The sequence below is a fragment of the Serinus canaria genome, chromosome 2 (assembly GCF_022539315.1).
Source record: "Serinus canaria isolate serCan28SL12 chromosome 2, serCan2020, whole genome shotgun sequence".
Classification (NCBI taxonomy): Eukaryota; Metazoa; Chordata; class Aves; order Passeriformes; family Fringillidae; genus Serinus; species Serinus canaria.
In genome coordinates, this window is record NC_066315.1 from 123,255,542 (window position 1) to 123,543,899 (window position 288,358).

Consider the following 288,358-nt stretch of genomic DNA (forward strand, 5'->3'; position numbering starts at 1 on the left):
GGTCCCCGGCGCCAAAACCCGGACTGGATTCCCTCCGGCCGCGGCTCCGCCAGGCGCGGGGCGCTGGGGCCGCGCTGCCTTCGCCGGGAGCCGCGGGCGGATTTCGCTGCCGGGCAGGCCGGCCCCCGCCGCCCACCGCCTCGCCCCGGGTGCGCCGTGCCGGGGGAACGGCGCGCCGGGCCGGCCCTGCCCTGCCCGCCTGGGCTGTGCTCGCACGGCAGGAGGGCCAGGGCCGCCCGACAGGACATTGCGGGGCTGCAGCGCGTCCAGAGAAGGGCAACAAAGCTGGAGAAGGGTCTGGAGCACAAGTCCTGTGAGGAGTAGCTGAGGGAGCTGGAGAAGTTTAGCCTGGAGAAAAGGAGGCTCAGGAGGGACCTTAGTGTTATCTACCAGTCCCTGAAAGGAGGTTGTAGCCAGGTAGAAGGTGGCTTTTCCCCTCATATAAGCAGTGTCAGGACGAGAGGATAAAGTCTTAAGCTACACCAGGGGATGTTTGGGTTGGGCATCAGAAGGAATTCCTCCATAGAAAGGGTGTTTAGACATGGGACTGAGGTACCCAGGGGGGAGGTGGTGGAGGTAGTCGGAGTCCCTGGAGTCACTTAAGGAAAGACTGGAGATGGCACTTGATCCTATAATTTAGTTGACACGGTGGTGTTCAGTCATATGTTGGATTTAATGATCTCAGAAGTCTTTTCCAACCTAATGGATTCTGTGACAACCTCCACCTGCAGGACAGGCTGTCAGATTTCTCAGGCCTCAGTAAAATAAAAGTCTTTCACTTCTCCCCCCTGAAAAAGATAAATGGGGGGGGGGAAATGGAATTTTTGAAGGAAAAAATAAAATCCCGAAATGAAGAAATTGGGTTTTTTCAAGATCAGTAATTGAAGCAGCAGTATCTATACCCTGTTGAGAAGAAAATTATCTGGGACAGTTAGGGAAGTAATTTCTGGTTTAAATTATGTGCTTAAAGCTTTAAAATACCTCCCTGAAAAGCTTTTTTAAAAGAAATTAAAATAGTTTCCAAACAGTCTGAAGTTACTGTGGCCAGCATTTAAATTTGCTACAGGCTTCTATGCCATTCATTAATGCCTCCTGAGATTGAATTATACTTAAGGTTGCAACGTGCTTTTCCTAAACTCTTCCTCTATAAGTCTCAAGTCTGCATTTACATGTTATTTTTGAGCCATATGTATATTCTTTTCCATCTACAAGTGAATTACAGTCATTCCCTTCTCAGTGTTGAGTACTTTTCTCCCTGCACATTCTGTTCTAGAGACCTGACAACAGGCCAAATGTACACATATTGTCAGCATGGGGCCAAGCTGCACCCTAGGTTAATTCATTCCTTTCAAAAAGTAATGGTATTTTTTATTCTGGAATATAACATACAGCATTTTTTAGGCAAGAAATTATACATCATAAAGTACCCATTCTTAAAGAAATATTGAAGTTACTTTTCATGTCAAACTCTCTAAGTTGTTTGAATTCTCTCAATTCAGCCCACAAACCACAAATGTTTGCATCCATTATTTCAAAGTTCCCACAGATCTGGGTCAAGATTTGCAACAAAATTGCTGGCAAATTCTGGCATATCAGGGCTTCCAGCCATACTACCCCACCCCTCCAAAAGTGTCTTTTCCAGATGTTTTGCCTGTGCTTTGACCAGCTGCATTGCAATGTCCACTCAGCCCTCCTCAGCAGAACAGCAGGAAAAACTCTTGGTACATGCTGCCACAAGATGTTCTGTCTTTTTTCCTGCTACTGCATGTGTACTTAGCTTCTTGACACCTGAATGAGTGGATCAGTCATAGTTTTTTGAAGCTGATGTTGCATAAAGGAGAGATCTGTGGGGAAAAAAAAAAAAAAAAGAGATAAATGCTTTTTTGGTTTTATTCCTGTGCTGAATGTTCAGATTTAGATCTTAGATTTGACATAATTAAGTTATGCTTAGGTTGTATCTTAAACATTAATTTTAACATGAATTTCATCATTAATTTCAATGATAGTCACAGTTCCTTTTATGCTTAGATTTTACCTTAAACATTAATTTTAACATGAATTTCAATGATAGTCATAGTTCTTTATACCTTAAAGGCATGGAAATGTAATCATTCCAATACCTCCTAGTCTTCAACTTATTTGAAATTTGAATACCACCTGAATCTAATTGTGATCTTTCCTAGTGGCCTGTGTTCCCAGTTACCTGAATTATAATTGTGTAACTAAGGGTGTCATTCCTATCTGCCACATACTGGGGTATATACTAAGAGACTTCCTTACCTTTATCAAAGTCCTCTCTGTTTTAATTGCAGCAAAACAAGAAACAAATTTAGAAACTATATGCAGCAAGTGTGTTATCACTGAATTAGATTATATGTGCTAGCATGATCAGCACAAATAACAGAATAGAAACCAAAGGATCTCTTGCAGAAAACAGTGGTGATAAAGGATAGCTAGGCTTGTACAGGCACATCTGTTAACTCCCATGACAGCTCACACTTCAGCCTCTCTTTGAACTTCCTATTCAGCTTTTTTGCCAGGTTCTGGGATTTGCTGTAAGGTACAGCTAACTTGACACCTCTTGCCCGAGGTTTGGTGGGTGAGTATAAAAGCAGAGCTTGTTAACCAATTATCAGGCTTTTAGTTGTCAGTTCAACAACTGTTTTAAGAATTACTTAGCTGGATTCTCTGGTTTGGGAGCATGGTAGCTGGAGGCAGAGAGGCTCAGGCAGGTACGCACAGAACATCCCAGGCCTGCCTGCCTTAAGGAGGATGCTCCATGCCCCAAAATGCTGCCTCTTCTCCAGAGGACTCCACCAGATCTTAAAGCTCTGCTTTAAGATCTAATGGCCCATTAGATCTTAAAGCAGAGCAGGACAGCATGTGAGCCCCTACAAGAGTTGGTCAGGGTGACAGAGGAAAAGTGTAACCAAATCCTGGTGGAGGGAGATGTGCCAAAATAGTTTTGGGATCCAGAGGGAATGACAATCCAGAATTCACTAGGCTGATGGCCAGGTCAGTCCCAGGAAGGGTTTAGAGAAGACTGACTTTCCATTAGTAATCTGAGCTGCTAATGTTTTTTACTCCCGTTGGGTTATCAAATGCAATGAGAAGCCGGTGTTGACAACTCTACAACAGATTGGTTAAAGATTTCTAGCACTTCTCTGGCGAGCCAGATTGGAGCTGAAGTAGGAATAACTTCTCTCACAATATTTGATACAAACAAAAGATAGAAATGACTGTTTGCTCCATTTCTTCCGGTCTGCCTGACTTGCAGTATGAATGGAGCTGAAGCTGAACCCTTGCTGTCCTTCCAGTGCTACCCAGGGGAGCTAAATTACGGAGGAAGTCAGGGAGTCCTAGATACAGTCTTCTTCTATATCTTTACATTCACAAACAGTTAAGAGTCAAACACAGGTCATAATCCACTATCACACATCAACATTTTTTGTCTGGGACTCAGTCTCAGCACTCTTGGGGTGACCTGCTGAACAATTCTGGCCCATAGCCATGGCCTGATATCAAGTAAATTCTTGTGATATATGGGGTAATATGGTATCACTTAGCTCAACAGAGATATCTCATGACTGTACCACTGCATAATATGCCTCTAACACAAGTACAGGCTCTGGCTGGAATAAGAGCTGTTTGCATGTCAATGATTTCCAAGCTTATTAAAAGTTAATGTGCACATCCACACTCCCTTTGTGTACACAGCTCTCCAACACAGCAGAAATGTTTCAGATGCTTCTCTGCCTCTAACCTTAACAATCAGTTCATACTTCCAGAAACGAAGTTTCTCTCTAAAGACATATGAGACTATTTGAATGATAAGTACATGTAAGCATATATATCACCCTCTAGAAGTTCTTCTAGAGCAAGTGAAGCTGAATTACACTGACAGCTTTTCAGTTCATCTTGAATAATTACTGTCTACCTTCTTTCAGTATACCTACTTGGCAGCCCTGTGCACTAGCCACAGAAAAAAAAAATCTGGCTTTCCCTAGTACTGCCTCAACTACTCTGTGCTGATCAACATCAGGTAGAGTTGTCTTCTGATACATATTTTTCACAAACATTTCATTTAGTCCATTGTTCCGTTAAGCATTCCTCGAATTTTTAATATAATAATTTACTGATCAGTTTGAAATTTTGTTCTATTCGGCAGCTGCTACTGTGATCATGACTGCAGGCAAAGCTTGCCTGACATGACATCAAGGGAACAAGTTCCTTTTACTTCAAAAAGCAGAGCTTTTTCTTTAATGCTGAAGAAGGCACTACTCTGTAACCTCCCTGCTTGCTGGTCTCAGAACTGTTTCCACCAGGGACCATCACTCAGCGATCCAGCTTCCAGAGCAGGGATGAGCACTAGCCACAGCCAATAACCACTAGTACAGGTGTGCTTTAGTTTGCCTCACAGGAACAGGTGGCTACATCACAGCAGGCACTTTATTGGACCACCCCAAATCCTGTCTCAGCTAGCTCTCCTTTTTTTTTTTCTTTTTTTTTTTTTTTCCTTACTCTCTTTTTTCCCCATGCCTTCAATGAAAGAATACATTTCTTGTTATTTTCTTTAATATCTGAATTTTTTTCCCCTTGTCCATGAATGCCAGCTTTTTATCACTAGTGGCAAAGTCCCCCCCGCTCCTGCCTCCTCCCAGGCTGATACTATGCTTCAGTTCTTGCCTTTAAAAAATCTAGCAGCAATACAAAACAAAGAAACCTCCATTTACTGCACATTTAATCACATTTTTTTCAAATATAACCTAATCAACAAGTCATTCACTTTTCACTTTTTAGTGTGCAACAAATGTATTTGTTTGAGCTCTGGTATTCAAACCAGCATGTGCATTAACTCTGTGTGTGTGTGTTCCACTTTCCTCACAATCCCAGGCATTTGAGCCCCTGCCAACTTCTTTATTCGGGGACCTGCCTTCTCCACACTCCCTTTGTAAACTTTGCATTTGTTTTGCTTTCTAGTGATCATTGAAGTTCTCACTCCAGCTGGGAGGACAGCCAGGCACCTTCAAGAACAAGGGGATGATTGACAATATTAGGCAGAAAATTGTCTACCAGATGCTGCTCAAAAGGAGAGGTGGCAACCTTCCGACCCCTTTCTCGGTACACGAAATCATCGCTTGTGTGACACGCCTCTGCCCCACTTGTCAGCTGAGTGGGGAGCACGGGGTCACTTCTGAGTCTGGCTGTTGTGCAGTAAAATGCCACCCTGCAGACAGGGCTGTGCCTTCTGCGTGAAGAGGGTCCCAGTGCCAGCCATGTGTTGGAATGAAGTGGAAAAATTCACCAGACATTACACATTACTTTTCAGTTACCACCCAGAAATACTGACTAGGTCTGAATAACCTTACTGGTACAGAAACGAAAGGAATTCCAGACAGTCCATCCTTGGACTGTGAGAGCATAAACACCAACTAGTCCTGCACGGCTTTTTAAAAACCCCTCCCCAGAGGTCTTCCTGTTGCCATTAGTACGTTAACAAGATTTACATATTTATATCTCTTAAAAGGTTTTGTTCCTCCCCTGAAAAAAGAGGTCAGGTCACTGGAGTTTCACACTAGTGCTAATACAATGACTATGGTTCCCCTTTCTACAAACTAACTAGACTGAGAAAAACAAAGGGATGAGCTTGAAAAAGGTAAGACTAACATTTTCCTACTTAACTGGCTCACTGAACATGAAAAAGAAAGCAAGCAGAGAGAGAAAATACTTTATCTGAACAAAAGCAGTGGAGGACCAAAAAATCCAAAGTCTACACTGAGGGCAGACACACAAGACACACAGGCCTCTGAAATGCAAATGTTCAAGCACAAAACTGAAATAACCATATATACGTAGTTGGGGTTTTCTTACACTCAGACACACACGCACACACAAAGCTATTTGAGGGAGTTTCTATGTTGTTTGTGCTCATGCATGTGGAGTAACAGCAAAGTGTGTGAATAACAATCCCTGAAATGACACCAGAATTAAAGGAAGGATATAGGAAATGAAAGATGATAATTGAAATGCTATTTTAAGCAAATGTATTCATTAATTGTCTTAATTCAGGTGGAACTTCCCCTGCAAATTAGCAAGTCAACTTCCTCTTTCTTAGTGAAGTGTCAAAGAACTCAGATTGACTCTGAAAGTCAAAGCTGAATTTGCAGAGGTAGCAATTACAAAGAAAATAACTAGCTTTTCCTTTCAAAATGAACAAATTAGATCAGGCACTGAGAAAAACATAAATATTACCGGACCCATAAAACTTCTTTCAGAGTCACTCTTTACATGGTAAATCCTTTATAAATGTTGTGGAAGCAAGAAAAAAAAATTACATAATTCCAAGTCAACACCAGCTATAAAAATATTTACACCAATAAATTAAGCAATACGTACAATTTTATCATCTTGCTACCTATCATAAGATAGTATCATTTTATTTGTATAAATTCTTTATCTTGGAAATGAATACTTTCCTTTGAAAAAAGGCACTCCACATTTTTTTTACTTGCATAACACACTGACAAGGCTCCAAGTAAACACCACTAACCAAAATTTAAGGGAAACACCAAATAACCAGATAACTTGAGGATCCCATCAAAGATTCCAACATCAATCAGCTGCAAGCCAGTTCACTAGCTGGACAGGTAGGAGATATTTTCTGTGTTGAACATGTCCCTGTTTTCTAGAGAGTGCAGTGCTTCATAAAAGTTAATTTTTGGTGCTGGTGGAGTTTTTTGTTTGGTTGGGTTTGGTTGTTCTGGTGTTCTTCCAGAGAAGCTCCCTGAAAAAAATGGAAGTTACTCTGGAGTAACTCCTCAGTTAACTCCTTGGGAGCGTCCAGAAATATGGACAGTTTTGATGACCTTTTTTCCCTGAAAGGCTGAACGAGACCGCCACACCAGACTGTTCCGCTTTACTCGTCCCTCCTCCTTCGGGATCAAGCTGTCCCGTTCTCCTTGTGGAAACGCGGCCAACCTCTTCCTGCCTCTCCCACCCTGCTCCCCTCCATGAAGAAAAATCCCAAGTAAACAAACAAGTGACACAGCTCGGAGCTAGACAGGCACAACTGAACAGGACTGGCACGGAAGCGGGCTGTCCCCGCCAGGTCCATGCCCCTCGCTGTCACGCCGCTGCTGACGGGCCGCTCTCCGCACCGCCCCCGGGTGCCGAGGGCCAGCCGAGCTGCGGCAGCCCCGCTCCATACTCCATGCTCCCGCCCGCGATCCTGTTCGGCTTTTGCCTCGGATTCCTGCTGCTCCTGCCGGCGGAGCGCGGCGCGTAAACACGCGCGGCGGGGCCGCCGAGCCGCCCGGCGCTGCGCGGGAGGGGCGCGGGCGGCGGCGCCGGGACGGCCCCGGCCCCGCCCGGCCCCTCGGAAGGGGCGGCCCGAGGGCTGGGCCCCCGGCAGGGAAGGGGGCCGTGTGCCGGTAGCGCTGCTTGCTGCGTGATACTTACGCTGGGCAGGAGGCGGGCTCTGGTCCCGGCTCCGAGCAGCTCCCGCCCGCAGCCGCCTCTGCTCTACCCTTCTGCGTGGCCCCATGCGGTTCGGGCTCTGCAATAATCGATGCCACAGCGAGTTATAAATAAACATCGTAAAGCCCCCGCTGCTTTCACGTCGGAGGGTTGTGTAAGAGTATCGGCTTCCTTAAAAAAATATCCAAATAAAGCCGTTGTAATCTTCCTCTGTGAGGGGGAAAATAAAAGTTCAGAAACTTTTACAGAAGAGCTCAGAAATAGGCAAATGAGTAAAATGAGCCAAGCTTGGGTCTGTCACACCTCATGATTGTTGAGCTAAAATTGATAACCAGGGACCCTCTGGCATGAACGGGATTGGGACAATCTGTACTGGAGCTGTTACCTGCTTTACAGGCACAACACAAGTGTAAGCGTATTCTACTAAACATGCTCTTAGTAGTGGTAGAATTTGGGTGCAATGCATTTAATGTGAAATACAGCAAAGGTCGCAGCTAATCGCTGTGGCAAGTTCAAGTCAACTGCAGCAACCCCCCTGGGAAACAGGAAAAGGTCTTAAGTTCCATCTACTAAATCTCACTCATTTCTCTTCCGGGAGATTAGGGCTTTGGTTTTGTTTTCAAAGGGAGGATGTTGTAAAACCAAAACTGAATTTCAAAGTGGTGGTGTTTTAAGTTTTTTGGGGGTTTTTTTTTTTGTTTTGTTGTTTTTTTTTTTTTTTTTTTTGGTTTTTTTTTTTTTGGTGATTATCTTTTCTACTGTAATGTTTTGGCTTGAATTTCTAAGTCTTTCAAATTAATTTTTTTGTCTCTAAATGGTTGGGCTTTGTTTAGAAACACTTCAGCTCTTCTGTTCTGCTGGCTTCCCTTGGTAGAGGTGTGTTGTATTTTAATCTATGATTTATGTAAGCAAAAAGAAAGCCTTGCGGGTACTAACATGTTACTAAATACAAAGGATTCAAGTGTTTATAGAACCAACTTATTTGTGTATAATTTTTTTTTTCCATTTAAAGGAACTGTCAAGTCAGGCTTTATTGTGGGAGGAGAGGAGCAGAAGGAAGGAGCAGAGCAGAGGGAGAAGCCAGTGCAAGTTTTCCTGGAGGCTTTTGGTCTTACTGGTATTGAAGATATTTGGCCAAAAGGTGCTAACACAGTGCACAAGTTTGGTGTGGATGGCAAGATAAAGAGTTTCATTTGAGCTAGAGCTAATGAAGCATCTACTGCCTTGTCTGAGTTAGTAATTTGGAACATGTTACTTGGATAAACACAAAAGTGGAAGACAAAGGCAGAGTGAAGCAGGTCAGGGAATCACAACAAAGAAAAGGAGGAACAGGAATGGATGGTTCTAGTCACAGAGGAAGGGCAGGGGAATCAAGTAGTAGGAATGGGAAGCTAGCCCCAAGGCAGTGAATAATAGCAGAGATGTGCATGAAGGCAAGAATTCTGTTTCTAATACTTATTTCCTCACAATTTCTCCTTGAACACAACTCTTCTTGATGGACAGCTTACTGGGACAGAGAAGAAGAGGACTAGACACCCTTGTAAAAGAGGCTTGGGATGATTACACATGACACAGGTAAGCGTACTGGAGATACCTGATACAGCTGTTGTTTAAAGTTTGGATCGTTTTCTTTTTGTGTCTCTATTTCGTGGTTACATTGCTCTTTGTGCTGCTCAGTTCAGCCACGTGCAAAACCCAAACTTAGGAGACTTGGGGTCTAGACTACAATTTTGGTCAAATTCTTATAGAATAACAGCACTGATTTTAGAGGAGAATTAACCTCTTCTGCCACAGAGCATTAGGTGAACAGCCTGATACATGAATTATTATTTCAAGTGTTTTAATTTTAACAACTAAAGTGTAGCATAGTTCTTTCAAAAAGGAGATTAGTTAACTGACACCACCCATCTTGCTACTTATCTACAAGTAGATTACAGAGAATGATACTCCTTTGCACATGCATTTTGCAAATGTTCTTCTCGGTTGTACCCTTTATTTTGCAAATTGCAGACATTGAGATGAAGGGTCTATAATTTCCTAGCTTGCCTTTCTCTTGGAACACTGGTGCTGCACTGGCACGCATCCACTTTGCTGTGACTTCATTTGAATACAGCAAATTCTTTATTATGATGAACAAAGGTTGCTCTCTGGTCTGCTTTGAATCTCAGTCTGCTCATGGAGATTAGTAGGTTTTGAGCAATGCCAAGTCACTAAATATCTCTGCTTCACTGATCTCAAAGACATTTGTGACAATGGATTTAGTAGTAATTTTCATGCACGTTCCTGCCTTTGAATGGATAATACCTTAGTAGTTCTGCTTCCCATTGCTATTAGATTCTCCATTTCATTCAAAAGGATTTAAATTCAAAACTTCTCTTTACTCATATATTGTTGCTTTGTGATACATATGTTTTTAATCCTTGAATACAACTCTCCTTCACCTTTTTGCTTATTTGCAATTTGCAATTTGGGGTTTGTTGTCATTCATATTACTAAGAAATACCTTGTGGCTAAACAATGTCTTATACTGATGTTTATCATATTGCTTTTGTCAATGCATTGAACAAAACCTTATATAATAAAGCAGGATCCAGAAATGACAAAATAAAAATTTTCTCAAAGACTGTTGGTCAGTCTTTTTCTTTTTCCTGAAAATTTCTTAAGACAGGGAGTATTACTTTATCTTGATGTACGAGACAGAAAGTGATAAACCTTTAAAAAACACTGGGTTAAATTTTCCAGAAGTGGACAGATTCCAAAAGCCTTGTGTTGCTGCCAGATCAAGCAATAGACTTCTCTTCTAGTTGTTCCAAGAAAACAGCAATTAATCTCTAAAGCTGAATTTGGTTTCAGAAAATGGATGAGCACACTGAATTCTTTACTAAACTAAAGAAATTTACTAAGCTGACTTCCTTAAAAGAGTAAAAGCAAAAGTGTTCCGAGCTCAGTTAACAGAAAATTCAGATCAACCAACACAGACATAAAATAGGTAAGAGAAGTATTAGGAAAGGTCTCTCTAGGTTTTTTTTTCAACCTATCTTGGTGGTAGTTTCTCTACAATGAAGTTGCTCCTAGTTCAGGATTTGGCTGTTTTACTCCCAATCCATGCATGCCAAAGGGTATAATTTATTCATAGTATTTCAGAAACTTTTTCTATGTGAATCTTTGAAGATTTGACCTTCTCAGTATCTTTACCTGCATTCCAAAGGCCTGTACTGTCCTCTGAATTACAAATCCACTCTGATGAATCCAGATGATGAGCCAGGGCCTTTGCTTCTGTGCATATCACACTCTGACATCAGCAACACAAAACCAAAGTGGGTGGCATGAAAACCTTTCAAGAAAGCTGTGTCAATGCTGTGCTACACTCCATCAATAACCCACAAAGATTGTGTTTAGGGAGAGCAGCCTGCCTCAAAGAATTGCTGTCACTTCTCTTGCTCCAATGCCGGATCAGCCTGAGCTGTGAGCCCCTGATCATTTCCACCTGCTGTTCATGATGTTGGTCAGGAAAGATACCTGGCTTCAGGCTATTAAATCTAGGGCAAGGTTTCACTGAAGGTGGTGTCCAAACTTCCACCCAGCAATGTAAGGTCACCCTGCATCATTACTTGCCCAGGGATGTAGTAAATCTTGCTTGGTGGGATTTGTATTATTATAAAATGTTAAAAACCTGACTCTTGTTTTTGTACTCAAATAGACATTTTGCTGCAGTGTGACCCTTGTCTTTTCTTCTCAGGTAGCCACCTCCAGCTCTTTTTACCAAATCCAGGGTTTCCACATACCTGTTTTCAGCTGTGCTCCACAGGAATCCCATCACTTTTGCTGATTTAGTTTAAACATCTTCCAGCCATCAGCATTTCCATTTTAGGTAAAAAAACCCACAGCTCTCTAATCCTTGAGTTCTAATCATGTTCCAGCCACCTTGATTCCAGTGTTCTTACCGGGTCTGAAGATCCCAGCAATCGAAAAAAGATATTACTGTTTTGCCCTGTTTCTTCCCTCAAAGCATAATTATAAGCCATGAGTTTTGCACATGGGCATGTACCAACAGGTGCTAAGCCTGTAGAAATTCTTCCATTGATCAAACTTGAATTCCATTCACAGTTACAGTCAGGGAAGCAGCTTCCAGAGCATGCACAGAGCATTTGCTAGATAATGACGAATTTAAAAACCTGTCCATGAAACTTTGTAATACTAGTTGAAGCCAGAAAGATTGTTACTGTATCTGCCCAAAATTCCCACTGCTGAAGAGAGCAAGATGATTGAATAAAAGGCAATATTTTCTAGTTTGCCTGTCAGCAATTATGAGGAGCAGGAGATAATAAGAAAAAAACTAATGGCATTCATTTCAGACCAGAGTGAAAAAAAAAACAACCAGTGCATGGTTCATCACAGGGCTAATACTCTATAATGATTGATGATTCTGTAATCAGAGCCCACATAGAGAGAAACAGGCTGTAAATTAAATGGTGTATTTCACAAATGGTGTGGAATTGTAATGCAATGATCAAGAATTTGCAGAGAAAGACTTTATGCCCCTTTATAACAAGCTGCAGTGCTTCTAACAGAAATAATTAGGGTTCTGACAATGTATTTGTTTGAATGAAGAATTGAGTTTGACAATAAAAAATAGCCTGTAATCTGCATGTCACATGCAGCTTTCTACTGACACAGAGCCTCATGGTCTAGTGCACCAGCATTCACAGCAAATTAGTCTCAGTTTTACTGTATTGCTTAACCACACCAAGTGGTACCTGGAGAAATAAAGTTGTTTTACGAGGTCTCTGCTAATTGAATAGTTCTTACAATTAAAAATAATACAATGATTCAGTGCTTAAGAATAGACTTAAAATAAGTCTTAAAATATGTCTCGCTATGGTTTGGACTTTCTTTTTAAGACTTAGTAGTAAGGAAAAAGGAGAAGAAAGAGGAATCCATTTCTCTTTAACTTTTGAAATCCCCAGTTTGGCAGGCCACTGGCTTCCTCAAGCAATTCACTGCAATTCCTTCCTGGAAAGCTTCTTCCTCTCCAGAAGCAAAGCACCCCCCTTAGCTTTCCATAGAAGAGGAATTGTGCATATTGAAAGTAAATTCCAGTGTTCATTTGGGGAGATGAGTAGAATTCTGGTTAGGAAACTGGACTAACATGAGAAAATATGCACTGAAAAGTCTATGTCGATTTGAGTTAAACAATACAACTCTTCCTTTGGTCAAACTCATCTACATCCATCACATGGGCAGATCAGCCATGCAGCACACATAATGCCTCTGACACCTTTAGGAACCAAAGGATCTGTTGCAGCCTTTCAGAAAATTTGAGTAATCCATAAAGTTTTGGATATATCTTGCCTGTGTTCCATGTCACATATGGACTTGTTCTATTTCGGAAATGCCACGGGCAGCAGCCCTGATTCTTTCTAATGTTAGGTGTTACACTGCAGCTGACCTCTTTCTTAAGGCAGTCTAAGTTGCCCTACACCTGCCACTTCTCAGAGGTCCTGAACACAGTTTTTCAGCAGCTCATCAGAAAACTGGATAGTGTTATTAACCATGTCTTAAGCAACTGATAAATAGAAAGTGATCTTACATTTTGTGATGGCTTGTGTGGTTGTACAGTCTAACAAAACACTATTTCTCAGTTACTGAACCTTTTTGGGGGCCAGCATAATTGTAGAGGAAGGTAATTCCAGCAATGACTACTTTTGGGCATTCAAAAACTGCTCGCAGAGAAGTCTGTGTCTGCTCAGGTTGGGGCAGTCCTTACCTGTGGCATCCATGCTAGTGAGAAATTTATAAGCCTTGTTAATACCTTCTTTTTATTTTTTTTTGTTTTAATAATGATTTATAATAAATTTCCTAGCTCTTAAATATGTGACAGAGTTCTTGTCCACTTGTGGTGGTGCATTTGAGTCAGATTTTTCATTGATGCTGGGAAGGTGTGCATTAGCATGTGGAGGAGATGAGACACCCATTCACAAGAGCTGTGTTTCTTGGCTAAATTTTGTACTGGTCTGGTTATGAAAAGAAATGAAAATGTGTCAGCAAGGATTTCAGTGGCTGTCCCCAGGTTTGCAGGAATAGCATGTGACAATTGTGAAAAGGGGCACAGCACAGGGTGACACAATGACACAAGCTCCTGTCTATTGACCTCTGATTTTGACCATGAAGCTAGTAGGGAGAATTTGCAATATAAGTGTATGATTCAGTGCTTTAAGTATTTTTTTTCAATATTTTGTGAAAAGTTTTTCTCGAGTCTCCCTTGTGTTTTGCATATGAACTTGCATGCACATGCCAAATTTTCTGATGTGTGTGTGATGGATTACATGGCTGGAGGGGATGCTGTGCTGTAGCCACATACCAAGCCATCTTTGAGGGTGAGGGTACTGACAATAAGACCACTCCCCATTGCTTCACTTTTTGCTTGTTTCTCCACAGTACCAACATCACAGTAAGATGTTGTAGTGTTTAACCATTCCCACAAAAGTTTAATGAGTCAAAAAAACAATGGTTGGTTGGTTGGTTGGTTGGTTTTGTCCCATGACTGTGTGGCCCTCTCAGATGTGCATTAAGTACAGGAGAAATGCATTTTGTGTAGAACATGAAGATGTAACAGTACAAAGTGCTTCTATCCCCTTTTTAGCTCCCAGATGTGGTCAGCCACATGTGGTTGCCCCAGAAAAACAGTTTCCAGTACTGCACCAAAAAAAGTCTCCTTCCTGTGCTAAAATCAGTGGTCTTAGGCATGTTGATAGCAACAACAGCTGTTGAATTTTTTCAAGTGAGCTCAGCAAATCCAAAATGAAATCTGGGCAGCCACCAAAGCCTACCCTAAAGACAGGGAAATTAGACAAATATTTTCAGTTCCAAATTTGCAGAAGTGAAACAATCCTTTAAAATTTAATCCAAGGAGGTACCTCGTGTGCTTTCGACTTGTCATGAGTGTTTAATGCCCTCATGACAGTTTTGGGACTAGAGAAAAATTTGAGGGGTGTTGAGCCAACACTTCACACATATTTCGTTTATTTACACTGCAGCTTGTTTTGTACATTGCCTACAAAATTATGCTTCCTAGAAGAAAAGCCTGGCAACACCAGCAAAATTGTTGTAAACAACCAGAGTGAACACTCCAGCCTGTGTACAATAGACATGTTAGAACTCAAAATAGCACCAGAGGAAAAAAAACCTCCCTTAACAAACAATAAGAACATTGTTTGTTTTTAAGAAACACTGAGCTTTGTTTTCAGTTTCTAGATTAAGCCTAATTGCCAAAAATGCCTTTGTTACTGCCTAAACCAAACTCAAGTTGGGAAGCATAGTCAATAATTATTTCAATTAAGAATGTACCGTCAAAAGCCTAAGGGTGGGAATGCAAGAAGTGAACAGTTGTTCAAAATTAAGAGCCTCTTTCTCTGCCTCTTTCTCTATCCTTTGCCTCTTTTTTTCCCCTCAGGTATAGAAATTGCCGCTTTGATGAACAGCAGTAGAAACTGAGTTTCTGAGAAAACCTAAGTTCAAAATGGAGAGCTTTTGGCAGCAGTCTCCCTCCCCCTCTCTTTGAGATCCTTAACACATGCCAAATATTTCCTCTTAATGCTTGCCAGGGCTATTGAATGCTGAAGTCACTGTTTTGAACTTAAAACCTCCTGGAACTCTGAGACATCTGTATGGAGGGTGCTTGCTGCCCTGCGTATCTGCCAGAACCCAAGACTGAAATTCAGCTTTGCAGTCTTAGAAATTAAAATTATCCCAACTGCATTCTGTCTCCCATCGTTTCTCTTCCCCTTCTGGCTCTTCCACCCCATCAGGCACAAAGAATAGAGTTTCTTGTACCCTGCAGTACCCACCTTCTTCCCATTAGGAGCAGAACACTTGGCAATCTTCCTGGATACCCATGCTGGTCCAATATTGTCTCTGGGACACATGCCTTCTTTCATGGTCACTGGAGTGAGGGGTATGTCCCTTGCAGAGCAAATATTACTCAGTAAAATGAGCAGGAACAGAAGTTGCTCACTAGTGGCTGTTCCTACAAGTGGATGCATGTTGTATAAACAGTAAGTATTCTAAAGCTGCCCAAGCCAGTGGATTCTGGGGATTGCCTCTGTTCACAGCCTTTTGCTACTGAATCTGTTCATCAGAGACAGAAATGAGTTGGGGAATTAGGTAACTTAGTGGCAAAGTTTTTATTTCTGCCCTAACAGAGAGTACAATTCATAAATTAAACAGCCTTGAGAAAAGCTAGAAGAGGGCCCCAAAACCTGCACACAAGGAAGAAGAGCATTTGAAGTTCTGGACCCTGTGGAGACCTCTGATGCCAATCATGCCAATGGCTTGCTGCTTTCTAGGAAAAGGAGAACATTTTCTTATGGTGAGGAAAAGCAAACATGCAAGAGCACTTACTTGATAGGCCTTTGGTGGCAAATCCACAAGCTGGGTGTAGTAACATGGCAGATGTTGGCAAACTCTGTCTGATGAAAATTCCTGTAACTTTTTGCCTACCTTAAACTATCTCTGTGTCTGTGAAGAACCCCTTGTGATGTGATAGCGTTCTCATTCTTTTCCTTTGCTGCAAATCTGCTTTACAGAGGAGAAAATGAATTAGCTGAATCATGAATTAACTACATTTCAAATGCACTGTGTGGCTGTCAGTGCTACAACTTTCTTCTTCCTGCAGTATGAAAATTGCATGTGCATCACTGAAGACAAATCCCTCCAAAAAGCAGTTTCTGTTGTTATTTCTAAAATACCAAAAGGAAATCTGGACATAAGTGTAATCCATGAGAGATGACCTGGCCTGACCAGATATTAATCTCAAGGGAGTCCAAGCGCTCCTCTAAATCAGTTCTGAATGCAGCCTAAAGTGTACCCAGCACTCTATATTTCCCACCATACTATAATGGAGATGACACATGCTTTAAAGTGTTGGATTTATGCAGATTTGCCAAGAGGGCAATGGTGCACAAATAGAGCTGTGTTTAACTGAAAGGACATGTGCTCCCCATACGGATGCGGTCATGGTTGCTTAGGCTCTGAATGAGTTCATATTGCACTTCTCCAGAAGAGAACATGTGCTAAGTATTTCTTCAGGCTAATTTTTTTTCATGCTACAAACAGTAGTTGTCATCATCTCACCCAACACAGAGGTTTCAAGACACAGGCTGTCAGAACATACTGGAATGGTTTGTGTCTGTGAAAGATGACTGCCAGGAAGTACCTGCCTATCCTACATTGTCTGAGCAAACCCTTAAAATCATCTCTGTGCTCCTCAGTGACTACCTCAAGCAGTTTGTTCTCAGTACATTGCCTGTTGGAGACTCCTTTGAAGTTACCTAAATCCCTTAGTGCTGCAGGGGACCCAAACACTCAGCTCTTACTTTGTGGTAACCATCTAGGACTATAATAGCCTCACGAGTATCCTCCATACATGTTAAAGTGTTTTGGGTTTTTTTTTTTTTTTTTTTTTTTTGAAAGCAAACAGGAAGGTGCTCAGCTTGGGTCCAAAAAGGAATAATTTGTTTTTTGAAGGGGTCTTTATAGATTAACCTAAAATTACTAAATTTATTAAGAATGTGCATGTACAGCCACCCCAGGCACCAAGATGGTAATTTTGGTTTTGATTTTGTCATATATATGGCTTGAAAAGCACAGGATAACCCCCAGGCCATTTTCTCTTTGTGAAGGGGTTCTTCCTGCTGTAGCACCTCATGGTGGTGTTGCCTCTAGCTCACACATTTCCAGTGGGAGAGTTCTCTCTTCCAAAATTTCTTGTTCTGTGAACCACAGAACTGACCACAAACAACCTGAAATCTTTCTGTCTTGAGTTTCAGGCCACTTTTCACTATAGGCCGTTGCTCAGACAATTCCAAGTGGAAAGGTGCATAAGAAGAGCCTTGACAAGGGAAGTGACGTGATCCCAAACCTGTGATGCTTTTTCTTCTCCTCTCCCCTTGACACCCATGCATACACATAGTTAAAAAAATACATCTGTCTGTCTGTCTATCTATCTATCTATCTATCTATCTATCTATCTATCTATCTATCTATCTATCTATCTATCTATCTCTATCTCTCTATCTATCTATCTATCTATCTATCCTAATCTCCCCTTTGTGAGGTACTTACCTAGGTTGTGGCCAAACTGCAGTGCTGGTGCAGAGACATACGAGCTCCATGGGCTTGTGTGTTTCTGTGCAGACTCCTTAGCTGAGACTTGGAGCTGGACCTGCTAGGACCAAGGCTGGAGCTGTGCTGAGGCAGCTTAGGGGATGTTATCCCATGTGCCAGAGCTGACTGTATATTCTGGTAGCATGGGCTGCAGAAGCAGGCTGTGCCTGGGCTAGGAGGCTTGCCAGACACCACATGTATTGGAGAACACTGTAGATGAACCCAGGAGGACCTAGTGGGAACTTGGGAGCCATGGAAAAAGTAATCTCACTGTTTAGAGTATCATAAAAAACCTATTACAATGAACAGCAGAGAATGGACTTTACTCCCACTCATCTCTTTGCACTCATCTGCCCAATGAGTATTTTAGCTGCAAATTATAAAGGACAGGATACTTGTCATCTTATCCTTCTACTTATCAGTCTTTATAGTGCCAGCTGCAGACATGTCACAGACAAGTGGCAATCAACATCTTTCAATCATGTACCAAACCTTCAAGTGTTTCCTAAGCTGAAAAATCTGGAGGGAAAGAAAACTCAGATTTACAAATACCTTCACATACTTCATACAGGTTTGTGCTATTTTTTATGCTTACAACTACTGAGTTTCTGTGGGCAAAAACCCCATACCTCATCAAGCAACTAAAGTAATTGCAAATAAGGTCACAATACTACTTTTCCCCAAAAATCCTCTTATTTGGTGAATGAGGTGGCTGTATGGGATCTGTTTGAAAGAGTCCAAAGGGATAAGGCTTTGGAGGGATCCAGGAAGGTTGACTGATATTTAAGCTTCACCTCCTCCAAGGTCAACCGGGGTCCATCTTAAGGAGCAGGAAGTCAGGCAAAAATGCCAGGAGACCTGCATGGATGAACAAGGAGCTTCTGGCAAAATTAAAACACAAACATGAAGTATATAGAAGGTGAAAGCAGGGACAGGAGAACTGTGGAGGATGTAGAGATGCTGTCCAAGCAGGCAAGACACAGGAAAGCCAGAGGCCAACCAGAATTAAATCTGGTGAGGGGTGTCAAAGGCAACAAGAAGGCTCTCTGTAATTAAATCTGTCAGAAAAGGAGAACTAGGGAAAGTGTGAGCCTGCTGCCGCTGAAGGTGGCAGGGGCCCTGGTGACACAGGACACAGAAAAGGCTGAGGTACTGAATGCCTTCTTCACCTCAGCCTCTAGAAAAACCTGTCTTCAGCAATCCAAGGACCTGGAGACAGAGGGAAAGTTTGATGCAAGTGAGGTGGAAGAGGATCAGGTTACATAATACTTAAACAAAATGGACATGGACCCCAGTGGGATGCCCCCAGAAATGCTGAGGGAGTTGTCTCGTGTCATTACATTTTGAGTATATTTGCATGATGATGATGATGACTTGGAGAGGTGCATGAAAACTGGGGGAAAGCAAATGTCACTCCTATCTTCCAAAATGACCTGAAGGGACTACTCAAGGAGCTATGTGTTTTAAAGACAAGCTACTGATAACTCTCCTCCAGTCTCAGCCTCAGCCCTCTAACCTAGAAACAGCACAGTGGTGGTTCTGCTGCTGGGTTGCAATATTCATTACATTACTTGGAGCAGCAGCTGTTTGCTTCCTTCAGAACCCATCCAGACTTCATTTTGCCCAGACCCTTTTTTTCCTTTGTACTTTGCTGCTGAAAATAAGCTGCAGGTGAGAAATTAGGAAGACCTCTGAATGCTAGTTTGAGAGCCAAGCTTCAAGTATCTGCTGGACAAAGGCTTGGGTCTCTGCTGATTGACATGCAGCCTCAGTACAGCCTTAAAAAGTTCAGGTTCATGTTTATTTTTTTGTTTTCACAGGCTCCCATAATTTTCCAGAAAAATAAAGTAAAGAAAAAAACCAGTGACTTTTAGGATAATCCGATGTTTGTAGCTCAGCCAACACCTTAACAGAATTTTGTGGCATAAAGGAAAACCAGAATGCTAGCCTTAGAGTTTTGTCCTTGCCAGATTTTAAGGATTAGCTACATAAATGTGGAGCATTTATGTGGTTTTTGAAATAGGTGATGCAAACCTTTTGCATAATAGAAATAGTTCATCAGTCCAAATTAGAGACTGCAACCAGATCTTTGTATTTTTTATTTCATCTTGTGGCAAACTGAAATGCTGAATAATAATGATCCTCGTTATTTTTATCTTACATTATTCTAATAATCCTTAATTACGTTAACTGATAATGGGATTTACATGTCATTTCAGTCACATCTGTAAATATGCAGATCTTGACTACTTTGGTCAATAAGCTCTTTAGCAGGAGCTGTTTCAGAAGAATCTATTGTAGCTCTAATTTGCTTTCTAGCACCACGACACACACAGGATCCCTGTTTTCTGCCTGAACTGACAGTTCTCTGTTTTTGCCTATCAGTCCTTCCACAAAGGCTGCACAGAAATTCCAGTCGTATGAGTTATATGAAAGGTCAATCTCATTTATGTAATAGCCAACTGAGAAGAAGTAGTGCTGAAGTATTTTGCCAGCTACAGTGCTAGGAAGATCATGTCACTGTAGTTTTGGGCTTTTGAAATAAATCTGTCAGCCACATTTTCTACGAAGCAATGTCAAGCCACTCTTTAGCTCCAATGCTTTGTAGTGCAATATAATGCTATGCTCCATGAACACAGGATGAACTGGGAGTCTTTCAGAGAACATGTACCCAATTAAAAGCAAATTGTCAGCCACACTTCACAGGGACTAATTCTACTTTAAACACCAGGTGTCACTGCAGTATACTCCTGACTCCACACCAAGCTCCCATCAGGTTAAAGCTTTACTTTTAAGCGATGTCAAAGCTTATGGAGAACAAAGATGCTTATACTTTCTGTTCCCAAGTGTCTCCACGCAGCTATGTGATTAGCCAGAATCTGGGAAAATTGTTCAATATTTCAACCAGCCACATTTATAGTTCTATGTGGTTGGCCTCAAACATGAAGCTAACCGTAGTAATAGAGCAATTTTATGGCTGATAGCAATTGTTCAGAATGAAGAATCAAAAAAAAAAAAAATCTGTGAAACAGTTCTCTTGATAATAATGCTGCATGCATTTTTTTTTCTGAAGAACAGCCAGTATTGGGTATTATCCAACAGTTACTTAATACAAAATTTATATCAAATTGCATAATTTGCAGCTTCTTAGCCCGTGAACAAATGTTCAGGAAAAAAACAATATTCTTTTACACTTACCAGATCCTGAATGATTTTGCACATGAAATATTCCTTATTTTTACAAATTCTCTATTTGACCTATAACCTTGTATCTTTTGAGTATTAAAATATACTTACCCAGATTAAACATTAAAAAACCATCACTTTGACAATGAACAGATACTTGTCATATTTCTTCAGTCTCCAAGCTTGGTGTAACTAATCCCTGTCTGCACTGTGAATTTTTTAGAAACCTGTTCATCAGTAACCACTTAGTATTAAGTGGGTAAAGCTGCCCTTTTACTATCTGTAATTAAAGATAATGAGGAGGAAGGTGCAAGTCATGGAGAGTGCAAGCCCCAAAAGGTTAGGTAAAACCTAAAATTAACCTCATACTCTAGTGTACAAAGGAGCTTTGATCCAGTGACATGCTTAAAAATGACATTTCTTTGTATTAGACTTACAAGCAGAATTGGTGTTACATATTCAGCAGTGGTCCTAAGTCACCTGCCTCTGAAATGCTTCAGGATGCTCTTAAAAGGATGCTCTACACAAATGAGTCTTGCTACTGACAGAGCAGTGCAGCAAATGGATGGGGAGCATTACCCAGAGAGCATCTATAACAAAGGAAAAGGAATCCAATGCTACGGCAATTTCAGAGCATAATCCATAGGGCTGGTAATTGCGACCTTAAAAATGCTGAAAGCTGCACAACTTTGAAGGGCTCAAACCCAATATTCTTACCTGCATTAGAGAGCATAGTTCCACTATTCATGGCAGTCCCTGCTTTAGTCAGAGACCACTTAAAGTTGGTGCTGTTGTGTGAATGCTTGAATCTTGACAGGATTGTGGCTTTGGGAGGAGTAAGGAGCTGTATATCACAAAGAAGTCTTAGTAGTTCTTGTCAGATAATGAAATCAGCACAAAATTCCCAGAACAAACAGAATTCTATAAAATAATGCAGGTTTTAAGATCTGCAGGATGAAGTGACTGCAAGGACTGAATAATATATTTGTTAAGAAAACAACTAAAAGAAGCATAGGTAAAAACCAACCAACCGACTAACCAACCAACCAACCAACCACTAAAACAAAGGACAAAGCTTATTTATTGTGGTTTATTCTGTCTGGCTATTGAATTTATATATAGATTTTAATCCAATGAATTTTGCCAGTATTTTTGAATTAAATGAATTTAATTGCAATGTAACATGTTTCCCATTTGACATCATTTACATAGATTTCCAATAATTTCGAGTTATTTGCAAATATAATAACCAGAGAAAATGGCAGAGCCTCTTTTAAATGCTTTCAGAGAATACAGTACAGAATCATATGATTTTTCTTCTGCATATAAACAAGTAAATATTAGGATGCTACTGTACATAAATAAAACCTGCATTTTTTATTATTGACCTCTGTTCTTACTTTTTGATAACTGCTTCATATGTTCATGTAGCATTTTCCCCCCAGAAATATTTACATAAAATTTTCTACATTTACAGTAAATAACCATAATTGCCTACTGTGCTTTCAGCAGCCAAAAGCTGAATTGGCTGTAGAAATATCTGATGAAGATTCTTGGAACAAAGGTATGACTAAATCAACTTGTGTATATTATTACAAAATATTGAGAGGAATTTAATGGCATTTGTTAATTTACAAAATGCAATTTAGTGTTGGATCTGAACTGCTCCAACAGTAGGATAAGCCCTGCAATTACAGTTAAACTACAATTTATGGAACATACATTCTGCAAAACTACAGTATTTCAGTGTTTGCAGTGATGTTGATTAAAAAAATTTGATTTCAAACAGGTAGCAAGCCAAATGACTCTTCATGTAGCAAACAAGCCTTAGCTAATGCCATCTCAGAAGTCTGCATGCATTGACTCCATGCATTGTGTATATGGCACAGTCATTGAATCACTGAGCTGCTCTCACTGCCCACAGAGCTGAACTTCACAGGATATTCAGCTGTATCCACTCTAAGATAGCCAGGACAGTCCTAAGCCTCTCTTTGCACAAGCTCATACTGTTTTGAGGATGTTTTGCAGTTCTGTGTCAGTGATCAGAGACTCAAATAGTTGTCCAAAAAACACTTTGTGTTGCTCTTTCTCTTACACTATGTAAGAGAACTTTGCTTGGAGATATTCCAGTGACACGTATTTTTTTCCATTATAAAACAATGGATAAAAGAAACAACTGTCTGTACTTACAAATTCTTATTCACTGTGTTCTTAGTATGCAGTGTTCCATATATAAAGCAATTTTATGCTGAAGCTCATATAGCACCCAATTTTAAGTGACTCTTACTGAGGCACGATTTTAATAATTAGCTATTAGACATAATTATCCCTATAACTGACTATTTTTTGTTGTTTTTATGGAAGTCATATCAACTCACTAATATAAAAAAAAGAAAATACATTTCACTGAAAAAACAAACAAAAGTACCTATCACTAAACCAAACTTCTAAACTCTTAGGGCCCAATCCTGCAGCCTTGGCTCATGCAAAGAATTCTATTTAAATAAAGTAATCCAATTAGAGTTGGGTTTTTTGTTCATTTGGGTTTTGTTTTTTGCTAAAAAACCCATATGATGCAAGTCCAGATCTACACATGGTGCTTACTTTAGTGCATTTACATTTGTCCATGTTGGGTTTCTAAGAGAACAAAAACATGTATTTAGAATTTATTCATTTCCATTCTGTTGATATGGAGGCTTGATAAAAGATAATCCAGCTGCATCATGGTTGGGTGGTGATGACTTGGTCCTGCCTCTCTCTATATAGGGAAAACTGAGGAGAATAAACAATGTTATCCATCTCTTGTGAGACTCTCAGCAACTCCTCCCTTTATTGTAACCTTTTCTACTTCAAAAATCTTTCAAAACAGGTTGTCTGTGGAAAGGGGGAAGTGCAAATGAAATTTAACTATTGTTACTTTACCTTTTTTCCTAGCTGCTGCTGTGGGCTGTACCTGTCTTACCCTGACAGTGAATGCTCTTTTGTGGTTCTGAAGGTGGGATCTTAGCACACTTTCATCTAGAAAGACTGGTCAGACTGAGGAGAAGCAGCTCACATCCCCCTCCTTAAGTTAAAGGGGTTGGGGCTGTGAAGCAAAGGGCCATTGCTAAGTAGTCATGCCACAGAGATGAGGTGAGATGGAGATGAGATGAGATGAGATGAGATGAGATGAGATGAGATGAGATGAGATGAGATGAGATGAGATGATGAGATGAACCCTGCTGGAAATTGTGAAGTTGGTACATACATGCAGAAACTCAGGAGCCACCACAGTGGCTCATTTCAAAGATCTGCTGGTAGGATGTTCTGAGGACACTGGTTATGTGACCTTTCTCAGTCTAAGATACAAAGAGCAACTTCTAGTATCCTCAGACATGTGAGAAAGAAGGTTCTTGTGCTCTTAGATGTCTCTTCAATAATGCATTTAAACATTGTGATAATTCACATCTTAACATGTGTCATGTGAATGCTTGGAAAATACAGAATTGCTTGCCTGGAAAGAAAGTGAAGACCTCCACAGAAGTCCTCCAGACAGGATGCAATTGCCTCAAAACATCAGACTGAAGTCCAGGCTTCTTAATCTCACAGGCACATTGAAAAGGTCCCATTCAGGAGTGTTAATGTGATGCAGTTTCTGTGCCCTCTGTACAACTGTAATATTTCACTAAGGACAAAAGAGATACTCAGGTGATGACAGATGAACATAGTGGGGAAGAGCAGTTCCATAAATAAGAGGGTAGTCCAAATCCCACCTATGCTGAAAGTTAAAATATGAGTTAAAATTGTTCTCTTTTTAGACATTAGGAATTGAAAGCATCAGAACTGTCTCTTTTTATTTTATAGTAATAAGATTTGTAATGTTTAAGCCCCCTTCCTCATTATAGCAAGATTAAAAGGACAAGAGTTGGTTATATTGTCTTGTAGTGAACAGGAGGCATTCTGAAACCTCAAATGAATCATTCTGAAGTCAAGTTACTAACATACCTTATGAATAATCTAATTGTAGCATTATCATAAACTATAGGAAATAACATACCTACTTTCTAAATGAAAAAAAAATTCATTTTGTATTTTCTGTACAAACACATGCTAGTTAAAATTAGCCAATGCATTTGCAGAGACCAAACCCTTGTTAGACTGTGCTATTATAACAATAAACGAACACCACAAATCAAAGCCAGTATTTAGGAATGTGTATGGCAAGAGAGCACCACATACAGTAGTCAAGTGGCTGTGCAGTGACAGTGAGCATCTTTGCCTTTATAGAAACATCCATCTTTGTAGGCACTTTGCTATCATATTTGTAGTGACTGTCCTTCTGGCCACTTTAAAACTAAAGGCCTCCAGAAACAAAACCTCACAGCTTGTAAAAACTGAACTGTAAGATTTATATTTCCCATAGACTGGGCACAGACCAATGGGTTTGTAATGCAAAGATAATCTGTGCATATCTATGGAAATTGGGGTGCCAGAGTTAAAATATATCTACATTGTGTAGACACTCTTACTGAACTTTGGATTATATGTAAATTAAGTTTTATCAGTTAATCAATGGGAACCTTGTATTACAAATAAGTTGTCATTTTTCTGCTGTTCGGGAGAAAAGAACGGTGCCTACTGTATGTGATATCCTAATGCACTCCTGGAAAATCACCACACAGGCAATTAATTTGTTTAACAAGTTCTGTAAGCCTGGGATATTTTATGCTGGCCAGCCAAGGGTGGTTCTCTCTCCTTGAAGAAAGGGAACCCTGTATTTTTAGCTCTGTGATGTTCCATTTGCAGCATTTATCTTTATCATAATCCTGAACACATGTTGCTTGCCAGCAGCAAGGCATATATATTATATATATATGTTCTTTTCTGAGGCTGAGATCTGCTCTGGCAATGACTTCAGCCACCACCCTCCCAGAGGAGATGCTACAAATCAACTTTAGCACCAGGATATGAAATTGTATTAACAGTAGTTATGTTCCCTGCTCCCAGGAAGAGACCTGCCCTTGAAAGTCTTCAGCACACCACCAAAGGAGCATCTGTCAGGCTAAGCATCTTTCTGCAATCTTCTGTTTTGCAGCAGACTACCACACCAAATTACTTGTGAGGCATGTAAAAGCCTTATTCAGGCATACTTCAACCTGAAAAAATAGAACTCATTTGAAAGAACTGATTATTTGCCTAAGAGCAAGAGCCCCTCACTGAAGTGTGGTCTAAATCAAAATGTTTGATACAGAAACAGATTTCTTACAGTCACGTGGAAAACAAATGTATATGCACAATAGGAGACAGAAATAAAGTCCTTGAGCTGGGGTATGATGTTTCCAGTCCCACAGTGCACAGATGAGAGTCCTGTCTCTAGCTGCTTCCAAGCCAAGTCACCTGGCCTGAGTGGCTGCTTTTAAACACCCGTGTCCCAGCCTAGGCAGTACTGTCACATGGGGTGACTCCACCCTGGCTGCAGCCAGATGAGCAAGAGACAGGGCAGCACTGTCAGCTCTTGTAGTCAAGAGGAGCACAGTTAACATGAAGTTCTGGAAAGCAGACAATACCAGAGAGAGCACTCTGTGTCACAGCTTTACACATGCAAACCATTTATCCAGCATCTTATAAAAGCACCATTGAAAGGTTGAATGAGAGCACCGTGTACGTGGAATTGTGTTCAAACCAGCGGACAGGAGCTGTTCAGGGAGCCATGGAGAAGCATGCAGCCCCACAGGATGGATTCCTTGAAGGCACGATAGATGAGGGCTTGGAGAAAAGGCAGCTGGTCATCAGCCAGTTGAAACTATGGGGATGACCCAGCTCTGGGTTACTCATGAATATGAATCCCCACACCTACTCATCCCTCACTCCATGGATCCTGCTACATGTAAGCAAGCCTGCAATTTATATGAATAGAAAGACTGAAGCAACAAATTGTTCACAGTTGACATGAACACCACCTCCCTGAATGCTCACTATTGCAAAAGCTAGGTTCTTCAAAAGAAGACTGATAATTCTTATTGCAAAGCTTGGTCTTCATAGCTACATTACTGGGCTTTTTAGTGGATGTTTGTGAGTGACTATTGCTATTGTAGGACTAACTGAAGTCTAGTTAACTGAGTTATCATTAAATGTGTCTCTATAAAGATGTTTCCAAGTTGGGACAAGTAAACATTGGGGTTGTCCCTCTGTACTTTTTAGTTAAACATATACAGTATGGAAAAGAGTATGGAAGTATTAGCTACTTTGTAGAAAAGGCACTACAACTGATCTAACTGTGATAATTATGTACATGCCCATGCTACAGGTGTCTGCAAAGAATTTACTTCTCTCTCTGACTGAGAAAGTTATTCTACACTCATGGTAGAACAGGATGACTGGTTTACATATTGGATTAGCACTGGTTTAGGTATGTGGTAAGAACAACTCTCATGGAAGATTCATAGAAGAGATGTCTGAACTGCATTTCCTATTTTCTACCAGTTCCCAGAGGGAAATAAAAAAGACCTTTTCACTAGTGCAGTTATATACACATTACAGCTTCTGTTTGCCTTACTGTGGCAATTTGATGTGAGATCTTATTGTACAGTTGTGCCAAAAAAAGGAGGCAAAGAAATAGACTGTGAATCTTCCCCAGAAAACATCACCAGGTAACAAACACTTCATTTTGGATATTGATATTTTATTTAGGGATATGGTGAAAGAGTTAAAAAGAGCAAAGAGACAAGTAGAAGAGACTCCCTTTTCTTTACAGTCAGATAAATCTCTTTGGGGATTACTGCTGGAAAAATCTTTCTATCAAATATAATAATGAAAAGGAAGCATTGACAACTGCCACAAAGGAACAGGTATTACTTCTGGGAAGAGGGAACTAAACCAGAACCTTGATTCTTTTTGAAGAAATGTTAATACTCACTTACCAACCTTGGACTGAATTCTAAACCATTTTAATTTAGCATTAAACTACATAATGGAGATTGCAGGGGAGTTATGAACTCCCCCATACATCCTTGTTCAGGAGGGTAATTATTTTTTTCAGCTTTTAAGTCCAGTGCGTGGGGTCTCAAGGCTGAGGGCAGGTACACATCCTGAAAGCAGTAATCCAAAGTGTGAATTGCTTCTCCATGAGACTGAGGTCTGATGAACCATTAAAAGGTGGTGACCAGCCTGAAAGTAATTGAAAGAGGAAGGAAAGTGCCACAGCACAGCACTGCAGACATGGTACCAGCTCCCTGTGCAAGGCTGGATGAGACAGGTTAAAAACAGAAACCAAAGAAAGAAGAGAGGTGGAGGAAAATTTTTCTTTCACTGTGTAAAAGGGAAGCCTAGGGGATCTCAGGAACAGTTGTCAGAACAGAGGAAAGAAAGGATGGAAGGACTTGTGTCCCTTCCTACAAAGCAACATTTCTGATCTGGCTGTGAAAGACAACAGAATGACTGGACAGTCCTCCACCATCCTTTGACCTGCTGGTCTCAAGGGGGTATTTCTAGAGTGATGTTTGCTTTTCTTCTTTTGCACCTTAAAATTTTACAATCAAGAATTCAGTGCTGTTCTTTGCTATCAATTGACATTATCTCAAGATATCTTTGAATTGGTCTTGAAATTGAATCTAGTGAACCTGGCAAACCTCATGTTCCTACTTTTTCTCCAAAAGCAGTCATCCATGTAGAGGGATAACTACGCCTTGGGATGCTTTTGGGAATATCAGGAGTTGAGGTATGCCTGCCACTAAACTGCAGGAGTCAGACTGAGGACTATATATATAACTGGTACCCCTGAGCAAGGAACAGACAGCAAACACATAGTTAAAGACTAAAGAAATTCTCCAGCATGACAAATATTCTGAAAAATGGTGCATCTTATCTTTGGCCTTAAACAGTGTGAAGTAGAAGGAGAGAACATTCAAAGGTGAACTTCATGAATTCACATTCAAGGAAACAGAAACTAAAACTTTTATAAAGGGAAAAGCTCCAGAAAGCAGAACCACAGTCATCCTTAAAAAGCACTGAAGTGGAAGCAAAGGGTTTGCTGCAGCTGTCAAAACACGGCAGCGTGGTCAAGAACAGGATGGATGTAGAGTGGTCTGAACTGCTTCTCCTCCAAGGAAGAGAGTCGGAGATCGAGTGTGCTGCGCTGTCCCTTGAGGTCAGGATCCACAAAGTTTGAACCACCCCGTGGGCAGAGGCTGACTGCACAGCTGCACTGCTCCTCAGAGCTGTACTACTTGCAGGCAAAGCCTGTAAATCAGCACACTTCTCTCAGTTATGAAGCTATTTCTAATAAATGTGTGTAACCAGATCTAGGTTTCTTCTTTACAGTACCAAGTCATGGTGAGAACTGACTAAGGATCTGAGAAGGGTTCAACCTTCAAAACCCAGTACCAATTGAGATGAAAGTAGACCTGTTTTGTTTACTACAGAATAAGCCAACCTCAGTTTATGTACTGTTTATTTTGAATTAAAAATAAACTGCTCTTCAAGCACATGCCAGATATTACGTATGTGAATGTTGCCAACTTGGACTATAACTTATACTTGTGTCCAAATTACAAGTGTATGCTTATATACATGGGGATATGTGCACATGCATGTCACACAATGCTAGTTCTTTACTGTTGGACTACTCTTGTACCATTGTACTATTTATTGTATTATTCTTGAAGAAAAAAGGTACCAATCAGTACCTGCTTATTTCATCCAAGCACTGTACTTTGTTTTTCACAGTAACAGAATAACTCAGCATTTTTGAAAAGCCAGTGGCTTTCGAACTGTTTTTCAGAGGCCCAAGTAGGTCTTAGTTGCCCTCCTGCTCCTTTTAGCAGAAGAACAAGGAGGACCAGTGGCTATGCCTGACTAAATCCCACTGTCTCTTTTGCCTCTTTTTTGCCCTTTGGCAGTGTTCTTTTACATAGACTCCATGATTTTAGCTTAAAATCAGCAAGGCATGTTCCATTTCCCTGCTCAAGGAGACAGAAAAAGTCAACAAAACAACCCCAAAGCAATTTTCATTTATCTACTTTTGAAATAGGAAAAAAAATTTAAAAACCAAGCCCAAATAAAGAATGGGATTCCTCCTGTTACAAACCCCAGTAAATTAATATACAGAAACTTTGAAGATGAAAAATATGTTGCCAAAAAAAAAAGTATTACCCACTCAACACAGTACATAATTTTTCCTAGATAAGAAACTAGACAAACATTAAAATAGTTAAGTCTTTAAAATGGGCAAAATTCTGCAAAAAAAATTTACGCAACACTACAAAGGTTAGACTACATATTATGCCAAGGCATTCAATTGCACAATTTTTGCAACATGACTATCTATGGTCTGGGGTGTGTGTGTATGTGTAGGTGTTTCTGTCCATTTCAGGGAAACAGTGCAAGAATGCTAAGGGTGACCGTTGCCATTTTAAAGGGATATTTCACAAATAATCAGACAAAACCCCTACAAATACCAGTACACATCTCAAATACTGCAAGTCACATTCTACAGCCCTTGACATTAAAAAAAAAAAAAAAAAAAAAGGAAAGAAAAAAGAAAAGAAAAAGCCAGCAGAATTAATTCAAGTACATTTGGAGTCAGTCCCTTGTGCACTACTGTTGTTTGCACTTTAGTTGCAGTGAAGGTGGACAGAGCTCCCCAAAGGACATAGAAGTGAGTGCATCTTCCCCAGCCCTGCAGAGTAAGTCTGAGTTGAGGTACAGTTATCCGTGGTTTGCTCAAAATTGCAGATGCCAAAACTTGAATGAAAAATTATGCTCGAAAAACACTTTGAGGAAAATTACATGAAATGATCTCTTAAAACGAGAAGCTAGTTTTGTGTAAAGGTAGTCTTTTTGGTACACAATCCTATCAGGACAACAAGCATGGCACTCCTTCCCAAATTACGTTTGCCTTGGAGCTAATAACAATAAAGAAACCTTTACATTTTCCTGGTCATCTTTCTGACCTGACGTACCCTTTCCCATGAGCCTTGATCCACCACCCAGAAAAACCAGCAGGTATCACACCCTGGCTGAAACGTACATTGCTTCTTCACAACTTGTGCTCCATAGGAAAAGCATTTCCCTCTCCATGTTTCATTGTCCTTTGAAAAGAACGGCAGGGAAATCTGCTGCCAGAGTGGTTAAAGTCTGGTGAATTCCCTGTGGTGCTGCAAGTCCCCTATGCTCTCGTAGTCGCTCTCTCCTGAAAGAGCAGTGTGGTTTGTGTTAGGCACTGCCAAGGTCCTGTCCTCCTCCTGGCTCACTGACTGGATAGCTTCATAGTCCGGCTCCAGCTCCCCGTTTGGTCTGTCCGCTGGCTGAGGCACAGTGGTGGGATTGAGGGCGTTTTCAAAGTCCTTCACACTTGCATAGAGGCCACTGCAAATGGAGGGGGACCTCTGGGATGCAATTTCTTGAATGCAGGTGTAAGGAGAATCCAGTGCCTTGATGGCCTGTCCCGGCTTACTCACCGATGAGTACATGGCTGAGATCTAGGAAAAGGAGACACCTGCTGAGTATGGAGCATGGCATAAGGCTTATGCACTAGTCTGTACCCTTGTGCTACAAGGATGCTGAGTTTTTAAGAAAAGACAGGATCTTCTGATGAAAAGATATCCTTTCTAAAAGGATATGATTTTTTCCTTTGGAAAAAAACCCCAACTATTTCTTACAAATCCTTCCTTTTCTGGCATGCATTTATAGATTGGCTTTCTTTAAAAAGAAGAATGCTTTATAAAGTAAGTTTATAAACATAAAACTTCCTTGAATATAAAACCCTGGTGAGAAAATTAGAACTGGGCAAAAGGGAATGGCTTTGTGAGCAGGAGCTCTTGCAAGTTTTACTATTGTCCTGGAGTCAATTTGGATTCAACAGGGAGAGAGGCATCAAAGGGAGGATCAGATAGACCTGCTGTAATGAAGGATGCTGTCTGATCCTTAGGGCTTTAAAAATTATTATTGTTACTATTTTTAATGGTAGTGGCTACTTTTCTGCTTTTAGAGACACTGCAAAAGAAGAATAGTTAATTAATAATTAATAGTTAATTGTTTTTGTAGACAGAACTAAATGGGCACCAACACTGTGAAGACAACATTAAAAATCTGTAGATAAATTACTCACACCAGATAATAGCAAGCAGTGCCAATACTGATATGCAAGGTCTGCTCTGTTGACTACACTTTGCCTACAAGGAAGAGTTGTTTCTCAGGCACTGAGTATGTGAACTTTAGACTGGAGAGTGAATCCTCTCAGCTGTGAACAGCAGAAAGGGAGCCAGCACCTCATTCCTAACTAAAAGTTACCTCTGGTGAGGTGGTACACTTCAACAACTGCATGAAAGTGGCCCTTCATGAAAAGGTGAGGAGAAGCCCACATCCACACTTGTCCCTCTGCTCAGGGATTACCTGGGCTGTTGCCAAGCACAGGAATCACTCTTAATTCCCTCTCCCAGGCCAAATAGATACTAGCCCTTGCACAAGACAGATGGCTGACATTCCCTGTACAGCTTCTCTGGTACCCAATATCACAATGCAACATAGCTCTTCTATTACATTTGAAGTCTCTCCCAAGCATGCAAAGCCATTCTGGGTTTGTATCAATCCAGTTAAAAGAGTAGATCAACTTCAAGATCAGGTTATTCATTAATGGCTGGGAATGCTTCTCCCAGCAGAAGGCATTAGCTCACTTAGCTCATTGCCAAGTTTGTGTTTAGTTTTATGTCCAGAAAACATATTTATAAGTGGCATGGGTGTACTGGAGATGATCACAGACAGCCTTATTTATGTTTAACTTTTCTCTTTGTTTAACTCTCATCCATTTATCTGACCAACAGACAGTTGGCCATAAATGAAAGTTTATGTTCAGTGCTTTTATTGTGCTTCAGTTTACTTCCCAGAGCCCCAAACACTTTGCATGGGAAAGGTGGAGCATATGTTTCAAAAAGCTGCTGGTTATTCTTCTTGAGAAGGTCTTGTCATCCAAATCAAGAAATTACCCTAACAATCAACTAATTGTGGCCTCCTATTGTTTTCTGACACCATGTTTAACCTATGGGCCTGATACAGCCATATGTTAGAATACTTCTGATTTTAGGAACAGTTCTCTGTGCAGAGAACCTTGGCCTTTCATTTTCCTTTGACACAAATTTCACCTTTCTTGGATTCTGCTTAATCACGCAGAGCTTATGCTAATTTCTGCCTAAAAATTGGTCTCTAGTTAGTTACTGAATTTCATGCAAGAAACCTACCTCATCTTCTGTAAGAGATGGATCTTCCTCTCGAGACTTGTAAGACACTGAACTAAGCCTCTGTGAAAAAGGAAGAAAGAAAGAAAATAAAAGGCTCATCACCCATCAACAGTGTGAAATCTATAACAAAACCTTCCATTATAATCAATACATTATATTTTATGGTCATTTGCTCTCAAGTTCCATTATACATAGCTAATACCCCCACTATTCAGAGTACTTCTCTGGAGATAACAGCCCTGAGGTTAGTAAAGCTTTTTAATGTATCTGTTCTTGTCCTGACCTGAAAGGGGTAAAAATAATGTAATGGTTAAAAAAACCCCCTGCACCACTGTATCCCTGCCTTTACAGCCCTTATGAAGTATCTGCAGAGGCTTCTGAACAATTAGAAGTCAGCTGTTGTGATACACCAGTTGCCCTTTGACAGGATTTTCAGATACACTTTTAGAGGACAAAAGAACAATACTCAGCTGACACCTTCTGGATGATTGTTACCCTTCTGTAAAAATTCTGTAGATCGTGGACCTGCTGCATGGGAGAGCTGTGTCCTCCACCCCTGGAATGCAGTTCCAGATGCAGAGGTGCTCAGCAGCCCGGCCTCACAACCACTCAGACGTGCTGCAGCCCACCTTGAGCTGGAGCCAGGTCACACAGCAGAGTCACTGAAGGATGGAGGGCTTGGTTTGGTATCCAGTCTAATTTCAAGCATCTAAAGTGTTCCGTGTAAAACAGGTCATGAAACATCAGGGGAAAAGCATTTTGCTCTTATGGAAATCACCTTGGGACCTGTACAACAACAAAGCCCTGCTGCTGCACAGCAGCTGTGGGACACCTCCTTCCTGGGCCAAGAAGGCTGTGCTGGACTCCTGCTCCACAGTTATCCAGAGGGAGCCTTCCAGCACTGTGAAAGGCTGTATTTTGGACTTTCACACAACTTCTCCAACTAAAATGCTTCATACCAACTCCAGAGCAAGCCATCTCGGAGGTCTAGAGCTATTTTTAGCACAGTCAATAAAATACCACATCCAGGCACACAACTTGTTTTCTTTTTTTTTTTTTCTTTTTTCTTTTTTTTTCCTCAGAGGCTCATTGTGATAGATTCTTTCCTCCTTCCATTTTCTTGTTATTTTTACTTCTGGTAAATACCAAACTTCAGGTTCCTGGGCACTTCAGACAGACCCTGGCCCAAAGCACACTGAAGTTCTGCCTGCTGAACCTGAAGAGCTTCCCTCACACTGACAAGCTCCCTCAATTCTTTCTCACTGACTGGAGAACAGTGCTCTTTAACCTGTGGTTTGTTTACTCTTAAAGAAAACTCAACCAACCAACCAAAAAAAAAGAAAGAAAAAGGAAAAGTTCAACTATATTTTGGCCTTGTAATAAATCTGCTTTACTACAGCAACCTAGTTTAGTCTTTCCTATCTGCATCTTTTTCTGCTGGGGAGTAAGCTACTAATTTCATCCTCACACATTAAAACAAGCATGTGCTCATAAAATTCTTCAGTGGTTTTTCTGTCATCAGTGTGTCTATGAGCACCATGTGTCAGGACCCCTTCTACAGTTTCCCACTCAAGTACTGATAAATACCCCAGGGTGTTTGCCATCCTGTGCTGCTCCCCTGATACAGCATTCTTTCTTCTTCTGAATGCGAAGCTTGTGACACATCCGTTTTGGAGGATGTTGTTATCTTGGAAACTTAAATCCCACTGGCTCCTGAACATTTTGTACCTAGCAACATTTTAAACTAGGCTGAAACCTCAACAGCAGCAACACAAACCACACGTGTCCTTATTTGCCTTCCGTTTTCCTCTTCTTCCTCGACAGCGCTTGATATTTTGCTCTTTGGCTCAGCTGCTGCTCCTGACTTGGGCACAAGAACAAGAACATTCTCCTCTGATGCGTTTGTAAGAGATGCTTTGCTCATCCTCAGACTGTGCAAGGCTGAAATCAGATGGCAGCAGCCAAATGGACACACAGATAGCACTTCTACCCAGAGTGCTCACTCTGGGAATACCTGGGTGAAAAAGGAGATTCATACTTCCTTTTTAAATAAAAGAAATAACTAAAGAAATCTATTCTGCTTTTTCAGTGTTATTAGAAGAATGATGTTCAAGGTTTTGCAGGTGACAGAGGCCTGTAAGAGGCCTTGTGCTGTTAAAGATGTCTTTCTTCCCAAGTCTTTCCAAATGATTTGGCTGGGTCACAGCCAAAAACCTGTTTAGGTAAATTTTCATCTGTTATTGCACAGCTGGCTCTTAAAAGGATGCTTTGTAGTTTTCATGCTGTTATACAGGGGAGTGGTCTCTGGCTTGGTCCACCTAGCTCTCTCCCAGACTGGGGTGCTTCAGGGACTGGCATGGGCTGGGGATCACCCTGGCTGCCCTCTTCTAGACAGTGAGGCTGAGACAGCTTGGACACACTCTGTTCTCTCTGCTGGCAGGTACAAGCCTTGGTTACACGGGTGCCTCTCTGCCTGTCCCTTCTGTGTGCCCTCACTACAGTGAGGGAGACTTGCATGACGTACACACGACCTCTGTCTTCATCAGGGCCAGGGCAGAAGGTTGAAGAGTTTGGGATACAGATGTCATGCTGAACAAAGCAGCTGAGTAGACTCATAGAGGGGAAGCAAAATCAGAAACACCTATGGGTCTAACTAAAAGAGTTATCAGTGTAGCATACATTTCCATGAACATCTTGGTTCTGGTTGCCAACGTCACAAATACCAGGCATTGCTCTGCATTGCTTGAAACAGCAAAATACAGGGAAAAACTATCATCATCACAACAGAAAAACAATCCCCCAGCCCCCTCCCCACAGAATGCCAACAATAATGACATTTATGTATTCCATCAATTACCATCTCCAGCTCTGCTGCAGCTGTAGCTCTCAAGGACAGGACAGGCGCACACCTCGATGCATTATGCATGTACCCAGCAGCGCGCACGGCAATGATCTGATGCTGCCCAAGGTTTAACTCAGGGTGCCTTCAGCTCTGAATAAATTTTAATTAGACAAACACCTTTTTTTCTGGCACTTAGGGGACTGCATGTGTCATCTCTTGATTAATCCTTCAAAACCTGAACCATTTTAATCAATTCCCACTCCTGGCAGTTAGTGACACTGCATACACGGTGTGCTGGGGAGCTACAGAGCAGCAAAAGCTTTTCCTTTGTATTAGTGCCTGGGAAATACAATTACTTTCTGCTAGTCTTTTCACACCTGGTAGGAAAAATATCACTTTTACACTAAGCTGTTTATCTAAAAGTTTAATTGGAAATTACTTGTGGCTGGAATGTGGGAGGGGGGAAGGCTTCTGGATTATTGTTGACAGTCGCATCTTAATTATTTGCTTAATGAGCTCATTGTTGTAAAAATGTGCACTGAAGAGTCTAGTTAAGCAATTTTTATACTGCAAGTCTTCAGTTCATTCATTTGAACTATATTATGCTTTTAAAGGTACATCATTAGTTATTTATTTAACAAGATACTCTTCTGCCTTCTTCCTGGATTACTGAAATTCTTCAAATAAGAGAATAACCAAAACGAAGTAAAAATACCTCAGCTCTGCTGTGATTTTTCACATAAATGTTTACATTAAAAAGTCCTATTACATCTTAAGAACTTTTTTGAAATTTTCATCAATACCTACCTAATATTATTTGATGATTCCAACACCAAAAATCTGCTAAACCTACAGTTCTTTCATTCACAATTAATAAGAAGATATAGAAACATTCTGAAAAATGCAAACTCAAGAGTTTATGAAAAGTCTCTGCTATGATCTGAAAGCATCCTTAAAATGACTTCTGATAAAAAACTACAAATGGGAGAAGAAACTGTTGAAAATGTCATTATTTTAAATTTCAAGGAATTAATCACAAATCATTCCTAGGGAGGAAGCATAAGCTGCTGAGAAAACTTAACTTTTGGCTGTGATTTCAGCACTTAGAAATTCCTTACACTCTGTTTATATGTGATATACAGAATTTGACAAATATAAAAGCGTACAACTTCAGTCTCTCTCTCTTCCTATCCCTCTCTCCTACAGCCAAAGACAAAGTGAGTGCCTAACACTTGCACAGCTAAGTCAAGGTGGACCAATGAAAGAGGCACATCTTAGGTAAGGACATCCACCAAGGATGCCCCCATCTCCTTTTTGTAAAATGCAGTTTCATTAGAAAATAAAGAATAATACATAGATGGTGACAGAGATACTGGATGCCCTTTGTAATAGCTTCCACAAGTATAATGCCATCAAACAAAGAAGCAGAATCCTCCTATGCTATTCCTGGATAATATTAGGGAAAAGCCTTTTGTAGTGCATAGCTGCAACAGGCAAAAATACAGGCAGCAATAGAATGAGCATATACCTCTAACACAAAGATTCTACTATACATTATCATATTTCCATTTACAGTCTTGCTTCATCTTGAGTGGAGTTTCTTTCTTGTTATTTTTTTCATTACTGAAAAATAAAATCCTCTCCCACCTGTATGTTCTTAATCATTATTTGGCTGCTTGAGGAGGACAAATATTTGGAGTATTTACCTTTTCTGGTTTACTTGCTCCTTCTGTCACTTCTTCTTCCACTTCTTTTTCTTGCACATTTTCATTTTCATCAAGAAGTTTCATGGGTACTGGAGGGGGAAGCTCATCCTCTACATCTGGTATGTTGTCAAGAGGGCTTTCTGAATTTGCACTTTGGCGACTCTTCTTGTTTCGGTCAACAGATGCGTATTCTGCTGACTCAATTCTGCACTCAGGAATCTGGTTCTGACCTTCAGAAACTGTCAGTGAAGCCTTTGATTTGCTGTTAGGGTTCCCTTCCATGCTGACTACTGCTCCAACATCTTTAATTTCCTTCACAGTTTCATACAAGCAGTCTTCAACTATGTTCTCCTGAGAGGAGCTGTCTTTCAAGACTTCGTAAGGCCCTTCCATTCCAAGACCTTGATCATTTTCTGCATTTCTAGATGAGATTATAGTTTCCATGGGGTTGTTAGGGGGAATGCTGGGTAATTCCCGGCTCTGGTGACATTTTATAGACTTTCCAAGACTATCCTGTTGATCTAGGAGATCAGATGTCTGTACTTCTTCATAAGGCTGGATACAGGCAGCTGTACTGTCCTCAGAAAGAACTAAAGAAAATTACAGAGAAGTATTACAAACAAAGGCATAACTAAAAGGTGTGATTTGGTACTCTCTACATCACTTTGGTTTTGTGACATGCTGGAAAGGATAAATGATGCTAATGCCTGGAAATGCCTAGTGATTAGCATGCTTTTTGCTTATCAGCAGGTTTCAGTTACAGACATTTCTGCACTCTACGGGTAAAATATCTTTCTCACAACATCTAAAATAGTCTGTACACCCCCAAGTCTATTATATGTCAACAGCATTCACTGTCAGAACAGGGGGTGGGAGGTTAGCTGTGCATGGATATTCAGCTGCCTTGTACTCAGTTTCACTGAATGATTACAGAGTGCTCAGCAGTCTCAGATGGGAAACAGGTGGGAGGCCTCGAACCAAGTGCCTTAAAAAAATCCTCGTCAGATTTTCCTCTTTGCATTTCCCCACTCTTTGCAATCCAAAGGAAAGCATTCCTTCTTCCTCCCCACCATCCTTCAGCTTGTTAACATGCTGGCCCAGTTCTGGTTGGAACTGCACTTCACTCAGCCCTCCCTGCAGGCTCCAGCAGGAGCTCCCCACCGAGGGCTGAGCCATCCTTCTCTTAGTCTCGCAGCACATAATGCTGGTTGACAACCTACTAACGAGCTGGCCATATGCACAAGAGAGAAGACTAGACTTCAGGAGGTAGTGTCAGGCAGTACATGTTGTTTCAGGTCCCAGAAGTGGGCCACATGTCATTGTCACTAGAGGGTATGAGGGACTGAAATGTATGGGGCTTCTCATCTTACAGCACACGTGTGACATTTGCATGCATTCATGGACATATACAAGCATGTTTCAAGCACGGTAGGTAACTTTACCTCACACTATTTCTTTAAAAAACAACTTCTGAGCAGCTTTACTTTTCCTAATACAGTTCCTAAGGCACTATCTCAACAAAAACAACCCATTCTTCTGTGTCCTTCAGTGTGTTTGACGTGGTGACAGAAGCATTGCCAAGGCAATCGATGCCCTTGATTTGGTGGTTTCCATGGACATTGCTTTCTCTTGTGTTCAGGGCATGCAGACACAGTCAGCACCTGCAGGCAGCCATACCCTGACTGCAAAACTCAGGACAGAACTGGAAGATGTATCACTGTAAGATGATAATCCCAGTCTGAATGGGAGATGGGAATTTTGCCTTTCTGCTCCTTGATTCTAGGGATTTCTGTGCTGTGCTGAGCACCCTTACAGAACCCAGAAAGCACACACTCCATACAGGCTGGAGGGGATAATCAAAAGCAATGAGAGCTTAAGTTTCTGTATTTTTGTGGTTGTGGGTGGTAGCACAGAAGGGGTTGGTGTAGCTGAAGGGTTGGCACAGATAAGACAATGCTTGCAGGTTGGGTAAAGGAAAAAACCACAGCATTTGATGGTTCCATAGCCCTGCCCCTGCTCAAAAAGCTAGCAGAAACAGTAATAAAAAGAACTATTAAAAAAAAGTGCATAAAGTATAAGTAAGAAATTAAAGAACAGAGGTTCCTATTATTCAGAAGGGCTGTTATGCAGAGTGTAAACTGAGTATATATATCAGATAGTCTGAACACTGTCTGCTGGTTGACAGCACACCTTTTAGCAGCAGCTCTGACAGCTGCACATACAGTGACTCATGACAGATAAATACTTCCATTCTGCACATCAAGCCCCTCAGGGAACCACACACCTACATACACAACAAGCCAATGGATGGGAACAGCGATTAGCTGCAAAAACAAAGTTTAAAAATTACTTTGGATACTTGTCTCTAAAGGATGAAGTCTGAATAGCTCTGGCCTCTGCTTGCAGGAGATGAGGAGAGAGCTCTAAGCTGGAGTGTAGCCCCTGGTGTTGGTGTTAGTGTGAAGACAACAGTTGGCTCCCAGTGGCTCTGAGCTGAGAGTGAGTTTATTTTTAGGTGCAGCTGAGTAAAATATTTTCCAGTGATACTTCAGGGTGAATCATTTTGAGTGCTCAGCAAAGCAAAGACTAAGGAAAAAAAAGGAAGCCTATTTATGCTGCCTGTTTTCTAAAATATAAAAATATAAGTGACAGCACAGGACTGTGATCCAAAGCTGTAATCCCTGGAGGAGGACTTGAAATATGTCCACAGCCTCCCGGAGCACTTTTGAAACTCTAAGGTGCAGCTTCATCTTCTGGTTTTATCCCAGTTCCATAGCTTATCAAGGTCAGGGAGGGTCCCATTCTCTGCCTGATGACCTGGTCAATCTGCAGGTTTGGCTTGGTGACCCAGACCTGGTGGCCCAGGGGAGGGCCTCAGCAGCTTCCAGTGCTGGCTAGTGGGGAGGACTGGGAGCAGCAATGTAGGGCTGTGCCAGAGCACACCCAGGAGTGTGTGGATGCCATGGGACAGAGAGAGAGAAACAGCAAGTGTTTCTCACAGGGGCTTGTGAGAGTTTCCAGGGAGTTGTAAGAATGTAATAACTTGTTAAGTATAAACAATCTGCAGGTGGTGTTCTTCTACTTTGTCTTTCTGTTCTTCTCAAAGATGGTGTATGAGAAAGGTGTTTTTGTTAGCTAGCCAATCAAATAGAATGTGTCCTTTATTATCATTTTATTATCACTCTATATTATTATCATTTATTATTACTCTATATAAACTGTGTGGTTCTTTAGAATAAAGCCTTCTTTGCTCTTTCTACAGTACTGCCTCCCACCTGTTCCTGTGTCATTCTCAACACAAGAGTAACAGGAGTGAAATGGAGATGCAGCCTAAACCACCTGAATCTCCACGAGATGATCACCTCCACTGCCCTCCCAGCGAGGCAAACGACTCCATGGCATTTTTGAACTTGGTTGTAAGTTCTGTGTGATCTGGTGTCAGACCTGCAGAGGTGCACAGAGTATTCTGACAAACGGCTTGCCTGTGTGCTTGGAAAGCTGATGGCTAGAAAGCTGAAACTGAGGGATCACCAGCTGAGGAGGGAGCTGTGAGCGCCGCTGGCTCATCCCACCCGCAGGGGCTGCCAGGACTCACCATCTCCATTGCTGAGGGCCCCGTTCTGTTCGCTGTTCGGGGGAGGCTCCGTGACGGAACTCGTGATGGAATGGCTGAACACCTCCTTCTCGGAAGGCTGCAACACAGGTCAGGGACACAATCCCAATCAACGCTGAGCACCATCAACGCTCACACGAACGCACGCGCAACGAGCTGCATTCCCATCCCCGGGGCTCTGACCCACAGGTGGGATTGGCAGGAGAAGCAAACCACGCCAACTAGGTTTAAAGATTTAAGTGGCTGTGTTTACAGATGTTAAAAAGAAATAAATGCAAAGATGTCCAGAGTGATGTCCTTTTCAAGCTTTATGGTAATAGACATTGCTATGGCTTAACCTGTGAGAAGACAGCAGCTGACAAAGGGTTCACTGCCTTGGGCTGCAAATGGAGTGAAGGGAAGGCTGGAGTACAGCGGTGGCAGAAAGGGCACTGAGAAAGTGCAGGTTCTCAGGATCTACACAAATTTTTCTCTTCTTTCCATTCTGCAACTTTTAAAGTTTCCCATGCTCAACCATCTCAAAATTCCAGAGCTATTTTCTAATCTGTTGTATTTTGCAAGGAGCTTGGTACAAACCAACCACAAGACAGACAAAGGCTGCCAGAAATAAATACTTACCACATTCATCAGATTTTCATGATCTCCATTCTGATTTTTGGCCTTCTTTTCCCTTAATGAAAAAGGCACATCAATTTTTACTACAAATTATGCTAATATACAAATACCAATCACTCACAGACCTTACACTCCTGCAGGGAACAGAACTATGATTCACAATAATACTGAGAATGGAATAACTGAAAATTATTACAGGAATTGCTATGACCTCTGTGTAAAACCACCATTGAGGCAGAATGGTGATAAATGGTAACTGAAGAGGTACAACAAACACACAAAACCCTTCTCACTCAGTGAGATCACAGTGAGAAGTGACTGATGGTTATCATAATATAATGTAAACAATTATGTGGAGACAGGAATGGGGGAATGGCTTCAAACTGAAAGGGAGTAGGTTTAGATTAAATATTAGGAAAAAATCCTTTACTGTGAGGGTGGTGAGACCCTGGAACAAATTGCTCCAAGAAGCAACCACTGGTGGATGTCCATCCCTGGCAGTGTTCAAGGCCAGGCTGGATGGGGCTCTGAGCAATCTGGTCTAGTGAAATGTGTCCCTGCCATGACAGGGAACTAGATGATCTTTAAAGTCCTTTCCAACCCAGGCCATTCTATGATTCTATGATAATAAAAATATTATTCTTCAATTTAATAATATCTGAAATTCTCAGATATAGATTCTGATGACAGACTACTTAGAAGTCCCTTAAACTGTGTCAGTAAAAAGTGTGTATCCTATGAGGAATTGGAAAAGGCCAACAAAATCCAGACAACTTCTACTAAAAATGCTGGACAAACTGATAATAAGCATGAGCAGTTCAAAAAGGTGTACAAATTTCATAGCAGTAAGGGCCTACATTTTTAAAGGAATCCTGCTTCCCTGGGTCCTTCAAAGGAGTCAAAGTATGGATCACATTTCCAGTTTTCACCATTTGGGAAATATAGCTCTTATTCAGAAATACTGCAATCAAGTATGAGCTTAAAATAATGTTAATCCTTCCCTTAGATGAGAAGTCAAAAAAAAAAGGGTAAGAAAATATTGACAATATGAAATTTTTGCTTCTTCTGAAGTCTGCAGTTAACTGCACTTCCACATTAGCATCTGTTAAATTTCTGCCTAACTGGGAAATAACAAAACAGCAAGTGAGCATGCACCAATGCAGAGCAGAGAAAGTCAAAAGCTGAATTTCCTCTCTGGAAGTTTTTCTGACTCTGATATTTTAGAAAGAGCAAATTTTATTCAGTTTTCTAGGTCCTCATCTATTTTTGAAGAAGAAGCCAGGAAGAAATTCTGCACAAATGCATTTATGCAGAAACAGCCTGCCCTACAGAATGACCTGAAACAAAAGATATTATATCCAAACTAGCAACACAAGAATTTATTAAAAAAGTTCACCAGAGTATTTCAAGCAATGTATCTCTGTAACTGCAAAGATTGCTCAGTGGTTTGACCCATCTTTCTAGAGATGTTTCAAGGATTGGTGTGTTACAAGAAAGAAAACCAAGAATTATAGAACAATTTGGGTTGGAAAAAGCCTTAAAGATGATACACAGTATCAAAATGCAATGTTTGTGGGCTAAAGAATATTTAAAATTGGCTTTCTACTTTTAAATAAATTTTTTGAAAAATTATAGTATTTTTTACACAGATGTCACAGCAAACTGTGACAATAAGAAGATACTGAAGTGCCAACTTACAGTTTACAAAGGTGTTTCTCCTGAATCACATGAAATTACATGTTCTAACTTAGGCTGCTTAGGGTTTCAACCAACTCTGGGACTTGTTTTTGCCCACAACTATTTTTTGCATGGTGGGCATTAGATAAATCCTGCTGAAAACCAGGGCCCTCCACTGTAGACACATCTTGTGCCAATACAGTGCATTTTATGGCTGCACAATTTCCTCAGTGTTCTCAAAGCTGAAGGGATGAAAGCACATGCTCCTTACAGGCAGATGCACCCAAACTGCAGATTTTGCTTCTGTACTGGATTTTCTGCCCATAGACTTGGCTGATTCAGCTGTGCCTACAAAATAGAGCAATATGGACCACAGCAATGCCACTCCTCACAGTGAAGGGTCTGACTGCCCTGGCCTGTGGAAGGGCACCACGGACAGACTGCAGGCTGCCCAGCTTCCCCGTGTAAGCTCAGCTTACATGTCATGCAGGAGCTTTGAAACATGCATGAACAAAGTCAGCAGAAGTGCTGTATTGGTGAAATTGAATCTTCTCATGGAGCAGAAAATAAGGATAAGGTATAAGACATTAATTGGTACCACTGTTTGATCCTTACTCATTTTTCCATGAAAGGCAGGATCAATACTATATTCCCAGTACTTCAGGAATAGCCACAGCAAAGCTGAAGTACATAATCACTTCCCTTTTTACCTATACTTTTTTTTTTGTCCTGTTTAGCCCACCTGATGTTCTCAGTTTCAGCTTAGGGGTGTGACCTGTTAACACCCAGTGTCTACCTGTGCTTCAGGCTTCTGCTTAGGGCAAACCACCAAATAAACACAATTGAGTACTTCCTTCACAGCAAAAAAACCCCCCAAAAAAAACGTAATTAGATTTTAGAATGAATAGAACTGTTCAAAGTGAAGTTTGCTCTGAAAACTGTACCTTTCTTTTTTAATTTCCGTACCTCAGTCCTCAGTATTTCCTAACTATTTATACATGAAGCTATGTCCAAAGTGAACCATTAAGCCCTGGAGCCTTACCCATTGCAGCTGGAGCAAAGGAAGATGAGGAAGGTGAGGAACAAGAGTGTTGTCATGGCTGCCAAACTTCCCCACAGGATTACTTGGATCTGTCCAGTGCCTAAAAAAACACCCTCTAGCCCCATGGTACTAGCAGGAGCTGGTATCACTTGGGGTTGAAGAAGTTACTCCTTGAAGAAGACTGACATCTGTGCTGCATGCACCTTCTGTTTCTGCAGAAGGAAAGAAAAACACCATTAGAGGTTAAGAGAAATTTTGAAGATAATGAATCTGACAGCTACAAGTCTGGCAGGAGAGATTTTCAAATCCAGATCTTATGAAAACCAGTTTCAAGCACAAGCCAGCCAAAGAGATTTTCAGCTACATTTCTGACAGTAACATAGAACAGATTTGTCAAATATTAACACAAGCTGTTACCTATCTACAGTCTCAATGTGAATAAAAGGTAGTACAGCATCTCTGTACTTGGATCTTCAGGAAAAGATTTATAAATCTGCTTGGAGGGCCAGAGTAATCTATTTTGTGCTTATATTTTCAAATTTTATTGAAAAGTGAGCTTTCTAAAACAGCTACAACTTCTGCAAAGTTAACAAGCCAAAAGAGAGCTGCAGCAAGCATTCACCTCCTTCTCTCTCAGTCTCTCCTGAACCTTTCTCACAGCAGATAAGATCCAGTCTTATTTCTGTGTGAACTACTTATTTTCTTAATAGTGTGTCTGGAGAGTAACAATACTGAACTTTCTTTTTTAGCTTCTCCCCACGTGAGTCTGAGAAAACAAGACAGCAAAGTAAAGAGGGTGTTTTTTTAAGAACTTGAATAAACACAACTTTTTGCTACAGCACAGCAGCCTGTGGGGAAGACTCCTGGGTAAACCTGACTTGTGACATACAAGTTTTGGTATACAATATATTCTAAAATTCTGTACATACATTTAATGCAATTGCTGACATGGCAAAATTAACAAGAAGCTATTAATTCTTCACTGCTGAAGGTATCAATTCTTCATTATTTGGGAACAGGTTATGCAAAGCCTATTTACAGGCTTTCAGCCTGACTTGATTGATAAAAACTGAAATAGAATACAATGGCTAAGAAATGAGCAGATATATTTTGGGAATGAAAAAGTAGCACAAATACAGGATTGACAATGTCCAAAGCCACTAATTACTTACTTTAATGAATACATTTTCATAGAATTTTTTTTTTTTAGAAAATATGTATGTTCATTTCTATATTTATTTCTTTGCAGCAGAAGCATCCTTTGTAAAAAACAAATTCAGTTAGGTACTAATATCATGCTTGTATACAAAAACATATCAACATTTTGTTATTAAAATCTTAAAAGAAAACAAGATTTATTCCCAGAAAAAGGCCATTCAGATCAAAGTAAATCTGGTGAATCAGAGAAGATACACATAACAACTAAGTTAGGAGATTGGGTAGCTTGGGTAGCTCTTACACGTAACACTTCTGTTCTGCACGAAATTGATTCATTCATTTTAACCATGCAGGATCAGACTTCTAAACACCTTCCAAGAAGAACCTTACTAATTTATCTACAGTGGATAAATGATTTTTAAAAAACTTTTCCCTTTAGATAGTAATGTCATTGGATATAAATTCAAATGGGAAGAAACAAAAACAAACAAAAAACAAACAACAACAAAAAACAAACAAACAAACAAACAAAAAAAAAAGGGAAAAGCTGCTGATCCTGAAAAGATCAATTTCAAGGCGCAGCTAAATATTTTTAGTTTGGGCAAGAAAAAAGAAAGCCAGACATTGTGTAACTTCTCCAAAGCCCTAAATACACAGGAAGAACAGGTGCCACACACCTTGGCAAACACAAACATCTCATTGGTAGTTGTGAGCACTGACACCCAAGAGCCACCGCTCTTCGGCCATGACCGCTGCCAAGGAATGTGCCTCTCTTATCTTGGCAGAGCCTGGAAAATTAAACATTTAAAAGCAGTGGCAGATCACTCTAAAAATTTGGTATGTAGCAGATGACACAGCTCTGCCTCATCCCTATTTTAAAGCCCAGGTTGGGTTATTTCTACTGTGAGTCACAGTCATAGCCCTGACTGTGAAATAGAGAGACCTTAAGGGAAACTGAGTCAGGTTTAGTCAGGAGAAAACTTGGTGTAATGCCCACAATGACCTCTGAGATGTCATGCAAGGGCACTGTGCATTGCTATGGATTCCTGAAAGGTGAGGGACTGTCCTCATCTAGAAAACATTACAAAGCACACTGTGCTGGCTGCCTTAATTAGCTCCAAAGCCTTGTTAAGGTGCTTGAATAGAAAGTACTTCCCTTCTAAACTTTTCTTTTTTGTGAATTTTCAAAGACATTTTCTGCCCTGCTAAAACTTTAAAAAAATTCTTAAAAAATCTTTTTGTTTCTTTTGTCTAATCCTTTTGCCTTCAAAACCCCTACTTTTCTTTTTTCCCTGGGGAAAAAAAAATGATGAAATGAAAATGGAATGTAAAAACAAAGGAAACTGAGCAAAATATTTTTTCAGCATTTTTGTTAAATTTTCCTTTGTTTTCCCAAGAAATAAAAAGAATACAAATAAAAACAATAAACTATTTTTTAATGGAAGGAAGGAAGGAGGAAGGAAGGAAGGGAGGGAGGGAGGGAGGGAGGAAGGAAGGAAGGGGCGGAAGGGAGGAAGGGAGGAAGGGAGGAAGGAAGGGAGGAAGGAGGAAGGGAGGAAGGGAGGAAGGGAGGAAGGGAGGAAGGGAGGAAGGGAAGGAAGGAAGGAAGGAAGGAAGGAAGGAAGGAAGGAAGGAAGGAAGGGAAGGAAGGAAGGAAGGAAGGAAGGAAGGAGGAAGGAAGGAAGGAAGGAAGGAAGGAAGGAAGGCGGAAGGAAGGAAGGAAGGAAGGAAGGAAGGAAGGAAGGAAGGAAGGAAGGAAGGAAGGAAGGAAGGAAGGAAGGAAGGAAGGAAGGAAGGACGGAAGGAAGGAAGGAAGGAAGGAAGGAAGGAAGGAAGGAAGGAAGGAAGGAAGGAAGGAAGGAAGGAAGGAAGGAAGGAAGGAAGGAAGGAATATAAGAAGAAAAATAGAGATTTAAAGTGTTATAATTAAAACAGAAATACATTTTAATTTTCTTTTACAGCAGACACAGACCTGTCTTGAAAGATACTTAAATTATTTCTACTACTAAGTTCATAATTTTGTATCTACTCTGAAGAAGGGTCCTATACTCTCAGAAGACTAATCTAATTTAAGCTGACACTGTAAGGAAAGTGGGGGTTTTTTTTGATTCTAAATATATATTCTTAAGGTTTCAGGACTTTAAATAAAGATAATATTTAAGCTAAGGAAAGCTAAGGAAACATGGGGAGCAGCCCTCTGTCTTTGAACCTTCAGTACAGAGTTAGGAAGTGTTGGGAAGAGCCACAGCAGATGGAGCTCAGACTGAACTTCAAAAGGAGTGAGATCAGAAAGAGTCAGTCAAGGAAGACCTCTGTGAGTGATGTCAGGAGTGAAGCACAAGACTGATGCTACACATGAGGCATCCCACCAGGCATAAGTCAAAGCAGCAAAGGGAATGGCCAAGGCCAGAAGATGTAATTAATTTACAGGAAAGCAGCATGAAATGCTTTGACTATATGCTGAGAGAAAGAGGTCAGAAAAGGACAGAAAAGCACAGTGGCACTTGAACCAGGGGAGGTGACTGCTGCAGACACCTGTGCAAGCAGAACAGAGAAATAACAGGAACAGACTGATGACAGGTGAAGCCCTGAATGAAGGAAGCTGAGCAGGCAAAATGTGACAAGCGATTCCTCTCAGCTCCTTGAACAGCAGGAGTTTAGCATAAGTGCTAAAGGACCTAGAATCTGCTCAGCACACATGACAACCAGAAGTAAATACAATTATAACATAAAAACATCTCAGCCTTCCAGTACATAAAGGGGACTTGGAAGAAAACTAGTGAGGGACTTTTTCTATAGGGCATGTAGTGATGAAACAAGGGGGAGTGGCTTTAAACTGAGACTAGGTTTAGACTAGATCTCAAAGGAAATTTTTTACAGTGATGGTGGTGAGGCATTGGAACAGGTTGCCCAAAGAAGCTGAGGATGCCCCATCCCTAGAAGTGTTAAACACCAGCTTGGATGGAGCTCTGAGCAACTGTGTCTAGTGAAAAGAGTCCTTGCCCTGGCAGGTGAGTTGGAACTGGATGACCTTTAATGTCCCTCCAACCCAGGCCATTCTATGATTCTTTGTTTCTAGATTAACCCTCTGTGAGCCCTTACCATGTGGTGACATCAGAGGGCTTACTCCTTCTGTTTAATGACTCCCAAAAAATAAGGCTGAAATAATATCCACCCAGACTGGGGAATATTCCAGGAGAGCTCCTGGAATGCTTGAAGCTGGACCAGCACCCATCAGCTGCCCCAGCCAGCCCTGGCCAGAAACCTGGCAAAGACATAGACTGAAAACACAACTGCCTGAACTCCCTCTGCTTCCACTACGTGAATGCCTGAACACTAAAACATCAATGCATGATACCTTGGATTTAGGACAGTCTCCAGAGGTTAGCTTTAAAGAGAAACTTAATTGAAATCATAACGATGGAACAACAAGCAGTTAATTTTTAAGAGCTTTCTGACAGCTGGAACGATGAACTCCTGCTGTTACAATAGAAAGTGATATTGTGCTGCCCTCTGGTGAATCTCTCTGTTTGGGGTCTGGCATTTGTGGCTCTTAGGAGGGTGCTTCAGAGCTCGGTGCAAACTCTGCTGCTACAGATGGGCTTCAGTGGGGCCTTTCATCTGTCAGCCTCAAAACCTGAGCCCTACCTCCACCCCTGGAAGTCTGTCAGACTCAACCTTGCAGACAGACACTGCTGAGACAGAAGAGTGGTCAACGGAACTGTTTGGGTTTTTTTAAATTATCTTCCTATGTGAAAACCCTTTAAAGATGAAGATTTCTCCCACTGTGCCCTTTCCACATAACTCTGCACACACAGGGGATGCTGAACTCTTAAAGAGAATAACAGAGAAAGGCCTGGAACATGAGGGTAAGAAACCTGGTTATTTCATCTATGGCAAAATCTAAACAATAGTCTGCACTCACATGTCAAGTCACTACCAGTTCAGAAAACGAATCTTTACACTATATTGGATAAAATTTCTTCTTCTAGTGGGAACTTCTTGCTTTTTAGACATCAATATTTGCCATTATTGAAATCCCTACGAGAAATGATGCCTGTAGCCATTCCTCAAAATTGCACTTAAACGCCCAATTATATTTGTGGTTTCAAAATGACAGATATTTTGTTGCATAACCCACACTTTTATGGTGAATAATGTGTTATTTCTGCTTGCGGCTGTTGCAGGGATAAAGCAGAGCTGAGGCAGTCCAGGATGATGTGATGATGAGGAGAATGCAATTTTGGTTCCAAAAAAACCTGTATCTGCAGTGAAGCAGACAGACTGGCTGCAACTCTGGGGAGCACATGAAGCATAAATTTTAACTGGTGGGGAAGCTGCTGCAAAAATTTGGGGTGAGACCCGAGCACCTTTGAAGGTGCTCCTCAAAGACAGGTGCATCCAAAAGACCCAGTGCACTTCAGGTCCAGGATCTGGCCAGGATTTTCCGAGCAAAGTCCTGCCTGAGTTTATGGTGGCACATGCAAGGGATGTGCCATGCTTTGGTGTCCCAGCAGGAGATGGCAGCGTGTCCCTCTCCCACCACCTTCCCCTTGGCTTCTGGGTTTAGAGCAGCTTCATTCACATCCTGCTGCAAAGAACGCTCGGCCCATGCCTTCCAAAGGGAAAAGAGTGGGAAATGCCAACAGCTTCACCTCTCTGGGTTTCTTAATGAATTATAGATGGAGCACAGGCAAGAGACTGAATTGTTCTGACAACTGAGCGACTTTGAACGCGAGAAGCCAAACGCGACAGGACAGGAGAGATTCATGGAGGCTGCGGGATTGCGGCTCCCTGTCCGGCGCTGTCAGGCTGTGCTCGGCTCACAGGGGCACTGCCCAGGTGCTTCATGGGCTCACCCCCAAGCTCTGTCACAGGACTCCCTTGGGAACTGCTCAGGCTCCCACTGCTCTCTTTGCCCTGCCACTCCTCCGGCTCCCAGCGCTCCCAGTCATCTGCTGTTAAACTGCAAAACAGATCAGGGAGATGAGATGGTTTGGAAGATCCCCTCCACCCCACAGCAGGCCTGGCAAGGAGCAGGCAGAGTGGGAAAGAAGGTTGGAATTTTTATATGAGATTTTTATTACTCTGGTAGCAATCCCCCAGAGAGCTGTATTAAGCCAGAAAATGGGGAAGTGCAAGATATGTGGACCCATAAACTGAGACAGGAGTTGAGAAGTATGAAGCAATGTCTTGTCGACATCCAGCTGCAAATGCTGTCATTCAACCACAAAACCAGACCAGGAACCTGGGCTGCAACAAACAGGCAACAGCAGAAATTGTCCTGCACGTGTGACTAACACCTCTCAATGTAAGAGCCTTTCATCTTCTGTTCCTCCAAATCCTGAAAATACACTTTCTCTGTGAAGAAAGCATCCTACAGGAGACCAGAGGACTTACCTTACTCCTGCTCCAGAAAAATTCCCTCACCAGTTCAGGCACCAGCAGGCAGAGTATATCTCCAAGGGCCCAAAGACTGAGCACACCCCCAGTATGTGACACCCTCAAGGCCACCCGAAAGAAAACATCTTTAGGCAGGCAATCCACAACTCCTGTACCCACAGCAGCTACACCAAACTACACGCCTCATTTAGAGAAGGGGGAGGACATGGAAATGCACTTTGCTCAGTCCATAACCATTTCCATGTCAGGAGTGTTCTCTGCATGCAAATACCAATGGTGATGGCAGGAAAATGCCATTTGTGCTCCTGAAACAGACCTTAAGTGTAGCACTATGCTGACCTGTGTTAAAATGAAATCAAAGCACCCTTCCTCCACCCAAACAACCTTCCTTTAAACCTCTTGATTTTAAACTCAATGTGTTTTCTGACCTTTTTCACTATGTGGCCTAACCAGGCTTTAACTGCAGAGTAGCTGGAGGCAGCTCCTGAGTGTCTCCTTTCTATAACTTGTCACAGTTGGTGGATTCCTGAGAGCACAACTCAATAAGACATTGCACACATGCTTAATGACATCAACAGGGCTGCATTTCTTCTTGAGTGGGCAAAATACTTGGGTCAAACTCTTCATAGGTACCTCCTACTGCAAGTCCTGCTTTGGAGCCTGTCTGCAGACGCTGGCGGGAGTTGTGCTTCAATGAACATTAAGGTTGGGTACATTGCAGTAAATGAAGCAAGTTGGAGATAATTGTCTTGTACAGCCCAAGCCCACAATTTCATGCTTTTATTCTCCACAGAATGGGGGTTGTATTATCTCCCAGGAGTGCTCCCTGACCAGAGCTAACTCCTGAGTGGTTTATGGGATTGGTTTTGGGAAAGAGCCTTTTGACTGCAGCCAAAATAATGCTTCAGGCTGTTCTAACTTGGTAAAACCACATCTTTTGTGTTTCAGGCTGAGCATCTGGTAACAGAGGGTCCTTTGGACCTTAATCCCCCTGTATTAGAGATGCTGCTCTTCTCTCAGTACTTCTCCACACAGGACATGTCCAGCTCTCAACCCACTTCAACTCCTCTTTCTCTCTCAGTTCCCAGTCCTGTTCACTGCCTGAGGCAACCACCTCTGATACAGGTGACAAAGACTAATTAAGATATCAAAATAGGAATAAGTGTGCATGAGAGCCTAATAAAATAAATACAAAGATGTCAACATTTGATCAAAAGAGACATTTCAGATAAATAGATGATACTATGGAACAGCCTAAACACACAAATGTGTTCCTTGCTTTACAATGGTATTAAGTGAATAAGAGCAATTGCAATTAAATGCTTCTGGAGACAGTAGGTGACAGGATTGCTGCTTGGACTGAGGTGCTGCCTGCAGAACATTTCCTAACACCACAGTGTTACTGGAGTCAAGATTGTGAAGTTTCTTCACAGGCACTTTAAAAACATTGTAAAATGTATTTGTAATTGGTCAAATTGCTGTTTCTGCATCTGCAATGGCTTCTTTTGACTTCTAGTGTTCTAAATGTAGATCTAGTACTGAACTACACAAACCTTAAGACCAAGATCCCCTTTCTCATGCAGTACCTAGTGCATTTTGCTTTTAGGGTTCCTGTGCACTAAATCAGGAGAAATACTTTCCTACAACAGGTTAAAGCTCTTCTGGTGGTGCATGCTGTGTTTTGAGCTGCTTGGCTTGGCAGCACCCATTTATGAGAACAGTTCAAGACAGACACATCTTATTCCAAGCTGTGAAGACCAGATGTGCACGTAATTAAGGTCTGGTCCTGAAAGCCTGATGCTGCAAGGAATTACTGACATGGACTGAGCTGCTCTTGCAGGCTGTCAGACGAGCCTTGCAGAGACTGTGCATGCCATAAGCCTTCAACACAGCTCGTGATTCTGCAGCAGAATAATCTGATCTAATCTACCTGTACCTACTTTTTCAGAAATCATGGCTGGTTTACCAAAGGATGTGTGTGCTCCATAATGCAAAACCAGATCTAAGACAAAACCAAACAGTCCCAAACCACTGGTCACTTTTAACCCCTTCTAAACCTTAACATCTTCTAGAGAGAAACCAAGTCTCCCTGAACCCACCTATCTGTGGCACTGCAGAAAAATTAAAAAGCCTCTTGCAGCAGTAAAGGCTGATCTATGCCACAATCTGCATTCATACCCCAAGCAACTCATTCATGCCTTGTCAGACCACGTCACCTCAAGGTTAATGGATTCAAAGTTGACCTGACTTCTCCTGCACTCTTTCCTTTCTATTCCTACTAGAGTTCTAGTAAGTGTACCCAAGCCTGTGGTGCATGCAGCCTCTCCTCAGAAAGAAATTTGGGAAAGTGGAAAGAGTCAGGAAAGTTGTATGAACAATTAAGCATGTGAATTCAAGGGCTCGCTTCAAGATAGTGGAATAGTTTTCCTATAATGATGGAGGATTTCAGAAAATAAGAGATGTCACTATCAAGGTTTCATAGCAGGCTGTAAAACTAAATTTTCCAAGGAAGGTGAACATAATTGCATATGAATGTGATTATATCCCCGTGAAACACAGTCTGCATCCTGGGGTTAATACACATGCATAATTATGCACCTAACCTGTCACAGAGCTATCACATTTATTTCCCACATTCACAAGTATTTCTGTGCATAAACCATACACTCACAAATCTCTGCCAAATGCAGCTTCCATTATAAATCAGGCCCTGAGCAAAGAGGTTTGTAACCAAAAACTTAAAGCTCAGATTTTCCTTCCCCAGTGGCAAAAAAAGCCTCCCCCGTTCCACTACCAGCAGTACAAACCTCCCCAAGCACAAACAGGGAGAAGGGGAGTGCTGAGGCCACAGCTCTCCAATGCAGAGCACTGGCTGAGCTTGGCCAGCTGCTGAGGAAAAATCCCATAATGAAGCCTCTGTGCAACAGCTCCTAGGAACAGCACCACATATTTTCCCCAGGCTTTAGCAGCCAAATAATGACTGTCTCAAATGCGACAGCAGGAAAGCTTTATCTGCTGAGTGACCATGCCAAAGATTACAGCTTAATTGTAGCATTATTGTGCTCTTTCCCACACCCCCACAATATCCCATATTGCTTTCTGGCTGCAGTGAGGCAATTAGACCACGATTACTGCATACTTTAGAGCATATAGAAATGAAAGCTGTCTTTGTGTTTTCCAGCTCTGACACAACTACTCCTGATAGCTTTGCTTTTCCTGGAACTAGATGCTCTTTCATATTAAACAAGGCCAGCTTATAATTTCACTCTGCTGTTTATGTAATTCTACCATGCCAAATCCCCTTTCAGTTTTTGCAGTGCAACCACATTTCAAGCAACCCTTTTGCCATCTCAGGTAATAATAATGGAAACAGAGAAATTCCCCCTAGCTTGGGAAGTAGGCACACACAGAGTTTGTCTCAGTCATCTGACCTAAAAGACCTCTAAAATCCATGGCAATTGTACTTGTTCTCAAACTGCTGTTTGAATCAGGCCCACAAAACAATACAACAAATAGATGGTACTTTTCCAGATGCTACTTCCAACTTCCAAAGGACCCCAACTGTATAAAATTACCAAAGATTGTAAAATATGCAGCAGTAAAACACAATGCTTTGATTGTCCCAATGAAATATTGCTCTTAAAAAAAAAAAAAAAAAAAAAAAAAAAAAAAAAGACTCCTACTTAGAATGAGATTCCACTTCTGTCCTTTACATTTCTAAAACCATGCTTTGATTTACTCAGATGTTACCTGCAGAGTCCTACCTGTGAGATCTCACCTCTGTTCCCATCACAGGAGAAGACTAAATGACTTCTACTAATACTAAACTTTCAGATTGCTCAAATTTTATTATTTATAGTGAGAATAACTCTACCTAAAATGAGAAATTAAAAAAAATGTCTTGTATCCAATTGGCAGGATGCTACAGCCTTTTAATGTGCCTTGAGTGAGATGCACCCCCAAAATGAAGCACATGAAGATCAGCCCAAGTTTTAAAAAAACTAATCAAAATAATTTTAAATTCAAATAGCCCACATTACTGAGTGCCAATGCTGTCATAGAATCTGTGGATATAAGTATCTGGAAGACAGGAGTATTCCAGGGAAGCTAAGTGATGGTCCTTGGGGTAGAATACAAATTAAATCAGAAGGGCCTGTTATATTTAAGATTAAGTAATCTTGAAACAAAAGGAATCAGTGAGAATTGAGCTGTGTGATATCCCACAGCAAGAGGGGCAGCTGTAGAGGCAGCTGTGATTTAACTTGGTGACAAATCAATTTGAAGGAAACTGAGTTCACCTTACAATGTGCTTTGTATAGGTGTAGAGTTATTTCAAGGCCAAATTTCATTTCACTTTAATTGATTCAATAAAATACTTTTTAACCTTTTGGCATTTGTATCTCATTAGGAATGTCAGCTTTTTTAAAGCATTTGGTGCATATATGCAGAGCCTTCTTCATTGCTGGAGATGGTCCCTGTCTTGAAGAGTTTACTTTTTATCAAGATAAGACAAAGACAGCACATGAGAGAATCCCTGTCTAAGTAACTTCATTTTCATGAAAGAATGTCCAAGAAAAAGAAGGATTTGGTGGGTTTTGAAGAGTTCTTGCAACTTATCCAGATACCTGGTGTCCCCACTCAGTGCTGCCTCTCTGTGATCTTTGTTTTCTCTGAGTTGGAAACACAGCTATGTGCTCCCTGAGGGAAGGTGCCACCTTAATTCAATCTTGTAAAAATAATCTAAACTGGCTGCCTCTATGCTCTGCATGATCAGTAAAGACTTACTTCTTCCTGTGGAGAGAGGGGAACCTTCAAAGTGAGCTGTGAAGGTCATTCCTCATCTCTGACAGACCAGTGACCTTTCAGACACCTAGAATTAGGAGAGGAGGTATCTATAAAGCATGGACAAAACCAGGGGAGGTTAATGTGTGCTGACCCACTGGGAAGGGCCTCAGATGCATTGCTCTGAGCTGACCTCCTTGGCTGACCCATCAGACCACACAATGAGGATAACTCAACCTTTGGGCAGTAGGAGCAGCCCTGACAGACCACACCTTTTCCCAGCCTCACTCTGTGGCACAATTTCATTGCAATTTCTCCCTGAGACCAGCATAATGACATCGTTCTGCCCTTTCAATTGGAAGCAGAGCTGGGGTAAATGAAAACATCACTTGCTTTTGACAGTCCAGAATATCCTGTGGATTCACCTCCCCACTGAGCCACAGGCAGTGCCCTGCTTGGCACCTGCAGCAGCATGGAGCAGGGAGGCAAAATAAACCCAACTCTATCCTGGCCCCCACACCAACGTTGTGACACATGGTGAATTTTATCCACCTTCTCTCCTGCTCTGGAGAGCGAAATATAAAACCCTGGGCTTGACCCCAACAGACCTAGGCAGCAGAAACTAATCATGAGTCCTGCAGGAGTGATCTACGAGCTGGGTACCACCCCCCTCTACACACCCAAACCCCTTACTGCTTCATCCTGACACACAGCAAATGCAATTATGAGATTTAATCAACTGCAACTAATGTAATTCTGAAAGTCTTCACAGCTAACGAAAACCAGGTCTTTCCCTTCTCCATTTAATTGAGATGTTTGGTTCACACACCGTGGAAAAGAAACCCTCCATAAAGCTGTGCATGAATATTGCATTTACATATCCAGCCTGTCACAGTACTGGGCTCTTTTTCCTGACTGTTGGATATTACATGGTAGGAAACTATCTGTGAAAGGAAATGGACTTCAGAAAATAAATACTTTCTCTTGCTTCAAGGGAAATCTCCAGTCTGAATGTCATCTACTAACTACCACTTTGTAGCCTGAACATGGCATAAGAAAGCATTTCCTTAACATGAATAAATCATGATCCCTAGTAAAAATACCCTCCTCCTGCATTAAAGCAAGAATCAGAAGACAGAATTTGGCCTATAGCTTGTAAACTCAAATTTATTGAATAACAAATGACTTAAGAAAATCCCTTTCCCCCTTTTCTCTAGTGTGTTCTTCTTGTTGCCTGTTGGCACAGGTTTTTCTGCAGTTTAAGCATCCCTATTGCTTTGAGACTTCCCCTGCCTCTGTGCTTTCCTGTGTCATCATTAGCACTACTTTCACAGGAGGCTCTACAATATGGGCAGCACTGCAGAGAGAAGGATAAATACATCATGCCTCCTGCAAAAAGTTTTGCTGCTACCTTGAGTTACGAGCTGCCAAAGCAAGATGACAGAGAAGCAATGGCTGCTAGGCAGGATAAGCATCACTGGGCTTTGCTTCTCCCAGGTTTCTCTGCTGCTCTGACCCAAATCATTACTTTTCCCCCCACAGAATGTAGTCTTGTTAAGGTTTTGAAAGAGAAGACTAAGTCTGAGATTTGATGAAAGCCTGTCAGGATACAGGATAACTGCTCTCCAGAGACAGAAGAGACAGCCAAGACAGACCAGGTAAGAACAGTCTTTCAGCAGTGATGTATGAGGGAAGAGAAGATAACAAGCTCAAAACCTTTGTACAACTGATCACAGTAAGCACATGTCATTCCCCCAGCAGCTGAGAAGTCTTCCAGCTGTGTGGGTGTGACCACAGCAGGCACAGCAGGCCTGGCCCCACATCCACATGCACGCTCACCAGTGAAGCAGGTCCAGCCTCTGCTCCTGCATGGCCAGGAATCCTCCACCTCAGTTATCCTGCCTCCTCTTGGCACCTTCACCCACCCTCTGCAACCCACCCAACCTTGTTCTTCCTTCCACAACTGCCCCCTTCTCCTTTCCAAAGGCCACACCAGTGCTGCCACGGTGCCACAGCTCCACGAGCTGGGTGCTTCTAGCAGAGAGGGCAGCCACCCTGACTATTCACTGAGTATTTCCCACCCTGGGCAGCCCCTTTGGTTTATCACTCCTCCTCTGGATTATTTTTCTGCAATAATGTGCCCATCAAACACCCACACAAACTCTTTTTAAAACTTCCAGTACTGATAACAACATATATTGATTACTTTGGTTATGGCCTGTTGGTATCAGGATGCCCAAGTGGTGAAGAAAGGGCATGTCAGAAATACAAAGAGCAGATGCTGAGAAAGCTTTCTCTCAGAGAGAGAATGGAATGATAGGAATTAGGCAGTAGAAGAGCTCACCTAAAAGGTGTTGAATAGCCTTAAGCACTATACCAGACACAAACACACTCAATAATGAGCAGTCAGCTGAAGAACATATACAGCTACAATATACCACATCCCACCCAAAATTTTCAACAACTACTTATTTTTTACAATTTATCATTACACCACTGTTATAACATCCTGTTCAGTTTCCATTTTCCTGAACCAAGGAATCTGGATTTAATCTGCTTTATTCTTTGAGAAATGTGCCATGCTCAGGCCTCTTGTAATACACCCTGAACATGGTTCATTTTAAAGGATAACCTAATGCTATATGGTGAAAAAAGCTTTTTCATCCCTTTTCATCACTTTGGGACATAGTTTTATTGCAAAGCAATCAAATTCTGCAGAAGGAAACAGTTTTCAAAGAAACCATTTGTAAGTTAAGAGAGTGACCATTAGTTATTGAAAGCTGAAACAGTTACAGGTTGATTTGATGGCAGTGACAGTAAATTAATTTTTCCTTTTGTTGAAAATTTTTCTTGACTGCAATGAACACCTGGCAAACTGCCTGACAAACAAAGGTCATCTAGGCATGCATTTACTTAGATTCAATATCAAATTTATGTGCTACTTTCTGAAAAAAACCCCATGTCATCCTTTTAGAGAGTCCTTTTTCAATTTTCAACTGACTTGAAATGTATGAATGCAGACATTAGTTTGGGGCAGCTGCTAAACTACATGCTTTGCTATGTGTTTCCATGAGTTATTCAACCAACAGAAGAATTGCAACACTTAGTTCATCTGGAAGAAAGCAAAAACAACAGAAAGACTCATCACGCTACCCCAGTTTCACAAGTATAAAAATAGCAGAAGGTGCTAACAGATATTATGTGGGTAAGAATGAGAACTAGATTGACATTGGAGAATTTATTCTTAGAAAATCCCTCCTTTTGGAATTGTTACAGGCATGCACTGACCCAAATAGATCATGGCTCCTATCATTCCCTAGTGCATGTGAACAGATAAAATGCTGACATGCACCAAAAAGGTTTGGGGCAAAAAAAAGCAAGCACAATCTGCATGGAAACTGCCAAAAAAAGGAAAAGCACAGCAGCTGGTCCACAACTGCTAATAGGCAAAGACAGCACTGCTGGCAAATGCAGGTGAAGCAAAGGGAAGGAAAAGGCAAAATGATGTTGGGAAATGATGTCAGGCCAAGGAGATGGGAAAACAAGCCAGCCACCATAGGGTACCTACTGCTGTCTCAGAAGGACAGGCATTTCAGCCATTTCAGGATGCACAATTTATTCCCCTGGGCTGGTGCTGCCCAGTGATCAAGCCTCAGGGCCACTGATGTCCCTCTGGTGCAGCTCTCTGCCCTGGCTTGGTTGCCCAGTGGCTGTTTTGTGGCTATGCAGATAAGGCAGGACAACTGGGAGACCACAGATCAAACCCACAGTGCATCTCACCAGCTGAGTTACAGAGCACAGCACAGCAGTAACACATGCAGAACTACAGTTTTTTCCTCCCTCCCTCCCTCCCTCCCTCCCTCCCTCCCTCCCTTCCTTCCTTCCTTCCATCCATCCATCCATCCATCCATCCATCCATCCATCCATCCATCCATCCATCCATCGTGGTTTTTTTTATTTTCTTCCACCCAAGTCCCAGGCAGCTCTTGCAGGCTCAGTGAGGTGTCACACTTGTGACAGGATATGTGAGAGTCAGCCACCCACGAGATGCCAAAGTGTGTCTGTGTGTGAGTGACGTGTCTGAGCCTCCTGGGGTACCAGGCAATGGAGACTCACAAAAGATGCAGGATGCAGCCCAGGGGGCCATTTAGTTTCCTAAACACTGGCTCCTAGAACTGCCTGAGCTGCCTAAAGGCATCCAGGATATTGGGATGTTCATGCAGATGTGTCCACGGAGATGAATTGATGCCTCAGGTTTTAGCTTTTATATTTTTCAGATTCTGTACTCTTTAGTGTGTAGTTCTGAGCTTCATATTAGGGGATAGTAAGCTCTCTTCACAGAGTAGGTAGACAGAACAATTCTTTCTCTCACTGGGGACCAAGGACAAATGATCCAAATTTCAGGCCCGAGAGCATAAACAATGGTGTACTGAAGAGAGAAAAACAAGAAGGATGAGACTTCATGGGCTAAAGCTATAACTGGACAATTAACCCCAATATGCAAATGGACCAGAACTTATAAAAGTGTGAGACCCTGCGACCAGTTGTCCATTTTTGTGACTATTTTGAGTTCATCCTGGGTGTAGCCCTGGCTGGGCTCTTGTACTGCCCAAGGTGTGTCCTTTGAGGCCTCCTAATAAATACCTACTTTATTCTTTAACTCCATCTAGCCTCTGTTCTAGGTCAGCCTCCACAAGGCATCAGAACAACCTGATGCATGAACTGCAGGAGATGTGTGTCCTTCTGGAGTGGCAGATGGAGGCCAAAAGGCACAGTTTATGACATTTCAACCACCATTCACTGCCCTCTCTTTAGGCAGATGAAACCTGCACCTGGATGAGGTCAGCAGACATGGCACAGGGCCAACTCTCACACTTCTCAAACAGCTATTAAGAAACTGTGAAAATGAACCAGGGCAACTCAAATGGCAGCAGCTGCTTCTGCATGAGCAGCTGAAGGGGGCTCTGATTGCCACTGACTATAACGGGGCCTGAAGGTGCCCTGCAGATACTTGCCTAAAAATTTAGGAATTTTCAGTTGCACTTGAACCTCACACCAGTAATGCTATGCTTTACTATTGCACAGGCACAAACATCTTCCTCTGAAATAATTTCCTACACAAAGCTGAATGCTCTTAGCACTTAAATCCTTCTCAGAAAGTCATAAGGATTTATTCAGGGATGAAACATTTTAGTCTAATATCAGAAAAACACTTTTCTCCAAGTAAAACAACGCCAGAGCATCAAACTCCTTCCAGCTGGCAGGACACAAAATTGATGTCCAGGCTTTCAGAAATGTTCACCATCACAGACCCTGTAATGTTTAATTATCTGATGGTGCTTAGGACTCTGGGTAGAAAAGAAAAGAAGCAAATAAAACAACACAAACCTAGTCATCATATGAATATTTAAGACCCCTCTGCTGGAGCATCAATGTGTGGGCTCATATCAACATTGTGTTTAATGTCCCTATGCAGCTACTGAACAAATGTATAAGCATAAAATTAGCAAACAACTATCAAAAGACCTCTATTCAGGCAAAAAAAAAAAAAAAAAAAGAGTTCTTTTCCCCTTATGAACATTTTTAAACAAAGTGTTCCTTTTTTGTGTAATTTTTCTCCATTAAAATTTTATGATACTGCAAAGAGATAGAAGGCAGGGAACTTCTGGCCCAATTTTGTTCCCAACTGCTCTTCTATAGTAACTGGAGGCAAAATTTTGTTCTCTCTGTAGGATTAAGTACGACTGTAGATTTCCTTTTATTTAATGCAACATTAATATACAGATATACAGACTCAAATATTAAAACTAAATTCTGGGCAACACTTCTCCAATTAGCTCATATAAAAGTAGAATAAACAATTAAGCCTCTTACTATCCAGTTAAAGAGACCAGGAACATTTCTAAAACTACAGGAAAATGCAGATGTTAAGAAAAATAAAAAATATTTCTGCTGCAATAGAAAGTTTCCAGGAATCTCAAAAATTTGAAGTCCAGTCATGGACTTCTTTTGTAGGCTGTTCTTGCTTTGTCTTTAATACTGGTGTGCTGTTACCAATAAAATAGCTCAGTGTCCTGCAGTTAGTGCTGAGGACTAGTTACTATTTCCTGGAAGTAAGTTCCAACTGAGAATGTCAGCCTTCAAAGGAAATCTGCCCAGATCGAGTCCCTTCCCAGAGTAAATCTATTACATGCCAGTAAACAGATGAGATATAAATAAAGTAGGAGCTCTGCAGAGTGTAAATCAGGCATTGCCACCATATTAAGAGGCTTATGGCAATGTTACTTAGCAGTATTTGTTTTAAAGTCTCAGCAGGCTTGTCCTGCTGAACGTTTTGTGTAAAACCATCTGCCCAACAGACAGAATCGATCTCTGAGTGTGTCCTGCTTGGTTTGTAAATTTACCTACTGTGACTAAGTACATAACTCATTATTAAAAACAGCCAGACCTGGTCTTTCCTGAGGGTAAACTAATGTTTCTCATCATCCTTAAAAAAACAACTCACAACATGAGATAAGGAGTCAGCGAGGCATTTCAATAAGAGCTGGTATTTGAAAAGGTGACTCCTGTGGCCCGAATCAACATGCAAACGTGGACTCCCAATCATCTTCAGAAGATAATTATTATTCATAATTGGCACTTTAAAGCATTTTCTCAGAGCTGTGCAAATATTGACTAATTAGCCACACGAGAATCCTGTGGGGTAGGCAGGCAGGTACCCTCATCCTCTTTTTATCTGACTGAATTGCTGGGGAATAAAACCCCAACCCTGACCTGCTGCAGGGGAGGAGAAGGTGAGGAGGTTTCCAGCCCCATTCCCTTTGCCCAGCCCACCCTGCTCCCACCATGGACACTTGTCCTTATCTAGAGAGGGAATGAGATGAGCTCTGTACTGGCAGAGCTCTGGAAATAGTGGACAGACCTCAGCTGATGAGCTAAAGTCCTGTCAAGCAAAAGGTCTGGATATTCAAATGTCAAAAAAAAGCCCGAGGATTTGATACAAGTACATGCAGGATTTACATGAGGATGGTAGCCTCTCCTGCTGATGAACACTTAAACAATGATGTACTGCACAATTATGGCTTTTTCCTGGATATAAAATATTACACAGGTACTTGCAACTAAATAGTAGGAAAAGAGCTCTGTATGTATGGAGTAAGACACTACTTAAAATTCAGAGATATCTTATTATTCACTGTGTGCCCAAGATTAGGCTGAAGAAAGTGGGGTGTCCTGTTAGAGCCTCCAAGAGGTTCTGCCTTCACCACACAACAAAATGCACCAGGCAAACAATATCTTCAAGATGGGTCTAAAAATGGACCTGGAGATCCTTGGAGGCCACAGCAGTTAGAAATGAATACTGAATAGATCCTCTATTAACTCTTTAATTAAATTGCCTGTAGGAAAGCAACCATTAGTCATTCGTGTCTCAGGTTTTCTGGTTTAAACCAGCAAACATTAACGATGGCTTTATTCTAGAGCTTTGTTACGAACCACCACATTCAGGGGCACAAACAAGTCTCTTCCAAATAACTGTATTATTACAAGCTTACAATGTACACAAGATTTGCAACAGTAACCATTTTTATTTGGTGTAATCCTGCTTTGTCTATTGAAATAATTGGTCATATGTTGTGTCTAATTTCAGCTACAATCTCTTTAGGGCAAAGATTGTGTCCCTGTGGTTTTGTAAAGCCTCATTCACAGTTATAATGGTGTATAAATTAAATAAATAATGAGAAATTATGAACTGTGGGAATTTATTCAGCATTTATCAGGAATTCACAAGTGAGGATTTACATTTTTTAAAATGGATTTTTTAGAAGATCTTCCAGAGATCTGGTTCTGTTCTCTGTTTTTGAAATTGGGAGATGCCTTTTAACTGTAGCAACTACTTAGGTAAGAATAATAACAGGAAAAAACCAGGTTAGTGTGGTTGAATAGGAAACCCGGGGTTACTCCACTCTGAAGCTAATTCTTCTACATGGTTCATGTATAACAGCTTCTGAGACAAGCAGGTTTTCACCCATGGTAAAGAGCATTAAGATGATGGTATTTTAAATACTGCATTAATTATCTACTCAGAGCAAGGCTAGACAAAACAAATAGTAGAAACAGAACAGAACTGGATGCCTTAGTGAGCAAAATTCATTTAAAAATGCCCAAACCAGAAGAGTACAGATGAGGTGGCTTGGGCTGCAATACAATAAAAAAAGTTTCTGTGCTCGGAAGGTTTGGAGAATCACGAAACAGTTCAACAAAAATTAAAACTTATACATTTGGCACTCCTAGACACTCATCCCACATGAATGCCCTAAATGCTGCAGCAGGGGTTGAGAGATCATGGCCACAGCAAGAAACACACTCTTGGTAATAACAAGCCAGTCTTAAGCCAAAGCAAGTCTATGCTAAAGCTCTGTTTGCTATAGCACTTTTTTTGTGTGTGTGTGTGTGTGTGTGTGTGTGTGTGCACTCTTTTTTTTTTTTTTTTCCATTTCAGGAGGAAGAGAAGGGGAAGAAAAGCAAGAATTTTTATCTCAATAAAGAAGTACGTTCATGCAAAGAAGCAGCTTGCTCTGAGGATTCAATGAGCAGCTCAAAGGATCTCAGGAGTCTGCTGGGCTCCCACACCTGGATCTGGCAAGTTAGTGGGAACAAAGGGTGAATAAAAGACAAACACTATAGTGAGTGCCTCTTTCCAGGTACCCAGTGTACATCTACAGTGGGTAAAACACAGCAATAAAGTAAAATAAGTCAGCTGTGTTATTAAAAATTATAATTGTTCTGGCTGGCCTTTTGCCCCAAGACCTGCAACTTCACAAGCCTGTGAGGTGAGAGGTCTGGTCCCCAGAGCCTGAACATGTAATTGCAGATGGACCTGCCCCATCCTTCAAGATGCCAACCCAAACTCATCAAATGCCTAATTTTTCTCATTTTCCTTTCTGGTTAACAGAACTAAAACCTGCAAAGGGAACAGCGTGTGTAGTCAGCTCTGTTCACTAAGATGGAAAATGCACTGATTTGCACAGAGTTAATAACATGCCCTAAAATGGCCATTCACCCTCAAAAGACATTAGCATGTAATAGCAGCTGCTTATGCTCTGAGTGCAGATGAATATTGGAAAGAGGTGCTGAGAAGCTTTGTCCTAGAATTACATGTCACTGCTTTAAACATGATGTGTGGAAATTATTTTAATTGCCCATATTAGTCCAGGGCTGAAATGGTCTGGTATTGTTAGGAGTGGTGCAAATGTCTTTCTCTGGTCAGGGTGTTGTTTGAGAAGAACATGTACATACCTGAATGTCTAGAAAGCGTCACTACAACATGAAAAAAAAAAAAAACCAACAAAAAATCACCCCAATAAAATAGCTTTCAAAAATATTAGCTAGTTAATGATGTTTTTTGACTGTCTTACATAGAAAGATCCAATTTCTTGCAAGTATGAGCACTGAAAGAGCAAGAACTGTTATTTTTGAGATAAATGTTACAGTTCAAATGTCACAGACTATATTACAGACATTCACAATTGGCTCTGAGATGTAGGAAAAAAAAAAACAACTTACACTGTTGTATGAAGGTTGGCAATGATCACAATGCTAATGACCATGGGAGAAATACGAGATTTTTTTTTTTTTAAGCATGATTATCTAGTGGCCTTGAGTGCTAATCAAAACAAGGACTATAATGCCTGCTTTAATGGGGTTTGTCTCAGTAATGCTCCTAAATGGAATAAACTATATTAAATCCAGACAAGCTACAAAGAGAGACAAATGGCAAAACAATACACAGAAAATGTAGATTCTTTAATCTGTTGTTAACTGAGTTACCATCCATGGCAGTCACAGTTAACTGTGGTTTTGTAATCCATTTGCTGAACTGTAAAATTAGAATAGAAATGTTGCTGTCCTTCTGTTTACAACAACAGACTAAATAAGGCCCAAATCAACCCACAAAATGGCCTAGCAAAGACTGTATGTAGACAGGCTGCATGTCCATTTTCTTCTTTAAGAATTCAGCTCCTCTGGAGTTTTTTCTCAAAGTAGAGGGAATCTGATCCCACTGGGGTAGAGGTAGCCCTGCACATAAGCTGAGCCTTTGTGCACCACAAGGAGGATGCCCTGGGAAGACAAAGGACCCCACACTGTCCCTCACTGACCCAGGGCTGCAGGGACAGACCCTAACTGATACCCACAGGCTTTGGGTCATCCTCCTAATGTTACAGGAAGAGGCACTGAATGCCAGGACAATGAATTCATCTCCATCCTCCTCCTCATCTGCCTTGGATCTTTGGCCTTGCTCATCCCTCCTCCTCTGCATTTGCTGACCAAATGCACAGACATGCTGAATTTCTTCAGCTTGCTACCTCAGAGGATCAGTCACATCTGACTTCCTCAAAAGCAAGTAAATAGGTTTTCTGATGCATCTATTTTGCTGTATTTCTCAAACTGCGATGGGAGGTTGCATAGCAGCTGAGGGGGAAGGCAGACTATAGCATTTTGGGCAGATCCTTCAGGAAGAGGTGACAATTTACTGGCAAAATGACAGCCAAGGCATAGAGGTGGTGACACTTTTATGTTCATTTAGATGCAAGAGTGAATTACTTCCAGGGGTCCAGTTTTAAAAGGATGGATTAGCCCTTTGTTTGTGGTGTACACAAAACACAGGATCATGCATCTTATCTTGAAGAAATTTTCAATAAAGTTCTTTACAAACTGAATCTGTAGCTTAGGGAACATAAAATTCATTCTGTAATTAATGAATTCCCCCCAGTATTAAAGAGAAAAAATTCCTATGGTTTTATTGCTTTTGTAAAATGCTTGTTCTCCAGCTCTGAAGGGACTGTGAAAGGTCAGAGGTGTTGAATATACATGATTTATAAAGTCCTCTGGGATGAGATGTGCCATGTAAATATAAAATATTATTAGAGCATACTCTCTTTAATTCACATACACTGAAATGGAATTGGCTGTGTCACAAAAGCAAAGCTAAGAACCCAAGTCAGTCTGATGGCAGCAGATTGTCCAAGGCAGTCCGAACAGCAGAAGGATAAATTCATTTCACAGACATATTTACCTAATGCTGGAAGTTACTGCTATTCATCTGGAGCTGGTTATATGTAGATATGAAAGTGAAGACTGTGTCACATAGAAATGACTGTGCAGGCAAAGATGGTGCACTGCTCTGTACCATAAGGAAAGAGGGGCTCCTGCAAAGGCTGCAGGCACAGGAGCAGCCCATGTAGCCCATCCACCTTCTGCAGAAACTCTGCCCCACACAGCTCTGTTCTCAAGTGTATGCCTGGGATGCCTGGGATGCCGTGGTCCTCACGTGCTTTGTAAAGTCACACTCAGATGGCACTTCCAGCCTCAAAATATGCATCCTATTTACTCCTGGCTTTGACAGAGGCTTCAAGTTTCCCTTGCAGATTTGAGATTTGTTCACCTCCAGCTATATCTATCCAAAGAGATTTCCTAAAAAGCAGTCTCTCAGAGAACTGGGTTGGAATGAGCTGAACTGGACAAGCAGTCCCATTCCCTCTCAGGGAAGGATAAATTATACTTTCAACCCACTTTTTGGGATTGATTCCAATTTCTCTTTTTCTTCTGTCCACAACAGTCTATACTTTAACACTGCAATAAATAATCAGTTTGAAGTAGAATTCAGAATATTTTAACAGCTGGAGCAATGACATTTGTATTCAACTTCACTGTAAATGGAAAAATTCCCACTCCCCCCCTCAAAGACAGAGATTGCAGATCATATTCTGAATTCTTTTCAAAACCTTGGCCAAAAGATATCACCAGCACAGTCTGTTCCTCTTCACATTATTATTCCCACTCTCACAGATTCTTTTATCTAACTCCCTTCCGCCCTGAAGTTTACAATCTCCTTCCAAAAATTTTTCAACTGCATTTCCATCTCTTAAATTCCCTCTCTCTCACCAGCTTTCAAATAACATGACTTTATTTTAGAAAAATGATGCTGTGAATTGAGCACTACAGATCAATCTGTTCCTACCTTTTTCCCTGTACTAAAACACAGCATCTAATTTTAAATACCTTTTTAAAAATGCACAATACAGCCCTTTAGCAAAAGTATATGAACTTCCTGACCATAAAGGAAAAAAATGAAGTTCTTACTTTTGACTGTATTAATGCTTTCCCATAAAAATTGATACATCTGTCTGGGAGATAAAGGAGATTTGGATTATCTGCATTCAAGAGAATAACTAAAAGAAGTTATTGCACAAAATTATTACATTTTCAAGCAACACAAATTTGATTCTGTGGTAGTGTTAAAGTTATTCTCATCTATGCAGAACACTTTTTATCCACACAAGAGGTGCTCTTAATTTTCTCTGCACCAAAAAAAAGCCATTGTATTTTCACTGATGATGTTTAATATTTGATTTCTTCTACTTTCTTTAGATAATTAAATAGATAGATTTGCTCATCTGGCTATAGCTAAATTGCTGTAGTCATGGCAGACAATGACACTTTTAAGACTACACTATACATGATTAATCTTTGCTCCAACTGAGAGCCTTTCTCATCTGGGGCTACCCTTCCTGTTTGTATTTTCCTTGTGTTTTCAGTTTTCCTTTCCTATCAAGGAGAACAAAAATAATTATGGGTTCTTAACCTAGGGAATGACATTTTTAGCTCTGAGGCCTGTGTGTAAATGTAAATTTCCAGCTGTTATAACAAAGAAATAGCAAACGTTAATATATTATCCATTGTTGGTAATACAAGCAAAAACCAACCTTAAAAAATCCCCCAGCTATTCCAGCAATGAAAGCTTACTCACTTGGGCATTTACATGAACCTGTGCCTTCAGAAATAAGATCTAACTAGTTTCTTGCAATCCATGGAGTCTAGACAAGACCTCTGGGTCCTCTCTTCCTCTTCTGATATTAACAATTCAAGGGCCAGAACATACAGCCAACAAAATCATCTCCAGATGTTTCTTCTGCTTAGAGATCTGATGAATGCCCAAAGACCACTGACTGCACAATGAAGTCAAGTGGAATCTGGGAGGATTCTGGATCCCATGCTGCTTTTCAGGACCAATTTCAGTACCAAAAGTTAAGCCACGTGTTTGGTTTCTATCAAGCACCACTTGAACATAAGTCCTCACACACTTATGAAGTCAGTTAAGGCAGAACTGATGAGCAGTCACTCTGAGCTCCCTAAGAACTCTGCTTTCCTTTGAATCCACTGGCTGAAAAACCACAGCATGGCTGTGAATGCAATAAGGTGCTTCTTACAGAATCAAGTATATTTGTGGCTTTTGCCATCTTCTAACCCTTGAAAACTTCTGAATTTACTGCCCTGGCATGGTGAACACAACTCATAGTCAGTGGCATGGAGGAGCATGGACATTCTGAGCATACTTACAAGTTTAGGTTTCCCTCCAGAGAGTCTCCAGCCTTTGTTTAGCCCTCACCATAGCACATCTCTCATCATCTTATCTCTCTTATCTCCCATCATCCTCCCCACAGGATACCCATGAATCCTGAAAAGTCCTTCATTCTAGCATTAATACAGCAGCAACTTCCTAATGCCTTGTGTCAGACACATTTGTGTTTGTAATTCCTTTCACACTAGGCAATTCATTAAGAGCTCTGTTTTGATTACCAAAACGTGTGAACACAATTTTGTATCTCATCTATACAGGGTCACTCTTATGTCAGCTCGTTTCTGACTGCGACAGTCTTTTCCCATCCTAAAGGCAAAACAGTGTTTACATTTGGTTAGCTAAAATATTTACATTACACATTCAAATGATACATTTTCCCAGTGACAGGGCTTTCCCTGGTATTTCCTCCTGTACCTACTATGCAGCGGAAATGATTAAGATGAATTTTCTGGGTGTCTCTAAACAAGCAGATTAAGGAAATATGCAGCACAGCTGTACTATACTAACACTGCTAGACTTTGTAATATGCATGCAGGCTTGTGAATTGCCTAGCATCAAAGTCTGCCTTTTAGGGCCCCAGATCAGAAGACTTCCACATTTCCTCATCAATTTATTTCAAACAGATTCTTCATTTATCGATAAATTATTTGTGACTCAGCTCATGAGGCCCTGGGAGAGGAGGTGAGAATGGTGCTGTTCACTGATCATCAGTCTGCCTGGGGATAAAAGCCTCGAGTGCACTGTGTCTTCTGGGGAACAGAGATGATGGGGACTGCTACCCAGACAGAGACCAGAAGGAAAGGTGACACTAAAGCTGGCAGGGGAATGCCATGAAGTGACAATATTTCTGGGAATCAGAAAAGACACTGCACACACTGTTTTAATGTAACATTAGCAAGTTGGATAAAACACTGCGAGTGATGCTGCACCAAGAGGTCCTCCAGACAGACACACAGCATGAGCCTCTCCCAAAAGGGACAGTTTAAGGCTTGTAGCAGAGAAACTGAAATTCAACATCATTTAAGACACATCATCATCTACACTGTAAACAGTTAGTTTTGCCCATTTATTTGTTACTACCAAACAACAGAGTCTCTCTGAGAAGAAATTAGATTGAGTGCAGCAACTTCTCACACAGAAACTCTGTAACAATGCAAAATTAAGAAGTTAAAGAACACAACTAAGGTGCATCCCTTACCTTATAACTTCATCCACACAGTTCTTCATACAGGCTCTCCCAGTGATGAAGCAAAAGCTTCTGGGCTGAAAAAATGGTGAAACACTGGTTAAGACATTATCTCAAAGCCTCTGTCTGTGCTTATATCCATCCCAAACTCTGCTGCATCTTTTTGTTTACAGAAACATATACAATAGACTGAAGTCGACTTCGTAAGCAAAAGCTATTTATTTTAAATTGACCCTGCCCACTTAGGGTCATATACTCTGAAGGAAATGGGTTATAAAAGTCTCTGTATAAGTCACGCATGCAACATCTAGCAAACAAATATTATTTTGTGGGATTCTTTTGTGTGGGATGTGTATTTACTCTACTTTTTTAAACTAACAGCAAATGAAACTTTGCCAGTCAAAACCAATCAGTAGAAGAAAAGTAATAGGCTTTACACCAGTATGAGGCAGTGTATTCAAAATAATAAACAACCAATTTTGATTTAACCTAAAAGCCTGCATGGAGGGAGAGAGCAGGCTCATTACCTGCCCACCTGGTGCCCAACCAGCCTCACCACCAAGCAGCCTGAGGGCTGTGTAGGGATTAATGGGCAGGACACTCCTGCAGAAAGGGGATGCCAGAAATCCATGGGCTGAAGGGGCCAGGATAAACACAGATTCTGCATTTTGAGCCAGCAGCCTCACAGTTTTAATTCAGCTCTTTGAAACGTGCTTTCCTTTGACCAGCCTCGGGAGCACAGAGTTTGCAGCTCCCAGCCTTTGGCAGGCTGGCTCACAAAGCCCCGCCGTTTTTGGCAGAGCGACGCCCGGGATGATGGGCAGCGGCTGCCGCTGTCACCAGCAGGATGTTTTCTGGAGTTTCTGCTACAAGGCAATGTGTTTATTCTTTGAAACAGTTGCTCCCTAAAGATTAAAACTGAGCAGAAGCACAAAAGCAGTGTGTGTCCTCCGGGGCTGCTATGTGCCATCAGGCAAACAGGAGGTACAAGCTGTGTTCTCCCAAATTACACAGAACAAACGGTGCTGCACTGGCAGAACCCAGTCAAGTTCTTCAGTACACAAATCACACTCTCCTCATTTTAACCCCTTCTTAGGAAAAAAAACCTTTCAAACATCACTTGTGTTATTAAGAGCTCCACATTTAGAGTTGTGGGGGGTCTTCAATGCAGCTGAGCCCGTTCACCCCAAAAGCATATCAGCCTGGGCACAAAAGATGAGCAACAGCCACAAGGTTTGTGCTTTTAAGATCATGCTTGTTATCATCCCCAAATAGCAGTACACATCTCAAAAACAGACTTATCAACCACAAAGAACAGACAGCAATATGAACAGCAAACACTCTGTCAAAACTTATCTTTACTTAGAAACTAAAAAAATAGTCATTTAAAACCCACTAAAATAGGATTGAAGTACTAAGAGCGCATGAGAAATACTGGCAAAACAATGAAAAATCTTGTTTGCCACAGTCTGTGTAATCATAGTTATTGTAAGGCAGCTGGAAAAATAAATGCAACAATGATTTTTCTTTCTGCAACAAATGTCAATATTTTTACCACTGTGCAGGATGCATTGTACTCCAGGGAGTACCTTGAGGGGTGAGGAACTGTCTCTGGTAGTAAGAAGTATTTACCTTGCCTATATATCAACGTATTTCTATTAGCAGAATTCATTTCATATTGTATATAAATAGTAACTTTTGGCTTAAAAAGTGAGATGGAAAAGGAAATTAAATAGTCTTTTCTTCCTCTGATGGGAACACATACAGATTTTCTTATTACTGGTAGGGCAAACTAAGCCCACATAAAAGGGAACAGCCAAACTTCAATAACCCTCAGCACAATGCCCCCATGAAGCTTTACTCTCCTGCAGAGAACAGAGCACTTCATAACTTTCCTCCCTGTTGTATCACTCTTATTGTAATAAACAACCAAACAGCAGCAACGGCCCCTAACTTATGCCACTCTAAAGATAAAAACATTACCTTTGATTAACAAGGACTCCTCATCCTAGACCCTCTTTGCACTGTGCAGAAGAAGATCCCAGGAGAAGCTGTTGGAGCAGAGCTCTAAAACTGGCTCCGGGCATTAAAGCAGCTCTCGGAGCCGCTGGCCCTGTCCCGGCCGCTCCCCGATTCCGTATGCAGGGCGCGGATCGCACCTTCCGCGGCTGCCAGGCGGGCACAGCCCGCCAACAATGCCGCCTCTGTCAGCCCGCCCAGCCAGCGGTGCCACAAAGACACGCTCACCCGCAGCCCCGGACCTCTCTCTGCTTCTTCTTCTTCTTCTTGGAGCACAGGGTGATGAGAAGGGATGGGAGAGAAATGCTGATGTGTTTATGATTAGCCACAGCTCCGCTGTGTGCAGGAGTGAGCGGCAGCGCACGACGGGCACCCGGGCGCCCGGAGAGGAGATGGAATCTGCGCTGGCAAGAGCCCTCCCTGCCTCGCTTCACACATTTTTGTTTCGGATCCGTGGGTGGTTGCATGAGCAAGCAGCCGGAATAGGGGAGGAGTTAGACAAAATGCAATTTAGGACTTGGAAGCCTTGTCTGCCTTTTCGAGAGGAGGACGAAAAGGCGAAATCGCAGCGCCCTGACAGAGCAACGTGCCCTTGCCACCCCGGTTGCTGCCACCTGCCTCTCCAAACCTGCCGGGAAAGCTCTCCCTGCCTGCGCGGGATCCCCAGGCTCAGCAGCTGCTCTCGGCCCCCGCTAACCACACTCCAGAGCCTCCGAGCACGCTGGCTGTTCGCTCCTGCCCCACAGCATCACCGGCCTCATTTTCCAGGAGGCACGATGCTTCATGATCTTCATGAGCAACTAGAGGATGAGACAATAAACGACATCCTCAGCAGATGTTTACAGCTGTCACTAGGCAGAGGAGGAGACAGCAGCAGCTTAAATCCCAGTTTTCTACAAAGCTTTCCTTGGAAATCAGAGAGGCAAAGCCAAAAGCCCTTTTAAAATCAGATGTCCATAATTTGCTTGTTTTGAAAGGACTATCATGTGCATATAGTTCATGCAACTTCAGCTTTGTTTTCCTCCCTATGAGAAAATGAGAAGCAATGTCTGGCTCAAGATGAAACACTGATGATTCCTGCTGAAACCAATTAGAATATTACACTTTAACTCAAATATTCACAAGCCAAGCTCTATGATACATGTGAGATGTTTCACACTCCTCCACATTAATTGTAGTTCGGATCTAAAAACATTGCAAGTGAATAGAGCAGCAAACAACATTGTGTTTTCTTCTTGAAGTAAACACCAAGGGACACACAAGCCCTTGGGTGCAGCACAGCTATGAACTCATTCCAGTCCCTGATGAACCATCCTTACAGTATTTTCCCATGCAATTAGTATTAATTGGTGACTTGCTGGCAATCTCCCAGAGGCCTATCTCACCCTTTTAGCCAGTCCTACCAGATCAGCTTCTTGAGATGATCATCAGAGCTGGGCAGCCATCCCACTGCCACACCTCTCAGGGCTCTTTCTTGCTCTTGTATTTTTGGAGACTCTGGCAAGGGTTCTCTTGAGTAACAAACAACCAAAAATATGCCTCTTCCACATTAATATATTCAAGTCTGTAACATGAGACAGCAAAGTAAGAGGGGGACTTCTAGAGGGAATTTATAAGCACTTTAAAAAAATACGTTGTTTCAAAGCATTTTACTGAAGCTAAACTCCAAAATAATTTTCAGGAGAACTGAGCTGAAGTGCTCAGTTCAGTGTCTGGATAGAAACAGACCTGCAAAACTCTGCATCTTGCACTCAAAATGAAGCTGATAGAGGACAGCTGTGAATGAGCAATCATCTCTTCTAATTTTATTATTTAATAACAATCCTTAAGGATTTCCTTTTATCTATTAATAAGATAAAATTTGTCTTAAGCATCTTGTCAAATGGACTTGAGCAGGTTCAAGAGGGCTTTACTTCAGCAGAGCCCCACAACTCCATGGCGATAAATAAAATCAGATGTTCTTTGACTGAACATTGTAAACATCTAGAACACATTTCAGAGTAGCTTCCAGGGGCATTTTCACATTATGAATCTCTTTTTTCAGAATGACATAAGTAATCTCAAAACTTTAAAACCCGGTGCTGAGGTGTTTATTCAGAGTCAAAAGGATATCTGAAAAGAGAACTGTGCAGGGGTCAGCCTACAAGCACCACTCAAGACCCAGTAAAGAAAGCAACATTGAATGGTAAAATACATTAGGTAATGCTTGTGGCCAGAGGCAAGCAGAACTGCTTCAACTAAAACAGGTCAAGTATAATCAAGAGCAACAGGCCAGCTTTATTCCTTCTCCTTTTTCTGCTTCCCTTTTTCTGCTTCTCCTAAGTTTCCAGTCCACATAAATCAGTGGTCCTCAGTGTTACTCTTCTCATACCACTTTTGTCTTTTACTGCACAACACTTAGAAACCACAACATAACATAAACAGGTGCCTGAAAATGGTGTATTTTGGCTTGGAGGTAGTTAAGAACACTAAAGATGGTTATTTCTCTTGGAAATCCTGAGTCTGGTGTGGAGGAGCCTGCCTGTGCCATCTCACTTCATCTCTAAGAGGCTCTACCTTTAGATTTTACTTGAGGGATCATGTACTCAGTGTGCATCAAATGTGAAAGCCAAAACTCAATCTTTACAGTGGTCAACAGATGTAGAGACATTTAGCACTTACATGTAAGTTGTTTATATGACATAGTTTATTGAGTTTTTCTTTGGAGATACTTCTCCTTCTGAATCTTTGTGATCCTACTTAATTTTCATTTTTTAAAGACCTTACTGTCTTATTCCCCCACATCTATGGTAATTAAAGATCCAGATATTATTTGTCAGGGCCCCCTGAATGAATGAATACTTTCAGACTATTCTCACAAGTATTGTAGAAGAACAGAAGAAGACCTCACTTTCACTGGTGTAATTTCCAAGCAAGTCCATTAACTTGCAGTATCTCTGGATGTACACCATCAATCTGAGATAGTCCTCACCTCTATCTCACACCTGTTTAGCTCTCAAGGTGTATAAAACCACAAGAATATTACTGGGTGGCAGAAGACTTCTGTCATTCAATGGAGGGATGGATTAAGGAACTACAGAATAAAAGTTTCAGAGAAGAACTTCTCCATAAAATCATGCAAGAGGAAGGAGCACTGCACACATCCTCTGGCAGGGACAGGAAGGTGCCATGTGTGTCGCTGGAGATGTAGAAAAACTATGAGATTTCTTAGTATGATGCTATTCTGAAAAATCTGGTTTCCTGACAGGATTTTAAAACACACACATGTTCAGACTGCCACTTTACATCTACAACTAAGAGAAAGAGGGACTCAACATTCATTTTTCTGAAAACACAAGGCCAAGAGATTCCTTCTCCAAAGACGTATGCCAAGACTTAGTCACTGCCACTCTAATTCCCTGATAGCAAATTCTATCTTCACAAATACAAAGCAAACAAATTATGAACATCTCTGGCCATACAGATAAGACTAACACTTGTAAATTACTTCTCTAAATAGGTGTTATATCAAATCTCCAATGAGTCCAGATAGATGTGTTCAGCCTGCATTAGGTGATAATGAAGCCTGAACCCGAGAGATCTTAGTCAAATTTGGATTAGCTGTTGATGAAAACCAACTTGATAACACTGCTTATTCTAGACTTGCCTCAATTACAGTTTCTCCAGTCAAACTTGTCACTGCTATTCCTTCTTTCCAAGAGCATTACTTTTGTGACAGTTTCATTTGTAGTGTTATGTGGCATTGGTACCTGCACCTCATCAGGTCCTTCTACTTGCCTGAGACAAATGTTGGATCATACCAGGTCCTCTCCATCTATGGGAGACCAAACACAGAATTACACTTACTCAAGCATCACCTCTGCCTCTGGCTGGGAGCCTGGCAGAGCTGGGAAGTGCAAATCTCCCACACATGCTGAAAACAAATACACAGCAGACTGCCCCTGCTGCTAAAAGGTCTGTATTTCATTCTGAGCTCGTGATCAAACTGAAGTATTTTACTTGGGCACAGATCATTTGGGTCTACACTGTTTTCTCTGTTGAAAGCTCTTTAACTTGTGACTAACTCAGGTCATGTGGATTTTTATCTTGGCATAACTTGCATGTGGCCAAAGCCCCCTCTCAGAGCTGTCAAGTCAAAGCCTTACAAAGATCTGACATCTGCCAATATAAAAATAAGTCTAATCTTCTGTACTAAAATAATGCAAATAATTTTCTTAAACAATTTTTCTTACGGAAGCTGGTTTGCAACATTACAGTACTTATGAACTACTACACATCCAGTAAAGCATGTGAGGACAACTGATGTAATTTACAAATTGATTTCTCACCTATCTGATAAGCACTGATAGTGGAACTGAAACTTTCACCTCATCTGAGGGGAAAGAATTTGAGCATGGATCTTTGGTTTCTATTTGGAGTAACCAGAATTTCCAACTGTTTTTTTACCCATGTACTTGATAGATTTGGGCCTGTTTCCTTCAGACAACACCAAATGTATTCAATCTGTTACAGTCAAGACTAAATACTTACATAAGGCTTCCTAATGTTACTCATTAGGACATGGATGGCTACAAATGTGCTTCCTTCAACTTCAGCTGTCTTTTATTCTCCCCTGGAGCTTGATCATTTTTTTAAAAAATGAAGAAAGGAATCAAATTACTAAGTTTCCATTTTCCACTCTTCCTAATTTTCAAGTTTATGCCATTTATAAGGCTCAACTATTCTACAAAAAGACTTTTTTACACCATTTAACAGAACCAAAATCTTGAAGGAACAGAGATCTGTTTGTTTGTTTAATACTCTCCTGCATTCACCCACTTTTCCTATTTTGCACTTCTTAATTAAATTTCAGGTCAAAGATCTTCCTGACTCAAGATGCCCAAATGTTTTCAGATTTGGCTAAAAAATGGTAAAAATCCATTATCTTTTATCATAATATCTAACCAGGAGAAACTCTCATGAATTATTTGAATATATGGACAAGATGTGATTATCTAAACCTAATTTCTAACTCCACTGCACAAGGTAATATGTATTTTTTTAACATGTAAAGTATAATTAGAGTACACTCAAAATAATTGATCAGACTGTAAGATACTAGAGGGCAGAGGTTCTGGAATTGGAAGTGACACCATTCTAATCAGGAAAACAGCCATGAGAAGATATTTATCTATTTATGAGGGTTTCACTTTGAGATTACAAGTGCAAGAGAGAAAAAATGTCATCCTCCTGTCATTTGTTGACAGGCTGTGATAGAGAGAAGCTTTGTCACTACTTCATCATCATCCATGACTGCTTTGCATCTCACCTCCAATGGCTGCCTTGCATTTCTGAGTCCTGATCCCTTCAGACCTGTTTGAATTATCCCTGTTTTTCTGCCACGAGTGCTGGCATCCTACTCAGCAAAAGCATCCCAGATAAAACTGTTTGTACTCAGGAAATTGTATTATATGAAAAGTAGTTATTAGGATGTGATTTTCTCTGGGCAAGCATTTGCACAAACTGTACAAGTCCTCTCATCACAGCCACTGCCACACAGAAACTGTGGAATCACATTTAAGTATTGCATCAGCAACAGAAGTGTCCACAGCAATTATTTATTCATAAAACAAGGAACACAAAAAACAAAAAAAACCCCATCTGAAATGACAAAAACAAACAAACAAACAAACAAAATCCCCCCATTCCTAGAAACCTTTGTTTAACTACAGTGAATTGAGATGGTGTTAATACTCAAAGTTCAACTTTGGGAAAAACAGGATGGGATGTAGACTGTCGGCTAACCATTCTTGTTCTCTTTGATTATCACTTTATCTTTCAGAGTGAAAACTGGTTTAAAAATCAGGAAAAACAAGATGGACAACCTTAGATCCAATCCAAACAAAAAGCTGGTTAATTACATCAAACATTTCTTAATGCAACTAAAGCTCTTTGTGCTGTCCTCCTAAGTACCCCCAAGGACAGAACAGTGAGCTGGCTGACCCTGCACCTGCTTCATGTGACACTAGACTCAAATCTACCAATGTTGCCCAAAGTTGGACCTATGTTTCTGGTATAAAAGGAAAAAAGTATCCAAAAGGACCTGCTGACCCCTCAGATTCAAACAGCTTTTGAAGCAGGTGAACAACAGATCATAAGAGATGGTGTTTCCACCTTCTCTCTGCTATTGTTGTTGTGGGATTTTATGCTTTTTGCCTGGACTGTACACTACCTGTGAGAGATCAGACCTGGTTTTGTATCTCATATTGTCCTTCAATACTTTGTCCTCCCTTGGAGATACCTGTCATGGATGGATCGACACATACCTGAAAGCCTCACCCAAGCACGGTTCACAAGATTGAACTGAAAGAATTTAGAGACTAATTAAAAAGGAATTTTAAAGAGCAAATCTTTCAAGTGTCTGATAAAGCGAGACTTACGCAAGGGCTCTGAGAAACTGGGCCCTGCCCTGACTTTAAAGTATACTTTAAACAATCCCTGCTGGGAGTGGAGTGGCCCAGTAAGTCAGAGGTGTCTGTCCACCAGGGGAGTTCCATAAAAGCTCTCAAAGTATCTGCTAATAAAATCTGCTTTGCCCTGGTCACACAGCAAGGCTGTGACAGAAGCTGATTGGCTTCGGTTTTCTTAAATAATTTATATCAACAGAATGAAAGCTATCTTGGGCATGGAGAATACATTCCAGCTAGCAGGCAGAGACCCAGCCTTTGGCACACAAAAGCCACCTGCAAGGAGACTTGACCCCGGAAAATCAAGGCTCTACAGGAGCATGGCTCAATAAAGCAGGAGCTGGCACAAGGAAGGAGCTGAGGCAGAGCACCACTGGCCAGCCTTCCCCTCCATTTCAGCAGGGGAGTTTTGCAGAGAGCTGTCTTTTGGGTGCCACCACCTACCACCCTCCTCCTGGGCACGGGAGGTGACACGTGCAGTGGACTGGTGGATGGAGAGTGCAGAGCATCGCTGCTCTGACCAGTGTCCCAGCAAGGAGGACTCCCCAGAACATCTGTACATCTCTCTCTCTTTTGAAAATGACCTTTAAAATCACTCTGCCAGCAAGAACTGAATATGATGTTTAAAGGAAACCTGCAGTAACTTGTGGATGATAAGATTTTTTTTTTTGAACACTTTGAATGTGACTTCTTCATTTACATGAGTGGCTGAGACAGCCAGAGCGTTAGTGTGCATATTCACCACCTCCAGACTCCACACTGGACCAAATGCACCAGAGAAGACAGTAAACAGAATTTCCTATGCCAACTCATTGAACTGGGAGAGATGCTAGCATAAAACTCTAAATCCCAGAAATGGGATTTGCTTAATCAAGCAAGCTTTGCCAGAAGATGTAATCACACACCCCAGAAGATTACATTAGCCTTTTAGAAAAAAACCCACACTTAACCAACTCCTGAAATTCTGCTTTGATATTTGCATGAAATCCATGCAAATTGTATGGGCTTCAGCATGTGTTTTCTCCCACACCAAAGCAGCCAGATGGACAGCCAGGGATGTGAGAAAAATATTTTCCGCTAAGCCTGAGGGGAGATGAACAAGACAAGAAGCCCCCACGTGCTTCTCCCCAAGTCCAGTGCATACATCCCACCCCCCCATACCGTGAGCCTTCTTTTCACAGAGATCCCTTCCTCTGACCATGGAGAAAGCAGTGGCCTGGCAGCCAGGGCAGTGCTCCTGCCAGCACCTCAGCCAAAGCCAGGAAGTGCACCTGGGGTGCTCTGTGCTGGGTCAGAGCAGGAAGAAGTCTGGGGGTCCCCACCTCCACTCTGCCATCCAGCAAGGCCCTGGGAAGAGGGGTCACCCTGTGGCATAGCCATCAGTTATTGCAACACATAAGGTGGCTTTGTATAAATAGCTTTTGTCCCACTAAAATCCATCAGCACGAGCTTGCTTCCTTCCTAGCAGTTGGTAATGGATTTCATTACAGCTTTTCATGTACATTCCTCGCTCCATGAAGAAAGCATGGGAGCAGCTGCAGCCAGCTGTGAGCTTCCCCACTGGGACCCTGAGTGCTGCCTCTGAGACACCAGTGACAGTCCCGTGATGATGGAGAGCATCTTAACTGCAGACGAGATTGCTTGCTGCTGCCGTGGGAATCCGGGCAGCAAAGCGCTGCTCACATTCCAGGCAGGGACAACATGAGTGTGCCTTACACACTGCAACAAGGAGAAGCACTGCATTTGAATTCAGTGGGGCAGAAGAAACAAATTCATCATGCAGAATTTTTAGGAAAGCTTCATCCCCTCTGAAGTGTTTCAGGAATAATGTTCAACAAATAGCGATTGTACCCTCCCCACCTTTGCTTTTAATAACTGAAAAAGGGAAAAACAAAACATTCATTCCCTTTCTCCATCATTTTTAAAATCCAATTTTTGGGAGGCTGTTAGCATCTTCTCTGCATTAGATACCAGAATTCACCATGAGTCAAAGCCTGAATATCTTTGCTTGGGCAAATCTCCTAGGAACATCAGCCTGGAAAGCATGCCCTGGGAAACAAATCAGTTCTTCCTGACATGGGAAGCATCTCAGCCAGTAATCCCAACTAATGTGGATTCTCCACTGTTTTACTTTACACAAAGAAAGCACACTCAAATAAGGGTATTTCACATGAGCATGTCTGGTATTTCAGATGTCCAGCCACTTCAAAACTTAAACTCAGATGTTAAGAATGTGAAATACCAGACATTCAGATATCCTCCAAGCAATCCTATTAGGATGGAGATATAACCAGGCTGGCAGATACACTTTCAAAAATTACAAGTCTTGTAAACACAGAGAAGTCTTGTCTCTCTCCATCAAGCAGCTTTTATGCTTGGTTATTTGTTTTTTTTAAAGTTCAGTCTTTCAGTTAATTCCAAATCTTGATAAAATAAAACTTTTGTTGCTTGATCGTAAGCTCATGAGACACAAGAAGAGCTTAATGCAAAAATGTGAATAAGTTAAGCAGTCATTTACATATTTGGTCATATTTAAACAGGGGCTTTCTTTGCAGTAATTTAATGTTGTCAAGCAAGCACGGGAGGCATCAAATGCTTTGGCTTTTACGTTGCTCCTTACTGATGTAATAATAATTGCCAATAGATCATTACAAAAAAAGAAAAACACAAAAAAAAAAAAAAAAAAAAAAAAACAAAAACAAAAAAAAAACAAAACAAAACAAAACAAAACAAAACAACAAAAAAAAACCCCATTCATTATGCTCTTTGGGGGTTTTATAACAATATTTACCAGAGAAGAGAACTTAAAAGGATAAGGGCCTGAAATCACGCCTCCAGGCAAAGTATGTATTTACCACCCACTATAAACTATGTGCAAAACTGCTGTTCATGGATACAAAGACAAGACCAGTCAAGGTCTGCTGTTACCTGTGACCTACCTTCTCTGTGCTCCTGTTCCTCAGCCACCCCTTTGCTGCAGCTGCATCCCTGTCCTTCCCTTGCCTACTGCTCCAGCCCCTCTCCTCTAACAGCATTAGCAGTGCATCTCACAGCACTGCATATTGCCTACTTGATTCATCACTGAATCAACACAACACAAATCCCCCAGGCACACTAAAGCACAGCTACATTAATGCTTCAGCTATGCTGCAAGAGCATCTTTTAAAATGCCTACAAAATTGTTTTAGAAGACCATGGTTTTGTTCTTGCAGCACTCTAGCCAGGAAGCAGTTAAAACAAAGGTGAAAAATCACAGCAAATAATCTGAAAGACTGTATTCCCATCATGTTTGCCACTTCCAATCCTATTTTTTTCCTATAAAAGTCTTTGTGCAGTTGCTCTGTTGAAATCATTGGGAAGGCTATGGCTTTCTGCAGGTGGAAAAGGCCAGAACCTGATCCTGTGTGCAGGAGCAATACCTCTTCACCCACCGTGAGCCTGTGGGGCTGCATCAGCCCTTTATTTCTCCAAACAGGCCTGCTTAGGAAGAAACTGGACAGGAATCGTTTTAAATGCATTCTGTCCCATGCAAGCATGTGGCCAAGAAAGTTTAAATCCTGCTCTTGACAGAGTCTTTTTCAATACAGATGGGAGCTCACAGGAACTATTTGTCTTTCACATTTGTGTTTTCAGCTTTACAATTTCCATTTGCTCAAGACCTCTTGTCCCATCTCATTCTTATTTGAGTGCTAGCCCTGAAAGAGTTACAGAGATGATCATTTTGACTCAGCATCATCCTCCTGTCCTCAACTTGCCTTAACATAAAGACAAAAGAAACAGCTCTATCCCTCCATATAATTATATTTCCTCACTAATAGTGTCTGAAGGGTGGATAAATGTGTGAAAACAAAGCAGAGCTGCACATGTGAGAGGGGAAGGGCTCCTGTCACTGCTAAGAGCCCATCTTCTGCATTTTCCTGACTCGGCAGTAAACTAGAGACACTCCCAAATGGTGACAATGGTCAAGGAAATTTGTTTTGCAAACAATTCCCTTTAAAAAAGCCTTGCAAGGAACTACTTGATAGCATTAAAGTTTTTGTCTCTTAAACATGCAATTCTCTACAGAAAGCAGATAATGTTAAGTACTGGAAAATGAAGTGGCTTAGGATTATACACAGTCAGTTGGGCTTTTTCTAAAGAAACACTACACAGACCCTTTACAGCCTGTGAAGCTGAGCTTCTAGAAGCCAAAAGAAGCAATGTGGAGTAACTGAAGGCTTGTGTCAAAGGACAGCAGCAAGCAGGACCCCACACAATGGGTCTGCATTGCTACCACACTAATACTCTCGCTGCATAAAAGGGCAGGAGCAATAAATAGGAATTAAAGGGAAGATTAATTCCCAGTGGGTTTTACAGCTAAGAGGCATATATTTGGGGCAGCAGCACCAGCCAGAAAGTTTTGATCCTGATGGCTAGCTTGGTCACCACCCCAAACCAGACCTTGACTCCGTGACATCACAAACAGGACACCCTGCGAGAGCTACAGATGAGGAGGCTTCAGAGAGGTGATGTGGGAAACATACAGCACAGCATGCCTCGTTCAAATACCCTAATTCATGGCTTTAGCTTTTGAAACAAACAAAAAATAAATGCAAAGATATGACACTACCAATGCTTGCCATCACTCTCAAGAAGTGGAATCTACTATACAATCTGAGAAACTATAAATACAGGAGTTTGGGAGTGTAGAAAGAATTACATGAAATCACCGCAAAAATGTGTCTTGCAACAAAGCTATGAAGAGAGTAACAAATAAAACTGGTAAAAAGACTGGTACATTCAAAAAATAAAATCATATAAATGATAAAATTCAAATTAAAACTGCTTAGACTAGCTATAGGTATGAAAAGAAATACACCTACAGGGAAGAAAATAAAGCAAAATGGACTTGACAAGAAACAAGCTAAAACAAAGCCATATTAAATTCTCAGCAAGTTGTGAAAGATTCTTTGCCTTTTTTCTTTTTTTTTTTTTTTTTTTATTAAACAGTAGAGCTCGCCATCTGTTTGTGGACAGCAAACAACAAGAGTCCTGAAGTGCTGAAAAAATCTGTACCAGAAGCTTTCATGCTGACTCCGGTATGCCACAGCACAGCCACACCAAGTTCAGCTCTCCACACGTCCCTGAAGGTGGTTCCAAGCAAACCCAGCAGCTCCGCGTGGAGCGCCGTGGGATCCCTGAAGAGCTCCCATGTCTCCACCAGCACTGTGCTCCTCACAGATCCCAGCACTCAAGGAACAAATCCTTTTGGCACTAAGCTCACCTAGGGCCTCAATGAAACCATCCGCTCTGTCCTGCAGCCATGGATGTCCCCTTGGGTGTGACCCCATGGCGTGGTGTCTCATGGGGCTGACTGCCTGGGAGGGCTTGCTGGAGGGGAAACGCCAGAACACAGAGAGAAACTAAGACAAAAGCCCTTTCCTAATTCTACCCTGTGCAAGGATCTGAATCTTCAGCTTTTATGGCAAATCATCACCTTTCAATTTGTTATCCTTTCCACCCCAAGCACTGCTAACATGAGCACTTCCAGGCTGAGGAGACTGCCACCACCACATCAATATTCATCAAGGAGATCCTGAAGAAAATTCATTTATTTTTCAGAATTATTACAGTTAATTGGAAACATCTGCTACAACTATCTGTGTGCCAGAAGCATCCCAATCTACTAGGCAGTCTCTGCAGGAATACCCACTCTGTCCTTTCTGGCTAGGTTTTGCCAACGGCATCTTTATTGTCAAAGAAAAGGCGCCATAAGACTAATCAGCCAAATGCAGAGTTTAAATTCTCTCTGCTCATTTTCACACAAAGTACTAACACATGTTGTACTGTCACAGCTGTGAAAGATATTTGCATCTCCATGTTGGCTTTTAACTGCTTCCTTGCAGTGAACCAGGTCAAAGAGTTTTGGGAGCAGCGCTCCCTCCTGATACCCAGTAGCATCCTTAACCTAAGAGAGTGCTGCAGTGAGAATGTCCAAGCACACACAATCAATGTTTTACATTTGTAGTGAGATTAATGTCAACACAGTACATGAATGTAAGTACACTATTTCATGCAATGGGAATGTTGAATATTTGTTGAAGTATTTCTGTGAATAAAGGATAACTATCTGAATGTCCAGTGGAAAAATGTTTCTGTGGGAACAGAATGCAACCTAACTATGAAGTATTTGTGAATTCCAATAAATATTCACTGAGACCTAGTGAAAGTCTGGGCTGGAACTCACAAACATAGAATTTCTAAACAGGTTGTCAATCATAATGAAAAATGCATGTGCAGACTGGACTTCCTAAGTATTATTAGCTTTCTGTCTAAATCCATTGTAATTTTGTTTTTAATAGGCTGAAATGTGAGGCATGATCATTTTTAGTAAAAAGATTCTGTCAAAATTGTGAATTATTAATGGAAATCACAATGTCAAATTAATTTTTTTAAGGAATAAGATGAACAAGACATTCATATTAAGGAGTGAAGCATGATTGTATCTCTGATGAAGTGAGATGAATGTTTATACTACAGACCTTGCCCATAACAGCTGGAGACTTCTTACTGTCTGTATGAGGCAGCATGATGGAAATATTTGTTAAAAAGGTAAGGAGAATCTCCAAAGACATCTTTGAACTCAGAACCTCCAAAGACATCTTTGAAGCAGATGCTTTTCCCTGAGATGCCAGACTAGGAAACCTCACTCAGGGGGAGAAAAAAAAAAAAAAAAAAAAAAAAAAAAAAAAAAAAAAAAAAAGGCACTGATTTTTTGAGCGAGATTTTTTTAAAAAAATTAAATTACTATTGGTAAAATATTCACACAGATGGTCACTAAGAATTCTCATCCCAAACCAGATTAGAAATAGATTTTCTTTTTACATGAAGAACAGAAATCAATCTTTTGTAATGTAATCTTCTTAGGTCCTTGCCTACCCCAAGGGTAAGAAGAACCACAAATTTCTTGTTTGGCAGTGTGGGAATGTACAATGGTTTGTCGACACCATTAAGAAGTTTCAAATCATGGTGAAAGAACTTGCACACATCAACAGACTGAAAAAATGAACTGTGAAAAGCAAGAGGATCATGTAATGTCTGGATACGTATTTCCATTTGGCAGAATTGTGATGCTGATAGAAATAATGCAAAAATAATAATAATGCCTCTGATTGAAAGAGCATGTGTTCCCTTATTGCCTAGAACAGATTAGTTCCCACACTATATTATAACTTTAGCAATAATTAGGATGTGAACTTCTGGTCCAGTTTTCTTCCTTTTATGTAATAAGGTTATAAACTTCATCTCATGAGTTTGAGCAAAGTGGTTTGTATTTTTTTCTGCCTTCCTCAAGAAGAGACAGTGATAAGGCAGGGAGTGATTATCAAGAGATATTAAGTGAATAAACCCACAAATCTCAGTGTTCAGGTTAAAGTTCAATGCCAGTTAAGAAGTATTCTTGAATCCTCATGATACTGCTATATAAAAAGAATACAGCTGCTCTGCAATTTAAGGGCATAATCAAGTAGAAAATTATAGAGTGAAATGTGTGGCCCCTGAGCACATTCATAGGTCTTTATGCCATGAAAAATAAAATCCTTTCACTCATTTGGACTGTGTAGCAGCTTTTTCTCAGAGAAGTGGTGGACAGTGGGCAGTGCCACAGCTTCCTCTGTCCCCTTTGGGAAAGCCCTGATCAGACTTTTCTGGATTCACTGCAGAAATGCAGAAGCTGTACTCACAGGGAAGTGGGAGATGTGCCACTTCTGTTGGTATTAAACAGAACTAGATGATGGAAAGAAAATCACACATTCTTGTCTGTAGCATCGAGTCACTCTTGATTCTCATGTTTGTTGGCTTGCCATGCTGCACGTCTGACACAAAAGACAGTCTTACTCTCAAAGCACAGTAAATCAGCAAGTAAAATTCTTGGAATAACAACACTGAAATCTGTCCAATACTTTCCTAAAAATGCATATTAAATCTGCTCCAGCCATGAAAACTTGATTAATGTGTTTAATATATTTGGAAGAAATAATGATTCATGTCAAGGGTAAACAATGCAAGCATGGAAAATGGGTGAGAATAATATGAGAAGAGGAAAAAAAAAAAAGAAGCAGATGCTGCAGGATACAATCCCACTACCTATAACCATTGTCATGGCTAATCCAAAAGCCTGTATGCCCTAAGTGGAGTAAATTATCATCTCCACTCTGTGATAGTTAAGGCAAAATGAGCATTAGCATATGAATAAATGAAGCTAATGGCTGGATTTTCTGTGAAATCCTAAATTCTGCTTTTTCAAGATTAGTGATAACAGAAGTTGGGACACATGCTTCCTCCTGAAATCCACAGAGCCCAACAACCCTCAAAGGAACACGTGCAAGGAGGGACGACGAGCAGCCCCAAGAGTGGGGAAGAAGCTGCAGCACCGGCTCCGACCCAACACAGGCATCACAAACTCAGCCACAGGCTGCTCCTGGGGCCCAGCAAACCACCCACCATGTCCTCCTCTGACACTCAAGGTCCCTCCTCAGTGCACCAAGGTCCCCTCCCCATGGCAGTATGCAAGTAGCAGAGAAACCAGGCTTTGGCCAGAGCACAGTGGCAGTACCTAGGGGTACCTGTATATGCCCGCCCTTGGCATCAGGTGCTGCTGCAAGGTGGCTCAGCAGAGCTCGTACTTGCCCACAGTGTGCCTGGCACAGAAAGTCAATTTGACCAAACAATCAATTTAACAGCTCCAGCCTGCCTTTGGGAACTGCAAAAATGGGGGACAAGGTGCTTACCATCAGGACACGACTCTCTCTCGTCTTCCAAAAGCAAAACTTATGTGCTGTAAAAAGGGATTTTTTCCATTTCTCTGCGGGCAGGCCAATATTTAGGTTGTGCTTATGAGCAGTGATGGCTGATGATCCAAAGAGGAGCAGAAACTCAGCACATTCCCACAGCAGCAAAGGGCCTGGGATAGGCAGATGTGACTGACAACCATCCCTCCAGGAGCTGCAGAGTTTGCTCTCTCCCAACTCTCCCCTTTCCTGCTGGGCTGCAGCTGTGTGCACAAGAACACATCATCCTTCCTGCTGCTCGCAGCGCACAGACACAGACACCACTGGGGAATGCTTCAGACACATGGAAGCAGCTAGCAATTTAATTAAAACATCCACACACACAGAGGCACATGCACATCCCATTCCTCAAGAGAAACACCTCAGATAAATACAGGAGCACAGGACTGCAAGGAAACTCACGAGCCCCTTCTATGAACTCCGTGATGCTCTATCCTAAAGCTGCTCTTTATTTTTACCTCTGCTACACCTGGAAAAGTCTGTTAACGAACCTCAGAGATAATCAGGGACTGGTTTTTATCACCTGGCCTCACTTTACCCAGAGTAAAAAGCATGGCCTTGCACCATTACATTTTATGCCATATCTATCACACCAACTCAGAAGAGAACATAATCCTTGTATGATGCCATGATCCTCTTCTGAAATGCCAGTGACTCTTACCTTTGAGTCACCTATAAATTCATAAGAACTCTGTCACCTGTCAAATTCATAAACATACTACTGCTAATTCATGACAAGGATAGAAAAATACTAAATATGTTTCATCTCCTTTGAGGAAATTAATTAGCTGTTTCCCTTTGGCCAAACACTCCCACCAGTTTAAGATAATATTGACCTCTCCTCTTTCTTCAATTCTCTACTTATTTAACATTTCTTCTATGAATCTTCTTCTTGCCATATTGATAGATCTCCATGTGGGTACAACATTCAAATTCTTTATGAGGATTGAGATGAATTGCATCTATTGCTTTTATTTAGCAACAGAACTGAAGAAGATGAAAGAGCTAACTTTGGCACAAAAATATTTATTAATAATTTTTTATTTTACCCCATTTTCCATTAGCTTCCCTGACTTATGTTGTTCAACATTTGTTCTAAAATTTTATGTATTTTAGAGTTTGGCTTAACAGGCTGTTATTTTCCCAAATGCACTTCCCCTGGAACCATCTCAAAATCTGAAGTTTACATTTTATATTTCTCGTTCTCATGCCCCAGTGTTCAATATATTCATTAAAAAAAAAATCTGCAATCTCATGTAGCAAAAAATGGCTTTCCAGGGAGGAGCAAAAATGCTTTTTAGAAGTAAAATCTGATGACCTCTCAGTGCAAGCCTCTGAAAAAGAAGTGATGGATATTGTTTTTCTGCCTTGTCCCTGAAACTGCACTGCTCTTTTTATGTTGCACTACACAGGTTTTCCTCAATAGCTAATATGGGAAACCTGATTCTTTTTAAAGAGGCCTCCCAAATAAAAACCTAAAATCAAATACCTCCCCATAACTTAATTTAATAGGTTAAAAAGGTCAAGGGTCTCTTCACCACCAAAGTACTTGTCCAATTCTCAAAAGGAAATTTAATTTCTGTCATCTGGAGCAAATGTGTATAATGCAAATGGCATTCAGAAACTCTATTGCACTTTGAAACTAAACCCACTTTTTGCAGCTGCTGCTTTAAATATCATCAGAGACTGGAAATGAAACAAAGCCCTTTCTCACTGATGTATTCCTGCATTAACTCCAACAAGTGAGTTTAAGTGGGTTTGGCCACCAGCTGTGGAACTCTGCTGTACATTCCACTGTACACTAGTCTACAACCTAATTAACAGCCCTGCAAATATTCCAGATATCTGCTAATATTATGCACAAAGACATAATTAGAAGTGTGTGTGAACACAGATACGATTGAACAAAGAGAGAGAACAAATGTGCAGCTCCAACTGCTATCGTTATTAACTCCTTCTCAGTGGCAGCATCATGCACCAGGTTAGGGTAAGGTTAATGCACACCCCACACTGTGACCTTTCAGACTGAATTTAATTGCATCCCTGCCAATGATATGGCAAAATGATAAGGTGCATCCTGATTGATTTTCTTCCTTGCAGACCACAAGAGCTCATTTCAACCAAATCCTGCCATTAAAATTACAGCACAACTAGAAAGGAGTTTTAAATTATATACACCCTAATCTAATATTTGAAACTGTTATATCAAAGACTCTCTCAATTATAAGCTGCAAAATCCCTGTTTGCCTCTTCTGTAAACCCGCTGCACTATGTACAGCATTATCCTTCAATTGTTAGCGTGCTTAAAGTGTGTGTCTAACACTGCCAGAGCCATGCTGTCAAGCATTAAAGAGCACTTTTAGGCATTCTGCCCCTGTAATCCTTGGGGAGTTCAGTAGCTACAAGTCAGGGGAAAATCAAAGTAAAGAGAAAAGACAGGTCATCATGAACCTAAGTGCAATGTAGTCTCGTGACAGACATTTCTACTCTACATGCACAACACATTTAGGTTCTACAAGAATTTTACTATCCCTACTTTAGCAAAGCTGGGACCAGTATCTTTGTTAACATACCAGCCCACAGTGAACTGGAAAATTTTGTCAGAATATTTTCTACACTGTGATTACTGTATAAAATATTATATGCCTCATTATAGCAGGGTTTTCTCAAAACTTAGTTGTTTGATAACAACTTAGATTTTTTTTTGGTGAATTTTTCATTATTCTTTCAAATAAATTTTTGGTGGTATTTTCAGATATTCAATACTATATTCTGCAGTAAAAATGCCCATGGGAAACTTTGAGATGTGTGTCTGTTTTAAGCAGTTTTCCACTCACAGTGGATGAAAGTAACAGCCAACCACGCTGGGATTTCAGGGTTTTTTTTAAGGAGGTGATGGCAGGCATATTCTGTCATTACTGCATAGGAGTTTAAGCTACTGCACTCATCATCATGGTCAGAACAGCTCATCTGCACTGAAGTTCTGAAGAGCACTGTGCACAATTGAGCCATCTCTTAGATCACTTGCATTTAGAGGAACAGAAACTTGGATGAGCCCCAAATTACGGCAGACCTAACGTCTCATTTGCCAGCAAATCATCTGTATCAGAAATTACTTTAAATGACAATGCTAAAATTGAATTTGTCCCATGTTTAACATGCCCATTAAAAGGAAATCCTTCAATGACACTCACTGAGGCTCAGATGCAGGGAGTCAAATGACCATGTGGTCATGGCCACAGCCCACCCTCAGCAATATCCCTGACTTTGACAACCTGCAAATTCTCTGAGTCAAGGAGGAACTTCCCACTCAAAAACTCTCACCTTTACAGGTGTTCTAGTTTGATGAGTCTCTGATGCACAGAGAGTGCTATGATAGTCTTGCCTACAATAGAACTTGTCACTTCACCAGGACTCAATTTCAATTGCACAGCAAGGCCTTACCCAAAGCCATGCTGGAGCCTCCTGAAGCCTTCAGCCACCCTTATCTTCCCCTGGATGGCCCTCAAGAAACAGAACACAGTGGCAGCAGAAGGCTGGGGGTGACCTGAGACTGGGTGAGTTTTGCAGAGCTTTGAGCATAGCCATTGCTCTAACAAAGCAACCCCCTGAGAGCCCACTGTGAACCTAAACACTGAATTTCTATTCAATGCATCAGAATGCAAGTGCAGTGTGAACAACTCCACCAAGGCAAAGACAGAATTAGCCTCATCAGACATGCAGCAGCATATGTCTCTTTCAACATGTACTGCAAAATAGATACTGAATGGAAAACAGATGATTTTTAGCCTCCTATTCTGTCTACCGGAAAAAAAAAATCTCAAAATCCTGCATATCTTCATGTAAATTACTGTACTGCAAAGATAAATATCAAAGTTATGCAAGATGCTAGATAAGTAGAAAGACTTAAAAGAACAAGGAAGAAATAAAAACACCTACAAAACCTCCAAAGACAAAAAATAAACAACAGTTTATTTGTGTTCCCAGGAAAGTCCAAAGCCAAATATTAGCATTTTCTTCTGGAGGCAACTTTCTGTGTATTGAGAGCCAGCTTAAATAAACAGCAGGCTTTTCTTCTCAGAATATTTGGGGAGCCTGCAAATTTTTTTCTCCTTTGAGAAAATATATGAAAAACAATGCAGGAACAACTTCACACAGGAGAAGTAAAGAAATTCAAATATCTAGTTATAATTATAAATGAAATTTTGGCCATGCAAAACCCATAAGAAATGCTTTCAGATGGAATGTTTGCCAGCCACTCTTCCGAGCAACAGCCACAGAAATCTACCTTTGTTACCTCCTTGCTGATCTCCTTTCCCCATGCTTCTTTTATGCATTTTATGTGGCATTTTAGTTTTATTCCCATATTTCTCTCTTAGTCTTACCTGAGCCCATTCCCTGCTAGATGCCCGGGTTTTTCTTTGGTATCCCAAAATCTCAGCTGAGGACTTGTTGGTATCTAACATTAGAGGTTCAGGGGCTCCAGTCAGCTTTAAGCTGCAGTAATTTTTTTCTACTCTGTAAAGCCTGAAGGGATAGTACTTTTCCTTCCTTGCTAAATAGTAAACACTCCCCTTCCAGTGGGCAAACAAATTATCTTCTGTTGTTTGTAAAGGCACTCAAACAATACCCTTGTTTACCTTTATAAATGTCTTTGTGCTATCCCCAGTCTAGCCCAGGGAACTGGAGCAAAGGTGGTGCAGCTGACATACAGCAGGCAGGAGTAAATGCCTGAACACCAGAGAAATCTCTGCCCAGAAAAGAACAGAAACAGTCACTCTGACATCTGAGTTTGGGCTGAGATAGCAGCAGAAACTGAATCTCAAGACAGTAAGTATCTTTAGTAAGCAAATTAATTTTACTCATCAACTCAGCAGAAACATGGCTTTCTGCCTCCAGGGAAGGGTGCAACGTGTACTCATTAATGATTGTTTATTCAGATCAGCACTACTGCTGGATAAATTCCCCACCACCACCACCACCTTACACGAGGTATTTCATGATCAAAGTACTGAAATCAACACTGCCACAGCAACATTATTTGAGCAGTTGTGTTAAGCGCAGGCACGTTTGAAGGATCAGAACCTAACGAGGTTTTCTGGTTGTTTTTTGGCATGAATACAGCAAAGGCTTCAACAAAAACATAACTCTGCCTGTGCAAAGTACAGAGGTCTACTCATGCAATTATCATCTCCAAGCACAAATAAGAATCAAACAAGCCATTCAATATTACTAGTTTATTTCATAAATAGGCTGATTACTTCTGAAATAGCTGCTTTCTTAAACCACATGGCTGATATGCAATCAGTAACCTCCATTTACCAGTTTTCATTGAAATGAATCTGACCCAGCTTCATTTAAACCAACAAATGTCACACAAATCTTTGCACACGGAACTCAGCACATCCAAATGAAAACAGTCTGCTGCTGACAAAAAGGCTGAGAGCAAACTAGTACCTCTGTCTTGGTCATCACAACCTCAACTGTGTGATGTGCATCAGCACACACCTGAGAAAATGTAAAGCCTGTTAGGGTCCTTCTGAAAATGTGAATACATCCACTGCTCACACTGCTTCGTTTAAAAGCTGGCTCTAAATTCATCAAATACAGTTTGAAACTGAAGGTGACCGAAATGTTGTGCACTACTATGACACTTCCTAAGACAGCTGATGTAGAAATACTTCCCAGATGTGGGTGAAGATTTCCAGATGAATAGAGAGAGCAGGCGAAATGGGAGATGTGGGCTCCTGAGCAAAAGCCACTGACAGTCTGCATTAAACAGCATTTGCCCAGGATGTGTCAGACAAGAGACCCGAGGCTGGGCTCCTGTTGCTACAGCAAAGTGCCTGGCCAAAATACACTTGGCTGCTCTGGCAAGAGTTTCTCTCCATATTGTTTTGTTAATGTTTCCAAAAGGTCCAGTTTTGCTCTTGTATGAAAAAAACCCCAACCCTGCAAATTTCAGCTCTCTCACTTTGCACCAAAATAAACTGTGGTGTTTGACCAGTCACAGCACAGACAACCAGACTTCCAAGGCATCCCCTGAACTATCAACACACAACAGAAACTTAATATGAACTTTTCATAACAGTTAATAAAAAAACTTACCTAAATATCTCCTCCAAACTCTGATTAGTATCTCCCATACATTGATTATTTTTGTTTTTTCTGTGCATTTTCCTCATTCAGAAACATTTTTATGATTGTAGGGTTTTTTAGGGCATTAATAAGCTACATGAGGAATGAGACAGACAAAACCAAAATGTTACACAAAAGGTCTCTAAAATATATTGTAACGTTGTCATCAACAGACAGCAACTACAAAAACATCATGGAAATAATACAGGCAATAAACTGAAGCTATGTGAATATTTACTTTTATTTTCAAGACAACTGAAATTATGAGATCAATTTGGCCTTGTTTTTCTCTCATCACTTTTCAGACTTGTCAGAAGGCAGTGTAAAACCACTGCAGTCGATTTTCTCTCTTGCTAGCCTGGATTAGTAGATTTATGTTAATTGCAGACATCTACATAAAAAAACCTCTTAGTATTCTTCTTCCACAGGACTTAGACTGAGGATGAAATTCTGACCACACAAATTTTTTAAGGGAAAACTTACCTTGTAGCACATTTGCAGCAAACATCACACAAAGGTCTGATTGCTTCCAAAGGCTTTGATCTTGCTATCACACAGCAGCTCCTGACTGAAACAAGTGACCTCGGGGAGGCTCTGAGGGAATGGGGATCACTCATCTTAGGAACAGTCTCCTCACATCAGACATGTTTTTCATACTCTGTTTACTTCCAGGCTGGACTACATGAAATATCAAATCTCTGCAGCTCCAGCTGATGGGATGGGAGTTACCAGCTCCTCCAAGGTTGACACTTCTCAGCTGGGGACAGGACAGCAGGACAGGACAGGACAGCTCCCCCTGAGACCCGCTGAGTCTGGCGGGGTGCTGCTCAGCATCACCTCGGCTCTCTGCAGAACACCCAACAGGGAAATAACAGAAAGCCAAGTGGGCAGCATCAGTCACTCTCAGCTTCCAGTCAGGGAGGAAACCAGCAGAAAAAGCCTTGGCCAATGTGTGGGGATTTTGTGGCATTTGACTTTTCTTTCAATAGCATGAACTAAGACCCAGTAAGCATTAAGTGAAGAATGAGTTGCTTGTCCTGGCTAACCACTGAGCTTAGATAGTGGGATAGAAACTAACAAGAAAAATCATTGAAAATGCAGCATCTGTTGACATTTTCCAGCATGCACTGACCTTTCCAGTACCATTACACTCAGCTTTGCAGCACAATTACAGTTTCAGCTCTACGTATCGATAAGATCCTCGTTATCTGAATTAAATCAAAATCTTTACCCTTCTCAAGAGAGCAGAGAAAAATGTCTGTCTGAAACAATATTCAGTTTAGTGACACCAGAAAGACCCCCAACTCTGCTGCTGGGGTTGATTGTTCACACCACTGCACTGTAACCTAGCCAGGTAAGTGGGGGGAAGAGGCTGACAACTAACATGAGGTTGATTCCTTATGACAGTGACAATAGTAGGTAGCTAAAGAGCACAAAATGCAATATTCAAGGACAGAGCCTAGAAAATGACCCTTGCAGTCACGAGCTCACCTGCCAACCAGAAATCATTTCATGGTATGTGAGAAGAGTCCAAGTTAATTTGCCACTCTGACCTCAGAACCTCATACTATCCCTTGTTTAAGTCAACTTACGAGGTTATTATGGCTAGTTTTGTAACTATTAAACCTACAAACCTACTTTCCTTCACTTCTCCTCTTCCACTTATTTCATATGCAAAGGTAATACCTTTTATTACAGAAATAAGAAAGATCTGCATTAAGTCATGTCTGCTTCAGAACTCAGGTGACTCCCCACCAGCTGGAATCTCTTATTTGATTAAAAATGTTGTTGTGCCAGCTGCCATGCAGCACGTTTCACTACTCTGATTCCAGGAGGAATTAAATCCATACTGAAAATGAAGTCTGGCATGAATCAGCCTCTTCTCAATACTAATGCATACCTGGAAAAAAAAAAGCATTAAAAAACCCACCACAAACCTAGCCACCCCAATCTCTAAAGCAGAAGGTATTCAGTGGGGAAAGAACTTCAAATTTCACATATTATAAGCTAGTAATTTCATAAAGCAATATCCTAATTATAACCTCATATTTGTTTTTAAAGTGATCTTTCTTGCCATAAAAACAAACCTAACTCCTCTTCCAACAGAACCAGCTCTGAAGTTAAAGACAGTTGCTGAATTTAAAAAAATAAAAGCTTTTGTATCTCCCTGATACAGTGAAGTATTTACCAGTGGAGGGTAATTATTAGAGAACGTGCCCAGAGTTAAAAATAATTTATAGTTAAGTCTGTTACTGCTAATTCAGATAGAAAGAGAGACTGTATTGGACAAAAAGCCCATCTAATTTGAGGGGGATTTCTGTGTGTTGTGGACTGCAGGAGTATATACTGTGAATAAGCACTGAAAACGTTCTTAGCTTCTTGCAGTGCAAGAACATTAAAAGCTTTAAGGCAATTATTTGCAAAGGCATACTCACAAGGCCTCTCAATAGAAATACAGCAATGGCATATTGATAGATTCTTACTATTCTCTTTTTCTGTTAGCTCAAAGCAAGTTGCAGACCACAGCTTCAGTAGCTCTGAAAAAAGTCCATTGTTAGCTCTGAAGAAAGTTTACATCCAATGGATGTTTGCAACTTTCTCTGTTCAATGGAGGTTCATACAGTTAAAAAGTTAAAAGGTTTTGATGGCTTCAGACAAGATACTTTTAATATGCAGACATAAGAACATGCAGAGGTAAGGCTGAAAGCTGAAGGCCACACTCATTCCTTGTGGTGTCAAAGCAGAGACAGAGTGCTCAATACTTTATTTAGAAGCACTAGGTAAATATCATGTGGATATTTCACTGATTAAACTGATAAACAACAGTCACTCTAAATTCCCAAGTGGCAGTTCTGCCATGTATAAAATAGCTCAAAGAGAATACAGTAGGCTTTAGTCACAGCACTGAACATAACTGAGGGGTCAAATCACTGCTGACCCAAGCTGCTGTGACTTGATGTTTGCTTAAATGGAGCAGAGGCTCAGAGCAGGGCAGAGAGTACCCAGTGTGAGCACTACAGAAAGTGCCATCGTGATGGGCAGCCCTGCTGACAGTGTCTGCAGGGAAGTGAGCCTCTGAAGCTGGAGCCCCTCAGGTACTAACTCCTCTTCAACCCTGAACATGGATGCCCCATTCTGACTCTCCAGAGAAACAAAAATAAATGAAATTTGTTGCATCTTAGAGATCTTCCTTTCAAATATGTTTTAATTCAGTTTGGGAAAGCTTGACCTCTTCTTCTTTTGTGGGTTGAAATTATTTCCATTATTTCTATTTCCAGACCAATTATATGACTTCCTCAATAAGCAAGAAATGCATTATTTAATCTATTTTTAAAGACTGAGCTTTGTGTATTTTAACTTTTCATTCTACATCCCCTTTCACACCAGTACAAAGTATCACTGTGTAGCCCACTCCATGCTTGTTCAAGCACCAATTAGAAATGCAATATGGGTGCATGTATTGACAAACACTCCCTAAATACAGAGGACACAAAAATAATGTTTATACCCTCCTCCCATTCTCTAGCTTTCCTGGCAGCCCAAGCCAGCAACCTCAATCCACCATCATCAAATGAGTCAAGTCACTGTCTTAGGTTGAAAGATGTAGCTGGGGCTGTGTATCCTATTTCCCATCTGTTAGAGGTGGGGCAGTCATCTTCTCTTAATTGGGCAGATTTTAATTTATCTCTTCCACAACCAATCCTCCAACATACTCTGTTAATGAGCCACTGAGTCACTGCAGGACTGATGAAATGACATCCATCCCATTGGGAGATGCTCTTCCCAGGGGGAGGAGCCAAGCATTCCTACCTGGATATAGTCTGAGATTTGGAACACCACAGCAGCCTTTTCCCACTGGAACTCCTGAGGAACAGCTGTCTTCTCCACTGGATTCCCAGAGGAAGACCAGGCCCATCTACACCACCACTGGACCTCCAGAGGAAAACTGCACCCTTCTACAGGATCACTGCTTCAACAGAACCACATCTGTCACTGCAGGAGGACTGCAGCCACCATTTAATGGGACTGCTGCCAACACCCTGAACCACAGGGTGTCAGGTCGTATTCTGACCCCTGTCACTGATTTGTTTTCTTTTTTTGTACTTTACATTAGTATTTTTAATTTTCCTAGTAAAGAACTGTTATTCCTATTCCCATATCTTTGCCTGAGAGCCCCTTAATTTAAAAATTATAATAATTTGGAGGGAGGGGGTTTGCATTTTCCATTTCAAGGAAGGCTCCTGCCTTCCTTAGCAGACAGCTGTCCTTTCAAACCAAGACACTTTCCATGGATGCATTCCTCTTGTCTGTGATGCAAAATGGAGATACTCTCCATGCCAAAGACACAAGCTTCCAACAGTACCTGCTTCACTGAGAGAGAAAAACAGCTCATCCTGAGATATCACAAAGAGGATTTACACCACTGGAAAGGAGCTTTAGTTTCTCCTGGGTGTACTTGTATCATGATGCTTCTATAAACATTAAAAAGCCATATACTGAGATTTAGGATTATTTCAGGAAGGAAGCCCTGTATAATAGAAGCACAAGTCCCAGATTTGCTAACAGAGATGTTAAAAAAATTGACTCAATGGCAATTACAATATTCTTATCCCAAATGGCTGCTAAAATTTTATCCCACCCTACACTGGCATGTATCGTGTGTAGGCCTTACATTTCAATAAAAGGAAGTAAATGCTTTTAACAGCACACTACAGAGTACACAGGAAGGCTACAGGAAGGCTATTACAACCTCAATAAATACTTGCTGACTAAATGCACTATTTCAATTAACATAACCCTTATTGAAATCAAAAAAGATACACAAATTTAACTAAATGTTTAAGAAAATCACTGAGTAGTAACATCTGTAAGGCTTTTTATGTAAAAAAAAAATCATGTATTTATATATTTTTACTTGTATTTCAGTACCACTAGTGTAAAATCCTCCGTTTGCGATTCCAGAGCAAAACCACCAAAATCTGTACAGACTGATGCTCTCCCAAAAGGTGGGGTAACACACAGAGCCCATGACTCTGCCAAACACATGTGCCTGAATGTGGCAAAACCCACACTGCCCTGAAAACACAGCTCCTGATGCCTGCAGTCCTGCCTCAGCCCAGGCACACACCACATCCTCACGTGACAGCTGCTGGTCCACAGTGGTGCAGGGGAAGGCTCCTCTATTACTAATATTCTGAGTATTGCCAGCCCATAGGACTGTGCTCCCTTTCTTCCATAACCAGTAAGGCAAAAAGTCATCACCACAGGAGACCTTGGAAAGTGTGAGGATTAAACTTGTAACATGGGCTCTGCCAATGAGCTCCTATGGATGCTTGGGAAACACTGACTAAAGTCCCATCCATACTCAAACCTCCATTTCCCAAGCTCCTGATGTGCAACAGTGCTGAACATACATCTGTACGTGGAAGCTCCAAGAGATCTGAAATACTAAGGAATGCCACAGCCCTTCTTTTCCTAAAAAAAGAGATTTGTATTTCAGCTCAGATATTTTATAATTATTAGAAATCTTAAAGAACATTCCTTATTAAGGACATATGCCATCATTTTTCACCTTTACCATATGATAATATTTGTTTTCCTCACATGGTGCAACAAAAAACTGTGACAGTTGTGAAGCACTGAGCCATCACAGTTACATTCTCTTCACTGTGTTATGGTCACATGGAATCATGGAACAATAGAATGGCCTGGGTTGGAAGGGACCTTAAAGATTATCTAATTCCAGCCCCCTGCCATGGGCAGTGACACCCTTCACTCCACCAGGCTGCTCAGAGCCCCATCCAAAATGGCTTTGGACACTTCCAGGGATGAGGCATCCACAGCTTCACTGGGCAACCTGTTTCAGTGTCTCACCCCCACGGTATAGAATTTTTTCTTGATATCTAAATCTAAACCTTCTCTTTTCCAGGTTGCAACCATTTCCCCTCGTCCTGCCACTACATGCTCTTGTAAAAAAATCCCTCTGCATCTTTTTTGCAGGCTCCCTTAAGGCACTGGAAGGCCACAATTAAGTCATGCTGAAGCCTTCTCTCAGGCTGAACAATCCCAATTCTCTCAGCTTCTCCTCCCAGGAAAGGTGCTTCATCTCCCTCATCAACTTGGTGGCCCTTGTGCTGGGGGCCTCATCTAGCAGTCCCAGGCAGGGTAGAAGCACACTGAGAGCTGTGCTCAGTGAGAATAAAAAAGATAATTCTTGCCTGGAAAGCCACATTTAAAAACTAAAAAAAGAGGTCCAGTAAGTGGATATGGATTGTTGACAAGGAAGTAGGAGGAAACAAAGAGACCACATCAGTCAACACAAGAGGCAGTGGCTAGAACACCTCACTCACCTACTTCTCTTTTTTTTTTTTTCCCCCAGGGATTATGGCAGAAGAGACTCTTAAGAAGGGATTTAAAAGGAGAAAATGAGGTTAAGTGTGTTGATGTCTGTCCACAGCTCATCCTTAACTCCAGTGCAGCAGTGAATAAAGCCTGCAGATGCTGTTTTGAATACACAGCAGGTCAGTGACAAAGCTGGTATTGCAAATGAACTGGAGGGCTGTGTGGACAGAATGGCCAGAAGGGCTTTGGATGTGAAATCAGACTGCTTCTTTCTACATTATTATTATGGGAAAAACACATGAACACTACAGAAACATTCACAAGAAAACAAATTTCTTTTAACAGCAGGTTTGAACAAGGTAAAAGTTACATAAGCTGTATGTGGACCATGCTTGTGGCATTGCTTCATGGCCACAGGCATCCCTAGGGCTGGCTCCCAAACATGCCTCAGCCACAGACATCTCTGGAGGAAAAAGAACACCATATTCAACAACTTTCATGGGTCATTTCTTAAGATCAGGACATCACTAACTATGTTGGTTTTTATAAGGAGTTACTATCTTCTAATGACTCCTAAAATATCTGTATGTAATAGGTGGAAGCTTCTGCATCCATAACTAATCTGGTCTTTTATAAACTGATTTACAAATGTACTTGCTATTTAATTCTGTAAGAAAATATTGAAGGTAGTATTTTTTCTGTCACCCCCTTAGCTCAGCCACTTCCCAGGTTATAAGAGCAGTGGCTAAGGGGCCCATCTGAGCTCAGTAGCAAACCTTGGTCTTAAAACACATTTGCCTCTCAGCAGATGAGAGTCTCAACAGCAGTGCAGCCTTTTATCTAAGGCTGACCCATGAGATGGACTGGTGTTTGCCATCCTCTTAGCAAGCCTCTGAAAACACCTGTTTGTTTGGTTACGGCTAGGTTTTACCAAAGATATGCTGACATTAGGTAAATTATTGTTACATTAGGTAAATTACTGAAACACAAATGTAAAAACTGAAAATGGCAGCAGACATCATCTTCCCATCCAAGGCCTTTTTAACAGTGGTTTACAGATTAAGCACCTTTCATCAAAGATTCCCACAAAGCCTCAGAAGAACGCAATTTTAGGAACACAATGATATCACAAAGTTAAGAAAATCATTCCTGCTGTGCTGCACTGTATTCATGCAAAAACCTTAACAACAAAAGGCTTGTTTAAAATCTGGACTATCTTTAATTATCCTGCTTAGTGCTCTTCACCGTGTCCTTTAAAAACTAGCAGTCAGCATGGGAAGAAAAGCCAGGAGGTAACACACCAGCTAGCTATGTCTCACTGTCACAAAGGGATGGGAAAAGCACACCAGTTGGGGTCCCAGCATCCTGCTAACACCAGTACTGTGTCAGGTCCAGCCCAGTCTTTCACCCTTGGCGAGGGATTCCACCAAGCAGAGCCTGGCTCAGGGAGCCCAGCGGTGCTTTCCAGGCTCTGCTGGACACAGGGAGGACATTCCCACTGACTCCAAGGGAGATGCTGTGCTCACATGGACCTACAGCTGCTCAGAGAGGAACTCAGCGTGTGTGTGCCAGCCTGAAACTGAACTCCACCCCACAACTGGGTCCTTACACTCAGACTGCTGCATCCTGCAAGGTTTTCACATGACACAACTCACCATGCAATAAAATAGGCCTGCAAAATATCTTAAAGAACCTAAGAGCAGCCACTTCCTGCACTGACTAGAGCTGGACCTTGGGCAAACAGCTCTGGGGCACAAATCCTCTGCCTGAGTGTCCTGAAGAGCTCTCTCCAGGCTGGTGAAGCAGAAAATGTGTGTATTCATGTATTAGTGCCTCATCTGGGGTGGGTACTCCTCTGCTGTCAAAAACCAAGAGTTATGTTCCTGACAACAGTAAGGACAGGACTAAATCAAGAAAAGAGTTCAGAGAGGCAGAGAAATTCAGATGAGCTTTTGATGAACAAACCTCATTAACAGACTGCCTATCAGCTATCCAAATAGATTAAAAGAATTATCATTACAGCTGTAGTTTACCAGTTTGGAAAAGTGACATATAAAAGTCACTACACAGCACTGTCACCTAATGCTATGCTGTAAATTTGTTATTTACAACCTACTTGTAAATACACAGCAAGTCTTGCAAGTTATTGGCAGCATTCAAAACTCCTAGCAAGAGCAAATAAAAATGCATCCATTTGGGGGAAATGAGGTATTCTTATGACTTCATCAGATAGCAAGCATTAAAAATATGCCCATTGCAATGTGTACAATAGCCCAGAAAAATGCTGGGTTTGCTACACATTTTTCAGATTGAGTCACCTGAAATGAGGTTTTCAAGTCCATGAAAGACAGGCAGAGTCAAAGAAGGTAATTCTTCCCCAATGCCATCACATGTCAGAGCACTACATGTGAAAGTTCATCCATTTGATTTCCTAGCAGATAGCGCTTTCCTTTCTTGTCAAAACCATACCATTTCCCGGGGAAAAAATACAAATGTGTGCCTGTTTCAGACAGTCTTACTTGTTGGGGATGGACTCAGATTATGCTGTCCCAGTTGAGTAATTTAAAATTGAATTTATTGTGATTCTTCGTGATTGAAGAGGTCAAAGCCTTCCCCAGGGAAAACAACTATAAGATTTCTGCAGACCAGTTCAAGGAGTACATATGAACTTCTTAGCTTCACAAGGATAATGTGTGTCTTGGTTTCACTGTAAATATCACAACCTTCTTATTAACCACAAGAAAGACAATAATTTTCATGTCTATAGAGTAGAAATGAATTATTTTCCTACATTTCCCCTCCCTCCTCAAAATTTGCAAAGCAAATTTTGAAATTCCCAATTTAATATATATCAAAGAATAAAAAGATTCAAAGTCAAATCCTAGAAAGTCAAGAAATGCCAGAACAAATTTAGTTCAGCTCCCCTGTGCTTATACATCAAGATGAAATATTTAATTACACGATGACATGCTATTTTTTGACTGCATTATCTGTGCTTTAAAGAACAAGAAAAAAAATTCCATAGTGGCCTGAATAGACCAGATATTTAGATGTTCACTGCATTTCAAATGCAATACTTCAGTAGTTATTTATGTTATTGAAAGAAGTATAAGGTCAGATCAAAATTTTCCTAAGATTACCTGATTGTTTGATTTTTTCCCAGTAGAAAAAACATTATTGGAAATATATCTTCCACCAGCAAATACTGCTTGATAGTCTTACTTCAAGCAGTACCTGTGATCTGGTTTTGTTCATTCAAAACTAGAACAAATCTCATTTGGCCTGATTTTTTGTTTCAAACAGGTCTATCACAATGACTAACTCATCAAAATATTTCAAATTGCATTCTAAAAATACCAGCTATTTATTATTTTACTCTGCTGTACAGACATCAGTCTAACACTCAATCAGAGTAAGTGGTGATGAATCATGCACATTTTAGGAATGTCTTGGCTCTCTGAACAATGTTTGGGTTCTAAATCTTTATTGATAGAAATATCTTCCTTCCAACAGAAATTTACATACAAATGTGCAAATCAGGGCTAGAGCAGCAAGCCTGTGTTATGGCTAAGAGGTGGCTGGGCTTGGCTAGCTGCCTTCAGTGCCTGCTTCCACCTTGGCTTGGATAATTGGAATAAAGATGAATGAAAATTTAGGCCTGCAGTTTTAATAGTAACTATTTGTTATTTAAATTTCCTGTTCCACACTAAATGATTGCAAGAATGTGTGCTCAGAATTAAAAGGCTGCTCTTTAGCATCAGCACATTGATTTCTTGGGGTCCTTGCAAAGCTTTTCACATTGTTTCTGGCCTACAGCTCTACACCCCTCTAACTGCCTGTCAGACATCATTTCTGCTTTATGAATAAATAATATGATGCCCAGGGGAAACACTGGGCTAAGACAAAAAAATCAATATGTGTCTAGCACGTATTAGGCAGTTGTTCAGCTGAAGTCTGTCTCAAATATGTGGAGTAATTTTAATAACAAAACAAATTCCTTCTACACTGAGCTTTAAAGAAGGCTATTAAGAGAGCCCTACTACTACATCACTCTGTATCCTATTTGAAGATTAATAATACTGTTCTTCTAAAATGTGAATAAATGTTCTGATTGCAAAGTATTTGGTGATTATTTCTCTACAAATTTCAAATATTCACTCTACAGAAAAATGTTAGCAAGTGATTTTTTATTCTGTTCCTCTTGGAGTGGTGCTGGTGCATATCTGTGTAGTAAAACTGTTATTACATCTGACTTGTTAGTTATTTCAAAAACATCTTCCAAAATCACTTTTTTTTCTTTCCAGGGGACTTGGGATCAAAAGTGAAACAAAAGCTGAGTAAATTAATCATTCATGCAGCTCTGTAATGGCCTCAGTCATTCCTGCAACACAAGCCTATTTCTGCAGTCAGTGCAGTTCCTGGTTCAGTCCCCAGCCATGCCCAGATGCCAACCTGCCACAGGAATATCTGAATCCCTCCACTTTAACAGGACCTGTCTAAATAAACAGGCTTAACTCCTGTCATGGGGCAGTTCTTGAATTCCTTTGCATTGTGCCCAGAAGGGCTGGTTATGTTAACTGTACCATGCAGGACACAGCACTGTAGGAACTGCTGCCCATTGCTCTCCCACAGAGACAGAACCCTTAGTGAAGGTGGCCAAGCTTGACTCCTACACTCCTTCTTCCTTCCACGTGCCCTTCCTCACCAGGAGAGCTTGGGCTGTGCCAGGCAGCAGTGCACAGCCCCTGCTGACAGCACATCTCTCTCTCCCCCTCCCAGGTCACTGATGGCCAGCAGGGCTGAAGTCTCACCCAGCCTCTCCTCCTCAAAAATGCTGCCTTCTCACCGTGCTCCTTGAGAACACAGATCTCATGGAAAACGAGGAGGAGATGGATAGCTTATTTTGGGACAAGGGGCAAGCTGTCAGTGCTCCTAGGAGCCTTCATGAAAGCCACAGGCACCCCAGGTTCAGCAGCAAGGCCAGACAAACAGCAAAACCAGAGAGGTAAAGACCAACTAGCAAGCTGCAGTCAGACCCCATGGATGACCTCTGAGATCCCTGACTCCAAGCCACCAACATTCAGCTCATGGACATTGCTCTCCAAGGGGGTTTTTTCACCCCCCTGCTGTTCTGCAAACCTTTTAGAGCAGATCCTCCCCATGGGAGCTTGCTGACAAGGCGGCTCCTCCTGCTACATTCAGGATAATGAAAAGCACAAGTTTCATGTATTTATGACCCTTTCAGGCTGAGGAACTGCAGCTGAGTGCCCTTGCCTGGGGGTGCTTACTCCTGCAGGAGAGCCAACCATCTGGAAGGGCAGCCTAAAGGAAGCAGAGGGAAAACCTGACAAATCAGGCAAAGAAAGCTGCAGACGTGCAGAAGCTACCAGTGATAGTGGCAGGGGTACAAGATATCCTGGGGCTCACACCAGCCAACACGGTGGAGCCCAATAACATCAACACTGATAGAAAATGCTTTTTCCAACTCAAAGAAAGTGAAATGAAAAAGACAAGAGGGGACTTCTAAGAACAAACAAACCAAAAAGGAGCAAGCAAAAGCCCCCCAACAAACTCAACCTAAAAAAGCCCATTAACAAACAAAAAAGCCCCAAACCTATTCCTCAAAACCCACACAAAAGGCAAAAAGGAGAAGCCTCTGGCTGACATTTGTATGGATCCCTGTTGATTCCAATTAACTACAAACCCCAATCTCCAGGTGCTTGGTGCAAAACAGGCAGAAAGGAAACTGAGAGCAGAACAGTAATTTCCACCACAGGCAAGCTGTCAGCTGTAAGCACCAAACCATGTATCCTGGGCAAAGTCACTCTGATAGGCAGCGAGAAGGGATGAAGGGCTGCTTCTTTCTGTCCAGGGCCATGGCCACATCCCTGGCAGCATTCCCATGCCAGCAAGCACTCTCCAGCTGGCACCTGGCTCACACATTTTCCTTCAGCCACTGGCCCAGCCCCTCTGCCATGCCAACACCTGGTCAGACAGCCCAGAGCAGAGACAGTGAACATGGGCAGACCAGTGTGATGCCCAGCCCTGGCCACCACAAACGTGGAACAAACCAGTTCTGCACGTTCTTTGCAAGACCTAAGTTACAGGGGGTGACTGCCAGCACCTCTGCTGTCCTGCTGTAGAGACCTACCCAAGAGACCCCACCCTGCTCTTCACCCCTCACATGTCCCTCACCCCCCCACCATGGTGTACCTGTGTTAGAAGCCACTCCTGTGCTTCTAAAAAAATGACTCTACAACACATATTTCTGCCAGCCCCCAGGAGACAGGACCACCTGACCTTGGACACTTGACTCATGACCACTCAACTCACACATTTTTATATTTTTGATGCAATTTAAATGAATAATTAAGCTTCCTAAAACTGACACTGGCTGTAACCTCTCACTGCTGCCTTTGAGAGCCACAGGAACCTCAGGGAGGAGCCTCTCAGTGAAACACCAGAGCTGTGTGTGTGTGCAGTGCCTGCAGCTGTGGTTCCTGACTGGCTGAACGAACTCCTCAGCTCAGCGACCTCCTTTATCACCTGTCACACTTGCCTTCTGCAACCTCCACCTGAAGGTACTCCAAACCACACCCATCAAGGGACCCATGGAGGGGTCATTTGGTTTTTTTACACAGCCCAAAATCTGCCAGGCTAAAGACTGATACTGTTTCACCACTGCACAGCTGGCTGAGAGAGGATCTTGTTCTCACCTTCCAGCCTCGCTCACAGCCAAACAGCTGTTTCTGGGCTGTACTATGCACCAAAGCAGCACACCCAGATTTCTGAAAGACCCTAGAACCCAAATAAAGCTTCTTTTTTTTTTCCAGCTCTAAGGTTCCCAACTTTTAACTGAAATGATAATGCTCTGGACCTACAGTTGCCCTCAGATGGCACTGTGCTGCTGTCTAATGCTGGTGGAGGGTTACATGGCATGATAATATCTGTTCACAAGTTCTGATTTCCTCTGCAAGAGTTCAGATTAAGCAGGTCCGTCAGACACGCTTCAGTCATCAACACATTTTTATTGCAAACAGAATTTGCAATAACAAACAGAGAAGAGAGAGAAAACCCTCAGCTTTCAGATGTGTTTCATTTCCTGATCTGAGTATCTTTCACAGAAAATTTCTCTCTTCCATCAGAGAAAATGAGAGTTCAGAAGTAAAATGCTTCATCTTTGACAGATTTAAAGGCAACTGTACAGACCTCTAGCTTCCAAAAGGTAAGACACTAGAAGCATGAGTGGTAACAAATTGATTTTACATTAATTTTATCTCTAAGGTATCTGTACAAGCTCATGGATTTATATGTTCATTTTAAAGACAACTATTCCCAAGAAACAATGATTCCATGAAACATATTTATGTTGTATTTATTTATGCCTCTCTTGTGAGCTCAAAAGCTGGAACTGAAGCATCTCTGTCCTACACAGAGATAACAAAAGAAGACTGAGAGGGACTCTGAGTATTCACACAAACTCATACAACCAGTCACTGTGGTTTAGAAGGCACCTGGTCAGACAAGTTGTGGTAACCAAATATGTTACCAGAGAAGGGCACTCCATTTTGCAAAGGAAAAATTAAACCTGTCTAGGGTTAAAAAAGTTAAGCTTGTCTGAATAATCCACCTTTCCTTTAGGGAAAGCTAGGAACATGCAGCAGGTCAGTTAGCACTGTGGGGTTACCCTGAAACATTTTCTTTGCAATACTATCAATATGCATTGAGTGAAGAGCACCTGCTGGCTGTGCAGTAGCAAAGGACTGATTCCTCAAAGTTTCAAGGCTCTTACTGTGTTAAGAAAGGGGCTTGAAATCTTCCCAGTATTTCTCAACTCAGTATTTCTCAACTGAGCCCCAAACTGTGTGCATTACATGCAATCAAGTCGAGTCCAGTCTGGTACCATATCACCTACTAGTAACAGCCACCCAGCAAAGGCTGGGAGACTTGGAATTAAAATTAACTTCAGTCCTTGAAATTTACCTTTTGTTGGGAGACATTATTGAAGAAGCAACCCAACATAAATTTGGCATTGCTCAAATCTCATCATTCCCCCTGTAAATGAGGGCAACCAGCACCAGCTGAAGGCTGGATGTTGTTGGTCCCCATGCAGAGGTACCAGCTCTGCTCTGCAGACTGAACACCAACTTCCTAACCACAATATCCTCTTCTGCACCCAGCACAGGGGGATCTCAAATGGTTGCAATTTACTGCAGCCTCGAGATACGTGAAAAGTCTCTGTTTCAGCCCGCACGTTCGAAGAATGAGTCGGAGCTCTTAAGTTCTCTTGGTCTCAAGGTTGTTTATTGCATCTTATCTGTAAAATTTTTCACCTGCCCTGCCGAGGTCCATCCAGCAGGACAGTTCCAGGCACACTGCCCACCCCCGGGGCGGTGTTATCTCTTTATACTAAAAACTACGTGTACAATATTTACAATGACTTTCCAATACCTATCACCTATGTTAGACAGTGAGCTTCTACTCTAAACCAATCTAAAAGTGTCAACATCACAGCAGAAGATGGAGGTAGAGAAGAAGAAGAAGAAGAAGAAAGGCTAGACACACCCAAGTCTCTCCATCTTGCCCCCGAAACCCCTATTCTAAAAACCCCAAAAATCTATTTTTTCACCCAGTAATAATTTTATTATTACCCTACTTAAACTGCTGTGGCTTGCAGGTCTTCATACAAAGCTGGTAATTTGCTACACGGGTCATAATCAAACCCACTGGTGTCCTGAGCTGTGTGCCAGGGTCTCTGAGCCCCCTAACAGGGGTCCCAGCAACTCTGGACACCCAGAGGGATGTCCTGAGTTCCGACAGGGGGAGAGCTTTGTAACTTGACCATGAAATATGAACCCCCAGCAGTGTATTTGGTTCAGCTGCTGTCCACACCCATGGTGACCTCATGAACTATGCTTCCAAACGGGCTTTGAGATGAGCAGGTTGATGCATAGAGCTGCAGCACCTACCACAACTGCAACAGCAGAAACAGCTTTCACCAACTTGGCACAGTGAGCTAAGGCTGAGTTCCATGAGATGGTCATGGCTTTGCTTGACCAAACCATTTACACTGACCAAAGCCACCTTCCTGGGCAGGAAAGCCTGCGTCAGCACTGCAGGACATGTGATGCTTCCCACACAGCTCCAGGAAGAAAACCCACTGAAAGACTGGGGTGCTGAGGGGTAGGAACAACTTTCTGAATGACCACACACAAACCCACATTCAGCAGATTTCACCTTTCAGCTGGGACTGGCACTGCTCCTTAAGACACAAATACAAGAAGAGCATTTTGAAAATGTGGCACATCTTTGTTTTATACACACACACTGGCAATCTCAGGCAGCTCACCGTGGATGGTGAAGCTGTAAGCATCAGTTTCTGTAAAGGCTACTTGCAACATTGCTGCTAAACATTTTAGTGGCTTAGCACTGGCACCTTCATAAATTACAGCAGTCTTCAGAAAATGAGTTAAAGCCAAGCTGACCACCACAGGAAAAAGAAAGCAGTTGTAAAAACAATTACATTGTAGGTTCTGTAGGGCTTGATGTTCAAGTGAGAAACAACATTGACAAATGATTCCTCCTAGGCAGAAAAAAAAATAAAAAGAATTCACAAGTCCAAATTCAATTATGACACAATTTAAGAATATGAAAATATACATTACATTCTCTGGTTCATCAAGTTTAAAATCATAGCCAGAGAAAAGCACTTTATAAAAAGGTTTTCCTACTATATTAAAAATACCCAAGAGTAACTAATGCAGTCTTTAAATTCCTTTTTATTATTTTTATCTGTAAAAGATCTTTTGGCTTTTAAAGATCAGATAAAATTAGGCTGAGAATTAGGACATTTTTATTCTCTCACCTATGCAATGTTGCCAATACTACAAATTTCATGGAACAAATCAAAACTAAAGGCTCCCATATGTAAAGTTTGGGTGGTTTATACTTGAGCAGTGACAGTATCTTCAGAGAGATTTCTGTAACTGCTTGGGTTTGATATGTGGAAACTCACTGTTACTTAGCAATTGTACTGGTTTAGTATCTAAAGAAAAAGCATCCAGGTCAGTGATGAGAGATTCACCAGAAGCAGAGAGAGGTAAAGAGGCTGCAAATTTTCCCTTGGCACCAGCCTTGGAGCACACACTCTTGTTTATGGGATAACAGAGGGGCCATATGGTGGCAATTTGTCCTGTAATGCCTACATAACAAAAATTATTAACTTTGCACTTTGCTTTTTCCCCATTGCTTACATGAAAAATTAACTAACTTGGTTTGTAAATTGACTTAGCTAGAAGAATGTTAAATGTCCTCCCTGGACATTAATTTCAGATTTAAAGGATTTTATACTGTTTACTTTGTAGCAGACAGGCTCACTAGAGTATTTAAGACTGGTTTAAACCAAAATTACAGCAATAAATAAATTAGGTTCTGAAATACTAACCTGTAAGATTAGGAAATATAATTAACACCAAAGTAAGGGGAAACAGATACAAAATAAACTATCTCTGAAGGAATATGCCATTTCTTCTACACCATTAATTTTCAGAGGAGACTGCAGTTACTAAAGCAGCTCAAGAAATCAGAGATACTCTCAGGCTATCTGCTTGTTCAGAGCACAGAAGGATATATTGATTCAATTACTTTCTTTTGATGTAAATCCAAATTAAAATCGGTATAAGAACATATTACAGCTCAAATTTTGTGCAAAAAGATTTTTTTTTCGTTTTACTAATAATTACCCAGTTGTTTTGCTCATTCATATCCATGTGTGTGTGTCCCACATCCCCCCACTGTACTAGTGTACTCAACTAAAAATAAAGCAGTGCCTGCTCCTGGAGAACTGTTGCTTAGCTACATTCTCAATTATCACAATGCTGGCCTTACCCATTCAGTGACAAGGTCAAAGCAATTGTTTCTTTACTTTAATGATGAAGTATCCTGTTTATAAAAAATCTTATCTATTTCCTACTTGGTAAAATATTGCACATTTCAGTCAATCATTGCTGGCAAGTCCCCCAGAGAGACACAGTGTGAGAACAAAACTGGTAGTGTTAATTTTTGCCCTTAACAGAGAGGGGTTTTTTCCTCCCCAACCCCACCCTGAACATCAACTACCTCACACTGACACACAGGCAACCAATTATACCAACATTTGTTTTCCTTCTCTGCTGTGGCCAGGCAAATATGGCAGAAATGCAGTAGTTGAATATTTATTCTCATTCTTCCCCCCAGCCAGTAACAAGCAAAAGTAAAGTGGCAATTTTTAATTAGTGTGTACCTAGAGTCGGTGCTGTGGGAAAGCTAAAGAAAAGAAGGATTTTTCCCATCACTTGTAAACACAAGAACTTTTTGGTTTTTCTTTGCCTTTGAGGGCAGGTGTTCAGCTGCAAAGACTGCAATTCTCCCATGGCTAGTCCAGGCTGCTGAATATTTCATAGCCCCTGAGAAATGCAGCTGTAATCAACTCACAAATAATGAAACGGGCAGCAATAATGGAGCAGAGGTAAAGTGCACCATTATAAAGCATCAGTGCTTTGACTGCTGCTGCTGCAGTCTTGCTGTACCAATTTATCAGGTTATTTGATAAAATAATCATGCTATCAACTATGAAACAAAAATTAATGTTATGCCAAAAAAAACCACCCAAACCCAACAAGTGTCTCAGGTGGCCAACATGAATAGCAAACAGAAAAAAGTCAGAAAGCATCTCAAAAGGAGTGACATTCAAGACTGAAACTCTATTAGATGAATTAATCACATGCCAATTACACACAGCCACAATCAGGTATTAACAGAAAAGTTACTTAATTCAGGAAAAGCCTCATAAATATTAAAATAAAACAGCAAAAATACTTTGGAAATAATAAACATGTTCATCTTAATCATATATTGCAGAATAACCCATCTGCTGTCTTAATTTCTTTGTACCAGGATCTTGGGGTTTGACATCCAGAATCTCAACCACCTCTCTAGGAAGCCTGTTCCAGTCTTTGGCCACCCTCTTGGTAAAGAAATGCTTCTTATTTTCTAGTCTGATCCTCCCTTGACATTGAACCATTTCCCATGCACCCTATAACTGAATACCAGGTAGAAGAAACCACAACTCCTTTTCCACTTCCCTGCTCAGGAAGTTGCAGGGAGCAGTGAGGTTGCCCCACAGCCTCCTTTTCTCCTAAATTAGACAAACCCAAAGTCCTTAGCTGCTCCTCACTGGACATTCAAAGCTGTATTTCAAGTGACTCTGTGATATGCAACTGTGAGGAAAAGCAGCTGAGAAACAAGCAGAGGCTGAAGAATAAACACAGTGCTCCAGTCTTGTCTTCTGGAAATGCAGCAATCTCCCAAAAGCGCCATGCAGCAGGTGGATGCTCCTCCTGTGGACCAGAACACATTGCAGTGCAGAAGAGGGCAGGCACTGTCTTCCCCAGGTACCCCAGGACACCCTGCTGAACCACAACTCCTGTGGCTGCACAATCCTGTCTCATCCTCCCTCCAAGCAAGGGCTGGCACTCAGAGCTGCCTCCCGAGAGACACACACAGAATTAACACACCCAAGCTGGAGGCAGTTCACAGAAGGCTCTCTGTGCCTCTGTTAGTTACCTGCTGATTCCCACAAGAACATGCTGAATGCTATTCCTAGAAGTTAAAGGGAGGTCTGGATGCAGGACTGTTGGCAGGTTCACATACAACACATTGCAAAGAGAAGTCTTGACAGAAACATGAAGTTGCACAAACACCTGTGCAAGCAGAAATCTAACAGCAGTGGGAAATAGAATCTCTCCATGCAGGAAGTTTTCAATTTGTGTCAGTCTAATCATATTTTAAATGTTTCAACAAGTAATTCATAGGAACTCAAGGAATCTAAGCAGATTGTGAAAGAAGTCAAAGTGAAAAACACACCCTCTTCCTTCAGTGTCTTTGTACTTGTTATGTTCTCTACAAGGATTTGCTGTATTTTCATTTCTTTCCTCACCAGCAACAGACACAGATTGTGGACAGGTTTAATACTGGCAGAGAAAATGTGGTGTACCCATGTTCAGTGCAGCAGGGGGAAATGAGCTCTCTCTAACATCCCAGAAACACATCACCTGTCACTCTGAGAGAAAATGGTGTCTCAGGGTGATACTGAACTGGAGTAATTCCCATGCTTTGATAATTAAAGTACTCCTCCTAATGTTATCTTCCATCTGCTGGAGAAGAGATCACACAGCCACAAAGAGCCCCCCAAAATTCTCTTCAACGATCAGAAAGCTCAGACATAACCAAGATGCCCTCATTCATATTCTCCTACACTCCCTCCTACAAATACCCAAAGATAAATTACTCAGACAAACTCCAGTTTGGACTTTAAATGTCACAGGCAAATCTTATGTAGCTCATTTTTCCTTTCACTTTTTTCCCTGGGATGAAAGAATTATTATTAACTCCCTGGGGATCATGTCTTCACTCTACTGTGAAAAATCACATGATAGACAGAGACAGCCCTTGAACAATATAAGGCTGGTAGAGCTGCTCTACAAGTTTAGCTATTAAAAATTCAAATATCTATTTCAACAGCTGTGTATTTTCTGTCATATCACTAATCCTCTTCCAGATGCCAGCATCCCAGGCTAGCCCTTCTATAAAACAGTAAGGCTATGGTGATACAGGCTGCTGTAATTTGTGAGGTGTCCTATTTTTTTTTTTTTATTTATTTACATTTCTAGAACTAGTCTTAGAGGAAGAAGGAAATACACACACACATGCAATTCTAGCACCAAGGGACTCATAGACCATGCCCAACTCCTAAGAGGGGCACTCACTCCCACACTTTCAAAGCAGCAAGGCAGGCAGCAGTTACTGCTCATGTGCTGCCTCCTCCTTGGGCAACTCACTCAGCTGGGAGCCTTGGAAAATTTGCAGCATCATATAAACTCTTTCCAAGACTATGCATTTGCCAATACATTGTGAAAAGGACTTTGAAGCCATTCAAACTCAAACTGGCATTTTGTGATGATAGCTATAGGAGGTGAGGCAAGCAGTGGTTACAGCTGTTGGCCACTTTCCCCTTTCTTGATAATTTTCAATTGTTAAAAAATGCAGTTTCATGCTAAATGTAGTTTTGGGTATCTCCAGTAAAGCAATGCATATGTTTCTGAAAATAAAGCCAAAGAAAAGCACTTTTCACTGCACAAATTAAAAGGTCTCTTTTTTTTTGGAGAAGCTCAAGTATACTCTTTGAAGAAAGGACTTGACAAGACCCAGGTAAAAGCTTTATGCCAGAGAGATGCTTTTTACTGCCTTCTGAAATGAGACAGATGTACTCCTGTGGGAACAGGAACAAGAGTAAGGAAACTGGAAAAAAGTAAGGAAAAAGAGGGAAAACTGGGATTGAGAGATGTGCTGGCAAGATGATGGACAAGAGCAGGCAAGGAAGTTTGGCTGGGGAATCTGGTAGAAAAGCAAGAAGAAAGAGGGCACAGGAGAAAGGAGGAAAGATTTGAGCGTCAGTCAATCTAGGCAAAATCCAAGGAGAAAAAATGGGTGAAAAAGGAGAGTGAAATCAGGAGTTACTTGGATGAGAACAGGGTGAACTGAGACCCATCCAACATGCAGCTGGTACAAGGGGAGACTGGCACTGGCTCAGCAGAGACAGGACACAGAGCTAAGGAGGCAGCAGCACAGACCTGGGAGGCTGGATGGGAGACTGGCAGCAACAGGGCATCAAGGGAATGGCAGGAAAGTAGCAGAAGTCCTTTGGGACAAAAAGCAAAAACAGACAACAGATTGTTAAGATGAAAACAGCGGCTGCAGGGAGAAATACACTTTGGAGAGCTGAAAGTGTGAGGAAAACATTCGAGAACAAGAATAAAAGACAACAAAAAGACAATAAAAGACAAGCAACTCAGAAGTAGAAAGGAAACAGGTCTAAGTCAAAAGCAGAAGGTCAGAAGAGACCATGTTTTAGAGCAGAACTAGACAAAATAGTCTGTATCACAAAAGCCTATTCCTCTCCAGAGCCAGGCCCAAGACTGAGTGCATCAATCCAGCCACAGTAACACATTCACTTTAGGGACAACCGGGCTAGAACATATTTTTTTCTTTACCTAATTTCTCATCTCTGCTGGCACCAATAGCACAAAGCAGTAGAGCAATAAAGTGAGCAGATATTACAGGATAGTTCTTTCAGAATGTGAAATGGTAACACTCTGTGCCTGTTAAGGATGTGACACCAATCTACATGAGCTATGGATTTTGTTCAAACTGACTTATTTAGATTTGCCAGTGGCTCAAGGGTCTGCCACAGGGCCATGACTGTCCTTGGAAAACCAGACCGGCCTGACCTGTGATCTCTCATACCCAGCATCAGCAGGAGGCTGTGAGGAGCCAGCTACAGCTCAGCAGGGCACAGACACCTCCCATCCTTGAAGTGCCTCCAGCATGGCTAATGCTTTCCAAGTACTACCAAGGGTTGGAAAAAAAATGACCCTTAGCTTCTGCTAGACAAGACAGGGACACAGCTGGCAAGCTGCATGAGATAGGTGGCAGGATCTTTTTAGTGCTTGTGATGGATGGAGAAAAAACATCCACCTAAGTAAACAAACGCCCAAAACTTGCCAGAAATACTGAGGTGCTGTTGTCACAACAGATCAGGGTGTAGGGGGCTCCCTTGGAACCCCTCATCCAGGCACTAGTCCTGCAGAAACCGTGATGCAATGGATGGAGAGACAAGAAGTGCTGGGACACTTCCTCAGTTTCACTCTGATGGGTCATACACACTGTACACCCAGATCTGGTACTCACTGGTCTAAGTGTGCCCTTAATTATTACCACAGTAACTGGAAGGCACACAACCACCCCCTTTTGCTGTAGTCTTTGTCCATTTCAATACACAGAACTGATGTGCAGAGCCCTGAGGAAAATGATGGTGACATTTATTTCTTTATTGAAAGAGCCTTGCCTCTTACTCCTAACACTGACCAGTATATAACACACCATTAACAGCAGTATCTAACTGATGGGTTTTTCAGAATAAATCAGGATAAGTTTACAAAAGCTTTCTCTCCCAGAATTTCCCCCCTTTCCTGCAGAGTATTAAACACCAGCTCCACGCACCATCATGTGATCTGGTTCACAGCTCCTGAGCAAACAGGCAAGGTTGCTGTCCTGTATCTCCAGAAACCTTTCTGTAGCAACATCCCAGTAAATTCACACCACCTGGGGCTGCACAGCTCACTTCTGAAACAAAGGCACCAACTTCAAAAGAGCCAGTGATTTTAGGCATGTTTTATATTAACTGGGGATCAGATGATTTCCTGCAGATTTAGAAATACTGTTGCTGAATCTTACACCATTTACTGTTATTTTTGACTTTGCCCAAAGGTTATCTGCTACCTCAGACTGCTCCTTTGCTTACACACTCCCAGTGCAATGGTAATAAATATGAAAGACTAAAGGTCTTCATGTTCTTCTGTAATAATCCACCACACTGACTGAATCTTAGAAGAAAATACTGGACAGAACTCTCTTCATCCCACAGGGATTCGTGTGCTGCAAATCATTCCTTTAAAAGTGAGACACAGCAAAAGGCAACTAATAGAGCAGCTAGTGGCAAAACACCCAAAATTCTCTCTTCCCATTACTCTAGACCCAGCTGCAAGGCACCAAGGGTACGTGATATATTTAAGAATAGTGCCCAAACATAGTTTTCTTTACTGTGCTCCTAAAGGCCCAGCACAGAGCAGGGCTAAGCTGCCTGTGGAACAGACAGCACAGCAGATCACTGTCACATGCTGGGATCTTAGGAGACTTGCCTTTAATCAGGCAGCACAGTCCAGAGCCAGTGGGAAAAAGGCACCAGTAAGAAAATACCCTGCATCTCAGGCCCAGAGATGCAGCAAGCTCTCACTGGCTTCAGGGAATTGCAGACAAGGCTGCAAATGCAGCAATTTAAAACAGCAAAATGGGACAGTAAGAGCATTTACCTTTTATCCAAACGTGATTCATGAGGCAGCCCTGCAAAGTGACAGACAACAACAAAGCAGTTCATCCACTATTGATAACCCAGCATTCCTAAGCCATCAATAGCCATTTGAGTACTCCCAAAGTAAATTTAGCTTCATCTTCATTACCTTCTGTATTGAAAGACCGAGGACATATTCATGGATGTTTACGCAATGGCAGCACAGTATTGTATGTTTTATTACACTGCCACAGCACAATCTCAGTTCAGACACTGCTAGCATATAATTTCTGTCTCTCTCAAAGCTGGAAGGCAATCATTAGCACATTGAATCTGGCAAGTTCCTATTATCTATCTGGTAATTATAGAAAGATGGAGAAGCCTTCAAAAAATACCCTCCAACTTCTGCATTTACCACACACCTGATCAAACTACTATCCCCATTAGCTAAATTAACAGATACTTCCCATAAACCATTATTGAGAAGACATTAACATTAGTATAAAAAGCATGAAAAATTATAAGAGGCCATACAGACTCTTAATTTATCCTCCCTTCCAACTTCAAAAATATAAAACTGTGCAATGACAGCCTGAATGCAGGAAAATATCCTACTGAAGGTGATGACAAGCTAGGCTACCTGGTCACTTGTCAGGCATTACTAGCCCAAATGAACACTACAACACAGCTCTAGGTTTTCAAGACATGTATACCATCACTCAGTGCCATTCACACTGTGGCAGTGAAAATATGCTAAACACACACTCAAAGATAATCCCATCCTCGAGAGACTGCTGTGGGAAAGGACAGGAGGATGAGAGACAAGGCAGTGGGCGAGGCCATACATATGCATACATATACAGAGTAACTGGGGAAGTGCTGTGTCTCATTATCTCAGTTATTCATGCTTCAGGTAGAGGGGAAAGAGGGGGTGCCAGGAAGAATTCAGAAGCTGGGACAAGATTGGTGCACAAGGAGCACTTGTGTTTCTGGAAGAACAGAAAGGAATCAAAGCAAGGAAAGTGAGGCAAGGGAAACAAGACCATAGGACCATGAATGAAGAGAGTCAGCTAAAACCAGTGATTAGGGGTAAAAGAACCCAAACAAATGGGGGACAGTCTGCACAGGGAGCAGAGGACTGCAGGAAAAAATCTGTGAGATGCTTTAGTTGCTTTATTCTCAGGCAGAGGCTTCACACAGTCTGGTACCTCAGAGGCTGCATCAAGCCCATGTCATAGCCTGAATGTCACTGACCAAAGCAGCAGAGCTCCTTATCTCTCTGGCTTATGCACCATTCCAATTACACTGCTTGTCCCAGCCCTGGGCAGGTTGTCCCCACAGGGCAGGGCGGGGGGGGTAGCTTCCTGGCTCAGGACCAGCACAGATAACCAGGGTGTCCCCAGGGAGTCCCCCAGCTCTTGTCCCAGCCCCTGCCTGAGCTGCAGCATGACCAACCCCCATCCCAATGCTTGCTTCTTGTTTTTGCAAAGAAGCCTCATGATCAGAAAAGGCTACGAAGCAAAAGTGTGTCAGTACATGCAACTCCCAAAACGACAGCAACAAACAAATAGATTCAATTACCAAGACAGACACTGGCCCAATTCAAGGGGATTGGTACATCCATTACAAGAAGATGCTGGAACTACAGCCTGATTACATTTACATGAAGAAATCACTTTATGCAAATCTCTCATCCACGGGTGAAGGCTGTGCAGGAGATTCAGGATGCATGGCAGATAAGCAATTTTAGGTAAATCACACAGTTCAGTTATACAAGACACATAACCTGGGGAGAAAGTGTGTGGCTTCAAAGTCATAAATTATTTACAAATATATAATTTGTAATACAGCCTTCTTGTGAAATATCCAGAAGGCCAAGCACCTTTTTTTCACATTATTTTTCTCCACTTCCACAAATCACAGTGAAACTGAAGATGAATATCTTATCAAGAACGAGCTAGGTTTGGGGGAGGATGGACTTAGAGTGTGGAGTTAATTAGGGGCTTGCAGGAAGGACAACATGAACAGAAGGCAGCAGGGCTGCTGTACCTGCCTGGAAAGGAAGCATCAGAAGTCAAAAGGAGGGAGCTGGAGTGGGCTGAGGAAAGGAATTGTCCAGCTGGTTACCCACAGCCTCCCAGGAGTGTCACTGCCAGCCTGCTCAAAATCACCACATAATTTCCATCGAATTTTTCAGGGTTTTAAAAATTAAATCCATTCCTCATATTCACAAATCACAGCTGCAGCATCCACATGTGTGGTGTGTTTTCTGCCAGCAGTGATGCCTCTTCAGAGCATTGGCCTTGCTCTGTACAACACATGGTCACACCTCTGTATTCAATTTTCAATTCTCAAGCTTTCTTCAGCATTTCTGTCATGAGACCTCTGCAGTTTGACACCTTCACATCTTTGTTACCCAACACAACACCAGCCCAAATTCCACCTGCAATGACCAATTCAACGGAGTCATTTTTTCTGATGTCCTGCCTGGTGACCCTGCTTGCCTTCCAGTGCTCTGGCAGGTATCAACCTTTTCATAGATGTATAGAGAGTTCATAATTTTCTTTTATGTTGCAAACTCTTTACTCTTCAAAGTCTTTTTCAGATCTTTATGCTCAGCTTGCATCCAATTCAACACAGTCTGGCTGGGGGTTTTTTGTTGGAATCATTAGGGGCAGATACCCATCTGCTCGAGGATATTTCTGTAGTCTGAGTAACTCCTAACATTTGTGCTTTCAGCAGACCACTGCTTCTGCTTGCTTACATACACATGCCTTTAGTGACTTTTACAATGTGTTTAAGCAGCTTCCCATGTTGAGCCTGAGGATACTAATTTTCTATCTCCTGACTTTCTCCTGTTTTCCACTGATCTGCTGTTTCTTGTGTGTGGGACAAGTACTTCAGTGTATAAAAATCCCTTGAGGTTAAAAGATATATTTTTACACACTAATTCAGATTTTTTCTTAAACCCTTCAAAGTCTTGGAGCACATTTTCTTTGTATTTCAGGTTTGCCTAAAAGCAACAGCAGTGTTATTCTTGAGTTCACTGCTTGAGTCACAAAAGGCAAATAAAATATACAACAGAAAAAAACTTCAATATTTCTTCTCAGCTTTAGGACTGCAACATTTTTACATGACCAAAAGTAAAAATAAATGTACCACTTGTATAATAAAGAGCAAATGTAGCACCAAGTATCACTTCATCCATGCAGTTACCTCTCTGCACCACAGGTTCATATGTATAATCCCCCCAAAGCCACCACAGAGCATAAACTGCAGATTAAAAAGTAACATGAAATCTACATTTTCAGTTATCATGGAAATCTACTCAGTAGCTACTGCTCACGTACACCTATGCCTATCAACATCTGCAACCTCGTGGTTAACAAAAAAGTCTGTTTCTGAACATTACTAAGTGTTTTAAATCAACTAAAATACCTGGTGTGAACTCCAATCCTCCCAAGCATTTTCTTACTATATGACACACTGTAGGTACCAAAGCCAAAGAACAAAATCTCCTTTCTGGAGGAAAGGATATTTCTCTCAGCTAAAGTTGTTCCTGCCTAAGTCTACATCCACTTCCTAGATCAGATGTAAAGAAGTTGTCACCCATTTGCAGCTCACTGAGATCTCAGCCACTCTATCACTCAGGCAGTTGTTTCTCTTTTGAAGTCTTTGCTATTGCAAGTATATTCAAATCTTAAATAGTTCATAAGCTCTTGTGAATGCCTTTAATTGAGGAAGACCTATGTAAAGGCTTGGATTTCATACTATCCTAAGACAGTAAGGCTCTTTCTCCTTTGGGAGAACCACACAAGTTATCAAAGGCTGCTCCTCTTTTGCCTCAAAGAACTATCCCTGAGTTGGAAAGCCCAGCATGGTCTCTGAGGATTGCACTAGAGCAATAATATTTACACTGAGAAGGCAGCACCCATATATCTAAGATCAGGCTCTCAGCAAACTTTGAAAACCATGAATACAAAGTAAATTTATATGCAAAATACTTCAGTCCCAGTTTTTCAGAGAATCAGGAGATAAAGACAATTTGAACATCAGCAGTCCAAGGGTAACACTACAGCTGCTGTCCTGTTGACGAAGATTAAAGCTATGCCTGTAATTAATACAAAATCAGCTTGCAAGGCAAGGAGAGGAGGCTGAGGTCACTGATAACAGCTCCACTCCTCCCCTGTGCATCAAAAGCAGCACATTTGGTGGGGTTCATTTCCAGGGGTGTTAACTCACCAGGAGGAGGGAACAAGCTGTGGCACACCTGACCACTGTGGTTTACAAAAGCCCTGCCTGTAGGCTTGTGTTGATAGAAGTCTCCTGCCTTGAGTCCTGGGTATGATGCTGCTAAGAGCCTCTTAATGACAGCAAACCTCAGCATCTCATCTTCTATGCTGTGGAGGCACACAGGACATGATGCCAGCTACAAACTGCTTGAAAACAGTTAGTAAGCAATAGGCTTTAAAAGAAAGGATATACTGGAAAAAAGCAATACAAGGGATTTGCAAAATAAGCATTATTTGTCCAACATTTACAGGCTCAAGTCTCTGCAAAGAATGAGATTTTTCCTTATTTTTCACCTGCACATTCAAAACAGTGATAAGTAACTGCTCTTTTACACACATCCTGCAGGAACAGGAGACAGGACATATTCCTCCTTGCTTTACAATCCAGGGAACATGTGAAAGATTTTATATTTTAAAAATGAAAGATGAAGTAGTGGGAGCCAACTGAGAAGTTTATCACTATCCTTTTTTCAGTGAGAATGGAGAACCTTTTTCAAATTTTTAAAAAACAAACAAGAGAACTGTTATTTTAGAACAGGATCTCTTAAAAAAACCTCTGTCTGCAAAGAAAGAGGTATAGAGGTAAGGAGGTCCCTACCACCCAACCAGCCCAGCTGCTAAAGAGTGCAGTTGGTACTGTCACAGAATCAGAGTGAGGTGGGAAGGGACCTTTGAAGGTCACTTGATCCAACATCCCTGCTCAGCTAGAGCCTCCCAGAGCTGGTTGCCCAAGACTATGTCCAGGTAGGTTTTGAATACCTCCAAGGATGGAGACTCCACAGCCTCCCAGGAAAACTTGTGCCAGTACTCAGCCACCCCCATAGTCAGAAAAAGTGTTTCTGGGTGTTCAGCAGGAACCTCTTGTATTTCTGGTTTTGCCCATTCCCCTGTCTTGTCACTGGGCACCCCTGGGCAAACAGCCTGGCTCTGTCCTGTTAGTGCCCATCCTTCAGGTATTTCTACAAATTGACAACATTCTCCCCTGATTCTTCTCTTCTCCAGGCTGAACAGTCCCAGTTCTCTCAGCCTTTCCTCAGTCACTTAATCATCTTTATGGCTCTTAGTGGGACTCCCTCCAATATGAGCATTTCTCTTTGGTACTGGGGATCTCAGAACTGGTGTGGCCTCACAGGTGCCTAGAAGAGGGGCAGGATCACCTCCCTCCACCAGCTATCAGTAATTTGTCTAATGCAGCCCAGGACACACTTTATCTTCTCTGCCACCAGGGCTCATTTGCTGGCTCATGTTCTATTTGATGTCCACCAGAACCCTTGCACCTTTTCTGCCTTCCAAATGGTTGTCCCCCTGCTCGTATTGCTGCCTGGGGGTGCTCCTCCCCATGGGAAGGACTCAGCACCTCCCCTGCTCCGAGCACCCAGCACTCAGAAGCTCGGCTGTGGATGTGGGATAACTCCAAGCTCCTGTGTCTGTGCAGCAGAGCAGAAGGTGCCATGCCCTGGACTCAGCATTGCTCAGCTGGGGCAGCCACAGCAGGAAGGCAGACTCTGGACCTGTGATCCTCGGTCCCATTTGGCTGTGTGCCCCAGCAGGGCTCACTCTGCAGTCTGCACTGTATCAGCATCTCCTCATTTAAAGCTCCAGAGGCACTGAATTGCCAGGCTGTGCTTTTGGAAGTTAACCCTTTCCTGTACCAAACAACATCACCCCCAGGGCCGAGGGACAAAAGTCCTTTGGAGAAGATCAAGCAGAAGGGTGAGAAAACACAAGTTTAAGTTTCAGCTCCAGCACTCCTCTTCTGCTAAACTGAAACATCAGACACAGGAAGGAAGAGAAAGCAGCACTGCTTTTCTCCCTGACACCAAAACCTCACTCTTTACCATACAACTGACTTATTTATTTATTTGCAAGAGCTTGTTCCTCTCTGCATGCAATCAGGCTGGTGCAGACATGCACCACAGGTACTGGAGTGTTAATAAAACCAGGTAGCCAGGTGTTTAAAAGGTATCAATCTCACAGCTCTTGTCCTGAGCATTTACTCACAGCAATCTTCACACTTATTTTTTCTCAATTCAGTGTTTTTAAGTGCCAGCTGCTGATGAACTGCAGGGAGCAAAATTTTTTTTAAATGATGAACACTAAAACATTTTCATTATACCTCATAAAATCAATTTCCTATTGCCTATGGACAGATAGCTAAAGCCCAGAAATTCCCAAGGGTTTTCTGTGTGCACTTTTTTGGTAGGTTTTGGGGGTTTGAATTGGTTTTTTTTTTTTTGGTTGGCTGGGGTTTTTCTCTCATTTCTCTAGAATCTAATGAAAGAAAGCCTTTGGTGTTTAAAGTGGTTGCTTGTGTAATTAATTATACAAGCTAATACTTAATAGAGGAAATACAATGGCTTTATGGAGCAAGGCATATATCATGCTGGCTGGAACATGGAAACTGCCAAGACTTTGAAATTCTGCTTCTCAGGGAATCACACCACTGCAATGTATAATTTCTGCCTAGCTCAGAAAACCAAGGAGAAGTTTTCTTGTTTACTGTATTTCTTGAATAAAACATTTACTGCTGATTAAAACTAACAACTTGTGCTAATTTCACCACTGTCCAAGAACTAATATTTCAGTAATTCCCACAGCTGGAAGAAGCAAAAAGTGACAAAAATCAACCAAGGGTTTCCAGGTTCCCAGATTCCCAACCTGAGGTCTGAACCTCCAGGGCTTTGATGTCTCAGGGTAGCTACAACCAGCTCCTGGGGCCATCCCTAGAGGAGTTTGGAAGTTCCATCACCCATTTCACAGCCTGGGCTTCTCTTCCCAGACCAGATGCTGATGTGCCTGTTGAGAACCAACAGCAACATGCTACTTGTACATGCTATGCCTGAGTGCAGAGTAAACATGAAACCCAGAAATGCTGAGTTATTTGCTGCCTGCCTGCTTTGCCAAGCAAATAATATAGGTAATTATGCCTCATAATAATGGCTTCCTGTTTTGGTGGGAAACCAATCCTCTGCTTCTAGTTTGCTTTCCCCAGCTCTTCTTCAGGGGTGGTTTTAGCCAAACCAGTTGAGGAGAATGATAACAGGATCACCTGGAAACCAGCATCCATTAAATCAGCATAACTGGGCAGGCCCCACACCAGACCCAGACATCACCTCCTCCCCTATCATTCACCTGACTGTTAATGCTAATCAATTCCTGGTGTATTAGATTTCTAGGAATGAGATGGATTTGTCAAGCAAAATAAAAGATGGAGTCACAAGTGAGTAAGAGCTTCGGGGTTCAACTCACACAAATTAAAATATACAATTGATACCAAAATGTAAATCAAGAGTATGAAATTGAATCTTCAAGAATTGAAAAAAATTAATTAATCATTTCTTGCACTTCAGTCAATATAATTGACTGGAACAATTTAAAAGACTTGACAAACTGTCCAAGATACCCTGGAAAACCAAACTGTTGTACCTCTACATTACTAGCATAAAACCATTTCCCAATGAACTGGCAAATTTCATGCACTAAATTGTCAGGAATATTTTCTTCCAAATTCAGTTATACTTATAAACACCAGAAGGTGACTAGATATTTGCATCCCTTTTGATTACCAAGGGCATAGTTAAGAAAACAGATAAAACAGAAGGGAAAGAAAATTGTATTAGGAAAGTCAAAGTGCATGAGCAGATCATATTTGAAGTACACATTCAGTATGGGTGGTCCACAGGTAACTGTTTACCTCAGGGCCCCCTGCATGATGTCACAAGCTGCTGTTCCATTGAGTGATTAATTCACCCACAGAGAAAAGCTCTGTGACAAGTCCCTTCACAAGTCACGGAATGGAGGTCACTGTGCCAGCCAGCAAATGACACATTAAAAAGGGGGGGAAAAGGCAGGAAATGCTCTTCATGCTTTCCACTTCAGCACAAACATGAGGGATTTATTTCACTAATCCACGGCTGGCAGTGTCAGGGCTCCTTGGAGCTGCAGAGAGAGAGAAATAACCAATTTTCAAATCCCCTCCAGCTACATGAAGGTAAGGAAGAAGAGCACATCTGCCCCCACAGAGCTGTTATTGCACTGCTGCCAACACCATCTCCTGAAAAGGCTGAGCTAGGGGAAGGGACAGCCCCTCCTATAACTAGGGGAGTCAATTAAGATGGCCAAGATAGTTCCAAAATACACCTTTTTACAGGGTTCTCATTTGTAGTTTATTTTGCTGGTCTGATTACAACAGTACATTCTTATATACAGAGTGTGAAGGGAACTGCACCAGGGACTTTGCCTACACAAATCTGAGCTTACTCAGACTATTTAAACATGAGGTCACAATTTACCTTTCTGGAGGCAAAGCAGTGTCCTTTCTTACAAAGTGGACTAAAAAAAATCAGGCAATATTGGACAGCACATCAAAGTGTGAGACAGAATACACAGACATCCACTTTGGCCTTTCTGTATTTTCTTCTTCTTTTTCCTTAGGCAAGCAAATCTATAAAGCCTCTCATTTAATGTGTTAGATTAATAAATGATGAAGCTACAAACATGAGAGCCCCAACCTTCCATGGCATGTGTTCAATTATTTTGCATTTAACAAGAGTAAAGGAAAACTAATTTAATCTCTGTAATTGCCAAACTAAATGACACAACCTTGCCCATTAAAACAGATCAAAACAATACATGTACATTTACCAAGTTGCTGTAAAAACTAAATTTTTTTTTTGGTAATTTTTACTCTGAATGGCTTTTTTTAGAAGCATTAGCTTCCATTTGTGGAAAAGTAACTACCAAATGTTGCAGTAGAGGCCACAGAGACTGTGCTATTCCACACAGCTAGGCTTGGGATCAGAGCTATCTTTAAGCTAAGCTCTCTGACAGCATTTCAAAAGAAAATAAAACTATATTTTGGAATGTGCTTGGTGAATATTCCAAACTAAAGTAAGTCTGCAATCACCGGCATTCTAGTTTGCAGGCTCTGACAGTCTGAATGTTGGTCTATGCACTCCACTAGAAGGAAAAGTAGCTGTTATTCATTGAAGGAACAAACTTCTGGAGACAGTGCAGTTTGTTAGGAAATCACCCACAACACCAGTAGCAAATTCTTCAGCAACCTCTTCAGTTTTGTCTTCCTGTCTCTCCCTCACACTCCAGTCTCCTAAGCCAGTGTCCCTGGATGGCAGCCTGAGCAGTGGCAGGTGTCAGAGTGTGGTGTAGGCACCAGGGCTCCTCTGCACTCCTTATGCCCAAACCTGAACCCCTTTTCCATGGCTCTTAACTCCTACTCTCACTGACATCCTCATTAACTCTCCCCCAACCACAGCACAAGCCCTACAAGAAGGCTTCAGGTTATCCTTCTCTGCCTTTTCCAGTTGGAAACACCTTGCTTGGACAGGAGGAACAGCCCACTATGGGCAGCAGCCCAGGTAAGCTCCCTCTGCAGCCCTGCCCCGTGGCACCAGCCCCTTCACAGCCTGGAAATAGCCCACCTGAGGCAACTGAACACTTGCCTTTGCCATTCTTTGTGGGCACATCCCAGCAGTGGCTCACAGCTGTGTGGCAACAAGCATATCCAGGGCTTTCTCTCCCTCAGTCACTTCTGAAGGATGAGCCTCTAATCCCTTTGGCTTCAGCTGCAAAACTCCCATTGATTGATAATGGATTTTCCACTGATGTAGAATCGAGCACTTCAACTGCACCACTACGAATTAACAGAAGAGAGCTCTGTTAATCCTTTATAAGCAAGCTTAAGCTTGTGGTTTAGAGAAGGAGCAAAGGCTCTGTTCTTTCCTGAACCAGCCAGAATGTGATTACCATTTCAGAAAATCATTTTCATTTTCTTTGATTGATCCAATATTTCTTTGGAAGACATAAATCCAGACACCACCACAAATGCATGCTTCTGACAAGTAAAAAAGGAAGAGTTTGAGCTATGAATCCTGAAGCTGAAAGCAGGGATCAGCACCCCAGGACTTCCAGTTAGTCCATAGAAAGTGCTGTCATCTAGAAACAGCAGTCTGACAAGGCCTTTACAGCATTCACCTTTCAATTAAAAAGGGTAACATCCGCAACCTTACATTAAAATGGCTTTAAGATTTGTTAGGGCTCTCTCTTAACGGTGTGATTTGATAATTTCCTGTACATTAGCAATAGTTATGGCTATTAAATGCAAGCAAGTATTAGCACCTTTAAAGACTTACAGAATCTGGCTAATAACTCTGAACCAATCAAGTCATCAAAAAGATGAACTGAACTTACATTAAGACACTTTTCCCATTAAAACAAGATTATGTTAGATCAACTCAGGCTTCAGGTCAGTGGACACAGAATGGTTCTCTTTTTGCAGAAAAGGAAATTCATCACTATGCATCAGTGTCTGGTAAATAGGAACTCGCTCTCGCTCCAGTGAGAAAGCACTGCTCACCAAGACTTGTCCCGTTTGCAGCAAACAGTCTGAGCAAGGATACCTAATGGTAACCTTAGCAGTAAAATCATGAAAGATAAAGCCCAAATATTGCAGCTATAATTGGTACTGCACAGAAAACAACCCTTACTTTGACACCTTGTCCTGCAGCACACGAGATGCAAATATTTCATTGACTCAGTAATTCAACGTACGTGCTGCTACTATGCTAGGATGCAAAGAAGTCTTAAATACAGCAGCTTAGTGGTTCCTCTAAAACACTGGAATGCCACAAATCTCCATAAAATGTTTATCTCTGTCAAGCATTTCACTGCCACTGTTCAGCTGGATGACCTTTGGAAGGAGCAGCAGAGGCTGACGTGCACCTTCATTAAAGCAGCGCCTCCTTCTTCCCCCGCCTGCGAGAACAATGAGCGCGGGAGGGAAGAGGTGAGCAATCCACGGAGGAATGAAGAGATTTTGTTTCAGAGGGTTATCAATTATTTATGAGCAAATCCCCAGATGAACACATCCCGAAGCTGAGCAGTTTTTAATACATTTCACTTCTGCACACACGGCCCAACACAACAAGATGCGAGGTAAACCGGACTGGTCTGATTACTCAAGGTGTCAAACAGTGAGTTCAGTCTGGGCATTAGGAAATCACCATTATGCTTGTCAAAGTACAGCGGTCTTCTAGATTTAAATCTCTTTCAAAAAAGTCCTCTAAGGCTTATAGAAATAATTCTTTACAGTATTTCCCATTCATCAAGATCTCAGCAAAGAAAAATGTCATCCTGAAGAATTTCTGTTATTATGCCGATGCAGTTGTCTAAATAGTCTAATACTCAAATTCTAATATTGCCCAGCTGTGAATGGGATTTTATTCCACAATGGGATTAAACAGATATGAAGTTTTCTTATTAAGAAAAGGTAAGACCAAGTAAAGGTCTTTTTCTCCAGAGCAGGGTTTATCTTTTTTAAAACAAAGACTTCCTTCTAAAGTAAAATTGTTTTATAACTGTGCTTTTTAAAGAGAAGATCTGAAAACTCGTCCCATGATATGGGAAAGGCAAACATTACACACTCTTTACAGGCAGGGGCAGTGAAACCAAACAGTTGTATGTGCAAGAAATGCTTTGCACAAAAAGTCATTAATCTGTTTACAAATGCTATCATTGGAAACAGTCATCCTGCAAGACTTGAAATGAAACCCAATCCACTGGCACGCAGTGAATGCCCAGATCTGCAGAACTGTGCTTTGAGCTCCAGCTTCCCACAGCTTCCAACCAACAGGACGCTGCCAAAGTCACCACCACCACTGCAGTCACACTTCAGTGACTGTCTGTGGCAGTGTCCTGATGGCCCCGAGGCCACCTTTCACTCCCAGCTCTGTACTCTGAGCCAGAACCCCACCTGGGGCACTCCAGGATGTGTCGGGCAGAGCAACCCCACAGTCAGGTTTGCCCCTGGCCAAGCAGTGGCCTGCCATGCCCAGGTGGCCCCAGAGGAAGGCAGCCAGTCATCCTGAGCTTGGGGAGCTCTTGGTGCTGCCTGGGCTGAGCAAAGCCAAGGGGGAGCAGACAGCAGGCTCTGCATGGTCCCCTCTGTCTTGGAGCTAGGTCTGCAAGCTGCCTTCCAAAGGGAAATGTCTGGGAGACACTCATCATATGAGACATTTGAAACTCCACATGGAATGAGCACTTCCTGCCATTACTGCACCACAGCCCAGGAGAAGGGCTGGGTCTCTCACATTCCCACTCTGGGTCTCTCACATTCCCACTGCCTTTTCCTCTTTAGGCCAGCATTCACCTCAGCATCTGCACAGCTCCAGGAGCAAGCTCCACTCCTGGCCTAGTCTGGCTAGACTAAACTGCTCCAATAGCAAGAAAACAAAAAAATAAAAAGCCACTTAGAAATCCATTTTAGATTTGTTTGCATTACTTTAAAGGGTTTGCTATATATTTGGATGAAAGAAGCCCATTAAGTACATCTATATTTACTTCATTACAGCGTGGCTCTTGAAGTCAGATGAAAAGATTTACCCTGGCCACGTTTGTTTATTCATCAACATCAGCCAGATATATTTTCAAAGGCTCATCCTCCTCACATTTACATGAAAGCCCACAGATTTTTTTTTCCCCTACAGTTGTAAGGCATTATGAGAGGTATGAAAGGGCAAAAGAAACTTTAGTGAGAATTACGAAATCAAGGAACAGTAGATGCACAATTCCTGCTCATTAATGGGGGTGGGAACCCACTCTTTCCCACCTGGAGTCATTCTTCTCACCCTGCAGGTGTGTCAACAGCAACACACTGCAGCTGGATGCTCAGTGCCCCTGACTCAAGCCCCCATGAAGGCACCTGGCACACTGCTTACCCACAGACACCACAAGGGAAGCATTAACCCCTCCTGAAGCTCAGGATCTTAAGCAAACATAGCCTCCCAAGCTTCTGAAGTTTCTCTCTGTGCTTTGGCAAGAAAAATTAGGGTTTTCTCCCCCCCCAGGTGGCATTGAAGATGAGTTCTTCATTACTGCTATCAAAGTACGAAGTAGAAGCACAGCCTATCAATGATGGAGGCCAACTGTACAAGTCCCAGTTATCTTGGACAGGAACCCAAACATAACTTGGTACTTGCATGCCTTTATTATCAAAATTTTATCCTCAAGTCTTTTAAATATTTAAATGACATTTATGGGCGCTATCTTTCCTCATGAGTTTACACTTTCCCACGGAAGACTTCCAGAGTGATTAACAATGCTGATCTTTATCCTTCACACTGACTGTTCATTCATCCATTCTAACACGAATACTGCTTACATACGACCCAAGAGGGCTGTAACAAGGCAGTATTTATCTACCCTAATAATCTGCTGTGCCTGCTTTAATTAAAACTGGGTTATATCACATCCATGAAGCACAGGCACACCTCCTGTCACTCGTCACCCACCTCACAGCTGTGCTGGGTGCACCTTCTCAGGAGCAAGCTTTGGAGGTGCCACCACCTGCAGCCTGCCCACCCCTGCCCAGGTAACTGAGGGCACAGTGTTGCCAAAAAACCTGCTTCACCACAGAGGAGAAGAATGAAACTGCAGAGGGGTTTGCAGTTTGGGGCCTTGAAGGAGTCACTGAACACCTGCAGGCTGCCATTCACCCCAGCTCACAAGCAGGGCACCACTGCTGGCATGGCACACGGGGATTTTGGAAGGTGGGGGACCAGGGGGAGGAGTGACTGATGGAGAACCTCTGGCACAGCACAGCAATTCAGAGCATGAAGGGTACCAGGATGGAGATAGGGGAACAGCACCCAAGGGCATCTCAACTACCTGCAGTAAACTGGCAGCCAAATCAGGATTCAGCTTCCTCATCCGTGTTGCAGCTTTCACAGGTCCTCCATGAGCCCACATGACTTCATAGTGATTTCAGAATTTAGAGGTTACTTCTCGTAGTATTGCACAAATGAGTGTACACTGCTTGCCTTTCCAGATTTCACTCCATGCAAGCAGTATCTTATCATATGAACATTTACAAATGGACCATTTCTCAAGAAACTTGAGCTTCCTCCCTCACCAGAACTTTTTTGGCACTATTATAGACAGTATAAGGCAGTAACAGTACTGATGGCACCCCTGGGATGCTGGGATGGGTAGCAAGCAGCCAGGGCAGCCTGCCTGCAAGCCACAGGCTGTGCAACCTGGGCCTCATCCAGCACCTCTCCCTGCTGGCTCCATGCAGGGCCTGGGCCAGCAGGTGCCACACAATCAGCAAACCCTCCAGCATGGGAGGGGGCCACTCCCCATCTCAGCTGAGAGACCTGGGGATAAGGGTGAGTGGCAGCCCCCTGCTCCCCTCACCCTGCCTGGGCTCCCTCCCAGCCCCAGCACACCCACCACACTCCAGGACACCTGCCCATCCCACTACTGCTCCAGGGATGAGCTACCTTCGCATCCTCTGCCTGAAACCTGCCCCATTCTCAAGACCTGGAAGCAGAGGCATTGCTGTAGGGGTATGGGTAATGTTATTTGAATGATTTATTGTTTTAATTGACACATGGTTTTGAGTCCTCTTAGTCTATTCATCTTATTCTTGCATTTTATTTTACAGTTACAAACGGTTTGGGTTTGGAACTACTTTGTAAAAGCCCCTCCATTCTCTATCCCCATCCTTACTGGAAGTAAAATAACTGTCCTGTTCCAGGCATTGAACTCTACAGCACTTCACCATGGGCATCAATGAGCTGAAAAACTCATTTAACTCCTTTGTGTGTCAGTGAAGTTCCCAGTGCCCCAGGAAAGAGAGTTCCTTAAATCAAATGCCACTGCACATCCAGCAAGAAAAACTTGATGGCTTTTCTTGTGGATTCCTCAGTGCTCCCTAAAATATAAATTAACTCTCAGATCATCCTTGTTTAGGACTTGGAATCCAGCTGCCGCTTTCTGATCAATAGAACTGTAATAGTAAAATAAATTCAGAACTTAAGTTATCTAGTAGTGGTCATTTGTACACAATACATGATCTAAAGCCACATTCCCTTTCAAATGCCTGGCAATGAGGCCTATGAGGAGCACTGGGTCTTAAAACACAATGGATTACCTGTTTCTTTTCCTCATTAAATAACATCACATAAAAGAAACCAAACAAAAGATGGGTGAGTTTGATGACTGCCACATCCCACAACTTTTACTCATATGAGCAATGCATTGCCTCCAGATCAGGTTCTCATTTGGAAGTTGCAGATCTCAATTGCTGACCTGAATATTGATTTTATGTTAATAAAAATCTGTGTTGAAATGCTGCTTAAATATCAAATTGCTCTAGTACTTCAGGCTCGCATGGTGTTACACATGCTGTACTATTTTCTTTTTCAATGAGTGCAAAAGACACTCACCCTTTACAGGAGATGCCCCACAGGCTGCAGAATTTGGCCTTTGTTAAATAAACTAAGACCTGAATTAATCACTTTTCCAGTTAGGGGAGGCGCTTTTGCAATAATGAAGCTGTGCACCTGAAAAATTTCTAAAGATGTAAAATAAAACCCCCTGGAATTTGAAATGTCTTGTTCTGTATCACCTAAAAGAAACAAATACAATAACAATGTACTTCATTTACCTACTGGGTATCTTTAGCAGGGTTTGCTTCTACAAATTCTCTTAACAGATGCTGCTCCAATCATCATTTATCTGCAACACAGACAGACTTCGAGAGGACTAAGGAGGATTTGCCTCTGGTTTCACACAGCACGCTTGTTTTTTTGAAGTTTAATTTCATAAAATAAGAACTCTGGATAAAAGTTAATCAAGCACAGCTGCAGGGCTTCCTAGGCTGCTAGGAAGGGGAGAAATATTTTCTGCCAAGATTGTTTCTTTGCTCTTTCTCTGTCTCACTTTTTTCCCCTGCATTTATTGCTTAATGGCTTAGTATTATTTCAAAGGCTGTTCCTTTCACAAATGTATTCAATTCGTGTATTCAGCACCACAGACGATATGTTATTCTGTTTATAACCAAATCTCTGAAGGATAGATTAGAAAGGTTAAGAGCTCTATCGTTCAAAGCGCTATAGTTCAGACACCTATAAATCACTATGTTTGTTTATTTAGCTAATTGGCCCATTACCGTCCGTAGCATCTCAAGCTGCACAACTTTCTGGTGTGACCGTGGGTCAGTTTCTCCCTTCGCTCTCCGAAGCACCGAGAGCCCCGCGCAGCACACCCGGCACACGACGCGTTAGGGACAATCTGCGCCTGCAGCTCTGCTGGAGGAGCAGACCCAGCTCACCCCAGCGACCCCGTCCTCCACAAGACTTTCCAAGCCCAAGAGCAGATGCCACAGCGAAACGAACTGGAGCCTGTCACCGCGTAATAGGATTTCGATGGAAATAGGGTTACGGGGCTGGCTGGCAGCAGCGGGAGCGGGGAGTGCGCGGTAACCCCGCGCCGCGGAGATCCGCACAGCTGACCCTGCCGGGGCCGGGGCCGGGGCCGTGCCCTGCACCTGTGAGCGCTCTTGCCGCCCGCAGCACCGCCCGTGCGCAGCGCCCGCCCGCAGCGCGGACCGCGGCACGCAGGGGCAGCCCCGCAGCCCTGCGGCGGCCCCCGCAGCGACTGCACCAGCACCCCCCAAAACACGGACACGGCAACTTCGCGCACCGCCCCCAACTCACCGGGAGGCGCCGGCCCCGCGGAGCGGAGCGTCCCTGGATGCCGCCTCCCGCGGAGCGCAGCCCGCAGGGGCCGGGCAGCGGCGCGGCCAGGGAGAGGAGGGAGGAGAGGCAGCAAGTTGCGGCGCGTCTCTCGTCTCTTCTTCTCTCCTCTCCTTTTCTCTCCCTACCCGCCGCCTCCTCCTCCTCCTCCCCCTCTCTCCCTCCCTCCCCCTTCTCCGCCCGGCGGGAGGGTCGGGGGAGGCGGCGGAGGGGCCGGAGCGCGGCCGCGGAGCGCGGCGCGGGCACTGCGCATGTCCCCGCGCCCGGCGGCCGGCGGCGGAGCGATGGAGGCGGCAGCGGAGCGATGGAGGCGGCGGCGGCGCCGCGGGCCGGCAGCGAGCGCAGCGCGGCCCGGCGCGCCCCTGCGGAGGCTGCGGGGCACGGCTGCCGCCGCAGCGCCTCGCTCCGCTGCCCACCTTGCGGCATTGCCGCGGCCCCGGGGGCCTTGGCCGCCCTCGAGCAGCGGGGAGCAGCTGCGGCCGGCCCGGCACTGCGGCGGCGGATGCTGGGGCCGCCGCCCCGATTGCTGCACAGCGGGCTGCGCGGCTGGAGGATGCTCTGGTGCCCGGCCTAAAAAGGAGGAATTGAAGCATCCTGGTCTTGGGGATTTTTTCCTCCTCGTTAAGTGAGCGTGACTGAAGAAGACAGGTATTTTGGCAAAAGGAACCTCGGCATAGTTACTGGTGGCTTTTGAATGTTGTACCAAGGTCTTTAGGCAAAAGAAACAACCGTATTTTTACATGATGCAGGGAAGCGCAAGGATTGCAAGCGAAAAGCGCTGTAACAGCAAAGGCAGGAAAGGCTGCAAAAGCAAAATACCGAACTGAGATCTCTGGGGATTTTTTTAGGGAAATTGCACAATTACTTTGAGTTTCCACCCCTATGTAAGGACTGACTTAATACCCAGTGAGCTCTTTCTTCCTGAGAATAAGTTTAAGCCCCATATGCCATTCTGCAGTAGCAGTGCTGTCAGATGCGTGGCTGGCTCAAGGTTTGAGTCTAGATCTGCTGTTGGTGTTTTCCAAGCAAGGATTTGCCTTTGCAGGAAAGTGCTGGTTTGTTGCTTAGTTGGTTGCTTGGGTTTTTTTTTTTTTTTTGAAATCCAAGTACAGCAATACCATCAGCATTTTCATTTTCACCTAATCTTTGTCAAGATTACAGCTCAGTGTATTATCTCCATGTGTATCCATCCAATGAATCCTCAGAGCTGATCCTTTCCTTCCTCATCCCGCCTTTCATGATTGCCAGCTGTTGGGTTCGTCTGTTGATTTATTAACCTTTTTAAAATTTTTTTTAACCTTCTTTGAGCTCTTTATCCAACAACTTCTGTTTGCACTGGGTGACAGTAGTCCATGATTAGCAGAGTCCAGTTCATCCCAGTTTGTCCACGTGAGCCCTGCAACAAAATGCATGTTATTCTGGCATGTAACCTGCCAGAATAAAGCTGATGGTTGCTGTTTTACCAGTCTGGTGTTGCCTTTCTTCTCTGTTCCTGACATGCCACTATACTGGCCCACTGTAGATGACCTAAGGATGTTTTTCTCAGACTTTGTTTTCTCTGGTTTCTTTTACCTGCAGTTCTTGCAGAAAGTTCTCATCAAATCATTCCATTAGAATCAAGAAGACTTTGTGAAACCCTTAACATCTGTATCCACATCCCACATGGTGAGACTGCAATGAACCCAACTACCCCAGAGACTAACTCTTTCACCTTCAACTGGTTTCTGTAGTCAGTGAAGATTTGCACATGTGGAGTCTTGAAGCAGCACTTTTGTTCCACCTCTGCATTCCTTCATTCTTGACTGGTGATTCTTCTGCTCCACTCAAGCCTTGTTGATGTCCTATAAGAGTGGTAGGCTGTCATAGCCATTTGGTGCCTCTGTAGTGTTTTCAGTTTAAAGTATGAATTATGAAATTGTGATTTGTAGGAAATGTTGGAGGCTAACGGTAGGCTGTAGGTCCAAAAAGACTGGAAACAAATGTTCTAGCAGCTACTCCCCTTCAGCAGTATCTTTTGGCACAGTTCGATGTCATCAGCAAAATACACTTTTCATTGAGTCTTGTACAAGGGGTGCACAAAGCATGCCAGAGCACTGAAACCCAGAGGAACTCTCCATCTCTTTAACCCTACTGTAGACATTCCTGGTTCCTCCAGATAGTTAGTTTATTTGGATTTAATTAGTTGAAAAACACCTTTCAATAATCATAAACTTAATCAAGTCCATCTACTTGCTTTTAGCAAGAGTCACTACTAATATGTTATTAAAAGGTATTACCATAGCAATCTGGACTCTCACCTTAACCTGTACTCCTGCTAAAATGGGAACAAAGCCAAAGACAGTTCCAAAGGAGAGGGGTGGCTTTTGCTAGCCTCTTCCTTTCTTTTCTCCCACCTCTCATCTCCCCTTTGCCCTCCAGCTTCAAGTACTTTTTGGTTTAATTTTTCTGCTTCTGCATTTCGGAAGAAGCCAATGTTGGATGTTTCTCTTTTAAATCTGGGGAAGTGGAGTTTGCTCATTACCTAACTTTGCTTTGCAGCCCTAGTGGCAGACAGGCTGGTCAGGAAGGTCAGGGAGGTCAGAAAGGAGAGATGCAGAGAATGAGGGACAGGAGCTTGTGATCTTTTGACAGAAGGGAAGGATCAGGCTTGGAATCAAAACAGAGGAGTCGGAGGGGTGTCTAAAGGTGATGGGTAGCTGGTGGAGATAGAGGGATAGGAGCTGCATGGGCAACAGGCAAAGATGAAGTCCATCAAAAAGGCTGGCAAAAATCAAGCAATCTCAGACATGACTAATTCTGCTGCAGGAGGGAAACTCTTCCTTCCTTCATTTCTGTGACAGACACTCCCCAAGGCCCCCACTGCTGCTAGAGCTCCATTATCTGAGGCATTGTACCTCATACTGGTGATGTGCTCTCTGCCACAAGGACTTACAGTTTAGCATGACCCAAAATGCAACAAAGGAGTGTAAAAAAATATTGTACAGGACCAGGAGAGGAAGGACATCTGGAGCCTTGGAAGCCTACATTGCATTTACATTGTGTAATGTCACGGTTATAGTCAGAAGTAAATAACATACAAGTAATGTACACACATAGCAGCAACCCACCCTCCATCTCAGGCATTTCCACTGTCTTTTTTCTCCCAGTCAAGAATGAGGAAATCCCAAGTACCCAATTCAACCTCTTGTCCAAGGGCCTGTTGGTGGTGGTAGTTAGGGCAGAAGGCTAACACAGGCACAGCTGAAGCACAGCATGTGCTGCTAGAGGTCACAGCCTTTGACTTGCAGCATTCTGTGAGAGCAGCAGTAAGGAGCAGCTGGGCACACACAGGCTCTGCTCTGACTCAGCCTGGAACAGCCCATCTCTGTCCCTTGGTCTGCCATGCATCCCACTGTCACAGCTCTTTGCAAGTGAGCTGGCTGCAGAAGTTACTTTTCAGCTGGACCTGTTCCCAGGGAAGGCAAAAGAATACAAATTTCTGCCAGCCAGCGTGGGAAGAGTGTCAGGGGCAGGCAGGGGGGCAGCAGGGCTTGGAGAAGCTCTGGAGACATTCTGCTCCAGAGGCACAGGACTGGCCTCAGCTGTGCTTGTGCTAAGTAGGTTGTTTTACTAAACTGCATTTTCAGATGCCTAAAATGGCTTTTGGTGCTCAAGCTGGACACCTTAGGTTTCATTTTCCTAGGAGTGCAATCACTAAGCCAGCAGTTCACCTCCACCAGAGGAGGCCACTCTGGTGGAGGTGTTCCCAGACATGCAATCCCATCATCTGTCTTTTGTCAGCCCTGCTACCTGTGAATGAATGAATGAAGCCCTTCAAGTCACCAGTGTTGGTCACTAACCAAGCAGAAACGTGACCCTGAAAGAAACAGCTGCTTGGTTTTCTGCTGTGTCATTGCGTTGTACCAGCTCACAGGCAAATCAAATAAACTCCAGAGCCACCACAGATGAGGGGGCAGGCTCTTTGGCTGGGAAGAAGTTTGAGTTAGAGGAGAAGGAAAAGAAGGAACAAGACTTCCCCCTTATGGCAGGATCGAGCCACTGGATATGCTTAGGTGCTCCCAGATGCAGCTTGAGAGGTCAATTTACACGTGTTAAACCAGGAATACACAAACTCTGCAGGAGCTGGAAGTGCTGCAGTTTGCTGCAATCCCTAAATTCACTCCTATTTTATATAAACATGATCCTGGTTCCACATCTCTTATTCATGTAGAAATACTCATCAAAGAAGTTTTAGTAAATAAAATTGGAGAAAAATCAGTTCTCAGCCTGCAGGCTTCTGCACTTTGAGGAAACAAGTACCTTTTGAAGATGTATTGAGGTATGTCCCCTAATTATCATTTGTACACAGTGTAGCAAACCTTATTATTAAGAGAATGCAACTGTAAACTACACAAGTGTAAATTTCCCGTGAGTTCCTAATGCAGAGCAGCACCACAGGTTTAAATCAGCTTTTTCAATGTCCCTCACCCCTGCCAGTTCCTGGGATGAAGTGTGCCCTACCTGCCTTAAGACAGGGAAGACGTTCATCCTTGCTGAGCTCCCTCTCACCACACACTGCAAAAAAAGTTCAAATAGACTGATGTGTTTCTTTCCTCATGCCAGGCCTGCATCACTTCTGACTGCTCATCCCTCCAGCATGGGCTTTGTCCTCACTTAACAGAGTGAGTTATGACATGGCCTGGAGCTATCCACAAAGATTGCAATAACTCCTCTCTCTATTGTTGGCCTGGTTTTCAAGAGGCTTGGGCATTCCTACTCCTTCAAGGAGCAGAAGGGCCTGAGGATACCATCATCTCTGGAAATCACACCATTAGGGACAAGAAGAGGATGTGAAGGAAGGCATGGGGGCTTGCAGGGAGAAGCTGCCACAGTCAAGGGGAGAGAGCAAGTAATCCAACAGAACTTTCTTACAGGCCAAAAGACCCCATGAAAGCCTGGATGGCTGCACACCACATCTCTGAAAGCAATGACAAATCACATTACGGTTGAGGCGTGTAAAATCGTTCTGTCAAAGCAGCGGCTCCCGGCGTGGCCAATTTGACTGGGTGAGATGAGACAGGCATTGTTAGTGCTGCTGCCTGGTTAGTGCTGAGGCCTTGAGGGCAAGGAAACTCTTCTGGCTGAGATGTTGGGCAAGGCTTCCTCCAAAGGAGAGAAATGTATCAAATGGATGGGGTATTTTCAGGGTCCCCCGTCGTGGGGAGGAAAGATGAATCTGACTCCATGTTCTTAGAAGGCTTATTTATTATTTTATGTTACTATATTATATTAAAGAATACTCTACTAAAGAATAGAGAAAGGATACTTACAGAAGGCTACAAGATAATAATGAAAAACCTGTGACTCCTTTCAGTCACAAACTGTGTTTGGACTCACAGTTGAGTCCAAACACAGCTGGACTGGGATTGGTCATAAAGTCAAAACAATTCAGATGAAACCAATGAAACAATGACCAGTTGGTAAACCATGTCCAAACCACATTCCAAAGCAGCAAAACACAGGAGAAGCGAATCAGATAATTATTGTTTTCATTTTTCTCTGAGGCTTCTCAGCTTCCCAGGAGAAGAAATCCTGGCGAGGGGATTTTTCAGAAAATATGACAGTGACAAATGGACAAAGCCATTGCTGGTGATGCCAGCCCTGGGGGTAGCTCAATTCCATGCTTTCCACCAAGGAGGAAGGAGAGAAGTTGCTGTATCTGCTGAGCAGCACCTGGACCCATGTTCAGCCTTAGCAAATAACTGCTCTTCCTAGCTGGGACCCAGCTGTGGCTTCCATCACCTTTCCAGCCTTGGAGTGCCTTGGCTTGGCTGTGATTACTGCTCAGCAGCACAGCTGCAGGGCAGCAGAGCAAGGGCTGCAGTACATCTGCCCAGCACTTTTCCACACACAGCTTTCCACCCAGGAATCCTATTGTCATGAGACATTAGATGTTTTAGGCTCATTAATTCTGGTGACACAATCCAGAAATGTATTTTTAGAGGGAGTGAGCAGGTGTCCATGGCAGCATTTTAGCTGACAGTGCTGCAGAATTGCTATTCAGGAGTATTTGGTTGTTATTTGTAACTTGATTTGTTGCTGAAAAATATGGCTGTTCATAATATTTTACCTCTTCTTAGCTTCAGGAATGGCCTGGATGAGACAAAGGGAAACATTTCCACCTTGAATAGACTTTCATCCATTAGACTTCCACTAGGAAACTGGAGAAGTGGTACTAATGATTCATCTGTGGTATTGATTGTAGATGCTGGCTGGGAAAGAGAACAAAAATAAGAAATTAAAACTAATGACTGTACCTGATTGAGAAAATATTTTGGTTCAGAAAATTACATCAAAATCATGCTTTTTTCCCCCACAAGTATTAGAAATCTGCATAAAAATTATTCAGTCATAAAATTGGTTGCTAGGTGTTAAAAATAATTGCAATCTATATTCACAGCTAGAAACTATTTCATTTTTTTCCATAACTACCTTAAATAAAATCTTTAAGGCTGCTGTAATGTAATCCTCCATCAATATTTTTAAACTGCTAGGCAGAAACATGTAGGCTCATAGAGCTCATTTTCTTGAAGAAACAATACAGTAAGTGAGTTTGACCCAAAACCCATCTGAATGTAATTGCTAGGATGGCAAAATGGTTTCTAATGACAGTCACAAGCATCATGCTTGAATCTACAAATTATTTAGTTGTCTGAGCTCCCATTCTATGTATATGTACTTCTAAATTTTAGTTTGCTGCAGTAAAGCTCAGGACATTCTGCTGGCCTTGGGAAATGAAGGACTGATTTCCCATTGCTAAATATGAACAGAGATGCTGCTGTATAGAGACTGAAGTGATCTTTAAAAACATGCAAAAAACCTTGTCAAGAGCTTCATTACCACAGAGCAGCCCATTACAAGTATGTGGTCTGACCACAGGGCAGGTATTTGGAAGCAAATCAAAACTGAGTAGAAAAAAAGATTTTTCAAATTCAGTAATACTCATTTCAATTAATAGCCCACCTGCTAAGTGTAACAAACCTGAACATATTGTGATCATTAATGCTCTAATGTAGCCTTTTGTCAAAAAAACCCCAAAACCACGTTGAAAATTTTGAAAGGCAAATCAATGCCAGCACCACTCTCTCACATACTGAAGTAAAGGGTTGATTCTTGCAGAGGCTAGAACAAATTCCTTGTCTTTAGGCTAAGAATGATTAATTATTACTCACAAAGACACCAGAGAAATATGGAGAGCAGGAAGGAGTGCTGAGGTCTTAGCTGGGAGCAAGAGCTGTGGTGGTGCACGAAGAGATTTACATTTCTCAAGGTGAGTACTGCCCTGCTCTGAGACCAGAAATCAGTAGAAATCCAAGCCCTTCCCACCCCAAGTAGGAAAGGGCAGGGTTTGTTTAAGTGGTTCAAGGTCTGGGCAAGTAAGGGCTCAGGTCCTGGGGGGAAAGAGGGATTTAGTGACAGGAGTTCAGGCAAATGCTCCATTTGAATGACAACTGCTCCACCACTGTGACTTCTTTTCACAGCTGACTGCTTTGGGAAGAGGTTTGAAGGATTGCAGCCTGAAGCAGTTGGCCTTTCCCACCTCTCTTTCCAGGAAGCTGGAGGTCTGATTAGAGGTTCTTAGTTCCATGGCAGCTCCACACTGGGCTGGGGTGGGTCCCATGGCCTGTGCCTGACAGGGAGCATCACCCGAAGGGCTGCAGGTGGGGACAGTGCCACAGGGCCATCAGCTCATGGAAAGCACCAAGGAGCTGAGCTGAGCCAGGCTTGCTCCACAACTGTGATACCATGGACCCCATACTGTCTTTCTACCCTTAAAGTCTGCAATAGTTTGGTTTTTGGTTTTTTGTTGTTTTTTTTTTCTTTCAGACTTCTCAAATGACATTGTATTATGAAGCAATCAGAAATAAAGCCTGGGAGACCTAAAAAAAATTAATAAATTTTTTGAACATCAAGAGAGATTTTTACAGGTATGTACATCTCCTATTTCTGTTGATATCCTACAAATAAGAAAAAATACTTAAAAAATAACCTTTGAAGTTAATTTTTAATACAGGAATCATAATTAATTAAAACTGCAGAAATTAATTTTGGACTAAATACATACCTCAGGTGCTCCAAGACAGGGATGTATTTAAAATGACAAGCAAACAAAATCCATTACATAGACATAATAAAATTTGAACAAGTCATTGTTTGAAATACAAAAATGCAATATATATATATATATATATATATATATATATATATAATTTTAAAATAAGTTAGATGAATGATTGTTCTACTTTCTTTTCCCACCTTTCTAAATCTTGTGGAAGGACATATGCCTCAGGCAAACTCTGGAACTATTTCCTTTTTGATAAAAGGGTCTTTCTGTTTCAAAGGCTATCTGGTCAGTAATATAGCTAAAGCTATACAGGAAGAGGAGTAAATATTTTGATTTAGTACAGTGTTAATGTTAGGAAAGCTGTTAAATCTCAATTTTCTGAAGAGTCTTCACTGTCAGATATTACCCTATATCAGTATGCAACATTCACTCTCAAAAATGTCTGCTAACTTCTTTTTGTTTCTGCTTTTGGTTTTTTTTTTTTTTTTCTTTTTGTAACAAGGTAAATTAAAAAAAATAAGCCAAGTTAATTTCTTGGTTAATATTATCTCACTTTCAAGGAACCTGTTAGAGGGGGATCAGTTGTCCTGTGTTGGCTGGAACAATCCTGGTGTGCAACCCCTTTTTTTGGCATCTTCAGACACCGTTTTGCTACAAGCTGCATAGCCTGCTCCTGCTTTGCCACCTTGCATGCTCCATGGGGTACCCTCTGGGACACTTTTTGGGGGCTGTTTTGTGGCTGTTTCAACTACAGTAAAATCTGTTTTCCCCATCTCTAACTACCAGGTAGGGTAACAGAAGAATAATGTAGAGAAGCTCCTATAACCCTGTAATCCACTTGGCACATACAGTGGTTGCCCCCCTGCTTAACACCTCTCCTACACCAGCAGATAAATTCCCATGCAGCAATAGTGTGGACAGGGCCTGAAAGCAATGGAGGGGCAGAGGGAGAGAAAACCTTCCCTCTTCCACATAGTCACTGGTCCTATCCACAGCAATGAGGACACAGCAACAGAGGATTTCCCTCTAGCTGCAGCAAGCAGCTGAAACACTCTGCTCCCTGATTCAGTGCTGTGCTGGTGCCACCACTTTTTGACTTATCACAGCATTTACATCAATGAGCCCAAATAATAATTTTTAAAAATGGGATTATTTTACTTTCCTCAATTCCTCAAACTGGTGACCAGATCTTAAGAGCTGATGGAGAAACATTCACGAAGAAACAAATTTTTTATGTATCTGTCAAACTGCAGTGTAACAGCTGAATTGCTGACTTGTGTCTTTTCTTCTTCACTGGATCCTTTTCCTCCCCTTCCCCACTGGCTGCACTGTATAACCATACCACAGAGATGTTAATGTAATTACTGGCCAAGACAAATCAATGTGGGCTTTGAGCTGCCTGGGTGTTTTGTTCATGCCCTCTTTTCTGGGGCAGCCCTTGTGCAGCCAGTGCAGGGAAGCAGAAGCCTGCTCTCTAATCACCAACTCCTCAAAGGACTAAAGCAAGGCAGGAGATAATTTTGCCATCACAGTGGTAGTGATACAGCAGTTACAATGTCTGCCCAAGATTCTGCTGTAAAAGAACATACTTCAGGACTTCCCAATGCAGCTACAGAAAAGGTTGTTCCACTTTTCTCTTGAGGCTGATTTTATGAAATCAGAAGCAAATCCTTAAAGAGCTTAAGATGATAATCTGCTTGGGTTTAATTTATGAGAAATCTTTCTTATGTTAAAGAGAGTGATTAAGGATTTGCTTTGTATAAATTCACATGTCTCTGTTGCCATCAGAATCAGGTATTGCTTTGTCTTTGTTTCAGAGAGAGAAGTTTGTGTCTCCAGGCCTGGTGCCCTGCACCACCTTGTTTGACAGCATCCATCTACCATGGGCACAGCTTGAGGGGCAAACAGTGCTGGAAGGTGTCAAACAGGGATCTGTCCTGGGCTTTTACCACCTTCCTCTTGGGCTGGTAAATATTCCAACACTGCCTTCCTGAGCAACTGCCTTAGCAGGGAGCAAGGGCTATGGAGAAAGCTGGTGTTATTTCAACCTCAAGAATTAATATATTCAACTGAGATAGACTGTGGTGTCCAACATTTAGCTGGTGTAATTTTATATACACATAAGCCTGGGTTTAGTAGAGCTGCTATTTTGCATGAAGAAAAAGAGAAAAAGAGAGAGAAAGAAAGATCTTCCAGAAACTTTTTTGTAAAAAGAGAAAGAGCAGCAGAAGGTCATCAAAGATTATAACATATCTGGGGTTGCAGAGACTGCCCTTTGAGAAAAATTCCTGTTGGGCATTTCCACGTCAGCTCATTCCTTGTGTGTACTTGTTGTGAAAATTATCCTTGTTTTTTCCCAGCATTGAGGATTCAGTTTCTATTTTGTGACTCAGTTTTTTATTTTTTTCCATTTCAGAAGATGCTCTGTCCCTGTAAAACATTATAGTTTGCTGGTGCTGAAATGCCAGAAGGATTTCTAGTGACTTCCACCAAACCACCTGAAAAGTAGGTCAGTAGCTATACAATTTCAGGAGAACTGCAATGCTACAGCAGAAACTGAGTTAATCCTGATGTATATGATGAATATTCCTCCTAACCTCTCTGCAGGGGACAGTGTGGACATGAATATATCTTCATTAATCTTTACTCAACTGGTTATTTCCAAAGGGGAGGGCCTCATGACATTTTCTTTTTCATTAAATACCATGGGGCCAAATCTCTTGAGCTTGTTTGTTCAAACAGAAGCATCTAAATCCAGATTTAGCCCATAAACTCTCATGAGGGGAAAATAAAATTTCATGGTGAGAAGAATATATAATAAAACATGGTTTAAATTAATTTGTATCTGGAATTCCTCTTCCAAAAGTAAACCTGCAATTATTGCAATTATGTCTTTATTTAGATAAAGGACAAATCTCTCATGGTGATGGTTCAGCTAAATGTGTAGATTTAGGTCTAAGCAGCTACACAAAGTCACCAGTAAAACCCTGGAGGAAAGCCCTGGTGTATTCTGACTTAGTGAGCTTCCCTCGAGCAGTTCTTGCCTGCTGTATTCCATTTCAGCCTTGGTTTGTTGCTTTTAAATAGCTATTTTTAAAATTCTGAAATCTCTTTATAGCTGGCAGACAGAAAGCGTAGGCTGCAGGCAGAGGAAATGGGAAGGGAAAAGGAGGGAAGGAGGGAGAGCAGATCTGAAGCACGTCAGAATGAAGGCAAACATTACATAATGGAACATGTAAACACTTTAAATACAGTGTTAAAGCCTCTTTAGATTGGACTGACACCAGAGAACAGAGCAGGGGTAAGCACACTAAACTCACATATACTGCATGGACTCCCATCCAGAACAGCTCCCGTTGAGCTATAAACTCTTGGACTAAAGTGATGAAAAAAGGCAAATTATGTGTCAATAACTTAAAATAAAAATAGAAATACTCAGGTAACTATAGGTTTCCTCAGGTGGGGACTGATGGAGGGATGAGGGATTATACAAAGGATTTGGGTGGCCTCTTAGGTGGTGGGTTTAGCTCCTGGTGGGATGTGTGGCTTCTGAGGACTAACAGCAGGCTGCAAGGAGCAGGAGATGACAGGAGAAACACAGCAGTCACCAACCCACTGCTCAAATAACATCCAGGCTTCAAAGGCTGCACATCAGGAGGGTGGTGGGAGAATGGCAAGAGAGCCCTTGCTGGTGCTGCTGGGACAGTCAGCAGAGCAGGCTGTGCTGAGGGCTGTGACAGTCTGATGGCCCTGAAAGTTTTGTCCCCATGAAGAGGGGACTGCACTGGTGAGAAACAGCTTCTGTGCAGATCAGATGACACTGCTGAGAGGTAGAGGCATGAGTGAGAGGACCACAGCTGTCCTCCAGGGCTTTTCTTTGGGTGAGGGAGCTAGAAATATCTATAAAAAATCTAATTAGCTTGTAAATGAGGAGATAGCTGAAGAGATCTGTCACAGGCTATAAATAACACTGTTCAGAAAACAAAGTTCTAACAGTGGCTTTATGGGTGGAAGCTGGAGCTGGGCAAGTTCAACCTAAAAATAAAATGTAGATCTTGACCAATGAAACACCTTATGACAGGATGTGGTTAGCTTCTCTCTCACATTAAATCTTTAAATCAGGATTAGATTTCCTTCCTTAAAAAAACCTCTCACATTCAGTCAGCAGAGAATTGTTCAGCCTCTGCTCCCATGGCAAAGGTAAAATTCTAGAGAGTTATGCTGAAGCCTGCAATGATGCACCCTGGACTTAAAATCTGTGATTTTAGAATAGCCACCCTTGAGCAATATGTGATTAGAAGGGTTGCAAACGTGTATTAATTAACACTGAAAAGCTAATCAAAGTGGGTTGGTAAATCAGGCAACCATAAAGGACAAACTATAAAAACAAGCTAAGTTTCAGCACCAGAAAATATGTGGGACAGAAAATTGTTTCCAGTGAGGAATATTGCTCCTTCAAACCAGCCCAATGTAAGACAATTAATTTATTGTAGGCTTTTTGTAGCTAATGCACACTTAGAAGTTCCTCACTTGTGCATAGGTACATCAATTGCAAAAAGCCTGTGGAGTGTAGGGGTGTTTTGTGTGGGGTTACAGAATTGCCATCAAGCTGTCTATTTTCAGCACAGTCACACACTGAAAGCAGAGATGAGACTTGGGGCCTTCTCCTTCACAGCAAGATTTTTTCTCTGGGTGGAGGATGTCAGTTTCTGTGAGACACAGCTGAATGGCTCCAGCTTTGCCCAACAGAGAAAGGCTGCAGATGAATTTGCTATAGGAAAGTAAACCTTAGACCATGTGAAATCCTCTTGGGATTTCATCCCTAGTGTCTTTATGCATCTGGTTAATTGTCAAGTGCCAAGTTTACATTCATCAATTAAATGAGAATGATTACAAACTGTCTTACCCATTGTCACAGAGGCAAAGGTTCCTTTCAACTCTAATAAATTAAATTAAATTGGCTCAAACCCTGCAACCCTAGACAGATTGGCTTTATGTTGTGAGGCATTAGTTTGATTGACACCTGTCTGGTTGACTGGGAATGGTTACCAGGATGAATAGCATCAGACAATGGGGTTTTGAATGTTATGGGAGGGATTTTACATGAATAGGGACAACATCAGCTGGTGGATGCAGCACCTGGGAGAAGCATCCAGCCAGTTATTTAGCATCAGTGGCTTTAGGTTATAATATAGGAGTCTTATGAAGCCCTGAACATGTGGATAAATGTGTGTTAATATTATCACTGTTGTTTTTTTCATCCATCTAATTCCAGTTATCAAGCAGGAAACCCTGTGTGTTTGCAGAGATCAGCAATTCAGTGTCAAAGCATTTTTCACACATGAGATTTTCTCCACAATTCTTCCCAATTAGCAAACACTGGGGTGACCATCAACTCCTAGAGTTGAGCTTTGTTGCCAGGAGGGGATTGAGGTGATCTTTACCTTGTCTGTGTGTTTTAAAAAGTCTTTTAGACCGTAACAGCTGCCTGCTCATCAGATCTTCCTGTTTTTTAATACTTTCATCAGATCACTGTCTGCAAATGTGAGGCCCTACACAGCATCACTGGTAAATCATCTTTGTTAAACCTCACTTACCCTGCATTTACTCTAAGGAACTGCTGCAACCTTGCATTCAGGATAGGGAAGCTGTACTGCCATACCAAACACCACTCTTGTCTTCTAGGTTGCATAGAATAGTAAAACGGTTTGTGTTGGAAGCGATTTAAGATCATCTAGTTCCAACCCCCCTGATTTGGACAAGGACACCTTTCACTAGACCAGGTTGCTCAGAGCTTTGTCCAGCCAGGTCTTGGACACTTCCAGGGATGGAAGTGTTGTGTTCACCCACAACACCTTTAGGAAACCCGTGCAGTTGTCTGGGAGCAGCATCACTCTTGCCACTGTTTCAGCATCACTGTTGCCAGTTTGGCTACCCAGTGAGCACAAATCAAGATGGTTCTACTTAATCCATTAGCCTTCTTTCTCCTGAGGTTCTGGCATGTTTGACTTTTGAGAGGAACAGGAAAAACTTGAAGGAAGATGCAGACATTTTTAAAATTTACTCAACTATTTTAAAGGCGCCTTTTGCTAACATGTTGTGTAGTTGAATTACACAGCTGTGTAATTCAAAATGCAGTTAAGCTGGCTGCAGTTTTGCAGACATTTAAAATTGAGGGTAGATAGCAAGGGAACTGAATGTCTCTGGTTATAGGCAGATCACATCCTAACTGTATAAGAAAGGCCTAACGTTCTGACTTGCTCTTATAAATTTAGGTACAAAAGAATTCAAAGTGATGATAATCAAAAAAACAGGTCAATGAGGAGGAATATAACAATAATTTAATCATGTAAGTGTAAGTGATTGACAGCCAAATGCATTTAGCATTGTGTTTTCTGGGCTAGTCCTTGTAGGTTACCTCATACCGAGAAAACTTCAGTCAAATTTAACAGTAGCACTATTTTCTGGCTTCAGTTTCTAGAATCCCTACTCGAGCAGTGTCACTTCTGTCTTCCTTCCTTTGATGCTTTTGGTGTGGTTCTCACAGCAGAGGCACAGAGGGGTAAAACCATCAGCAAACACCTCCAGTGAGGCAGCAGAAGCAGCGTGTGCCGGAGGTTTCAGCAGGCTTGGTAGCAGATGGGGGTGAGGGTGGATCATGGTGCTTGTGGTTTTTCTCACTCTGAAGATAAGGGTCATTTCTTATAAATTTCTGATTCTCTTCTCAGACATGCAAGCACAGCAGATTTCAGTGTTTTGCTGCTGACCTGTCCATGTGCTACAGACTGTGATATCAGTCAGTAAGAATGGTTTGAACAGCGAAGCAGCTGGGGCTGGAGATCCTGTGTCCATATTGTGTGAAGAAGCTCTATTTTTACATAGTTTATGATATGATTATGTTATGACATCAGAAGTTTATGTCTTGAGTCTAGAGAGATGTTTGGGAGACATTGCCTTCAAAGTTTCTTTTTTGAGGCTGAAAGATGAAAAAAACCCAACAAAACAGAAGTGGCTTGGGTCCAGCCCACATCCCACTGAGGAGAAGCTGTGCCCTAGTAGCTGGTAAGATGCTATGTCTATTCTGACAAGGGTGGGGGCTTTTGGCATCTCAGTGCTAGGAAATCTTTTTTGTGGGTAGCATAGTACACAGAGAACTAGTGCCATTTTTACCTTCCCAGACTAAGTCATGGATAGAAATGATGAGCTGTATGCTTTTTCTTATTAAATTAGCATAGGCATGGCTCTCCCACAGCTGAAATTGTATAACAGGACATTAATTCAGTTTTTGCATATTAAGTGACTGCAAGGATGAAAGAATAGCTCTTAACAATGCCACCACCTAGATGCAAAGAGATGATCAAAATATTTTTCTAAGTTTCATTATCTAGCATGCTCCACACATTGCTATTCAATACTATATTCCAGCTGTCATTCATAAATTATTTCAGCTTTATTCCCTTCTTTAATGATAAAAGCATAGTCCTTAACAAAAGCAGTGTATTCCATTTTGAATCAGTTAATTTTATGTGTATGTCTTGACCCACAGTAAAATCTATGTGGAATAATTGTCTGCTGTAACACCCAAAGTAATTAAAACTACATGAGGACAGGCTTGACAATGTACTTTATCATCGGGACTTATTTTCCTGTCACAGACTTAGAGGGCGATTTGATTACCAGGTAAACAATTAATCACCTAGGAATGAAAGAGGAAAACTTTCTCAACTGTCCAGAGATTTCATTTCCTTAGCAAGCTCATCAGTACATGACCACAGCAGGTCAGTACCAGTGCCACAGATATCATGTGGGAGATGTTGGTTGGGAGTGGAGCAGAAGAATACGGCTCCCCTTTTTCTCAAAACAGCTATAGGTTCCTCTGCTCAGCTGTCTGAATCAAGGAGCAAAAGTGGTGAGCTACATCATGCAACCCAAGTTGCTACCAGACATGCATGAGGACAAGTTTTCAATCCACCAGGCCCTTGTTTGATGACAGGAATGTCTGAAGCAGCTGATGTGCCAAGGTGGCTGTACCGCTGCGATGCACTTGGAATGAAGATGCACGTGCCCTTGACTTGGCTCCACTCACAAGGTGGCATGCCCCCTGTCAGCCCCTGTCTCATGCAATGGGGTAGCAGTCTCCTCCTCCGTGTCCTCACCTGGCCCTGAATGCTGCAAGTGTTCACAAAAAGATGAAGAAAGCAGTGGTCCTTTTTTTGACTGTTCTGCGCAGTGCCTGCTCCATAAAAAGACTTCTCTCAAGACTATGCAGAGTGAGAAAGACAGGGTGAAATATTCAAACTGAAATCTGAATGCAGAGCAGGTCTCTACTTCTGGAGCCTTGAAGGTTCATGCTTGCAGGATCAATCAACACATTTGTGCCTTGTCTCTGGGCTGATGTCAGGAAGGCAGCAAATGCATGAAAGTTTAATGCATACAGGGCAGGGATGCATTATGTACCAGGGATGGAGGGTGTGCTGCCTGTCCTGTGGCACACCTGCAGCACAGTGCTGTGCTGGGGGAAGAATTTCAGCCTGCAATAAATCTGCTAGAGATGCAAAGCAATATGTAGGAACCTGATCCTCTGCAGAAATTTGGCATGTATGTAGGGGTCCTCCTGCTGCAGTAAGGGAGGACTTCAGTATTGCAGCTGGAGGACAGAAACTTTGGTCCTGGAATTGCCTAAACCTAATCAAAATCCCAATTATTTCTCCTGAGTTTCTCTCATTCCTGCCACTGTCAGAGAAGCACTACAGGGAGTAAAACAGGGAACAGGTCCCTGAAGAGCCTGGGATGAACAGAGTTGTAATGACAGAGATAGAGACTTGGAGAGCACTGTGTACAAATTCACCTTTAGCCTTGAAGACCAAGACTGAAAACTATTGAGTATGAGGTAGAAAATAGCTTTGTTTTGTTTAGAAAAATGCATTTCAGCAGAGATAAGCAGAAAGGCAGTATGTGCCATGGGAATGAAATTACCAAAGATAATTGCTACCTTTTCAAAGAGAGAAATTTACAAAATTGTACTGCTGTTGTTTTAGGTTTTATATTTGGTTTGGATGGGTTTTTTAATTAGATGCCCAAATAAAATACCTGCATCTAAGGACTGATCATCTGAATTCCTGGCTTCTCAGCTCAGCTGATGGATTATGGACCTTCACTTTTAAAAGTTCTGACTAATTGCACTGTGGATAGTTTAAAACACAAAGCCGTGCAGAAATCTGCTGAAGCAGAATTTGTAACAGAGGTTTTTGCTGCTGCAGCAGCAGTTAGCAGGAGTTGAGTGAGCTTAACCCAGTCTGGCAGTGTTTCTGTGAACACTGACTGCAATGCAGACATACTCAGAACAGCAAAAGAGGAGTGGCTGCAAACAGTGAGGGAGTTAGAGTCTATCCCACATGCCAGAGATTTACTATGATGCTAGGCAATTCATTGCTTAATACCCAGTATTTTCTGAGGTGTTTCCCCAAAATGTTCCTCATTTTTACACTCTGAAGACAGCTAGCTTTTTTGTCCCTGTCTGAGCCACACAGCAGTGGAGGGGCTCTGGCAGGGTGCATGTGTCCCTGCTGGGTGCATCTAATCCAGCCTGGAGAGGGGCCAAGCAGAAGTGATAGCTGAGGGCTCAGGGAGCTTGAGTGGAAGGCAGGTTTCTGTGTCTGGCTGAGTCTCTGCAGGCTCCACTGCTGTTTTATTAATTGGCTGTGTAAAAGGGTGTCCTGTTTGGAAAGGGTTGAAGGCCATCTAGAGTAATCTTGGTCTGCCTTGAGAAGCAGCTCAACTACTTTAAAGTGCTGGTTATCCTGGTTTAGGCTGGGATAGAGTTAATTTTCTTCTTAGTAGCTGATAGAGTGCTGTGTTTGGATTTAGGGTGAGAATAATGTTGATAGCACAGTGATGTTTGGGTTGTTTGAGCAGTGCTTACCCTAAGTCAAGGTCTTTACAGCTTCTCATTCTGCCCTGACAGCAAGGAGGCTGGGGGCACAAGAAGCTGGGACACATGACCCCAGCTGGCCAGAAGGACATTCCACACCATATGGCATCTTGCTGAGTGGTAAAACTGGAGGGAGACGGCTGGAGGTGGCCTGCCTGGAGACTCACTGGGCACTGCTTCAGTAGGTGGTGAGCAACTGCATCATGCATAATTTCTTTTCTACATTCTTTTATCAATATTACTATTTTTCTTTACTTTTCTGTTCAATTAAACTGTTTATCTCAACTCATGACTTTTACCTCTGTTTCCTTTTCTCTCCCCCATCTCACTGGTGGGGAGTGAGGGAGCAGCTGGGCGGTATTTGGCTGCCTGCCGGCTTAAACCAATAAACCACCAGAAATAAGCAAAACAGAATAGGGAAGCAAAGCCCTTCCTTCCCATCCATGCTGATGAGGCCACTGAAGTCAGAAACTAACTGCCTGAAAGAGAATTACCAGACAGAGAAGTCTGAGGGTTTTTATATCTATGGAAAAAAAACCAAACCCAAACACTGATTTATATTGTTAAAATTCTGGTGCGTACCAATAAGAGATCTCTGGTTGTAAAGGCTTTTTGTGTCTTTTAGGGCTGAAACTCCAGGCACTTGTTTAGAATAATACAACAGAAAAGCAAATAAGATCCAGAAATTAATTATTTCTTTATGAGGACTTGTTAATTAATTCTTAATTAAGATGCAGTGTAAAAAGAGTTTGCTCTATACCCACATAATTTATTTTCTGGAGGCTGCTTCCCTAGTTGAAGATGGCAGGGCAAAGCCATTTATACGGTCACAGTCTTAAAACTCCTTGTGGGTAACTTTTCTTGACTGACAGGATTGCTGCACCTTATCCAAACAATACAAAATCACTTGTTCATCATCTCTTGGAAGACAGAGCTTCCTTTTCTTTAAAGAGAACCATTCTGAGTAGGAAAAGAAATGTTCATTGCAATTTATAAATAAAAGCCAGATATTTTGTGCATGGATCATTGTGTTTAGATGAAATGTAGCCTTTGGATCAAGGTCCATTAGATGTACAGGGTAGTACTTCTGAAAGGATATTGCTGATTTCTGCAATATTTTATTCATATATTATGAATTAAAAGACAGCTCTACAACACAGCCAATATTTTTGTGTTATAGGCATTTAAACTTGCTGCTGGATGTCCTCTTTTGAATTCAGTTTGTATACTCCACTGGGCCCATGGAATTAAGACATCTAAAGTATGTGTACAGTCGAGGCGTACTGTTCACTTGGTGTAGATGTCTTTGATTCACAGCAAAAATTATTTTCTGACTTACTTGCAATTGTAAAGCTCAGTCTCTTTGCCAGCTAATTGCTGCACTAGCTCATGCTTCACACCATACGGAAACACCCTTTTAAATATGCAAAAAAAGAAGCTAAAAATAAATCACAGCTGCTGTTAGATGGGGGTTGAAAAATACAGCCAAGGCAGGAAAAAAAAAAAAAAAGAAAGGAACGGTCTCAGTTTAAATACAGCTAAACCATTTTCAATATTGAGAAGTACTTCTTCTGTTCTCAAAATCAATATTCATTAATAGTATTCAGAACAGAGAACTTGGAATATAAAGCACTGAGATAACACCAGTAATTACAACATGCAGTTTCATAGCTGTAATATTTTTGTACTCTGTGTTGCTTTAATGATTGCTGTTACAATTTGTATTGGGCTTATGAGGACTGATTTATATTAGCACGTTTCTCACTGGTATGTTCAATTTAAGTTCAAATCTTGATCTTAGCCTACAACAACACACAGCTCTGTAGGTGAAAACGGGTTTTTCCTTTGCAGCAGTAATTGCTTCAGTTCAGCAATGGTAGCTTGACCTCACCCACACAAGATCAAGTGAATATATTGAGCCCTGATATGTTATCTCTGATTTCCTACAATCAGCAAAGTAGAAATCTGAGAAACATTTCACTGTGCTGTGTGTGTTATCAAGAACTGATCTATGATAGAAAGCTGTAATTTATTGCACAGTCACACATATTCTGCATAATTCCCACCTCCAAACAAACCATTTTTTCCCTGTCAAATCTATGGGTACCCACAGCACAGGAATGGCAGTAAGCAAGGGGAAAATAAAATCTTTTAACTCCCATCTTTAAGCTTAAACTGCCATAAAACTGCTATATATGGCTCACTTGAGGGGTCTAAACCAAATATCAGCATAACCTTCATTTAAATCATGGTCTTTTCAGGACTCCCCATCCCTCCTTGTAAGAATGGAAAATAGGGGATGGACCTTGCCTGCTCCTTTCCATTGGTGGTGGCAGGGCTGGCTCAGCCCAGAGCCCACTGTGGCTCCCCTGCTGCCAGAGAAGGGAGAGAAGGGGTGAGGTTGCAGGGCTGGGCCAGGAAGAGGGTGACACAGCTGGGAGGGACAGCAGGGCAGGCACCTGTGAACATGCACTGACTGTAAAGGCAGCCTTGATCATGCAGTCAGGTAGGACACTGTGAGCTGGTGTGGCAGAAATGGTCTCACTAGGAAAAGGTTCTGTTTTAATGCTGATCATTTCCCTGGTCTGTCTCTCCATCTGGTCCACTGGGACCTGTGGTGACGCTGCTGAGGGGATAGTAGGGCTAAGACTGAGAGGGAGAAGAGGGAACTGCTTACCCCAACATCACCATGGAGAGATTACTCTGGGAGCCCATATCCTCAGTCATCTGCTCTTCCCCATCCTCTTTCTTCAGGCCCAGCTGATATTGCTGGAAAAGAGAAAACAATCCCTCACAAGCATTAAGAGAGCTGTTCTGGAAATTAACTTTGCAATTAAAGAGGGGCAGCAACATGTTCCTGATTAATAACAAATGTGTACAAGTCATCATGGGGACAACCTGGTGATAAACAGATGAGACTCATGCAAATACCTGCCTTAATCAGTTACAAAACTTACATTACTGTCTGCCTCCACCCAGTGTACCACCAACAGAAATTTTAAAACTTCCAATTTTACAGTAGTTCAAGGTTTTTTGTGTGTTTGGAGCAGTCTTCAAAGTCAAATTGCCTGCCTTCTGCAGAAAGCAGTGACTGACTAGAGCCACCACCATCTGAGATGGGCTTCACCTATCAGAGAAAAACTAGTGAAGCAACTGGGTTACAGACCTGAAAGATTTACCTGCAAAAAATGTCAGGTGTGTTACTGAAATGATAAAAGATTGCTGGTTAGTAGAGTTCTCCAGGATGCATGTCTGATTGTCAGACCTGGAAGCTGAAGCAGGAGTGCGTGACAAAAATTTGCTGTCCTCAGTACCAGGCTTCCCTCTTGGAGTGAAGCTCAGGATTAATTAGGTGCCTCAGTAGTACTTTCTCCCTTGTGAAACAGACACCTATGACTAAGGCTGGCTGCCTGCTCAATTCACAGCTTAAAAGCCTTCATGTTGTCATCTGGATTGCAGTGAAGGGTTTTCTGAAGTCACAGTCTCTGTCTGTTACTTCTCCTTTCTTAGCACATACTTGCTGCTCTCACTCCTGAGCTGAGGTGAGCCTGTGCTCATCCCCCTAGCAGGTGTGACTTCCTTCCTTGCCCCAGCCCTCTCAACACTGACATGTCTGGGGGCCCATGGGCTGCACTGAGCCTGTCACCATTGCTGGCCATGTGCCACTGTCCTCGCTGGGCACGAGGGAACAGAGCCCCAGCAGAGCAACACTGCCTGGCCAGCTGGGATCTCTCTGCTCCAGGCAGTGCCATTCCCTCTCTTTCCTTGCAGGACCACTGTGGATGATGTCCTCCAGAAGGGTCTGTGCTGCTATCAGTGTTAGCAAAGAGGGTTTCAGTCAATACACCCCTGATGCTGCTGTTAGGACTCTGTGCATCCCTCCCTGCCAGACCTGCCATGAGTTACCAGCTGTGGTGGTTCCTCACTTCAACCCATTCTAGTACCAGAAAAGCCTTGCTCTGGCAGGCATCAACCAGAGCTAGAAAGCAGATGTGCAGCTTGTTCCAGACACTCCTCCACAACTATGGCAAATGCTTTTATTCTGTCTTTAAGGATTTTTTTCTCCAAGGCATTGTGCAAGCCATGATAAATGAGTCACTCCTTGAAAAACAATTTGTATCAATTAATAATACTTCATACTGGCGACCCTCAGGGCTTTGCTGATTATCTGATGGTTTTCAATTATGCCTTCAGACACACTTGGTCCTTTCTGTTGGGGAGAGATGACCCCTGGGGCAGGTGTTTTTCCCACTTGCTTTCCTCATAGTGGTTCCACATGATGCTGGCATGAGCCTGACTGCCAGCAGAGTGTCCTTTCAGCTGTCATGTCAGATCTTCCCTGCTCCCTTAAACCAAATTAGCCAAACAGCCTACTGGAGTTCCTACTCCCCACCATAACCAGCCCTCAGGTCAAACTGCTGCTACTGTAATGCAGGGCAGGCATGTCAGATTTTGGGGCTCCTATTCTGGTGTCCCTACTCCTGAGGTGAAGTTTCTCTGTTACTTCTCAGCCCTCTGACATGGGAAACTAAGGCACTCCAGCCGTAAGATCTCCTCATTTTCCACCCATGAATTTAATCATATACAGCAGTAAGCTGAAAAACTTCTCAATTATGCAAACATGGATGCAAATGAAGGATATGAAACTTGGGAAAGATGCTTAGAGGGCAGCAGAAGTTGGAGCATGCCGTGACACAGAGGCCATTCAGGAGAATGCATGGAGACTGCTGATGCCAGCTGCAGCCTTGCAGCCTCTCCAGGTGCCCTCTGCATTCCCCAGGTCACAGGAACAAGGACACACTTAAGGACAGCCTGCTGCTTCTCTGTTGTAGGACAAAAGGGTTGCAGTGGGAATGTGAATTGCCAGCCCTGTTCTCTGCCCTCACAGGTGAGTATGTAGAGCTGTTCTTTTGAACTCAAGAAACACTGCATAAAAATCTCTTCCTTCATGTCATCCTTGCTTTACTTGAATGGCTGCTCCAGAGCAGACTGGTTTAGAGAAGAGGAGCACCTTTTAACTCCCAGCCTACCTGTATTTATATCAAGCATGCAAACATTGGCTTGTACTGACTGTCCCTATTCCAAAGGGAAAAGGTTTACCTCCATTGTACAATTATGGACAACAAGTGTGCTACATCTCCTACTCTCTCCTGTTATTAGGATGGCCCAGTTAAGAGTCACCAGCCTTCTCTCACTGGAGAGACAGCCCCTTCCCCTGCCCCTCCTGCCACTACAAACTGCTCTCCCAGCCAGTGACCAGCCCAGCAGACTCTTTGGAACACCCTGTTGCTGCAGGCATGTCCTGTGACCACAGTTGCTTTTCACATGATTGTCTCTCGTGGTGGTTCATTTTTCCAATCTGTGATCACATGCCTTCCCCTCTGGATGGCAACAGTAAGGGCCTTGCTGTCACATGGGTTATGTTATTTTCAAATATATAATCTTTCATTTTGTTGACATTCATCCTGTCTCTAATACTGTGGTACTGAAGTTATCTCTCCAATAGGATATTCAGGCCTCCTCTCTTTTCACGTCACCACACGTGTTCAGGACTTTGACAATTCTCACCAGCACTGCTCATATTTATTGTGCTAAAATCACTAATGGAAATATTAAGGATGGGTCTGAAGACTGAGGAATTTCTCACTACCAACCTCTCCTTGATTTAATGTTTTGCAGTGCCTCCATTTACTCCTCAGACCTTAGATGGCAAGAACTGACAGAAGTGCTTGTGCACAGAGAGAACTATCTCATGGAACAAAGCAAAAATGCAGCTCCAGCCCAGGCAGATTGCAATTGGGGTCTGCAGGCAATGAATTTATTACAAGCCAGTATCAAGTTGCTCTGATGGCAGCCAGTGAACGATTGATCAGTGGGAGTAGTGGTGGGAGCTTGTGAGGTGATTACTAAAGTGTTGTGACTGCAGAATGTTCAGTGTTCCTATCACCCCTGCAGTGAGAGCCAGCTTGAGGAGAGGACAGTCCCTCTGTCCCCCTCTCCAGGTGCTGGCATTTACAAACCAGTGGTGGCATTTACAAACATTCCTTTCCTACATGGACAGTGGCTGTGCTACACAGGTTCTGTGGACAAATCAGTGTGAAAGAGTAACACCACTGAGAATGGTTTATTTGGCCAGGTAGGCAAAATCAGCTGCTCCTGTGTGAGCAGTTCCAAGTGTGCCCTGTGTGCCCACAGCTCCCAGTATGTTTCCTGGCAAACCTTAGAGCCATCCCTGGCTGTGGCAGCGAGCACAGCTCTGAGCAATGCCTGAGCAATGGTCAGAGCAGTGTGGGTGGTTTGCTTGCAGCAGCCCTGCTTGGGAGGATGAGGCAATTTATTAGCATAGATGTAAGCCACTCAGTGCCAGCTGGCCCCTGCACCTGGGAGCATTCCTAGGCACATCTGATTTATTCTTGTAGGCACAGACTTTGTGAATACTGCCGTGGGATACCTTGGCAGTGTGCATGGCACTATGTGGCCCAGATTTATTTAAATATGAAAACATCTTTTTGCCTTTAAAAATATGGGTACCTGCTTATATATGGGGGGGAGAGAGGGGGGGGTGGGTCAGTGTACCCTCTACTAGTCTGGCTGCTGAGGCCATTCCCTGCTATGAGAGCACCTGGCAGGAGATGGCTCAGCTGTGCACTGATCTGCTGTTTAATGGAGGCAGAAGCAGTTTTAGGCAAAATGAAAGTGAAATGGACACTACCTGTAACCCAGCTGAGATGCCAGGAAGCCTGGTGCTCTTCTAAGTAGTGGGGTGGGAGGTAAATGGCACAATATTTACAAGGGTAATGCAAAGAGCTTTCATTGGCATAGGCTTAGAGCACCATCAGTTTGCAGGCCTGGCACAGGCAACTAAAGAGCTCATCTGTCATCACTGGGAGCAGTCCAGAAGAGGTAGGCATTGAAAGGGCTTTGTGTGCCTGGAGCTCTGTGTGGCAAGCAGCAGTGCACAGTGAGACAGGGAAAGGAAATGGGATGCTGCATTACTTTCTCACATCCATGCCAACTGGCAACTGCTGTATGCAATTTTGAAATCTATTAAAAGTTTGGGTGAGCCTGCCTGTTTCTTGTGTTTCCTTATGTACTCATCTGCCAGCAGAGTGTGGAACTATGGTCTTCATTAAAGTAAGTAAAGGATGTTTAAACAGAATGAAACAACTTTCTTAAGAAATAAGTAGACAGCAAGCAAAGTTTGCAAATGTCAGCAAAGTGCCTGTGATGCTGTCTGTGGAGAGGATCCCAGCCCTGTGCATCACTCTCCAGAGATGGGGTTACATGCTACCCATGAGTACTTCTGCTCTTCCCCTCAGTGGGAAGTACTTCTGTTGCAGTGGGCAGAATAGGAAGAGGCCCAAGCTCCTGCCAGTGCCTTTAATGTAATTAAAGACCAGTAGAAAAATTACTATTAGAAATTTCCTGTTTTCTACAGTAGAAAAAAAAAAATCCCTAGCTGCAGTCTTGGATAATAGCTCTCCATCTGGCATTGCTGTTGCTAGTGATGGCAGAGGAAGATGTTACTTCTTCCCTTGACTGAGACAAAAGCCATCCCTTAGCAAGCAGAAGCTACCAAAATAATTTCAATCATTGGTCATGGGATTACATGGAATATTTCTCACAGCAACATCAACTTGGCATCAGCTGTGACTCCAGCGCTGAGAACGTTCCTGCCTTCTCTGCTTTGTTCTGAAATTTTACCCAAATGGCCCAAAAGACTGGGATCCAATCCTGCTTCCTCTGCTGCCTGAGCTTTAAGGCTGCTGCTATCTCATCCTCAGCTAGAAGTGCAGGTAGGCTGCAACAGCCATCAAATCTGGCTCTGGGGCCCATGCTGGAGGAAGCCTTTGGCAACCTTATGTTAGGGAAATTATCCCTGATGTCTTAGCTTGCAGGCAGCCTGAAGTAGCAGCCTGGAAAAAAGTCTATGTTTGTGGACAGATGGTATAGTGCAGTGTGGGTAAAATCCAAACAAAAGCCTGTGGTAACAGTACAAATAACCCAATGTGGACAGGGAAGCTTCAGTCAAAATGCTTTCACAAGATTTTAGGTCTATTTTCCCACACAGCATCTCTCTGTTTTGCCACCTTTCTTGGCCTACCATACCTGTGCACTCAGGTGCAAGGGCTCTGAGGAAAGCTTCTTTTTTTGTGGGGAGTGAAAGGCACTTGCAGAATCCCTCCTTCCACAAATGCCTCTTGTCCAACAGGCTGTTTCTACCACAGGGAGAGGGGAACAAGGTGCCTACTTAGTCACACACAAATACAACAAAATCGCTGACCACAGGAAAAAAGAGCTATTTCTCAATGGGACATGGGGAGCAGGGACAGTTTTAAGGAACTTGAACTGATAAGAACTTGTTGTAGGATACATAAGCATCAATCTGACCATAGCCCATGTGGCATGCTTTGTCCTGGGACACCAAGGGCAGCCTTGGATGCCACAGTAACACCACAGGAGTTTAGGATTTTTTATTAAAGCAGAGGGGGAACATAATTGCTCATATGGATGAGATAAGTCTGATTCTCTTCTGCCCACCTAAACTTAGGTAAGAAGCTGTCCTTTGGGAGAAAAAACAGGATTGCATCAGTACATGTGAGAGCTTAAGAATCAGACTTGTCAATCATGCTTTCACTGCATGGATAGTACAGTGGTACAGTGGTACAGCCAGTAATGGATATAAACTGGCATAGGACCAGGATTTCTCAGTTTGTCTAGGAGAACTTCTTCATTGTCATTTTGACCAGAATGTATCGCTGCAATGCTGTTAAGTGTGCCAGCATAGCTCTGTGCATGGCTTAGCATTCCTGAGTAAAACCAGCTCTGCTTCTGTGCAAGGAGTGTATTTCCCTGATCCATTTACACTTAAGCATGGAAAATCAAGGATAGTGGTAATAGTATTTTTCTGGCAGGTTGTAGCTAATGCTTTCTCTGCTTTTCCCTTATGGCCTGGGAAGAATGGTTTTGCTAACCAGTGAACAATGAGGGGAAGAGAGGAAAGGTACAGAACAGCTGGGTTTAATGAGCTGGAACAAATATAAGTATCAAAGCAGTGTGTATACTTTTAATGCAAAAAGGAGTTACATGTATATAAATGACAAGGAGTTTAAATCAAGATCTTAGTTACAGAGTTTAAAACTGGCATTATACCCCAAAAAGGCTCAAAACTTGGTGTCCTAAATTCTGTAATTTAAAACAAACAAATCCAAAGCAATTCAAGTTATGGGGGCATAAACTATCAATCTATATTTTAATATGTGGTGAACTTTTCATTTTTAGTTTTCTTTTGCAGCTATCTGTTCCTCTTCTCTTGAATTTTACATTAAGTTATCTGGGCGTTTCCAAGGCAAATTCCTAGAGTGCCAGTTGAGGAATCATTTATTCTTTCAAAGACTACTCCAGAGGTGATGCATTAACATTTTTGAGTCTTTGTGTAGCATTTATGTGCAGCTGGAGAGGAAAAAAAAATCTTAAATCCATTGAAATGTTAGTAGAAGAGAAGTAGGAGAGAAATGATAGTTTTATAATTTCAGTGAAAGCATTAAAATAAATCATACATTAAGAGGATCTCCATACTTCAACATTAATTCAGTCTTAAATGACAGGATCTGGTATTGGGAATACAGACTTTTCTCTGTGGGATTAAAGGTGTCAATTTATATTTATGCAAATAAATTAAACTGCTTAATTTTAGACTGAGACTAACTATTTTTCATGCTGGTAGCTTGACAGTTTCCAGTATTTTAATGAGACTGAGATTAAATCATGATGGAAAAAATTTCAATCTGTAATTTATTCTTTAAATCAATGCAAACAGTTAGTACTAGGGTTAGAAATTTAATAAACCATAATGGTTATTAAAGTGGCTTAGAGGAAATTAAGTGTCCCAAAAAAGGTGTTGCTTTTGCAGTGATGACAGTATCTGTGTTTAAAATTTGAAAGAGCTTTTCCTAATTACCCATGAAAAATTACTATTTCACTTCTATGGATTCAGTCCATAAAAGTCTTCGCCTCCCATCCAACAGCCTCCTGAGACAGGTGGGCAGCAAGCAGCACCAGCAGCTGTGCCCAGGGCAGTGAGATCACATCACTGCAGAGGGGATCCAGCCCCAGAGAACCAGGCTGGTCCGGTTTGTCGGGTGCCTGGTGCTTGACTGCTGTTTGTAAGGTGTCTCCTGCCAAAAACTCCTCCCAGCAGATGGCAACAGCTGGGTTATGCCTGACTTGGGAAAACCACAGAAGGAAACCTTGTGTGATCCCAATGGCTTGTCCTTGTGAGAGGGCTTTTGTTGAATAAGGCAGAATTTACTCAGGGTGTTTGGGAGGACACGGGTTGAATGACCTGATCCAGAATATTGGTCTGGATCCTGGGATACAGGATACATCCCAGTGATTCCAGTGGAACCTGACCTTTGTGAAGGTGAAATATATCCCTTCCAATTAATGAAGTCTCTTCTTACTGCTGATGTTAAAAATATTTGTGACACTGGATATTTTTAATTGCTGTAGGAAAGGCCATTGAGACCCTGTAAGGATATAAAAGGAAAAGCAGAGAAGTTCCTGACTCTCCATGGTAGTCTTTTTATTAATGTGTGGACCTATGCCACAATGCTCCATACAACAGATGACTATGTAAATTACTTATCTCACTCCATATGTAGATTGCAAATGATCAGTTGAAGCTAAAATCATACAAAAATATGTTTCAATTATGTGTATAAATAAATCACATTTCCTTTTTTTTTTCTTTTTTCCTTTTCTAGCAATAGTCTTTTTTACACATATTATGCTGTCAATTAATTTTTAAACCTCCAGAGGGTTCTCTGGAGTAACCAGGAGTCTAATTAGCAGGTCTGTAATGGCTCATCTAGCTGCATTTTCAAGTCCTGGTTGACATCAAATACTTAAGAATCCAAATTTCAATCAAAGAGTATTTTCCTGACTGCAACTCGAGCACCAGTTAGAGTTTCTGCACACTTTAAAAAATTCTAGTTAAAAGGAGGTAACTTCAACTTTTCATCTTTATTCAGAGATAAATTACCACACACTAAATCACAGTTGTTTAAAGCAGATAAGGAAGGAAAAGGTTCTGCAGGCACAGAGATTTGTGCTATCTCATGTTAACATCAAAATAGCAAGATCCTGAATTTTTGGGGCAGTTCTGATGCTTACAAACAACAGTCAAAACACAGCTCTTATGTGACATTTTAAACTCACTTTCACTTAGAAATGAGGTTTTGGTGCTCCTGTTGTCTTCATGTGGGGCCTGTCTGCCTGTAATCCCCCATCTTTTTATACTGAATGCAGTGCCCAGCTGGAAGCACATGGTACAGATAATTATTTAAATCCATATGAGTTTAATGGAGATAAGCAGCAGGATGGGAGGTACAAGCTGCTCTTAGCCTTACTACAGGAATGACTTGACCATGAAGAATGTAACTGTATTGCTAATTTAGAGAGCCTACACAAAGAAATATTCTATCTGCCTCGAGTGCAGAAAATACTTGGACAGATACTTTTATATCTTCTTAGACATGAGGAAGTTAATACCATTAGCTCTGCTGCTTAAAGAACTATTTGCTTACTTGTGCTTAATACCAAAGCTCCACCTGTGACTGAGTGACTGAGGCAGAGATGGATGTAACCCATCAGGCAAAGATCTAGCTCTAAAACCAGGCCCTTCAAGTGTCAGTGGGAGACCTGATTTTCATAGTTCAGGCCAAGGAAAACTTTGTTGCATCTCGGAGAAGGACACAGATTTCTCCAGCAGTAAGCACCTCACTAAAAGCCTCGTATCAAAATGCATATAGGTAGCTAGAGGGAAAAAATAGGTGCAGATTTTGCTGTAGCTGTCATGACTGTAAATCACAAAGAACATATTTCATATACACAATAGACTGGTTTGGCTGCACAGAGGAGTAACAAAATCATCTTGAATTTATTCACTAATATTAACATCTGCCAATTAATGTTTTGTTAATGTCCAGATCCTAGGTGAGTTCTGCCCAGTACATCCCTGCTGTGAATCCTGCAAGTTCCAAATTCGGCTGTGGCCAGGCAGCCACACCAGGCAAAGGACTGGGAGGTCTGTCATGAGTAAAATCAGAATTGGGTTTGCTCAGCCTTGAGAAAAGACCACATAGGGGACACCTTATCACTATCATTCAGTAATTAAAAGGTGGTTACAAAAAAGATAGAGACTCCATTCTTTTACAATGAGTCACATGCAAAAGATGAGGCACGATGGGTACAAGTTACTGCTAGAGAGCTTTAGACTGGAAATAAACTTTTTTCACAATGAGAGCAATCAGCCATTGGCTTCTCCATAGGGAAGCTGTGGATTCCCCAACACTGGACACTTTTAAAATCCAGCTGGACAGGGTGCTGGGCCATCTTGGCTAGACCATGCTTTTGCCAAGAAAGGCTGGATAAGATGATCCTTGAGGTCCCTTTAAACATGGTATTCTATGAGTTTATGAAATACAAGAAAGCCACAAATACTGAGGGATCCCTCTTGTGCACTTGTTCATTCCAGGAGTCAAGGGTTAAGGGAGCAGAGCTGAAGTAAAGCTTCTGTACTGAACGGCCCCTGATGAACATATTCTTCTTATTTTTTCCTTATCCTGTTTTAAAGTAGTTTATAATTTTGAGCTCACTTTTATGGCTCCTTCCCATGAAACTTGAAAAGAGCCCCACACATTTCTACCTGCCTGCAGAGAAATTTGGAGAGTGTATTTCAAAGCTGTTGTTTCACAAGCATCTATGTGATTGAAATATTGCATTCATAACTACGTCACCCAGCGGGAGAATACCTCAGGAAAAATCTGATCAATTAGAACAAAATCTTATCACTCAAATTTCAACAGTCCAGCTCTAAAGAATTTGTCACATAAACTCAAGGAAATGTGAACAATCCATGAACAGAAAATAGCCAATTACATTCAGCTAGTCACATGAGTTTCTTTAGATGTGGTCCATCCAAATATGGATCAATCTCTTGAAGTTTTTCTTGTGGGAGCTGGAAAGATTTAAACCATGTATTTTTACCTTTGTCTACAGAAACTTCCCCCTCCAGACACTACCAGTACACTGCCACTGTCATTCTGGTTTTAAATACTGACATGGAACAAATAAACACTACTCCTGTTCTGTGTGTGCCTTGCAGCACAAATTTCTGTTTTGTATCTAAGCTCCTCCAGATCTGTTTCAGCAGCGTCCCACTTTTACCTTTTTGTTTCAGTGTTCCACCTTTACCTTTTGTTACCTAGCAGTCTTGTAGTGTGTAGGAAATGATAGATTGCTCTAGTTTCAAGAGGAGAACATCTGTGTTTGTTTCCTGGGGGATAGCAAAGCTGATATTATTTCCCTCTCTGTGTGAAGCTGCTGTGTGCCTCTTCCAAATGGCTGAAGTAGCCACTGGAGTGATACACATTTAAGTAGCCTGGGAGTCTAATTATCTAAGGAACATTCATTTGAGCAAATTAAAGGAAGAAAGAAAAATTATCAGTATTATTATTATTATTATTATTATTATTATTATTATTATTATTATTATTATTATTATTATTATTATTATTATTACTATTATTATTATTATTACTATTATTACTATTATTACTATTATTTATTAATTAAGCACTGTGCAGTGGAAAAAACCCCATACTGTTTCCACCTACAGTGCTTCATCAAGTTATCTGATTGTTTAGCTAAATCCAAAGAGTACAAGAGCCCTTTGTTATAACAACAACAAAAACCTGCTGGATAAGAGCCGAATGAAGAAGGCTGTGAACTGTGAAGCTGTGAATGTGGACACATTTTAGGACAGGAGCTGCTTCACTCTGGTTAAGGACTGCTATTCCAGGGCAGGGCAGCAGGGCAGCACTCCCCAGGCACTCTTTTGCACTCAGGACATTTTTGCAACTTTGCCCCAATATAACTTCTCATGGTGGCAACAAAAACTCTGAGATCTTTTTGGGAGTAGTCCAGTGAGGAGAGATGTGGTTTTTTCTCTGTGCCCTTAAAGCCTAATCACACTCCCATTGCATTGAATCTGTTTTGTTGCTCGATCTGAAAAGGCCAAAGGAGTCTGAAGCGTGTTTCTTATGATGGGGTAGTTAAATACCATTATTCTTTCTGTTGAATCCATATCATGATTGCTCCTTTCCCAACACCCATGTAATTGCTTCCCATCTCCCAGCCGTGCTTTTTGATGCCACATTATAATGAAACATCATGCAGTTGAAGTTTGCCTCTGAAAAATTCTTGAACTGGCTTGTATTGAAATATTCAAAGCTTTTAGTCAGCAGGACAAACCCATACCTGCAAGACCTGGCACAGTAAAGCCCTGCACTACCTCTCTGGGCATGTCCCAAGAGAGCCTTTGGCTAGGAGTTGTCTTGCAGGTGAAGCCCACACTGCTCCAGAGCTTCACACAACTCATACCATAGTGAGCTATTTTGCATAGCAATGGCCACAATGGCTAACTGGGCCAGCTCACGGAGAAAAACCCAAACAGGTTAAAGATGGGCTCCTGTTGGAGCTGGAGAGATCTTGCTTTATCATAACAGTGTATGAAATTCACCCTGGCAAGGCAAGAAGGAATGAATAGATTTTATGTCTATCTGGGGAGGCACAGTAGGCAAGTGGTAAACTGAGGTAATTTGACAGCAAGTTCAGCCATTCTGACATCACACAGCAGTTAAATACTAGCAATACTGTTAGGATGACTTGTCAGCCACTGACTTGACTAAAATCTGACTCATGGGCTGATGCCATTTGTTTACTTTTGTTCTGCTCCTTAGGTTGGAGCCGGAGAAAGTAAATCATATTGCCAGAAAATCCACAAAATCTACTTGCATTCCTCACTTAAAATTACTTAATGCTGATTTTTCTTTCTCCCATATAAAAGAAGATTTTAAAAGCAAATTATCAATTATTTTCTGACTACAGAAAATGACATTAAAACATTAAAACATATTCTATCCTTTTGTTATCCTTTATTATTATTATTATCCTTTTTTATTGAGTATGCTGATCTCTACTCACAAAAAAAGCCACACATTCCAAAGAAAAACTGAAAAATACATTAAAAAAAAGTAAAATATTCTTTCATTTCCTCTTTTGCAGATCTTGGCAGATAGATGTTTATTGGGACCAAATTGGTTTCCTAATACCAGAATCTTGAAAACCTTACTAAAGAGAGCCATGATTTTTGTGATATCAGTCCAAACTTGCTCCCTCATCCAATTAATTAAACTGAAATATTTGCTGTGCTTACAGAATCCAGGGATATAAATGCACTTCTTAAGACATCCTTTGGAGGTTCTTTGGGATATCCAAGTCATTTGCATGGGCTAGCAGATATGACATTGGGCTTAGGAGAAAAGCTGGACCTTCCCACAAGGTGGGCAGCTGGAGACCAGGCAGGATACACCCAACTCTCTTAAACACCAGGAAGCACACATGGAAAGACAGCTGAATGCTGTCCAGGAGTGCAGAAATCTATCAACTTTTTTTCACTTGGATCCTTTTGAAACTCTGGATGAGTTCAGCAGAAAGAGAAATGAACCCATTCATAAAAATGAAGGCAGAGAGAGAGAGAGATGTCGCTGTGATCAGCAAGTTTTCCCCTGCCATCATTCGTTTTTCACCAAAGAAATCCAAAGGCAACAGTTAGTCAAGAATGATTCCAGGCTGCCTGTGTCTGTAAGAAACAGGGAAGTTAGGAGGCAGCAGGGAAGTCCTGCATCCTTATAACACACAGCACTGGCAGTAGTTTATGTCATAGAAGACTTTCTGGAGTTGCGCAGGCTTGTGCTCCCCAAAGCAAAACAGCCAGCACACAGTAGAAGAAGAAAGAAATATTGCAAAGAAACAGAATGTGGGGTGCTTTTAACTTACATTTTCTCATAGCTGTCACACATGCTTAGGAGAGGAGGAACAGAAATCAGGGTAGCCCAAGTCTTACAAACAGGATGATAATGTAGAAAAAAGCAGACTTGGACAGACAGGACCAATTAAGCAATCTATACCTGCCAGAAAAAAAGATATCCTTACAACTGAAATGACTGCAATACAAGCACACAAAGGACTGATTCTTTCTTCTTCAAATGCAAATAAGATTTGGAGCACATTGTGGCATGTGGCACACACGTCTGGGAAATGAAAGGCATCTGATATTTGCTTAGCTTCCAACAAGAGAGTAGCATTTTGGCAAGACAAAGTGGCATAGAAAAGCAGGTGTGAGGTATGAATTTCACATTACCTGCTTCTATTGCCAACATTACTTGCTCTGTTACTTTAGTTGGAGTCTCACATTTAGAAGACCAAAAAATGACATTGTGAAACAGCCAAGAGAAGAATTACACAAGCTCTGGTTGTTAAGTTGTGCACCAGTTTGAGAAAAATGCTTTCTGGAAAACCCATTAAAGCAAATCTGATATGACTTCCTAGCTGTAACATACAATTGAGCTCCACATCGTGTTGGCACAATTAGACACAGTCACCATTTCTGTAGCACTCAGCTTTTTTAAAGGAATTCATATTAGTTAGGAGGCTATTCTAGCATTAGAGACATTTTATTTAGTTGTATTCAGAAATTTCAACAAGAATTTTGAACCAATGCCTCCTGGATAAATTCAATGGCAACAAACCTTTGATTCTGAGCACAGGTTTTGTAGCTGGTCAGTTCCATCCCAGAACTGACAGCACAGAGACAGGTTAATATGCCTACATGTTTAATGTGCAGGGAGTATCTTGGGGAAAGTTTTGGATTTATCTCTCCTCCCTTATTTGCACAGAAAAATCACTCCCTGAGCACTGGAAAGCAGAAGGAAAGCAATGGACTCAAATGCTCCTGCTGAACAAAATGGTGACTCCATGAATCCCATGGATTGAGAGGCTCATCCAGGGAGTCACTTCCCCATGGAAGGTTGGGAGTTTATCCCTTGCTTCTCTTTTCTGCACCAGCACTAACTTTTAAAATTAATCAGCAGCTTTCAAGCAACTTCTTCATTTTGATTCTCTGATTGATACAACCACATAAATGTTTTAAAGTGCACTTATAACTGAGACATCTCTTTATTTAATGTCACCTCAGTGAGCTGAATTGAATGAGCTGAAAAATAGTAACTTTTTCAGCTCACTGCATCCATTGTTTCTCTGGAATGGTTACCAAGAAAACAAAGCCTGAGCCTTTTCAGTCAAGGTTTCAAGCACTGGCTAACCAGTGCTGCTCAGACCATACCAAGTTCCTAAAGGGGCAGAGCAATCCCTTTATGGATTGATGCCAACCAAAGGGTTGGATATCCCTTTTCTCTTTCATCTAGATGTTATGTATTTTCATACATACTCTTGTGCTGTGCAAATTCTATGGAAAAGCAGACTAGGATTGCCTCATGTTTGACTACTTTTCCTGATGGAAAATTTTCACCAATACATACAACATTGTCATTCCTATGGCACTTTGCTTTATGGTGTTTCCTGATTTTTGCTCCAAGATCTTGATCATTCCCAAGTCATGTGGAGCCCGTTATGCACATATTCAAACTGGATGTTGATAAAAGGAGCATTTTTATGCAAGAGTGTGCACTGTCACTCAAAGATTAGGATTTTAGTAAAGCTGTTGGTGGCTTCATCAAATTTCTGGTGAGGATCAGAATCCTAATCAGACACTTCTCTCTGTAAAATTAAATTTTTGCAATACAGAGAATGGAGAATGGTTTAGAGTTACATTTCTTTGAGTGCAGCTTCCTTCTGTCCCCATTTGTGTTTGTGAGGCTCTTTCAACCACAGGCCCTTCATGTGACTTGCCCTCCCCACATTTCTAGGACGAGAAGGCAGCAGCCTAATTTCTTTAGATGGAGATAAAGAGGAATGTTTGTAGTTACTAGCTTCAAGGATTTACAACAAATTTGGAAACTGTTGGCTGCTCAGACTGTGGGTGGTAGTTTGGGGACTCTTTAGCCACCTGCAGCTCTCAAGCTGTTCAAGTGTAATTTGTTATGCTGGGGCTGCAGTCTGAGCTGAGGGAGGCTGTTCTACCAGTTTGAATATTTAGAAGCAGGGGATCCATGGGAGACTTCTCAAGCCAACACTGCCACCTTGCAAAGTAGCAATGGGATGCCCTGGGAAACTATTGTCATCACATTCCCACAGTCCCTGGACATTTGAAGTATGTGGACTCTGTGTAGGGTTAGAAAGCTGAGTAATTGTTCCTTCACTTGTATTTTTTAATTTTGTGGCTCACTTTAAGCCTCTTGGAGGTGCTCTAAGAGGGAGAAAGAGACTGAGTCATAACCCAGTTTCCAGAAACCTTAGCAACATAACACAGTCAGAACCTCAGGTATGATAAGAATAGTGGGAAAAAAACACCCTGACAGCTATGATATTACTAAAGATAATTGGTTTTTAGTGAGGAATTGTAGCATTAAAGAGTAAAAAATTGCATTATTGACATAAGTGCAGTGAAAAATCTGGTAGAGAAGCAATATCTGAAAGCAATATAAGTAATTTTCCCTGAACCTGGTCTTCTAGAAGAATGATTTTACCCATTGAGCTATTGCACAATCTATAAACAGATGAGAATACTCTGACAGGGGAGAAGGAAGGTGTAGAACATAAAACAAAAATCCGTGACATACTTGAATACATTCCCTAGGGGCACACAATGTATGAGTGAGACAACACACAGAGGAAAGGTCAGAAATTGTGGACACAAATCACAAGAAGGAATAAAGAAATCTCCACTCATGGAACACTTTAATGAGATGAAACCTCCCTTCACATCTTTAGAGGTTATAGGTATTGACTATGTCCCGAAAGCCTGCAGAGAGGGGGAGACAGGAGCAGCTTATTTAGACAGTGAGAAGCACAGAGGATTTAAAAAACATGTCACTACCAAATAGAACAAACCAATAACTGAAATAGATGATGTACATATTTCTCTAAGACTGGGAGAAGAAATCTGCTTGATTACAGACATGTAGGTGGAAGCCCTACAAAAGGCAGAGCAGTGCTGTTGGCTACTGCAAGCAGTGCAGAGTGCAGCAACAGAGACCTTTGGCTCATCACCACTGTTCCACAGGAGCTGTCTGCTGTCATAAATGTGTTTGGTGAGAAGCCACAGGCATTGCCTCTTTGCTGTGTGCTGCTGCCTTTCTCAAATGCTGTGCTCCTTTCTGTGCAGCCACGGCAAAAGCATCACTCTTATTAGTTTGGACAATGGGGAGTCTGTGGAGACAAATCAGTTCTGTAGCATGGGAATGGGCTAAGGCATCACCTGGATTTTAGTACTGCTGCTGCTGCACAAGGGACACAGATACAAGAAAAGCCTGTGCCCCCCAAACCTCACTTTGTTACTGTACCTCTACAGAGCTGATGTATTTCGCCAGAAAAAGGTGCCTTGGAAACTGATGTTTTATTTGCTGAGAGGGATTAGAGTAAATGAATGTATTCTCTCATTACAGACATGATGGAGATTGAATAAAATAGCTAAATTCATAGCTTCTCTTCCTTCCTTTTGAAGTGGTTAACTCTTAAATATCTGTTTGTGTCTTTACAGAGCTTGGGATGGTCATACCAGTCACAAATGTTTGATTTCCACTCAGTTTCTCAATGAGGCATTGATAAGAGACAAATTTTCTTACTGCTAGAAATAATTTTTGGAAAATAAATTCTATTTATCTTTTTATATTTCAGATATTAAATATTCTTTCTATCTTATCTATTTATATATTATAATTACTAATTTCTTATCTTTGCACACTGCTCATTCATCAAGAAAAAGAGAAAACAGCATAAATACAAATGTATTGAAAATAATTCTAGTTTAGTATTTTTGATTCATCAGGATATTTTTTACCCATCAGTCCTACAGAGAGAAATATGACTGACTTTAGTGAACTCTGATCCAGCAATTTCAATAGGTGAACAACAGTATTATATGCACAAAACTAAACACAAGTGTTTGAAATCTCTGGCTTGCACAATCTCTGTTTAATATGTCACACAAGAAATTGGATAAAGGTAAGAACTGAATTGGTTGTCCTAAGATCCTGAGATGTTTAAGTAAATTAAAGTAGTTCAAGAGGGATAATGTGGATATACTGTCAGTAATTCAAGACTGGGCAAAAATTGTGATGATTTCTCCTGGTTTGAGTAATACAGAGCAGAATCTTTGATATTTTTAAAACATTAGGAATCTCTGTCTGGAAAATCTGACCATTTGGAACTAGACTAGTAACCATCTTATTATCAGGGCTGAACAGTGACCATTTACACCGTGGTGATCAGCCCTTACTGATCTGTAAAGATCAGTAACACTGGATTCTCACAGTGTCCAAGGGGAGATTGAGACTCCTGGACACTGACTGGAACTCTGCCAAGAGCAAGAATTATTATCTTTTAAAAATAATACTTCATGAACCCATAGGCCATGGAGGACTAAGGGTCCATGGGTTGAAAATCATTGCTTTGAGAAATGATACTTGCTTCATTCCTGTATTAACTGGTAATATAGGCCTGAATAAAACTCACCAGTTCTGCTATTTATATGGCATTCCATATTCCTAACTCCATCTGGGTAACATAAATTTCCTGGGAATATCTATCTAAATTGTCATCTGCTGCCTGTTTCTATAATGTAGCTTCTGTATCACATGCAACTCTTGCAATATCTTATTTGTTCCCTTCTATCTTCTGACATGTTGCTTCAATTAGTAGACAATAATGTAATTATTACACTACTATTGTAATCACATAATATCTAACAAAAACTTCAAAATGGCTCAGATCTTTATTAATTTCTGCTCTCAGTCAGTGCATATCACTGACCACACTGCACCTGGAATTCTTGTGGGACACCACCTGAATTGTACTCTTGCTGTGCTAAGCAGGCTTTTAATAAAACTTACCTCTTTTATTCTATTACAAGGTAAAACCAACAGATTAGGGGGGTTTGGTGTGTTTTTTTTGTTTTTTTTTGTAACTGAGCCTAGGACTGCAAATGTAGAACGAGTTTCACATGAAGGATGTGGCATATTTAAATTTACAACTAAGACTATTTTTATCATGGCTTCTCAGTAAGTCAAACTACCTTTTTATTGGAATTATAATACTAAATGTAGTAGTATGTCACTGACATTGATCCATGTTTGAATTTAATGAAATGTGGTCTTCTACTCATATAGGTGGTAAGAATACTTTACAATGACTCTCTTGAGGAGATACCTTTTACTTATGTTAATAAATAGATTAAATTGTATGAAACTTGCAGCCAATGGTTGCATAAAAATTCCCTATTTTGATATCTAGTTCCTTTATGTCTGAATGTCTAGACTCTTTATGTTTCAGCTTTTATCTGTGTTAAGTAGGTATTCTATGGCTTACATGTAGGCCATGCCTGGATACATTCTTGAAATCTAGAAAAGAGAACTTAAAAGTGGTGCACAAATAAGCTTGTAGACTATAAAGTGAAAGTTCTTGACAAGGAAAAAATGAAAGCATAGAGAGACTATCTTGGCTGGTCACCACATTCAATTGAGCAGAGTTGTTATACTTTGCTGACAATACTAATAACTTAAACCATCAATCTATAGGCACAGCTATTCTTAGCAGAACACAGTGAAAACAAACTGCTTTGCTTATGGTATTCACAGCACTGAAGCATGCCCTTAGCAAAGTGGTACAAATGTCAATATGCTGCTGAGCTCCTCAGAACCTCTAACAAGTTATTTGAAGAACAGACAAACCTTCTGGAAGTCTTTGAAAATATAGATCAAATTCCAATACAACTGCTTTCCCCAGATTCTGCACTTGTGAAAAATCTGTTCCCCCTCAAACTATGATAATGATTTTGAGTCAGATCTGTTAGATGGGACTGTGCCTGTGACCTGTGCAAGGACCCTTAAAGTAAAAAAACTTACATTAAATCTACCTGGAGCTGCAAGAACAGATCCCAGACTTCAAGGACTCAGGAGCTAACACTGAGTTGTTACCACTCATTTCAGCTCACCTTTGTGCCTTTTGCTATTATGATAATAAACTCTCTTTGCTGGAAGCAAGTGCATATTTTGAATCAACATAAAAATCCAAATGTGGTATTTATTAGAAAGGGAAGAAAATGTACAAAATAAAGCTTTTGGTATTATCCTCAAGAAATTAAGTTACAAGTCAGGAATTGGCACAGTCTGCTCTCAGCCAGTTAAATGCTGCATATTACTTTAGCAAATGTATCTGCTGGCAGTTGTTAACCTCAGGCAATAGAAATACATGTTTGCAGAGGAGTAAAGAGCAACTAGGGAATCTGTTTATTCACTCCCATAAGAGCTTTTCTGAACGGATATGCAGAGTTATTATTTCAGAATTAATTATAAAGCAGGCTCATTGTAAGTGGCATCTTTGCTGGTTGATTTTATTTTTGTTTTTATTTTTGAAAACCACATTAACAGCATACAACTATTAGCTGGTTTATAAATAAAATGCAAAATTTGTTGCACTACTAGTAGAAAACTATGCTTGATTCCACAATTTTCAGAGAATAAAGGACCTTTACCAGCTCTTCTCTTTGGGAAAATATTTTTAAAATTCAGTAACTGACATATGGTGTAAAATATTCAGTTCAAAGGAAGAAACAAAGCCAGACAGAAAACACAGACTGGTTTGTATTTTTATGACTATAAGCAGTGTTCCTGCAGTATGGTAAGGAATTCATTCCAACATGTCCTCCAATGTGGCACTAGTATCTTATAATGACTTGCTGCAATTCCTTTGTGATCTTGACTGTCTCTCTGTCCATTGCTCTTTCAAAGATATGCTCCATGATATTGCACCTGTCAGAGTGGTTTTCTGTTCCCAGAAATAATTTGCTTCTCCTGTCAGGCCCAGCACAGAATCTTCCTCTAAGAGCCTCTCCTGAGTGGTCATCTGGAAGCATCACCTCGGTGCAGAACAGGCAGGCTTCTGGCTTTGTGTTGGTTCACTTCTCCTCAGCACTGCCTACTGCCCTGAAGGCAGCATTAAATTTTATTCCTGGACTACACAGCATTATAACTAGATGTGCAGACATGACATTTTGATTGCTAAATTCCAGGCCTATTGACGTTTGTGACAAGGCTCAGAGAAAGACTCAGCAGAAAAGGGATAAAGATGCAGAGGAGGCAATCAGCTGAGGACAGTCAGAGATAAGGATCCAAATCTCCAGAACCCAATAAACACAGGGAGGTGTTACACCACACCTGAAATGCAGCACTGAGAAGCCTCTCTCATGCAGCATTTGAAGAGCAGTCAAAAGCCAAGGTGCTAAAAACAGGCATGTCCAAACCATGGAGAAATTAGATTTCAAGAGCTCTGAACAGTGGGCCTTTCTATAGTCAGAAAACAGAAGACAAAGTGAAAGCAGCTGAGTAAGAAACTGGAGGAAAATCAAAAGAATCTTCTCAGGATCTAAAATATCTGAAATGATCAATGAGAAAAGAGGAAAATTTACTTAGTATAATTAATACTACAGACCTTTTTCTGCATAACTTCTTTTATGCAACTTTTTTCTGCATAACTAAGTGTAAAAAGCATGGCTGCAGTTTTCCCTTGCTGTATATGGTACTTAGAGATAAATCATTTATGGCCTCATGGCTACACTTCAGTGAAACTGATGACATTAAAACCTGTAGACTTGGGATGAGGCAGTATTTATAATAAAAAGATCCATTGAGTGAAAGGAATACTAAAATAGTTTCCATTATAATAATGTATCTTTTGATGCTTCTTCATGTTACTATGCTTTAGGAATGTGTGTGATTATCACTAGGTATAAGAATCATGAATCATTCAGACTCCCAAGGATGTCCTTGAAGATGAGTCTCAAATACAGACACTTGAGAGCTCCCAGATTACCTGCTGGAGCTGGAGAGACTGATTCAAGGTCTTACACTGATAAATTATCAGTTTTCCTGAAATGGCAGGGGTCAGTTGGAGTTACTCTGGTAGCTGAGGGTAGTCCAGTGTACTGTGCTTAACCACCACCTGGTTTTAAAGGCAGATGAGGAAATGCTTGGGTTTGGTTGTTTTGGGTTTTTGTGTGGGGCTTTTTTTGGTTGTTATTGTTTGCTTGGGGTTTGTTTTTTTGTTTTAGTGTTTGTTTTTAAATAGCTGTGTCACTTTACTGCTCATTTATCTAATTTTGTAACCATAGAAGTTCAAATTCTCACCAGAATTATCATCACCTAAAACTATTGCATTTAGAGTAGCTGTCAAGAAAGACTTAGCTGTCCACAAGTAGGGGTAGCATCCAAGGAAGAGATATTCCTATTTGTAGGGATGAGTAGAAATTTCATATCACAGGCTATTCTTTGAAGGGAGAAATAGAACACAGAGCCTTCCAGTTAACAGGTACCTGTTGTATGGTGTCATTGTGAATCTCTCAGGCTTCAAAAAAAATTAAAAATTACTTTGAAATATCAGAGTGAGTTTTCAATTACTCTGAACAGATGGCTTAAGGGGAAAGATGCAAATTTTACTGCTGAAAATAAAAAGTATAAAAATCAATTGATCTGACTCTGGAAAGGAGTAAACAAAATTTTCTCTTCATTTAATTGTGCAATATAAGCTAAAAATTCTTCTTAAATCACAATCAAAATGCAGTAAGAGCAAATATAAAACTGTTTTAGTTGTGCATATTTTAAGTCTGTGAGTACTACAGTACCAACAGTGTGAAAAATTGAGCCCTTAGAAAAATCAGTGATCATTCTTTCTTCCCCTGTCCTTTACTGGTGTTATTTCTTCAGTGTTACCATAGAAGTCAATGGAAATTTAGCAACAGATTTCAAATGGAATAAATTGAGGTCTTTGTGTTATAACTAAGAAAGAGATGTTGAAATTTCATAAGTTACTTTTGCCTTCCAAATGCAAATACTCTATTTACCTGGCCCTGTCTCTGAGCCTACTATATAGGAAAAATTCCTATTTAAACCAGCTATTTACAGTGAAGTCTTTTAAAAGATATCTTACAATAATGTATTTTTCCTCTTTTTTTTTCCAGAAGGGAAAATATTATATATTTAATATATATTATTATATATTACATATATATATAATATATATATGTAATATTACATATATAAATATATATGTGTATATATATTTTTTTAATTCTCTTGAGAGAGAGAATAAAAGCTTCAAACATTACAACTATATTGACTCCATTGTGTTAGTTTTTTCTTTTGCTAGTTAATTTCTTGTCCAAGTCTCATTGAAGAGAATGGTTTTACAGAAAATGTGAGTTTTTCAAGGAAGACTATTTGGAATGAACAAAGATAAGCTTCTAAGAACAGGTTCCCCATTCCAAGAGATGGCAGCTGTTTAGTGCAGTTCCCGCAGGAATGGTGGGCGGGTATGGAATATTGCACAGACATTCCCAGCGTGGGCTCGAACGCCGCTGCCGCCGCCCCCAGCGCTCCGCATGGTCCCGGCGCTGCGGAGCCATTGCCAGGGAGGTTCCTGCCATCTAGTGGCACCCGGACGGACACACGGCCACATCGGCATCCAGACAGACTCACAGAGACAGCCAGGCTGGAGAAGACCTCTGAGACCATCGAGTCCAGCTTGGAGCCAAACAGGCCCTTGTCCACTGCCACATGGCACCAAGCGGCACGTCCCGCCTTTCCTTAAACAGGATGGCAACTCCACCGCCTCTCTGGGCAGCCCATTCCAGCTCCAGTTCTTGAAGAATTTCTTCCTAATGCCCAACCTGAACCTTCCCTGGTGCAGCTTAGGACTATGTCCCCTTGTCCTGTCGCTAGTGGCCTGGGAGAAGAGGCCGATCCTCAGCTGGCCTTTCAGGGAGTTGTAGAGAGTGGCCAGGTCACCCGAGCTTCCTCTTCTCCAGGCTTAATCCCATGGCTGGGAAGCAGCTCCTGAACATAACCAGTCACAAATGAAAAACCAAATGTGTTCATTTCCAGCAGCAGTGCCTCTTGCAAATTTCTTTCCTCTTTGATGTAATGCAAAATATTGCCTCTATTTTATCTTTAGCTATCTTGGTAGCTCCTTGCTGATCCTTATCTTCCTCCCCCCCACTCCACTCTTGCGAAAACCCACCTGGACTGCCACATCCAGCTCTGGGGTGCTCCTTGTTGGAGCAAGAGGAGAGGAGGACCACGACTATTATCAGGGGGATGGAGCTCCCCTCCTACAAGGAAAGCCTGAGAGGGTCCTGGCTGTTCAGCCTGGAGGAGATAAGTCTCGGGGGGAGACCTTGTTGTTCCCTTCCAGCACCAAAGGCAACCTACAAGAAAGCACAAGAGGGACTTCTTACGAGAATGTGTCCTGAGAGGGTTCGGGGGAATGGTTTCAAACCGGCAGAGGTAAGTTTAGTTTAGATTATTAGGAATAAATTATTTGTTGTGAGGACGGTGAAGCACTAGAACAGGCTGTGCAGAGAAAACTGGGGATGCTTCATCCTTGGAGATGTTCGAGGGCAGGCTGGAGGGAGCATTGAGCAACCTGGTCTAATGAAAGGTGCCCCTGCACAGGGAGGGCAGTTAGAACTAGATTTGAAAAAAAATTAAAATCCCAACCCAAACCAGTCTATGATCCTCAGACAGGAAGGAGCCTGGCCCCGAGTGCCTCGGGTCGTAAGGCCGGCAGCGGTGAAGGGAGAGCACCCGCGGGGCTCCCGCCCCCATGGCCGCGGCACGGACTACAGTTCCCAGCTGCCCTCGGGGCGGGCCTGTGTGGCCTCCGCCGCCGAGAGCCCTTGCGCGGGGGCTGCTGGGAGCTGTAGTAGGGGGCGGGGAAAAAATGGCGTCCAAGGTGAGCGTGGTGTTGAGGCCGGTGAAGAGTATCTTGGTCCGGTTCTGCCCCTTTGAGCCCAACGTGGAGAGCACCAGGTGAGGGGGCTACGGGGGCGGCCCTGGTCCTGACCCGCTCTGTCCGGGCTCCCTCTCTGTAGACGCCCCGGCGCCCTCCGTGCGCCCTTCCTGCGGCCTCCTTGGCCGCGCGTTCTGTGAGGGTTCCTTGGGTCTCCAGGCGGGCTCTGGCGCTGGGCAGTGGCACCCGGGGTCATTCCCTGCTGCTGTCCCGAGGGTCCGTGCCCTGCCGTGCACCCTTGTTCAGGTGTGTGCTCTCAGCTTCTGCAGAGTACTCAGCCCCGCAGTGGCTGATGTGTGGTGAGAGTAGAAATCCATTCCATGTGCTGGTAACGGGCAGGCGGGGCAACAGCGGCTCCTCTATCCCCGTAATTAATCGTTGGAGAAATTTACCGGGTTGTGCTTCTCCAGCCGTGTTCTGGAGAACAAACAATTCCAAACAATTATGGGTTCTGCACCAAACAGCTCCAAAATGCCGTTTTGCAATGACTTACAGGCACACCCACTTTTAAAATGAATTTAGTAACACAGCTTAATTTAGAATATCTTTAAACTGCCAGAATAGCATTTTAAAGTAGCTGTCACGCATTTCAGAAATCTACAGGAGACCAAAGATGTCATATAAATAAATGCTGTCTCAAACCCAAACAAGAAAACATTGGCAAGCAAATAATGCATAAAGAAAAAGGAAAATGCCTTTCCTGTTTATTTTTTTATTATTGCTACCAGTCTAGCTAAAAGAAATACAGAAAGTGTATACACTGAAGTTTTGCAAAGTTCTTTGGTATGCTTTGTTACATGTTAGTATATAAGGAATATAAACTGAATTTGTATTTTTGGATTTTAAGAGTGATTCTCTCATAAGAAATACCTGTCTGAACTTAAGTACACATCCTATTTTGTTTATACTTTGTTGCCCAGCAATATTGAGATGTGCAAATTAATTTTAGAAGTATGTTTACTTTCTGTCTACAACATACTTAATATATTTTTAATGTACTTTCAGAAAATTTCTCCAAAGTATTTATCATAAAAAAATCCAAGCTACTAATACAAACTGTGAAGTGACTGTTGATGTGAGACATGATGGATCTGAACCAGTTGTAGATGTTACATTTGGTAAGGAGCTTGTTTTTAAAGAAACAAAAACCCCTGGGTTTGTGTTGCTACAATGTTATTGTATTCTATTTTATTTTTTTTAACTGCATTTTTTTTTCCTCTGGTCCATAGCTAGATGTTGAACAGCTGGGAGGAAAAAAGAAAGAGGGTGTCACTAACAGCCTGATGTCTAGATAAATGTGTTTACATGTTTCTACTGTTGTTAGATCTAATGGATCTTAGATCCAACAACTGACCACACTGGAGCTGAGTCTACTTCTCTAGTGATGTACTTATATGACTTTCAGTCAGGTATAATTCCAGGAAGGTAAATGTAGCTCTGTTTTTATATAACAATCTGTTTACTTTCCATAATTTTTTTATGTTACATCTCAGTCTTGAGAAGAGAAGGTTGAATACCTTTAGTTGCTTATGCAACTGAGTAACTGTAATCTGAAGGAACTGCTCAGATGGGTGAGGCTTTACATGTGCAGATGGACCTGCAGAATGAGGTCAACTATGTACAACAAATTTCTTGGTTTCCTTTGGGGGTATAGGGAGCAGGCAGGGAATTGGTGGTGGAGATTTCATCAGTTCTGGAAGCGTCCCAGATTGCAGGCTATGAACAGATGGCTCTAATCTGCTTTTGTCCTTTTCTCTGGCTGCATCTTCTTTCCTGCTGTGCTGTAATGGACCAATATGTCATGTAGCCCATTAAAGTTTTCATTAATATTGATTTCTGCTACCCTCTTATGTTTAAACTTCCATATCTTCAGTGAATTGGTGGAAATGTCAAAAGTATTGAATGGTCTTTGTTTTGCTCAGGAAAGTTTCCCTACTTCAGTGTTAACCTTGCTTGTCTCTCTCTCCCCCATGCCTCTGTCTTTCTCATCCTTGTGATGTATTAAGACTAAAGCAGTAAAGCTCTATGTTTTTTCACAGTGTAAACCCAAACCACTTTATCTCATTAATTCCAAGACACCTCTAAACTCTTAATATTTTAAAGGCTGATTTTTCTCCAGCAAAGTGTTTGTAGCCCTTGTAGTTGGCAAAAATGGGGCTGGAACGTGGATGTGAATCTTGCAAAATAATTAACTTGGGTAATATTCACCTTCTGCTCCCTGCCTGTTTTAAAATAACTTCTTTCAGAATTCTAGAAATCCTAGTGCTTCCTATTTTTTTTTTTTTTTTTTACATTATAACCACAGGATTGTGTGAACCAATTTTGTTGTTTTGGCTGAAGAAGCATGTTAAATGGACCACTGACAACAGGCTACTAAAATGCTGAGCCGTGTGTGGAAATGTGCCTTCCAATGCCTTACTTGCCTTTTGTGAGATGACTCTGGGGGCAGAGTATGAGCCATTCTTATCAAATGTGTTCTTACTATAGGCATACCTAGACAAGTTCTTCAGATTTTTCAATAATGCAATGCAGAAGTGAAAATTAAATGCATATTGTGTGCAGTTTGATGTTTGTTTGGCAGTGCTGCGTAGTCAGGTTCCTTGGTAGCTGGAGCACTTTCTAATCAGGTGAGCTGTAGTTGGATTTATATGTATAAAACAACTGCACACCAGAGTAGTTGTCACTTTGTGACTTCTCAAGGTTTTCTTCGTTTGTAGCTGATGGAGATCGGCTGATAATGAAGGGAGCCCACCTGACGACAGGGGAAATGTTAACAGCACTGGCATCCAGATGTAATGCAAAAGACCTTAAGGAAGAACAGAAAAGCAAGAAGAAGAATCCCTGAAGAATGGAAAACCAGCTGTGTTTGCATCAACATGGGTTAGAAACAGCAGGCTGCACAGAAGGCTTTTTCCTATGCAACAAAATCTGAGAGATGGCCAAAAGACTTTAAATGTTCCCTGCCTTCCCTTGAAGGAGAACATACTAGATCAACAGATCTTCCTACAGTAGTGGTTCAGAGTGGCATAAGGTGCAGGAATGCATCTTTCTAAGCAGCTGCATGTTGGACTAATATCACATGTGTTTGCATTTCAATGTGAATAATGCACATTAGCTATTAAATTAATACTGCAATGAAGCTGGATCTCTTTGGACGTTATTTCCTACAAAATTTTTCTAAGTGTAAGGAAGAACATTTTTAGAGTGGTGATTGTTATTGTTTGAAAGCTATTAAATGTTTTACATTTGAAGAAAACTTCTAAAAGTATTGACTTAGGTGAGGGACAACAGGCTGCAAATGTAGAGTAGTTTTGTACTGCTTTGTTTATAGTACATCTGTTGCTAAGTCCCTACCATTTTCTTCCTCTTTTTTTGAAGGAAGCGGGAAATTTGCTAAATGTAAATTTAGCTCAGCTGTTAAAGTAACAAGGTTATGGGACTGTCAGCACACAGTAGAGTTACTCATCCTGCATAAAAGTAACTAAGTTTAGCTCAAGTTAGTTTTTTGATAATTGGAAAAAAGGACTATCTTTGAAGTTCAGTTTTGTAGTGGTTTTGTCACTCACTTTTGGGATATTTCATTAACTATTTTGGAAAGATCAAAGGCAGAGCTTTATTTGGTGTTTATAGTCCCATGTCCAACCCTGTTAATTAAAGTAACTGCTCAGGTGTCTCATCTGTATTGCAAAGGTCTGTGGGTTTGGAAGGGTCGGTCTCTCCTCTGGCTGTGCAGGTGAAAGTGTCAGCTCCACATGTGTTCATGTGCATCAGTTTTGTTCATAACAAAAATGTAGTTCCAGTTTTGAGAATTGCAGGTGTGGTACTCTTGAAAGGCTTTACTTCTACCTTTTTATAATCAGATGCCTGATTTCTTTAAAATTGGTACATGTATTTCCAAAGCTGGCAGCAGATTTAGGACACAAATCTGAAACTAGTTTTACTTTACTTTTGCCAAGATTATTAAATGGACACTGTCCGTTCTGAAAGCAAGATGGTTTTAAATAGCACTGTCAAGGTAATTCTTTGCAAGTTCTTCATTAGAATGTTGAAGTCAAGGTGATGTCCTGTGTTGGAGAAGGAGAGCTGTGCTAACGACTTTGGGTGTTTCCCATGTGTTTGCAACAAACAGAAGTGTGAGATAAGACAATTCAATGAAATTTGGACGTGGGAACAAGAGATGTGAATAAATTTGTCTGGGATAAATACCTTCTCTGCACTGGAACCTTTTATTTTTTATTAGGCCACCAGCTCTTCAGAGTGGTTTTAGAGTGCTGAGCTGCTAAACCTGCTACTGAGCTCCATTACAGAGCAGAGAGGTTATGATAACACCTGAAACAGAGAGGATTTTAAATCTTGTCAAGCTAGAGGAGTACCACAGAAGAGGACAAAATTGAAATAAGAATGTTCAAAGGACAGGTTGTTTCATTGTTTTATTTTGTTTTGTTTTTCCCACAGTTTAGAATAACACCATATACCATGACTTTATCTGAAAAAGCTTTGCAGGAAAAGTGAGGATTGTTCAAGTGGAAGACCTATGCACAATTATTGTTCCTCTGGTTAATCATATATTCATATACTCAAAAGCCCTCTTACTGTAACATATCAATGATTTTGAGGGTTTTTTTTCCTTCTTTGACAGTCTGCACTTCTGTGTTCAAAACTTGTGTTTTAATTTGAATTGCCTATATCCAATATTTCCTATATCCTATCTTGAATAGCCATCTTTAAGTGCTTAGAGTCAAACAGGATTTAAGTAATTAATAATTACTAATAATAATTACGTTTCTATAGTATTTATTTTGGTCCAAGATTGGGGCTTATATTTATGCATAGAAAAGGGAAAAAAATGAAGATCCTAGCTACTTTTTTATCACCAAAATGAATATTTTCTGTTGTCAAAGAAAGGTTTATTTTTTTACTTTACTAGCATGGATAGGTATCTTGCTCTGTATAAACATACACTTTTGCTAAGTGCTTTCATTTTAATCCACACATGCCCAACCATCCTGCTTAGGTTAGGCCACAGGCCTGCCATGTTGCCATTGAGAGATCACTAACAATTCAGGGGATGAGGTGTAGGCTGGTTTTGCTTTTGAGGGATCACCAACAATTCAGGGGATGAGGTTTAGGCTGGTGCTGCTTTTGCTGTGGGTGCTGGGAGCTGCAGTGTGCAGTGATAAAGCTCTGATACGTTCTGTGCATGAAAAAGAAGTAATGACTGGGTTTTTGCTTTACACGTATTAAAAACTGGGTTTTTAATATGTGTAAAGCAAAACCTACAGGACAGAAAAATCAAGCTAAAAATGTGCATCTTCGAGACTACAAGATACTGGAGTGATATAAACAAGCAAGATGAGCAAGAAGGCACTCCTCTGATGATTATTATGCTAATATGTAGAAAATTTCTCTCCCTGTATCGTGGAGATAAAGGTACGAATTTATTTTTCAAGTACGTTGAAGATAATCTGTAATGACTTTCTTCTCTGAGTATTTAGATAGCTTTGCTGCAAGCTGCTCCTGCACTCCCAGCTCCTGCTGCTGATTGCCTGAAACAAAGCTCTGACAGCTCCTGACATGCACAGACCAGCACTGGGGATGTACAGGGTATTAAGGTCACTCATGCACAACAAAGCGTGTCTGGGTGAGCACTGACTTTGTATGTTGTTATTTTTTAGCCCGCTAATCTTGATTATTGTATCCCACCAAAACTGGGGGTGCTTGCCCAACTATAAAAGGAACAGGAACAGACCCTAAAAAACTCGGATTGCCTACTTGCAAATACCATGGCCACATAGGATGTCTGATAGCAGGTGATGACATTAAAATGGCTAAATCTCTAATGCCTGGAGATTTAGCAATTATTAGAATCATCTTAGATCTTTTCATTGTACAAATACCCACTTTTTGGACAATCTTATCAGTGCATAGGGGAAATAGTCTTGAAATGGATGAATATGCCATTCAGATAACACAACCTGGCTTTTAGGAAAAGATAATGGTATTTTTATTAAAGATTTCAACTAGGAGCAGCAGTGCTAGAGAACATTGCAAGTTCTTCGCCTCTGCTTTTTTGAATTTTAAGTGACCAAGGAATTTATGTGGTATAAAGAAGCCAGAAAAACCCCTCAAAAGTTGAATATCCTGGGACTGTGTTTAACAGTTCTCAAGATGCTTGTTTTCAAGTGTATCTCCTACACATGTATACACTCCTTACAGTTTTAAGAATTGCTGGCTCACTGCCCACCTCACCAATTCCACGCACAGTTTTCCTGGATGCAGGCCCTGCCTTTCCACTGAATGTCTTGGAGTCACATTGAGACCAACATATTGCCTATCAGTGATGCCTCTTCCAGATGCACTTCTCTGCCTTCTCCATCTCCTGGCCTAATAGTCTTTTTCCTTACTGGCATTGTTTGATCTCATCCAGGCTCCCCTTTTCCCCTTGGAAGGCCTGAGTCTCTCTTCCGAGCCCTTTTTGTTGTTTGCCAAGATCATAAAGTAGCTTCAAGCAGCCAAGGTACTCTGCTGCTGGTAGACCACTCCATGTTCTCTGCTTCCTGCTCAGCCTGGCTCTGTAAGCTGATAACTGTTGGGATGGAGCAGCATGAACAGCTAGAGGTGGTATTTGCCTTCTGATTAACTTAACAAAAAATGGTCTTTACACTGAGCTGGTCTTCTCAGGATTTTACAAAACTAAGGATGCACCCAGGGACAGATGTTAGGGGTGTGAAGGCAAAGGAGCTGCCAACCTGTTTTGATCATGACTCCTGAAGTTCCAAACTGGTGCTTGAAAGCAGAGGTAAGGCAAGCCTAGAGATTCTGTTTGACTTAAAGCAGTTTCCTACCTTCTGGTAGTGTTAATAGCAGAGGTTAATAGCACATCAAAGGAGATCTTTGCATTGTGCTTCACTGGAGGAGGCAAGTTTGACTTGTTTCCATATGAATTAATATTTCTTTTAAGGCAAAATAGGTGGAAAAGTGGACAAGCATGTTTGTGAAGGGAATGCTTGGTCAATAGGAGCCAACCTGGGAAAGACATCCTTTGTGGACAGATTTTCACAATTCAGACTGACAATCCCTGCAGGAAGTTCAGAGGACAGGTAGGAGGCAAAGCAGCAGGTTCCTTCCTTACTCAGGCACTACTCCTCTGTTTCTTTTGAACCCTCCACACTTTTTCAACACAGAGTCAAAGACCAGCCTTACTGTAAAAATAACATGGTTGGCATGCAAAGCCAGCAGGTTTATCCTCTCTTAGACAGTTCTTGCATGGATGCATGGAATTGTCTTTTCACTATTGGGGAATCTGAGTGGTTCAAATCACCTGCATGAATAAAAGAAAAAATAAATCTTTTCATGAAGTTTTTAAAATATCTTGAAGATTTATAAAACTTGATTTCAAAATCCACTGCTCAAGTGAATTTCGGAGTATTTACTGGGAATAAGAAATTTAAGGATCAGGTAATTACTTCTTTCCTTCAAACAGCTAGATCTGTATCAAGTTAAATTGCACATAAAAGAAAAGGTGGCAGGCAGTACCAACAACTTTTGGCAGAAGCATAGGAACAAATTAGAGAACTGCAGTGTAATTTCCTACTTCCTTACAGATTTCTCTGGTCTGGTTGTTAGATATGTAATATCAAATCTTGAGATGGAATCAGGGTTGTAAACCCAAATAGCATGAGACTTTTCAAGTCTAGAAGAGCAAGCTGGAAAATACCTGCTTGTCCTGCATGGTAGCTTGAGATGCCAGAGGCAAGAATTTTCTTAGAAGAGTTTGAACATAAGTCATTTAGTCAACCCTCTTTGCAAGCTTAGCATGTTGGCAATGGGAATGTGTTGGCAGTAAAAACTAGCTTTAGCTTTCAAAGGGTTTTCCCCAATGTTCTTCTACAGTCCATGAAAAAGGAGATCTAGAAAGGTGAGTCAGAACTGGAAGCTAATACATTGAGCAGCAGCCCAGAGAGCCTTTCTGTTCCCACTGTGTGCAGGTGTGAGAAGGCTTGTGCTGTTTGTTGGAAAGGAACCCCTGTCAACTGTGCCTCAGGTGTTCTACTCATTTTCACCCCAGGATAAAGCCCTCTGGGAGCCCTGGCCAGGTAGACAGCCTACACATATTCCAAGCACCCTACTATATGATTTTGGCCAACAAGAAGAGGAGGAATTGCAGCCCCTCTGCAGCTTTCCTGGGAAAGGTATTGGTATCCACATCACAATGAGAAGATCCTTCCTCTGCAGAGTGTGAGTGTCAGGCTCTGCCCTTCAAATTTCTGTACTATGATGCTCTCCTTTGTGATAGCCTGAGAATGAGAAGTATGGTTATAGCTATAAATGAAACATTGTTTTTTCCTGAGGTTCCCTTCACAGTGCTTGATCAATATCCTCAGTAACGGAACTCTACTTATGATATGCAATCAAGGAAAAAAGCTAAAGCTTTATATACCCTTTTAAAATCCAGTGGGAACATCTATATTGATTCCAAATTTCATAATCTAATTATTTATCATTGGTAGAAATATTTGTTTTATCATTACCTATTCCAAATAATTTTGACATTCCTTGTCCTTTCCCTTATGTCCTTATAGTTCCAGACTGCACAGAAAGGACAAAGTTGAAGTTTTATTTGTCTTTATTTACAGAGACATCATTTGGGATGACTTTTTTTGTACATCTGATGTTTCTAAAAGCCATACCAGAGTATTTGTTTTCTGCAAGTCTCTTCTGTGAGCAGGTATTCCCTGCTAAGAGTTTTTATTTTACATGGGTCAAAGGCTTTTTCAGTGGTAAAACTACAGCTATGGAAGATTTGTAGTCACCCTAATATCTTTTTTAACATTGTAATGACTATGCTGATTATAAAATTCTGAAGATGAATAAAAATATTTTTATTCTTATATGTGGATGTTTGCTGTTCAGGGTAGATACTGCTGCTAAATAAAAAGGACTTTACAGAGCTTCTGAAGTTAGCTACACGCTCACATATCTGCAGTCACTGTGACCTGGGCTGGATCTGACATCCAATCATTTTTTTGTCGGGAATGAGGATAGTGAGTCCTGGAGTCCTCTTCCAAGTCACTGCAGGCTTCTGGAGCTTTCTCTCTCATCACTGCAGCAGGCTACAATCAGTGACCTGTGACACCATTGCCACAGTAAACTTTGCCCTAGAAGCATTTCCCTTTCACCTTGCTTTGAACGTGCTGCTGCCAACGTGCAGGAGCTGGGCTGCGGCTGCCAGCGCGCAAATTGCATTAGAGTGATGCAGTAATGCTCCGTGGCAGCAGCAGCACCGCCACGCCGGCACACGTGAGCCTGTCCACCCTGACTGCTGCCTGCCCAGGGCAGATGCAGCAGTCTCCAGATCCACAGCAAGGATTCTTTGGACCCACGGTCCATGCTGGAGAGCAGTATGGCTTTGACTCAAAACCAGATGTATTGCACAAATCTCATTGATAAAACAAAGCTATGCCCAGCTCTTCCAGCTCAGAGGCAATGAAATGCTGATATGCTAAGAGATCTTGTGCATATTGACATACAATGGAAAACTTGCAGGTTCGTGCGTTGTTGCTTCATAATCCCTGGCCTAATATTGCCCAAGCAGACATCTCTTGAGTGGCAAAGCTTCCTTAGGTCAGGTAGGCAACTGTAGCACGTGTTTCATCATGCCTGCCCAGCGATGACATGGCTGGGAAGGGAAAACCACACTTGTACAACAAGGAAACAGAAACAAAACTCTGCTACCTATGCAATTTTTCCCATCCATGCCTTGGGGGTGAGTAGCTATTATTCATAGACTGCTTTAACTTTTTTTCACAGCTAGGGATAGGCTGAAGAGTAAAATTTTGGCAGTGATGTCCAGTTTTCCTAACAATTTTTTAAGGCTTTCGCAAGAGGTTATCTTATCTTAAAGAAAACTACCACTTAGAAAAGGTGGTCTATATACACAATATGTCTGTATTCGAGAAGGAAAATTAGATCCTCCCTTACACAGTAGAGCATAGCTCTATCAGATTGGGTTCCCTCCAAGTTAAATATATGGGCAGTTTAATGAGTAAAGGTCTAGAGAAAAAGTTACGCCTCCTATGGAACCTGATTAGTGATATGTTGCAGACGAGGAGGTGGTGCTCTGCCCTGCCCAAGCAGCAGGTATTGTGACTCCAAAAGACAAAATATGGCTTAGCTTGCATGCAGGAGGTGAATCTATAGCTACGTGAAGAGAAACCTCAAACACTGCTGGCCACAGCTCCCACGTCAGATGAAGCATCACTGCAAGACGTGCACCTGCCCCAAGGAGTAGAATGAAGGTTTGTGTGCACATTGCCTTGCACTTGGTAATGAAGAGCTGTAATACCCTCCCATCCTACAAGGTGCAAGGGTTTGACTACCTCAGGAAAGCATTCACCCTGGTTAGGCTCAAGCTGCCAAGGTGGTGGTTGCTCCTAAATGTGACTACGTGCTTGCCGTGCAGCTCATTTCCTCAGAAAAATTTACACTACTCATTGTAAATTTGATTCTCCTTTTCTTGGACAATATATAGTTCATTGTGGAAATGAGCAGAACTTCAGAGAATTTATTCTGTCTGCACTGAAACAATGATATGTGGCACAGAGATTCAACGCTGTCCATAGGTAGCATGTATTTGCTGCTTCTCTTTTCATATATCTAAAGAGGAGACTACACAAACACAAAAGGTCTGATTATGATGTCAGCCCCAAACCAGGCTGGAATTGAGATTTACAGGATTGAATCCCTGTGGCTCAAGCACCTCTGGATATCTGAACATTTTAGTTTGCCTTCCAAAGAGGGAGCTGTATTTGGCAAATATATACTGTACTGTTGAGATAAAAAAACAATGTATATTTTGTAGCTCTGGCTACTTGTGCCTTACCCAGAAAGATACATCTCTGGCTCCCATAGATACTTTATTTGCTACATGGACAGTTTCAGCACTATTCTATTTCAAAGAAGTTTTGAGATGTGGCATTGATGATACCGCAGCCAGTAATCCATATCACTGGATTGATTAATTTGCAAAACATTAGAACTTTGTAAGAATTGAGTGAGATTTTTTTCACTGTATACTAACAATCTGCATTTCAGAAAAGAAAGATAAGAGTCTCTTTTCTTCTTCTGTCTTGTATGAATTTACATGCCTAGACCTGAAAAATTTGTGAGGAGAATAAATCAGACCAAATGACTTGTGGGAGGATTCAAAACTGTAGCAATGTTGAGCACAGGTGGGTAACTGGATCATCAGGTACTTCAGATCCAGAAATACTGTCTCACCACTAGATGGAAATAGTGGATTTTACATCTTTTGCTGCATTATCAGCACTTATACCTGAGTACCATTTGCATATTGTAAGCCATCTGCAGGCAGCACTGCAGAAATGTGGATCCAAAATTATTTGCTGGTGTACGTGGAGTAAAGCCAAGACTTCTATTTCTAGAAATTGTCCCCGCTTTACAAGACTGAAGACTTCCTAATTCCTGAAGGATGATTCTATTTGATCCCTAATCTAATGGCTTTTCATTTATCCTTTTCTGTAAGCAACCAGAGAACTGCAGCATGGACAGCATGGTGATTCAACTATCATGAATTAGTCAGTAAACATCACCCTAGTTTAACATTTACTCTGAAATCTCTTACACAAGACACACACAAAATTAAATTAAAAAAAAAAAAGCGGAAGAATGTTGAAAGTCCTGTGTTTCAATATACCTACTTAATAACACAAAAAAGAAGCAATGTGACTTGCTGTCTTATGAGCAGAGGCTATAATGTTGTTTGCATATTAAAAGCAAGCATATAGTCAGACAAGCAGAAAGTAATTAAAGACAGCTCTGTAGGGAAGGATAGTTAGAGGAATTTTTAAAAAAATATCAGTTCAAACATTATCTGTTTATTTTGTGTATAACAAATCTGACTTTCTACAAAGTCTTGAAACTTCTAGCTGCTGTGTGAAATTGTATCACAGCAAAGTATAAAGGAAAAGGTCCTCCTTGCTCCAAAACATTTGGCTTTATGGCACTTTCTCATATTGTGAAATGCTGGAACCAGTACAGGACCTGCCTTGCTGTCTTCTCTAGTTTTGATACCTTCATCTCAAACTGCTTCATGAAAGTACTAGCAGAGAAGTGTAGTAACTCAAAAAACCCTTGAGATACCAGATGTATCTTCACATTTCTCTTTTTTCCAGACAGGAGAAAGTAGCTATGGTTTTCAGCCAGTGTGATACAAGGCCAAAAGAGGCAGAGATTGGCATAACCCTGATGTTGGAAACAAATTTTGGGGGTACATTGGAATCAGGAATTTTTTTTTTTTTGGTGACTGAATGATTATTCAGTCTGAAGCTGACAGACTGAATAATCTGTCAGCTTCCTCACAGATTATGACAGTAAATCCCTTACCTGAGGGAATTTGACAAAAGGTTGGTCAAAACCTCAGCAGGGTCTGTTGAGACAGTATATTTTGTAATGCCACTTCTGTGCCAGTGTACAGTTGTGGCAGCTGCAGCATTTTCCTTTAAGAAGTAGGAATTGCAGTTCAAGATGGACTAAAATCAAGATATCATATCTCCATTTTTCCTATGCTAAGACATGAGGTTGCATTCAGGCTTTGATTTTTCCTGAGTACCGCAAGCACCCACATTAATTCTGTATTTTGATTGATTTTGTTTGCTAAGCTGACCACTGTGTGTATGTAGAAGGTCTGTTCCCGGCTCACAGGAACTATGGATTGCTGTTGTTCAATAATACGAGGTACCAGTGGGAGTTGTTGGGAAAGCTGGCTATCAAACCCAATAAACTGCTTTGGGATGGAGATGCCTTATTGCTCTGTCTCTGTGCCATATGATGATTTTTTGAATTAGCCTACAAAAAAATCGTGACGTGTAATAAACAGTATATTTTAGCATTCAGAGTCCAGCTAGGAGCACATGGGTACCGGCACACAGCACGTTGGACTCTGAGCACGCCGGATGGAGTTCGTGTTCGAAGGAGCGTCGAGGCCACGTCACCTCTCGGCGGGACTGCTCTGGCAGTGTCCCCCCGTTCCTGGGCGTTCCCGTGCTGGGGTGCAAAGAGGGGTTGTGAGTCTGTGGGTGCGAGAGTGTGAGTGTGCGTTTTCTGCGTGTGCGTATCTATTTGTGCATGTGAGTGCGTGAGTGTCTGTCTGTGTGTGAGTGTGTCTGTCTGTGTCTGTCTCTGTGCGTGAGCGTGTGTGCGGGCGGAGGGCGGGCAGTGCCGCGGCGTGCCCGCTCTTGCCGCCGCCGCGGGCGGGACTCGGCGGGCGGGGGCTCGGCGGGGAAGGGGCCGGGGCGCGGCGGGAGCCCCATTGGCTCTTACGGCAGCACATGTTGCCGGCCCGGCTATAAAGGCGGCCGCGGCCGCGCTGCAGCCCGTCCTTCTGCCTTCACGTTTCTACAGAGACGCCATCAGCTCCAGTGCCGCCGCCATGGCCATCGATGCGTTTTTGGGGAAATGGTGCCTCGTCTCCAGCGAGGGCTTCGAGGAGTACATGAAGGAGCTGGGTAAGAAGCCGGCGGCTCCCCGCCCCCGAGAGGGAGGGATGGATGCCGGGATGCCGCCCCGGGAATGTGTTGTCGCTGCCGGCCGGCGAGGCTCTGTCCAAGGTCCGCGGAGAACGTGGTCTCGGAGCCAGCCCCGAGGGTGGGATGCAGCCCGGCCAAGAGCCGCGGGTGGGCGGCGGCTGCGGGGGTGATGCCGGGATTCTCCGGGATGCAGCGCCGGGGGCTCCGCGCCCTCTCGGCTCCGGGAACGGAGCGCTGGCCGGCAGCAGACCTTTCCTGGCGGGAGAGCTGCCTCCTCTGGCTCCGCGTCCTAAAGATGTCAGCGACCCTTTTTGCATCGTAATGCCGGTGCCTGTGAGGCAGGTGCCGGCACCAGCAGGCAGCTTCCCGCCGCACAGCGCTGCGCCCTTCCCGCTGCCACCTCTCTCCGCAGCGGTCGGGATTAGCGGCTGGTGCCGGCAGCCCGGCTGCGATTAGGCCGGCTCGCCCCTCCCTCAGCGCTAATGCCCCGGGCGGGGAGCCGGGGCTGCCCGGGGGCGGCTGACCGGGGTGGGGAGGGGGGGCGCTCGGCGCTGCCCCGGCCCCGAGGGGCTCCGCAGGGCTGAGCCGGGGCCCGGCTGGGTCACCCTGCCTGGGGCGGCCGCACACAGACCTGCTGAGCCGGGGCTGCCTCCCCGCAGAGTCACCTTGGGTGTCTCCTCCCGAGAAAGCCAAACTGGATCGGCTGCTGTGGGTAACCGGCAGCCGGGTGCCCTGCCGGAGGCTGTTTGCCTGTTTTCTTCTGTGGGTAGTCACACCTTTATCTCAGGGGGATGATCCTGGCTTGTTATCCCTGCGTCCAGGCTGCCCTACATTTTGTAACGTGAAGTTACCGGATGAAGAACACACCTAACAGACCGGGAGCCTCATCTGCAAGCTCTGATTTACCATTTTCCTGTGAGCATCCTGGGTGACAGGTGATAGATACCTTGCAGTGTCTATATGGCCCAAGAGCTATTAATTTCTGCAGTTTATTCACAGATGAAAGCCATGATATTTTCTCAAGAGGTAGAAGATGTAGGCTTATCCTTAGAGGGAGAAGAAGGAATAGCGTTCTTCACGTAAAGCATCATTGCATTTACGCTCTGCAGACAGTGGTGGCTGTAATTACATTTTGGGAGGCCTGTCAGTATGTGATAGGTATGATATGAGAAAGCCTTTTGGACTGAGCTCTTTGGGAAACTTTGGAAGAAATTCAAGAATTTTAAGCTCGGCTTGGTTGAGCCATGGATTAGGATGCCTTGGTGCCTTGATGTCCAATGGCCAGACCTAGGCGTGTGCCAAGTTGCAACTTCAAAGTAGAAATTAGGTGCTGCAACTGCAGAGCACCTCCCATGCGTAGGCAGCACCAGACTGTTGTTTGGTTTTAGACTGAAATCATAAACCCAGTCACTTTCTTGTTTTACATTTACAATTTAGGCAATTAAATTTATACCAAGTCACATTTTAGGAGCCAGTCATTTACTGGATTTCACCCTTGCTGGCTACTTGTGAAACTCTCTGCCTTTGATCCTATTGATGCACCATAAATGAGACCATGCAGATTCTGCTCATTCTGTGCAAAAGAAAATTTGAGAACAAAGAAGTTGGAATTTCACTTCTTGCCATATGGAAGACATGCAGCTCATCTCTGTTTAGTTGGATCCCAAGCTGTAGCTGATGAAATAACTCCCTGATTACTCTGGCCTGGACTACAGCAACAGAATGTGTGTGGAGGTTACTGTGGCAATAATTTCCAGTTCTGATCAGAAAAGCTGGACTGAGGATAACTGGTTTTTCTCTGTGAACTCAAGCTTAAGGCTCAATCCTGGAATCTCATTTGAGTCTGGTGAAGCAGTGTCTGGAAAGTACTTAATTTCCCTCTCAAGGACACAGCCCTTACCTCCACATACCAGGGGAGTGCTATGCTGATACTTGACAGCATTTTTTAACTACACCAGTTGCAGAACCCAGGCACTCACTGCCTTGGTGGTGCTTTTTGCCCCCTATCAATTCATGGTTCAGATATGCACTTACCAGTTGGGTGGAGTCACGTTTGTTGCTTGCTGCCATCTTATTTGTATTTTCATCCTTCAGAGCAAAAAGATTTAAGCAAACCTTGCAAACAGTGCATTCAGGGGCTGAAGCAGGGTGAATCTGAAGAGTTTTGAGGGCTGCTGTCTTCAGATCATGAATTTTCAGCTATTTGCAAATTGCTCATTTCTCCATTTCCCTATCTTTTGCATCTGTGTCTAAGCACTATTTTTTATGATAATGATTTTCTAATTCACAACTCCATACTTTGTAAACAGGGTGTAAAATATGAAATTTAAGTAAAAATGGCATGTTTGCAATGGTGTACAAATTAATGGAAGGGTATTTATTAAGTTTGAATAAAGTGGATTAATTTGCAATAAAAATAATTTGTAGACTTTTTTAAGTGTTCAGAATTTGAAGAGAATAATTTTATTTTAGTTTAAACTTTTGTACTTGTTTTCTTTTTTGCTATTAATTTCTGTTAAAAAAAATATCAGTGCTGAGTTTTGGGATACCTAGAAATCCTCTAGAGGGCAAAATAAATTTAACTTTAGCTCTCTGAGGAAACAAAAGAGTAACTGCAAATAAGCTTTTTTCCTTCCTCATCTGTGGAAAATTTAAAACATCCTCTTTCTTTGTGTCTCTAGAGCTTTGATTCTCAAGTGTACTTAAGTGCCTAATTAAATGGGAATTAGGTACTTGAATTCTTGTGTGGCCCTAAGCCTCCGGGTTTAACTGACTTTGTGACACTCTGTGCCTTGCAGGTGTGGGGATGGCCATGAGAAAAATGGGAAGCATGGCCAAACCAGACGTTTACATTATTCAGGATGGGGACACGATCACCATGAAAACAGAAAGCACATTCAAAACTTCACAGTTCAGCTTCAAGCTTGGTGAGAAGTTTGAGGAAAATACATTAGATGGCAGGAAAACTCAGGTCAGTATACTAGACTTTCTGATGAAAAAAAGCAATTCTTTGGGTGTTTTACAGAGGGAGATGCTATTTTAAAATCAATTTTGACATCCACACTAACAGTGCTTTATTCAATGAGCAGTTTTCTCTGTAAGTCTCATTGAAATATTTTTTTTTTTAACATGGATTAAGCAAATTCCAAAGAGGGAGAGTGCTGAAATCAATAGTCTTGTGTATTTTGCTGTTTTCATTTTGTAGCAGAAGCATTTTTTTAGTAAAACCAACAGACCTCTAAATCCCTGTTAAAGCCAAATGCCACTTCATTTGAAGCCCGTGGAAAAAAATGCCATTGATGTTTAATCAGAGGCAATTCAGCCCTAGGGTTAACCTTTCTGCTCTGTCTCATATTTGCATAACAAGAGAGCCTGGTTCAGTGTGGGGTGGGATCATGGACAGCAAGGTAACCATGTGAATTACAGGCACTAAACTCCAGTTTTAGAAGGCAGAGTTTCTCCTTGCACCTAGAAGGGAGAATATTTATCCCAAAGGAGAGAAAAAGCAAAAGATATATCTCCTTTCTTCCTGTGAGTGCTCTCTGTTTATCACCCCCCTCCCTCCAGCCACACTCTTTCAGTTCAACTATTACTGCAAGATCAGATAAATGCTACACAAAAGCTCAAAGCCCATGTAACAAAGAGATGAACAGAGAACATCTTCTGTTCCTGTTAATTGAAATTGTGGATGCTGTCAAAGGTTTGTCTGATGCAGAAATGTGTCAGAGCAGTGAGTGAATGAGCAGTGAGTTAGTTACTGTAAGAAGAGGATTGATAAAATGTTTAAGATAATTTCCAGCATTGTAGTTGTCAATGATAAATTTATTATTGAGTGAGCTGGGGTGGGAATCTTTCATGTGGAATAAGGGGTTGAAAAGTGCTTTCCCCAAATGTCATGGGGAAAATATTGATGGTCAGGTTCTTCTTTCAGACCCTTGTCAGCTTAAAAGATGATGGGTCATTGATTCAAGAGCAGGAATGGGATGGCAAGAAGACCACAATCACAAGGAAGCTAGTGGATGGACAGTTGGTGGTGGTGAGTTCAGTCCCACTTTCTGATCCCCAAGTGCTGCTGGTTGGTAGCCTGAAATGTAACTCCTAACGTGTCTTTTTTCCCTGCTGGTCTGCACTGAGAGGTAAATTAATAAATCCATCTCTTTATCTTCTAGGAGTGTGACATGAATGGTGTCAAGTGTGTTAGAGTCTACCAGAAGGCATGAGGACAACTTCAGGTTCAGTAGGAACTTGCTGCAAACAACTCAGTTCACTGGACAGAGCTCCTTTTCACTCCATGTTTTCCTTTTCCCTGTTTTCTAGTATTTCAATGGACTGAGTAGCTGAGTGCAATTCTTTTTAATGGCCGTGATGTAACTATTATGTAACTATTCTGAACTTCGGCTATTAAATAAAATTGTTGAATATATGAAGTGGAAACATTGTTACTAGTGGAATTTTAAGTGAGGTTTCAAAAAAACCCGTTTTGGTTTTAGGCTCTGCTACAATCTGCCTTCAGCACAAAACAAGCCAGTATATCACAAACATTCCTACTTTCTAAGAGAGTAAAATTTGAAATTGGAACAACTCCACAGCCCAAACTTTGAATGTTTTTTCTAACTTCCATGTTACAAAGTAACTAGAATTGTGTGGGTATAAATATAAGATAAACTAATTTGGTATTCAGGTAGAGGAATGGATTTTCAGGGTTAGTTTGGGGTTTCTTGTGCTTCAAACCCACAGTTTTCTTAATATATAATACCCAGAGTTTTCTTAATCTCAAGATATACCAGTAAGCCAATGAACATGATAAATCTAAGCAAGCACATACACACTTTCTTGAAAGGAAGTCTTATTTTAAGAAGACTTTTCCTAGCAAAACTCTTATTCCATGTCTAGTAACATTCTAAAAATTCTTAACCAAAATTGCTGAAATACTGCCTAAAACCTAAAGCCTCATTTTTATTTTTTTTAAACTTGTTTGAGACACCTAGCAATGGAGTATATATGCTTTGAAGTGCCATAATAAATAATCTGAAATATCAGTGTCTTGAGTATTACTTTTACACTGGTTGGGAAACAGAGCCTATAATGCTACTATTCTGCCAAAGAGATGTCAGATGAGACAAAAATTTAAAAGGTTTAGGTGAATTTCTGTGATACCAGTGATAGAAGTGAAACCATTTGGTGACAGGAAGGTTTCCATGAATTCAGGAGCCTTGGGAATCACGCAATTGCACAGGTCCTGTTTTCTGCATCTGTCATTGCAGAATCAGTTTTTACTTCTGAGATTTTAGCTGCTCACTGCATGTATCATATTACTGAGCTTACTCAAATAGAAAAGTCTGTTATGTTGTGTTCATTGTGTGAACCATGGAAAGTGACTTTTGCCATAATCTCGGACCATTTATGTTTTTCATAATTTTATGACTACTTACAGTGTCATCCCCTTTACTTCTGTTATCTGAAAGCATTTCTCCCTGGAGAATATTTCTTGCAATTTCCTTCTGTGGCTCCTTTTTGGGTTGTCCTTTTTCACATTATTTTCTAGTAGTATTTTTCCTCATTTTAAAATGAACCCTAAAGATAGAGGGTGCAGTCTTACACAGACATTAGAAATAGAAGGAATCTACCCACAGAAGTAATATGGAAAAAAAACAATCTGATAAGGGACCTGCTAAATTTTAGATCAGAAATACTCTAAACAGCATCGGGCATGATATGAAAATCCTGCCTCCCTTCCTAAAGACACAGTGCTGCTGCTCTCAACTGGGCATTAAGCCTTCTATGAGGTCACTGGTCTATCACTTAGCCCTGCTTTGTTTACTCTTGATCCTGGGTAGTGTTAATTGTTTATCTTTCATTTGAATGGAAAAACAGTCCACTGTCTTTTCTAGGACATCCGTTTTGATTACAATGAGATCACTTCTTGTGAAACAAAAGGCAGAAGAGTGTCTTTTTAGAGTGATTTCCTTGGGAAACAAGGCTTATAAAGTCTATGTATCTGTGCTCTCCAAATTCAGTCACAAGTACAGGCTAGAGGTCCCAAAGATAACTATTCTTCCACAAATGTCATGAAAATAGGTGGCCTGATGAAGGAGAAGGACCACTGAAGTACCTTGATAGTGGAAAGACTGCACATGGAAGTGACACTTTGACATTAAATGGAAGTAAAACATTACGAGAGCTCTTGGCAGACATAAGTTATCTTAGGCACAGAAGCTGACCAATGATAAGAGGCAGATCAAGAGGAAACTGGAATTCTTTAGAGCTAATTCTCCAGAACTACTTAGTCTCACATATTTATTTGCTTTATTTTGATGTTAGCTCCAGCCTCAGTTGCCAGCAACTTCAATGTAAGTGTACTGTGACCCAGAACTACCATACACACAACCTGCTTGTGTTAGATTAGACCTACACTAAAAATGATGATTGTTCTATAGTACTGCAAACTAAGATTTATAATGCTCAGGACCTGAAAATATATTTAGTTTCCAGTTTCCTCCTATTATTTATTATACTAGAAAAAAGCTTCACTCTTCAAGAGTTTATATACACAATATTCCCATCAGTGCAAAATAACCAATTGTCCTGACATTTGAATAACTGTAGTTCACTGTATCACATATGAAGGCAGAAAATAAGACTTCTGAGTAAAACTGAAAAGCAAGAAGTTGTGCATTATCCAGCCAGGACTGCTGTGTAATGCTAAAGAAATTACTGAGGAGACAAGTTTTGTTGAGACCTTTTAGTGCATGTTTTTTTTTAAATACTTTGGATGGATGACAGAATCACGTTTAGCAAATGAAGCTGCAAGCAGAACTTGCTCAAAGAGAAACAGTTTCCATGTCCAAAACACATTCATTTAAAGTTATGAGCAGTGTCCAGTTTATATCTTTAAATCTCACTGGCTTCTCAAATGTAGTTCTGCTGTTTACAAGGAAGAGGCTGCTGTTGATGTGTTTGTTTGTTTGTTTGTTGGTGAGTGGGTGGGTAGGTGGAGTTTTTTGGTAGTGAAGTGGGATAAAGGAGTAGAAAATGAAGTTGTTGAGTAATTTAGATCTGATATTCCACCACATTAGGGAAGTCTCTTGTTTGAGCTTTCCAGGAACACTAATGAAATGGCACTGTGCTCTGTGGAGTGCGTACTGGCACTGTATAATGCTCAGACTATTAAGGGTTTTCCTGTTATGGTTTGGTATTATGATTTATTTCAGAATTGTTATCCTACTCTGCCTGCAATCTCTGCAATTAACACTGGCCTTTCCTCTTCCTCTCCCCTTCCTACCTCACACATGCCCTCCAGAAAAAAGTTTTTTAATAAACAAAGTCCATGGTAGAAAACATCTCAGTTTTCTGAGAATATGGTTTGACTGATGGCTGTCAGCTGTCCAGGAAAAAAAAGAGTGTTTATTTCTTCAGGTGTGAAAATCAAGTGTAGGAAGACAGTTTTGCTCTGCCATTGGTCACTTGGGCTATATTAACTGAGACTCAAAGATCTGAAAAGCAAATTAATCATTGAATAGGCACTCTTTTTTTTTTTTAGGTTAAGACTTAAAAATCTAGTATTGCATAAACCACCTTATCTACTTCTATATAATATTATGTCCTATGAATTCTGTTGCTTTATAAAGCAGTCCATTCAAAGTAACTCTTATTAAGGTCAAATGCTGACAATAAGTGCCCTGTAAATATTTCTCAGGGTCCTAAGAGAGACCTGGGTCTCTGCCCAGCAGCCCCATTTCAGCTCAGACTGGGGTGTCAGTCTGTGCCTGAGCTGGTTATCAGAGGATAAGTCTCCAGCTCAGGTATCTTCAGATTCTACACATAAAAATTCATGCTTAAAACTAATTTCTATGAAGGAACTGCCATATTTCTTTTTATCCTACATAAAATGGTTTAACAAAAATAAAAGCAGTAATGCAGACCAGTTCCACTCAGACCTTTGCTGGTTATTCTTTCCCTGCCTGAGTATGTGCTGGCACCATAAATGGATTAGAAACCTTTGCACTGTGTTGATTATTTGTGATTGTAGGGGAAAAAAAAGCCAATGTGAGAGTGGGTAGGAACAACTTAACATATATTAATTATTCTTTGATGCCTAATTTCAGTCCCATTGTTCAGCCCTGAGAGGATTTAGCACTATTTTCTTGGGTTTTGGAGAAAATCCAGCATCTGTGTAAACACATTTTTGTCCCATGGTTCTTCCAGCTTTGGCTTTTCAGCCCTTGCACATCAAATTAAGTTTTTGTTGACACTTCCCAGAATGGTTTTACTTCATACTGTTATTTCAGAGGAAAAGGAAACACTATGGGAGACCCTGCTCCCAAGAGTGAATTTGGTTTCCTTTCCAGCAAAAATGTTTTCAAAATCAATTCCCTCTCCCAGGTGGTCCTAATTATAGTCTGAAGATATTTACATGTGAAGTTCATTAGAGTTTCAGAAGAAATGTAAAGTTTCTGCAACACATGCAACCTAGAACCAGTTTTGTAATGTCCTACAAAAATCTGCTGAATCTCAATCAGTATTGTTGACACTTTAAAATAGATAACATGTTTGTCATTAATCACAAATGTGCACTCTGAAATTAAATACCAGAAGACAAATATCCCAGTCTGAGCACCATGCATACCACTTATCTAGGACTGGACTTTTTGTTGCCCCAGGCAGAGCATCTGCTTCCTTTGGGAATTTCTGCTTGGAATCACCGAGTCTGCCTTCAGAAAAGGTGTTACCTTAGGGTGAGCTCATTGTGCAGTGCAAGTGTCCAACAGAAAATGGAGTGCAGTTTTAAAGCTGGGAAGGCAGTGAGTTCCTGCTGCATACTCCAGGGGCGTTCGTGTTCTGTGGCTTGAATGGCTGTGGCGTGGTCTTCTGGGGCCTGTGACAAAGTCCTGCATGGTGATCAGCAAATTCAAAAGCATACAGAGAAGGACAGCCTGCATGGCTTGACCTCCAGGGAAACATTTAACTGAGATCAGAGAGTCCATGACAGGGAGTTTCTGGAAACTCCTAGAGTACCAAGGCTCCTTTGGTACGTGCTAAGTTGAGCTGAAGGCAACTTGGACTGACTCTTCACTCTAAAAGTTATGGCCAGGCCTTGTTATGGCAATTTAATTCTTTAAGTGGCAGTAGAGTATACCAGGAAGAATTATTTCTATTTTTTTGTGTAGGGTAATTAGGCAAAATATTAATACTATCTCTTAAACTGTGTAAGGCAGTGTCTGATACTGGGATTTGCTCTGAGTGCTTTCTTTTGTCTCATCTCGTTCTCCTAAACCACCTTGCTTTGTCCAGACTTAAATAAATAAAGTTCAGAAAATGAGACATCTCTATTCTTTGATGTTTATATTTTTCTGTTGGTGAGATGCAGAATGAAAATGCAAGGTGCATTTCTCTGCTGGGGCTATTGTTTGGACAGCTGTATTCTTTTTGCCCACTGCATGGAATATGGTCCTGCTGTAAAGGGCTCCCTTAACTGTTGGCTGCTCTTCTGAAGCTGTGCAGAGCAAAGGAAGCCAATTGAATAGAACAGACATCACAGACGCCTCTGTGCCTCAACAACCTCATTTCTCCTTCCCCTGTTGTTAGCACAACACAGCCCATGCTCACCTGAGCCTAAGCATTATCCTTCTGTATGCTCACTTTCTTCATAAAGATTATTTTTTTTTCCTATTTTAGAAAAAGATTACCAGGTCACTCAGACTCTGCTTCTGAACATCCAGCTGTTGTGGTAAAGTGGAACAGGCTTTAAGAAAGATAAGAATTAATATGCACATCTTGTCCAGTCTCCACCTTTTTATTTTTTTTTTAAGCTTGTTTTCTTCTCTCTATTTTTCAGGACCAAGATAAGGACAAAAAATCAGTGCACAACTTTCCACTCCTACTACATGCAATGTTATCTGTAGCAGCCATCTTGAAAGCCTGATTTTATAGCAGTAAATGTCTAAGCAATATTAGCCAGAGATTTAATTGTTTCCACATGCTCTTTGCTCTTCTGCTTGTGCTGAAGGGGTTTCAAGCAGAATTTTCTGCAGTATTTAATCAGCATAGTCGTGACCTAAGAAAGCAGACAGATATGTGTTTACCCAAAAAGCCAATCTCTGCTGAATTTATTTTTCCAAATAGTGACACTGCTACTAATTTCTGAATGTAATTTGTGATAATCAAATGAAGTAAACAACTTCATCTGAAAAGATCTGTTTCCTTTATTAATCTGTCAGCCAAAGCTCCACAGACCTGCACAAATTTCAACATATCTGGATGGAACTGGAACTAGAGTTTCAAGCTGGAATGCAAAAATTTACAGCTTCATTTTTGATTTCTGCCTTTTTGCTATCTTAATTTGCAGGGTTCTGAGATTTTCCCTCACGTTTAGATCTGCCCCCAGTTAGTCTGTCAAATATACCTTACTTTGGGAAGTTACTTGATTATATCCTTGCTCTGTGATCACTGTTTAAGACACAGTCATAGGTCTGCAGAGGAGAAAGGAGGAAGGGGGAAGTATGTTTGATTATATCAATCATACTTTGATATATGACCAAAATAATAAATCTGTGAATAAATCTGTCTCCCATGAGATTTTTCTGTTACAGAAAACACAAATCTGAAAAATTACCTATTCTTGGAAAACAAAATGTACCAAACCTTTAGGAATGTTTAAAATATCTTAGCTAAAGCTGTGAAAACTCGGGTTATCACCCATAGCTCTAATTCATGTAGATTGTGCCTTATTTGGATATGGCTAGTATCCCTCCTTGTGATTAAAAACACTGTCTGTGTGAGAGGTTGTCCAGACATCTACTGGAATTTCCCTTTCCCCAGCTGATAATCCTTTTGGTCAGCTGTGTCTTTATTCCATTGTAATTGACTATTTTCTTAGAGATAAAATCAAATTTTTTTCTCTATTCAGTGAGATTTCTCTGGTTGTGCTGTACTCAAGTCTTTAAATTTCAGGAGATGCTTTGCACTCCTGCATGATTTCTTACATAGATTTTACTAGAGAGTTAACTTCTGCTTAGAGGCTGAATCCTACTGCTTAGGATTTCTGGGCTGGATTCCTGCTACAATCGAGAACTAAGTGCATTTGTTATAGAGGCACTGAGAGCATCTTGTGAAGCAACAGCCCTTGATAGCATTAATGCAGTGTGGTTGGAATAGGCTTTACTAACTGAAAACCAATACCACAAATCAAGTAGGAATAATTCATTTTAAGAAATATTACTGACTCTAAATTATAAAAATTTCCTTCTTGATCTTTGTAATACTTATGATGGGAACAGTGTTCACTGGGAACACAATTTGAGTGGCACATAAACTTTGATAAATTCATATATTCATTTATTTTGATGAACCTTTTGATTTACAGCAGAAAGGAGAGATCACTGCTGCTGGCATGGTTTTATTATGCTCTCACTCTCTTATTCTTGGAATAAAGAGTAGCGTGTCGAGAACAAAACATGTTGTATTCTCTTGGTGTTATTCTTATTTAATTACCTTATTATAGAGAAAATATTTCCCTTACTTACCTTCAATAGTATCAACAGATTTTAGTAGGAAGACTATGCAGCTGCATCAGAATATTCAGTTAACATTTCACTGTTAGCTTTGATCTACCTTTTTTCTTTAGTTTAATGCTTGTTGGGACATCTTTTGAAGAAAACACCAATAAAACATGTTGTAGAATATCATGTCTGTACAGTTGCTTCATGTCACAGAAAAGAAGGCTGTAATTAATTTTTGACTACTTTATACAATGGATCGTTACCCTTGCAAGTCTTGAAATTAACTTGACATAATAAAATGTCAGTAATTTAATGAGCAGAGCAACTTGCTTTGCATGGTAATTTGCATGTGGATACATCAAGGAGAAAAAGGAAAACATTATGCTGCATTATTACTGTGAATCCAATGGATTTGGAAAAGCCAGATTTATTTAGTGTATAGGTCTCCTTACCAGCAAAATTATGCTATATGAGAGATCTTTTATGACTCCAATTGTTCTTTGAAGCATACACTTGGAGGTAATTTTATGTAATTTCAGATGTTATTTAAGAACAATAGGTTGTATGAATAAAAGCATGATTTTATCACAATTACTCTTAATATTGGAGCCAAGAAGAACCAACTCAAGTTTTCTCCTGTGATGTGCATTTCAGAGGTGCATTTTACAGGCACACCTCTTGTAGGGCAGAGCAGCATAACCCCTGTTTTTATAACTTTGCCTTTCTATTAATTAAAACTGTGTCTCTTGAGAATTCTGGTGGGCCTTAGAAGTGATTGGTTTTTCTAATGACCAGTGTCTGATTTGGCCAACCATTCAGGTCTCCTTCAGATGCAGACCCCAAAGTACTCACTGACCCCTGGAAGTAAAACAACATTTACTGTTCAAAGGTTTTATTTATGCAAAAGGAAAAAAATGTGAAGAACTGGTAAGCAAGCACAGCATATGTTCTGTCCCCTTTTTGTCCTTCAGTGAGGCTAGGTCGAGCATTTTTCACAGTGAAAGGACTCTTCAAAAGGCAAGTTTGAACATTTTACTGATTTTGCTTATCTTTATATTAGGAGATTTAAAAGGCTTTTGCTTATTTCTGTTCTGTAACAAGATGGATTTAGTGAAATTAATTCAACTTTCATTTTTTATAGGTCTTCAGTAGTTAATATTCCCATGTTGTAAAAGAAGAATTCCCAAAGGATTCTTTATGAGTATTCAATGTTCTACTGCTGTATACTAGGTTTAGTCTAAATATTGAAAGAAGTTTAAAGCTGAAAGGACTCCGATGCTAAGCTCAAGTATAACTGTGCAAATGAAGTTTTATTCTACTGAAACCCAAACACATAATTTTATATTTTTTTATGGAATGACGTGGAAGTCAACAGTCTCATAGTTTATGGTAGGCTGTTCAATAGTTTGATCTTTTTCGTTTGCTTTCTTTCTTTCGCGGTCATTCGTGGTCTGGCGGGAGGCGGGAGGGAGGGGGGCGGGAGGGGCGGGCGGGTGTCGGGCGGGAGGGCGGGAGGGAGGGAGGGAGGGAGGGAGGGAGGGAGGGAGGGAGGGAGGAGGGAGGGAGGGCGGGAGGAGGAGGACGGAGGGCGGGAGGAGGGAGGCAGGAAGGAGGGAGAGGCTACGGAGGAAGAAGGACAGGACGGACAGGAAGGGAAGGAAGGAAGGAAGGAAGGGAAGGAGGAAGGAAGGGAAGGAAGGAAGGAAGGAAGGAAGGAAGCGGACAGGCAGGAAGGAGGAAGGGAAGGCAGGACGGAGCGGACGGAAGGAAGGAAGGAAGGAAGGAAGGAAGGAAGGAAGGCAGGAAAGGACAGGAAGGAAGGAAGGCAGGACGGGCCGGAAGGAAGGCAGGAAGGAACGGAAGGAAGGAAGGGAAGAGAGGAAGGAAGAAGGAAGGAAGGAAGGAAGGAAGGAAGGAAGGACAGGAAGGAGGAAGGAAGGAGGAAGGAAGGAAGGCAGGGAAGGAAGGCAGGAAGGACGGAAGGAAGGACGGAACGGAAGGAAGGAAGGAAGGAAGGCAGGAAGGAAGGAAGGAAAGGAAGGAAGGAAGGAAGAAGGAAGGAAGAGGAAGGAAGGACGGAAGAGGCAAGGAAGGACGGCAGGAAGGAAGGAAGGAAGGCAGGAGAACTGGCAGGACGGCAGGACGGCCGGACAGGAAGGAAGGAAGGAAGGAAGGAGGAAGGAAGGAAGCAGGAATGGAAGGCACGGAAGGAAGGAAGGAAGGAAGGGGAAGGGAAGGAAGGAAGGAAGAGAAGAGGAAGGAAGGAAGGGAGAGGAAGGAAAGAAGCAAGACCGAGACAAAAAGAATCACGAATAGACAAGCCACAAGCAAGACGACAGACAGCACACTAGAAAAGAAAAGCCGCCCCATGACACTACACCTAACCCCTACCATACCCTACCTACCCTACCCTACCCTACCCTACCCGACCCTACCTACACACCCTACCATACCCTACCTCACCCTACCTACCCTACCCTACCCTACCTTTTTTCCTTTTCTTTTACAAGACATTTGAGGTTGCAAGGAGGAGCACTGTTCTGCATTACTATTCCACTTATACCTCAAAATAAGTGTATTATAGAAAAAATAATAAAAAACAGAAGGAAGGATCTTTCACAAATCATTTAAACCTGAATCAATGATGTCTGTGTTGTCCCTGAGAAGTAACAGTCGAGAAGTAACACTTTGAGAAGTAACGCTTCACAAATGGAGATCCCACATTCTTCCATAGTAATATTCAAATATTACTAAGGAAAAAGATAGGTCCCCCTTGTTGCAAAGTTCAACCCTGTCCTCTATTTCATAAGTGAATGTGGGTGCCAACCTACTGATTAAGGTATTTTTCTTCTAATCATTCTTCGCAAATCCTTTCTTGGCAACTCCCCCCCAGGATTTTTCGCTCCATGGTTTTGCTTCTGCCTTTCTCACAGGCTCTGCCTGAGCACGCAGGACAGCTCTGTCTGGTGCTCTGCTATTTGTGTTGTTGACAATGAGTAGGGACTGATAAGGTCCTACTATCAAACTGATTGTTTCTCCAGGTTCTGTTTACTTTGGGTTTACGTAACCCAGAGTCCATTCAGACTTGGGAGGTGCCACAGCAGCAGGCTGAGGCTGCCCCTGTCGCTGGTGGTGCTGTGCTCTGCACAGTGGCTCTGCTTCTCTGCTCACCCAGGGGCTCCTCATTTCTTGGCTCCACTGCAAGCCTCAGGATTCACGTGGGAAAATGGGAGTGTGGTACTGAGTGCAATGAATCAATCCAGTTTCCATTTTTAACTGCAGTCATGTTGTTTAGGATGGGATGAAGAAACAGATGGTCCTGTAGATAAGCTTCACTTTCACCATCTGATGGATTTTTTTTTCACATGAGAAGAATTTGTTAGGAAAATACATTAATTTCTCTTAGTGTGATCTACAAAGGGACACCTAAAAAGTTCTCTTAGAAAAGCACCTACAACCAAGCAGTCCAAGCAAAATTATCATTTGCAAAGTGCAAGAACAGCCTGGGGACTCATGTAGTATCTTTTGTTTATGTACTTCTTCTAGACACCTAAATAGTGCAGTTACTGCATTTGAGTTTTAGTTTATTATTTATGTATTTATGTATTTATGTATTTATGTATTTATGTATTTATTTATTTATTTATTTATTTATTTATTTATTTATTTATTTATTTATTGAGTTTGTGTTTTCTTCCTTTATAGACAAACCTAGCAATAGCAGCTATTAGGAGCTATAGGAGCTATAACAACTGTGGCACACTGTGGAGTCAGACTCACCTCTCCAAACCTCAGCTGGGGGGCCAAGCCTTGGAGTTTTGTCCCTGCCACGGCAGCGACAAAGGGCAGACATGGCCTGGAAATGCCAGGTGGCAGTCTGAGGAGCAAACTGCCAAGCCCACTGGGAATACACTTTGTTGTCTTCCAGGGACATACATGGCACACTCCAGCACTAGAAGCTATGACACAGTAGGAGGTACAGAGCCTACCCCCCATCCCACAGACCTCACAGGAGGTGAGTGAATCACACAAGGTGCTCCAATGCAGGAGTCACACTAAGTACATACAAACTGTATTTGCCTGGAACTGCATGCTTGCAAGGTGTGTTTCAGTAGATCTGCTGTCTAGCTGTGCAAAACTTGTTCAGTTGTGAAGTCAATTTGTTTTGGTTTTGTTATCCCTATTAAAGATCTTTAGATGGGTGTTTTGTGTTAGCAGACAGCAGCACAGAAATAGGCACTGTCATTAATTAACTGTGAATACCTGTCTCTGAGGAGTTTTGAGTTATGTTGTCCAAAACAATGGACTCCATTGTTTTGATTTCTTTTAAAGACTTCTAAAATCCACTGGGCGTTGTCGTCTTTACCATCAAAAGCAGTTTTCTTCTTGGAATCTCCAGCACACGAGCTTCTTGAGATTTTGTCCACTTGGATCAGCAGCTTGGGCAGCTCTTGAAGAGCTTTGCCCTGCAACAGCAAGCAGGTTATGCCTCTCTAGGTGCCAGCCCCAGTGAGCCAGCACAGTTTATGCTGTGCTGTCCCTGCATCTGGCCATGACACCCAGTTCACTTCTGTGCATCAGGTGGGCGTGTGCTCTTGATCCGGTCTTTTTGCAAAGTTCATAAATTCAAGGGGTTTTGTTAAGTTCTTGACACAGACTTCACAGTCCATCTAAGCTCTGAGTCCTTCTAAGTTCACGCCTTGGGAAACACCCACATTTTTCTATAGAATATACAGAGTATCTTAGATGATGGAACATTGTTGAGCGTCACATTTAAAGGATGCTTTTCTAAAGAGACAGGAATGAACTGAGTACAACACTTTCCTTGGCTTTCTTTGGTAGCTTTGCTCTACCCTAGGTGTTCTTTTGATTCCAGGTTGATGCCATCACTCATAGCTCCTGTGCTCACCTCCTGTTTCATGAAAAGGAGTTGGGCCACCACCTTACCCAAATATCTATAACCACCTAGTGCCACCCCACCTCAGAAATGTTTCATATAGCTGAACTTTTCCACTGTTTACATGATGGGCTGCAAAGGGTGGTTGCCTCAGACAGGTGTGCCTCATCCTCAGGACAGAATTTGTTCAGCTGTGTGTTTTCTTAGATTGCTGTAGCAGCTATCTTCCAGTAGGATATTGAATCCCTTTCTCCTTTGCCTGACCCACCCCCTACTTCCTCTTCCTCTAGAATATTTGCATTTTTCTGTCGGTACCACTAGGTGTCACAAGTACTCACAGCTAAACTATAAAATCCTTTAAAATATTAGTCCAGACATCTTGATATTTTCCTAATCAAGGGGTCCAAGAATTTTGATATAGACCTGACGTGTATGTGGGAGCTGCTGGATGTAATGAAAAAGTCAGATACTTCAAACTGGTGCTTACAGAGCAGATCCATGTTGTTTCATAGCAAACAATTTAGCATTCAAGGGAGCTATACCTGTTGTGGAAGGGCCTTAATTCAGCTAACCAGAGAAAACTAAAAAGTTGGACATGATCTGAAAGATCAGCAGACTGTGTGTAACACAAGGAAATATGCTGGTGAAACAGGGTGTATAAAAGTAGAATAAAGAAAGAGCTCTACCCTGAAAAAAGCTTATGGTTAAGAAACAGAACAATCCTTTGGTTATATTTAGATAATTTTCCAACTAAATCTGAGTTTTACATGCCAATAACAAGACATATCTTTCTTTTCTTCCCCCCCTGCTTCCAGCCTGTCTGTTTATAAACTAACCAATCATTCTTGCCTAGCAGTTTGAATTTTACACTAGATGAGAGGATATATCCTCAAGTTTCCCAGTGGGAACCACAGTACACCACAGGTTGACTCTGTGGGACCCCAAGATGCTGATCTGTTCTGAAGAGGGTATTTCAGTTGTTTCAAATATCACAAAGCCTTAGCCCTGTTAACCCACATTCCATTTGTTTGTTTGTTTGTTTAAATCATATGTGTTTCCATCTCCAGGTGTACTTTTCTACCTAAAAACAAGCGTCCAGCACTCCCTCAGCACACAGCACATCCACCTACAGATGCACTGCCTGTTCTTTTGGTGCTTTTGGAGGCGTGGCTCAGTGCACCACGATACTGTGCACTGAACAAGCAGCACAGGAGAATATTTTCTATGTAAGTGGAGGGAAACCCAAATCTTTCCATCTAGGGCCCCAGTTCAGCTGAGTCCTGTGGAAGGCACAAGCCTTTGCAGCTTCCCAGTGACACCTACTTACACCAGTCAGGTCTGGAGCTGCAGCAAGGCACAGCAGTGGAAGGAGATGAGCACAGGTGATGAGAACTACTTGTCAAAAGGAGTATATATGAATATTAGTCTAATAACAATCCTGTTTCTGGTATTGTAATCCTCAAGATCACCCTATATCTTGCAGCAGGATTCTGAAGGTGCTGCAGTAGGGACTGGATTCCCTGTGTTTCTTACCTCTCCTGTAAGACACTTTCCATCAACTTCAAAAATTCTCTGTAAACTGCATGCCAATGGCCTGTATCCTGTTATCTGCCACATCACTAAAATAATTTATTCTAGCATTTTTAACTGGTTAGATAGCATAAAGGGAGATAGGTGGGAAACAGGCTTGACAAAGGATTGTAATGCTTCCATGGTTGTGTTCTGAGCAGATTCAGGATTATATCTTTCCTCCTTTTTCCATGTTTTAAAAAATATATTTCTCAAAATTGGAACAATTTTATATACAGTAATTTAAAATATTACATGCAGTTAGGGGCTTGATCAAATGTGACATTACTACATGACATCCAAAATCTGGAGTGGTCTATTATACTGTTGTTTTAAGATGGCAAGATGGCACAATGGCTTTGGGCTATACCAGATGGTGAATTTAGGCACTGAAAAGTACTCCTCAGCTCCTGGAGTAGAATGCATCACCCTGAAAGAAGCAAAGACCATTCACCCCTTTTCTAAAATAGTATTTCAAAGATAATGATTGACATCATCATGTAACTGTGAGTTATTTCTTACTAAAGCTGCATAATGCTTACTAGTGATGACATACAGTTCACTATCAGTCAAATCAATCATTCATTCAAGACAGCTAATTTGGTTCTAAATGCACTATTTAGGATGAATCCTGAATATTATGAACTGTAATTAAGTAGCCACCTGCTGCACCTTTATGACATTGTGTTTGGCATATTGCTGCAATAATCTAAATTGTGCTTAAAGGTAGAGTTCAGTTCCAGATAATATTTTGTTAATAACCTACCATGTAAACAAATACAATCAATTATGGCAAGAGTTAATTGCAGTGTTGAATCATTTTCTTACAACACTTAAATAAGTTATCAGATTGATTCAGAAAGATTTTGAACATTACTTGTATTTAAATGAAGGTGTGTCCTGAACTGTAATAGGTGCAATGACCAAGATAAGATTAGGGAGGTAGCTTTGTAACAAGGAAAGACTTTTGTTGCCCAGTGCTCTGTGAAGAACAGGCATTTTCCAGGCAGAAATCTATGTCTGTCTCCATATAGGGGGCCTGGCCTTTTTAGGGTGATGCCAACCAGAAACAATAATTGAAAAAAAGAAGAATGTTACATTTTGCTACCACTGGGGTGTGCCACTTAAAAGGATTATGATTTCTGCCCAGTAATTCATTCTCCTGTGGCTTCAGCCTGGACCGGCACCCTTTCCGTTCACACGGAGCTTCTTGCACGTGAAAATCAAACTGCTTGGCAAAATGCTGAAATCAGTCATCACTCTCTTCCTCTAAGAGAGAGGAAACAAAGAATGAAGAGCTGCCATTTCTTGGCCATTGCCACACAAACACAGCAGTCAAAGACCAGAGGAGCACCTGTGTGCCTGCTGGCAAGGTTCATTGCTCCTGAAGCCTTCCGTTTGGGTGGTCCTCTGCTTTTAGCTAAGTCTCTTTGCCTTATCAGCAGGAAATCTCCAACATTTGCAGACAAGTTCATCCTACCTCCCTTGCACACCTATTTTTTAAGAGGATATTCCCTTAAGAACATCTCCTTCCTTCACTGGTGAGTGAAGACAAGACCTATCTGAGACACGGAAGTTTTAGAGGATGAATTTTAAAAGTGAGTTGAATCCCACAACTAGAGCACTCCATAACCTACTGATGCATGTTTAGACTGGAGGAGACAAGGCTTACAATATTTTTGAGGAGAGTGCCTAGAAAAGGGAGTCAATCTCAATACTAACTTGCATGGTGGGATAATGAAATGCAATTATCATAATCTGAAATAGGGCAGTGTCTGACTGGATAAAAAGAAAAGTTTCCCTTCTGAGAACAGCCATGCAGTGTAAGAAATTTCTCAGAGAACTCTAAGATCTCCGAGCCTGGAGATTTTGATCCATTGAGAGGGATCAAGGCCCTCAGCTGCCTGGTCTGGAGACAGAGCTGCCCCTATTCTGAGTAGGGGTTGAATGGTGACTTCCCAGAGTCTCTTCAGGCCTAAGTGAGTAGGGAGGCTGTGTTGTCTTTCATGCTGAAACATCACACAAGAGATGTTATGCCCATATATCAGAGGCAGACTGTGAAGGTAATGCAGGATCTAAACAAGATATAACACAGTGGGTTGTATCAGATGTTGGTAAGACACCTGGGTCACATTTAGGTTTAGCCGGCCCCTCCAGAACAGAATTTTTGGAAGCATGTCTGTTCTCATGAAAACTTGACATGGCACAGGTGGCTCTTGCCTTGGTGTGTGGGGAAAATATAAGAAGTAAAATCTGTTTTGGAATATGAGTGAGAATGAAATACAAAAAGAAAATACTCAGAAAAAAAAGATAGTATGCACAGGTACATGGAAACATAACTAAAAGAGACTCAAAGAATGGCTGACTGATGAGTAAATAAATTAAGTAAATTGACTACATTTCATTAACTTTAAAATGAAACATTTCCTCTGAAGACAGTTGTTAAGTGAGGGTTTTTTTCAAGACTTGATTTGAAAATGTATAACTCAATATTTGCAATCAAGAATGAAAGTTAAATTATGCTCTAGTTAAAAAACTAAAGGATGTTTTAGTAACAGAGGCCAGTCAGGGAAATGTCACCCAGGCAAATGCTTGAGCCTGCTGGAAAAAGGTGATATACACTGGTATAAAGAGAATATAAATGATAGGTCACTCAAATTCTGTGCAATTTGAGAAATATTTAGTCTGTGCCCTAAATTCTGCAGAGTTACAATCTGGAGCACTTTTGGCCTTTGCCTTGGGGAATGATACAATGCAAAGTTTGTGCACAGATTTCCCACTGGCTTTTAGAGCAGACTCACACAATGAAAAAGAGCCAAGTCAAGGTCAGATTTTGATTTCTCAATGCATTGCTAGCATATTTCCTATTGCAAGTAAATTGCACAAAAATGGCTATAAATAGAACAACTCAGCATACAGACAAATGAGCAAGTGCTTTTAACTGTTGAGGCTCATGTAATTATGTCCTTCTGCAGAGCAATAAATGAGAAGAATGCTATAAAGTGATTAGTGAGCAAGACTAGAAGACACTGACACTAATCTTCTGTATTGCTTTCAGCAAATGGAATTACTTACACATAGACATTCAAAGCCATGTGCTTAAGTGTCTTTTAACATGTGCTTTTATCCTCTGAGAGGCATAATAATAATACTTCTCTACCTCAGAGGCATTTACTGGATACTCAACATTAAAAAAATGGGGTCATATCAGCAGTTGGGGGAAAAGGCTGTAAGAAGGAGAGCAACTTAGTAATTTGTTAAAAAAACAATGCTAATAATTTCCTCCAGTAATTTTATTTAAAATACACAACCTGCCCCCAACCTTCTTAAGGTATTAAAGAATACCTCAAGTGATATTCTTTGCCCCTATGCTAACTGAAATACTAATGTGGCATGTGCAGAAACAGACATGGTCTGCTTTTTTTCCTCAGATTTAGATATGAAAAGCAAGCAAGTTTTTATGTTTACAATTTTTCTCTTCAGCTTTCCTGGAAGGGAAGTTTCCCTTGCTCAGTACTCTTCCAGGTACTGCTGACACAACAGTCTTAGGGAACAAGGCCCAAACCAAAACTACCCTGAAAGTGCCCAGCATAAAAGGATCTTGACTTCAGCATTTTTCCCTTTCATTCCTGATCAGGCTGATGCCATTGTTAGCACTTCAAATGATACCTCAATAATCAAAATGTAATGGGGGTATTACAATATTTAGAATTCAAAGCATTTTCATCCCATGGAATCAAGGAGGCTACTTAACCTATACTTAGAACTTATTTTGCTCTCTTCTGTGCTGTTTGCAAGGTATTGGGAGTTCCTCCTCCAGTCTCTACTCGCTGCCAGAAGCTCTTGTGATCCCCTGTTTTCAGGTCAGGCCAGTGACTGAAGTTAATTACATCCTTCTTGCATGGGAGGAACCATATTAAGTTGTTGATGTTTCATTTTACTATTTTGAAATCAAAAGACCTCTGCAATCCATGGAATGCATAGGCAAGCTACAAAAATATGATGCGCAACAGCGTATATGATCAGAAGTCCTGAACACAGGGTTGTACTAGCACCAGCTTTATTAAATACAAGGCTCCTGGTTCAGTTGCAAAACAATTCCAATTCAAATGCAAAACTATCATGTTCTAAATATCTAAGACTTTTCTACACATTTCATAGCTTCATATCAGCAGTGGATGAACTTTTGGAGGTCATTTAGTCCGACCTGCTGCTTGAAGTAGGACTACCACTCTCAAGTGGTGCCACATTTCTGGTGTCAAGTCAGCCATAGGTTTGTTTTAACTGGGTCTTGAAATGTCCAAGGTGGTGACTCCATTTGAATACACCCAGAATGATATTTGTTTTTATGCTGGGCAGCAGATACAATGCTGTATAAAAGAAAAATCTTCAGTTGTATTGGCTAGGCAAGGGCCCAGCCCAGAAGCAAGAACTTCTCACTATTTCCTGCAGAGAACGTTTTATTCAAAGAGGAGGGGAGGTTTTGTAGTTAGTGATAATTATTGTGAAAGTGATATGCCACTAGGGATTGTCAAGTATAGTCTGCCCAATGTTCTTCCAGGCAAAGTAAACTCAATGGCATTTTGTACTCAGAGTCTGTGCAAGAAGTGCAGCTGTCCCCAGGTAACCTGCTTAGTGCAGCTATTGCTCTCTGGTAAATACTATTAAGAGCTCTTTTTTCACTGGAGCACAGTATAAATAAATGATTATCACCATTCCCAAAGCTGTACTAATTGCCATTAAGTGGGCTCAGAAGGAAACAGCTTACTATTATCATCCAGACAGCCCACTAGGAACTACACAGTTCCCAGTTTCTGAGAATGTGCATTTTTGGATGAATGGACAAGCAGTGCTGGCTTCTAATGCCTTGTGGTGGAGGGGGCTGAATTACTGAATTGTGTGCTCCTCTGTGAAGGAAAAATGTCATTTATAATGTAGGTGTGTCACATGTAAAACTTTCAGTAGGTTTCTTCAAACTCCAATTTTGCCTTGCTGAATGCTTTTCTTGTTCCTAATGACTTTCATCTTCCTCCACAAATTCCACACAAATTGGGCAGGAGAGATTTCTTCCAGTCAGAAAGTGCATATTCCTTAACACATTGCCTTCCATAACAAAGATAAAATTTATCTTAAAGGTGATATGGAAAAATTATACAGCCCTAGCAGTGGATCCTCTGTGTACAGAGAGTGAGTAAAACTGTGTTCTCTTCCCAGCTACTTCTCAAATTTGCTCTCCATACCTGAAGCCTTCAGGTTATTGCCTGAATTTTCTGAACCAGTACCAAACACGGTGATGATTTTTTTTTTTTAGTCTTATTCCTAATATAAAAAGGAGTCAAAATGAAGAATGCCATCTTAGGGACAAAAGAAGAGCTGCTATCATATATCTATTACCTTTCCTCACAACTGGCCTGTGCCAGTTTTACTTTTAAACTGAGGCTGTTGGACTAGAAGTAATTTCACAGAATCACAGAACTGTTGGGATTTGAAGGGACCTCTGGAGATCCAGTCCAAATGCCCTCCCAAGGCAAAGTCACCTAGATCAGGTGACACAAGAATGTGTCCAGGTGGGTTTCTGGGTTTTGAATGTCTACAGAGAGGGAGACTCCACAACCTTCTGGGACAGCCTGTTCCAGTGCTGTGCCACCCTCAATGTAAAGTGAAAGGAGGTAAAATTTATTTTGTTTTAATTTATAGCCATTGCTCCTCGTCCTTTTGCTGGACATCACTGAAAACAGTCTAGCACCATGCTCTTGACACCCACTTTTGAGTATTTATATGCATTGATGAGATTCCTCTCAGTTTTTGCCCAGCTCCCATGGTCTCTCCTCATAAGAGAAGCTCCAGACCCCTCATCACCCCTGTGGTCTCTGCCAGACCCTCTCCAGTAGCTCCTGGTCTTTCTTGTACTGAGGAGCCCAGAAGTGGCCACAGCACTCCAGATGTGCCCTCGTTAGGGCTGGGCAGGTCACCTCCCTTGGCCTGCTGGCCACAGTCTTCCTGAGGCACCCCAGGATCCCACTGGCCCTCCTGGCCACAAGGATACCCTGCCAGCTCATGGCCAGCTTGTCATCCAAGACTGTCAGGCCCTTCTCCGCAGAGCTGCTCTCTGGCAGGTGAGCCCCCAGCCTGTGCTGGCTCTGGGGTCATTCCCCTCCTGCTGCACCACCAAACACCTGCCCGTGCTGAACCTCATCAAGTTCCTTCTGCCCAATTCTCCAGCCTGCTGAGGTCCTGCTGAATGTCAGCACAGCCTTCAGGTGTATCAGGCACTCCCCCAGCTTCATATCATCAGCAGAACTGCTGAGGGCACCTTCTGTACCTTTGTCCAGGTCATTGGTAAACAGGTTGGATTAGGCTGGAGCCGGTATTGATCCCTGAGGAACACCACTGACTACAGAGCTCCAGGTGGATTCTGCTTTGCTGATCATAATGCTCTGAGCTCTGCCATTCAGCCAGTTCTTGATCCACCTCACTGTCCATTCATCTGACCCACATTCCTGAGCTTACCTAGAAGGGTGTTATGGGATGTAGTGTCAAAACTGTGCTGAAGCTGAAGGAGACAACATCCACTGCTCCCCCCTTGTCTATCCATTGTAGCCATCAGTGGCCATCAGTGGCCATCACAGAAGGCCATCAGATTGGTCAAGCATGATTTCCCCTTGGTGAATCCATGCTAACTACTGCTGGTGACCTTCTTTTCATCCCTATGCTTGTTGATGACCTCCAGAATATCCTGTTCCATCTCCTTTCCAGGGATGGCAGTGAGGCTGACTGGTCAGTGTCTTCTCAGGTCTTCCACCTTGATCTCTTTGAAGATGGGGATAGCTTTGTTCAGCTTTTCCAAAAAAATTATTTGTTGCTTTTTTACTTTTTGAAATAGTTATATCCAGAAAGATTTTTATATATAACTTCCTATTAGAAAAATTATAATGCTCACTCAGTTTTCCCATGACACTCATTCTTCTGTGTAAAATTATTTCTGTATTTTGAATTCAAACAACACTTCATTTTTAATTGACCTGTGAAAGTTAGAAAATGAGGAATCTGATTATATGAAAATGAGGTTTACCTCCGTCACAAAAATACTTCTAAACGTCAGAAATCCATCCTTCAGATTTTTTCATCAACACTGCATTTTATGGCACAGGCAGATAAAATCTGAATGAGGATGCAATTTCAACCAGATCTCTGAAAAATATAAATAGCATTAATTTTCCAATTGCTTTCTGCAAGCAAATCTATGAAGTATTTCCTGTGTTTGCAACAAAAGTAAAGCCACTTGGGCTTATTCAGTTATTTTGTTTGGGGGTTTTTTGGTCAAAATTTATGGTAATGCCAGAATCTCAGTCTTTATTAAAAAAAAAAAAGAGGCAATTACTGTCTAGATATAAACATTTTGTCTCTCTGGAGATGCACTTTTGTTGAACTCATTCAAACTGAGAGTTGTCCTTGAAAAAGGCTATTTAAGTTTAGCTCCTTTTTCTTCTGCCCATACAGTGGAAAAACATTTTATTACTTTTACTCAGATTTTTTAACTTTGTTGTCCTGTTGTTGAAAGTAAATTCTATTTAAATATCCATAACTGAAGCGATCAGTCCCTAGTTATGTGTGTGGAGCCATGGTATCCAAGGAAGAATGAGGAGAGCAGGATCTTTCTTGCCAGAGTGCCACATTTAGGAGATGCTATGAGACCCTTTGTGGAACAAGCTCATTCCTGAGAGATTGCTGTGAAGCAGTTTGTCCTGTGGGACAGATACTGATGCTCAAGTCCATGCATGACAGGAACGTGTAGTTTTCTGTGGAAACCTTCTGTGGAAAAGCTGCTAAACAGGAGGCACCATTCCCACCATGTCCCTCCTTGCTGCAGGGCCATGCAGGCATTTCCCATCTGAGAAGCCTACGTGATGCTGACCAGGGAACTGACTATTCCTGCAAGCTGGCACTCAGGGACATGGCTGTGCCTGGGCACGGGGAATCAGCAGCCCTATGGATGGAGGTGGCTGCACCCAGAGCAGAGAGCAGCAGGGCTTAGGGTAGCTGCTGGATGCTGGATATGGATGCTGGATATGGATGCTGGACCTCAGCCCCTGAGGAGCCCATGGGAAAGCAGCTGGGCCCGGCCCAGTGCCAGCACTGAGGGACTGCATGGAGTCAGACCATCTAAAATTCCTGCTTAGGCACTTGCAGGCTCCTGTTTTCTCTTGATAGCATGCTGGCCTGGAAATAAGGAACAGCAGGAGGGTCAAGAGCCCCTCACCCACTGCTGGGTGGTCTCTAGAGCCTGGAGCAATAGTTGCCATTGCACAAGCTCCACTGAATAGCCATGGAAGCTCTGGAAACCTCCCTGTAGGTCCAGCAGCCCCAGCAAACACTCTTTGCATTTCAGCTGATTTCCAGACAGTGGTGGCTTCGCTGTGCCAGCAGTGCCCGAGGTGTCTCTGGCCACAGCAGGAGAGCTCTGGGGCCCTGGCACTGCCTGGGTGTCCTGGCTGACCACGGGCACTGCCACGGGCTGGCACACCTGGGGTGGGAGAGGGACGGGCCCTGGGTCCTGCTGGATGGAGTGGCTGGAGGTCCGGTGGCACCCACTGCTCCAGCTCCAGGCTCCAGCAGCTACACTGGATCAAGGCCTGGCACTCACTCCTGTGTCCAAAGGCATGATCCCCTGGCTCCAGGGGTCTGGGACATCCACTCTGCCTCCTGTGTCCTGAGTGCTAGAGAAGCCAGCACTGCCTTCTCCTTCCAGCATGGCCAGCCATATTTCTTGGAGTTGTGTTCTGAATTATCTACATGTTTATTTGAGGAAATTTCTTTCTCCTAAAGAAATCAAAACAAAGAGAAAACCCACTTGCAATTACACATGTATTTCCAAAAGCATTTATTCTGTATGATTATTTGTTCTCCAGCCAAAACATGGAAATTATTAAAAATTTCCAACAGTCTTTCCAAGCTGCCGTTGTCTTCCAGTTTAACACCTGGCTTATTCAGCCATATCTTTTAACAAAATCTTTTAATTTATTTGTTTGGTTAACTCTGATGTAAGAAGAAACTCTGCCTTGATAGGGAGCATGATTCTGGGTAGTTAGCCATCTGCAACCACCTGTAAACTCTGTGATGGTGAAAGTGAGGGCAGACACATCTCAGGAATCCAGAACTGGCTGAAAGCTGTTTGGTGCCTACTAAAATCAAGGGCAGGTTTAAAGGGATGTGATTGTAAACTGAGCTGGGTGGTATTTGCAATGTTCCCAAAGCATCCCTTGCTACAATACTGGGTATCAGGGTAGGAAACAAAAAAGTGATGATGGCAGGCGAATGGATGATATCATAGGCAGTAGCTTAAAAAGTTAAATACTTACTTTGTAATAGTTTTGAGAAAAACCTTGGCAATTTTCAGCAAATGAAAATGGATCATTGAAATGTATTTAAAATGCATCCCAAATTTACTGTAAAGTTGTTGAAAGATTGTTGTATTGGGACTTTTTACTGCTTTGTATGGAGCATTTAGATACTCTTGAAAGAAATTTTCCCTAGGATATCGAGTAGACAATTTTACTTTTTGGTAACTCAATTTTGACATGAATGAATAAAAATTTTGGAAAACTTCAGAGAAATGGCTGAAGTTCTGTGGACTGCTGGAGGCAGCTGGAGGCCAGGCACCCAAGGCACCTGTGGTAGCACTGAATGCCAGGTTTAGGCAGCTGAAATGAGCCTCAAATCAATGCAGCCAGTGGAGCCTGGTGTTTCATCTCACCATAAATCAGACTTTTATTCACTGGCCAGCTAAACAGCATCACAGGCTCTACACACTATACCAGGACACACTATACCAGGTAGATATTTGTAGCCCATGAAGGGATTTATACATTCAGAGCACAGCTAGAAACCCATTACACAATTTTCTCAATCTTATGTCAAGATATCATTTCCAAATGAAAAATTGCAATGATATCATTAGATTATATAAAGAATAAGTATTTTTTAACTTTAAAAAAACCTTTGATTTTTTTCCTGAATAAAATTAGTTACATGTAATATAAATAAATGGATTGCTGATGGCAACTCAGATGTTAATTTTAGGTGACAAAATAGTAGATTTTTACCTCCTCTAATAGAGATGCATTCTTTTTTTCAATCTTTAATTTCACTGGTTTAATGTTAATCAAACATTTTTTTCCTCATCCCTTTCATCCATATCCAAATGGGCTGGAAACATAGCTCTAGGCACTGGCATGCTATCTAAGGCAGTTTATTTCTAAAACAGCCTTGCTGGTGAGTAGCTTGCACGTGTATTATACATGTACTTGGAAGGAATGTTAGAAATGATGCATGAACTGACAGCTTGGAGAATTGTGTGTCTTTCAGCAGGAAGGTCAATAAACATCTCATGCATGCTGCATGCATGTTCTTGTGGATAAAGTAACACTGAGATTTTTTTCAAGAATGTTGATTTTTTTTAGAAAGAGGAAAACTAAATGGGTATGTAGTGTGCTCACTGTGGATTAGAGAGAAATCTACCAGCAAAGTATATTTACTTCTTCCATTATCAGTTTTTCTTCAGTAATAATACATGTTACTGGAAGGTGATAAATCTGTCTGAAAGGAAAATGCATACTCACTTGAAGTTTCATTTTACATGTGTAGACACCAACAAATCTGCCTAGATTTTACTGGCATGTAACTGGAGCAACAGTAACTTCTGTGGTTGCTTGTACATTTCCATTCCATGCTTCTGTTTTCATAAGGGGCACGATTATCACTTCTCAAAAACATTCATCTTCCTATTTTCAAATGCCTTGTATTTGGACTTTCAAACAGACAAACAAAAGAATTACTCATGCAAGTATTTTTTTTGTGTTGGCTGAGTTTTATGGGAAGTATAGGAAAATAACTTCACAATTTTCACACATGTTTTTTTTAGCAAATCTGGACCAAAAATCCTGGAATAATGGAGTGAGGCAAACATAAGCTCTGTTGAAGTGGAATATCTTATGCCAGTGAAAACTGGACTTGATTTCTGTAGTTATAAGTCTGAAAATCTCCTCCCTAGCCCCACAAACGTGGGCCAAAGGCCAAATCCCTCAGCAGAATAAGGAACTGATGCCTGCTGGGGCAGATGAGCACTCTCACTCTGATTAAATTTTCCTCTCTTCTTTTTTCCTCTCCCACTGACTCTCTTCTATCCTCTGGCCGATCCGTTGTCCCACCTTTTTGCCAGTTGGGTTAGGTTTAAACTTACTGTCTTCAGGATGGACTCACTGTACAACATCTGAACAGCTCTCTGACCTGCAGGTCCAGAGAATATCCTTTGTAAGCATTGTAGATACTGCAACTATGGAAGGAGAGCTATGTGCAGCTGGAACAACAGTAAGTTTGAAATAAAAATAATAATAGTAAGTTTGAAAGTAATAATAATAACAATAACAACAACAACAACAACAACAACAATAATAATAATAGTAATAATAATAAGTTTGAAATAATAATGGTTTTCTATAGTCTGTTCTAGATTGACTCTATGTGACAAGGGTTTGCACAGTAGCTTGTACTGAGGCTCTGTGGTGGATGTAATTCTGGCAACCTCATTCATAAAGGTGTCCTCTTCATTTCAGTGGTCCCTGTAGAGGAGAATTGAGATGGCAATCTCTATCTTGGCTTGAAGTGTCCACTAGGTTTTTTTTTCTTCAGACCCACTCTATGCCTTCTATCTTTGTGCCCTCAAAATGAATATCTAGGGCAAATCCCACTGCTTTCATCTACTGTTACTTTGGTGAAGCTGAACAGGAAGAATTTTGAACAGTGAAAAATCCATCATTTAAATGGGAATGTATATGACACACTGCAATGATGCCTAGAAGAAGCACAGTCCTGCAAGAGTGATATTAGAGCAAGATGTCTAGAGCCAAGCACAGACTGAGGCCCTCAGCAGGGGGGGACCCAAAGAGCTGTCCTACAAAATAGCTGAATACAGCAACTAGGAATCCAGCAGGTACCATGAGTGGAAAATATTTGACATCAGAACAGAATGCAACCTTGAAGTTAAAAACAGAGTGATGCTCCACTTTGCATTTGATATTTCAGCTCTTTGCCAGGAAGGTGTTATGTTAAATTTGCTTTCATCTTCCTAGTGAAACATTGCAACTTTTAATGTTTTAAAGTGTTGTTTCAAAAAAACCCAAACCCTCAAGGTCTGTCTGTATTCTCTGACTCATATTCTCCATAAGCAGCAAAAACAAGCAGAGAGATATGAAGAGGTAACAGAAGAGATCAGGGGGCCCAAAAAGAAAGGAGTGACAAATATCCAGGCATTTTGACAACACTGAAAAGTTTGTATGCCACTTTTTTTTCTACTTAATCTTTTTCTCTCTTGATTTGTTGATATTTGTCTTGATATTTGTTACTTGATCTTTTGAGAACATGGTAACTAAAGACTTCACCCTGCATTGTTACCATATTTATGATGACAATATTATGATGAAGATACTGCTTTCATAGCCTCTTTAATATTTGCTTGGCATAAAGGGAGATTGCTAGGCCTGTGAGATGAGACTATAACCACATTTAAAAACAGGTCAGCAGACAATTCACTTGAGGAGGGGAGGGTGTGTTTTTCCAGGGATATAAGTTAGCTCTATTCAAAACAGTCTTCATTTTGGAAGTGTGATTCAGATATGCTTGCAGACATGCTTTCACTTCTTTAAGAAGTGAGATAATGAGGCTTAGAGTGGATTTATCATTGCACAATAGCCAGAATTTCACAACCTGAAATGAAATTACCCAAGGCAGTCATAGTGCAAGCTCTATGCTGCATGCATCTCCAGGTGAAAGGCAGGTGGTTGAAGTGATTTGAAAGCGCAGGGTGATTGCATCAGCCAGGTGAGAGGCTGCTGGGGAAGAGCCCCAGCCCTGAGTCAGCAGAGCATGGTGTGATATTGGCAGTGCTGGAAGTGGTGCAGAACCTCCTTGCCTCAGCAGGAGCCTTGGGAAAGGTTTTGGCTGAGAAAGCTCTCCTGACACCTACTCCCTCCGCTGCTCTTTTCACATTTTCACAAAGGATGCAACTGTCTCCCTTTGGGGGAACATTCCCTAGGATGCCCTGAGAATGATAGGCATGTGCTTTTGCCTGGCATTTACAGGGATCATACAATATGAACATGGGAAGACAGGGGGAAAATTGAGATTGGAATGTCCTTGTTCCAAACATGTGTATTAAGGCACCTAATGTGACAAATGAATGTTCTGGAAATACTAAAGACTTTAGAAATTAAAGTGTTGGAGACTGTACAAATGCTATACTCATCATGGAGGATTGTAGCATGACACAGTTTTTGTATTTTACAAAGCAGTTTTCTCTGAATTGCTTAGCACATCTCTTGGTGGATTATAGGATAAATAGGCAAGGCAGAAGTAGCCATTATTTTTACTCATGAGACCACAAGGGATTAAAACCAACTACTCTTAGAGTAGTGTGAACAAAGCTGTAATCCTCAGTTCTGTGCCCTTCACTGCCCTGAATGGGAGTGTCTACGTCAGCATGGTTGATCCTTTCATTGCACTGAAAGGGTATCCTGCATCAGAAAGCAAAATTCTCCATCTAGCAAGTCTGGTACAGTACATGCTGATGGAAAGAAGACAGCTGCTGTACACTCATTGCTCCAAGAGGAATGTAATCTATGAAGGAGGAATGTGCATCTGGGGATTTCAGCACTTTGAAAGACATAATAGTCAAGAACTCTGAGTGGTACCCTCTTAGAAAAAACATAATACCTCCTCACTGACTCAGCATTCCTTTCATTCTCTCCAGGACAGGGACATGCCTAGTTTGTATGACTTACATAAATGAATGTGTGTGAAAATTCAATCCTCTTAGAAATTACATTTCTTCAGAACCCCAAGCAGCTGTTCAGACTGATCCTGAGTTATTGAACACCTCTTTCTTTTGTTCAGCCTTTTACTCATTTTACTAGATGTGCTGCAACAGTTTAGACCTCTGACTATGTGAGGTAGCAAAGGAGGTGGTGACAGGGCTGGATTGTGAACAGAGAGCTCCAGTCACAATGTCACCCATGTACAGAATGCAGTCTTCAACAGGGGCATGAAAGATGCTTTGTGAACCAGTAGAAAAGCTGAGAAGGAACTGGATGGGTATAAAAGCTGACCCTAGCTATGTATTCCATGCTACCTACATGGGCACATGTCATCACACAGCCTTACAATCTTAGATAATTCCTTAAAACCACAAAGAGTGCAACTGCTCATTTTCTGCATATTTCTCCCACATCACTGGAAAATTTATATTGAGGCAAACAAATACCATTTAAACAAAAAATGTTAAAACAAATATCTTTTTTTTTTAGCTGCTTGAATGGCTAGAACATGCTTTAAGTGGTGGTTATGTCCACCCTATTTTTATATGCTTAAACTCCTTTGTCTCCCCTCTGCGTTCTGAGACCTGCAAACTTTCTGCTATTGGTTTGCATATGTTAATGGTATAATTTGTACCATTTCTGGTATAGGAGCTGAAGTTCTCTTATTACTACTAATGGGTATGCTGCTTTTAATTAAAAATAAATACAATGAAAACAACAATAATAAAATAGATTATGGACTAGGTCCCTAGCACCTGATCTTCATACAGGTGGCTGCACAAGCACACAGTCATTCACCTCATCTCCTCCTCTTGTTGCAATGTCCTGAAGACTTGAATTTATGCAATATAACTCTAAAAACTTGTGAACATTTCTTGGTTTGTCTGACTTTTTGGCTACCTCTGGGAAACCCCAGGAGAAGGTCTAGGAGAAAGCTGCCATTTGCTGAGCAATGAATTTAGCCAATTCCCAGATGTCACCTTATAATGGGCAGGACAGTGGGTCCTCATAGTGGAAGGCTGGTGGCCAAGGCTGGCTGGTTTGGACAGACCAGTTGGTTTGACACTATAGAGCAATCACCTCCTATCATTGTGGGAGATTTGGGAAGAGAGCAGGAAGAGCTGGTCCAGATTAACCAGCTTGTCAAGCCAGGTGTAGTTGATTGGTTTGAGGTTTGACAACTCTGTACTAAGTAAATTAGTATTATACCCATTTTAGGACCTAAATGCTCTTAGAAACAATATAGGTGGAGATGTTTCATGGTACTCAAGTGCTTAACTGGTGCATATTTTTCACTTTATGATAATTTTTTAGTATGAACAAATTTATCCCAATTCTCATCCTGCCTTTGTGATTGATACCACAACAAATCTCACTAAATCTGTCCTCCTTTTTTACAACTCTTGGTCTCAAAGGAAAAATTCAAGCCATGCTACATAGTTAGAAGTCCTGATATCATTCTGCAAGTTATCTATACAATTCTGTAGCAATGCCTTGCTATTGTTTTGAGTAGTTCTTTTGCTCTTTAGTGACATATTAGATTTTTCATCACTATCAGTATTTTATCGGTGGGGAAGTGGCATGGGGAATATTAGTTAAGGTCACATTCCCAGGAAGCTGGTTGCAGTGCTAAAAATAGAAGGGTAAGTTTTTATAGAGTTCTTAACTCACTGGTGCCACCACTTCAATTACAGCAGGACTTATGGGCTTGATGTTGAGTCATAGAATCACAGAATATCCCAAGCTGGAAAGGACCCACAAGGATCATCAAGTCCAACTCCTGGCCCTGCACAGAAGGTCCCCAAGAGTCACACCACGTACCTGACAGCACTGTCCAAACCTTTCTTGAACTCTGACAGGCTGGTGCTGTGACCACTTCCCTGGGGAGCGTGTTCCAGTTCCCAAACACCCTCTGGGGGAAGAATCTTTTCCTAATATCCAACCAAAACCTCTCCTGATACAACTTCAGGCCATTCCCTTGGGTACTGTCGCTGGTCACCAGAAAGAAGAGATCTGTGCCCTTCCTTTTCCCCTCACAAGGAAATTATAGATGGCAATGAGGTCTCTCCTCATAACTTCACCAGGCATCAAAGTGTAACTGAGAGGCCTGTAGGTTTCAGGGTCCTCCTTTTTGCCCTTCTTTAAAATCTGCCTCCCGAAAGCTTCCAGTCAACTAGGAACTCTCTGGACTCCCAAGACACCACAAAAATCATCCAAAGAGATTTTTGATGACATTAACCAGATCTTCAAGGACTCTTGGATGAATCCAATTAGGCCCCATAGATTTTTAGGGATCCAGCTGGAGCAGCAGATCTTGCACAATTCCAGGGCTAGCTGGGATTTGATCATTCTTGCAGTCATGGTCCTCCAGGTCAGGGCTCTGAGACCCCTTTGGTCTGTCATCCACATTGAAGACAAAGTTAGAGCAGGAGTGATAGATAATATACGTTGTGCAAGTTAAATCAGAAATTTGCTGCATTTTTGGCTTGAGAAAAAAAGGTCTTTAAGAAAACTGTTATTGCAAGCCCTGTAAAAAGTACTTTTGAGCGGAACTTGCAAAAGGTGTGTTTGACTCTTGTGGAAACTGATAGTGCTCAAGGAGATGCAGCTCTGCCTAAGCCCCTTTATCTAAACACCAGTTGTAGCTGTGGGCTTACAAGCAAAAAAAAAACCAAAAAAAAAAAAAAAGAGGATACTGTCAGCCCAGGTCTCAGAATATAAAGAAAAGAAGAAAGTCTTGTCTTGGAAACATTTGGTGAACCTTTTTTTTTTTGCACCTGGTTGATCAACAGTGTTTCTGATATTACTTAGGATTTCAAAACCATAACAGTGCCTGTCCAGAGATGCTTTTAGGGACAGAACTGGAACATGGCATTGTGCAGATGCCACCTTCTATTTTTAAAGAAGAAAAAGTTTCTTCTTTTCTCTTCAATATATTCAGAAGAATGTCACTTGAATGTGGCTCTTCCTGCAGATCTGGACAAATCCACTTGCACACATGTCTGCAGTACAGTGCAAGTAAAATGCATGGTAAGCAAAGTTTAAAAAATGGAATATAATACTAGTGAACAAGAGGGGAGAGGGAAAGAATGATAACCTTGGGAGTGATTTCTCTCTAGATGTTTATGAAATCTCATTTAAATCCTGAAAGCTTAGGCTGAGAAACACTGAGAATAGTTTTGTTTGGGTGAACTGATGTTTCCAGAGGTTTTGGTAATGGGTTTCACAGGTTTCATTTAATGGCTTTCTGTCTGGGAAAACAGCCATGAATTTGTGACTGATTGGAAATCCAGATGTAAAGTTGAGCCATTTTTTGCAGCTGGACTCCAATGGACGTAGTGAACAGTTAAGGGAAAGTACAAAGAGTTCCTGAGGGAACATTTGGGGAGGGAGGACTGTGGACTGTCTCCCTTTTGGCAAGAAACCACTCAGCAGTTTAAAAAATATACTTACAAGGGAATATAGAATTGTTTCTGAAGGAGATGTGCCATGTTCCTTTCTATAAAAAAAAAAAAGGCAAAAGCTTGTGTTTGTCTCAGGAAAGGAAATCAATAAGTGCGCATTTATTATAATGTTATTAGTTGCCTTGCTTGAATTCAAAGAGCTATAACCCCTCCAGAAAGAGATTTCCTTATAAAGAACTACTTTTACAACTTCATCTGAACAGAGCACTTGAGTATGGCACTGAGGCAAAGAAAGAGCAAAAGGTGGCAGCCTGCTCCTTCTGCCTGTTAACAGGTCAGACCTGCCTCCTTGATCCTCTTCTATAGCTAAGCATGTTTTAATGTATAAGGACAAAGGACTCTCAAGTAACAGAACAGAGCCTAGAAAATGAGGATATTATAATAATGGCCTTTCCTAAACATAAAAGATAATTTACTGCTTATGTTGTGTAGTATCAATTTAGATTGATATAATTTTTTCTTGTCAATTTTTATCTTTTACTTCCAGAGGTTCTTCTTCAGTGACCAATTTCTTTGACTTCAACAGAAAGCTGGGCCCCACCACGTGCTGATCCTTTAATCACTGGCAGAGACACACCCTAGGAGCTCCATGTCTGTTCATATGGACTAGTTTATGGGCTGTTGTAATCTTAGAGGAGAAACAGTCTAAAACATTCTTTACCGTGACCACAAACCTAATTTGTCAGTCAGGTTCTGCCGGGAGCAGTGCTGAGCTTTGACTCTGACTGTGTGGTTAATGAGCCTCAGGCAGGCTGGGGCAGTGCCCCACCACTGCTGATGGGAAAGCAGAAGGCAATCATCTCTCTCAGCACTTCTGTTGCTCCTTGGACTACGTGAAGCTGCTCCAGGTATGCCCTGCCTGTAGCCACACTTATGCAATAATTTGGAAACAGTGAGCCATCAGCTGTAAAATAAAAAATTAAGTTCTGTGGAGATACAGTTATGAACGGTATGATCACCCTATCAAGATATCATACAAGTAAATAGCCTCAGTTTGTGGTGGAAATATTAAAGGAGTTAATTTGCTTAAATTTTGCCTGTCACATGAAGCCTGTAATCACAGCAACTACTGTCTCCTTGGGTATTCCCTGTGGAGTACAGAGATTGTTGCCCAAATACTGACCAGGCAAAATTTTCTCTCTTATAAGACAACAAACAAGATATAACTCAGAAATTATTTTTGCTTATGTAAAATAGCTCCAGCTATGTTATGTTCCTCCTGCTTTAGCCTTGACCCATTAGCTGGCAAATCCTCACCAGCTTGCACCAAAGAAAAATTTCTTCATTGGGTACCTCATCATGAGCCAAAGGGTGGATGGATGCACCTCTGAAAAGCAGACATCAAGGAGGAGGTCCCTACCAAAACACAATAATAACTATGAGATTTTGCTACTTTGCAAAATTCTGTTATAGTATGGCAAGGTTTTATTGCAGGAAAAAGGATGGAATCAGAATAGCTGCTCTATTTTTTTAATAAAAAGGGTTTAGCGTTGCTGCGTTCAGTTTAGCATTGCTATAGTTGGTAAGAAATCTGAAAACAGATTTCAATAGTACTAGGATTTAATTTATAATTATACATTATTACTGTAACATCTGAGAAAATATTATGAATTGAGATCCACTACCAACAAGAGTTGCCAGAGGCATTAACCTTTGTAATTGATTTTAGTCATCTGTGACTTGATGATGAAAATGCTAGACTTTTGCAATGCCCTTGGAAATAGTAGGCTGGGCATGTGAATCTTGCTATAAGCTGATGATTGGATTTTATCCTATCTCTTGTGACCCTCGGCCTTTTTAAAGCAAATATCAGGTGACCTTTTGTATTTTGTTTCATCAGCAAAGAACACTGGATGTTTTAACAGGTCTTTAATAAGCACCTTCATGCTGCATCGGTGATGCAGGGAGGGTGGATCAAAATTATGTTCAAGGTTAACATGTATTTTATTTAACTACAGGCACAGAAGAGTCCAGCACAGCCACTGAGGATTCCCCTGTGGGCAGTGGACAAGGATCCCAGCAACCCTAAGTAAGCATTTACAAATGAGGTCAGTGGTCCCCTATTGATTTTTGGTTTTCTCTCTCTAGTATAGTGAATGCACAAATTAGACTAGATTATACCTAGACAGTTTCCACCAGAATGGAAGAAGTCTTTCCACCAAGACTAACAAGTTAGGGCAAAATAATTCCGCTGGAAAAAGAGCAAAGGTAAAGTGAGTTTTAACAGGATGTGACCTCTGTATGGGGTACTGAGCAGTGGTACTTAAATGGCCTGTCAAAATGCCTCACTGATGAAAAATAGTCTAAGTCCAATCTGAGAATTAAATCAAAGTGCAACCAAGCAGAAACCAAGAACTTGAGGCAGACAGCTCAGTCTTGGACAGCCCTTTGATAGGAAAAACATATCCCAACAGAGGGTAACTAAATCATGCTACTCCTAACTAACCAAGCTTTGATGACCCTTGAATGAAACTGATGAAAGGGTATGAGATGTATTATTTTTTTCAACATATATATATATATTTCTGTGGGTTTTGTTTTGGCTGTTTTTTGTTGGTGTATTTTGTCATGTTTAATTTTTTGTTGTGAATGTACTTGTGCTTGCCTATCTTATAAAGGATGGCCTGGCTTTATTTTTTTTTTAAAGAGCTCCCATGAACTTTGATATATTCACGTTGGTGTTTAGGAACCAAAAACTGATCAGCTCCTGATGAATTTCCCAGGCATATCCTCACAGTCCTGGTCCCTATGCCAGGACACCTACCAAGATTCTTAGCATTCTCTTGCTGCAAGATAGGAGTATTTAATCCTTGGTATGTTCTCATTTTGAGGAGCATTGCGTCTTTCCACGTTTCATACCACCACACCCACCAGGCTTTCACTAGTCTTCTCAAGGTGATTATCAATGCAGCACAATACTCCTGAGCAGTGGAATGGCCTAATGGAGAATAAGGGGAAATCATTAAGATTATGTCACATTTCCAAGCCATCAGAATCGTGCAGATCTGGAAAGCAAATGTTGAACTCAGGAAAAACCTTCATGCCGCCCATTGTTAAGTGAAAGCCTGGGAGAAAAAATGAACAAATACATTACATGTTTTTCTAAATATTGCTGAACTGCTCAGAATAAATGTTCTAAAAATGATCCCATGAAAGAATGGTGAATATAATAGACACATTTTTGTTGGGACAAATTCATTAGCTTGAGGAACTATCCGTTTCCTGATGACTTCCTCTCTCATTAGTACATATTAGATCTTTCCAAGCATGTCTGCCTTGTTGCCATCTAATCTGTTCATTGAGGACAGGTGATTTAAATTTCACGTTTGTAGGGCATATGAGAAGGCTTACACCAATGTATCACTGAGAAGGAAATATTCCATTCTGCTGGCAGAAGTGTCAGCTGAATGGAATAATTTATGTGAACACCTTGCTGAAGGCATTGCTGCTGTTGGACACAAACAAGACAGATGAAACTGTTTGTAGGGAAATGATATAATACACCATGGTGGCCAGAATATTCTTTGTCTTCATAATAAATTAAAATACAGAACTATTAATTTCCTAGGTAACGACAAACATATTGTTTTTTAGGTTTGCTCTTGATCTTGTACAATACCTCAAAAGAAATAATTTGTCTTCTGTATGTAACATCCAGATTTTTTTTTCTTGCACAGAAGTTCAAAGAAGATTTCAGTAAGAACTTGACCTTGACATTTTCACCAGTCAAGGATTTTTTCAGGTGCTTTTGGCTTTTGTTCTCAGCTAGAAGGATCTGGCCTCATGCTTCCTGCTGGGCAGGGTACATCAAGCTGGATCTTCTGCAACTTTCCTGCTGACCATGGCTCTTACTTTTCAAAGGTGACACCTGTGAACCAGTGCTCCAGGCAGATCACAGTCAGCTCTCCCATCATTATCAAGATAAAAAAGTCCCACAGGCAGCTCTCCTTAGATCTCACCTCAGCTACTCAATGGTTCTTCCACTCCCTGCCTCATATCCTGCTTTGCTTCTGCTATGCCTTTTTGGAGAATGTGACTATTGGTTCTACTGTTCTCCTGAAACCCATGTATATATATTTCCCAAGCTGGCCAATTGTTTTCTCTAGTGAAGAAGAATTCAATATGGTCCAACATCCAGTCTCCAAAAACACCCTTACAATAATATTTCACCTACCTGCAGGAGTCATTCAATGTCCAAATGCAACTGTCTTGCACTGCATCCATGAGTTATTCATCTGTAGATAATGAGCGAGTGTTGCCAATGAATAGCTCAAAAATTTTATGAATAAATGAGTTTGAAAGGTGGTATTGTGAAAAGAAAGTTTTCTTTTTGAGGATTGCATTTGCTTTCAGGTAAAATTGCTTTGTCTTTTTGCTTCATTGCTTTTCTATTTCGTGGGTTTTTTTTCCAAGGCCTATCATCCATCCAGTATAACTGAGCTGTTTCCAACAATAAGTTTCTCTTTTTTCACATTTCAGAATGAGGTTATAGCTCTAGAATGTTTGTGCCATATCATTTCTCATGAAAAATATTTTCTCTTCTAGCTATAAAATTGCGTGATCCTCCTTTTCTCACTGAGATGGGAATTTAGAAGTGTGCACACCTTCTTCTCAGAGATTTTTAAGAACATAACATGGAAGATTTCATAGGCTAAGTACTCATTACTATTCCTACTTGTCTAAAATATTCCTACTTGTTTATGATATCACTGTAAGCCAGGAGTGAAAGTGGTTTCATTCTGCCTGGAAGGAACAGAGCAGGCCTTTACCAGAATAACTGGTGGCACCACTGTCAGTGCATGGAGTGTGCCTCATCAGGCACTTTAACAGTTTTCCTTTATAGACTGCTGAGTGCTGTGAAGCCACTCCAAAAAACTCCAGGGGTGTCTGTGGTGGAAATCCTTATGCATAAATTGACCCTCCCCCACATTCCAGCGTTCCTGCTTTGATATCCTTTGATATCCTTTCTCCTCACCTGCAGGTATGCTGCACCATTGCTGTCAAGTTTAGGTGAGATTAAGTTTAATCTCACTGGGCATCAGTGTTACTCAAACCTTCCTCCTGCCTGAGAAATCTTCCCAGCCACCTTCAGAGTGCTTGTGCTGTCACTCTGAAGTTACACTAACCTGCACAAGGCTGCCAGTAGGGAAATCTCACCATTTCCTTTTCCTCTGGATGAAGTGTTGGATTTGCACCTTTTGCAAATGAACACAAGGCTGCTGTGGGCAGAGAAATGGTCTGTTCAAATCCAGGTAAGTTCTTGTCCCTGAGGGCAACTGATCATAGGAAAAATGTTTGAACTTGTGTCTTATCTATTTACATCTGTATTTCCACAATCCTGCCTTACCATAAATAAAGAAGATTAGCTTATTAAAAGTTAAATAATACTCAAGTTAAAATAATAAAATAATACTCGATCATCTTCTGTTTTCCAGCTTTCTGCCCTTCAAGACAGCTTTGAAAATTTGTCTAAAATCTAAAATCAAAACAGGCAGCTTCACCTACCATAATGAGTAGGAAATATTTATGCTGCCTACTGGTCTCCTGTCCAAAATCCTTATTTCACAAGAACAGGTCCACTGAATGGTGAGAATGTTTCCATAGCTACCATATTGTGTGGGCATAAGGAAGCAGAATTTGCAGGGAAAGCTTTGTTCTTTATTGAACTGGCTGATAAAGGTGAAAAAATTCTGTGACATTTCAGGCTCAGAATTCCTTCTTCAGTTCAAGCAAAATCATTGTGCTCCACCTATAAATATGATTTTCTGTTGTTTGTTTCAGCTCTCTTACTGATGGCCGAGGCTGTATGAGCCTGAGCTCTGGAGGGAAACAGAACATCACTCCTGTTGGTGATTCAAGCTGTCAGCTTTGATCACTATTCTGGGAAGGACTGTGACTGCATAAGAAGTCTCTATCTCTCAGTTTGTGCCTCATTCAGGAATCTCAGGTTTCACCCCAAAAAGTTGTCTGAGACAAACACATTTCCAACGCTGAGCACTGGGATGCATGTGACACAGCCAAATCTCCCAAGACAGTTTTCTGAAGGAATCCATATGCTTGCTGCTGTCAACACTTTGCTTAATAGTTGTAAAGTTACATTGGTTTTCTCAGTACTGTAACGTCCCAATGACATTAGGCAAGAATGCCTGTACAAGTCTATTACCACATACTCAGCAAGTATTACCAGACAAGAAAGAAGCACAACTCTTCAAGTACTGGGAGAAAGGTTGTCCTAGTTCTTTGGAAATCTTCTTCGTTTCTTCTTTGACCTAGCAAAGACCTTAAACTGCCCAGTGGTTTCTTCAAGGTTTTGCAATCATGAGGCATAGCCTGGCCACTTTCTGAATTCATTTGAGAAAAGTCTTTGGAAATGGCATATCAAAAGAAGTGAAGCAGGACTAGCTGTATTAGCTCCTGGTTTAAAACAAAAAAAAAAAAGAAAAAAAAAAAGGGGGGGGCAGGGCTGTGGCCTTCAGTGAGAAACTGAGCTCACTTGCTCTGTGAGGCAGAGGCAAGGTTGTGATGGGGCAGTCTGAGGCACACTTGGAGTTTCAAGCAGAGAAGAAAACGTACAACAAAGGGTAGAGCATTATTGTGGTGTTGCTGGCTCCTCCTTCTTGCAGCACGTGATGCAGAATGGCCCTAGGAAGGTGCTTCAGCTCTGGTACTGTGTGTCTTCTCTTGCATGTGGAAGCTGCCAAGGGATCTCTCAGTTGTCCTTGCCCAAAGACATCCCTGTCATCAATCTGCAGTGGGCCCAGTCCTGTCAAGTGAGCAGACTGTCTGGTACTGTCACACAGAAATCTCAGACTGAGGGATTCTTTACAAAGGCTTGTGAGGGGGATATCCTGTACTCCATCTTTTTTTCTCTACAGCTCCTCTGGCCCCCTCCTCCCACTTCCACACCCTGGGCTCAAGTTTCTAAGTCTTTTGAACTATTTTAAAAAATGTACAACTTGTCCTCTAAGACATAGGAAATTACATTTGATGGTCTATTGTATAAGAATTTCCATATTTAGACAAAAATCAACAGATACAATCTCTGATTTCCTTTCCCCATACTCCTCATATTTGCCTCTTCTTGCACCGCTTGCTTTGGCTGCTGCCATGGTGTAGCAGAGGCAGACGTCATCAATTAGAAGAAGGATTTATAACTAGTGAGAGGTATAATCAAGGAGCCTGCTCCTCCAGATACTGTGTACTCACCTTGGTCTGGGTTGTCTGCCCCACAGCTCACATCTGAATTTTGATGCTTTTAAAGGTACTTCAAAGATAAGCTTCTACTCAGTCTGTGCAAAATATATGTCGCATATAAGGCAATTTCAGCTCCCTTCTGTACAAATTCTGAAGCAGCCTTTCTAAGGCTTTATGAAACAGAGGTCAGTGATATTAGACTGGATTAATTGTGTAGCTAAACTCCTAAAAGGATTTCTAAACATTAATTTTGGGTTTCTTGTTGTTAACTATTTGGTGTAACCATGGTGTAAATTTTCTCAGTGGCAGTCAACTCAGCAACAATACTGACTGAGGAAGGGACTCAGTAACAAGAGCTCAAAAACTTTGCGATAGCTAAACCCATTTGTAGAAATCCTGAAGGGGAATACTAGAAAGCAGAGTAAAGTCCGAATAATATGTTAAAATATCAATACAATAAAAATTAAGCTTTCTGATGAAAAATTAAATTCCTCGAGACCCTTAAAAAAAGTATGATTCTGGCTAATTTTAAGACAAGAAAATGACTGATGAATTCAGCAAATAAGTTTAAAAAACTCCAGCTATCCCTCCAAAAAACCCAAAACCCCTATGAAATTAAGGGAACAGCTACAATTTATCATTTGCACTTGAGACAGGACTTTGGCCTTTGTCAATTTAGACAAGAAGAGTCATTCTTATACTCAGTCTCCAAATTGTGGGATGGACTTCCTTTGAAACAAAAGACACTTGCTAAGATCCAGTTTCTACTCTGACAACAGCACAGACATTAACCTTTCCTTTCCCAAAACAAACACACATTTCTCTATCTATTGTATGCATAAATTCCTTCCTGGGTGGAATTTATGAGAAAATACATCATGTACAGCAGAAGCAGGTCACCTCTTACAGCACAAATTAAAAGCTCCTGCACTTTGATATCCAAAGTGATCCAGGTGCCCATCTCTGACTGGCAAGGATTCCAGCATAGTTAGAAAATGAAACTTTCATGAAATGTTGTTTAAAAAATCGGAGGGCTCAAGTCCAAAGGAAAAAAAGTATTTTTTTGCTTTGTAGCATTGGATTTTTATTGCAAAATTAGGCAGATCATTATAAATGAAAAGTTAATGCTTTTTACTTTTAACTCCCCAACCTCTCTATGTATTTAGAATAGCCTTCACTGTTTAGAGAGCACATGTAAGGTTTGCAAACTGGCCAATTGTTGTGCAATAAATCAGTTTATAATATATAGGTTCAGCTAATCCATATTTTCCATTGTCAGTCTTCTGCCTTATTTATTAGTCTACAAAAGAGTGTTTTGCACTGTGAAATACCCATGTAACTACAATGTTTGTATTCACATGGAGAAAATTATAAGCACATGAAAGTAAAGCACATTCCTCATGATCTTTATGCTGCTTGAAGATTAAGAATACAATAGATTAAAAGAATCCAGGAATAAGTTGGTCTACGGGGGGCAGTCACAATATTTGTGTAAGCCTATGCTGCTTTAATATGTGAATTACAAATAAAGACCTAATAGAAATGTTTGAATATTTTTTGAAACACACAAACTATATGGCCTCGCCCCCCTTTGGTTTTTGTGTTTCAGAAGTAAAGTTGATCAAAAAAAGTTTGTGGCATGCATTAAAAAAAAAAAAAAATCAGAGCCCAGTCTGTGTACAGCAAGACTATTCAAGATATGTAGTTTTACAAAAACTAAGAAAACATTACCAGAAAGACAAGGTTTCGAAATAAATGGATGCCCCAACAAATATTTAGTCCTTATTTGCAGCATTTATGAAGTTTGAGTTGTTGTAGATGATCCCTAGACTCTAATAAATACTTGGGGCTAGAGTAAGTTCAGGGTAGTTACGTTGATTGGCAGGATCTGAAAAACAACTTTTTACTGCTTCCATCAAGAAATCACAACCACCTTGTGACATGAAGCAAAAGTTGTTATTAAAACATTAACAAAGTTAAAATAAAATATTAAATTAACATTTTAAATCTTGTTAAAATACAGTAGAGAATAATAGATATTAAATACTCCTCTAGTAGGTGCCACTAGAAACGGCACTACCACAAAATCACAGGTGACACACTTCAGAAAGAGTTCTTAATTTGACTCTTCCTATCATACCAGTTTTAAAACTGTCTTTATTCTTTTGCCATTAAATAATATTTCAGAAACAAATAAGAAAATAGAAAATAGACATTTGTTTCTTTTTGGTGGATCTCGAAAATTGATCATGCTCTGACTTTACGTCTCTATTCTTACTCAGTTTCAGTAGCAACCACTTAAATTCAAATTGCATTTGGCAAATACTACCAATCTTCCAGTTATGAGTAAGAAGCCAAAAGCCCCAGGGCTGCATGTAAATCTGTACCCAGCAGGACCCAACTGTCAGGCATGCACTACCATATCTGCTGCTTTCTGTAGAGTTAAATTATTTGGAATGGCACAAATAAGCCTTTAAGAATATTTTGCTATGTGGGACTGAAACCTGTAAATTAATTTTCATGATACTGAGAAAACAAAATTTATCTGAGGTGATCAACAGTGCAGGAAATATTTGCCTTGAAAGAAAGTTCCCAGTTTGTTCATGCCCACTTAGCCCTGTGAGAGTATTGTGAGATTATTTGTTCTCCTGTCTCAGTTTTAAATCTTTTGAATGATTTTAAGTCATCTTCTCTCAGAACCCAGGCAATGCCAAGTGACCTAAGGTCCAAATGTTGCTATTCCCTGTGAAAGTTCAGAAACAAATTAGTTCATCTGACCACAAGTTTGGGAAGAGTACTCTCTTTGGCTGCAGTACTGTTTCCTTCAACCTGACCCAAAAGTTTCTTTGATTATTAGATTTCATGGCCTGTTAACATCAGTGGGCATAACTGAATCACAGCTCTCTGGTTTTTGAATACTCCTGAGTAAATTCAGATTTTGGTCAGTGCTGCTTTGATGATTTTTTCCTGCATCAAGCTCCATTTTGTGGCGTAGGCATCCCTGTGTTAGTTAACCCAGGGAGATCTTGCAAAACAGCCCTTGTGAAATGCAGGCAGTGTTATAACCAGATGTTGTTAGCAATAAAGGCCTAATTAGACTCTAGTTCCATGCATGGTGCCAAACCCAAATGGTGTCTCATGCCTGCACTTTTATTGTGTGGCATATTTAATTGAACCCTTGGAAGCAATCTAGGACTCTCATCCTGATGGCTACAACTCCCATCTCCTTAAGGGTTAAATCCTCAAATGCTGTGGCCAGGAGGGAACTTCAAAGCAGAAGTGCTGTCAGCTTTACCTCCTGAGCCTGCTCCAGGAGCAGCAGGCTTGCAGTGCCCCGTGGGATGTTGCTGGGGAGCACCCTCAGCACGTTAGGGAGCCTGGGATGCGCACCTTGGCAATGCTTCCCTCATCCAGCCACAGCCAGCCATGGTCCTGGAGCATCCTCCCATTCCTGGCAAATCCCACATTCCTGGGAGTGCAGTAATGCTGCTGTGAGTGAGCAGAGAAAATCTGCACGACAGTGTCACACTTCTTGCACCATTCTACACACACCTACTTTATTCCTCTTGCAGTCAGGAATAAAAACCCAGGTCTTGGGCTGCTGTTTTTTGTCAAGTATCTGAATGAGACTTCTACAAAACAATAGCTCACAAGAATTTTATATTTGTAGAGCAAGGACATACAGACCATTTTTAATGCCTAAACAAAACATTTAGAGTGATATCCTAAATATCAATCTGAGGAATAAATAAATAAATAAATAAGTTAGAAATAATCTCAGATTTTACAGGGAATTTGAAATGAGGCAGAGGTCCTGAGATGGCTGCCTTCAGACATGAGGAAGTCCAAGGTTGCTGTGACCTGAACTGTTTCTTGAGCATCCTGACCTCAGCAGAGGGAAACATCAGCAGGTTTGATGGTCCTGTCTTCTGGCACAAGTCAAGTACATTCCTATTGCTTTGGGCAGGGATTTTCTTTGTTGCTGGACATGCTTCAGCCTTGAATAGGTAATAATGTAATTTTCTAGTAATTGCAGCCATCTAAAATTTCACTAAAGTACAGGGGCAGGGCTGTTTGGTGTATCTTTATGAGTTTAAAAGAAGTGTAGCAAGCAAGTCATATTAGGCAAAAGTTCATTAAAAGGTGAGAGCAAAATACCTTTTAAGTTTTTTTTTTATTATTATTTTTCCAGAGACTTATGCCCCTTATGTTAAAAAGCAAATGATTTTATTTCATGAGGTTCTGAACAGGCAGAAGTTTTAGTCAGCCTGGCTAGGCAGTCTGGTAGCATATTGGAGAAGGTTCTTGTGTGGAAGTGGAATTTCAGAAATCAAAATAGTTTTGCTAAAGTCTACAGGGAATTTGAAAGATGACGTTCAAAAAGTTACAACCACACCCCTCTTTTAAAGATGCTTTACCCATTAAGATTCATCAATTGTCCTGGGAATTTAACTAGGAATTTTGCCTCTGATTCAAGAAGACAGGATCACATTCCCAGTGGTTAGCTCACTAACCTCACCAGAGGTCATTTTCATTCCTTTGTTGCACATGGTTGGTATGTTCACATCTAACACAAGTGTTTTGTTTCTGACCATTCGTGCTTTCTGTTTTTCAGGTACACAAGCTGAAAAAAGTAAAGGAGTGTGCAGCTTTTCCGACTATTTTAGTGAACAGCAAAACATGAGCTCTTTTTTCAGGCAGGTGATTATTTCTCCCTAACATATTTATCAAGTTTCTTGCATGAAAACTGAGTTAACAGTAGCATTTTCTCTACAACACTCCTGTGTTCCGTGCAAATGAGGATCCTGTAGTTTCCATTAACTTTGCAGTGCCAGGAAGTTTACTAAAATATCAGGAAGAGCTCAAACCATTCTGTTAGTTGAGTTTTCCTGGACATTGAGGTGGAGGTGTCATTAAAATTTTAGAAATACACCTAACATCATAAACTCCTTTTTATAACTGGAGAAAACGAGGTACAGAAAGATTGACGAATCATTTGATCTTTCAAGATAAAGTCCATCTTTAACTTGTGAAAAAATAATCAAGGTCAGATGTGAAACAGACTTACAAAGTTGTCTGGGGAAGATAAAGTATAAATGGTTGTTTTCCTCTCTTCAACTTTCGCAGAATCCCAGTACTTCAGGCAGCTAACAGGCCAGCAGCAAAAAAGAAGCAGATTACTATTATTTTCATGTAGTGACTCAAATTTTTTGTATGGTGGAAACTGACATGAAAACTGGGGAGGTCAAATGCTCTGCTTACTCTCTTTGCTCATCTCATCACCCATGGATTGCCGCTGCTAGACATCAGGTCTTAAAAGCACTTTCAGTCTGATCCAGTAGAGCAATTCCCTTGTTATCTCTAGGTAAGCAATTCTTTATTTCAATGCATCTTTATCTCAAAAGTGCTGTCAGGCAATTCCTAAGCAATTTGAATAATTCCTTTTCACATCCCTAGTAAGCGATGCCAGGGAGCATTTGTTGTTCAGCATTTGTAAAGATGCTGATCTATAATAAGATAGTAATCTGTTCCTTTGCTGCCTGGAAAGAAAAAAAAATGGCCATAAATTCATAGCTGTCTCATGAGGGCTGCAAGGATCAAATGCTTTTTGTTTCTCTCTCTCATCCACAATAGCTTCCTTCACAAACTAGCTGCAGTAAGCAGTGGCACAGCAAGTGAATTCCAAATCACTCCAGGCTTTGTTTGACCTAGAAGTCAATATAAGACAGGGACACAACTGCATTATAGCTTCCTTCCCACAACACAGCATTGTTTGGAAGCTGCCCAAAGATTATTACACCACAGACTACATTCTTAGCCTAGTGGGTATCAGTAGCCCATAAAATTGGTTCCCTCATTTGTTAGTTAGAGAACTTCCCACTTTTACCCAGTCCCCGAAGCTCTGTTCCCTATGTAGTACCATCAGAGTCAGTAACCACAGAGATACCCTTTTAAACAGACACATTTTATATCAAAGAACAAAAATGTTCTCAATAGGAACTTTATAACATTTTTAATGACTTTTGATGAAACAGCAGGCACTGCTTTAAATATCTGCTTATTTAATGTTATCTTCCTCCTTCCTTCCCCTGCACCCATGCTTGTCCTCAAATTCAATATATTTAGTCCTGTTATCTTTCAAGCAGTAAGAGCAAAAGGAGTGCATGGTCACAAGAAATGGGCACCAACTCCAAGTGTGCATGTTGTAATTAATACTGTATCAGTGAAAACCATTGTTCGTAGTGGCAAGAGCATTACAAACCCTTCCTGTTCTCTAAAATAGGAACAAGGGTACAGATTCCAGGGTACTAATTGCATTTTCGGTGTTAGGCACATGCTTCACTGTTGCAGAGCTTAAGACTGCAAGACATAATACTTAAACCTAGTTATCAGGGAAGACAACTTGGGATAATTAATGAAAATTTAATTGTGCGATTAATCTGGCTACTACACAGATTAAGTATTATAGTCCTGACATCAACCTCTCTTTATCTAATCTGAACAGCCTTTGGCCCTGTTCCAAAGCCCACTGAGGACAGCAGAAGTCTTCCCAGTGGCTTCAACAGGCTCCCAGCCTGGCTGTTTGGTGTTATGTGTTTATAAATTATGTTTCTTGCGTTTTTACAGTACCTGAACACCTCTAATTAACCACACAGGGGTACAAGGCAGAACATTTACCTAAAGAGTGGAACACCAGTGGTGTGGCTTGGGGCAGAGAGCCCATGCTTGGCTCTGGCAGCAGCGTGCCTGGGGCAAGGCGCCAGGCTCACTTCAGCAGGTCCGAATCCCTGGGAAAGGAGGGAGGCTGCTGGAACAGGCTGACAAATTGCTCAGGAAATGGCTTTCAGTCCTGGCCCCACTTACTGAGGGATCCTATAATGATGTTCAGCTTCAAGGTCCAGCCCAGAGAATGGTCCTGAGAGAGTGGGTGGTGGGCTCACTGGCTTCCTTTGCTTCCCAGAGCTGCTTCTTGGACCCCACCCTGTGCAAAATATAGCCTGGAAAAGGAAAGTGGGCTCATTATATCCTGGTGTCCTTCAGGCTTCCTTGCCTTTCCCCAGCATCCCTGTGAGGCACTGAGACAATCAGCTGTGCAAACCTGATTTATGCTGGGCACGGGGTCCTGCCCCGGTGTGGAAGAGGCTGGGGCTGGCACAGGGAGCATGGGCTGGTGCTGCTCCCAGGGACACTCTGGCACCTCAGGTGAGGGCTGTCACAGAGCCAGGTAAAGGTGCAGTGTGGGGTATCCCTGTGGGAAGTGCTTCCAGGTGTCTTGTGGAGAAGGTGCAGGGATTTAGAGGGGCTCCCTATGCTCTGAAATGGGAAATTGTTCCACAACACTCCAGATAGGAGATGAGAGGTACCTTTTACAAACTGAAATAACTTAAACCCCTGAAATAATGGGAGTTTCCTAACAAAGATATGGCATCTGGTGATTGCAGTAATTCTTGCTTTGCTACTCAAAACTGGCATGAACCTGTACAAGTACCTGCCATGAGTATCACATTTGGAGGGCTGTTTTTACTTCCTCTGACTCATCTTTATGGAAGACCATAAAAGTGTATCAGAAATACAGATCAGTTTCTGTCCATGAAGATTTATTAACCCAGTTTGAAAAAAAAAAAAAAAGGCATTTAATAGCCAACATCATAGATATGAAATATTTCTGGGTATCTCTTACCTATATGCACAGTTGTTTCACCTCCCCACTTGAGGATGGGGGAGCAGATTTACAGGCCTCTCCTGAAGACAGATTTAGATGCTGGCATTTACCCAGTGTGCCCTGTCTGCTAACTTCAATGATGTTTATTGTCCCTGGGAAATCACAGCTTCCATGGCTGACATTTTTAGCATCATATGAGCACGCAGCAGCACTGTTTCCTAGGGACTAGAGAAAAGGTGACTGTGACCTGTGAATGAAGCACAAAGTGATGATTCATGGCTCTCTAATTTTAAAAGGTCCTGCCTACCAGTGAGTTGGCAGCTGTGGTAAAGAAAGCAGGTATTTCACTTTTCCCATGTTGTCACTGTTTGGTTGTTTTTTCTGTAGACTTCAACTCTGAAGAGGAATTGTACACATGAATTTCAGACTTCTTAGTACTGCATTTTGGAAGAGGTGATGTCTGAGAGAGAGTGAAAATATTCTTCTTGAAAGTTATTGCTTGGCCTCAGGGCAGTGTCTCCTGCAGGAAAGGAGGTGTTCTAACCACCTTTCTTCCATTGCCATTTTGATATCACAACTTTGGGGATATTTCTTGCTGTTTTCTCTGAGCAAAATCTCATGTCTTGACACAGGCAGACCAAGAAATCAGCTTTTCAAAGTCTGTCTGGTGGGACCTGGCTCTAGAGCACCCATCCCAGTTCCAGCCACAGAGGCTGTGCTGTGCCTGTAGCTCCCTGCCTGTGGGGGTACTTCTAAAAGCAGATCTCAGTGTGTTCTTACAGCTCAGAGGTCTCACTGCCCCAGACCACCTCCTGCCTACCATTCTTTTTCACATTTGGAAACACTTTCTGGATAACCAATGCAGTCCTCTCCTGATAAAGCCTAGGTGACTCCAGGCACAGAAAATGAGCTGCAGGCTTTGCACTTCTGCCTGCCACTCGGAATCCAGCACAGATGACTTGTTCTCATCAGCAGCTCTCAGAAGGAGGGTGAACTGAGGGCCATTCTCTATTTCCCACAAGACTTCCTACAGTGCCAGCTTTTCTATGATCTGCCATGCCTTTCCAGGGGTGGTAACAGGGATTAGGTGTCTCATCAGGCATATGCATCCCAATAATAGGCCAGGGATGACTTATGGCTAGAGCAAACATATATGGGAAGATCTGTCCCACTCTGCACTGATTAGGTCAGACTGTCACAGAGATAACTAAGAATAGCAGTGCCATGCAGTCAGTGCTAGTGATGACTCAGAAGGTGGATTTTTTTAGCTGAAAAACATTCCTCAGAGTTGTCACTGAGGATCACAGATGCATGAGGAGCATAGCCCTAAAATCTGGCCTTTTCATTTTTCTTTTAATTATTTGTCAACTTACACATTTCTTCGTGCTCATCTGCTACACATTTATTTTTAGAAGCAAGTTCAGTGCCCTCTTGCCCTTGAAAATCGTTTAACCTAAAAAGATATGGGGGAAGAAAAGAAAACTATGCATTAGCATTGCTTTATAGGCTACTCATGTACTTTGACACTTTCAAGAATATATAAACAAAATCCTACTGCTTCCTTTCCCCTCAATCTACCTGTTTCTCATAACAGGTTCTTCCTTTGCCCCTGTTGCAACTGGCAGGGTGGAAATGAACAGTAAATCTCAATTCAGCAAATATTGTTACCTTCAGAGTAAGGTAAAATACTGAAAAAGGCTGAAAAGCAAATGTTTTGGATGTCATGGGTCATGTCAGGTCTTGAAGTGTCTGCCTGTCTGACTACAGGTAGTAACTGTGGGATGCTGAACTATAAACTTGCTCTGAATGTGGAAATTTCTCCCATTTCTTAGTACCATGCTGAGTTCTCTGTGTGGTAATAAGTCATACCATTGATGTTGGAAAGCACTAATTCTTAAAGAATATAAGATTCTCTAATCAGTCACTAACACAAATTCAATAGAAATATTCTGTAATGCAGTTTATTGGCCTCAAAAACTTTGTGAGCCATGTTTGGTTAACTGCATCTTCCCCAAAAGAGCTTTAAAATAAAAGAATAAATACAATCAAGAGAGTCTCTGGCTTAGGGTGCATGTGACTTTTTAACATAGACCTTAATCCTGGGCACTGAAGCACTCACATGATTATTTAATACATATTTAAAATACCAAGAAAAGTACATGACTCTGTAATCACTGATTTACTATTTTCCTCTCTTGTACAAGTAAAAAACCCAGGACTTTATATGTGCAGCTGCTGTTTCTGATCTTCTGGGACACTGTTCACTGCTGGATAGGAAATGAATTTTATAATCTGGGATTTATTTTCTGCCAGTTTTGTTTTTTTCTGATTTCACCCCATACCTATCTTTCCAGCATACTTTAAACTGGACAGTGTGAACCAGCTGAAAGCTTTTCTAGAGAACCAGCTGTAAAATAATGAATATATGAAGACAGCATATTGAACATGCTGGTTTGCATTAGCACATGAAGCACATTGAGGTTTTTGAAGTGCTTTGCTGTTCACAGACCCAAGCCCTTGGAGGGGTGGTAGCAGCAGTGGAGGTGAAGGGAGGTGTCAGTGGCTTCCACACAGTGAGAGGGCAGTGACACTGCACACCCAGACAGCCTTGCTTGCTGCAAATGCCATCTCCCTGGGCCCCTGGGGAAAGGGAATTACACACCAAATGCCTGGAAAGGCTGGAGCTGCCTTGCAATACAGACCAAGCTCCCATAAGGTTAATGCAGCCTCCAAAGACTGATTTCAGGGTCAGCATGTCTGTGTAACTTCTCCCTCGGGTCTGTCCTGAGCAGGTTTTTATCCCAGACAGGTCTTAAAAGGAACAATGATGCAGGGATGTCTGTTGGACATCCAGATTTGCAAATCCTTGCCTTTTCATGGCAAACTACCTCAGAGGTGTTCAGTCTCATCACCCCAGGAGAGTTTGGCAACCAGCAATGTGTGGTATGCTCAGAAAATACGTGGGCTGCCCTTGTTCACGGCTTTTTAAATGTTTTACGTCCAAAAGCTATTGTTGGTTTTCATGATTAAATCTAATTCTTTCACTTCCTTTTCCAACCTGCTGTGTTTCAGTGAGACTTAATGAATCTCAATCACATGTTGGGGGCCTTTCAAATGCTCTCTCAGTGAAAAGTGTTCCAAGATGCACAAGCACACACAGTACACAGAGAAACAAAGAAAGGAGAATTCCTAGACTTGTCATACTGGTAGGCATAGTTGATCTTTCAATACACACTGTGGATTCAGAAGGCTGGGAAAGACTTGGCAGGAAATAATAGACAAAATATTAAATGTCAGACTTCTTTTTCTAACAGAGCTTTCAGTACAATGGGACTCATACAGTCCATCAATGCTGTCATGTAACACTCTATTTATATGTATGTAAAAGTGGAGTTTTTCTAGCTTTTGTGTTTATGGAGTCAATCAGCTTTCTTTTCACATCTCTTTTTAAACTTTATTTAAACATGTTTATTACTTTGCTCCTCTGCTTTTAAAACTGCCTCCCCCAGAGTAGTATTAATATCTCAGAGCCTCAGTTTCATAAAAAAACCTCCAAAACAACCAGATAAAAAGCAACAATGAAATAACCAGTAATCAATTAGCAGAGAAAGCTTGAAAATGTGGTTGCTGGCAATGTAAGGACTGGGTCTGCTGAAAGGGTTGTGAAGTACTGTGGGTCTGGAGAGTTTTTTAAGGTTCCCTGTATTTGGGGCTGATGAAAATGGAATAATGAGGGCTAGTTAAGCATTTCTGAGAGTTGGGATTTCTGTGCAATGGCATACAACATGTGCTAGATCTGCACTTCTAGAAATCTTCCTTCCCCTAAGGTGGCATCAGCCTCCCCTGCCTCTGTACTACATGAAAGGCAGCTGGCTGTGTTAAAACATCCTGCTGGAGAACAATATTCCAGTTTCCTCCAGCAACATGTTGCCTCAGAAGTCTTTTAAAATAGTTTATAAAATATCCAATAGACACAGCAAAACAGTAAGATGATAACTTCAGAAAATCATCAAAAGCAAACTAGGAAACGAAGCTTTTAAAAAAATGTGGGGCATGAATGAAGACTGTCTATGCACTTTTTTGTGGAGAGGATGAAAACATTTTGTAGTTGGATGAGGTGGAGCTATGCTGGAACTCTGTCAAGTTACCACCAGTGTTGCCTGCTTTTAGTAATAGCAACTTCATGTCCACCAGCTGGATGTGTCATACACATTGTCTTCATTTTTTACAAGTGCTAGCAAATATTTGTCATAGATTTTTACCTTTGTGACCTCCTAAATACATTTTGATGGTGCTTATCAATAATATGGTAGTCGTTTAACAAGGCCAAGTGCAAGGTGCTGCACCTGGGTCAGGGTATCAACACAGGCTGTGGATGAACACATCAAGAGCAGCCCTGCTGAGAAGGATTGTGGGGTGCTGATGGGTGAGAGGCTGGACATGACCCAGGAAATGGACTTCTAAAACTGTTGCTTTCATTTTCATCAAAGCATTTTTGCCTTTTCAGTTACAAGTAGTGTGGGTTTCTTTCACTCTTTCACTGAACTTTGTCTTCAAGGTACCCTAATCTGCAGTTTGTGGCCTCTCCATTTTAATTCAAAGCTACTTTCTTCCAGGAAAATTAGGCAATGGGAAATCATCTTATTCACTCTATTCTTGCCAATGTTTGCAGGGCTTCATTATGTATTTATGTGTGTAAGCTACCCCACAAAAAATTCCACACTCTCAAAAAAGCCTGCACAAAAATGCAGGCAAATCTATTTACAGAGGAAGCCATCCCAGCTGTTGGATCACATTTCTAGAGCTCTTTGGGAAACTTCACAAAAAGATACAACATAAACCACCAAGCCCTATCTATCCATTGAAATCTCTAAAATCCTTAGCACAAGATGCCCAAACTTGTCATCTTCAGATTCTGTGAGAGGGAAACCTGAGACAAGGAATGACCTGCAGCCAATAAAGCAGTGCACAGGTGAGGAAAAGGGCTTGGGTACATTACCTGGGTAGAGGAGACACTGGCATGAAACTCTGAAGTGAAGTACGTTGGAAAGTGTCAAACCAGTGCTGAACAAAAGTGGGATCTTTGGAAGAATTCTTTTCTGCCTTTTCCTGTTCATTAAGAGTATTTTTAAACAACTGATTAATGATTTTTTTCCTCTGAGTATTCTCAATCTAAACAGTGCTACATTCAAACAAATGTGGCCATAATTTTTGTTATTATTTTTCTTTTTCTGATTGGAGAGCATTCAGAGGACAAAAATAGTATGATGTATTTCACCAGTTTTTATACAGAAACTTTATTCTTGAACAAAAGAAAGTGTTCTTATTAAGCATTTATAAATAGCTTTTATTTCCTGCCTACAAACATTGCATGGAGCTACTCTTCAACCATTCAATCCATCTTGGGTTTCATGCCTAATGTAGAAATAAATAATACATGTGTTGGATTTTATATGCTGGAGCCTTCCGTTGCCTGAGGGCTGGATTTCCTGCTATTGTTTGCCACAGGTGACAGTGTACACTCAATTACCATGCTGAAGATCAGTGTTGTCTGAGGTGTTTTTTGGCCCAGTACTTACAGAGCCAGACTCCAGAGCACGTCCCTTTCTTTGGATTAATAGTGGAAAAATAGAAAATACTCTTCTTTTCATTGAAAGGGTTTTCTTCCTTCACATTGAAATCAGTGTCAGCCTTTTTTATGTGACCTGGGAGTGTCTTGGGAGGCAGATTGTCATGCTGACTGAAGTGGAAAAGAAAAGCAGTGTGCTCAAACAACAAAGTCAGTGCAAGGTGCTGTGCGTATGGGTTCTCTACAAAATGGCCTGCAAAACAATTTTCCCTCTGCATCTTGACACTCCATCCTTTTCACCTACCTGCCACACCTGCCATTCACCTGTGGTGATCCAATTGTCATGTTCTAGTTTCCACCTCTATGAGTGTGACTCGATTGTCCTCAGTGAGTCTGGTTGTGAACACGGCACAGTAAAAAACAGTTTGCCTTGCTGTGGATGTACAAACATGGATCAGATCTCCTCAAGAAGAAGACAGAACAGCAAATGTTGTGCTGGTAGGGGAGAGGACATGTTGTCTGCCAAATCTAGTCTGCTTTTTTTTCAAAATGAGCCTCACTTCCTAGATGCTGTGATTAGCAGCTGCCAGTGGCTGCTTGTTACATTTTTGGATATTCATCCACTTAGATGTTGTAGTTTGGCTGTGCCAGCAAGGGAGTGAACCCCACTTTTGGACAAACCCCAATAGAAATGAGTTCTGAAAAGATGAAAGGAATCAGTTTTGCAAGGACAAGTGTGCAGCCTCACCTTTGAGAATATTCTCCAGTCCATGGAAATTGCTTGTATTTACTTCAGAATCTCTCTTAGTTACAACCAGCGGTTCCAAAAGGAGCAGCTTTTTCTCCATTACTACTTAGCTGCCACACAGCAGTAAATCTGCCTTCTCAGAGACATGTGTGATACTCTGGTTCCTTGTACCATGAGTTCCTTGGGACAGAAACTGTCCTCTCTGTCCGTACAGTTTACCACAAAGAGTGCTAGTTCTGGTTTCATCATATTGTTGCAGTTGGATTACAAATGTCCTCTACATTTAGCCAGAAGATCTAATGAAAAATTGCTCTGCTTTCATATTGCTAGCAACAAGAGAACTCCATCAGATAATGCATCCTTTTCAGGAATGTTTAAATTGTCATCCTGTGCTTTTTGTCTTGCTAGTCTAGGGGCTAGTCACATCCAAGAGACGAAATAGGAGTATATTTAGAGAAAAAAAAATCACACATTTTGATGGGAAAAAGCATATTTTCTGGAGAAATTGTAGATGAAGTTCCCAAAAGGATGAAGAACTGTTTTACAGTCTATGGACAGATATCAAATGCACAAGAAAAAGAAACCCCAGTGTTATTTTCAATTAATATTGTAGGGTATAAGAATTAACAATAAATAGTGTTGAGTTTTTTTACTTTTCCACAAACTCTTACTGAGCTCAAATCTTTGAGAGTTCTTGGGGTTTTTGTAAGACCAAACAGCAGGGAGATGTCATAGAAAAGCCTCAGAATGAAAGACTAAAATGTGTAGTGATATAGCCTTGCTAAGACTTCAGGGTTACCTCTTCCCCATCAGTCATTGCACAGGAATCAATCACACTAATTACTGCTTTTTAAGCTCATGGATTTCTTAGGCCAACTAAGGAAAACTAATGGATTGCTTGGGTTAACTAAGGAAAATTAATGGATTGCTTCGGTTAACTAAGGAAAATTAATGGATTGCTTCGGTTAACTAAGGAAAATTAATGGATTGCTTCGGTTAACTAAGGAAAACGAATGGATTGCTTGGGTTAACTAAGGAAAACGAATGGATTGCTTGGGTTAACTAAGGAAAATAAATGGATTGCTTGGGTTAACTAAGGAAAGCAGGTTTATGCTCTCTATCACACATTTGGACTCTAAAGAAGATACTTCAGGTTTTCTGTCCTTTGGCCATGTCCTGTCTTTGTCACAGTTTGAGAGACGGCATTTGTAAACAGCAGGAGTAGATCAGCTCTCTGTGTGTTTGTTTGTGTGCTGTGAGAAGGATGTGTGTGGAAAGCCATGAGAATTGCAAAGGGTAGTGTCATCATTTACAAGTTATTTCCTTTAACGAGTGCTTCTATTCAAATCCAGATGGTGCTTGGAGAATTTTCTGCTATTGAAAGAAGGACTTCCCTTCCTCTTGGCTGTGGTACATCCTTGCACCACACCTGGGAGTGACGCTGGTCACATTTCCATTGCCTGGCTTTGGATCTCAATGTTCCATCATGTGATCACAATGTAGATGCTCAGCTCAAATCCCTGGGGTGATGTTCCCCTTTTCTCTGGGACATAAACATCATGCTTCGTTGAACTCTAACATAATTTCCACGTTTCACCCTTTCCCTGTCTGCTGAAAGTTCTCTCCACGGACTTACCAAGAGAAGAGAAACTCATTGCAAAGACTGCTCTGGAGAGTCCTGAGTAATTTCCTGATGAAAGATCTGAAAGGACAGTTGAGAATCTCCTTTCTATTTTTTGTTGCTACTTTGTGAGTAGAAAAACTGCAGTATTTTTAGAAACAAATGAGGAACAAAGATATAAAGTTGGTTTTGCTTCCAGTATTTTGAGTGTGTGTCAGGTTCATGAGAGTCTCCTGGGAGTCCAAACTAGGTTATGACAATACAACAGAATATTTCATTTAGTCGAGAAGGACTTTCTTGTTCCCCAGATTCCCCACACATTTTCCCAACACCACAATTAAAATCAAAATTAAGCTACTTTTGAGTTCGGATAGGAAATCAGCTGGAAAGCAGCCATCAGTACTGCCCAGCCACTTAGCCCAAGAAGCAGGACAGGCTGTTAAAGCCATTGAAAGAGCAGGAAGAGAGGCAGCAGCAAGCAAGACAGTGCAGGCAAGCAGAGGTAAAAACCCTGCACCACGTTTAACCACATATGCCTGTGTATGACTGGGACCATGCTTTCACAGCTGAGTGGAAGGAAACAGGTCATCCTCTCTGCTCATCTCAGTAGATGATCTTCAGACATGTCAACAGACTTGATCCTGTTTGGAGAACACGGACTGAATTACCCAAATGGACATTGTGGGGTGTCACTGGCACACAGTCAGAGATGTGCGAGGGTTTTCATTGCACCACCAGCACACCACCACTCCCCAGCTGTATAATCCTTGGGGTTCTGACACCAAAGAGAGCTCAGCCACAGACCTGTCAGCCAAAATAGTGGTGAGAACAACCAAAACTTCAGTTCAGTGAACTGTTACATCAAGTATCAGACAATAACATAAATTCTTTTTCAGGCAGTGAATAAAAAAGCATATTTCTAAGCTGTTATTCATCTCTAAAAGAAGATATTTAAAATAGGTAATCTAAAGTATTACCTGAAGGTGTTTGCCATTTTCTAAGAATTGTAGAAGGGATGTATTTCAAATACTGGTATCCATGGTGGGTTAGGGGAAAATGTCTACACTGCATTAAGGACATCAGAGAGGAGTGATAAATTCAGCAATTCACTTAGATCCAGATCAAGTAGTATACATGTTAAAGCTCACTGTGAAACCAGGGCTTGACTGAGGGATGGCAACGTACAGGAAGATGTGGCTGAGTCACAGGAGGCAGAGCAGGGATATCTGTCTGGGTTTAATGAATTCAGTGGCCCCACAAAGGTGAGGCTGATGCAGATCTCTGCCTCAGACACAGTCAGCAGCAGGACTGGCCAAAAGGAGCATGTGGCTGTACACATGCTGCACATACACCTACATGCATGGCCAGCACAGACTGAAACATTCAGCACTCAGACAAACATGGACAGGTTCTCTTCTGTTTCCCTCCCTGATGATCAGGATAAAGTTGCATAATGGGACCTTAAATTAAACCAGGTATGGAAAATAAAGAGTTAGAAGAAGAGGCAGAGAACAGCTGGTGTGTGTCTGGTAAATCAGATATGGGGACAGTGCTGTGAGCAGTGTGGGTTGCCAGGAGGAACAAGCAAAAAGGAGAGCTATAGGCAAAAAGGAGAAAAGATGTGCTTTAATCCCCTTGTGGTTATGGGCATTCATCTAAATGCCATGTGGAGGATTGACTTTGTTTGGTGGTTTGGTTTTTTTGTGGCCAAATAGATTCTAAGATGGTGATTCCACCAGAGCAGGATGCTGCAAGCCGCTGGGGGAACCGTGCCAAATCCCTCCCTCTCTAGCCTTCCTGGATAGGAATGGATGTAGTCAGGCTACAGAAACTGCACTTGCAGCCTGAGTGGGGGCATATCCCAGACTTTTGTCTGTAAGAGGTGAAATCCTGCAGGTGCACAGGGCAGGATCTCACATGGAGGAAGCAAACTGGCTGTGACTGCTACCTGGAGCAGTGCACATCATGATCAGGGGATATCAGCCCAGCCTCAACACGGCAGGGCCTTTTTCAGAGAGTTGGTTTTGACTGGGCTAATTGCTATCTTCCATGCTGGATATTTTTCAGGAATTATGTATTCTGCAAGTGGCTGGGGATGGTCCCTCCTCTGTCTGTCTCCATGAACTCTGCCTCCAGAAAGTGCCCAGTAGATACCAGCAGTAGCTGAGAAAGGTAGAGGTAACTGAATTTATCTGAGCAGTAAGAAATACCCTTGACCTTTTCCCTTATCACTTTAACTATTTTTAAGATATTAATTCTGAGAGCACAACCTTGCATCAAAAATTAAAATCATATTGATGCCTCTGTGTTGCCAACCAGGAGCTGTCGGGGGGTTTCCAGATGGAAGAGCTATTGTTGATGTGGAGCTTGAGAATATCTTCCAGTCCAATGTATCTGGAACATCTGGATATTCTGGATATCCAGAATATTTTATCAGTCCAATGTACATCTCCTACCCCAAAGTGCTCATAGGTACCATACAGGCAGATTCTGACAATTCAGAGCTTATGGATTTCAGGAAAGAACTCTGCTTGGAGTACAGTTAAAATTAAGTCCAAAAGGTACATTCTTCAATTGTTTTCACAGGCCCTATGAATAATCTGAAACTTGTGTCAAAGAAAAATATAGCAATTCTTTCCTGATCCTAGAAGAATGTTGGGAAGATGACACTTCAGATCACAGAATATTCTGAACTGGAAGGGACCCACAATGATGAAGTTCAATTCTTGTGTGAGTGGCCAATACAGGTATTGAATCCACAACTTTGGTCTTACTAACACCACACTCTAACCAACTGATTTAATCACAATCTGATTCATAACTGACTGTGTCAGGGTGACAAGTATAGGTTTTTTCAGGAGATACAGTGTCTTCTACTTTGCAAGCACTTCATCAGCTCTGAAATAATGGGAGATTTAAGGGTTTTTAGGTAATTTAACATTTTTTCCTCTCTCTCTGTCTTCTTTTTTTTCTTTCCTCTCGAATGATCTAGCTTCCAGCTGCTTGTATACCTTGGACAAAGGAATAACTTGTTGCCAATATGTATCGGGTACAAGTAACTTCAATCTCCTTTTTTTTATGCCCAGTCAGATAGAAAATGTAAGCAGTAGAATAAAATCAGGAGTGTTGTTTGTGCTTTGAGTATTCTACTCTTTTGCTGTAGTTCTTGTTCAAATTGCTTCTTCCTCATGCACTGACCTGTTGCCCTGTGAGAACATGTACCTGTGAAGCTGAGAGAGATGCACTGAATGATGACTCTCACAGCAGGTGCTGCAGACATGAGCTAGCCTCTGCTGCTTTGACTCCATGACAGTTTCAGAGGTGGAGAACAGGAGCTTGGCTCTGTATCCCTGGATGTGACTAAAACATGTGTATGAATAGGTATTTCTATGTGTGTGTAGATCTACATTTATTGTACATCTTACCTATCCAAGGAATTTGGTGTGTCAATACAAGACTTCGGTGCTTTGACCAGTCCCACTTCCCTGAATCCCTTCTCCCTAGTAATTTCACATTTCTATTTAAAGAATGTTTTTTGGGCCTTGTTGCTTTCCTCTGAATTGTCTGCATTGATCCATTCATTTAGGACAGCCTTGCTCAGACCTGAGAATGCATCCCAGGAGCTTTAGTAGTGACAAGCAGAGCATGTGGATGACTGCAGCTTTCTGGCCATCCTCTGGGCTGTGCATCCTGATAGGATGTTTGAGTTTTTTGGTAAGGCCACATTCACCACTCACTTTCAGTCTGTGATCTGCTGTAAACCACAGTGTCTGCTCTAGTTCTTGCTTGTTCTCCATCTGGTATTTGTGCTTTTCCTCATATTGCTTAGTGTATTTTTTTCCTCTTAAATATCCCTCTGGCTTTTCAAACTGCTACGTGGGTTTGTTGGGATCATTTGAATTTGAGCCTGTCCTCTGGTACGCTTGCATGTTCTCTCAGCTCTGTACATTCCACAAACAGTAACATCGTTATTGCTGAGAAGATTGAACAGGGCTGGATCAGCACAAACCCATGAGATCCATCCTTCCACGTTGAACCACTGGCTGGTGAAGTGTGGTTTTTGCATCAGTTTGTACCCTCTGTGTAGCAGCAGCTTTATCTGGTCTAATTTATAGTGTAATTATAGACACAGAGTCACAGAATGGTTTGGTTTTGAAGACACCCTGCAGATCATCCAGTTCCAACCCCCCTGCCATGGGCAAGGACACCTTTCACTAGACCAGGTTACTCAAAGCCCCATCCAACCTGGTCTTGAACATTTCCAGGGATGGGGCATCCACAACTTCTCTGGGCAACCTGTTCCAGTGCCTCACCACCCTCAGAGTAAAGAATTTCCTTATGTTCAATCTAAACCTGTCCTCCTATTTTAAGGCCACGTCCCCTTGTCCTCTCACTACACGCCCTTGCAAAAAATCCCTCTCCAATTTTCTTGTAGACCTTCTTGTAGGCTGATGTCTTTGGTCATATTGTTACACCATTTCAGAAGTCATCAGAGGTGACTGCAATTGTTCTTCCAAGCACACAACCTGTCATCCTGTGAGAGGAAAATGAGATAGGTTTGAAATGCCTCATCCAAATAGGCCCCCATGCTTTAAAAATATTTTCTTCTTTGACACTACTTTTCTGAAGTCATTAACTTAGACCATAGTGATTGTGCCTGTATTTCACAACATGCTCTCTGCCCAACTGGAGACAGAGCCAGGATAAACTGTTATGATGCTTCTTGATTACACCAAAATCCCCAGAAAAAGGAAGCACCAGGGAGAGTCCTAATCTTGGTTCCTGTGCTCCCGGCCAGAGGGCTCAGTTCCTATCTGGAAAGCACAGACATTTATGCACCTAACCTTTCAAAATCCAACTGCTTTATCTCTTGTTAAATGAAATTAAAACATTTCTGTTGACCAAGTAATTAGGGGCTTGAAAGACAGTGCAGTGGTTTTGAGCCCATTGCTGGCACAGGTGCCTCTTGTAAGAAGTCTTATCCCCAAGGGAGTGTGACATGGAGCATGTTAAGTTTGAATTAAATAGAAAACCCTTTCTTCCTCCCTCATCTTCTCACATATAGTATGATTGATACTGGTGATCACATTATAGCAAATATAAAAAAGATTTAAAAATAATTTTATTAATTCTTGCCTGAGAAACTGGAAAACAAATCCAGCTGCAATGCATTCACCTCACCTTTCCTAATCCCTGAATGATTGAATTTCTTCTAATTTTAGTTTTAAAATTTTTCATAACATCCGAGGAAAGTATGTTTAAACATTGATTTGCTTCTTGAAAGGTAAAAAAAAGGCAACCTTTCCTTTGAAAATACTTTATGAATGCAGTCTAACACAGCTTTCCCTCTGTAGCGTCTCAGGCACAATATTATTCCCAATGTTGTTGTGCCCTTTAGTCCAAATAACATTTTCTTGTGTTTCTCATCTGCAGCAGATGGCCAATATCCAACCACAACATTTTTCATTGAAATGGCGAGGATATGCTCTAATTGCCTCCCTAACAAAGACCTTGATTACATCTAAATTCCAGGATTTCTGAAGGCAATTTTTTCATGGTATCAGCCTATTTGTTTCTGAGTGATTATCCCTTCAGCACTAACCTTTCACTCCTTAGTATTCCCGAAAGCAGCAGAACATCTTTAAACCAAAATGAAAATTAGGCAAGGTAGCAATGTCTTAAAAGGCACAGATGAGCAATTTAGAAACAGCACAGCATTTAGCAGCATGATGCGTTGCTGCTTGGAAAAATACGCTGAGCAGCGAGGACTTCTTATGAAGCACAATTGCTTTAATGACACAGCCCAGTCCCCCTCCCCAAATCTTTGCTGTTTTTAGAGCTGCCCAGCCAGCCACACACTCACTGTCCAGTCAAACTGTCCCAGCAGGTGGCAAGGTTTCTGTGTAAAACACCGGCAGGTCTGAAGCTGGACACCTGGATGTGTGTGAATTCACTTTACAGGAATACAGTTGCTCCCAAAATGAACTTCAAGGAGATGGACAAGCGAAGTTCAAAGCTGTAGGAGAGCCTATATTCTCTGCTCCACTCCATGTGGGATGCAGGGTCCACTATTCTGCTATTCACTATTTAGCTACACGTTGCCAGGAGATGTTTTCTATCACAAATTGCCAAATTTTGCTCAGTCTGAGGAAACAACTTCAGTACATGGAGTCCAGATATGGCTTTCATTTATTTCAGTGCTCCCCACGGGAGCACAGTGGCTGAGAGGGGCTCTTGCCATGACAGCTTGCTTCTCCTTCCCCAGCAGATGTCAGAGAGGGCAGAGGCAGGGAATGCTGCCAGACCTGCAGCAGCTGGAGGATAAATACCCCATGCAGGCAATTTCCACCATCTCAGGAGATGCAGGCGAAACAGGGGTGTGACAGAGCCTTAACAAACTTACACAAAGAGTGACCAGTGGGAGAGGAATCTGAGTGTGGTATTTTAAACTCAGCCAGGACTTCATTGCCTGGGGTGGGTGCCTGATGAAGCTGATTGCTTTAAATAATGCTATTTATACACAGCATCAGGCTGCCAATATTTCTAGGCTAGGCCCATACGCAAGCTAGGAAAACAGCAAGTGGATTGTTTGTCAGTGTGAAAGTACATTTCAAGACACAGACATAGTACCTCAGCCTAGATGTTCATTCCAGAAGTATCTGGCCTCTGTAAAAAGTTCAAGAAAGAAAAAAAACGAATTTACAGTAAGACATGAAGAAGACCTTGAGATTAAAAAGTTTGTGTTCCCCCTAAATTCTCCTGGAGAGCCCAAGGACTGCTTTACAGACAGCAGCAGCCCAAAGTGCTCCATTTCTGTGCTGATTTGTCCCACCTGCCCTATTGTTTTTGCCTTCGACACTATCAGTGCTCCTGCACTTATCCTGTTTTGGAAAGTCTCCAGCTCTCATGACATTTTTATGTGACCTTTGTATAGAGTGAAAGTGCCAAATACTAGGCTCCCAAACAGCATATCTGTATTTAGTTAGGAATTTAGCTAGCATTATTTTAATTCCAAAACTCTGGAAAAATAAGTGCAACTAAAATTTTCTTTAGAAGAGGAAGAGAGACATGGGTTATGTCACATAAATGGAGATGACAGTAAATAAATAAGTGAAGAGTAGGTGAGCAGTCCTTTGTTTTTATTCTGTTACTGTTTCCAGATCTAGAAAAACTGTAGTTTGTATTGAAGTAAACATTTATTTCCTTTGCTTAAGGAAATCAAAAGTTGAAAACTAATATCCTGTTGGAGAGGAGATTTTGCATTTAACTTAAGAAGAATTTACAGGTTGCATCAGGAAAAGCCAAGGAAATACAGAGTTTGTTTGCAGCAGTATCTTCTCCCTTGCCTGTGGCTCCGGGTGGGAGATGAACTCTGCTTAAAAGGCTCTGGACAAATTCCAGCTTCCAAGAGCCAGGCTGGGGTGAGTGGCTCCAGCAGCTTCACTGGGACTGTGTCAAACTGCAAGGGAAGGGAATGAAGAAACTGCACAGCAGAAATCCAGATCCACAAGCGCATTTCAGGCAGATTCTGAGCTGTAAGAAATGTCTCTGGCTCTGTTAAGACACTAGGAGAACAATCTGGAGGGCTGTGTATAATGAGAGTTCACACTTTATGACTGTTCCTATGGAAGCCTGGTAAAATAGCTTTGCTCATAGTACGTGATTACATTCTGTTTGCAAAAGATGATACATGAGGCATCATTCTACCTCCATTCCTTGTAACAATCACTGAGGACTTGGAGTCACAGAATCTCTGACACTCATAGGGGTGAGTTTTAGTGGTAAAGTTAAAGATGGGACATTTGTCCCTTCATCAAGGTTAGGGACCAGGATAAATTTTTCCTTAAAACTGCTGTCCATAAATCCCACAGCTTTCTCTCACTGCTCGTACTTTCTAGGATTCATCTTGTTTGCCTTCTGGCAGCTGCCTGCAGTTAGCCTGCATCTACATAAAAATGTATCCAAAGCTGAGCCCAGATTCTGGCTTTTCCAGGGGTGGGTAGAGAAGAAAGGTGACCTTTATATCTTTCATTTGCATATGATATCCATCTCTTCACTCTCTGCTTGGCTAAACCAGTTCAGATTCTGACGTTCAGGATCTGTCTTAACCTTGAGAACTTGTGCTCTTGCCTGCAAAACCAGTAGGCAAGGGTTCATATCAGCTCTGCTGTTCTTAATGAGCCAAGATAAACACATGAGCCTCTCTCTCACAGTTGCTTTAACCCCACCGAGGAGGCGGAGCTCTGTGTGATGGCACGGAGGCAATGACACAGAGTGAAGTGTGTTCAGTGGGAATGTGGCAGCGATACTGACCACTGCCCAGGGGAGGCAAATATTCGTAACCTGCCCCAGTGCTTTTTTGGTTAAATAGATTTCCAGAAGGTTAGGTTTGCTTTTTCTGGTTTTTTCCTTAGATAAAAGCGTAAGTAAGAGTAAGAGAAGTGGAAGGAATGAATGCTAGCTACTCAGTTAGGCTTGACAGCAAACTCTACCCAATGCAACTCCTCTGTGTGCTTAATGTTGAGCGTACACTTAAATACTGTGCTGGAAGCAGGCTTGATTACTGAACACTTTTAAAATGAAGCCCTCTAGCCTAAAGGCTTCTGGAGTTCATTCACACCTGCTCCACACTTTGTTTCACATGTTTATCTGCCCCTTTGGCAGACAAATATGGAATATATTCCAATTTTTTCCCTCCAGTATCTGTTTTCTTCCAAATAAATGCCAGTATATAAATCCTGGTACTAAAAGAATTATAAGCTTTTTGGGATGAGTATGAAACGGTGTGCTAAGACTATAAGGCTACAATGACATTTCATACTGAAAGTCAAAAATTCTGGTGGTAAAGATAATTTTCCCTATAGGAGCTATTCAGCAATAAAATCTTTTGTGGGAAAAGAATATTGAGTCCAGGAGATTATTATTTTTTTTTTTTTAACATATCAAAGAAGCAGTGTTAGCCCTCTCTCAGATACGGATTACTTGTGTTTCACCCTTTTACTCAGAAATAGTCTGACCTTTTGTACAGACACTATCAACAGAAAAGACAGCACCGGTCAAAAAGTAAATCATTCACGTGGAGCCAAACACTCTATCATCTGTGTTGAGAAGCTTTTATTGGATCACCACAATATTTTGGATTAGTTACACTATGGCTCTGAAATACCAATTATGGTGTAGTCATTTTCCCAATAAAAGGAAATAAAATTAAGAAGCACAGTGCATGAGGCTTTGGTCACTGAACTGAGCCGAGGTTTTGGAGCCAGTTCTGGTCTGGTGCAGAGACGAAACTTCTTCACACTCTTTCATAAACTCTAGTGCAGACAACCCCTTTCATGGCATATTCCTAAGGCATAAAGGAAAATATTAATATAAACCTTTTGCTGACAGCAGTTGTGTCTGCTGCAGTAACTTCTGAAGTAAATGAAAATCCAGATGTCATGTTTTTAGAGAAAACAGCAAGGCTATTTTTATATTGCAAATAGAGTTGTTTCTATTTTAAGAGTTTTAACTTCATTAAGTGGCATTTAATGACAAAAAGATTGCAAAATTAGGCTCAGCTTCCACAAACAAATTTTCTTTCCTTGGTATTATTGCTAGCTTGTCAGAAATGTTAGCCTTACCTAGTTTTTATATCATGGCCCACCAACGCTTTCAAATTTTCAAAGTAGTAAGGGTTTTTTGTGTAGAAGCAGAGGTCACCTGGATATTTCAAAGGTCGGGCTAAAAATCTTTGCTCCTCTGAGTCACAAAATATTTCTCTTGACCCTCTCACCCCAGTTGCCTTCAGTGGCTGCTGTTGACTCACAGTCACAGGATGCATGCGACAAAGGCAACAGGATGTTAAAAAAATACTTCCTTGGTCTGCAAAAGAGGAGGAGTCCTCCACAACCCTCTCTGAGGCAAGGGGCAGGCAGCAGGACACTGACAGTAGAGGCACTTTACCTCTCTCCTTTATGAAGAGGTTTTTAATAATTAGAAAATTTTACACAGAAATGCAGTCATGAGGAGATGCAAAACCAAATCAACCTTCCTACATAAAGGGAGATTTCAAGAGAGCTGGAGATGGACTTTTTATAGGGCTGTGTAGTGGCAGGACAAGGGGAATGGCTTTAAACTGAGAGAGGGGTGGTTTGGATTAGATATTAGGAAGAAATTCTTTACCATGAGGGTAATGAGGCACTGGAACTGGTTACCCAGAGAAGTGATGCCCCATCCCTGGAAATCAAGATCAGACTAGATGGGGCTTTGGGTAACCTGGAAGGTCTAGTGGAAGGTGTCCTTGTTCATGACAGTGGGTTGGAACTAGATGATCTCTAGGGTTCCTTTCAACCCAAACCATTCTATGATTCTACGTAAGAGAACTTATAAAAAAAGACAGTCAGCTAACATGTAAAAATGTAATGCTGCTGACTTAAAAAAAGTTGCTAAAATTAGTTTGACTCCAATATTTAAAAAAATTAATGAACAAAGTGAAATCTTAATTTTGATAGTGACCCTTACAACTAGGGTCCCTAAAATGTTTTATCTCCCTGGCTTGGCCGAGATAGTAAAAAGGAACAAGCTGTTTCAGGGACAGCAGTGCCCTGATTGTAAACTTTTTTCCCACTTCACAGGTTTATGTTCTTTTTAAACCTCATTGCTTTTAAGAACATTAATGTCGAGAGCAGTAAGTATGATGTCAACTTATGGCAGCTCTGCCAATATAACCACTTTAAAGACAAGTTGCTGTATGCAACAACATTTATTTCTTTCCAGATGTTTTCTAGGCTTGGTTCCATTTTTCTCTCCTTTAATTTGTTTCATTATTCCAAGAGTAAGCCAAAATTGATAGTCTAGACTGTCTAGTTTAGACAGAAATGTACTGAAGGCTGTATCCTTCTGACCTTTAGCAGTGTACAAGGAACATGAACTTACCACCACCATCTTCCCATCAACAAGTCTTCTCTTTATCGTGGTTTCTTTGCCATTCCACTTCTGCACTTGCACCAATGACCCTTTCTCCAAGGTGACAACACTCTGCAAATCCCAAGAGAAGAGTTTCAGACTGCAGGTTGAGCTTTGCAGTTTAGAGCAGCAATTCACCTTGCGTTCAGCAAGATATGCACTCGGGCATAATGGCATGCTCAGTAACATGATATTCAGCACTGTACTATGTCTTCTTTCAGTGCTTTATTTCAATAGTTTGGAAAACTCAAGGTGCATTAAGGGAGTAGGTAAAATTTTCCCTGGTGTTCTTCTACGAGATGTTCAGACTACTCAGACATTATCAGCCCCCTTACCTTGACTTTCCGGTCATCTGCTGTTGTTTCATCAAACTGCTGGCCCAGTTTGAAGGAGATGGTTGTATTTTTGAAGGTGCTTTCAGTTCTGATGGTCACTATGTCCCCTTTCATACTGATTATCACATCAGGCCTTGCCAGGCCACCTAGTTTCCGGGCAGCTAAGCCCACTCCTGGAAATCAGAAACAAAAAAAAATTCATTACATGCTAGAAGCAAGAAACTCATTATCCTCCCATGATTCTTCAGTGGAAGAATAAGGAAGAGTTTCTTCTTGAGTACTTTAATGCCTGATTTAGGTGAAACATTCATTCTTTAGATGAGACACTACTGAGGCAGAGGAAGGAATGGGAACCTCTGCATTCAGGGGCTGAGGCAGCCTCAGCTGATAAGAGTGCACCTTCAGCAAGAAGTAAAGATATACACAATTATAGAGCTGTGCACATTTAGCTAAGAAGAAACATGGTTGGTTACAAATCTGCAATAATTTAATATAGATAGAATAAGTAGAAAAATTAGGAGGAAGAGCCTGGTTCTCATAAAAATTTGTAAAAATCTTTTTTAAAAAATCCTTGACAAATCTGAGAATTTGTACCTTTGTTAATAGCTGCAAGGAAGAAACTGGACACTGAATTGCCAATATGCTGGTGCTTGTTCATTAAAACATACTGAAGACTGGATAATTCCTAAGTTGTTATTAACATCCTTTAAGGATCCTTGCATCTAAACCTCGGTGAAAAGTACAAGTATGAAATATAAAAAATGTTGAGGTATAAGGGCTAAGAGCTGGAAAGAGCTTCCAGGGAAATCCCATGCCAAAAGCCTTTTGTATTGCCTAATCCTCTCCAGTCCAGGTCATTGTCTATAGGCTGTGAGGCTTGGGGCAAGTAGGAATGATGCTACTGGTGATGTATCACTGCTTCCTAAGAGCAGAAAAGGGATAGCTGCAGTTAGTGCCTCTGTTAATGCTATGCCATGCTCAGATGAAAAGATCTGTAAAATTAGGGTATAAAGTTATCTACAAAGTATAAAACTATTTGCAATAATTATTCCATACTAAGCAATTCTGTTCAGATGTTCAGAAAAATATCTGCAGCTGAACTTTCCTCCTACATTCACCCTGGCTAATTAATTAACTGCAATTCTTTTGTTATTCAGTCTTACATTTCAAATAAAGGGAATCAGTGAATGATTTATAGAGCAAAAGCAATGCAGTAACTGACTGCCTGTGCACTTGGCATACAGGAATGAAGTCAGCATTAAAATGAAAAACAATGCTTAATTTGTTACGCTCCCTTCATTCTTCAGTAACAGATAGATTCATTCACAGTATTTAGATGTCTGAAACTACAGTGTCATGAGACATCAGCTCCATTATATATTGTGAATTATCATAAGTCACAAGTTTAATAGTGCAATCAAGAGGAAACAAAATATCTGCATCTCCATAGATTACTCTCATGACAGAAAAACATATTAGACTGATTCATATCAGTTAGACAGAAGTAAATTTATAGTAGTAATTCATCACCTACCTTTTTCAATTCAGATGCTAAAGAAAATAAATTAAATTATGTTACAAGAGTGTAGGGATTTTTTTGGCAAGAAAGAAGGCACCATCCATAAGCAGAGCCTTCCCAAATGCAACTTAGTGACAAAAAAGAAGAACAAACAAATAAAAACAAACAAACAAACCCAGAACATTTCTCACCCAATTCTTTCATATAGTCATCAAAATTTTCGCTGGAGATGAGTTTCCAGGTTCCCACAAATCGGTTGCACATCGTTCAGGCTTTGTGGGGCGCTGGTCCTGCAGAGAGAGGCAGTGGCCACAGCAGCTCTTGGTGGCAGTCAGAGATTGTGTGCCCAAGTGAGATTTAGTGGTCTGCCTTTAAAGAGGTCTGGTGCCTGTGGCCGTGGGGGCTGGCCAATAGGGGAGGCAGCACCAGGGCGAGACAATGCGCACCTTGTCCAGGGCAGCCGTGCCAGCAGCAAGGCTCTGGGTGACGCTGCCTTGACTTCCTTCACTGAGCACACCAGGACACCGGGGGTGCCTGGGAATGGGGATGGGAATGGGGATGGGATGGGATGGGGATGGGGATGGGGATGGGGATGGGGATGGGGATGGGGATGGGGATGGGGATGGGGATGGGGATGGGGATGGGGATGGGGATGGGGAGGGGATGGGATGGGAGGGGATGGGATGGGGATGGGGAGGGGCATGGACATAGGGATGGGCATGGACATGGGGATGGGATGGGCATGGGGATGGTACCACTGCACCTGCAGAGTGGTCAGGGCACACTGCAGTGGGGTGTAAGCAACACAGAGACAAGTACAGGACCACTGCCTTCCTGCAAAACCCAGCTCCCACTGTCCTCCCAATGCTATTGTCCTGCTGTCACCATATAGAACAGAAATCTATGACAACTATCTCATCCACCTGCCTGACCAACCCAGGGCTGACCAAAAGTTACAGCACATTGTTAAGTCATCGTCCAAATACCTCTTAAACATTGACAGGCCTGGGGCTTTGACCACCTCTCTAGGAAGTCTGTTTCTGTGTATGAGCAGTCTCTCACTAAAGAAGTGCTTCCTAATGACAAATCTGAACCTTCCTTTACTCAGCTTTGAACCATTCCCTCACATCCTATCCTTGGATACCAGGGAGAAGAGATCAGCACCTTCCCCTCCACTTCCCCTCCTCAGGAGTCTTCAGGGTGTTACCACTATTGTCACCTCTGAGCTAGTCAGATAAATCAAAGCCATGTGGATTATGTGAAGGAACAGTCAAGAAGATGATGTACAAAGTGGTTTGTTGTTTTTTTTTTTTTTAACTTTCATAATCCATCCTGGAAAAGGTCTGTATTTTTTTATCATTTAAAGGCAGAACTGAGTTATAGTGTTCTGTTTTCTTCCTTTGCATCAGAGAAATGATCCCAAGCTGTGGGCTCTTCCCTGCACATATCCCAGACAGAATCACAAGAAGAAGAAGAAGCAGACAATACTCGCTGGCTCCCTTTTACAACCAGGCACGTTCAGAAGATCAGTGCATCAGTGGAGATCAGCTCTCATGCCTGACAGGTGGACGGCACAAAAAGAGGCTGAATCATTAAAGGGCTTATTCTTAGTGCCAAGTCACTTGGTGAGAGGCAAGAAGCTTTGCTGACTTGACAGGGGATGCATTCTGTTTCCTTTTTTCTTTCTGCACGTGGGTAGTTGATCTGCCATAAGGTAAAGGGAAGATTTAAGCCAGCAGAATCATATAAGGCATTGAATTCAAATGTGTCCAACTATTGACAGATTTCCTCAGGTTTCCCTGCTTCCATGAAGAAGTGCCACAACCACCTTGGGTCCACGTACTTTTCATACTAGGGAGCCCTGAACTGGACCCAGCATTCCAGCTGTGGCCTGCGGAGTGCAGCATGGAAGGGAAGGATGATCTCCTTCAACATCACACACTCCTAATGCAGGCCAGGACATCGCTCACCCTTTGCTGCCAATGCATGTTCCTGCTTCATATTCAGCTTGGTGCGCACCAGGACCACCAGAATATTTTCTGCCAAGCCAAAATTGAAAGATTGAAAGATTAGAGTTTTCAGCATTTAAAACTGATTTTTGTTTTGTTTTGTTTTTAAATCCACATTTAGAACTATTGTCTAATGGTTAGTAAAAAGCAGACACAAAGAAATCATAGACCACATGTGTATGTGACAGACAGGCATTGAAAGCTAAAGACACCTCAACTACTTAGTGCAAGACCACATCAGATGTAATTCTGTCCTTCCTCTTCCTAAACCATCTTCCTGGGGAAAATTATTTCTTGGTACATGCAAAGATTAGAGACTTCTTTCCAGCTTGGGTGAACAATAGTTACCTCTTTGTCTTTTTTGTATGACTGTAATTTCTGGGTTATGGCAACCTATAAAGACTCTTCAGATCTACATTTTAAGGACAGAGATACTGAGATTATAGGTTTTGGGACCAAATTTCTTGTGTTTAGAGTTGAAAGAATGAGGTGGAAATGGCGTTGTGCCAAGGAAGGTGAGGTCTAGGTCCTGACTTGAAAGCTGTCATAAGGAAGAAGGGGAACACACTGGAACAGAGTCTGAGTGAAATTGTTGTACTCTGTGGTTTATATGGTGGTTGTGGGAAATAAGAAGGTCTTCAGTCACATATTTTGGTGCCATATGCCAAATGTTTTTAAACTCTTCAATAATAATATCAGCAGAGGAAACTGAAAAAAAGCTTCCCTTGCTGCACAGGTCTAATGACAGTTCAGTGTGGGGAGAAAAAGTCTGGAGTGAATAAAAATATAATCATGCAAAATAACTCTTTCTCCCCACAATAGGAAGCAGGTGGTGTATCTGTAATAAATAAGTAAATGTGAGTCTTTGAAGGTGTTGTCCTCACAAAACTCTTCTAAAGCAGAGATGAATAATATCACATTTTGTATAAAGAGTAGCTAGGTCTTTTATCCCATCTCTGAAAATGAGAAAACTATTTCTAAGTGAAACTATCCATTATTGCTCAAGAAATAATATGAAAATATGCTACCGTTGCTCCTTAGGCATTCTTTGTTCTTTTATTTAATTGTCTTATCCACATAAAGACACTTTAACAAGACAAGGCTGGTGCCTTTGGGAAATAAAAGATGATTGGGATGCTGTAAAATTATGCCCAAAGAAATTCAAGAAGAGCAAATTAGTCAGAATAGAACAGCTACACTGCAGTACCAGTAACCTTAAGAACAAAAGTAACAGAGAATTATTTATTCAGACAAAACCCCAGTCTTAAGCAGTCTCAAACAATGTTGACATTGCTACCATCTATCTCTTTGTCACTAAGAAAAAACAGTACTTTCATTTAAAGGACTTGCAGTTTGGAAAGAACAAGAGCAGGGAATTATATCTCAGTAGAATTAATTGTGGAAGCCAATCTTTTCTTGGAGTTTAAAGCGGAAAAAAGCATCAAGGATTGTGAGTACCTATGATAAGGGAGAGCCTTGATTCCCTTGCTTTGCTTATGGTTCATGTAAAACAGGATTTTAAACATTGAACTTAGAGATTGTGAAGAAACGCCAGAGATAAAGGTAAAACTTGATAGAAATAGAGAACTAAGAATTCAGAGATTATTTAAAGATACCATTTAAAGAAATACAGAAAGTAAACAGATGTGAATTTCTTTAAAGGAACTACAATCTAGGCAAATTCAAGGCCCAAAAAGTCTAAATAGATTCCCAGGGGAGCAATGAAGAAAACAGAAATAGAAGGGGTGAGCAGAGGTCAAAGAAGGGCTTGCTGTGAGGACACCAAGGATGTTTGAGCATTGACTCTATGAAACTAAAGGATCAACCCTGAACATGGGCAAGCAGCCTCCCTTTTCCCTGTAGCTACATTGGAGGGTGCAAATAGGTTTTTGTCCCTTAGCTGGAGCATCCTACAAAGCCAGACTGGGGCAGCTGGACTGGGGGAACAAGTCCAGACACAAAAGTCCTTCAAGTTCTTTCCAATGGAAATAAATAATTAAAAGAATAAGATAAAAACAACTGATAGATCAATGAGCAAAATAAGCCTTTCCTCATCTTTCTGCTGAATTGCCAATAATCTGTGGGTGTGAGTCACCTTTCCCTTTTGCTGTCCAAGAAACCTGTGAAGGAATAGTGAGGGAATGTGGTGTGGGGCAGAGATCTCCTCGCAGCATTCAAGGTGCCTGCTGTGATCAATGTGCTGCCCAAATGTGGGTTTGTATGGGGTTGGTAAGATCCTTCTGTGGCAGAAAGGAATGCTCTGGGGTGCTTACTGACTTTTGGACAATAGCTGAGCATGACAGAAGGGAGAGGCAGACCTGTGCTGCTCTGCAGGTAAGTACAGGACAGTGATCTAACTTGAGTCCTTAGAAATGTGTGTTCCCACCTCCATCTGGGTCTGAGAGCACACACCTTTTCTTGACAGAGAGGAATCACCTCCGTTTATTCAAGGAGTGACTAGACTCCTGCTGTTTTCAGACAATAAATTTTGTCCTTCTTCAGAGACTAAATTCCAAACATGTTCATATTCTAAGAAAAGCATCACTAATACTTCCTTATGTTGCTATGCCTGTTCAGATTTACAGACAGAATGCCACTTTATTGAAATTTCCAAAAATAGAAGTTTTAGGTGTCTTGATTAATTCACTAAGTTCAAAGTCATTCACCAGGTACCAAAATAAGTGGTAATGCTTTTAGAAGAGATGACCTTTTGCTGAAATATTAGGCTGTGAATGTTACAATTGTAACTGCTGGCTGCTTTCAGAATGTAAGATTTCTGGAAAATAAAATCTGTTATATGAATATCGAAATATTGGAACTTTTACCTCTGACAAAGTATTTCCAAATCTGTGGATGATAGAATGCTATGGGCTGATATTTAATGTCTATATGTAGTTTGTTTAAGCCAATGTTTCTGCTTCTTACAACCATCACTCTCATATAGATTTTCTACCTCTAAAGTGTAGTTGTGTCCTAACTCTCATAAATAATTTTGGTTTTGTTAAGTAGATTTAGTAGTATATGGATGGAGTACTCTGAAGCATTCTTCCATCCCATCTTCAGCTACTGTTCTCTAAATTGGTGAGATTTCACAAGCAATGAAGCCAAGGTTAAAACACAGGAGCTGGTTTGTTCATGGTTATTTAAACATTTTCTGCAGAATTTACTGATAGTCTTTGGCATCACTTTGAAATGACTCTTCAGCTCATGTACAATGTAAAAGTCCTTCCATTTCCCTATCCTGTTGTATAAATAGTGCAAAAACTTGGAAACAAACTGAGTAATTCAGTGGAAAGTTCAAGTGTATGAGAGGTCTCTGCTGCTAGCAGAGTGTGCTCAGCACCATCACCTCTAACAGCTGACTTTGGGAATGTCAGGAATATGTGGAATTTGCTTCAGTGATCTTAATCACTCCAGATCACTCTAGATCAGAGACCTCAATCACTCATTTCCCTGTTTTGTGGTTAAGGCACACATTTTTATACTTGTTGTCCAGGTTTTCTCTACAAATCTCAATTTTTTTGGTCCTCAATTGAAGCCCTCCCAGGTGTAGAAACCATGGCTTCTGTAGATGCAAAGTTTTGAAACAGGAGGCCAGACCCATGGGCAGTAGAAGATGGCAGTTCAGAAATAAACTCTAGAGTTGGAAAACATGGGGTACCAAAGGGCTTTGCATCTGGAAAGGCTCATGTCCCCAAGACTGATCAAACCTAATGAGCTAGCAGAAAATGCATGTAGGTAATAAAGGAGGTGGTACCACCAACAAACTTGTACAGACTTTTAGTCAACCTCAGTATTTTTAAAGCTATGATTATTAATTCCAGGCTTTTACCCTATCTAGGTCAAAATGAGATAGACAAGACAGGCACGTTGACAAAATGACCACAGGTGAAAGCTCTAACTGCTCTAATTTCACACTTGAGGTGAAAAAAGGATAAGATCAAGCTGCTTCAAATGGCCTCCAGGTTTAAAATTGTCAGCAGTTGTGCACAGGGGAGGGGCCTGGTACCCTGCTCATGTTTGGAAACCAAAACTGGGCATCCAGAGATCATCCTCCTCCCTGTGCCAGGAACAACCACCTCTGCTGGAAGCTGAGAAGAGCAGCCCCATTCCCTGACTCCTTGCAGGGGGTAGCCCACACAGCACACCCCAGATGAGTGTTCAGGTGTCTATCTGTCCCCGTGACACAAGTGCCACTGCCTGGAGTGGCTCTGATGCTCTTTCCTCAGGGAGATGGGGGACATGGCTGAGAGTGGCAGTGGCCCTCATGGTGCTTTCCTGCCCAGCATCCCTTCCCACTCTGCATGGCCCCCAGGCCCCTCCCTGACAAACTGCAGCACAAGCACACATTGTAGAAAGCAGAACATTTTATTGAATAGGCACAACAAATTAGAATAAATGCGTGTAACTGCTTTGGGATACATCTGAAAAAAGTACAGTTCTCTTGAAAACAGATTTGTGGGGCTTTTCTCCTTTGGTTAAGTTGTTTTACTCCAGCTTTAAGCATTAGTCCTGTGTGAAGGTGGGTTCTTCATGCTTTTTCATAAGTTCTTTTGCAGGAAACGTTATTCATGGAGCATTCCTGGAAATAAAAGATAATTCAATAAGCTTTTAACTCTTACTAGATGCTTTTTAGTCAGAAGGTAGAGAATTAGTTATCTGTTGAGAACCAGTTCAAGAAAAAAATTGCATTTCTCTGCCTCTAAAAGGCAATTGCTAAAAGAGTGGAACTCAGTTTTGAGAGCTTCAGCAACAGAAGACTGAAAAACAAGCACAGGAGTGAAAGAACTTTCAAGAACTGCTCTACTGGCCCCTGGGAGATTTCTAATCTTTTCTTAAAAACCTCTAAAGAAGGCTGCTAGCACTTCTGTGGAGGCTGACTGGACCCAGGAGCTGGGCATTAACCTTTTTCTCCTTCACCTTTTGCAGCTGTGGTTGTCTTCACACACGTGAGCACAACACATGCACACACAGAGAGCTTTCAGACTTGCAGCTGCTAGTGTCAGCCCCTGCATGTCAGGCTCTGTCCTCATCTACGTTTCAGTTAGATCAAACTCTGTTTTGTTCACTCTTTCTTAATGAAGTTGTTATTAAAAACGATTTCTATTTCTTCTCCTCTGGTCTCTATCCAAAGGAATTTAAATATTGAATTTATGGATATATTATTTTTCCTTAGGGGAGGGTAGAACTGTTCAGGAATTTTGTGTATGTATATTGTTTTGTAGCATGTAGGAATCTCAGCTGCCTTTTATGAACATAGATTTAGTCCTGTCCCAGATTCTTCAAAGTGTGTTTTCTAAAACTCTAGAGCAGAGCTGGGAAGCCCCAGACTGTACGTGGGCCTTACTGGCACCAAGTCAAGCCCAATAGTTTCTGACCAACAGAGCTTGGACACACGTTTCCTTGCACTAACATCATTTTATTAACACAGCTGTTGGTGATGCATAGCAGGATTCCAACAGAAGGCTCTAAGCCTCTGCTGAAGATGAACAGGAGTACTCTGCATCAGCAGAGAGTGGACTTGTTTAATGTGGGCTTTGCTAATGCTTCCTCTCTACTGTCCAAAACTTAGTGATTGTGAAATGCACAAGTTTCCCTCATAGGGATGTTGGGTTTTTCTTCCTACACTTTCCCAACCATGACTTGCTATAGAGAACAGGCACCTTCATGCCATTCCATAAGTTTAACAGCTTTTCAGTTTCAAGCTATGCTCTAGACTCAGTCAGAGAGACTTCTCACCAAGTGCACAGAGCCCTTGCAGATGCTTTCCCTCCCTGTCTTTGAATCCAAAGTCATACATCAGCCAAACATGAATTCTGCACACTGAATTCAGTGATTAAGTAACAAAAATTAACTTACCACCACCAGGTTCCCATCCACCACTTTTCTCTTTATGATAGTCTCTTTTCCATCCCACTTCTGCACCTGGTTCAGCACACCATTCTCTAGGGTTACGACATTCTACCAAAGCAAAAAAACAAAGAGTGGCTGTTTTCATCAGGGTGCTCTGGTCTCAGGAGAAGACTCCCCCAGTCCAAACAGCACAGAGCACAGAGCACAAAGCACCCTCAACAGTCTTACCTGTGGAGGCAGCATTTCTGCACTGGATGTCACAATCACAGCTCTGCCCTGCTGCTCCCACACCCCTTTTGAGAGACGTATTTGCAAAATGCCATTTCAGGACTCACCTTTGTTTTTCTGTCATCTGCTGTGGTCTCATCAAACTCTTCACCCAGCTTGAAAGAGACCTCTGTATTTTTGAAGGTACTTTCTGTTTTGATGGTTATCACATCACCATTGATGCTGATAGTTACATTAGGCTTGGCCACACCAGCCATCTTCCTGGTAGCAAACCCCACACCTGAAAATAAGATAAGGCACTTTGAATTTTTTATTTTTCCTCAATCTTTTTGTCTTATACCTTAGAAAAAAAAAACCCTCAGTGATTTTTCTGCTGTCACTTTCTGAATGTTAATAATTCTATGTTACAGAGATTCTTTGGTAAAATCTTTCTTGGTTCTGCTATAGACCAAGCTGGGTGGGCTGTTGTAAGGAAATTCTCTGTCATTGTCAAAATAGTAAAAGTAATATTTTGAAGGCTGAGATTGTATGAATGCCAGATATTTGCACATAGACTTGTTCAGAATAACTTTTCTAGCTTGTACACCAATATGCTAATTGTATCTAAATGTAAATATGCAGGAACATATGACAGTTTCTGAGCCACAAAAGCAACAACAAAACGAGGAAAAAAACCCAAGCTTTTTATATTTACAAGTGGGTAGGTTGAATATAAGGAAATGATGAAGAAATAGCTGGCAATTGTTATGTCCTGAGTGAAATCTGGAGTAAAGATTAAGAGTGCAAGTCTCACTCACTGAAAGCTGTCAGGATAAGCCACAGTAAGTATTTTACCCCTAAACTGCAAATAACCCCCCAGCTTTTTAGCATGTAGTAATTGAATAAGTGCAAGTTACCTCCTGCTTCCTCCGCACTAACACAATGTTAAAACATTTTAAATCCCAATTTTAATTCTAAGCTAGAAGGCCACACCTTTAGAGAAAATTGTTGGACATCAAATCTTGCAAGTATCTGCATGAATCCATGCAAATGTATTTGTTAATATTCACTGGAGGCAGCTACAGAGTTTCATTCAATATAATAGCCATGGCAATTAACTGGTGTCCTAATCCAGCAGCATTTTAAAGCTGTTTAGGTGTGTTGCTCACAGACATAAAGAAACTTGCTGCTTTCTAGCATCACACAGATTTGTGTGTTGAAGGACAAAAGTTAATTCACAGAAAATAATCCAGTGATGTGCTTTACTTCCACTTATAAAACTACTAATAAGGCATGCACAGACTCGACTTACCTGAAATTATTCCCTTCAATTAAAGTTTTTCTGCTTTTTAGGATTTTAACACCACTTATTGAAACAGATGAATTCTCCAGTTTAAAACTATCTGATCAAAACAATGGATTAAACCCCCCTTAATAAACAGCACAGCCAGAAAAAGCAAGTAAAGTTCAAAATTGGCATTCCTTCCCTGCTCCAGATACAAGAAGTTGAAATAACAATTCTCACCCAGTTCTTTCATATAGTCCTCAAAGTTTTCACTGGAAAGGAGCTTCCAGGTGCCCACAAAATGGTCACACATCTTGCCAGGCTAGAAAGATGCCTTCCACAGGTTCAAAGAGAAATGCAGGACTGGAGAATATAATGAGCTCCAGGGGAAGAGCACTTATCTTTAAAAAGGAGCCGTGGCCACATGATGTTCTGGGATGACCAATGAAGAGTGAGTCCCACTGACCAGTGTTTTTCTTCTTCCCCTACCCCTCCTCTGCCAGTGGGTCATAGTGCTATTATTCATATGCCCTTACTAGCACAAAGATCACTGACTTGCTTTTATTTAATTATTTTTGTTGTTGAAGAACACTCTACCTTAAAGGCAAATAATTAAATCAAATTACCACTCAGAATAAAAAAGGAGGCTCAAGCTCAACCCTCAAAAATAATGTTCTCACCCCTACTCTTTCATTTCAGTCCACTATATCAAATGGACACAGCTCAGCTCCTAGACTTTCAGATCCAAAAGGCTCATTGGGATCATTTAGCTTGCTTTCAGCACCCCTGCAATCAGAAATTTCCTCTAGAGAAACACAGAACTACAGGAAGAAGTGGATTTGGAGCACAAAGAGAGAACACTGGGGTTATAGAAGGTTAAGGCAATAAAATTGCTTCCTTGATTGAGATCTTCTTGTCCTTGCACCACCTGAATCAATTTAACAATATGTCTGTAATACGCTTTTATGTAATGGAGATGGGATATGGAGTTCTGGGAGAAGAAAAATAACAAAACAGAGGATTTCTGTCTCTTTTACTCCCAAGGTTTTCAGACAAACTATGCCCTAATGACAAGCATTTTGAGTAGTTATGGCATAAAGCTAGGTTCTAGTATTGACTTACCAAAAGTCCCTGGACACTTCATTTCTTTTCTGCTTGTGCTGTTCAGGCATTAATTTGTTTGAGGCAAGTTGTGCACAGGCCTGACATAATGGGTCCATCTTGACTGATCCTCTAAGCCCTGCCATACTTCAGTTCACAGAATAACTATCAGAAAGCAGTCAAGCAAGTCCTTAGACCTTCCTTTATCTGTAATGTGCTATTCCAATGGCAAAAAGCAGCAAACAAGTGCATAGTCCAGCCCCTGGAAATTCTCTTTAAGTGGATTTCCAGGAATTGCTCTGCTGGTTGCTAGGTATCAATATTGTCGAGCACATATTTTTCTACTTGTTGTCTCTGTAAATAACAGTGCTATAGAAGAGTTATTTATATAGGATTGCAAGATCATAGGGGTATATATTTGTAAGGGGAGGGAAGTGAGGAGGTCTCCAGTGCATCCTTCCACTCAGGCAAGGTCACCTCTGAGTCCACATCAGGCTGCTTAGAGCTGTGCCCTTTTGTGGATCAGAAAACTCCGAGGATGGAGCCAGTACAGTTCCCTTAGGCAACACACCCCCCTGCCCAGCTGTCCCAAGGGGAAAAGGGTCCCTTTATCTGCTCTCTGAACCTCTCTACCTTCAGCTTTTATTCACAGTTTCTCATCCCCCCACCATTCACCACCTGGTTCCAGCTCCTTGGTCACGGGTGTTGAGGGCTGTTTGTAAGCCCTCCCAAAGCTTAGCCAGGATGAGCCACTTCAGTCTCACAGCCTCTTCTCAGAGGACAAGTGTTCCAGACCCCTGAGGATCCTCTGACTCCTCTGCTGAACTCACCTCAAAACTGGGTGCTGGACTCTGGATCCACCCTAGTGACTGCTGAGATGAGGGGCATAGCCACTTCCATCATCCTCCTGGCAGCACAGGATGCTTTTGACCTTTCTGCTGCCAGGTCTCAGCTCACTGCCCACCAGGACCCTGAAGGCTTTTTCTGCAGGGCTTCTCCCTCGGCAGTGTGCCCAGCCTGCCCTGCTCTGAGAGCTGAGCATGTTTGTACATGTGTAATTAGTTACCCCACTGTCCCTTTAAGATGTCAGTCTGTGGGGACTACAATATCTAATCTTAGATTTGGCCTATTCTTTTAATTTTTTTTTTTTGCACATTCACTGACTTTGGCCTAATCTCAAAATAAATAAAACTATATTCTAATTATGAGGCAGCTGGTGCCTTCCCTGGCTGGTTTTGCAGAATGTCACATGCTCAAGTGTTCTTTAAAAGGAAATTCTGAGGTCTCTCAAGTTTGTGTCATTATCTTGAGGTATTTTTACTTCCGATTATTGGCTTGAGAAACTCTGTATTGTGTGTGAGCAGATGGTAGGAACATGAAAACTCAAATCCAGCATTTAAATAATGAGAACTGAAAGTACCAGCTGAGGGTTGTTGCAGTGGCCCAGACAGAAAGGCTGTGATGTGTCTGAAGTCACCTCCTGTTCCTCCTTTCCTTGCCTTTTGGAAATTACTCTGTGTGCAGCTTACGACAACCAGCATTCCTCTGTTTGGAGGGGAAATAGGACCTTTTTATTCAAAATTACAGTCTGAGAGGCAATTGGCCTTTGGTGTTAACAGCTGTCTGCAATGCTTGTGATATTGGAAGAGTTTTTGGGGAGAGCAGAAGCACCTTTCCATGCAAATCAATTTGGAGCAGACAATGCACCCTCCCCAGGCAGTCAATTACTTGCACTTATTTAAAGTGAATCTGAGCTATTTGTAGATATCTTGTGAATGTGATGACTCAAAAATGCAAGAGGAAAGCCAGTTTGTGGGTTGACTTGCATGTTTACTTCAACAAGCAGCTGACTGGGAGCACACTTATGGCTCTCTTTTGGAAAGTATCCTACCAATGGTATCCTTTCCCTCAGGAGAGACTTCCAGTAACCAGAGATAAACTTATGGCACTGATGTCATCTAATACAAATGCATGCAGTCTGCTGATAAATACCACAGTTTTTAATGGTCATGAAGAAATCAGTGAGGTTTCTGAGCCTGGAAGTTTAAGCAAGTGGTTCCTGTCACTTGAAGAAGTGTATTGACAGCAAGAGCTGGGCAATCTGGCTAAACAGCCCCGTGGTTATTGACACTGATGTGATCTCATTCCACCAAAAACAAGGGCATCCTCGAAAGTGTAGAAACCACCTTCAAAATCAGCAGAAATTCTGAAGAAACCACAGCAGTCAAGAGGTAAACCAAGAAAAGGAAGCTGGTGAGGGTCCAGTACAGGAAATGCTGACAAATAAAATTCATTTCTTAATCCTGATATGAGCTGATGCAGCTCAAATCTGCAAATAACAATGACACACTGTCTGCAATGTGGTCTTGGGGTGCTGTGACATTTGAGGATGTTCCTGACGCAGGATATGCAGAAGTGATCACAGAATTTTGTGGTTCTATGAAGTGCAACAGCAAAGTGGCAGCTGTGCAGGGGAAATCAGTAGAAGGGAAGGGAGCAATGATGGGTTAAATGTTACTCTGTGACTCAGACCAAAGGTGGAGATCTACTTGAGATAAACTGCTTTTTACAAAAATAAGCACAATAGTAACCTCCCTTTGGCTCTTTGGTGCTTGCTGGAGCAATGACGCTCTTCCACTAGAGTATGTGAGAAAGAGGATGTTTATCCTGCAGTGAAGATCTGCCACCTAGGAGACCTTTCAATGGAGCATTGTGCTAAACCTTCCCTGCTACTTCAAGTAAGGATGGAATTGTCAAAGTAAAACCACATCTTACTCTCAACAGTTATGACTGCTTAAAAGGAGGCTTCTTTCCTGAGTTCCTCCTTGCCCCAGAAGGGCAACAGAGTCAAACTGGTGACTACCAATGAGCAGCAGTGTATTGTGCTTACACACTTGTCTCCATAGTTCTGCTGCTTTGGATAAAAATCAGCATGAAAGGACATCCATGCTCAATCCCATGGCTGATGACATTGACAGTGACTTCCCTTGAACACTTCCTTTAAAGGAACCTGGCCTCTGCATGGACTTATTACTGGCACACATGGCAATATTCATAGTCAGAAGAAATATTCATTCCTGGCAAAGCTATAGCAATGGAGATTTTTCCTTATGCAGGGAAGGAACTGTGGCTTTGATGAAAGCTTCTTGTTCAGGCACAATAACACCTACTAAGAAGATGGACCAGCAGCTCATGTTAGGAAGGAGGGACCATATCACACTTTCTGGTACTGCTGCAACTTAGGCAAAGCAAAAACCTTTCTTAATGCTTGTCTGGCCAGGTACCAGACTGGGAATTTCTTCTAAGGCCCCAGGGTAGCTACAAGAAAGGTGATTTAATTCTGGAGCAGACAAGAAGAGGTAAAGCAATGCTATCTCTGCTCACAAAGCTGCTGCTTTCATTTCTGATTAACATTTGAAACAGGTGAATTGCCTTGGACTTCTGCTTAGTCAGGAAAAGGTATAACTAAAGCTTCAGTACTCATAATGTGACACACTGACTTTACAGAATACTGGCTTCAGTTTGCTTGAAAGTTCAAGCAGACAGTTGGTTTTCAGTGGTATTTTTCTCTCTCTTGGGGAAGGAGGTGAGCAGGAGAAAAACCAAGTCCTTTTTCCTGTGCTCAGTGCCCAGGACCAAGCTGATGCTCCCCCACTTGTGGCTGTGGTTTCAGACTTCACTCAGAACTGAGGGTACTACTGCAAATGGTCACTTTGTTGAAGGAGTCAGATTTGCCAGCAACAGCAGATGTGCTGTTTCCTTGAGTGGGTATTGGCACCATTCTGCCCAGTCACACTGCTGGGCTGTGACATTTGGAGACCTCAGGCTTGTGTGCCCCAGCACCTGCTTTTTTACTTTTCATGATTCTGGGTTCTTTTATTTCCTCCTGAACTTTAGGCCAACCAGTGAGCCTCCACAGCCTTAAACAGGTTTCCAATATCTGAAAGCAGGACCATGGAATTAAAAAACATTTGACAGGTGTTTCTGAAACACTAAGCTAAGTTTGTAGTAAAGCTTTTAAGAACAGAAATGAAATCTCATAACTCAGAGGCATAATAAGATCAAGCCCCAAACAAAACCCAGTGGTTGACGCCATTAACTTGCTATTGAAATATGCATAATTATGTTTTCTGAACTTGCTTTAAAGATGCAGAAAAAATGCAGATATATCTGGAGGGTACAGCAAACCTCAGGGCCATTGCCTTTTCTTGAGAGACAGCTGACATTCTGGCTTTTCTCAGCAGATGGCATGGCAATAATATATGCTCTCAAACATCTGTAGATCATACAGGTGATGATTGCTATCCCTAAGGAAAACTTGGACTTCTCATACTCTCCTTTAACATGTATGTCACTCATTCCTGGAGCAAGGCAGCTGGCAGTGTGAATTTTGTGAATTGCACGTTGAGAGTTAAAAGGAATATCAGACTATCAGAAAGGTAAAAAAAGGATGAGTATTTGAAAATTGGGTGTGTTTGTTTTATTTCATTGAAATGAGAAGAAATGCAGGTACCCTAACTCCTACAGAGATGCAGGTGATGGGCTGTCAGAAGATAATGTGGACATTTTTGTATAAGAATATTTGAAATGTCAGAGGTCCACCTCATATATTCTGTACCCAGCAAATGCCATAGTGGGATTAGTGATAAATCAAACTTCATGACTTATGAATGTTTGTATGAGAGACGATCTTAATATGCTGCCTATCACGTAGGCATTGCAGATGCTTTATGTTTCTAACTCCCTATGGGTTCTCCTGGTCTAAAGAACAAGTTTAAGGTTGTCTAAGGTTGTTCTGATATTCAAATCTGTCCAACTTTTTTGTATGTATAGTACAAGTCTTGCATCTAACATCAGGGCAACTCCTCTTGAGGGTGTATAATGAAAGTTGGCCTTTTTCTGAATCCTGCTTTGTCTTGTCCATGGACTTACCTCAGAGCACGTAAATCCTTGTTATTCTTCCCCTCTACCTTCCCCCCACCCCACAAATTAAAAGGTGCTTTTCTTTCCTTACATTTTTATCCCTAAACCTCACTCTTAATTCAGGTATCGCAGCAGAGTTGCAAATGAAGGAAGTAGTATTTTTCCCAAAGCACTTTTGTGTTTCTTCCAGCAATTTGAAGAATTGCTAATACTATTCTGAAAATCCATTTGTAGTCCTTCTCCAGATGCTCTTCTGAATAATCCCAGATCATGCAGGTGAAACCCTCTCTCAAGCCTCCATTTGCACAAATGAATAACACTGTTGGTTACATCTACTTTGGTACTGCCCAAGAGGAATCCCTCCCAGCCCTGCCTTTTTACTGCAGCTCATGCAATACCACCTGCTTTTCCATACCTGCATACAGATCCATACAGATCTGTATTTAGAAACCTTCCACTGTTTTGTTTATTTCTTTGTTGTTAAACATTTTTATCAAGCTGAAAAAAATCTTCAAATAGGGATGAGAGAGTAGTGCATATTGGTAACATGTACTGTCTTGTAAATTTAAGCTTTTCCTATCAGTGGTTGTCCTCTTAACAGCTGCCCTCTTGTAAAGCAAGAACACTCCCACAATTTCACTTTTTCTTTAACCCAGCAAAGGAAGAACAAAGTGTAAGAGCAATATTTCAACAAGAATAAAAATGCCCTGTACAGAACATTTAAGCTCTGCTGAACCTGCACTCTGAGTAAAATATGCATGGGTTTGGCAGCCCTGATTATGCATGTCTTCTTTCTGCATGCTGCAGTTTCTGGCTTCCTATGCTTTCAATCTGAACGCTTGCTCTGAAACTCCAACTCCTCCCTGGGTTTGCCAGAAAGGTATCTATTATTACAGATGCATTTAGATCACATCCAAAGACCTAGTGCTCTATGTAAAGGAAAGTTAAAAAATCCAAAGATGAAATGCCCTTCAGAGTTGAAGCCTTCTGGAAAACAGCCCTCTCCCTGCAGCGTGGTGAGAGCTGGAGGATGTGAAGGCTCTCTGGCTCTCCAGCTCTCTGCAGCAGATCTCAAATCCTCTGCAGCTGACTGCTGCCCCCGGGTGCTGCCAGCTGAGGGAGGGAGGGAGAAGGAGCCAGCAGCTCCTGCCCAGCCTCTGACCTTGCCTGGGCCAGTGGCCTCTTGCAGCTGCCTTCACTGCAGCTTCACTGCTGCATTTCTTTGTCACTGCCAATCTCATTTCATCTAACCTTGTACCAGATTTAATAGACTGGGAATTAAAAGGATCTCTGAGGAAAGACATGCTAAGATTTTCTAAAGCAATCCATCATTCCTGCTCTTCCCGCTTTGGACAGCTGTCCTGCCAGGAACTAGTCAATGCTGTTTATGTTTGACTTGTGAAAACTCACATCACATCTCCAGTAAGGGAGTGTCTGTGAAATGCATTCCTTAATGTAAGGTAGTGATGCAGATCCTTGTTTAAGATGCTGTGGAAGGACTAGAAGCACAGAGCAGCTTGCACAGGGAGGATGGAGTTTGCTGCCATATGTGCTGCATCCCTCCCAACACCATCATCAGCAGATGTGGGCAAGGAATGTCCCTACAGCTCTTTTGCCCAAATACCTAACTATATCCAAGTCTTATTTTTGGCACACAGATTCTCTAAATCTGCTACCTTGAAGCCCAAAAATTACTTTAAAATGCTCTCTGCCCTCATTTTCCCCTCTGGAGGATTCCATCACAACTTTCAGGCACAACAAATTGTACATCTCTACTGGAGATGCATGCCATGAGGCTAAATGCATGCTTTTTTTTTAACAGATTCTTTTTTTTAAACTCTTCCTTCCTCAGCCCCCGCAGGTTCCTCATTCTCTGATATCATTTTAGTATTGCTGACAAATTATTTAATCTGAACATAATTGATTTTATGGTCTTATATGGCTTTAGATTGTACATATCTCTGTTCTAACACCATTTTCTCTGTTAGCTTTGTTAATGTAGCTTCTGGTAAGCCAATACTAACTCGCTGAAATTGATTGAAGTATCTGAAAATCTCTTCTGTCATTTTTAATTTAGCGCCTGACTTATTTCTGCTTCAAACTGCTCACCCCAATTAAGGCGTGACTGTGTCCAGTCATTGGAGCAGTCCCCAAGTCTTCCATGGAGCAGAGCCCTGCCCAGGAAAGCTGATACACTGAGTGTGTTAGTGGGAGTGTGGCTTGAGTAGCCTAACGTGGCTACTGAAGCTACATCTCCTCATACTCAGAGAGTGGAAGACGGGGAAAGTTTTTCAGCTGTTTTTGTTACTTAGAGTTGTTATATAGTTCTTCCTCTACCTATATAACAGCTCACAGAATCACAGATCACAGAATCATTTGGGTTGAAAGGACCTCCAAGATCATTGAATCCAGCCTTTGACTGATCTCCACTCAGAGCATAGCACTAAATGCCATGTCCAGTGGTCTCTTGAATATTTTTCCAGGGATGTTGACCCCATCACCTCCCTGGGCAGTCCATTCAAATGTTTATCAACTCTTTCTGTGAAGAAAATTTTCCTGATGTCCAAGCTGAACCTCCCCTGGTGCAGATTGAAGCTATGTCCATTTGTCCTGTCACAGGCTGCCTGGGATAGAAGACTGACTCCCACCTGGCTACAGCCTCCTTCCAGGTGCTTGTGGAGAGTGATAAATTCTCCCCTGAGCCTCCTTTTCTCCAGGCTAAACACCCCTAGCTCCCTCAGCTGATCCTCATAGGACTTAAGCTCCAGCCCCTTCCCCAGCTCCACTGCCCTTCTCTGGACATGCTGCAACATCTCAGTGTCCTTGCTGGGAAGGTCCCAAAACTGAGCACAGTACTTGAAATGTGACCTCACCAGTGCCCAGTACATGGGAACAGTCACTGCCCTGACTGGGCACACTTGCTGGTACAGGCCATTGGCCTCCTTGGCTCTCAGGGCACTGCTGGCTCATGTTCAGCTGATGTTGACCAGCACTCCAAGGTCCTTTTCCACTGGACTGCTTTCCTGCCATTTCCCCCCAGCCTGTAATACTCCATGGGGTGGTTGTAACCAATGTGCAGCACCTGGCACTTTCCTTTCCAGAACTTCATACCACTGGTCTCAGCCCATCAATCCAAGTTCAGTCTAGGACAGAATTTTCAGCTGCAAACTTAGCAGGTTACATGGTTTGGTTCCTTGGTTACCATGATATCTACTTAAGCTGAGCTCTTTTTTTCTTTAGAAAGGATGGGAGATATTTTTTACTATCTCACCCCCTATAGGTTTTTACTGTCTCACCACAAAACATACATTTTCTGAAGTGGAAACAGCATTATATCACTCTTGTCTTGCCTTACAACTGCTTCTCAGAGCATTGATATTGGTCCAATTAGCAATAAAAGAACTTGGCCACAAAACACAGTGTTGGAGAGTCAAGCCAGAGAGGTTTATTTGCCAGTTCCAGCAAGTGTCTAGCAGGATAATGATTAGACTTACACTACCTGCTGCTGGTCAGAAGGTATAGAATTTGGGACAGAACTGGAACTACTGTGTCTTACAAATCATACTGACACAACTAAGAAAACTCCTACCATCTCTCTGATTCCACAGGGTTAGTGGTGGTACACATTTCTCATGTGCTTGGAAGTGCTTAGCTACCCAAACCAGCCCAGGTCAATATACTGGCTCAATCTTGGGTGAGTATAGCTGTCCATAACCAAACAACTCAAGTTGGTTGGCACCACAAAAACACTGTTTGCCTAATAGGATCTAATCTAGCTGCATAACATCTTCTGCTCTGTGAAGCAGAAAATATTAGAGACTGCTTTATCAACTGGTACAGCAAATTACCCATATGTTTCCTGAACATTTGCTGGTACAGAACCTAACTATGGTAACTGCTTTAAAAAAATCTTTCCATTTGGTAGCCAGTTCTGGGATCAAAGCAGAAGACACTGAACCCAGTATCCACACTGGCACTTGGAAGTGCTGTTCACAGAAGAATATAAATATAAATATAAATATAAATATAAATATAAATATAAATATAAATATAAATATAAATATAAATATAAATATAAATATAAATATAAATATAAATATAAATATAAATATAAATATAAATAGAATAGAATAGAATAGAATAGAATAGAATAGAATAGAATAGAATAGAATAGAATAGAATAGAATAGAATAGAATGTCCTGAGTTAGAAGGATCACTGACTCCAGCTCCTGGCCCTGCACAGCACCAAGAGTCACACCATGTGTCTGGGACTGTTGTCCAAGCACTTCTTGAACTCTGTCAGCCTTGGTGCTATGACCACTTCCCTGGGGAGCCTATTCCAATGCCATAAAACTCATGGTGAAGAACCTTTTCTAATATTCAACCTAAACCTCCCCTGACACAACTTCAGGACATTCCTTCAGGTCCTGTCACTGGTCACCAGAAAAAAGAGATCAGTGCCTGCCCTTCCTCTCTCCCTCACAAGGAACTTGGAGACTGCACTGAGGTCTCCCTGCAGTCTCCTCCAGCCTATACAGACCAAGTGACCTCAGCCACTCCTCATTTGGCTTCCTCTCCACACCCTTCAGCATCTTTTTGCTCTCCTTTGGATGCTCTCTAATACCATAATAGGGTTTTGTTTTGTACTGTGGTGCCCAAAACTGCCCCCAGCACTTGAGGTGAGGCGACCCCAGTGCAGAGCAGGGCAGGACAATTCCCTCCCTTGCCCAGCTGGTGATGCTGTGCCTAATGCCCTCCAGGACACGGCTGACCCTCCTGTTTCAAAGTTATTGGGATGAGGCCGTAAGTAATGTCTTATCCAGAGGGGACCTGTATCTTTCATACATAGATGGGCTAGTGTGGAATCCTGGGTAAAATTCCTGCATTCATAATCAACCTGAATAAGTCAGAAGAGGTGGCCTTTGAATTCATATTTACTTATGTTGAAATGGGTAAGATTCCCTCAATTCCTGGTGTATATAACAAAAAACAGTGTGTTAAATATATCAATACTTTAATTTAACAGATTTTTTTTAAAGTTATATAATTAACACCATCCTGAATAGTTTTGACTTATGTGTTCAAGAAAAAAAGAGGATGTGGCACTTGGGGATATGGTTGAGTTGGGAGTGTGGTGATGCCCAGTTAACACTTGGCCTAGATGATCTTACATAGCTTTTCCAGCCTTAAAGATTCGGTGATGCTATGATTCTACTTGTACCATATTTCTATTATGAAGATACATGCAAGATTATTAAAATTGCATACTAAAAGAATTGTTTAATTCTAAAAGGGTTGTTTAATGTCATATTGGAGATAAAAGGAATTCAGGTCTGCAAGCAAGCACTCCAGGGTAATTCCAGGTTAAAAGTTTGAAGAGGTAATGACTTTTAGTTACTTGAGTCTGCAGTGATGTCAGCCTGCTGAAGTCTCAAAATTGAATATTGCCTGAATGACTGAAATAATCTGTGGAAACACGTTACTGAGTGCTCTTGTGCAACAACCACCAAGAGCTGTTACCAACCATGTAATTTAGTCTTCATACTGAAATGGCAACTTTCCTATTCATTCTGGGAAAGTGTCAAGTGCAGCCAGAATACTTCAATCTCAAATTCTCTCTAGTGCATTTCAGAGGCAAGCTGATCTACTCCTGCCTCACCTTTTCTTTTACCTTCAAATTTGATTGTATTGCTCAAAGGACCACATTTGAACAAGAAAAGTTGTGTTGCACATTGATAGAAAGCATTAATTCTGAAGACTGAAATAAATCTCTTTGGATTCTTTGGATTGGTACCATTCAAAGTCACAATGACTCAAATCTCTGTTACAGTATGGCCAAATTTTCAATCTGTTTTTAGGCAAGAGGGTCTTTGGGCAACCTGGGCAAAATTAACACTCACACAACTTGTGCAGAAAGCATGTCTCTCACATTTCAAAACCTAGTTTCTGCTTCCTGCTGTCATGCTAGAGTACTAATGAGCCTCTTTGGAGAGCAGAAAGTACACAAAATTACCTCTCTTCTCCTTTTTTTCCTCTATTACACAACGCCGGCAGACAAATCTTTCTCTTTTGAAAAAAGAAATAAGAGCAGTTGTTGAGCTTGAGGTGTGTCTGTCTGTGATCCAACAGATCCCAGTATTCCAATAATGTGTGACCTGCTTTATGGTGTGAGCAAGAGGGCCAGGGTGCTGCCAGGAACCAGAGTGCTCAGACAGGAGAGTGCCTCTCTCTCCTCAATTAGGGCTTGTTAATGCCATCAAGATGAATGGAAAGTCATTGACTCCAGAGACCTACAGCAATGAGATTGATGAAAACTGACTGAATTGTTTCTCCATCAAGTTTGTGAAAAGGCAAAGGCAAAACAGAAAAAAAATTGTTGCATTATTTATTCCTCTTTCTGTATATTAGTAACTTCATGCTATAAAGTAGATTATATCATTTTAAAGTTGCTTGTGTTTTTTAGTCTCCAAACTCAAGCTCCTGCATTCTGGATCCTTTGTCTTTGCTGCCTCTCCTCAGGCCCAGATATTCACATCTCTCTTTCAAGTATTGGTGACTTTTTTTCTCCCTTCACATGCCTATCAAATGAGGAAGCTAATTGGGTGAAAATATGAAGGTGAAAAAAGGCAAGGCAAGGCTCCTGAATTTTCTTTTTTCTTTTTTTTTTTTCTTAAAAGAATGGTAAAACTAATCCTTTTACTATTTTGATATAAAATTTCCTTTAAAAATCAAATAACTTTATTCCTTTTCCTGACTCTACAGAATTCTTTTAGTATAGGTGAGGAAGCAGCAACTTCCTTTCTCAGTAAAAAACTGAAAATAAGGTTTGTTTTCTGGGACATGCAAGTAAAAGAAATGTCACATATTTGTTTGCCTCCCCAAAGAATGAAACAAGTACATGGTGGAAGGTGTTTCCAGCTATAGAGACTAAGCTAATCACCCACACCCTTTTCCCTTCCCTGAAAAACTATTTCTACAGCACAAGGAAGAAGGTTCTTAGTCCTTACATTTTATCATTAAATGGTTTTGGGGGATTATCCAGGGATTTATTTCAAAGCAATGTTTAGCTTCTGGCATCTGGAACAGATGAGCTACCGGCTTGTGTCTGACATTCTTACTGGAACCTCTGTGCTGTGATATTGCTGCAATAACCCAGAGCATGTAAAAGAGTCTCATGATCAGATTAAACTCCAAGACCTACCCCCAAGACTACTTGGACTTTTTAAGTGATCCATTTCTCAAAACACTGAAATAAATGTGGCTGTAAGTCTGCATGTCCCAGTATCAGAGTAGTAGCATGTACCTGTAAACCAGGAGTTGATGGCTTGGGTCTTCACCTTCAGCTGTGATGATTAAAGGCAAATCACATTAATTCAGTCATAAGGTTGTCATTTGCTGAGCTGCAGTACATGCAATTCACCAGCTGTTCTGTGGCCACCAAGATAACAATCTGTGCTCGGACTATGTTCTTGTGGCCCCCACCTATGTCAAATAGAGGATTTAACCCTATATATTGCTCAAATGTTGCTTAATAATTTCATATTTTACGATGACTGTGATTTGGCTGATATCCTGGATAAATGTGGATGTCTAGCAAATGGGTATTTATAACAGAGGAAGTCAACTTTATAAAGAACAATCTTTATAAAGAACAGAGGTCCAATAGTGCCTTACAGAGTAAAATGCTCTCATTTCTAGGTCATTGCCTATGCTAGAGGAATACTTTGTCAATTGTGTTAATATATTGTAAAAATAAGCAAGAGTGCTCCAGTGTGAAGCTCTGTAACTTCATTTCAAATCCTAAGATGAGGTACATTCTTCATGATGACAACCATGGTGAGAGTTGGATGCAGGTAAGGTTTTCATCCATTTTCATTAATGGAGCTTGAGCAGTTGAGGATTATCAAATTATGGTTGTCCCTGTCCCTAGTAATTAGGGTTTTTCTATTGAACCAGAATCTATATGACCACTAAATGTAATTTTCCAATCACACTTCAACACTGATCAGCATTCAATCTCCTGTGTAAAAAGTCACAAAACCTTTCCTTGACTTTCAATGCCTTCTCTTTGTCTTTGTAATTCTAATATCCAAATGATATCTTAGTCCTAAGTAACTGCTGCTTTGTATCTCTGTAATCATCAGGGAGCTAATAAAGTACAGCAGATGAAATTATCTCAGCAATGCAAAATTTAAGTCAGCAATAAATAATAACTATATTTGATTAATCCTGATTGTAAGAATTTTGTATACTTTTGGGAATGAAGAACTTTTCCTAATAGAAGAATGTTGTTTTTAATACTTCCCTGCAATGATTTTTTATTTTTTAACAAAAGTTGATCATATTCTTCTGAAGAGTTGAGAAAAAGCCTTCAAATTGGTAGCAAATATGCTGTGACTCCCTTTGGTGGAAGTAGAAGGTTTAATTTTAATATGGCACATCATTTCCACAGTTTTGGGCAAGTGCTGCAGTATTTAAGAAACAATGTCTAGTGACTGAACAAGGAAGCACCCTAGCCCTCAGCCACCCTGTTGTTCATAATGTACATCTAATTTTCATTGGCTCCATCATGTTAGTTTACCTCAAACTTGCCCTTCAGTGGATCTTGCTCCTGGTGTGTGACCCAGCTATGCAGAGGAGGTGGATCATGTCAATAAGGCACATGCTGAGCCACTTTCTCACTGGACTGGAGGCTGAAAAAAGGCTTCTGCCCCCTCTGTTGTCTGTCTCCTGATTATGTTCTTTGTGTTGTCCTGTTTCTGGATCTGTTTGGGTGACCTGCTCTCCACAGGCACATTGCTGTGAGGAAATAACAAGCCTCCTGTTCATGCTACAGTGATGCTTGAGATTACAGGGGTACTTACTGTTTGCTTCTTAGGATAGTGTTTCTGTTCTACTGAATCACAGAGGTCTGGGCTCACACCACTTAGTTTCAGCCATTTCACAGTTACTTGCTCAGCTTAGCCAAGTTAGTCCACTTAGCTCCAGCTACAGACAAGGTGCAGTGAGACATTCAGGTCCAGGCCATATACTAATGGTCTATATTCTACTGCAGGATGCATGTTGAAGTAAACTAATTTTTCCATTGGCTACAGAGGAAGCATGAATAAGTATCTTAAAATTAAACCTCCTTCCTGCACAGATTTTGGTCTTGCAGAATCAAGGAGTGATTATCCAGCACTTAGAAATGCCTGTATGCTGCAGATCAATCACTTAACTGGTTTAGAGTAAAATTGCTGGGCAGCAGTCAGTACTGGCTCAATCTAATAGCTTTATTAAAAATGGAAATAGAAATAAAATCCTTGCCAATAAATCCTGTGGATGACACAAATACTTGCAGAGTGACAAATTATGAGGTTTTGACCAGACGACCAAGTGTTAACACCAGTGTGACAAATGGCTAATATGATTACTGAGGTTGTTAAGGAGAGTACAATACTTCTTCAGGATAGAGACTGCTGGATGCAGAATGAACTGCACAAATTTTCTGAGATAGAAAGTGTCTCTCTCAGGGACACACTGTTTCTTATGGAAACAAAGGCTGAGAAGGAGGCTGAATGCAGTACAGTCATCTTGCCTTCACTCAAACACACA

At 41.6% G+C, this 288,358-nt stretch overlaps 5 protein-coding genes and 2 long non-coding RNA genes across 14 annotated transcripts; 4 read left to right on the forward strand and 3 right to left on the reverse strand.

Annotated features, from left to right (window-relative positions):
- Positions 1-23,081: 23,081 nt before the first annotated feature.
- On the reverse strand, positions 23,082-134,151 carry PAG1 (phosphoprotein membrane anchor with glycosphingolipid microdomains 1). Of its 4 annotated transcripts, none has more exons than XM_030230152.2 (8): positions 134,008-134,151; positions 70,495-70,559; positions 44,534-44,745; positions 41,818-41,869; positions 41,182-41,278; positions 37,587-38,176; positions 33,039-33,098; positions 23,082-31,283 (listed from the first exon to the last, which is right to left on the reverse strand). In XM_030230152.2, exons 3-8 carry the CDS (start codon positions 44,656-44,658, stop codon positions 30,933-30,935), a joined length of 1,275 nt encoding a protein of 424 aa, XP_030086012.1. In that variant the 5' UTR covers positions 44,659-44,745; positions 70,495-70,559; positions 134,008-134,151; the 3' UTR covers positions 23,082-30,932. The 4 variants fall into 4 exon arrangements, with proteins under 4 accessions (XP_030086012.1, XP_018766901.1, XP_050826541.1 ...); XM_018911356.3 differs by lacking the exon at positions 134,008-134,151 and adding an exon at positions 72,466-72,933; XM_050970584.1 differs by lacking the exons at positions 70,495-70,559; positions 134,008-134,151 and adding an exon at positions 55,880-55,935.
- Positions 134,152-134,325: 174 nt separating this feature from the next.
- On the forward strand, positions 134,326-152,257 carry LOC127059195 (uncharacterized). 3 transcript variants are annotated; one of them, XR_007776811.1, is made up of 4 exons: positions 134,326-134,694; positions 135,625-142,013; positions 143,968-144,117; positions 144,567-145,789. It is a non-coding gene; the product is annotated as an uncharacterized LOC127059195 (long non-coding RNA). The 3 variants fall into 3 exon arrangements; XR_007776812.1 differs by adding an exon at positions 152,115-152,257 and having other exon boundaries at positions 134,425-142,013; positions 144,567-144,659; XR_007776810.1 differs by having other exon boundaries at positions 134,425-142,013.
- Positions 152,258-178,831: 26,574 nt separating this feature from the next.
- On the forward strand, positions 178,832-182,085 carry MRPL53 (mitochondrial ribosomal protein L53). 2 transcript variants are annotated; one of them, XM_009086344.4, is made up of 3 exons: positions 178,844-178,966; positions 179,952-180,064; positions 181,664-182,085. In XM_009086344.4, the coding sequence occupies exons 1-3, from the start codon at positions 178,878-178,880 to the stop codon at positions 181,789-181,791; spliced, it is 330 nt and encodes a 109-aa protein (XP_009084592.1). In that variant the 5' UTR covers positions 178,844-178,877; the 3' UTR covers positions 181,792-182,085. The 2 variants fall into 2 exon arrangements, 1 of the variants encoding a protein (XP_009084592.1); XR_003945582.2 differs by lacking the exon at positions 179,952-180,064 and having other exon boundaries at positions 178,832-178,966.
- A 9,835-nt stretch (positions 182,086-191,920) lies between these two features.
- On the forward strand, positions 191,921-197,532 carry LOC103813137 (fatty acid-binding protein 5). The gene is given in 6 exon segments (XM_009086355.4): positions 191,921-192,031; positions 192,125-192,284; positions 192,287-192,472; positions 195,292-195,464; positions 196,425-196,529; positions 196,663-197,532. Coding segments are annotated over 6 exon segments (786 nt in total). The 3' UTR covers positions 196,714-197,532.
- Positions 197,533-228,527: 30,995 nt separating this feature from the next.
- On the forward strand, positions 228,528-236,621 carry LOC108961700 (uncharacterized). 2 transcript variants are annotated; one of them, XR_007777004.1, is made up of 5 exons: positions 228,528-228,637; positions 229,748-229,837; positions 232,335-232,444; positions 232,771-233,041; positions 233,571-236,621. It is a non-coding gene; the product is annotated as an uncharacterized LOC108961700 (long non-coding RNA). The 2 variants fall into 2 exon arrangements; XR_003944630.2 differs by lacking the exon at positions 228,528-228,637 and having other exon boundaries at positions 229,704-229,837.
- A 23,055-nt stretch (positions 236,622-259,676) lies between these two features.
- Positions 259,677-263,714, reverse strand: LOC103813148 (myelin P2 protein-like). The gene is made up of 4 exons (XM_009086366.4): positions 263,577-263,714; positions 261,867-262,039; positions 261,502-261,603; positions 259,677-259,930 (listed from the first exon to the last, which is right to left on the reverse strand). Exons 1-4 carry the CDS (start codon positions 263,647-263,649, stop codon positions 259,880-259,882), a joined length of 399 nt encoding a protein of 132 aa, XP_009084614.1. The 5' UTR covers positions 263,650-263,714; the 3' UTR covers positions 259,677-259,879.
- A 6,029-nt stretch (positions 263,715-269,743) lies between these two features.
- Positions 269,744-273,145, reverse strand: LOC103813172 (fatty acid-binding protein, adipocyte). The gene is made up of 4 exons (XM_009086392.4): positions 272,980-273,145; positions 271,583-271,755; positions 271,254-271,355; positions 269,744-269,976 (listed from the first exon to the last, which is right to left on the reverse strand). Exons 1-4 carry the CDS (start codon positions 273,050-273,052, stop codon positions 269,926-269,928), a joined length of 399 nt encoding a protein of 132 aa, XP_009084640.1. The 5' UTR covers positions 273,053-273,145; the 3' UTR covers positions 269,744-269,925.
- Between the last annotated feature and the right edge of the window lie 15,213 nt (positions 273,146-288,358).

Coding starts and splice junctions, on each gene's coding strand:
- PAG1 (XM_030230152.2), bottom strand. CDS start 44,658: ATGGGGCTAGAGGGTGTTTTTTTAGGCACTGGACAGATCCAAGTAATC. Junction 41,279..41,817: donor ATGAAAATCTGATGAATGTG/GTAAGTATTTAT, acceptor CCTGTGTTGCAG/CCTTCCGAGAAGGAGGTGTT. Junction 33,099..37,586: donor GAGCAAGTAAACCAGAAAAG/GTAAATACTCCA, acceptor CCTTTTTCACAG/AGGCTTAGTTCAGTGTCTTA.
- MRPL53 (XM_009086344.4), top strand. CDS start 178,878: ATGGCGTCCAAGGTGAGCGTGGTGTTGAGGCCGGTGAAGAGTATCTTG. Junction 178,967..179,951: donor CCCAACGTGGAGAGCACCAG/GTGAGGGGGCTA, acceptor ATGTACTTTCAG/AAAATTTCTCCAAAGTATTT. Junction 180,065..181,663: donor AGTTGTAGATGTTACATTTG/GTAAGGAGCTTG, acceptor CTTCGTTTGTAG/CTGATGGAGATCGGCTGATA.
- LOC103813148 (XM_009086366.4), bottom strand. CDS start 263,649: ATGTGCAACCGATTTGTGGGAACCTGGAAACTCATCTCCAGCGAAAAT. Junction 261,604..261,866: donor CAGATGACCGGAAAGTCAAG/GTAAGGGGGCTG, acceptor TGGGATTTGCAG/AGTGTTGTCACCTTGGAGAA. Junction 259,931..261,501: donor TTGATGGGAAGATGGTGGTG/GTAAGTTCATGT, acceptor TTTATGCCTTAG/GAATATGCCATGAAAGGGGT.
- LOC103813172 (XM_009086392.4), bottom strand. CDS start 273,052: ATGTGTGACCATTTTGTGGGCACCTGGAAGCTCCTTTCCAGTGAAAAC. Junction 271,356..271,582: donor CAGATGACAGAAAAACAAAG/GTGAGTCCTGAA, acceptor TTGCTTTGGTAG/AATGTCGTAACCCTAGAGAA. Junction 269,977..271,253: donor TGGATGGGAACCTGGTGGTG/GTAAGTTAATTT, acceptor TTTTATTTCCAG/GAATGCTCCATGAATAACGT.